This window comes from Oryzias latipes, chromosome 3, assembly GCF_053564925.1.
Source record: "Oryzias latipes strain Hd-rR chromosome 3, Olatipes_Hd-rR_3.1".
NCBI classification, from domain to species: Eukaryota; Metazoa; Chordata; class Actinopteri; order Beloniformes; family Adrianichthyidae; genus Oryzias; species Oryzias latipes.
In genome coordinates, this window is record NC_136239.1 from 21,443,703 (window position 1) to 21,721,515 (window position 277,813).

The following is a 277,813-nucleotide window of genomic DNA, read 5'->3' on the forward strand; positions in this document are numbered from 1 at the left end:
GCCAAAAACAGCATAATCATAATTAAAATAACTTAAAGGACGATCTGAGAGGGAAAGCGCAGATAAATCCAATCCAATATTATTATAAAATGAAAAACTGTGTTGTATTCGACGACACAGTTTCTGCAGATTAAAAGAAGTTCATTAGAAATTCACCTCTGAGTTGCAGACGGGGCTGTTGGCGCACAGCAACCCCACCCCCCCCTTCCCCTTTCTGTTGTATTCAAGGGTAGTTTAGGGGCTTTACTGTATTTGTCGTTCCCTTGATGTATGATAAAAGTTTATTTCTCTTTCCAGTACCGTGTTAATGAAAGTTTGCTCAGTCTCTTCCCTTTCTAGGTGGCGGGGTACTGTATCCAAAGCAGCTGCAATCAGATGAAAGGGAGAGGCATTTCTTTGACAAGACACCAACCACCACAGGGTTATGCAGATATGTGAAACAAATGAGATGCACCCTCACAAACATTTGTCGAGTTCCAAATCAGAGAAACGTGGATGTTTTTTTGATTGCAGGAGGAAGCTGAAATACAGACAAAAAACGAACAGAAGGATTAGGATGGACAAAGGTGATGTGAACGACCGCCACCATCACACAGAGAAAAGCTGCCTCTATAGCTCACACAAAATGATATGACAAACAAACCTGTGCATGAATCTGGACATATTCATATTTGCAGAATTGTGGGAAAATATTTCCAGCAAACCTTTTATTTATCTACCCAGCACTAAATGCCTGGAATTAAATGAGGTCTTTTAAACGGATGACGAATTTTGTATGAACTCATTTATAGACCACAGACGGTACAAGATGTTTTGGTCATAGAAGCACAATGAAAATAAGATGATTCTAACCTTGAAGAATTTAATTCAGAGTTCTGTGCACAAGTGTCACTGATGAATCTTTTGAAGAGAAAAAAAAGAGGAAAGAAAAGGCTGTTTCAAGGTTTGCTTTAAAGTGAGAACAATCAACTGGTCCTTTTGTTTAGTGTCGTACTTGAAGCAGCAGTTTGGGGGGGGGGGGGGGGGGGGGGGTATGGATTGAGCTGCTGTTGAAAGCTGAAAACATGCTGAACTTTTCAGTCTTTATATAGCAACATGGCAGCCCAGGAGAAGATCCAAAGTTCACTGTACATATTTTGACTGCAATCTTTCATGAGAGAACGATGTGAGAGTGTTGATGAGAGAAAGACTTTTTTTTTTCTTCTTTTGCATGCTCTCCTAGAATGAGTGTTGAGATGAGCAGGGAAAAACCACAAGTTCTGACTCCTACTGTTATGGAACTAATAATTCTGTAAATCACATAATGGTGCAGGTGGGGGTGATCGCCATGTGCTGTAATTTACAAAACTTCTAATCTCTGACAAACATCAGAGTAGCAGGTTTTTCTCAAGGCTGGTGAGAAAGGCCGGCGCTCTGTAGGGAGTCCTGGCGGGTGCCCTCACCCCTAGACAGAGGGTGGGACAGTCCGGGTGACACCAACGGCTACAGGAGATCATTCCTACCTCACGCCGTTGGACTCTATAACTCATCATCCATTTGCAAAAGATAAACTCTTTTGAGGTCTGTCTGTTTTTCTCCAGAGCTGTCATGCAAAACAATTGTTTTTCAAAGATGGTTCTTTTCTGATTGATTGTTCTGTTTTCTATTGTCACCCATCGTTTGTGTGCATGTGTCTTTGAGCCAAACGTGGAAGCTGCAACAACCCAATTTCACAAGCTGGGATCAATAGTATATCTTTATCTTATCTTATTTATCCTCCTTGTGTGGCTAAAATGCAGAGGATATATGAAGCTAAAACATAACTCTGTAAAACCACTATATCAAAGAATTGACAGAAAATTCAACTTTTTTGGAATTAAAATGTTTTTAGAGAGTTTGATGAAATACTGCAAAAAATATCATTTTTTAATGAGATATAGACAAACTTTTTACGTGCTCAGCTTCTTTCCCAAATATTTATCTCCATCATTTTAGGGGTTGGGGGGCGTGAATCAAATCAAATCAAATCAACCTTTATTTATATAGCACTTTTACAACAGCACATGTCACTCAAAGTGCTGTGCATAAAAACAATAAAATTTAAAAACAAGATGACAAGACAAACAGTGCCGACAACCCCCCCCCCCCCCCCCCCCAAAAAAAAAAAAAAAACAACAACACACACACACAGACACACACCATGATAAAAAAGTGATAAAATGATGGAATGTAGAGACCAGGCTTTCTCCTGTAGTGGGGAAACAATATTTTGGGGACATGTCCACATTAGCGACCCCCCCCACCCAGTTCACGGAGAACACTACCACAGGACCCCCCAGATCAAAATAGTCAGACCCGGGAGATCCCATTGCAGTGACCTCGTTCACTGAGAAGGTCAGTCACCGATGTGGAGGATCCCTCAGAGAAAAAGAGGAATGAAATTAGGGGTTCTGTGTGGGTCTTGAGTCTGGGGTGGGAATTGGGGCTTTATTTTTATTTAATATTGTTGTGCTTGTTTTATGTGTTTGTTCTGATGCTAAGCACTTTGTGTTATGTTCTATGTAAAAAGTGCTATTTAACTAAAGATTGATTTGATAAGATTTGATCTATATTGATGCATTGAGGGATTTGGTAAGTTTTTGTTCACAACAATGTTAGTTTAAGATGCAAAAATACTGACGTGTGTTCAGGAGAAAAATCACTTTATTTACCCACTGTCTCAAATTTGATCCACTCATTTTTAACATGGTGTGACTGTTTTACAAAGAATTAAACATAAACAAATTCCATTTTTTCAATACAGAAAATAGTCATTTAAAATAAGCAATAGATGGCTTATTCGCTCCATAAAGTTCTGAAAATGATCAAAAGTTTTCCCATCAAAACAGTTTTTGAGTTGGAAGCAGCCTTTTTTAGATGAGCAGTGAAAGTCATTTTACTGCCCCTAGTGGAATTACAATGAACTACAGGCTTTTTGTTTTTTTACCCTTGTGCTATCCTATGACCCCGCCCTTAAATTGACGTGTTCTCCCTACCATGACAAAGGTGGATAAAGGTGGGAAGATTTCATGTAAACCATGGACACCAGTGAGGTTCACAAATCATTGAAGAAAAAGGTTTTAACGCACTGTCTAGCCCTTGTGCTATCTTAGATGACCCCACCCTTACATTGACGTGTTCTCCCTACCATGACAAAGGTGGATAAAGGTGAAGAGGATTTCATGTAATCCATGGACACCAGTGAAGATCACAAATCATTGAAGAAAAAAGGTTCAGAGCACTGTCTAGTGGGTCTAGATGACCCAACTCCCAATGTTAAAGTGCCTAGGATAGCACAAGGGTTACGGAAAGTTTGGGTCATGCTAATGAGATGTGTCTAATGCCTGTTTCAAATATGGTACCAACATAGGATTAACGGAAGGAAAAAAACAAACTACTGCAATGAGGACTGAACCAAAAAGATCCAGACATGAGACCATTGTCTAAAAAGCTAAATCCTTTGCTGCTATTTCTGAGGTACACACATCTAAAATGTATTTTTTTTGTACATCATAATTTACTTTAAAGTGCTTGAAAAAGAATTATATAACCAGACTTTATAATTTAGGATGAACGGCAGACATATTCAGTTTACTCCAGTACCATTTTATGACATTTTCATATAGTATATATGACCTGCTTTAGTAAAACCATTTCTATCAGTTATGCAGTAAAAGTTTAAGCTGCCATCTTCCTATGTAGGTTAGTGGATTTTAGCATGAATCCAGTTGCAGGGGTCAGTAGAAAGGGCAAAATCAAAAATTTACTGGATGCAGAACCTCACCAGTATTTCGTCAGGTTAAGAGGGTTCTGGTTCTGGTTCATTGACCTTAAGGGTCTTCTGAAATGGGTGATTTGGAGGACAAAGTGAAGGCAGAGTTTTGTTCAATCCACCTTTGGTCCAGCCTCCATCACAGTTAAAAAAAAATAAAAACCACTGTATTAAACAACAGCTTTAACCCCCTCAAGTTGTCATAAACAGAAAATAAACCACCACACACTCATTTTGGGTGTAAAGAAGAAGTTTTTTTTCAACATTCTCTAAAAATCTCAGACGGATCAGACAAACTCAACCAAAACAAATTCTAGGATTATTTTATGCTCTTGAGAGTGCATGGGCCAAGAGGTTAATTTAAACTTCAGGTTGAGCGGTAAAAAAAACTGTCTCAACTCAAATGTTAACACAAGCGTTAGGAGCTGAAGACCTAGGAAGACGGTCAGTGATCGAAATATTTCTGCTCCAAAGATCTGCTGCCATGACTGATAACTGAAGGTGTCAAAAATGCTCACCCACAAGAAAAGCTTCTGGAAACATCTAAATTTGTAAGGATTTAAAGAACCTCAGGAGCAGTTTAATTGTGGAAGCTCAGATTATGTGAAGAATGATGCTTAGGAGGGATAGAGGAATCTTTTTTATTTAATATTTATTTGAACAGTGCACATTAATGAACATGTCTGTAAATGTGCCGGTGTAAGCTGCAAAGCTAATTTTCTATTGTAGCTGCATTTTTAACTGATCTTCTTAAGGAAATCTTTAGAAGATGGATGAGGAGCAACAAAGCAGGGTGGTGGAGAAAGGAAAGTCCAACAATCAATCTGAAGAGATAATCCAAAAATCCAGATTAACCCTTGTGCTATCCTAGGCACTTTAACATTGGGAGTCGGGTCATCTAGACCCACTAGACAGTGCTCTGAACCTTTTTTCTTCAATGATTTGTGATCTTCACTGGTGTCCATGGATTACAAGAAATCTTTCCACTTTTATCCACCTTTGTCATGGTAGGGAGAACATGTCAATGTAAGGGTGGGGTCATCTAAGAAAGCACAAGTGTTAAAAAACAAAGGTCAGCTCGTATAATCCACTTGTAAACTTTTATATGTCCAAAAAAGAAGAATGTAAAAAATACAGATAATATAAATTTGATCTAATACTGAGAGTAACACGAGTAAAATAACAGAAACGAACATTATGTTGAGAAAAAAGGTATGAAATCGATTGGTCAGTTTGTCTTCCTGTTATTCTCTCTACTGTACTTGATAGTGAACTACAGCATGGGATTGTGATTTGGGTGCATTTAACATATGATAACTCTTTTTCACAGCAATTCAAAGAGTACCTAGATACATGAAAAGGACACACTTTTATTTAACTATTAAGAAATAAACAGTCTGAAGTCAGGTTTTTATCTTTGAAACTGATATGTCCTTTAGACATTTTATTTCTGTTGCTTAAAACCAAAAGTACCAGTAAGGACAAAAAAAAAGTTTCCCCGTTAAAAGGCATTTTCATTTTTAAGCGAAATGCATTATTAATGTCCAGATTGTGTTCATTTAGGTAAAAGAATTGGACTGTGTCGTATCACCAATAAGTTAGTCGAATCTTTTATGTATTGCTTGTGGGCCACATATTTACAGTAGAAGATGTGAAATGGAAAGATACACAACCCTACCAAAAACAGGAAAAATGTTTGAACATTTTCAGAACATGAAAGAATCGCAGACTTGAACATGAACATAAAACTCCAACAAACAGGCAGAGAAGCAGAATGGAGCAGAGGAATACGAGCAGCTCTAAACAGGTGAAGGTAAAGAGGACATGACAAAATCCTCCTATGTGCTGAGATAATGCAAACGTGTCTTCAAAAATGTTTCAAATGATTGTTCTTTAAAGAACCAGGATTAAGTAATTTGATGCTTCGTTCATAACTCCGACTGCAGAGTCATCAGTGTGGTACTATGTTGCACTTTTCTGCCAACACTGATTTAATTTAGATATTTTTTTCCACTGTCAGCAATAAGAGGTTTATACAAAATAATCTGATGGTTACAGCCATCAGTGCAGATCCAGAAAGGATGTGAGTATATTTTAGATGTAGCCAGGCCATTCCATGTTGTACAGTTTTTCTAACTTAGTGACTAAAATAAACCCATCTGAGCTTTCTGAACAAGAACATACAGTTCTGCATTCTCACGTGTTGGAGTTCTAGTTCAAGCAGCAGAACCAGACTGCCAGTGTTGTGACCTCAGTAAGTGCTCCGAAGAGTGATGGAGCCACGGAGAGTTCTCTCTGAGGCTGGTACAGAGTAATGGTCTTTGACAGGGGTATGAATATTTAAGGAGCCACAGAAGAGAAGTTTCTGCATCGCGCTGAAGATCTGCTAAAAATGTACTTACTTTTTTTTTTCTCGGGCTGAAAAGGTCAATAATTGTGAACGCATTTTGGCCGACAACTGAATGAGTTTCTCAAGATAAAAGACCTTTTTATTTTTGTGTGAGAATGTCTTCATGTTTTCCACTTATCCTGTGTGAAAAAAAGGTTGTTTGTTACACCAAAACACATTAGGAAATTAGACAAAAGTACAAAACTATGAAAAAAAATTATATCAAAAGGAATATGATGTTGCTTCTTTTGGTCATATTACTCTGAAGTGATTGCCAGATATTTTGAGAACATTATTTGTTTCATTTTCGTTGAAGGACAGGGAACCTGTGTAGTTTATACTGAGGCTCCAGTTGTTGTGACCCTTGTGCTATCCTAGGCACTTTAACATTGGGAGTTGGGTCATCTAGACCCACTAGACAGTGCTCTGAACCTTTTTTCTTCAATGATTTGTGAACCTCACTGGTGTCCATGGATTACATGAAATCTTTCCACCTTTATCCACCTTTGTCATAGTAGGGAGAACACGTCAATGTGAGGGTGGGGTCATCTAAGATAGCACAAGGATTAAGGCAGTAATTTATGGCACATTGAACAAAATATGAAAAAATAAACAGGAGAAGATGTAAATATGTTATTCATTTATTCTTTCAACTAGAATCAATTAAAAGTTACATTCCCATTAGAGTTAAGGCTTTCAAAAACATTGTGCACGTTTCCCATGACAGACATATGAGATGTTATTGTGGTTAAAGAAATTGAGCCAAAGCACCTCTACCAGAGCACACAGAGAGGTGAAAGTGTGAAGGCAGGAGGAGTGTGAGGAGACTTATGTGTGTGTGTGTGTGTGTGTGTATGTGTGTGAATGTGTGTGAGTGAGTGCAATCAGAGCATGATGATCTGTCTTCGTGGAGATGATTGTACCCTGCAGGCTGTAAGCTAAGGAAACAAACTGCACAATGCAACCCCGGTTCATTTTCTGCTTCCCCCTGCTGTGGAAAATGAAGAAAGTTAGCATAAAGCTTGCTCTGGTGTTGGTGTATTTCTCTGATTGTCCAAAGGCTCAAGGATGGTCAGACTGATAACAAAGCAGCTTTTGTGCCCATACCCATAAATACAACTGCTTAATTCTTCCAAAGAGAACATGAAAAATTATCATGGAAACACATGATTGTCAGACTATAAACAGATAATTTGATGGCCAGAGTTGTCAGAAGTAGTCATGCAGCCAGAATAATTACCGAAACTTCACTCAGGATATATTCTTCCTTCTTTCTCTTGAAGGAAAGCCAGGAAAGCTGGAGGTTGAATGTAGTTAATGTCTGGGTTTATGAGTGCACCAGAGAAAGATTACATTGCAAGATTGCATGCTGGAACTTCACAGTAAGTAGGAAAAATTCTCCTTTTAAATTCAGTGCAGAGGAAATCAAGGACTGAGGCTGCAGAGTGTGTGCAGTTTACTGTCATCAGGAGAAAAGGAAATTCAGAGGTTATTCGGGATGAGAAGAGCCAGGTAAAATTCAGCATGACATTCCACTTTGAAGTTTAAATATTATAAAACGACTTCAAACAAACAAAATAGTTTTTTAAGACCAAAACTTTACCTAATTAATAAAATTGTGGAATAAAAAAAAAAGAACTTCGCAGATATTAATAGCAGTATAAGGAAAAAACAGAGCTGAAGAAGTTATTTGAGATAGTTAGATCTTAATTCCTGAATACTAAATGTTTTTTGAACTTCTCTTTGCTGACATCGATGTTAACAATTACAGTATCAGGACAAAAATGGTCAAAATCTTTGTTAAGTTGCATTTATTCCAATTACATGGCAGATCCTTTTATTAATCACATATACGCTAAGCTCTGACACACATTGCTGTATGACCAAGAAATTATAGCCTGAAGTGGGTCAGACATACTGACAAAACCTGCAATGGAGCAGTAAATGTTAAAGTAAAAAAAAATGTTTCCCTCCACCTACTTAACAAAAGAAAAGCCCTTAATTATGCAGGAATTTGAGCTTGGATGAAATCAAAACAGAAAATTAAAATAATGTTGCCAAACCCTCAGATTTCATGAAGAAAAAAAAGCCACAAACATAGCAAAAGTTTTTTCTGTATTCTCAATATTGATGTTGATATTGATATATCCGTTTTTTTAGGAGTTTTTTCTTACCACGAAAGGGGGTCTAAGGGCAGGGATGTCTAGTTTAGCTTAGTCAGTTTGTTAGTTCAATTTAGTATTTTCCTACTGAATTCTATGTATTTATGATCCTTTTGATTTTATGTTTACCTTTTTCAATTACCTATACGAAGTCCATCGAGACGACTGTTGTAGTGAATTTGGGCTATATAAATAACTTTTCAACATGTGAGTTAGTGTGAGTGTGCTTTCTCATGAGACCAGCCTCATTTAAGAAACAGCAGCTGTTGGCATTTCCCAGTTCAAGTTTGAGAACAACAGAGGTGAGCCTGGTATTGATGCTTAACCCCAAAGAGCATAATTTACAAACTCGCAGCGATGTAGATTGGTACATCAGCGAAAACTTTGATTATTAGGCAAGGTGAGTGAGGCTACATCGCTAAACAGTAAAGCCACACCTGCACATATATCATGATCATGACAACCATCACAGGACATGAAAGCCCTAAAACAAAAACAGATTTCTGTCAAGGATTTGAGTTTTAAAAGCCTCTGTGATCAAAATGGGTGAAACAATGAAATCTTGCATGAAACACTCTTCCAAAAATTTTGCAGCATAGAATAATTCAGCAGAGTGGTTTGACCTGAGTCACATGGGGCTCCTTTATCTCTCCTTGGGGCTTTGAAGAAAAATGTAAATAGTTTGAATAAATACTGAGTTATAGATTTTGGTTTTATGTTTTTTAGATAATCACTATTTTTGTTTAGATTCTTAACATGTCAGAAAACTGAGTGAAATGATAGTTACATGTTATAACATATTGACATAGTGATTCATTAGAATAAGCTGAAAGCACACATTCTTATCTTCCGCCGCACAACAGCGTCTAGTTGCTGTTCATAGACAAAGATCTTAAAGTGCTTAAATGCACTTACTTGCATATAGTAAAAAACAACACAGATTTTCCAACAGTGTTGTCGTGTTTCAGTTTATATAAGAGAAGAAAAAGGTTGAAGGTTCCCAAAAGTCAAAATGATAGAAAATGCCATGTTTGAGTTGACTTTCTTCCATTTTTAATTTAACTAAATCTGCTGCAGCAAAAGGCTCTTAATTGACACAAGGTGCATTTTATTTTGAAAGCAACTTGTATGTGCTGCTGCTGTTAAAAAACTAAAGGAAGTTGAACTTGGTATTCATAGGAACATATAGCACTCTTATAATTTGAGTATTATAAATATTTAAAAGCTACATTTTATAAACAAATGGCTTAATGACCACAAAAAGAAAGAGGATTTTTCTAAATGGTGAGTTGAAACTTTGCGGCTCTTGTTGGGTTTTTTCTCAGTAAGAAACTGGACAAATGTCCCCTGGATTAGATCAAGAAAGAAACATTTTTCAGAGACAGGAAGGGCTACCATGATTGGGATTCTTTCCTTCCACAGTACTCTATGAAATTAAATGAAAAAGACATTCCCATTTGGATTATATTATTGATGATTCATAATTTACCAATGTAACTTTTTCAAGCAACTAAAATCCATAGTTTTCCCCCTAAAAACCTTTGTTCCCGAGTTTTTCACAAACTATGGATTCTTCTTAACAATTGTGGCAAATCTTCCATACCTGAAAGGCAATTTGTGGATTAAAACTTTTTTTTTTAAAAACAGGCTACTTTAAACCTTACACTTGTTCCATCCTTCTTATTTTGCTCTAAAACGCCTCAAGGAAGAAAAGCAGACACTCCTGTCTTTGATTTTTCTTTCCCTCTTATCTGCTCCAATCATATCAGCGCACCACTTTTCTGGACATTTGTTGTTGAGACAGCTCATGATTTCCGGTAGAGTGGACACACCTGCCAGACAAAAAACAACTTTGAAGTTGTCTTCCTGCGGCTGAACCGGTTCAAACTCCAAACCCCACAGATTCTTCATTGTGTCATCCACATTTTACCTATTGTTAACTTTGCTATGACAGCACATGATGAAATGCTGTATCAACCTTTGAAGTGTCTAAACTCTGTTTTCAAAGATGTGTCACGTTGAGTGTACACAGATGCTGGGAAATTCAGTGATGCACTCTCACATTGAAATAAAGAGATAAAGTGTTGCCTTTTTATTTTAAAAACTTCTTTTAAAAGTAACTAAAGAAAAGCTTGAAATGTGAAACTGCTAGTTTCAAACACAAAATATTTAGTGTAGTCTAATCAAAGTTTTATCAGTGAAAAACACAAAAATGAAGATACATTTCCCACACAAAAAATTTTTATTTCCTCTGCAAAGTGCCACACATTTCACTGAAACATCTGCACAAAAACTGGCCCAAAATGATCATTTCTATCCGAGATCAAAAGAGTGCTGAACTCTATGGTTGCCATGAGTACATTGTTGATATTGTGTCATAGCGCAGAGCGTGCGATTTGCCCGTATCTCCCCTGATTACACTGTGAATCCAGGGTAAATACGAGGAAACCCTCATGTAGACTGCGTATTTGTGCCTGTTGCAGGGTTTGTCATACGACAGGATTCCAGCAGCATACACATCTCCAGTTTCAGAGTCCAGAACAGCCAGAGCACCTCCTGCGTCACCAAAACAAACATTTTCCTGAAACTGCGTGGCTCCAGTGCAGAACATGTTCTCATCCACTGCCGGCGTAAAAGGATCGTGCTCATATTCCGCCTTACAGTCTGAGTGATTAGCCAGAGGGAACACTAGGTGTTTAAGGGATGCTGCAGGGGTAAGGAGAATCCCCCAGCCCCAGCCTGCGATGACCCCTGACCCATGTGCAGCCCTGTCCACATCCTGACCCCTCTCTGGCAGAGGGATGGGGGTAACCCTGTTGCTCATGATCACAGGGTGTTTGAGTTTGATAAGAGCCAGGTCGTTGTCCCAGTCAGACAGATTCTGGAAGCTAGGATGGATGACCACCTGCAGGAGGAAAAATGCAAGTTTATACGCCTTTATCTTCATTTCTATTTCCGACAAAAAAGTCTGCTTTAGTTTAAGATTTAATGCTCTGAAAGGCAAAATCTTGACCTAAAGCGTTGTTTTCTTTCATCCAGTTACCACAGGAAGAAAGAAAGTCAGAGGAAGCGAATTTATATAATCCCAGCACTGCTCATTAAAACAAAGACCAACTTATTCTTTAATAATGGAAAGTCCTGAAGACAGTATGAGTTCTGTTAAAGCATTCATTCATTCATTCATCTTCTTCTGTTTATCCCTTTCGGGGTCACGGGGCTGCCGGATCCTATCCCGGCCACTTATGGGCGAAGACAATGTGTTAAAGCACATTAAGAAAATGAAAGAACAAGCGAAAAATGTAACATTTCCTTTTTAATTTACCCTCGCAATTTTTGGTATTAGTCATTATGCCCATTCATTTTACCCATCAGATTCACCTTCAAGGTTTAGATACTTTTTTCCAGTAAATCAAAATCAAATCATTGAGATTATTCAAATGTTTTAACATAACAATGTAATAATAAAAAATCTACCTCTGTCTGGATTTTATTATCACATACCAACTCCAGATTAATGTATATGATCATTAACTTTGCACATCTAGAAAATTAATTGAAGATGAAACATTATTTGCATGTATTTTTGTCTCCTGCAGCTACTGGACAGAGGTGACATGATTTTGCTGCCACATGTACCATCATGGGATTTAAGAACATTCCATGTCAAACATTTATTTGACACATCAATTATGCGATGAAAAGTTGGTAACCTGTTTACAGCGCCCTTATCACTGTATTTGGAGAAGAACGTAAGTAGAAAAGTGCTGTTGCAGATAACAAATTATAAAGAAAGGAGCAATGTAAAAGGGTTGGAAGTCAATTGTATATAAATGTACTAAATATTATTTTTACAGGGTAGTTCTGGAGCAAACCCGTGACTCCTCTTTTTTCATTGCATACCCCCATCCAGACAGTTTTTTTTGCATCTTAATTAAAAATAGCTTCTTCTGAAAGCAGTGTTTGCTTGGAAGCAGAGTGTAGTGCTGCTCCTAAGGCACAAAGCAGGTAGAGAGAAAAAAAAGGACACTGTCTGACTGTTTTCTCTTATGTATCCGTCAGTAAAATGCTGGGGGTTGTGTCAAAAACAAAGGCCAAATCAAACATCCCAAACATAACTTTACTAAAGTTCTCATGGACTTATTTAATAACAACCAACAAAAACTGAATTAAGATCTCTATTAGTGTGCTTGTCTGTAGTCTGCAGTGATAATATCCACTTTTGTTTACCTTCTCCACAGCAACATCTTTGGTGGTATCGAGTTCTGCTTTCTGGGAGATTCCCAGGTACACTTTGGGGATGAGGGGGGCCTTTCCTCCAATGTCCTTTCGACTTTTCCTTACAAAGAGGTTCCTGGCAGCCGTCAGCACCCAGCGGTCAGAGATCAGTGCACCACCTGCATAGCCTCCATCCACCACACTGTCAGAGAGATATACCATGGCCTGCCATGGTACATGAGGGGCCAGTGTTCCCCCAACCATTCGCCTGGAACGAACTGATGATAATCTGTTGGCTTGAAAATAAAATTTGTATAAATGTAATGGCAATTATAAACAATGTCTTCATACATAAATTGAAACATTTTGTTCTTACACAACACTTACAGTGTTTTAATTAGTTTTTTTTACACATATTCTATTTTTAGGGTATGTGTTTTGCTTTAAACTACCTAAACAACAACCTAAAGCCAAAAGGGCAGGTCCAATGGCCGTTTGAACTCTCCTCCATTTTCCATTTTTCAGCTCGGTAATGCTTGTTCTTCTTTTAAACTTGAGGACCACCTTAATGTGGGTTGGTTAAAATTAAGGTGAAAAGCAAACAAAACAAAAACTCCAGTCCCCGTATCCCACTGTTTCCAACAACATGACAGTCCAGGCCACCATTCTATCATTGGTGGTTGTAGTAATTACGTCCACCTTGAGTCAGCTCAGTCAAACTCACAGGTACTAAAAGTCCCAGTCTCTTTGGAAATGTCTTAAATTTGAGTCCAGTCAGATCAAGCTGTTCTAAATTGGTACTAAAGAAATGTAACTTAACCAGCACAGCTTGGTCTGGCTCTGGTCAAATTTAATATGTTTTCACAAAGTGACGTACCGTGGTGTAGCTTGGATTTTCTGGTGAGTGCAATTTACAGACACCAATGGGAGGAGCATTAACCTGGGGTTTGCTCAATTGTTGGAAACAATTGGAAGTGTTTGTGTTTTGCTAATGTTGCTTATACAGGACCATTCACATCTCCGTACAGGTTCTCAGCAGAGGGCAGCATGACATTCCCTGGAAGATGGTTGCACTGACTCCACTCCAATCCATTGAGTTACAGCTGCCTTCACATTGCTAATGATCTGCATTGGATGGTCTTGTGTTTTCCTCCTTGTGTCGAGGTCTCATCCGAGCAGTGCGGGATGTGGAGTTAATGTTAGCTTGAATTTGTTTGTTTTTCCACTGTGTTGTCACTTTTAGTGGGTCTTTCTTCAGAATCGTTGCTTGTAGTTTTCCCCCTCATCTGGGCTCTTGGCTGCTTGCCTGACAGTGACATGATATCGATACCAAATGAGGAAACATACCTCATTAAAATAGAGGACAAATGCCAATTGATCAACAATTCACTGTTCCGTTGCAGTGTTTCTTTAGGTAAACGCCTGGTGAGTGAGAAACAGCATTGATTTGATGATGGCAGAAACTGAACGGTACCCTGGAACATGAATACAAAAGAGAAAACATCTAACAAACATAGCAGGGAGTCAGACAATGTCTGCTTGGTTTCACCTGTATGGCTGAGCTTGAAAGAGCACCCAAGCTTCTTTGATCTTTCCAGCATGTGATATTATTATTTGAGAAAGAGAACGACAGGAGAGAAAACGCCAGTTCTTCAACAACCAGCTGTGAGACAATGGGTTGATTCAAAAGGGCTTTTTGTAGTTTGAACTTAAATTAAGATGAGATATTGTTTACCTGACAGCTGCATGGTAGAAAAAAATGGAGATTTATCAACTGATAAAGAGTCTCATGTGTGTGACACCCCGTCAGTGATGAGAAGAAACTCAAAATCACTGCAAAACCACTTAGTGAAGCTTTCACAGCTAATTAAAAACCTGTTTTTTTTTAATAGGATTGAGGACATTTTGTGGATTGCACTCATCAGTTCCCACCTTTATGCTGAAATAATCATTGGTTACATATTATTTTATTTTTTAAATCTTATTTCAAATCTAGACCAGGTTTATTTAGTCCAGTCTCTTGGTCAATAAAACAAATTGTTGCTTTAATGACTCATGAATCCAAAATAGATTTAGAATCTCTGCCTGTCTTTTAACACACACTGCTTCACTTTTACTTCATAAATTTGATAAAAACATTATTCGTTTTCACAAGAAAAGTAGCTGTATTTCCTACAGAAATAGTTAATATGGGCAGAAGCTTTTGAGGAGGTGTAGTGTGGGTATTTTAGGAGAAATCGAGCATGTGTGTGTGCTGGAAGTAGGTGTGAAGAAAAATGTTTTTTTTAATGTGTTCCCTACTTAATCTGTAAAACAGTACAGAGTGTCTCTTAACTGGTACAACAGTAATTGCTTTTGAAGAAACAGGCTATTTCCAGCTTGCTTTGGTTGTGTTAGCCGTCATTTTGGTCCAGATGTAGATAAGAGAACGGACCGTCATGACATGTGAGCCGAATTGTTATACAGGAATAGGAGGGCAGTTTGGGAACATTTTAGTTTAATCAGCATGATTTTCTAACAATTAATTTTACATGGTAGGCCGATTAAGAGTGGGCCCTGATTTTCAAGAACACTGTTCCCGTTCACACAGTTTCACATTCATACCCAAGAAGTGAACCACAGCAACTCCACCAAGACAATTCAAGTCATGGGCCTTTCTCATGTTGCACTCAGATTCAGTCCTGTTGGGATTTGAACCGGTCTCTGGCCATGTAAATAAATGCTAGACTACCACTGCCATTTAAAAAAATTTTTTTTATTTACCAACGAAGCTCTTGTCTGATAATCTGAAGCTTTTCTTTCGCATCTGACTCATTATTAGTTATATTAAAACTATATTTTGTTCAAAGATTGTTCTAATTGTATTTTCCCTCTAGCCACCCTCAGGCACTAAAGAAAAAAATTTAAAAAATGGCTCAAATGAAATTAAAATGTGGAAACTGAACTCCTCATTTTAATCCTCTACCCTTTCATGAAACATGTTGAAAAGAAAAGAAATCTACTGCATCCTTACATAGTTATTATTGTGAGTGAACACACAAATTGTGTTTGTGTTTAAACAAAAGTGGTAATTTTGGCAATTTGTGTTTAGTAATACCTGATAATGTTGTCCCCCCCTCGGCCACACAGACCCAGGCAGCCAGGAAGACTAATGCTGCACAAAATCTGCAAAACAACCATTAACACCTTTGAATAAATGTTTTAAATATAGCCTTTACAATGAAATCCATACCAGACACATCTGCTAAAACAGACTTACTCACATCTTTTATCATTGACTTAAACTTTGATGAAATCATCTTGATCTCCCTCATCATAAATCTGCAGAAGAAGAAAAAACACCATGTACTCACTTCTTATGCAAAGTTTCCATGTTCCACAGTGGTAATTAGTGCCTCAAGGAATGCTGTGATATTTTCCTGCGTGGAGTATTTATATGTGGGGAAAACAAGAACATCCGACCCACACCTGAAAAAAAAGGATATGCCCGGAAAGTGAAATGAAAGATTAAGCAATGATCTTCACAAAAATTCACAGAATTTCAACACATCAAAACATTTCAACATGTTTTGAACTCTTCTTGTCACACTGACACAGTCAGTCAAGAAAATGTTCCAACTGTTGCAAAATATGAAAGACACAGTGAGCCTCCTGTTAGATCAAACGTTCAAAGATCTCCCTTTTTTTCTAAGTTACTTGGCCAGGTTCTGTTGATTATCTGAGGATCAGAGCTTGTGCAAATACAAACAGTTTCACCGGTCTGATTTTGTAAGATTTTAATGAAACACAGTTTTCCATGGCAGATTAGCCAAAGTAAACATTGCTAATTTGTTCTAATAATGTTAGAGCAAACAAGTTGTAACTTAATGTGCTTTTTACTTTGTTGTTAGCGGGGAGATGCACATGTTGCCTCATGAAGTTTGCCTACAGGAATGATTAGTAGAAGGATTCCTGTTTTCTGGCAGTTAGATAAGGAAATGTGATGTCAGTTTGCCATAAGACCTATTTATTTATCAGAGGCCACAATGCTGTTGGAGAAATTCAAGAACATAGAATTCTAACCGTATTTGACTTTAAAGTAAACGTCAATTTTACAAAAACGTTGCTATTGGTTGTGAAAATTGAAAAAATCCTGTGTACTATCAATTTTAAACAAAAATGTAATAATAATCTCAAGGCCTTTTTTTAAAGGCATATAACCTGTTCAAAGTTTCAGTAATTCTGAAATTGAGTTGAGACTGGGTGACTCAGAAAATGCTGTAATACGACTAATCAACCAAACACAGCAAAGCATTACAACTTGCTTTTTGTTTTAAATACTGGTTAAAAAAACAATTGTTTATTTTTTTAAGTTGAACATCTGACACTTTAAAAAGCATTTTTATATTACCTTTTACAAATAAAAGACAACACTGTGTAACCCTTGTGCTATCCTAGGCACTTTAACGTTGGGAGTTGGGTCATCTAGACCCACTAGACAGTGCTCTGAACCTTTTTTCTTCAATGATTTGTGATCTTCACTGGTGTCCATGGATTACATGAAATCTTTCCACCTTTATCCACCTTTGTCATGGTAGGGAGAACACGTCAATGGAAGGGTGGGGTCATCTAAGATAGCACAAGGGTCAAAGTGAAAAAAAGATGGACATGCGTAAAAATCAGTAACAAAAACTAACAACAAATCAATTTGTTGTTCACTGTATCATCAGTCATTGGTTTGGATGCACAACAGTGGGGACGAGTACACTGCTGCTTTTCAGCCACTGCACTTGCTGGCTTTCTAAAGGTCAGTGACTTTTTACATGACCCAATTTCAGCCCAAATTTTATTTTTGGACATTTGTTCTCACATCGAACTGTACTGTATATTTCTCCAGGAAGGATGAGGTGAGAACAAACCACAAATCATGCCATGAAAGAGGTATGCACAAGGTTAAGATCCTTAGAAATTATAACCTTGCTGATATTTAGCTTTCCTTTCTAAACAGGTTAATTTCTTGCATTGTTTTAATGACTAAACAGACTAAGCATGAATGCCTAAAGTGTCACAGAGCCCAAGGCCACCAGGACATTAGGATTAATTTATTCAAATAAATGTTTCCTACTCTGCTTTGAATTATTCTTAGTTTGACTTTTAACATAGGCCTAATTGATGCAGTGGCCTTTAGCAAAAGGCTATAGATATGCATGTGTGGCCAACCATGTTGCACCATCACAGTTCATGCGGCCACTGGCCTCTCTACGTGTTTTTTTAACTGCAAGCCAGATCATATCTATTTAGAACACAGAACCAGACATCCTGTATGACCCCTCCTATACACACTGGACGCGTCTTATAGTTATTTATTTGGCAGATTTCCAAAAGGCCTGGAGGACTAAGTTACATAAGGTGGCTTAGCATGTGCATTCCTCTGCTCTGGCCATGTTATCGTTCGTTTTATATTCCCATTTCCATGTCGTTGCTGTTTGTACCAGTGATGTCAGGCAGAGGGCAAGTCAACAACATGTCCTTCAATGTGTTGTCCACTGTTTGCAATTATTTTCCAAGGGAGGGTCTGCTGTGATTGCTGTCATCTCTGCACCCCGGGGGCAGAAAAGACGGGTTTGACCATCCTCCCAGGTACAACACTGAGTTTCTGCTCACAGGCAAAGACCGCCAGAAAGAAAGAAAGCAAGGAAAAAAAGCAATAAAAAGAACATTTTTAACAGCTTTTGAGGCCAGCGAGGACTTAAATTATGCAAACAGTTAAAGTTGAACAGCGACTAAAGCTGTGTGGTACCAAGCACTGTGCAGACTGGTGATGGACAGAGAAGATGAAAGGGGAGGGACATGTCTGAAGAAGAACGTGGGAAGAAAGACTCAAACAGCAAAGAAAAATGTTGCTGAGGACTTTACCTTGAAGCTCTGGGGAAGAGGGTGTACATTTGGTGAGGAGGGCGAGGAGCAGGAGGAGGAGGAGGCAGGGGCTGGAATTTTTGCGCTCAGAAGCAAGACGGAAGAAGAGGAGAAGGAGGAGGAGGAGGGAGAGGCTGAATCACAGCGACAGCTGGAGTTTGTGAGAGGCAGTGGGCTTTTCCGGAGAATGAATGATGAGGGAGAACAGCTCCACTTTCTCGTGCACCGGAGGGTTTTTAACTGGATTTAAGTTCCACTAAGTCTGCATTTTCAAACTGGATTGTGTTTTTGTGTGTAAACTCCGGCTGACCAGTGGCTCTGTGGCCATGCAGGTATGGTTTGGTTTATGGTTATCTATGGTTTTGTGGCAAACAGCTTTCACATTCACACATTTTTTTTTAATTTAATTAAATTTTTAATGCGTGTGTGCATGATGACTATTTTGACATTGGAGCTTTTGAAATCTATTTCAAGTTTAAAACATGAACAAATAAGTTTGCAGGTTTAAATATTGCTGCAACACAGCAAACTGAGCATTTAAGGCTTTAAAAGGAGTATAATTGGAATTATAAAGCACACTTACTTCAAACGAATTGGTGTAACTGCTTCCTGCAGAAATACCTATTTGCACAGAATATCAATCCAATAACGTATACAGTGAGCATGTTATCTACATTTATATTTTCTCTTTTCACCTGAATCCGTCTGCATTCTTTTGAAGATCATTGAACATTTCTACCACAACCTAAACGTTTTTTATTTATTGTAATGGCTGTACTGCCCTAGCAAGTCTTTGACTCACACTGATCGTATTCTTTACAATTCAGTTTGTATTTAAAAAAAAAACAGAGTAGTGAAAGGTAAGCTGTCAGGTGAAGCCCTGTGGGTGTCAGATCATTCATGCTGCAGCCATCACAGAATGTTACCACAGGAGTAAAAGGAGAGCAAATACACTCATTAGTCACACAAAAATGCAGAATTTTGTTATATTTTTGTGATGTTTCAGAAACATGGGCAGAACTATTTATAGATTTTAATTTTCAAATTATAAATTAGGTAAAGTTATGGAAAACCTTCATTCCTTGATAATATAATATAATAATAATATATTATATATATATATATATATATATATATATATATATATATATATATATATATATATATATATATATATATATATATATATATATATATATATATATATATATATATATATACATATATTACATATTACATTTATTTTACATTATAAAAATAATTTATTTTTATATTATAAAAATAATATAGAGCCCCCTCCCCAGACCTACACACAACCCCCCTCACCCCTCAGCTGAGATATGCTTATAAACATGCTTAAACAGAACAACCTTTCCTATTAAACTGAGAATTCTCAAGAATATGATCCATTACAATATGTCAGAATAAATCATATAATGTCTTTTATTTGATGGTATTCATGTTTTAGCCTGTTGTTGTTGCTGCTGCTGCTGCTTGGTAACCAATTATTCAATTTTTACAGTGTTTTATTTTAACACTTTATACAACAAAACAAGCAATCTTTTTATTCTGATGCCACAATTTTAGGCTCTAATAAAGAGCACAAAGGATTTGAATCAGTTGGAATTCATAACTGGGAAGCATTGTTTGAACAGGAAGAAAATAAAACAATTTAGATATGTAAGCGATCATGTGCTGGCTGTGCACTTGTCTCAAACAAACATGAGGAAATCAGACAGCAACAGACTGATGAGCAAAGACGGGAAGAGAAAGTTGTGGTTCACTCTGTGTGTTTGGCTCAGAGGTACTGATGGCCCGAAGCTGGACTGTCCTGTGTAGTTATTACTGCACATGACCCCCCGCATGTGTGGAGCAACATGGCCTGAGACCCCCCCTGACAGGGCACCCACAGTCCTTATACATATGCCTGGATCTGTCAGTCAGAGACTCAAGCCTGCCAAGGGAAATTTGCTGCACAGATCAGCAGCAAGCATCCTGGCTTTCCAGCTCAGTGGATCCCCAGAACTACAAACTGTACATGTTTTCTAAAGAGCCAAGTTACATTTAGCTTATTCACATGTGAACAATTTAAAAATAATTAACTCTAGTTGAGATTATAATTAAAACAAAGACTTAGGTCACATGCATGGATTTTTGGCTCCCAGATGGTGCGTCGTCATGGCACAGCTGCAGGCTCTTTTTTATTTTCAAAATTGAGATAACTCCAGTCTTTCTAATTTAAAGTGCTTGCTTCCCTGATATTATGCAACCAATTACCTCATGTTCATCTCAGTCAACTGAAAACAATGAGTTCACCTTTGAATGATGCAGAGAAGTCATTCTAATGGATAAATACTAAAACGAGTTAAACAGAAACGAGTATAAAGCCAAACCAGGTATGTAAAACCTGATGATAATCAATGATCATGTGTCTTAGTGAGGTTTAGGTTATTAGGTGTTTGCTCATAAACACAAAATGATATATTTTTAGGATCTAACACTTAATGATAGTAAATAATGCTGCTCGTATTATAAATATGACTGTAAAGAGGCAGCACGGTGATCATTAGCTCTGCAACCAAAAAAGTCATTGATCTTCTCCCGGACCCTTGTGTCTTCTTCTGTATGTGTAGAGTTTCCTTTTTATATAATAAACAATAACTCTTTGGTTCATTGGTTATCCTAAGCTGGAGGAAAATAGAGTTTGGCAACCTTGAATAAACTGAATTGGATGCTGGCATTTTTTAAAGAATAATCTCTAAATCTGTCTTTTTTTTTATGTGGACACTTACCTGGTTTAACTTTACCCTCCCTAAAAAAAACTCACCTAACCTTCTGTCTGTGCCCACGATTAAGATGCTGAGATTGATTCTCTAACAGCTGGCTGTGTGTTTTGTGTGTGCTGCCTTTGCTGTTAGCTCCTAGAGGAACCACGCCTGAGGTCCAGCTGCAGGCAAGACGGCCGCCTGTCATCGTCTCTCAAGGTAACGAATGAAAGCCTGTATTGAGGCTTTCATTCAAATGATGATGCTTTTTGTTTGACCACTTTCTGCAGCTAGTTATTTGAAACCACTAACCTGGCAACTGTCACTCAAAAGCATGTTATTCGTACTGCATCTCAGGTTTTCCTGCCTTTTCGTTATCCATGCATCTCATTGATAATGCATTCACAGAGTTGAGTCCGTCCGTATCATGGGCCGAGCCACATTTGACGTCAAACTTCCTTGACTCCTCCTTCAGACTGCACCCACCCTCCCACCTCCAAGTATTCAGGAGCTTATTGCAGAATTTACCACTAAAATGGTTCTTTGTGAAGCTTGGCCTTGATCACTCTTTGTGATGCGATTCTCACGCTGCTGTGACTGACTGATGGACTAAAGACAGAGCTGTGAAACAAATGCAGCTTCGAACCCAACATTTGAGCCCCTTTCACACTTGATTTATTTTATTTATATTTCCAATAAATAAGTCATATTTTAGAGCCGTAGGCGTGATGCAGATGGATGAGAGACAGAAATGCTGGGTTAAAAACAAAAAATTCACAAAGTGAAAGTGCATCAGATGCAAAAGCAGTGAGCGGAAGAATGCACACATCACAAAAACAGCCAGTGGGGAAGCTTACCCACAACTTAACTAAACAAGGTAATTTAGTTTCAAAAGACGAGAGAAGTGACAGTCAAGTTGCAAAAGCAACTTCTGTTCCTCTCTCTACTTTAGTGCTGCATGTTTATGTTTAACCCTTGTGCTATCCTAGGCACTTTAACATTGGGAGTTGGGTCATCTAGACCCACTAGACAGTGCTCTGAACCTTTTTTCTTCAATGATTTGTGATCTTCACTGGTGTCCATGGATTACATGAAATCTTTCCACCTTTATCCACCTTTGTCATGGTAGGGAGAACACGTCAATGTGAGGGTGGGGTCATAGGTTGGCACAAGGGTTACTGCATTCCACTCCATCTAACTGTGAGAAATACTAAAATAAAGCACACAGAAAGCTGGACGTTACAAATAAAATCAGACAGGAAAAGTCAAACTGAGAGAGAAATCATGAAAAAGGGATGAACAAAACACAAAATGAAGCATACATCTGCCAAGGATGCACACAGACGTAAGGTCACAGTCATTTTTTTATCCATTGAATTATCTTTTGGGACAGACTTCACACCTTCATTCAAACTTTGGCCGTAAAACTAACTTGAAGCCTAAAAAATAATAATAATAATTTATTCCTCACAATGAGTTTGAGTTCAGGTTCAGCGAAAACAAATCTATAGAACAATGAATAACTGTGAACACTTGCATGTGTACAAACAATTCAGTGGACTAAGTGTGTTCAAATGAATGTGGTCCATCTGCTTGCAGCTAAACAGGAAGCTGTTTAGACATACTGGTTCTCCATCAGCTGACTTGCCTGCTCCACCTTTGGTTTGTGCCATCAACAGAAACCTGCAGCGTCCTCGGCATAAATTGGATGCAGCAATAACATCTAATACAATAACAGCAAAATAAATATCAGTTTTCACTGATGAGGTTTCTGTTACAGTTCTATAAAAAACAAAATATTTGCTCTAATTAAAAAAGTGGGAATTCGACTGCCCACATTCTTTGCAGTATTTTGCTGTTTTGTCTAAAACTATTAACCATCCCTTAGCTGTTTTATCTACAATACCCACTCTCTCTCCTGATTAGGAGATCTTATCTCTGGACTCTGGACAGGATACCAGTCTATCACAGGGCATCATCTCCACAAAGATCTAAACCCAACAACTAAGGGGCAATTTAGACACCAATTCATCATAAGTTTATGGTGTAGCTCTATGGTGGTGTATAGTGAAAAAGCTCTGGTTCAAATCCCAGCTGGGATCTTTCTGTGTGAAGTTTGCGTGTTCTTCTAAGTTATGTTCTCTTTAATGGCAGAGGGAGGCAGTATCATATTCACATAGCAACACTGGGAAGCCTAAGACTTTAATGTAGACATAAGTTCACTATTTGACACTGTGAGAAGCCTGCACTGACTTTGAGTTCCTAAAGTCCATCAAGTTTGCAGTATTTTTCTTTTCTTTAAGAATTCATTGAGTGCAATGACAATGAACGGTCTCAGGAGCCCCTCATAATACATTTTGATCAAGTTCAGTGAGGAAATGTTCATTTTCTCATAAAGTAATATGTAAAACTAACTCTTCTGCCAGCTCTATTGACAACAGGATAAAAGGAAGAGGATGGTAGCTCGCTGAGCTGAACTGTAACTACTGCTAGGGGGTTCAAATCTCAGGGCAGACACTCATTGTGTCTAAGAGCAAAGCTCTTAAATTTAAATGAAGAACTCCCATAACCACCCTGATCCTTCTAAATCTAATGTGACGTTGGAGTGTTGGTGCTCCCCAAAATTATAATGTCTGCAGCGCCCAGCACAACATATTAAAACAGACATAAGTCAAATATGAATTTAATTCTTATTTTAATATTCATGGATACTTAAAGCTTGAATAGTTATTAAGCTAATTTACCTTTTTGGTCTGGCATTGTTCAACTAGATTTCTGCAAATACACTAAATGGATGATTAATGAAGAAATTAAATACTTTTAAAATCTAATTTAAAGTTATGAAACCTCTACAATCATTCTTTGCAGATTAACATTTTGGTTAGTTTCTTTTCACCTGCATTAAGATTTTTTTTAACCTTCAAATACAAAACTATAGTTCAGTGATGAGAACAATGTTTCTTTCTTGAAAAATTGTTTGAGTTCATTTGCTTTGTGTAAAACTGCTTCTCATGGAGGGAGTGATTTAGCAACAGTTATGGTTAGTTTGACTGTTTTAAACGAATAACATTGCAAAAAAATATATACTGCAAAAACCTTACAAAAAGGTTGATGAAGTTAAGATAAATTTAATATGGGCTGTATATCAGTTGTTGCATTAAGCACTCATCAAGTAAGTGTTAAAATAAAACAAATCAATGATTTTATCCATTAAAACATCCACTGAAAAGCCAGGCCCAGGTTAGAATGAATAGAGAAGTGCACTGCAGACACCTGGCAAACAAAGCTAAAGGACATTTTTATTATTATTATTTTTTATTCTACCAAAGTCTGACATTGAAAAAGAATGCAGAATTTCTGATCAACTTTTAGAAGATTATTGAGGCAAATAGAGACACAAAGAAGACAGTACTTCAAGATTTCAAAAGCTGTTGTGTGTCTTTACTTCTATGCCCCCTTGTGGATAATTGATTTGTAAGAATCAGCCATGATGTTCCACAGCAATAGAGCATTTTACTGTTACATTTTTATTATCGCATAGCGTTTTAATACAATAAAATGAAACATTTAGCATGAGAGACTGTCAAGATAAATAAACAAAAAACCTAAAGCAACACATTGATGACAAAACGTAAATTCAGTTTTTAGCTTTTTAAAGTTAAATGTTGATCAATGTTTTTAGATGACATTATTTATATGGTTTGATTTTGTTGCAGTGAAAACACTTGATTTTTTTTATTCCATATTGTATTTCCGCTCTCTGCAGCTGAGTCTCACTGCTGTGATGTTTTTTTGTCGTGGTTTGTTGACTGTGGTCCTGCACCCAGAGCCTCTCCATGACATTGCTTTGCTTTTGCTCCGGTCTGAATATGTCCGTTCCTGTTACCCTTTGTTGTCCTGACTCTGCGTACCTTCCCTTCTCTCCAGTTCAGTGAACAGCATAAATGATTGAGGGAGTCGTGTCTTCGGTTGTCAGCTGAGAGACGTTTGGTACTGAACTCAGAGTTTTGGCGTGCGCCTCAACAGCATTGGGCTGCCTCACACCACATGAAAGGCAATGCAGGAATAAGACAACAAAAAAACTGCTGTGGAAAAAAAATAACAAATCTATCCATCTATCTGTCTATCTATCTGTCTATCTATCTATCTATCTATCTATCTATCTATCTATCTATCTATCTATCTATCTATCTATCTATCTATCTATCTATCTATCTATCTATCTATCTATCTATCTATCTATCTATCTATCTATCTATCTATCTATCTATCTATCTATCTATCTATCTATCTATCTATCTATCTATCTATCTATCTATCTATCTATCTATCTATCTATCTATCTATCTAAATGTATTATTTTCCTATTTATTCAATTTTATCAAATATTTTTATATCTGACTCAAAAAGTTCACAAAAACACACAGCATACTATCCAGATTAAACTCTTCCACTGTTTACATACAAAAATTGAAGATTGGTTCTATTCTATCATGTGTTTGCAGGTTTTCAAATTGTCAGTTTAAATTGTAAATGGAAATTAAAAAAAAATCAGGAAAAATTGTTATTATTTTCATGCAGTTGTGAAGGATAAAAAAAAAGCTTCACAGAAAAGGAGTTTTATTGGATCCTCTGTTCTATTAGCAAAGTAACAGCTGTTTCCCTTATTGGGACAAAAGTTGTCTTCATTGAAGTGCAGATTTGAAAGGCTTGTTACCAGAATTTTAAATCTAACACTGAACTCCAACATAAGGAACAAGACAGAGGACCTGACAATGTAATAAATAGATTTACCTGAACAGAAACAGCTGTTGGGGTGTGACTGACATGAAAGCAGCAAAACACGAACTAAGTAATCACAAACTAAGCCTTCACCTCCTTCCAGGAGACATGGTTTACCCAATTCAGCCCCCTCTGCATGTTTTTTTTTCTTCTAAAAGCTTTGGAATGTAATTTTTTGTTTGTGCATGAGTTTACTGTTATGAATAAATCATGGATGAAAATAGCAGGACTACGGTCGGAGGGAAGAATCTTTGACATTGTTGTTTTGTTCAAGGGTATTTTTTTAAACAGAAGTAGAGCATGTGGGGGAATTATGCGGACCCTGTTGTTCCCTCTGCATCTAATTTGTGAAAGTAAGAGACAAAACACGAAGAGGGGATTTCACAACACTTTCCTTCAATCTTTTGTTTTTACTTCTTCATCAGGTCCATTTCCCAGTCTGAACATGGTTTCCTGATAAGCAGAACCAACAAATCCTCATCATCGCAAGCAGACATTTATCTCCGACCATGGCTGCCCTGTGTCCCAATGTCAGCGTCTTCGGGAGCACCACAGGTCTGTTGATCACCACCGACCATCCCTTCAACCTGACCGCAGGTGTTGATGGGGAGGGGTGGTCGCTGCCCCCCCTCTGCACCCCCTGCTGCTGTGGCGTCCTCAACCGCACCCTGGCTGTGGCCTTCATGGTCCTCCTGGCGTTTGCCATCGTGGTTGGAAACGTGGTCACACTCACGGTCTTTGTGCAAACCAGGCAGTCGAGAACACCACAGGGATATTTGAAAGGTGAACCTTCTTGCTGAGCTTTTTGAGGAATTGTTTTTTTTGCACATGAATTTTAGAATTTTAGTTTAAAGTTTTTTCTTTAAAGTTTTATTCAACAGAAGCCCATGCTCCAACTGTTAACAGAACACACTGAGACGCAAACATACATTTTCCTTTCATTGACTATAAGAGTTCTTTAACATGCAGCCTTTGGCCTAAACTCCTTCATCTCCTCTGTGGCAGTTTCTCTGGCCATAGCCGACATGATGGTGGGTGTCCTCGTGGTTCCATTCTCTGTCTACACGGAGATCTCTCTGATGGTGACCAGCGCTCCTCCCCTCTGGTACCACGGCAATCCTACTTCTCCGGCTGCTCTCTCCTCGCTCGGTGGGCCGGTGGGCCCCTGGCAGCCCTGCATGCTGATTGGCCCCGTGTTTGCCGGCTGCACCTTTGTCTCCATCAGCACCATCTTCCTGATGACCCTGGAGCGCAGCGTGGCCATTCTGTGGCCGCTCCACAAGGACGCGTTGGTGACCCGCAGACGAACGCTGCTCCTCATCCTCCTCTCGTGGGCTGCCAGCTTCCTGTTGGCTCTTGCTCCTCTCATCTTCAGTGGAAACTTCACTCTGGAGTACAATGAATGCAGTCGTATGTGCAACTACAGCCCACTCCTGTTTGGGGGCCGCCTGCCCCCCGACGCCAACATCCTCCTCGTCTTCCCTGCGTTTGACTTCACCCTCCTGGGGGGCACGTTAGCAGTTAACATTGTGTCCTTCACCAGCATTCGGCTGTACACGAGAAAGCGCAAACTGCTCTCAGAAGGAAGTCTGAGTGACGCTGGGGGAGGAGGGGGCGGCTGCCTTCACAGGCCTTCCTTTTCGGACATCAAGGCTGCAAAGACAATCGGCATCTTGACATTCGCCTTCACGGCGTCCTTCTCTCCCATCGCGGTGTTCGTGCTGGGAAACGTGGTGGGAAACACCTGGTGTAACTTCTCCTTCTTTGCCTTCTGGATTCTGACGGGAAACAGTTGCTGTAATGTCATCATCTACAGTGTTCGAGATCACCGCTTCAGGAAAGGCGTGACCCTGCTCTTTCAAAGGGAACGCTCCCCTCCTCACGCTGAGAAGACCTGAGAGACACTTTTTTTCATTGTGATAAAAACATTTTATATAAATGTGGCCAAACGTTTTACCTGTTTAAGGTATTTTTGTCCACTTGAATCACTCCCCACCTATATTTTCTCACAAAGACCAGCCTAAAAGATAAGAGTAAAATGGAAATACAGCTCTAAATGCCATTATCATGACTTACATATGCCCCTTGAGGAACTGTGACGATGACAAAAGAAGATTAGATGTGGTAAAGATGAGATCAAAAATACAGAGATGAATGTCAAATTTACAGGACAGTAATTGCACAACATTCTCAAATATTTAAAAAATAAGTGAAAATATTTGATTCTATGGTAATTAATATATATATTTAGTTTTTTTGACTGACAGCATAAAAATATTCTGTTTTGACTCAACAGTGCAAAATTCTGACATTTGTATAATAGGCTCATATCCATCTGCTAAAAGCAGGATTTTATCACAATTTGTCTTGAAACTTATTCAAAGAAAAAAGTGGGAATTGCTGCACTTTAAGCTGTTCTAGGATTTACAAATAAATCAAAAATCCTGATCGCCCCGAATAACAGAAAAAAAACTGGTTCTGTGAATGCCAGCTTTAGATTGACAATAAAGTGAGTGTAAATTATTGTTAAAGAATTTGATTTTTGTTCAATAGTTTTAACCCTCTACATAACTCTCTTTTTGAAGACAACTGTTATCAAGGATCTAATTCTTTAAAAAACAAACAAGACCTACTTGAAATGAAATCTGTGATTTATGCATTAAATAAAAGGTGGGAAATGTGGTTCGTCTCCTGACAGTTTGTACAGCGTCAGGTTTTTCTTATACTACATCAAATCAGCCACAGAGCTGTTATGACAGTAGAAGAAAGACGTCAAACATACAGAATACAAACCGATTCACAGCATGTCTTCTATGATAAAAAGATGTCTTCTGCTATCAACACAAACCAAATTCCTCCTTGTGGACATGTCCAAAAATCGCCGAAAAAGTCTATAAGCAAGAAATGGCGTGCGGGTTACATGGTCAATGGCGTAAAGCCGGTTCCATGATGGGTTTTGTGTACGTGTCTTCTCAGGAGACTTCAGTGTTTAAAGACCTTCTTTGACAAGAAGTTATATTTTGACTCATTTACAGTTCATCTGTTCCTGTGTCAGGAAAATGATCGCTGTCATCACGTCTGCAACTGCATAACTATGTTGTTGTGTCAAGTGACAAAATTGATTCATTTAAACATACAAACTGAAATAAATCTGTTAAAAACAAGCAGAATACAAGTTTAAGGGCATTCACATTTATTTTTGCTTCCACCAACTACAATACAGGAACTGTTTGTCCTGGACCAAACATGGTGTCATAGGGTGTTAGGAAAAAGGGCTGTGATGTTAACAGACTACATGTCCTTGCAGCTGCTCTGCAGTCTCGATGCTTCCTCCTTTGACAGCCTTTTTTTTTGCAGCGGTGCAGCAGAAGGAGTTTCAGAAGCACCTCTCTATTTCCAGACGTCAGGTTTTTTTGTTTTCTTATCATCTCATGTCAACAGCTGAGACTTTAACTTTTTTTAACTCTCATAATAATCTGCCTCAAGAATCATAGATGCACTTTACTAGTTAGTATGTGTCAAACAGCTTTATGATTTTACACCAGATTTCATGCATTATTATTAAGTGAATGAACTGATGGAGCAAATCCTCAAAAAAACTCTGCATTTTATTTTACAGGATCATCTGCAACCTAGAAAGATCTTGTGTCAGCTTTAAATCTTTTTTTTTTCTTACAATTAAATTAACTGGCAATAGATTGAAACAAGCTTGAAACCTATTCAAAATACTAAACCCTTTTAAGTAATAAAAACTAGAAAAAAACAGAATTTCTAATTCATTTTCACAAGTAAAAGTAAATATGTTGGTTAATCATACATTTATTTTATTTTGAAATGACTTTCTGAGATGGATCACAAAGATAATGTTTTGAAGCTTGGGCAATATGCAGTTTGATTAACCTACAGGCATAGAATATTTAAATACACCTAAAGGTTTTTAGGCACTTTTTAAAGAATACGCTTGCAAAATAAATGTTAAAAAAATAACTTCACATTTTATTTAACGGATTTGCATGAACTGTTAGTTACATTTATTATCCATCATAGAACACAAAATAGCTACCAGCAGCTTTAAAGGTTTAATGTTCTTCTAAATGCAGTTTGTTTAATTTGTTCTTCACTTTTTTTTTAAATACCTTTTACAAATACCATTTGCTTATCCACCGACCTGCCAAACAACACTTTCAACCGGCTTTGCACGCTGATGGTAGGCATTCTTTCTTTTCTGTTTGATGCTGTGAAGAATTCTTTGACCTATAATGAACTTCAGGGACTTTATTGTAAAAAGGAAAAAACTCAAATCTTTCTGATGTAATTTGGTCATATTTACTAAATAAAGTATATGAGTTTGTTGTTTTTAATCTAATATACAATTTTTTAGCAAAAAATGTTCATAATTTTGTAGTCTAATGGCCTAAATTGCATCTTGTGTGTTTAAGATTTGCTTTGCTGGAGTGGAACCGCTGTATCAGTAGAGTATCATTTATTAATGGCGATTGCATCAAAGCTGGTAATAATAGTGAAAATAGAAAATGTGTTTGGGAACATTCCCTATGTGAATTTAATGAGGTTCAGCAAAGTACACTGCTGTCATAGCCTGAGGAAGAGTTTTTTGGGGGGGGGGGTTACGCTGGAGTATCGTTGATGCGTTCACTGTGGGATTAAATGAGTCAGATCAACTAAATATCTATCAGAGTGAGATACTCTGCCGCATCACGTCATAGTATCTTAACATAAAGAGGAAGAACTGAGAAAATAAAAGCTGGTGTTCTGAAATGGGAGGAGGCCATAACCCATAACCCATCCCACAGTTGGAATTTGTGACGGCGGATCACCAAATATGAAGATATTTCTCATTGTGAGGACATTTGATCTGTCTGAGTGACTTTGAAGTTCCATTTCAGAGTTCCCTTTGAAACTTAGTGTTAGAGTCATAATGCTATATTTAAGGGTGGTCATTAAAAAAAGCATTATGTATTCAGCACAGCCCTCATTTTACCTTGAAATAAATCATTTAAAAATGGAGCTGCTCGAGTGATGGAGGTCAAGAAAGAGCAAAGAGAAGAAGATTCTGACTGACAAAGGATAGAAGCTTTTCTACATAAAAATGATACAGTAAAATTAACTTTTGCAAAGTTTAATATGTATAATTATATGTATTTGAAGAACTTTCTCCATCAGTTACTTTTGTGGGGATAAAAACAAGGTATTAGAAATAAGAAAGCAAACAATAAATAAATATACTAACAGGACAAAAGTATTTTGAATATCAAGTTCAGCATTTAGGAATGACGTTTAATGATCAAGCACATGTTGGTAGTCAGCATGCAGTTGATGTACAACAGGGATCTTAGACTCTCAAGGCAGAAACTTCAAACTTTATTTGTATAGCGCTTTTCATTCAGGTTGAAAACGCAACGCGCTTCACATAAAAGCAAATAAAATGGTCAGAAAAAATGAAAATTATTTAAAATAAAAAAACACAGGACACAGAAAAGCCAGGCTGTTGATTACCTGGATCAGGTATGTTTAGCCAATAAAGAGCTCAAATGGCAGGTTAGTAAATATATGTAGGATACTGACCCTCGAAGCCCGGAGTTTAAGACCTTTAATGAAAAGAGACACATTGACTATAAGGTGAGGAAAGGACATTTTGTCAAGAACCTTAACGGACACTCTGGTAATAAAAGGCCAAAAGGTTGTGGCGGCAGAGTGACACTTTAGTTTTGACAGTATCTGTGAAAAAAAACACAATATCTGTTTATTCTATGAGAAGGAATCAGTAGTGCATTTTTTTCAGTTTATGTAATTATTTTTATTCTGTGTGACGTACTTAAAAAAACAGCAGGAATAACTTATTTGCAAGTAAACAAAAACAGCGCAGATGGTCATTTGTTAGTCAGAAAAATTTAAATGTTTGGGATTGGTGTGCCTGATGCTAATGCCTTCAACCATTACTGCTAGTAATCAGAAGAAATGACGAGTAAAAAGACTTAAGTGGCTTTGAGGGCTTACAACAAAACCCTTTAAAGGAAAATTTTAATTCAGTTTCAGTTGTTCTTTAATGTCCTTTGAGAACTAGAAGTAACTTGGCTTGATAAAGAGATTTCCTTCCACTGCATGCTTTCTAAGTCAAGCACACTTTGTGCTCCTGTTGTTACATCACAAAACAAGCGCACAAAGCATGCACAATGTTGCTGCTGGCAAGAGTCACTGCAGATGATAGGTCAGAGAAGTTTAGAGCTACAGCAAGGTTATGTATTGTTGTTTATAGTATTTATTTTTTATCCTCTCTCGTTTTTCCTCTCCTAATGAATTTTTAATTGTCTCTCGAAGCTCTTAGGGCAAAAGATATGTGTCAGAGATAATAAAGCACAGTGACCACCTGTGGCTGGTGTCTGTTTTTGGCTCAACCAGCAAAGGGCAAAGGCATGGATGGCTAAGAGGGGTGGCAGGAGGGGTTGCACTTAGGAACAAAAGCAACTTGGTACTTGCTATTAGCCAATTAGAATCACATAGTTTTTTTTTTTTTTACTGTTATGATAAATTAAACTATGTAATGTTATATGCAATGATAAATAACAGTACCTTGTGCAAAAAACGAATAAAAAAGTTGTATACAATGGTCCCTCGCTATATCATGGCTCACCCATTGACTGTATATGAGCACTGAACTTAGTGACTCCCTTCTCCCTCACATTCCAAACAGGAAGTACCCACTGGAAGCTAAAACCCTTTAGACTTCTATTGAGAAATAACCAGCTATTACTTATTCATTCTATTTGTTGGAATAACTGTTCTTGGGCTACCTTTTTTTTTTACATATTCTTGCTAATCATAATTTTTTATCATGAAAGTTTGTCTGTAGTGCAAGTTATTTAAGTTATAAACTGGACAACCAGATGCCTCAATAAAAGTATGTGGTCTCGGATTGAACATTTCAAACATCTGACAGATTTTGTGTGGCCCGCTTTCAAGTGGTAGGGGTGTGGCCTTCCGACAAGCTCAATCCTAGTTGATGAGAGTGGTTGCCATAGAAACGTTGGCTCAGACCAATCACTGCTACCAACATCATCTGGTTGCAACATGGTTGCGTCCCTATTGCAAAAATATGACGACTGACTTGACTTTTGTTCAATGGAGCTAGAAGTAAGCCGTTTTCTATGGATGATTTCATTCTCATTCCATCCAGTTCTCATATGCAGTCCATGGGTTCACCTTTCACTGTCTCGCTGTTACTCGCTTTTTTGACGTTTTGCATGCCGTTTATCTCGTTTTTTTAACAGCACATTGTGTTCTATGTCCTGATTGGCTGTTGACTTTATCAATTGTTTCTGCTGTGTCTCTTTTACAGAATGTGTCCAGTTTGACAAATCCACGTAAATTTTGAATCGTGATCCAACTCTATAATACTGGACTTGTTTTTCTTTCAAAGTTTGAATTTTAAGGGTTTAAACAAGAGAGAAAAGAAAAAAATAATTTTTTTAATAGATTTATGAATAAATATGTCACTTTGGCATCATCTTGTATGGCTGTTTTGTTTTTCATTAAAAAACCATTGCAATCTGTCAACTAGTTTTCCGCCTAATTAAAGTTTGATGACATAGTATATAAAACAATTTCCATTGAGAGTCTAAAGTAAATAATGACTTCATCTTCATCATAATCCATCCTCGTTTTCTAGTCCCTCACGTTGAAGATATGTCAGCTAAATTATTCACTCATAATCACAGAGCGGCCCCCATTATGCCACCTGCCCAGCAGACCGAGCCACAGTCGGGTAAACAGACTGCTGGCCACGTGTCAGGTCTACCTGGAGCCGGTGCTGACGTTGTTCCCTATAAATACACATATCCGCAAAGTTCATCTTAAGTTTCCACAATAAAGCCACTATTGCACTTAGCTTGAGTGTTTCTATCACCGGTCTGTCCTCGAGCTGAGAGGTTCCTGCTTTCATATTTATGGCAGGGGTTTCACTGCGTTTGAAGGTGATGTGATAGTAAAACATCTACATAATGTTCTGACACTAATGACTCTTTCAGCAAGGAGGCACCTATCTCCTTGGAATTTTTCTTTGTGCATGACAAAAACATGTTTGGCTTGGCTTTATTTTGAAAAAATATGTTGCAGTGTTAACCATAGTATCAAGGATGATTATTTAAATGCTTGTTTATTCCTCTCACCCTTTTTGTTTCATGCTGTGTCAGGCTGATGAGAGCTGAAGTCCCATATGGCTTTACTGCATGACCAAGACAGAGCTGCTCACTTTATTGCAAGTTATGTAAAGCCCTAAAACTAACTCTGGGACAATGATATAAATAGAAGCTGGAAAATTGCAATATTTAAGAGAGATCTCCACATTCTCCTGGGCTTCTTGTCTTCATAACAACCTCTATTATATTGAACAAAACAGGCGCCATGACTACAATTGTAATTGATGGAAAATATATTTCCTACTGAATATTCACTTTCGCTCAGCTTTAATTGGCACCACGGAAATTCTGAGCATGCAAAACCATAGTTTAATAAAGACATTGTGTTTCCATGCATTTAAAGACTCAAAATAAATACGATGGGAGATGGATTTTTGGAAATATATATATTTTTTCATAACTATTTTGTACATATTTAGATTAGATTTAACTTTATTGACACTGCACATGTGGGTAGAAGGCAGCAAAGTACAGTTAGGATCCAACCAGAAGTGTGCAGTTCAAGTCATATGTTCTGTTAAAAAAAAGAGGATTTTGGAAGTATAACAGTAAGCATAAATATGAGTATATGATAGTATACAGAAGAAGATAAATATGATTTGTGCAATTGAATATACTGGTGCAATAAAGAAAGTGTTGCGTACCATGAATTATTTAAAAATGCAAACAGTATAGACAGAGTGGTGCAAATAAGCACTAGAAGGAGGCTAAATACTGGAAATGTATTGTATACCATGAAAAGAATAAAATGTAACAATATACAGAGTGCAATGACCTAGAAATATACAATAAGATTAATCTATACCATAATACATAATTGGCAGTTGTACGGCTGAGTTTTAGGGCCACCAAAAAAAAAAGTTGTTTTACGAGATTTAAAGTCTGAATTTTAAGTCATAAAGTGGTAGTTTAACAGTTTGGACTTTTTTCTCGTAAATTTATAACTTTAAAGTCGTAATTAAAAAAATAATTTTGGTTTGTAAACTGGCGCTAAAACTCTCTTAAAATTGTAAGTTGTACTCAGAAAGGATTACTTACTGAAAAAGCTATTCACACCAATACTGTTAGGTAAGTGTTAAGTCAGTTTGTGTGTGTGAAAGTTTTCAGTCATCGTGTGTGGAGACAAAGTTCAGCAAAGAAGGATCTAAAGGATTTTTAGAAACTACATCTAAAACAGTGACCTTTTTTTTTTTCGGTCATTAGAAAATCCTAAACTAAATGACTGTTAATCATAATGGACAAGTCAACGCATGAAACGTTGTAATTGTTTATGTGGGATCAAACCCAAAAAAATAAAATAAAAAATCAATTTTTCTGCTCAGGTGACTTTTACGAGAAACTAATAAAAACAGGTGAACTTGTGGTTTTTTAAAAAGCACAGACAACTGAGTGAAAGCTTCCTCTTTCAGAATGTTGTTTTACATCAATTCAATCTCCATCACTTCTCTCTATAGACCAGAGAAGCTCTTAAACTAGGAGTTAAAAGATCAAGCTGTGTCTGTCTCTTTTTGTCTTCGCTTTGTGCACAACCATCCATCAGCAGTAATCAATCTGGGCATGGGGGTGTGTGGTTTGTGACCCCGCCTGCCACAGTCACACCTGTGACTTTGAGAAGCTCCAGGCATCGCACGCCTTCATAACAGCCATGTGCAGATGGACACCAGTCTGTACATGTCAGTCACGCGACGCTGCAGCTCTCGATCAGACACGATCAGATCAAGACACTCACAGGCCTGAAGGGGAGCTTTTTTGCTAAAACCCTAGTTGTTATTCTTGATTTAGGCAAAGGAACAACATTCCTGTTTTCTACAATGCCGATAAGCTTGGGAGTCGAGGGAACACTTCGCTCTCTTTTGCATGGCGTTCAGTCATGCATGAAAGATGAGGCTGTCGTGACGTCAGATTTGGATTTAGATTTCATCTTAAGCAGGCATCGCTCCAAACAGTCAGTCATTTCCAGAGATTCCTGCAGAATTCGGTTTAAATAAAGGAATCAATAAGTTAGCCATTTGATTTGACTTTTTCTCGAGTCGCACAGCCGCACTAAACAAACAAAAAATCTATAAAAAGTCCAAGAAGTTCCCAATTTTATTTCTTTTAAGGTTCAGGGCAGAAAAAATTTGCGAGGAAAAGTTGGATTTTTAAAAAAATGGAAATTGTTTTTGTCTTTTAAACCTGTGTGAAAATAATTTAATCTAAACTTAACCTACTTGATTCTTCAATTTAGTTTAAAATAGTAAGAATTTCAAAGTAAAGACAGATGAATTCATGCAAAGAGAACGTGTGATGGATTTAGAAAGTAGCAGCATCGTACAGACTTATCTAAGGCTGACCCTCCTCTCTGGTTACTCAGTGCATTTACTATATTTATTTGAAAGTATTCATTATTTATACTACATGGACTGACATACATGCAGAGGAACAGGAAGGTTTAGGGGGTTGATTTGTAAAAAAAATCTTTACCTGTGTAAATGTTACCTGTTTTTTCAAAAAAGAGCTTGATGTTGAGGTTCACCACCTGTGCTAACAACACAAAAAAAACTTTGTGGATTTGATGAATACTTGGCTGATTTGTTCCCTTTTCCTTCCAACTGTTTTTTTAAAGAGGACATTCGGTTCAGAAGTGATGTCTGTAAAATGAACCAAAGATTAAAACAAGGCTAATTTACATTCTCCCAGATGTGAGAATGTTAAATAATTCATAGGAGTAGACTTGTATCTGAGCCATTTTAAAACATTAAGGACTTTCTCAATAATTCATTTTGATGCAAAGGGATGAATTTAATAAATGTTTGGATTAAAGACACGACTCTTGGCTGGAGGTTTATGCCTTTCCTCTTTACTGACATACAATCAGTGAGTTTAAAGTTGTAAGAGTTTTTGTTTTCACAATATCTTTTTAAAGTTTAGAAAATTTGATAAAAGTACTGATAGGAAACTTGAAAAAAAAACAAAAAAAAACATCAACTTTGTTCAGCATTTATGATTTTTTTGTGCCATGTTTAGTCCCCAATCTCCATCTCAACATCAAAACTTTACATTAGGGTACTTTATATGCGACACAAACAACGCCAAACATCCGAATAACATTTAGGAAAGCTCCTCAGAGCCCCAAATTAAGCAAAGATTTTAGTAACATTATGCTATGCCTTTTCTCTGGCTCTGAGCTATTTCAGTCACCAAGAAGTTCAGAAAGTTTAGCTTGTCTGGAAGGCTTTGCTGTTGTGAAACCGCATATGGCGTTAAAGCCAGTCTGGACTTTGCCTCGGGAGCGGAACATGAAGGCGCCCTGCAGCTCACAGCTGATCCTCACAGAACCGCTGCCTTCACTGCACCAGCTAATAATCACTGCCTATGAGAAAACCTTCTTATGCCTCAATAAGAGATTAAAACCACCAAAGGAGGTGATTAAACTGGGGAGGGGGGGGGGTCATGAATAACAAATTCAAATTGGAAAAATCCCAAACGTCTCACAACACCTGCACAAGAAGAAAAAGACAAAACATTTACTGCTTTGGACATTTTTTTAATCTTTCAATGTTTAGTACATTTCCAAATGTGTGTACTTTAATAGAATAAAAGAAGAAGACAGTTGCACCTAAGTCCTCCCTGCATTTAAAGTACTTTGTCACTTTAAAAACATTAGAATGACAAATCTTTGTGAAACAACCTGAATTCAGAAAAGTTATGCTACCAGTAAGAAACAAACTGCTGTTACACTGTAACAAAACATTTTAAAAAACTGAAATCAAGCTGCCGATCTCAGCTCTTTAATAATACAGATGCATCTTCATTATTCATGAAGGACTTTATATGTAAAGGCAGGACTATATAGATCTTTTTTGTGAATAAAGGACGTCAGAATGGACAAATGGGCAATGACTTTACCCCAGGATCCATTAGGAGTCGACGATGGTCTTGATGCTGTTCTGCAGAAATGGCAGTGACAGGTGTTTCAGAGCCCTGGAGTGTCGGCGTTAGCGTCTCCCATCTGCGTCCCTGTTATCGGCACCGACCGCCTCGGCTACGCAGCTGAAGCCTTGATCTCTGCACAAACACATGAAGACATCACTTCATTCATGTCTCTGGAAGAGAACGTCTTTAATGAGCCTTCTGTTGTTATTAAAAAGGGATACCTGGTGTCATACTCACTTAAGAAGGTCCTCTAATTCTCTTTTGACCTTCGTCACTACAGGCGGCCCCTGATAGGTCAAACTAGTGTAGAGCTGAATCAGAGAAGCCCCCGCTCGAATTTTATCCATGGCGTCCTGCCCACTGGCAACCCCTCCAATTCCAATTATTGGCACTTTTCCTACCAAACAATATTCATAAAATGTATTTTATTTATAAGTAATCTTCTAAAAGATGTAAACCTCTGGAAAAAATACCTTTGGTGAGTTTGTACATTTCTCTCACAGTGTTGGTGGACATTTCTTTGAGAGGCTGCCCACTTAACCCCCCAGTCTCATACTTAAGTGGGTCTTGAAGCGTCTCTGGCCTGGACACAGTTGTATTAGTCACCATTAAACCATCCACTCCCAGCTGCAGACACAAAGGGAACAGGGAAGAAAAGGCGGGAAGATAGCGGCGTGTGCTCAGGACGGTGGAGAAGACGTACATAAATGCACGTACACTTATTTTGTATAAATCCTTTGATGAGAACACAGTGGAGTCTTCAAAAAATGTTATTTATTTGGTTTCTACTCCAGCTAATAGGTCAAGTTTACAGTTTGAAAAACAAAAGTGAGAATGAATAAAATCCGGGGCACTAGATAGTCCTGCTCTTTATAGTCTGGGGAGGGAATTTGGACACAGCCAAAGTTTCTGAGAGTTCTCCTCCAGTAGAGAAAAATGCACACAGTTCTTCATTCAGCATCAAATGAATTACCACATAAACCCAGCCTAGCTGCTGTAAAAACTGTTTATCTCCATCAAGGTGACTCTAGGAAAGCACCAACAGAATATAACAAGTTTGTTGGTTCTTTCACCAAATCAGCTTAATAATCTTTAAAAGCAGTGGAGACCTGGAGAGCTCCAATTCAAGGTGTCTTAAGGACAAACCCCAAACTGTGTCTGCACTTTCAGTTTCCCTGAAGTCAGTCGAGTGCTTTCTTTAGCCGATATTTGTTTAATCAAATCAGAGCATTTTCCTTCTTGTGATTTCAGAGGTTCGGTGCGCTGATATCTTCCATCGCCCAGGAGCCATGCAGCGACCACTGACCTGCTGCATACCTGTCTGACATAAACCCTTAGACTCATGGGAAAAACATCTCAGCATCATTGTGATGACAATCACTAAATAGTCTGGGATACTTTTAAAGCCCAGGTGAAACCTGAACAAATGAAAGATCCTAAAGTCAGCTGATACAAGAAATGGTCGATTGAGCTCAATGAAATGAAAGGCAAATGAAGGCGGACCCACACCTCAGCTACCACGTCAGCAATGTCTCGCTTGTCCTGGGCTGTGAGGTCAGGAGCGATCTTCAGCAGGACGGGGGGCCTGTGTGCGTCCGGCAGGGCGTCACGCTCCTTTAACACCTGAGAAGGAAAGATGGGAGAGAAAATTCTTTTAGAACTATAGAGGGACTGGAGTACGGTGGCCCTGAAGTGCAAATCACATCAACGCTGAAACATTTTAAGGATCACTATAACAATTAAAAAGCAAAAGAAATATTAAGAAAAGAACTTTACATTTTAGAAAACAAACTAAAGAAACACCCGAAACCAAAACACAAAAGACAAAAACAACAGCAAAAGTCATTTCCAGAAAATAAAATGACATGTTAGAAAAATGAAACATAATGAGAAACCGGAAAAAGCAGGAACATCACCAAAACAATGATGGCCCAAAGTATCTACCTTTTCTGGTTTTTCGTCGTTTCCTTTTGTTTTCTGAAATGTTTTTTCGTTTCATTTTTTTACGTTTTGGTTTCTGGAATTTTGTTTTGTTTTCTAAAATGTAAAGCAGTTTTTTATTTTAATTTGTTTTGCATTTTAAATTGCCGTTGTGATCTTTAAAACGTTTTTGCGTTGAATGATTATTTGACGTGATTTGCACTTCAGGGCCACCGTACCGGAGCCAAAAAGACTGAAGCAGCATCCACCTTATGATCCAAATGACATCTTGTTTAATCTGCAAACAGACATTAAATGGTAAAAACAAAACAAAGAGTTGACTAAAGTTTGTTTAGACAGATAGCCAACCATACAGATAATTCTTTATCCAACCCAATCAGGAAAAAAATTGGTAAATTCAGTTAATTCTGGTCAACAAGAAATGCAAAAAAAAAATCTTGTCAAGCTAATACTGCTCGACAAAATGCTTGTCGAGCAGTATTAGCTTGATAAGAAATGTTGTTTTTTTAAATTAAATCAGACATAATCAATCGTGCAAGTCAAAAAGTGTATTTTATTAATGGAGCCAGAGGGTTTTCATCACCATGCTGTCTGCCAGTGGCCGGTGACACTCATTAACCCTGCCCTTGACTTTCCTTTAGCCTAAAGGCTGGAAGGGGAAAAAAGACATTGCTCCCTAAAAAGGGTGTATGAGCTACAGCTGCACACGCTACAGATAGAACAGAACAGATTGAGTCATTTTAACGTTATCACTGAGTGTACAAACATATAAATGTAAACATTTATAACACAAAAATGGTGCTACTTGATTACAAGGAAGAAAATCTGCAGATAAATGCAGGAAGGCAGGATTGACTCTGCAAAGCTGTCCTCACATCATAAAGTTGTTTTAATTGTTGTTTATCTCAGGAACATGTCATTCCCTCCATCGCTGGTAAACAGACACCCTAGTTACCAATAAAGCTGCTTTTTCCTTTTAGTTTTTTAGCTTTTAAAGAGGGAGGGTCATAAACCCAACAGCCTCGCCTTCACATTTCTCATGCGCCCTGCTTTCTGTTTTTGTGGTGAGCAAATGCAATTTCTTGCAGCTCTAACCTTCAGAACTGAGCTTTTTTTTGTTCAAAATAAATACTATAAATGATTTAAGGCTCTGTGCATCTGAATGCTTTGAACCTTCAGGCTCAAACAACCCAAAACTTGCAGGTTTTCCCTTTTGTCTATAAGTTTCAAACTGATGAATCTGCGGTTTATTGTCAGGTTTTTCTTCAGTTTGGACAGCTGTGCTGAAATGCACACAGGAGTGCTGACATTACAGTTTAAATAGAAAAACCTGAGCTCTCACAGGCACCTCTGTGGTTTGGTGGCATTTTTGTTCAGGTGCTGTTGCAACTTTCTTCTGGTTATTAGGACGATGGGATAACCCTTAGCATTGATCAGCAAATTCTATTTGCCAAAACTCTGTTCCTTGCTTCCTAGAGACAACAGAAACAATAGAAAACTGTTTTTCAAACATAACTTTTCTGTTTAAATATTAAACACAGTTGGAAAGTTTCTATTAATCCATGACGAGAAGTTAAAAAGTAGGAGCTTAAGGCTAAAAACGACCAACTTCTCAGATGCAGACTTTTGAGGGAGATTTGTTTGCAGGCGTTGAATTAATCAATTAAAGAAAATAAGGATGTGGATTAATCTGACTTTTTCATCTTGATCTTAAGAAGAATTTGTGATGTTTTATATCAGCTTCAGAATTTGTGCCCACCTTTCATATTTTTAGGTTTACTATGGAACAATATAGAGCCACTTTTTACTTTGGAAGGTTCCAAACTCTTTGGAGGTATAGCTCCATCCCTTCACTGTCGCAGAGCTTTAGAGGGAAAGCAGCTGAGTAAAATAATGGGTTTATGGACAGCAGCATCCCTCCAAGGACATTAGGAAAGTCTTACTGTGCATAAGAGCTGCCGAAGCTCAGCCTTGCCCTGTAGATCTCGGAGACCTGGCGTGTTTGGACTGCTGACGTTGACCACAAGGTAATCAGCCAGCGGGCCCAGAGCTTTAACCCCCTCTTTGTAATCTGCCGCTGCATCCTGGGAAAGCTTGTTCTTTCCTAGGTTGATGCCGAGGGGAAGGCCAGCTATAAGCATACAGAAAAATGAAGGTCCAGGCAAACAGAAACAGAGGCCGCATCATCACATCCATGACTTAACTGGGGCGGAGGCTGCTGATGTGCTAAATGAGCTGTGAGCGTGAAAACGTGAGACAAGGACAGGTCAGGATCATTTCAAAGGCTAATTAGCAGAGGGTATTTTATCTGATAGTACACTAGTACTGGATGTTTAGAATAAAAAATTACATTTATTCATAACGACTTACAACAAGGCAACAGAATTAAAAACATTTTAACAACAGGAAACACTGCAAACCCACTAACTTTTAGTTAACTGCTGCTGTGTTTCTTCTCTGGCCTTCAGGCGGGTTTGAACCTCCGCCAAACCGCAGCTGTTGAATCCATACCTGGAAAACCATAAACATGACAATTCAACACCAATTAAATCCTCAAAAAGCTTCAAAAAGAAACAAAATTCCAGCAACCAAGATCATTGATATAAAAATATAAATGTTTTTAGAATTATCCCACATTACAACATCAGTAACAAACACAAATCATTTTTTTTACCAAAAATTATGTTCAAAAGAATGGCAAACTTTATTTATAAAGTCCATTTTTGCAGACTCTGGTACTGTCAACAAATAAAATTCCAAAGATAAAACAATTACTAATAGAATTAATTTAATTAATTTTTTTAACAACACAGTCCGAAGGCCGGTCGATTTGTGAAGCAGGTTTTAAACTAAGAAGCACGTTACACATTAAAATGGTTAAATTAAAAAGTTAAACAAATCAAAGTGAAAATTTCCCATAAAAGAATTAAATTAACATAAAACCCAGGGATGAGGCATTTATGTCTAATTCTCTTAATTTTCCTAAAATGTACAAAATCTAATTCATCTTAACTTTTCATTACAGGAAAAAATCTAGAAAAAGAAAAAATATGAATGAAGAAAGAATGAAGATTTGTTAGTGCTGTGCCTAACATGTTATGGCTTCTGAGGTTAAAATGTATTATAAAAAAGAAAAGAAAATATTAAATAAAGAAAGTAATTAACTCTTAAGGAACCTCATCCATTTTATTTTTTAATATTTTCAAAATAGTAAAACCAGAACCATCAAGTATTCAGATGTATTGAAGAACCCATGAAATAAGAATCAGTTAAAAGTAAATGTAATTAATTCAGATGCCATGTTCATGATTCTAGCTGTGGAAAATGTTCAGGTAAACCTCACATCAAATAATGGATTAAAACCAAAATTAGATTTAAAAACAACATACAAAAACAAATGAAATATACAATAAAAGGAAATCTACTATCTGCTAGTTGAATAAATAACCCATTATATTGAGTGGGCAGGTTATGAATTCTAAAAAGCTTAAGGGTTAACTTTGGTTAACTTTGTTAACTACCCTACCCTGACTTTGAAAAAAAATAAGTTATTCCTAGAACGGTCACAACTTCTCTTGAGGTGGTAGATGAGGCTTTAGGAAAGAAATAAGGGAAATCAGAGTCGATTAACAGACATACATTTGTGACAAACACAGTCACGGCATTTTCCTGGAAGGTATTTTCATAGATGAGGGGCTTTCATCCATCCTAGGACCAAGTCTACAGAATAAAAAGACAATCTGACTCAAGATTGCATCCGTCTGCAATCTTTTAATTCTTTAATTCTCAATTCTTTTAATAAATACAAATTCACAGTCTAGTTTGTCACAGAAGGGCAATCTGAAAAAGCGTGTTCATTGCTGAAGTAGGAATTGTTTACAGTGGCTGTACAGACCACAGCTATCAATTGTCAAGCAGCACAAAGTGCACATTTATCTGTAACTACTTCAGTTCTTAATCAAGATGAAATTGTTTCAGGAAGATGCACCAAATAAGGATTTTATTTCTGTCCCCAAAGTGCGCAGTCTTTTGAAAGGTACCTGTTTATTACTGCATTATCGGCAGGGAGCCGAAACACTCGTGGTTTCGGGTTCCCCTCCTGTGGCTTTGGAGTGACTGTCCCAACCTCAACAAAGCCGAACCCCAACTTGTAAAGAGCGTCCACAGCTTCCCCATGCTTGTCAAAGCCGGCTGCAATGCCAATAGGGTTTTTAAACTTCAGGCCAAGTGTGGTCACCTCCTATACGGGCAAATGGTCCAACTTTAACAAATAGAAATAAATATTTTTTCAATTTAACAGGAGGATAAAAAAATGTTCCAGGCTTACTAAAGCTGCAGGATCCTGGTAGCGGTTCAGAGGAACAAGGCCCATTCCCATTATCTTGACCGCAAACACGTGTGCCATTTCTGGCCCCACAATCCTCTGCAGCAGAGGCATCAGCTGGTTGGCATAGAAACGCTCATCTCCAACGGCAGTGAGGTAAGAGGCAAACAGGAGGCTTCCTGACCCGATGACCTTCACCGCATCTTTAAGGCGTCTCTGTTAATGAAGACATGACAGATGTTCGAGTGACAGAATCCACTGGAGATCTCAACAAGCGACTGTCACAGAAATGGCACTAAATGACATGTTTACCATCCAGTTGACACAAAAGGTTGTGTCGGCATTCAGTGCTTTGAGCCATGAATTGTCACTGTGTGAATGCTAGGTAGTTCTACCTGCAACACCAATGTGTTTCCTTAAAACGACACGACAGTGTAAATGAAGCAACAAAACTGACAATTAGTTATGATTGGCTTGAGCTTATCAGTTTAGTGAGAAATAATGTGTTCATCACATTATTTCATCACCACAAGAGTAACGTTTTCTTTATTTAAACATTCCAAATAGCATGTGCAGGCAAACAGCATTAAAGCGACGGGATGAGTTCAATTTAAATTAAATGTATACATAACTTTCAGGATTTTATTATGTAAAACTTACCGACCGACATTAGGTTAGCTTGGTTTGAGGCTACACTTTAGCACAGAAAACAAGAGTTATAATAACATGTATACCTCTGGAAAATCTGAAATCGTTTATTTAGTCCTGAGTTACCTTCAATTGTCCCGCCATTGACGCAGTTCTGTGTCTGGGGACATGAACGCCTCACCATGTTACTCAAAAGCAACTTCCCCATCATGTTCTCGCGATACCTCACCAACGACTCATGACCCGGAAGTGGATGCTACAAATGTGTGGTTTATTATTCTCAAATACAGTCAATGTTCATAGTGAAAACATTTTCGAAACACTATTTCACATCTTTAGCTAACATATTTCGTCTTTTTAAATTAATGTTTTCTTTTTATTTATTTTTACCAATATGCAAGACTCAGTGGTGCATTTAATGAGCACCTCAAGAAAGTTATGGATAAATGATCTGTGGGGCTTTTCTTTGTCTTATTTTTAATTTAAAATGCATCAGGATAGAAAAGAAAAATAAAAAACTTTTCAAAGGCATACCTTATCAGTTAAACTAAACAGTGAAGTGGGTGCAATATTCAAACTCTTTCCCATTTTAAATTTAGTGTGGACATAAGAAGTTAATAGCATTTGAAGAAGCTTTTTAAAAATATTAATGAAGTACATTTCTAAATATAGTTTTCCAAGTTTGCATATCTATGTATCTATCTGAGTCTTAGTTCAAATAATATTTAATTAAAAAAACATGCCTCATTTTAACTTGCAGTTTATTTTTATTCAAGACTAGTTCAAATGGGAAAAAAAAATACTAACACATGAGTGTGCTACAAAAATCTTTTTATTAAGCAAACATTTAATTCACAGTGGCTGTTGTTTAAAATTGAAATGCCATTTCAACAAGTGAAAAAAGCCCTTTAAGAAACCCCAAAGTTTTAACCACCTGAGAACCGAGGAAAAAAAGTGTCTCCCAATATTTGTTTTTGTGTGATTTCCTATCTATTCGGGCCTAAAAAAAACAACTTACAATTTTAATTTTTAAAAAAAAAATTTTTTTTAAAATTTCCCAACATGTCCACTGTAGGGGACAACAGGACGATATTTCTGTGAAAATAGAAGTCAATTAGGAAAATCAGAAAAAAGGAGCAGATTAAATCTTTAGAGTGATATTCACCCAAAAAACATTAAATTTTGTTCTAAAACAATAAAACTCTACATCACTGTATTGTCACTTGTTGGACCATCTGCCACAGAGGAAGATTGACCAGTAAATTGAGAGCTTTGCTTATTGGCTTAGCTCTCTCCTCACCACAACGGACCGAACAGCAACCACATAACTACGGACACTGCTCTTATCCCCCTGTCAATCTCACGCTCCAGTCTTCCCCCACTCATGGACAAGACCCCAATATATTTAAACTTCTCCACCTGGGGCAGGGACACTCTACCCACAGAGAGATGGCAAACTACCTTTCTTCAGTTAAGAACCATGGCCTCAGATTTAGCGGTGCTGACCCTCATCCCAGCCGCTTCACACTCTACCACAAACCACCCCAATGCACGCTGGAGGTCCCGGCTTAATGAAGCCAACAGGACAACATGATCTGCATAGAGCAGAGATGAAATCCTGTGGTCCCCAAACCAGACCCCCTACGGCACCTGCCTGTGCCCAAGAAATTCTGTCCATAAAAACTATGAACAGAACCGGTGATAAAGGGCATCCCTGCCAGAGTCCAACATGCACCGGGAACAGGTTTGACTTACTGCCGGCTATGCGAACCAAGCTCTTGCTCCGGTCATGCAGAGACCGGACAGCCCTCAGTAAGGCTCCCCGGACCCCATACTCCCACAGCATCCTCTACAGGATACGGGGGACGCGGTCGAACACCTTCTCCAAATCCACAAAACACATATGGACTGGATGAGAGAACTCCCGCAATCCCTCCAGCACCCTAGATAGGATATAGAGCTGCTCCACTGTTCTACAACCAGGACGGAAACCTAACTGTTGTTGCTGGATCTGAGGTTCGACTATAGGACGGACTCTCTTCTCCAGTACCCTGGCATAGACTTTCCCAGGGAGGCTGAGGAGTGTGATTCCACGGTAGTTGGAACACAACTAGATCAAAAACAGGTCCTCGAAAATGTTATGAATGTACTGTGAAAAGTACAGGATTGGACACCAGTATTCACAAACTTTTGGGTCATCTTGATAGGCAGGGCGCCCTGGTAGCACAGGTGTAAACGTGTTATGATGGTTGTTTAAAAAACACAAAAAAATCAAGTTAATTATAAAAACAAGTTATTTTTTCCTGAATCTCATCCTTCTCATCCTTTTCATCATCCGAAAGCTCCAAATCTGAATTTTCTCAGACTATCTGGCATTGAATCCTCTCTGCTTCACTGTTTTCTCCAAAAATCATGTGCAGCCATTAAATACATTAAAATGGTCCCGGTGTCCTCTACAGTGGACATTCATTAAATGCCTGCTGTTTTAAAACAGAAACCATGAAATTGTTTTCAGATCTAAAAATATTGTTCCTAACATGTTTATGACCAAGAATATATGTAATTATCATGGTAAAAAAAGGAATAGATACAGAATATTTGACTTGCCTTTCACCTTTCCATAAAAATTGGTAAATGGTATGGTAGCCATCTTGGTAGAGGTAAAACTTAAAGTTTCCAGCATGCAAACTCATCACATGACACATCACTGGAAAGACCAGGATGTCTTCTACAGAGTAGAGTAGGATTTTGAAAGGTATCTCTTAAAAATATAAAATATACAGGTAAACAAAATGTCCATTATAGAGGACATAAATGACTGGGCCGGGTCTCAGGAGGTTAAAACAGAATACAGTGCCAACCAAAACATGCCACAGTAGAGTATTTTTTAAAATGGTTTAATCTAATATAAACATTGACAATTTTTTAACTGTCATCACTTCATTAAACAGAAGTAGTTTATAATAGTTTAATTTTTGGTAATTGAAATCTCATGAAAAGACATTAATGACTTAATTTCATTTTCTTCTATTGTTTAAAGTAAAAAAAGGTTCCCCTTTTTATCAAGATTCAGAAATAATTTACTTTATAGTTAATTATGAAGCCTTTAATGTTCAAAACAATGAGTCAGTGTTTTGAAGGAAACTCCTGAATCATATTTTGGAGCCAGTAGTGATTCCTTCACTTTGCATCTTCTTTGATTGTCTGCAGTGATTTTCCTAAAGTATTTAGAACAGATGCAGAGGATTTTTTTTCTTCAAGGAAATTCTCTCATTTCCAGGGCACAGACTGAAGTGACTCGTTGCTTGTTCAGTTTCAGCACTAAGTGTGTTTGCCATGCACATTGCATCAACAATGGCTACGCTGTTCTGGACCTCCATCTTTTTGTGGATTTCTGTTGAAAGTCTGTCTTCAGGTGAAAGATCAGAGGCCTGTCCACACCAGAAGCAACCAGCACCATGTGAATTTATTTCAAGAAATCTCTGTTTGGAATTTGTTGTGGAACCAAAGACCTGGTTCCAGGCCATGAGCAGCTGTGAAGAGAGAGGAGGGGAGCTCCTACAGGAGTTGAACAGCCCAGCAAAGGTTTTCCTGACCAGCATTATCCAAGAACGAAGGTTCAGCAACATGACCTGGTGGATGGGAAAAAGAGTCCGAGTTGAGAGCACAAACCCCAATCTGAGTAAGATATCTTTTATTGTTGTAAAATGTTATTAAATGTGCTTGTTTTTTTATTGATTAGATTTAATATGTAAATTACTGAGGCATCAAATTGAAAATTATAACATATTTTAATGTAAGTTTCACATTTTAATTTAAAAACTTGTCCTTTTTTCTTGATGAAATTAAAGTCTGTGACTTGAGGCTAGACAAGAAAATGATTTTTATTAATTCAACACACAAAAATAATTGTGCCATTTAGTAAACAGAAAAAGAGGTTGTTTATTGTGCAAAATAGGCATAATTTCAGTTTGTTGGCGTATAAAACTGCATGGATTTTTTTCCTGGAAAAAAAACAGCAATTTAACCTGACTGCCATCTTTACAGCGAGGTCATGACATTTGTTTAGGACATTTTAAAGGGGCAAATTGTTTTACATATGCAAAAAAAATTCTAAGCATTTAAACACAGGAAGGGGAAAATCAGGTTTTAAAAAATATAACATACAGGAATAATATCTAAATATCAAAAGTGAAGGTCAGTAATTTTTTGGTAAATTAAACTACTGACCTGAAATGCAAGTCTAAAGCTCTTCTCTTTCATGCCAGATGATAGGGATTTTTCCATGGATTCCTGTGGATACATTAAGCTAAATCCTCTTAAGGTGCTGTCATCTGACTGCAGTAAGACGCGGGGCTTCCTCTGCACCCACCGTATGTAAAGCTGATGCTCTGATCCTTCACATTCTCACATTTCATCTTTGCAATGAGTTTAAAAGTGACTTTTTATCATTAAAAGGTGTAAGTTCCCCAACAAGCACAAAGGTAAAATGACAATTTTAATAAAAACACTTACCACATTTTGTCTTTAGGAAACAGCTTGTGGAAATTTTGGATTATCAATTTTTTTAATGTGTTCTCTTTTCAGAAAATGCTTTTATCCAATAATGCGGGCAAACCTCGTAAGTGAGATTCTGTGATCCTTACTGTAAACTGCTTCATCTCTTTTTTGTTCTTCTAAACACTCACATGCTTTGTTTCCAGGACTCAGAAGACGTTCTTTAAAGGACGTGGCCTCAAATATTGAAGACATCTCTGAACTAATAAGAGTAAGCAAATACTACAATTGATTATAAAAAGAATTTAAGAGTATGTAAAAGTGCATTTTGTAAGATCATCTACATCAACATAATTGCAGTTTTTCTTTGGTAGCTTGCAGGGCCAGAACTCCAACGAATGGAGACGACAGCCGGAGAGCCCACAAGAGATAAACAGGTTGGCACTCCTCCTTTTTCCTTCCACGAAAAAAAGCGCATGATTCCATTGCATTTTCTCCGTTAAGTTCTAAAAAACTTTCTGTATTTTGTTGCTTCACAGGATGAGTTTGTTAAGTATTTGTTGGCTGTTGTGAAAAAAGCACAAAAACTATCAATTTTACCAGATCCAGATGAAATAAGCGGCATCATTAACAGCAGCTTTGCCATCTTGAGTCTTTCACTAAAAAAATGTGACCTGGTCACTGAGCCAAACCCTCAAGTAAGTGGACAGAAATTAACTTTGACTTGCAAGGTCTTTGATGCTGGTTGGGTCTTCCTAGTCCAATGGTGTCACCTTTATTCTTGCTTTTCCAGTCTCTGTATGAGAAGGTCTTTGAGATTATTGAGCTAGCTTCTTTGCTGAGAGGTCAAGACAATCCAAACCTCAGTCAAACTGTCATCAAGCATCCAACAGGCACCATCTATCAGAAAGCGTATGTATTTCAGTTTATGTTAATTATAGATTTTTCTCCATACTCTTCTTTTCTTGCTGTTATGTAATGGTTTGGTTTCCAACGTCATCAGTTACAAAACCCAAGAGCTCAACAATGCAGTGCTGGGTTCAGAGGAGAATGGGGAGTACATTAAGCTCCCCCCATATTCGGCGCTGTCTTCGCAACTTGAGAACTACAGTGACGTCACCGCCCAGGTAGGTTTGGATTCCCAGGATGTGAACTCTCTGTTTTCTCTGCATCTGTATTTATTTTTTTTGTAACTCCGGTTTCTTCCTTCTTAGATGACCACTATGTCAGTTAGTCCTTATCCTTCTGCTGACAACATTTCAGGAACTGTTTGTAATTTGGTGCTCAGCAATAAAGGCTCAAACATTGAGCTGTCAAACCTTCCGGAGATGATTGAGGTAAATTCCCTGACAGAGTGCGGTTACAACTGTGCTTTTCCTACTGATAACTCAGAGAAATACATCCATAAAAGTCAAAACAATTGAGTGAATGGAAAAATTGTGTTGCATGAATACTTTCATTAAATGGTTTGCAACAAAATTGCTGATAAGGAATATCTCTTAAAGCATTAAGAGTTTTTGATAACACATAATATTATTGTTTCTTTATAGTTTCGACACATGTTAAAAAATACTTTAAGGATTTCTTGTAGGTACGTTCTCAAAACTTTATAATAACAAATATGTATAATGATTACAAGATTGACGTATTTTCCTGCACAGTAAAATGATTCGTAAAACACGACAATTTTTGGAGAAATAAGCTTTAATAAGAATCTTTTTTGGCAAAACAAACAACAAAACCTTTTCATGTTTTCATATTGTAATAAAACTGGTTTAAACCTTTCATTGAAATGATTCCAGCTCTATTGAAGCAGGAAAAGCAAAAACAAAAATGTACAAAATTAAAAACTTGGTTTTTAATAAAATTTTCAGTTTTACACCAAGAATGACAGCTGTGCCACTTTTACTTAACAATTCACTCTTTTGTTACAAGAGCAAATAAAAACTAAACTGAAAAATATTTATGCTGATGTTTGAATGGAAAAAAAGCAAAACAATGAGAGCCAGCCAAAGAAATGCCAACAAGCCTGAACGCCTGTTTTATGACCTATGGGATCATTTCAAAAAGTCAAACAAAAATGTTTAAAATAGACTTGTTGATGTTTCAGTCTTTTTATTTATCCAATCCATAAAGTCAGCCTGGAGAGCTCTCTGTGTTTCCTCAGATATTCCTGCGCCGCTCGGATAATTCGTCTGTGGCTAACAGCACGTTCGTGTTGGAAAAAGACACCAAATCGGTGACTTCATTCAACATCTCTGACCCAGAGGTGACCGTCATCTTCGATGTGGAGCCAAGCGTCAATGCCTCCTTTGTTGTGACTTTGTCCTACAACTCACCCCCTAACTCTACTTATTTCACTAACAAAACAGTTTTAAACCAAACAGGTAATTTCATCCTCAACACACTTGCCCTGTGAGCCTCAGCTGTCATTTCTGCAGGTCTATGCACTTGATGTCACATTAAAGGTTAATATATTTCTGCTGTAGGAGGATATCGCTGGATGATAACCCCAGAAATGTTCCAGCAGAATCTGGGGATCTGGTATGTTGACACAAGGCTTAATTCGACACAGGAACTGGGCGTGACAGTGACGGTGACGTCTCACATGAGCAAGTGTGTGTATTGGGACACGCACACGGGAAATTGGAGCACCGCCGGTTGCAGGGTTGGTGGACACAAATCCAAAATATGAGCTGCTTTAGCATCATGGTAGCAGTGGTTTGATGGCTCATCTGTGCTCATCTCAGGTGGGACACAAGACAAGCCCGGTGCTCACACACTGCATGTGCAACCACCTGACCCTCTTTGGGAGTTCCTTCTTTGTGATGCCAAACCAAGTGGACATTTCTCGCACGGCGGAGCTGTTTGCCACCGTGAATGAGAATTACGTGGTGCTTGCCCTGTTGTGCTCCTTCTTCACTCTCTACCTGATCACACTCCTGTGGGCCTGCTATGCTGACCGCAGGGCACGCTCTAAGGTCAGGGCTGTCTTCTTTTAACAAGCATTAGTTGATGTGTTTTACATGCTTAATGCTGTTTAGGGTATAAGGATTCAACACAGTTGAACAATACGAATTCAGGAGGCCACCTAAGAAGAGAGGGTGTATAATTGACCAGCATTCCAGGTTAATAATAAACCAAACCATATTGATTTTTAAAATGGTTTCATGTTTTATGTCACCCTATTAGAGGAAGATGACTCTGCTGGAGGACAGCCACCCAGGAGCTCAGTACAACTACCTGGTTTGTGTCCAAACAGGGCATCGCAAGAATGCAGGAACTTCTGCAAATGTAAGAGTTTATTTACTTTTTAACATCTTTATGACATTTTGACACTTTTTTTGGTACATGTTTTCAAATTATTTTTTTCGTTTAAACTGGGAGCAACTTAAATATGCAGCCATTTGAAATGGTGCTAAATCATGGCCGCCCTTTTGGTACACACGTTATACTAAGAAAGTAGTGAGATTACTCAGACTTTTTTTTTAATTTTGAAATTAAATGAATTTTTTAACTATTAACCAGCGTATTTTTGAATTTTCCTGTTGAATGTATTGGATTTTTTGACAGGATGGTCAAAGTCTTACAGTTTTGTCATTCTATGGAATATCTAAATTGCACTCCTATTGCAGTGTGTTGAATTCTGTATGAATTTTATTGTTTTCTTTAGTTTTTAAAATCAGTATATGTTTCTGTGCAAAGGTACCGATCAACTGTATATTCTGCATATGCAGAGCTATAAGCACTTTCTGCCTGCACACACCTTGATGGTTGCTGATGTTTGCCTTCAAAATCTTGTTTGTCTGCGCTGTCCTGCAGGTCACAGCGAAGCTGGTTGGCTCGGATGCAGAGAGCAGCATCCACCACCTGACTGATCCCGACAAGCCTGTCCTTGAGAGAGGATCCTGCGACATGTTTTTCTTGTCTACACCTTTCCCTCTGGGGGAAGTGCGACATCTGCGGCTGCAGCACGACAACTCCGGAGGCCACCCATCATGGTACTGAATGTTTTTAAACTCTAAAGGAAGCATGTGCTGTAGCTGTACCATCTTGCAGGAAAATTAATATATATACACACATGGAGAATATATAGGTACTGTACTGTGACACAAATAATCCACCTAGTAAAGAACTTTGATAAGTTAACATTCAAAACTGATGCAGTATTTTCAATGTATTGCACATTTATCATGGGTGGTTTCAGGGGAATTAATGCAGGTGCTCAAAAAAAAAATGGCATACATTAGTGTTTTTGTTTTTTTTCATTGTTGATCTGCAAATACTTTTAATGGTAAATGTTTATCTCTGTTCTGAATTCCCATAATCCCAAGGTATGTTAAGAAGGTGATCATACAGGACCTTCAAAACCATCAAGTGTTTCACTTCTTCTGCGACTGCTGGCTGAGTTCTGACCGAGCGGACGGCATGACCAAGAAAACCTTCAACGTTGCAAAGAACAACGAGATTGCCAGCTTCAGGTTAGAGTCTAGCATCTTAAATCTCATTATACAAACACTTTCAGCTCTTGCAAAAGCTAGTTGTTAAATGATCTGTCATTTTCAATGTTTCATATTTTTTAGAAACATCTTTCAGACCAGAACATTAACAGGTTTTAGGGACGAACACATCTGGGTGTCCATCTGGGATCCCCCCTCACGCAGCCCCTTCACGCGGGCACAGAGAGTGTCCTGCTGCATGTCCCTGCTCCTATGCACTATGGCCATCAACATCGCCTTCTGGAACATCCCTGAGGATCTCAATTCACCAGAACTCTTCTCATTAGGTGACTGCACAGTCTTCTCATTTGTTGAACAGCATCAGATAATTTTGGTTCAGGGAGGACATTGTGAAATACACACAAAAATGAACCTACAAAATATGAAAAATAGGTTAACAAAGGAGTACTGTTTAATTAGAAGCTTAGAAGACATGGGAAATGACATTCTGACCCATCAGTCAACCTCAAAGGACGACATCAGGCTGCACCATCATCCGTTTGGGGGGGGTCCTGCCTCATTATTTAGAATCATCATAAGCTGATTGAAACAGGCAAACACAAAACCAACAAATTATTAATCCTAATGATTATTATCATCTGGATAGAGATTAGAAAAAGTAAAGAACTAGAGATGGAGAAAAAAAAGTGAATGCTTAGAAAGACAAGTCAGGACAGCAATAAGCAAGAACCAACCTCTCTTAACACACAAGATACAACAACCAACCACTTTTCCCCCAAACCACAAAGCCTCACTGCTTATACATGAAGGGCTCTTTCTAAAGAAAGCACTGCTAGTTCTCTCCAACTTCAGGAAATAAAAAATACTTTTTGCATTTCCTTTAAAATGAACTATTTGTCATAAAATATTTTTCATGAAAAGAGTCCCTTAAAGAAAGATTAATAATAAGAATTTCATTGCAGTCGGAAGAAAGATTTAAGGCGTTACGTTTTCGGAAATCCTCGTAAACTTTCTAAATTTGGTTGTTTTTTGGATCTGGACCTGTTCTCATCTCTTTAATTCTCTCCCGTTTCCAGGATCTTTGCATATAACTCAGCAGGACTTCATGGTGGCGGTGGAAAGTGCTGCTCTAATGTTCCCAATCAACATTCTCATCATCACCATCTTCAGAAGCATCCGACCTCGGGTGGTTTCAACATCTAAAAAGGATGATGGCATTGAGAAAACAAGAGCCTCCGCAATCAGTGTACCAACAATCCTGAAGGTGCGCTCTGCTTCTCCATACTTCCATTTACTGTCGTGAACTGCTGTATTGACTGATTCATTTCTGCTTCCAGGAAATTGAGGAGCTCCTTTACTTGTTGAGCATGAGTCCGAGAAACAAAGTGTCAGGAATGGTCGGGCTGGAGTCTGCTGCTGACCTCGGTCCTGCCCTGCAGAGGGTGCATGACTTAATCCACTACATGCAAGGTAGCTCCGTTATTTGGTTTGACAAATAAATAAAATATTTATAAAAATACACACCCTTAATGTGGTTAAGAAAAAGGTTTAAAGGTTTGCTTTTGTAGTTCATGAATGATGCACACAAACATAAGGTAATGCATGTCTTGATCGACATGAAACTGACAAAATTTATGCTCAAAATTGATTCCAAGCACTTCAATGCTTCTTTTGGAGGCATCGACAACAACATGAGGCAAAACAACAAATTAATTTTGTAATTGTTTAGCAAATGTTTCCCAGGAAACAGAAATTATCTATAAAAATTTTCAATTAAGGTGGACAAATATGGGGAATTGATTAAATAAAATAAAAAACAACAATAATAATATAATAATGAAAGAAAAAGTAGAAAGTCTTCGGCGCACCACATTTTCACCCACAGCCTACATATATTTTAATGTTTTGCTAATTTGCTCAGGTGAGTTTCAAAGGGAAAATACAAACTTATCTCTGAATATCATCACCACAGGTGAGAGTTTGAGTGACAACCACTTGGTGTACTGCAGCAAGTTCCTCCTGGCTGCTCTCTGCCACCTTCTCATGTGTCTGGAGAAACTGGATGGAAAACACTTCCCAAGTTTGCAGGATTACCAGGACACCCTCAGCACTACCAACCTGCTCGTTCGCAAGGCTGAGATGGTCTTAAGCAGCCACCTGGCCAACTGGTAAGCCGTGACATGTACACAGATTCAACTCTGCTAGCCTTAAGTTTGGTGGAGGTTTGTTTTTTGTCCAGGCCTTTCCCCATTTTCATGTTCTCTCACATTTCTTCTGAAGCCCTCTACCAGTGAGGAGGAAGAAGAAGGAGTCTACAGGCTGCCGTCTGCCCTGGTGGTGTGTGTTCATAGGCTGGTTCCTGCTGCTGTCCATCAGTGCAATATCCACCTACTTCACCCTGCTGTACGGTTTTCAGTACGGCAAGGAGAAGTCCATCAAGTGGGTTATGACTTTGGGCCTGTCGTTGTTTCAGAGCATCTTCATTTTGCAGCCTCTGAAGGTGAGGTGGAGACAACAGAACGAGTCGTTTCCATTGCGTTCCCTAGCTGAGGCTTGTGTTTGTACACAGGTGATAGGCGTTGCTGTGTTTTTTGCCATGCTGCTAAAACCAGTGGCTGTGGAGGAGACTGAGGAAGCAGAGCAGGTGCTATCAGGTGACGAAAACATTGAGCTGCTTTCCTGTCATTCCTTTTGTTTTGCAGGTTTTTGTCCACAGATCACTGATGGACACTGTTCTTACAAATAATGCAAGAGAGATGAGGTTCTTGCATCCTCTTCTGCAATCTTTTTTATTGTGTCCAACCTCTTTTCTCACAAACGTCAACAGATTAACTTTTGTAGTTTTAAATCAGCTGTGGACTGCATCAAAGTTTTATTTAGCACACAAATGATTTATTGATGAACTCGACTGAAGTTACCATTCCAGTCCATTCTAGCCTTGTGTAATCAAGCTCATTACACAGCAAAAATGTTCCTCAGGGGGTCCCTTAAGCAACATCTCTCTTGCAAGTATAGTTGTGCACCTCTAGAACTGTTGTGCTAGCTTAGATGACCCATCATTGAACAAATTGAATCATTGAAGAAAAAAGAATCAAAAGAATCATTGAAGACTCATTGAAATCATTGAAAGAATCATTGAAAAAAAAAAGGTTCAGCACACTGTCTAGTGGGTCTAGATGACCCAACTCCCAACGTTAAAGTGCCTAGGATAGCACAAGGGTTAAGTCTAAATGGGGCGTAATACAGTATATGTCTAACTGCAGTGTCCTTCCTATCAAACAGCGCAACAAGAGCGGTGCAGAAAATACACCGGCAGGGAGTCACTGTGAAGACCAATCGTGGCGCCGGATCGACCTCCTTCCCCATGAAACCCACCACTGCATCCATCTTCTACTATATTTGCACTTTCTGAAGAATTTACTCAATATATAAAAGTTTGGTGTTTAGACATCTACAAAATTTCAAGTAACAGTTATCGTCTAATTTAAAGTAACAATGTTAAATGTCAGTAACTGTTGTGGATTCTCTGAAGCTTTTAGATGTTCAATTTCATTAAAAAATACTGCTGCGTTTTTTAGGAGCTAAAAACAAATTGCCAGTTCTCAGGAGATTGCAGGACATCTATGGTTGGTTGTAAGTGAAATAATAGTTTAGCAAAATAATATATATTTTTAATGTAAATCTTAATAGACGGCTTGAATTTAGGTCTATTTAGTTGTTTCATCTTGGAGATGAGAAAATAATTTCATATTTATCATCGATACACAAATTCCCCACTTTAACAGGTACACAATTGGCACTCGAGGTTCCCTACTGCATCACAGGGAGCAACAACCAACCACAGTCTGTGAATTAATGCAAACTATGAAATGTTGGCTAAAAAGGTGCACTTATGTAATTGAACATGTGAGAGCTAATGGTTAATTGATCACTTTATTTTTTCTTCACATTTTGCTTCAGTCACTGTGATACATGCTGAAAGTGCACACTAAACCTTTTCATCATTCATGGATGCTTCTTTAGGAGTCAGTCTGCCACCCTTTGAATCATTCATGACGAAGGCCAAACTACTTTCAAGTTTGTTTTTCTATTTTCAAACGCCTCATGTGTGTTCCTCTGTGCTCCTATTTTAATCATAAAGAATATTTTGGTTTTATTTCTTGATACTGTATCTATGGACTTTTAATAAAGGGACCTCTTAGCATTGTGATCTTTATTTGCTCTGTGACTTTTTATTGTAACTCAGTAAACAAAACAACCTCTTAATGATCAAAAAAATGTAAACATCCTATGACAGGTTGTTAAGATTAAATGTAGTAATTTTATTTTAAGTCGAACCTCAACCTGTACGACAGAATTATGTAACTTTAAAACAAAAGAGGAAAAAATCTATTCAAACCTCTTCAATCTTTAAGGAATTTTGCCTGAGGTTCCTTTTACCTGGCCAGCCTGGGTTCTGGTTATGGCAAACCTCCTGGATCTGATATGAGCCTGGATGACCAAGGTGTGCACCAAGGTCTGGTTGGTGTACCAGGACATGCTGCGATATTGATTGGGACACATGTGGGTCTGGAACAAGCTAAGAAACTGGAGAAATACAAAAGAAAGATAGAAGAGCACAGCAATGATCAGTGACAAATGAACTTCAGAGCACAACATTAGGACCTCCAGGAACAAGATCCAGAAACCATTAGCGGCAGACATCCAAGAATGGGTCTTGGGAATGAAGAACCGAACAGCACGGAGACCTGAAATTAACAAAGCTGGACTAAAAGACAGAACAGAGACACTAGCACAGGAGCAGGCTCAAAGTACAAGATCAATAAAGGCCAGGATCTCCAAACCAAGTAGGACTCCAGGAGCAGGCTGTGCAAAGACGTCCTTGACACACCTAGCACATAACAAATGGTCAATGGTAAGTGGCATATACTTGTATAGAGCTTTTCTACCTTCCTCGAAGGCCCAAAGCGCTTTACAGTCACAGTCCTATTCACCCATTCACACACTGATGGCGGCTCTACTGCCGAACACTGGCACCAACCCTCCATCAGAGACATTGTGGGGTTCAGCGTCTTGCCCAAGGACACTTCAACACATGGGCGGGCAAGGCGTAAATCGAACCTGCAATCTTTCGATCAGAGGTCAACTGCCCTACCACTGCACCACAGCCGCCACAGTTGTAAGTTACTAGTGGGCAGGACATATGAGGAACTCAATAACCAGTTTGTGATATTGTGTAAAGAAAAATCAGTGCTAAATATGGACTGGAAGTCCCATAAGACAGAAAACATTCCTGAAGGTACCTTTGAGAATGACAAAGGTATGATCCTGTGAGACTTTCAGATACAGACAAAAATGGTAAAAGCTAACAGACCAAACATACAGTAGTAGTCCTAGTTAAGAAGATGGAGAGATAAATGTGCGACTCCCAACTGATAGCAACATCAGGGAGAAGGAACATGAAAAGATCGAGAAACACCAAAGGCTGAGAAAAGAACTGGGAAAAATGTGGACGGTGAAGGCTGCAGTGGTCCTATTAGTGGTTGGAACACTTCTCAAGCATCTTTTTGTTCCTTTTCTGGTCAAAAGTCATTCAGCAAATTTTTTGAAATTAGCAAGAGTTTAGTCATTTGTATAATTGATCCACTTAGGATTTGGGTGGAACCTTCCAAACATTAATTGTGTGCATGTCTTATACAGTCAAACACATGAAAGGATGCTAAATCACTTGCTCAGACTTATATTACCAGTTTTTTTGGTTGTTAAAATAGGCCATTAAAAATGGAAATGGATATAGCTGACCATTATCCCCCAAACAGCAACCGACACAGACTAACCTCAATATTTCATAAATTCAGTCTCAATGTGAGAAGTTATTGGTGTGCCATAATCCTTCCTGATGATGCCTTGCTGAATCGTGAAGGACCCCTGCTGGCTGCTGCTGCATATTTCAACTCCTTAAACCATGGAAGGAAAAAGAAAAGCAGAGACCTGAAACTGTTCCAGTTCCAAACAGCCTTTTTATTAAATTGTTATCGCATACAGAGTAGAAAACATGTTTTCTTTTTAAAAGACACAGGTTTGTGTCTAAACATGAAGAATAACTAAACAGTTAAACTTAAAAACAAGAAAAAGAGCTAGTCAAAGCATTGCAGTGATAATATTCTCTTTTCATATTTCATGACACATCAAACCCAAAAGCAAACAGCGGAAAAAGTCTCAAGTTGCCTCCAGAAACTGCTGATTCATTCTGCTCGAGGATAGCTTCCGCTTGATTATTAGCCATGCAAAGGAGAGCTGGGTGTGGTCGGTCAGGCTACGGCAACTGACGTAAACAAAAACCCCTTCGCTCACTTTTTCCACTGGTAATAAACATGAACCTCGAGAGATGCAACAGACTCAGTCTTGATCAATGATAAACGTTTAAACCTATACAGAGTCCTCAACTGAGAGACGATCGCTAAGGCAAACGCAGTGATGCACCTACAGTATCAGACCCCGGCCGACCTAGAACCTTATGCGATCATTGAGAGGCTTAAACATGAACCGCTTCATTACAAAGTGCACCTTTTTGGTAGAATTAACATTCAAAGAGAAACAAAAAGAAATGTTTTTTTGGAGATGGGAGAGTATAAATCTGTTGGACAACTTCCTGCTGCACAGGTAAATAAATCTGTTATTATTACACTTTACTATACAGGTTGTTTACCAATTGTCAGTCTGACAACACAGGGCTTTTTTGGAGGAGTCGCATGTACAAGTTATACATTATAAGCACAGCCTTGATGGGTGAGACGGCCAGAGCAGAACGACTGGTTCCAAATATCTCTTCCACAGTGATGAACTGCCCGACCACCTGCTGATGCACTTCTGACTGAGGACAAGCAAAGACTCGACATTTCTTCTAATGACGCGGCAGCTCGTCTGGCTCGTCTGACGGGTTTGAGACAGAGCCGAGTGTCACAGTGGTGGAGATCACAGCGACATCAGCGTGTGCAAAGTAGAATCAAGGTGTGTCAAGTTCACCTCAACCCCCCTATCTGCCAGGAAAACAATGTTTTTGGATGTTAATGTGATTAAATGCCCTATGAAGCAATCAAACGGAAACATTTGAAAGAACCCATAGGAACAGGGATCAGAACCGATGTGATTGAATAAGAGATTTGACTAAATGTGCTATTTAGAAAAGTATATGACGGCACTGTGGAAGTATGTACATTTTCTCTAAGAGGTGGACAAGGTAAAGATTAGTCAGATAAATGAGGTAAGAACACATTTACATTTAAATATCAGTGTAAAATGACTTCACCATTAAGCGGTGTGAAGAACTACCCAAGTCTGATTTTAAGCCTTCAATATATAGTTTTTTTAATTTTAGTGTGATTGTGAGGAGACAAGTGTGCCTGTGTGTGTGTTTAGACCACAGCTGTATCACTTAGGTCTTCTTCTTCAGCTCCTCGAATCTCCGTGTCAAGTCGTCAAAGTCAATGTCGTCAGAGGCGGCGGTGTTCCCACCTAAGGAGGACGTGGGCAGAGTGTCGGGAACAGAGGGGAGTTCTGGTAAAGCGTTGCTGTCAAACTGGCGAGGTGCGGGGTGCGGGCCTGGAGAGGTGGAAGGATAGACTCAGAATCCAAAAGCGAGAGGAGCTTTCATTCATTGGTGTGATTTACTCAGTTTTAACATTTCAAGAACAAAGCCTGTTGCATCTTTAACTTTAGTCAACAATTTACTTGCTGCATAGCTAATAGTTTCCTATGACAATGGCAGGAGTCACTCACCTGTTGCCTGAGAAGGAACAAAGGGCTTTTCATTAAGATCATCAATCTGAAAATAACAATTTTATATTAAAAGGATGCATTCAAAAAAATCCCACAGATAAAAATATAAAGAAAAAAAAAAGGGGGGGGGGGGGGGGGGGTAATTAAGTTTCCAGCCAATAAAGAAGCTGCTCAGCACAGTAAGTGCCTCAGAAAAGATCAAGTAAATAATCTATATGTCATTTGAACTTTATCTGTATGTTGTATTTGTACCAATGTAAAAAGTATAAAATGTAATTACTTTGTTGTAAAAACATGAACTTCGATTTACATAAACGGCATAAAAATACCATGCAGCTTATACTTAAAAAATAAAAAAAGTCTTCCCCTAATTATTCTGACTCCATCTGCCCATCAATGGGGGAAAACGGCGGGCATAGACGTGTCAGGCTCTGGAACTTACAGACTCGTATGTGGGGGGAGAAGTGGGCAATTCGGGTGGTGGCCCTGCTCCCATGGGGGGCTGGAATCCACCGTAGGTTCCTACTGCAGGGTTAAAATGTTCCTGCAGCAGAAAACAAATGGAAAGCATGAGTACGAGGGAGAGAGGGGTCTGCCATTTTTGAATTTTGTATGTGTACTATGGTGCCTCTCCTTGTATCGAGGAATGATAGGATTGTTTTTAATGTGTCTGTGTGCTTTATTTTCTTTCACAAGCTACTGTCCGCACTTTGAAAAAAATGTCCCTCTGGGATAAATACAGTTGTTTGAATTGAATCATGTAAACCATCAAATACCTGTCTTATTTTTAAAAAGTTTTTTAGTCATATAATCATTTGTACTTCAGACACAAGACAAGAAAGAAAGGTATTGTTAAGAGTAGTTATAAAAACTTGCATAAGAAGCAAAATGTTGTACATTTAGATTTACAAATGCCAGAACAGATAAACTTTAGTTCCAGAGAAGATTTCAACAATGCTAATATTGTTCGAGTTTTAAAATCAGTTCATCCCTAGATAAATATTACCAATGACATTCTTTTTTTTATGTTAAAATGGATCCATGTTTCATGGATTGAATCTGGCCGTCCGTTAAAAGAGCAGAATTATACTAAACTACTAACTTTGTAAATCATTATTGATCCAGGTAGATTCCATTAAAGCTGCAGGTACTTCTTCTGCATTGAGAAAGCTTCTTGGGGAAGAGGAGAAATGTCGTCTTTCTTTTTACTACTTCTATGTAGTCGTTTCCCTTTCGTCATATCCCCTCAGGGGTCGCCAAAGCAAATCACCTATCACAGATCCGGATGCCCTTCCAGACACAACCCGGTACTTTATCTGGACTGGGAACTGGCACAGGGAGACCCAGACCAAGGCCCCCTTGTGGCTACATAGTTAGGCAGTAGCATGAAAGGTCTTGCCTAAGGACCCTCACTGGATGAAGCTCATCACACCCCCTTGGGAAAGAAATGTTACTATATAAAATTGAAAACTCCTTACTGGTCCTTTGGGAGGGGGATAGCTGAAAGGTGTTGGCATAGGCATAGGCATGGGCATGGGCATCTGCATGGGAACAGGAGGAGCAGAGAAACCCCCTCCTCCTCCACCTCCTCCAGACTTTCTGTCATTGTCCACGTTAATGAGGTCTGCCTCCTCTCCAACACACACCTCGGGCTGGACCATGACAAGACAATAACGAGTGAACAAACAGAATCTATTACTCAACATCTTAAACCAAGTGACAACTTGGTTTCAAACCTACCCGAACCATGGCATCAGGCTCATACGGCACATTGTAGTTCTTGGCGATCTCGATCAGATAGCGTTCCACTAAGATCTTGGGAGGAGCCTCCACACTCAGTTTGTGCATTAGCTACAAACATCAGTATTTGATTAGCGTGTATGAAAAGTCACTATCAAAGCTATGAATCGGTAGCAGGATCTGTGGACTGTCAGTCATTAACATTGCTTACTCTGTCGTTGACTGTGCCAATCTGGTTATTTCTGCATAGCTTGCCATACTCCTTGCTATATTTTGCGCAGAGCTGTTCAGAGACCTACAAGAAATATTAGAGATATTACTGTCAACATCAACACGACAATCATAAATTTGTCTGATATCGTTGAGAAAAATGTACGAAAGACATAAAAACCTACTATTTTTAGTTCAGAAACCTCTGACTGAAGTCGAGGAGCTGCCCAGATGAGGGTAGACACCGCCTCCTGCAAACCTGGATCTAGCTCCCTGGTGGTGAAAGTAAAGGATTAGAACTGTGACAGTTGCATAATGACTGAATGATGGGGTTTTTGAAGAGACAACTACTCACTTCATGGACTGAATGAGCCCAAAGCGAGTGATCAGGAGGTCGCAGTACAGCTCCAGGATCTCCATGGCTTCAACAAGATAGTCCTCTCTGATGATGTGTTCAACACGGATACGGGCTCGTTCATCCTTGCCTGATGACAAGTAATCAGCAATCTCCTTCCTTGCCTTTTGAGCAAGCTCAGCTTTGTGTGTCATTTGTAAATAGAGATAGAAAAAGAGTTAAAAGTAAAAAAAAAAAAAGGTAAAGAAATACAGAAAAACAAACACTACAACTGACAGAGTGGATGCAAGACTTACTTTTCTTTTTCTCAAGAAGTTTGAGACGATTAATGACCAGCCGAAGGTTGACTCTTAGTCTTTCTGCTTTAAACCCTCCACCCAACATGATGACAGAAGGTCTGTGTACAGAGAAGCATGGAAGCAACACGGATGAATCTGTGGAACTCAGGAACCCTTAAGTTAACCCACCTCTGCGCCAGTGACTCATCTCATCATCATGTGAGCTTCACAAAGTCACAGCAAAAACATGACTTCGCAAATCATGTATCCCCCAAAACACACACATGAACTCAGACTGTATTAAATCGTTTAAAAAGAAAAAAAGACGAGAGGAGGGGGAAAACAAACCATCTAATTTACCGATAAACGATGACAGATATATATAGCTTTAGCTCGACAACAGATGATGGGAGGGTATGAAGATACTAAATTATAAGTATACTCGGTTGGTTTGTTAATCATTTTTTTATTGAACCATACATTTGTTACGATTGAAGTTGGGAAGCTAACCCAGTCCGAATGGACCGATAAGAGTTTACTAGGTTTGCTTTGTTAGCAGTAGTCAGTAGCTAGCTTCCGAGCTCTCGTAACGGCAGCAAAACTGACAGAATACACTCTTTAAGACACATTTAATACGACAAATGTACATTCAAACTTAAAAAATAAATAAATAAAAGGAAAACTTTTACGAAACTCACCGAAAAATAGCACTAAACTGGAACTACTTGCTATAGATGTCACTCGGCGTTTTGTTGCCCAATTCACTTCCGTGTTAAAGTGACGTGACGTCATGGGACTTTTTTCGGAAGGGCGGAGTCTCACCTCAGATAAACATTACCTGTGAACATTACTCCAACGCAGGTGCGACAGAGTACAAAGAATAAAACACAAAGAATGTCAATCGTACAAAAAAAGGTGATTGTTATGTTACCGATGTTCAACCAATTGAAAAAAAGTTTGCTTTGTTGTTGTTTTTTATATATTTTGCCTCTTAATATACTCCCTAAATCTACCCTGGGTTCTTCATTAAAATGTTGATATTTTTTTGTTTCTTTGTTTTAATAATCTGTCTATTAATATTTTATGCAGCAGCCTTCAGTAGACTATGACAAGATTAATGTGGCAAAATGTACATAAAGGGAAAATCTTTAATGCACATAGTATTTCTTTCATATTTTCTATAATGCTGTTGCTGTTAAAATACTTTTTTGTTCTGTAGCTCAGAACAATTAGCTAATATATAGTTCCATCCAACACAAATAAACAGTACTTTTTAAATTAAATCCTGTTGGGTAATCTGACCTCTTGTTGGTTTTTACCTTTGATTTTCTTTCAAATTCATGAGCTAAAAAAACCCTGAGAAGCCCATTGAACAGAATTTTAACAGTAACTACTGTTTCAGTATCGCAAAATCAAACTTTAAGACATCATTTTTTAGAAAAAAGTTCCAATTATTAATATTTATAATAAGAAATAACAAGGGATCCATAGTTAAGTTAAAAAAAATACAAGTGAAAATTTTTTTTAGATCAAGTTTATTATACTGCAACTTTACAATAAAAAATATACGCATAAAGTCGATCATCAATACCAAAAACATTGACTACAGCTTGAGTTTGCTAACAGACACTTCTATGTGTTTCTTCTTCTTCTCTGAGCGCTCTTTTGTACTTTTGATCTGACTTTTGACTTGGTCTTGCAGCTGAGAGAAGAAGGCTTGAGATGATCGCAGAGCCTTGTCCTTCCCCTCATCCTGAAAGTACACAGAACCGTGTTAGATTAGAGGAATGTGTGCTGGTAAAGAGCGATGTCATGTTTATGGTGGCATTAAAGCTTGAGGCACATTTCACACAAAAGAAACGTCTAAAATAAGTCTACGTGGGGCGGCCGTGGTACAGCGGCAGGGCAGTCGACCCATGATCGTAATATTACAGGTTCGATTCCCGCCTTGCACGCCCATGAGTCGGTGTGTCCTTGGTCAAGACACTGAACCCCACCTTGCCTCTGGTGGTAGGTTGGCGCCAGTGTTCGGTAGCAGAGGCGCCACCAGTGTGTGAATGGGTCTGTGACTTTAAAGCGCTTTGGGCCTTGTAGGTAGAAAAGCGCTATACAAGTATACACCATTTACCATACGCCATTTGGGTCAGTCAGCTTCCTTACCTCCGTTTTCTTCTTCTTCTACTGAGAACTCAGGAAATGTCACACTGAACACTAGCAGACTGCTGTGAACAAAATGTCATGGGAGGAAAATACCCACCTTAAGTATGGTCGCCTTTCCTCCTTTTGTGACTTTTCTCAAGTTTTCAGCAACTTCAGTTTTAGAAATCTTCTTGCTTTCTCCAGTTTTGTTGGCTTCTTTGACTTTCTGCCTCTTTTCCTTTTCCTTAATCTTCAGTCGTTTCACCTTCTTTATATGCCGTCTCTCGCGCTTCTTGTCTGTTTTCGTCCTCTCAATATCACCAAGTATATCTCCTGCTTTGTTCTTATCCTTTAGAGAAGGAAAAAAAATCGTCATTAGACAAACTTTGCAAATAACTATTTCAAATCAAAACAAACAATCAAAACAATGGTAAACCTTGATCTCTTCTGGTGCGAGCAGTGTAGCATCGCTAGTGCTGACTGGAGCCACCTCCTCCATGGTAATGGATGGTAAGTTGGACACCACTTTAACCTCAGGAACGGGCTGCACACAAAAATAATTATTAGTTACAGCATTAGCTGCACTCCCTACACATTTACTAGTGTTAATTTGAAGCATTCCAAGATTTTATGAATTTCTGTGATTAAAAATGACTTCAATGTCAGATTTTTTCAGCACATTTGGTGGCAAAAGAACATAATCTTCAGAACATTTGAATAGTTTTAGTCTTCCTGCTTTTCCGTTGCTTTCTAACTAAAGTTAAACTTACAGGCTTGGGTGTGAAATGGAAGTTGGAGAGAGCATCTAACTTCAAGAATAGTGTGTCCATGAGCTTTTGAATTTCTACATGAGCTGGGTTCTCCTCCTTTTCAGTGTTTTTCTGGAAGACAGAAAGAAAGAAAAAAGAACGTTTTGAAAACCAAAGGGTGGCTGCAGGGTTGATTGCATTAAAGCAGCAACAAAACCAGAATCAAACTCAAACCTGAGTCTGTTTGATGTATTCCTGCTCGTAGATTTCTGCTAGACTCTGCTTGCTCTTCTCATGGTCCAAAGTTAACCTCTTCTTGTACTCAAACACCTCCTCTTTCGGTTTCTCTTTACGGACCACATCGTCAAACGCCTTAAAGAAACAAAACAAGCTGAATTAGGAATCATCTTCTGAACTATTGGAAAGCTCTGCCTATCGTGACAAACCTGATCTTTGATTCTCTGTTTAATGATGTCCTCCAGCTGCAGTGTGGTTTCTTCTGTAATGGCTGGTGCTGAAAAACACATGGTGTGGTTAGAAACAGCTATGAAAACACAAAAGCTACCAACAAATATTACAAACACACAGCACTAATCTGGATAGTGTTCAAGCACAGTAACTGAATGCTCATCTACCTGCCCTTGACGCCTGTTCAAACTCCACATCTTCCTCCAACATGCTGTTTTCGGGGCGGGTCTGTGCCGTCACCTCTCCCAGCAGCTGCCACGGCTTCTCTGCCAGAGCCGCGTTCTCCAGTTCTTCAATCTTCTGGGACATCTTTCAGGCAAAACGGAAAAACAAAGAACACATGCAACATTAAGGAACTGGAAGTGTGCAGCGGCAGACACAGAGCGTGAAACAAAGGAGATCTGCTGCAGTTGTGTAGTCTTTGCAGAGCAAGGCGCTAAGGACAAACAGGAGAAACAAACAATCGCAATCCCACAAATGATCTGTTAACTGCTGCTGAGCATTTCTGCTGCTTAGTTTGACTTTCAATTTAAAATGTTAAAGAAAATGTCCATGACAGTTCATCTTTATGTGCCATTGTTTCTCTATATAGTAATAGTAGCACATTTACGATAACTTCCAGATGTTGGGTGCAGAATCAGAAAATATCAATCTCAGTTTCTTTCCAGCAAAGGGACTTTTTTTAGCTCAGGATATTCAGAAATTCTATACAAGAGTTGATATAAAACCTGTGGCTTTAAATACGTAAACCCAATCTTTTAAGTCACAATACAATTAAAACAAAAAATGATACATCTTTGCTGAGCAACCCTAAAATAATATAAAGTATAAAACCTTTACTAAGGTAAATCCTGGTTACCTTTTCTTGTCGTTTCTCAAATGAAGACTTTAGTTCAGCCTTTTCAGGGCTTGGTGTTTTTAAAACCTCCTCTAAGTCCTCGCCTTCGCTGTCTTCATCTTCTGACAGATCAAAGGTCACTTTCTTTTTAGATGCTTCGGAGCGACTTTTCTGCTCATCCCTGGAAAAGGGCCGGGGGAAAAAATTCAAACTAAAAAAACAAAACAAAAACATTTCTCTCACGCATCTCTGCGTGTTATGCAACGTTGATCACGCTTACTCATCATCGCCCTCCTCTTCGGTGTCGTCTTCGCCATCAATTTCCTCACCATCTTCTTCCTGGCTGTCATCCATGTGGTCATCGTCTCCATCTGACTGCTGCTCATCTGGTTCATTGTCCACTGCATCAAAGAAGTCCTTGTACTTGAGATCTCTGGAACTCTTTCCCTGTTAGCAGAAACAGTTGGCATCAGTTGTTGTAGTGCTAGGACGAATGAGAATCTGCACAAACATCAGCCATGAGATTCATGGATTCCCCAGAGCGATGACTTAAAAACAAGCAAAAACACATACTGTCTTTTTCTTTTTGGAAGACATGACTTCATCCAAGTTGATTTCATCGTCTTCATCGGAAGGCAGGTCCCGAAAGTAGTCTAATTCATCTTCGTTGTCGTCTTCTTTGACCTCTCGCTTCTCTATATCATCAAGAAACGTCTCCATTTCTGACAGTTTGAAGAACTTGTCATCAACTTCAGAGGGAACCACTTTTTTCTTGGAGCCCGTCTTTCCTTTGTCCTTTCTCTGTTTCTCCAAAGCGTTCACGTCAAAGTCGATATCCGAGTCATCCTCCGAGTAATTGTCTGAGCCTTCTTCAGCTTCCACTGAGGATTTTTTAGACAGTCGAGGAAGCTGTTCGCTAACATTTTCATCATCTGTTGCTCCTTCTTCTTCTTCTTCTACTCCACTCTGGTCTTCCTTGTCTGCATCCATTTCTTCATCTGACAGTAACGTGAGGTTTCCATTTGACAAAGCCCCATCTATGGCATTCTTAAAGTGTGTCAGGACAGCATCGTTCTGCAGCTCCAACTCCTGCCAAATCTGCTCTTCATCAAAGTTTTCCACCACAAGCTGAGCCAGCGGGCTGCCTCCATAACCTGCAGGCTCCTGGGCTTTGCGGAGATCATACAAGGTTTTGGTGAGAGACGTGAACTCTGCTGCCACTTCGTCCTGCGGGCTGGAAAAGACAAAGACATTAAATTCAGTAAGGAGAGTTAATTTAGGAAAGAGTTTAAGACCAAACAATATCACTACAACTTAAATAAAAATGTCCCGTATCATTTGATACACTTCAGATAAATTTCCATCCATATTCAATATAGACTCCATGTAGTCAGTTATTTCCGCAATTCCTACAAAGACTATAATGAACCCCAGTGTTGTCTCAACACTGAACTAGATTGACATGGTATATTAACCCAAGTTTTTATTATTATTTACCAAGGCTGTGTCCCACCAAGGTGGGGTAGCCTAGACAAGGCACACAATTTTAGCTCCCTCTGTCTCTTCCCCAAACCCTCCTCCTTCAGTGCGTGAGTGCGTGTGTGCGTATGTGCGTGCGACTGGTCTGAGATCTGGTCTAAGCCACACCACACTGCACCAGGGTCAGCTGCACAGCCCAGTGTGGGCACCTCCACTGCAGGGCCTCAGCCAAGGCTGGTTTCCCCTTGCCGCTTCATCCCAAGACCAGACCTCTACCACACCCATCCATTCATTCATACACAAACTCTCTCCACCCATCCCTGTCCTGAGCAGCCTCTCTCCCCTGCACCACAGTCATCCCTCTTGCATTCAGCGCTCTTTTTACACCCTCTGTCCATCCCATTCGCGGTCTTCCTCTCATTCTCACTCCACTCACATCAGATTCATATACCTTTTTCACCAATCGCTCCCTTTCCATTCTTTCAACATGTCCAAACCATCCCAGTGCCTTTTGCTCTGCTCTTTCAGCCAACTCTCGCGTCACACCAGTTCTCTCTCGGATAACTTCATTTCTCATACGATCCATACGCGTCACACCACACATACTCCTCAAACATCTCATCTCAACTACATTCAGCTTCCTCTTTTCCGCCACTTTCAGACTCCATGTTTCAGCCCCATATAACGCTGCAGGCACCACCACACCCTCATACAATCTCCTTTTTGCATCCTTTCCCAGTGATCTACATTCAAACACTCTCTTCATTCCCCCCCATATCTTTCGTACTTCATTCATTCTAAACTCTACCTCTCCCCCCATTCCACCATCCACACAGACACACGACCCTAAATACTGAAAACACTCTACCTCTTCCAACAACTCCCCATTTAATGCCACATTCAATCTGCGTTCACCCTTTAACCTCGTACACCTCATCACCTTACTCTTTTCCACATTCACTCTCAACTTCCTTCTGTCGCACACCCTTCCAAACTCCTCAACCAGACGTCCCAAGTTCTCTTCTGAGTCAGCCACTAGTGCAGTATCATCTGCAAACAGCAGCTGATTCACACTCCATTCGCTGCCGTCAGTATTTATCATGCTCACACCCGTACCCGACACCCTTTCATTCACCTCTTTTACCACACCATCCATATACACGTTAAACAACCACGGAGACATCACGCATCCCTGACGCAGACCAACCCTCACAGGAAACCACTCACTCATGCTATTTCCCACTCTCACACACGCTCTACTGTGTCTATAGAAACTCTTCACACCTTCCAACAATCTACCATCAATACCATACATACTCAACACCACCCACAACGCCTCTCTATCAATCCTATCATACGCCTTCTCTAAATCCATGAATGCCCAAAACACCTCCCTCCCCTTAGCCAAAAACTTTTCACACACCTGTCTCACAACAAACACCTGATCCACACACCCTCTACCTCTCCTGAAACCACACTGCTCTTCACCAATCATACACTCAGTTCCCTCCACTACCCTATTAATCAGCACTCTCCCATATACTTTGCCTACAACACTCAACAGACTAATACCCCTAAAACTACCACATTCATACTTATCACCCTTACCCTTGTACAGGGGAACCACACACGCACTCATCCAATCAAGCGGCACCTGCCCATTTGCAAAACACACATTCAACAATCTCACTAACCACTCAATCACGATCGCTCCACCACACTTCAGGCATTCCCCAGCACACCCATCCACACCTGCAGCCTTTCCTACTTTCAACTTTCCCACAGCTTGCTCAACTTCCTCTCCTGTAATCAACGTTTCATTCAACTCTCCCAATACATTCAGTCTACTTTCCCTTCCATCCATCCCAATCACAGCATCCCGATCTTCCTCCACATTCAGCAGCCTCTCGACATACTCTGCCCATCTTTTCCTTACTGCATTCCCCTCATTCAACATCCTTCCATCCTCTGTTTTCACTTTCTCCTCCCTCCCCGACGCTCCCTTTCGCACCCTCTTTACCTCCTTCCAAAACATTTTCTTGTTCTCTCGAAAATTATCAGTCAACTGTCTGCCCCACCTTTCGTCCGCAGCCGCTCTTGCCTCACGCACAGCTCTCTTAGCATCCCTTTTCTTCTCCTTATAACACTCATATGACTCCCTGTCCTTTCTCTGCAGCCATACTTCGTACGCACATCTCTTCTCAGCTACAGCCAACCTTACATCCTCGCACCACCATTCACTTCCCTTTCTTAGACCACCCCCAACACGTCTCACACCACACACTTCCTCTGCACTTCCAACCACTGCACTTTTGAACTGTTGCCATTCTTCCTCCACTCCAACAACCATTTGCTCCTTCACCATATTCCACTTGCCACCTAATTCCTTCTGATACTCACACATTTTCTCTCTGTTCTTCAAAACACTCACTCTCAGAACTTTTCTTGCCTCCCCACTCTTTCTCGATCTCACCCATGGCATACCCACACGCAACCTTCCTTCCACCAAATAGTGATCAGACATACCTCCACACTCTCCCCTCCTCACATTTACATCTAGCAATCTACTACATGCAACCTTTGAAACCACCACATAATCCATCAGTGCTTTGTCAATCACTCTTCCACCACTCTGCCTCACCCACGTATACTTATGGATCTCTTTCTTTCTGAACCATGTATTCCCAATCACCATCTCTCTTTCAGTGCACATTCCTATCAGTCTCTCACCATTATCATTCTTTCCAGGAACACCATGCCCGCCAACAACACCCTCAATTTTCTCATCACCCACTCTAGCATTCAGATCTCCCATCAGCACTACATTCACATTTGCTCCAAATCCTTGCAAGCACTCATCCAAGTCGTTCCAGAAGGTCACTCTCTCCTCTTCATTCCTCTCACTGCCAGGACCATATGCACTCACGAACACCCACAGCTCCTTCCGAAATTTCGCTTTCACCCATATCAGTCTTGGTGAAACCTCCTTCCATTCAACCACACATCGTCTCACCTCACAGCTCACCAGCAAAGCCACACCTTCTCTTGCTCTCCCGCTCTCTACACCAGACATTCTCCCACTCACACTTCCAAACACACACTCACCCTTCCCTTTCATCTTTGTCTCACTCAGTGCTAACACGCTCATTCCCCTCCTTTCAAACATCCTTCCAATCAGATCTCTTTTGCTTCCGTCTGTACTACACCCCCGCACATTCAACGACCCAATCTTAAGGGTTTGGGGAGGTAATCTCCCCTTCCCAACTCTACCCTGTCCGTAATTAGGAATGTAGTTACAGGGGAGAGGATTCCCAGTCCTCTCGCTCCGTCCCTTTTAGTCGCCTTTTACGACACGCAGGGAATACGTTGGTAGTATTCTTTACGACCCCCCCTAACCACAGGGATTTAACCCAAGTACTGCTAAGTTTCTCAATGCTGCTATTTGTGTTATTTGGATCCCTGTCTTTTTCACTCATTTTATTTAAGAAATGTGTGAAATAAATAGTCTGTGTAACTTTAATGTGGAGCTAAACATTTATGTCTGTTTTTATTTGACATCATGATATAAGATGATAATATCACCTATTTCCTCAGGCAGGCACACATTCATTCAGTAATGTTTAGTTTTAATAAATAGATACTAAGTTCTGGAATCTGCATTTTTATACAATCCATTCTAGTGACTTGACAATATCAATCTGTTTCTTTTGTATGTATAGTATAGGTTTGTAAAAGCTGGTTACAATAATCTAGATAAATCTGATCATTTTATTGAACAAAACTGATTTACAACAGAATCCTGTGTCTGTGTTGTTCACCACACTAATGCTAAACTGTTGTCTGATACACCGCCTGCAGATGCACATCCCAGGCTAAATCTGTGTTTTTACATAAATGCCAAGTCTTAAATTCAGCCCTCTATTATTACTGACTATAACAAAATGTTAGAGATGAAAAATCCAAGCTGTAGGTTATTTAATGAAGTAACATTAGCATTGATTGCGCCACACTGTCTCCTCTCTCTGCAAAGATAAAAACTAACTTTTTTTTTATTCAATAGATGAAGCATAAACCAACACTTGCCTTAGAAAAATGTCTGGTTGTGCCGTATTCTCCTGTACTTTTTGGACACAATCTTCCAACAATCTAAACACATCTTCACTCGCCATTTTCCCGTCACATGTGTGACCCTCCCGTGTGCCGCACGTAAACACGTTCCAGGAGAAACCTGTGCTCCGCTGAAACTTGGTTCCGACCTCTTAACATGGCGTCAGCAATGCTCAAGGTTGCAGGTTTGTTGTTGTCGATTGTTTTCTAACAAACAGCTTTCCCCAACGTCTTCTGTTCTTATAGGATGACAATTATGATGTATTGTTCCCGATCCAGTCGTTAAAAAAGACTATGCTCAAGTTAAAACCGAGTTTGTAAGCTTGAGTTTCATCAAAATATCATGTCACACGACACGAGGGGGAAAAAAAATCAGTAAATGATGTAATGATTTTTAAATTTTGTTACAGTTGTAAAAATGAGCTAAACTTTAAAACGTGTCAACACGTTTTACACCTAATTTTTGTTTTTGACCGGTTTGGTTGTTGGAATGGAGGACTGACAAGTCTAAAGAAACACTTTTTTCTTCTTCAAAATAACAAATTATTCTAATAAACATAATTCTGTACATTATTTGCCAACAGCCGATCTAACTGCTGTCGTTAAAATTAGGTCTGATGATCAAAATCTCCTTATAACATTATTTAAATCCATAAAGAAGATGCAACCCAAATGCTGGTTATTCCTAACAAATATTTCTGTTTCAAACTGTATTAATGACATTTTTAGATGAAAGAATAATAGATTAGACTTTGCATTTTCAAAATTAGTGAATTTAAATCAGAATACAGTGTTTACTGCTATGAAAAGGCAAACCACACATCCAGCTACAGTTGTCCTGATTCATGTTTTTTGTATTGTTTATCCAGCAGCAGGCGTTTCCAGGTGTTTCACTCTCCTGAGGGGTGTCTCCACGACAACGCCGCTCTGCCAGGGCGTCCCCGGGGCCGTTTGGAAGCTGGGGAAGCTGAACCATATTGCCATCGCTGTGCCCGACATGGAGAGGGCCACAGCTCTTTACCGTGACGTGCTCGGGGCAACAGTAAGCGACAAGGTGCCCCTTCCTGAGCACGGGGTGTACACTGTGTTTGTGGAGCTTGGCAACACAAAGCTGGAACTGCTCCATCCTTTGGGGGACAAGAGCCCCATCTCTGGTTTCCTGCAGAAGAACAAGTCTGGAGGGATGCATCACATTTGCATCGAGGTGAGAGGTATTAGACAATAGGTCATTCAGGTGGCACCCATAGCTATACAACCATGATGATGACAAATTGCTTTGGTAGGAGGTATGTTTGCGTGTCAGTAGCAGAAAGAATAGGCGTGACCTGATGAAAATGACACACCTGAATGGAATTTTCTGTTACAGCATCGAAAAAGGATTTTCCTTCCTGACTGATAATCGTAGAATTACACACACAAGTCCTTTAATGGTTTTTCAAATGAGCCTTTCTCGAACATCAACATATTTTACCTAATCTCCCAGCGTTGGGTGAATAGAAAGAAAACCCCAAATGTTCCAAAGTTTTATGTGAAAAGTCTGGATCAAAATATTTCTTAAAAATCGATGTAACAGAAAGAATAATTACTAAAAATATAGATCTCTTACATTAGAGTCGGTAGACTTATAGAAAAACAAACCTCAAATTGTTCCTATCTTCGTTTAAATGTTTGTCCTCCTCTTGTGTTATCTACATGCATTATTTCTCACTTCAACTAAATAAAAAATATTTGAATAAATGTTTCATCTAAATTATACATCAGTTTAAGATGAAGCAATAAGTTTTCTTCACCCCAAACACACCTGCCTCAATCAAAACCACATCTTAGGTAGTGACTTCTGTTTTGGTCACGTTGATTTTTAAGGGCTTGTCAAGCAGGATAATGTTGTGGTTTTGTTTTGCAGCGGTAGGACTGGATGACGTGGGAGTCCTAAAATCTACCATAAGCATTTCCGTGTAGCAAAGACGTGTGAAAGCATGAGAGGGCAAAAAGTTTGACTAAAACTGAGTCACTTTACGGGACCGGAACACTAAACAAAAAAGTAAATAAACACACAGCACCAACTCTGTTTCTTAAAAAAGAAAAGAAACTAATCGAGAGTTTTGAGTCTAAACTCAAAGGAAATTCACTTGCAGAACCTTTGGAGAGTTGTGGACATAAATAACAAGAGTTACTTAGGTCTGCTGTATTTTTCCCACTTTAATTCGGTATTTTATTTGAGCTTCCATCCATCCACCCTTCCATCCATCCATCCACCCACCCGTACATCCAACCATCCATCCACCCATACATCCACCCACCCATACATCCATCCATCCATCCACCCATACATCCATCCATCCACCCACCCATCCAACCATCCATCCATCCACCCATCCATCCACCCACCCACCCATCCACCCACCCATACATCCACCCACCCATACATCCAACCATCCATCCATCCATCCATCCATCCACCCACCCACCCATCCACCCACCCATCCATCCATCCATCCACCCATCCATCCACCCACCCACCCATCCAACCATCCATCCATCCATCCATCCACCCATCCATCCACCCATCCATCCACCCACCCACCCATCCAACCATCCATCCATCCATCCATCCATCCACCCACCCACCCACCCATCCATCCATCCATCCACCCATCCATCCACCCACCCACCCATCCAACCATCCATCCATCCATCCATCCATCCACCCATCCATCCACCCATCCATCCACCCACCCACCCATCCACCCATCCATCCATCCATCCATCCACCCATCCAACCATCCATCCATCCATCCATCCACCCATCCATCCACCCACCCACCCATCCACCCACCCATACATCCACCCACCCACCCATCCACCCATCCATCCACCTACCCACCCATCCACCCACCCATCCATCCACCCACCCACCCATCCATCCATCCATTCAGAATGAGCTAATTCAAGCTTCCATAATTGTTTCTGATGCTTATCTTGACACGCGCCGCTGTTACACTGACACGTGTTTTCTTCCTTTTTTATATTCACAGGTTGATGACATTAAAGCTGCTGTGGCGGACATGAAAGCTAAGAACATCAGGACTCTGTCAGCAGAGCCTCGTATCGGCGCTCACGGGAAGCCTGTCATGTTTCTTCATCCTAAAGACTGTGATGGTGTGCTGGTTGAGCTCGAAGAAGCATAAGCATCTGTGCCTGGAACCAGGAGAAAACCTCCATTTACATGTATATATTCCACTAATGTGCATTGTTCCTTCTAACACTTCTCATTTCACTTCCTTTTTTTTTTCTTCTTCTCATATTCTCATTCATATTTTCATTTTGTATTTAAAAAAAATCGACACTCAAAGCCCACATGGACGTACAAAAACACAAACAGTAGGCAGACAGGTTTTCCATCATTTTAAACTAAATGTCTTATGATGTTCCCAAGCTTCCAACAAAAAATTTGCCCTTCTAAATTGTTGGAAAAATAAACACATACATAAACACATTAAACTTCAAAAAAAATGTTTCAATCTGTCTTCATCTGACATATCAAACAAGAATAAACAAAAATGAACCAGAAAACAGTTCACTTCTCAGATCGTGATGGTGGAACAATAAAACAAAAAAATATTTTTTTTGCATTTTTGTGTTTGCAAAGGGAGCATCTGTTTAAATTTTAAAATGTTGTCTCAAGATAATGTTTGATTTTTGTGTAAATAGCAGTAAAGATTCTATTTTGAGCATCAACTTGTGAGGATTCTTTTATCTCTAGTTTTAGCTGTTCCAGTCTTCAGAAAAGTTTAAAAAGGGTTACTTTGTGTCTAATTCATAAAAAAATAACTCATTGAAATTTCCCTCTCTAAAATGTGTGTGTGGGGGGGTGAATGATAAGACCATCTCAAGATATCAGTGCAAAACATACTTACTTAAAGATCGCAGTGTTTCTAGTGAATGTGTATTCATTTTAGCAAAGTAACTTTCTGCAGACTCTACTGAAGAGGAAGGACCGGCAGTCGACAGGCCTGCAGAGGATGTGGAGCCTCCCTCCAAAAACAAAAGAAGTGTAATCGCGCTCTGGAAACGCAATTCTGTAAAGAGGGAAACCGTCACAAAATGTTTTGTTACTCTGTGTCCTCCATGCTGGAAACTTTTAGGCATTCTGAGAATGGCCACATAACACAACTGTTAAAAAACGTATGAGTCACAACATTTCTGGAATGTTTCACTCGACTGGAAAACAAAAGGAAGAGCTTTCTAAATCATCCAAACTTTTCCGATACAAGCTTGTTACTGTGCTTTGATGTAGCATTGGAAATATATTTGAAACAAACATCAGGTGACACACTTTTATGAAATAAAATGATTGTAAATGACACTAAATTAAACCAGTTATTTAAGGTAGACATAAAGCTGATTATCCTATTTCAAGGTCACCATTAGGGGAGAGTTGGGGGGAGCCTTGACATTTAGGGAAGCCTTTACAGCTTTCTGTTTGTTAGAATAAAGGGCAAAATAAAATGCCCCAAAACATCTGTTTGACACACTGGGGAATTGAATTGACAGGTGGGTGTTATGTAATAATTTCACTTCCCTTCAAACATTTGTCTCTTTTGGAAAAACCCAAATTATTTTGTTTTTTGTCTTAAACCTGTGTTTGGTTGTGGTGTTGTGCTTTAAGTTGAAGTGCCTTTTAGGTTAAAAAACTTTAGTCGGATTAGATAAAAAATTATTTTTGACATTTGGCCACTAGGAAAACCTCTCATTACAAATATTTTTAGCAGCATTAAAAACTTTAACGCTTTAAAAACCCTCATCTTGTGCTTCTTTATAGCTTTATTCAGATCCATTTTCTAGTTCAGCAAAGGCTTCAAATATGAGTCACTGCAAAACTTTGAACCATTTTGTTGTAGATTTACAGATGTTTGCCATTGGTGGTTACTGCATGATGGCATGAAGGGCAGCTTTCAGGTGTTTAGTCATCTAAATGACAATGAAGCAGCTTCTGTTGCGTTGAAACAATGGCAGACGTGAACCCTGACAGAATTACATTTTCTGAGGCCTGAGGAGCTTCTTTGATAGAGAACGTATTTGCTGTTTTCATGGAACAGTGTTAACACACTGAATGTTCCAGCAATCCATCCATCTTCTGAACCTCCTACATCATTTTCAGGGAGGTGAGGTGGGAGTCTATCCCAGGTCCAGTGTGAACCCGGCTTTTGGCCCAAACAGCTGGGATAAGCTCTGATCTATGTCCTTCTGAACAATATTGAATTTAAAGTTCATGCCACTAAAACTTCCACTGCAGCAAAAGTCCTTTTAGCTTGTTTAACTGACTTTCATGCAGATACTCTCAAGCTACATTTGAAAATGGGAAGAAAAGGTTCAGAACTTCTGCTTTTCTGTGAGGAACATCAGCTAATCACGTCACCTGTCCTTTGAGCAAACACACTGAAACCCGTTTCGACTAGTCATTTGGAGAACAGGTGATGTTTAAGCTCTACCACAGCCTTGCTGGGAACCATATTTTCAATCTGCGCACATTTGCACACTAATTGCAGGTTGACTATAGCAATTACACTGCTCTGCAAGTTTTGTGTAGAGAAACAAAACCACACAGGATACTGAGAATCTTCTCATGCATTAGTCTACAACTAAAGATAAGCTTTAACATTTGACTGCATTGACTGGAAATTAGGTTTGAGAAATCGAAATCAAACTGAGTTTATTCCAGCACCTGAACCCGAGTTGAAATGCTCCATTTGAAAATAAAATGAAACACAATTCAGAGGGGTTGGATTTATTGAGATTAAGAAACAACTCTCGGCACAATACAGCAAATATGCAGCAATGACAAGGTGATGACAAACAAGATCTTCAATGCTACTACTCCATTAGTGTGGCAACGTGGATGGAACACAAATACCATTTAGAAAAGGTCAAACTACCCATCATGCAGATAACAGATCTTTTTTTAATAGTATGGAAGCAAGATATAAAAATACATTTGCAGAAGCAGGTGTGCAAGTCATCTGGACAGATTTAGCTGCATTCTTCACCAAGAGTATGTTTGTCAAACAGGTACTCTGCCATGCCGTTCTGGGGAGCACCCATACGGCGCAGGTTGGTCACCCAGTCTCCCAGCTCCTTTATGGACTTCACCTGCTCGTCAAGGTAGTGCGTCTCGATGAAGTCACACAGCTGAAAGGAGAAAAGGAAATTTAGCAATACACACAGACAAGAACGTTTTTACAAAGACTAAAGCCCACCAAGACTGCCTGATAAACTTTTATGTAGTAAACCATGCACCTCAGAAGGTCCAAAGTACCATCTACTAGAGGTGCAATCAGATAAGAGGGTTTTTATTCTCTTCCTGTGATGATCAAGCTGCTGTGTACTCACATGTGGGTCATTGCGTTCAGAGCAGAGTTTGTGCATGTCCAGCAGTGACTGGTTCACGTTCTTCTCAAGCTGCAGGGCACATTCAAGAGCCTCCAAGCCATTGCCCCACTCATCTCTGTCTGGCTTCTGTAGACAAAAAGACAAGTCCGGGTTTAAAACAAAATTAAGACCTTAAAATCTTTGAAATTTACCGTTTAACGTTTTACTGAACCGCAGCGGGTGGTGCTTGCATGTTTAGACAAGATAAGCTGTGCATCCCCACAGACGCCCACAGCATGGTTTGACCCTCCCAATACAATCTCAACCAAATATCTGTAGCGCATCACCAGAAGCCCTACCTTGATGTCCTGAAGAAAGATCCTTCCCCCTCTCTGGTTCTGTAGTTTCATCAACTTCTCAGCGTGCTCATGCTCCTCGTGAGACTGCTTGCGGAAGAACTTGGCAAAATTATGCAACGCCTGGTCATCACGGTCAAAGTAGTACCCCTTAATGAGAAACAAAAGAACAGCGTCAAAAATACCGGAAGCCAGGTGTGTTAGAAAACCACCACTAGTTTAAGGGGGGGGGGACTTGGGTTGTTCCTCTTTTAGCTACCACCTGGATTTTATCAAACAGTTGGCCGTTTCGGTCATTTCCCCCTCTAGGTTCTTACCATGGACAGGTAGACATAGGAGGCATACAGCTCCAGATTGATCTGCCTGTTGATTGCAGCCTCGCAGTCCTGGTGGAAGTTGTGTCTGACCTGGGAACTCATGTTTCTGCAAGATTCAACAACATCTATTAGACCTGGACCAACATGAGCAGCAAAAAATAACGAGTACAGACGCACGCTGGAGTCTTAAGCGAGGTCCAAAAAACATGACTAAAGGTGGGGCAATTAGATACATTTCAAACTTATCAAACCACCACAATTTAATTAAGTCAGCAATCCTGATGAGAAAATTTACTTTAAAACGTGGAGTTTAAACAGGTGTATTTCGGGGCGTTTTCAAAGTAAATTGGGATTCTGAAAAACACGATGCCAGGTTGCGCCATATTTATTAGCAGCGACGTGGGTCATAAAAAATACGAGGGCACACATTAAAAAAAAAATGTTTTGTCGCCTCAGTCTAGTTAAACAAAACACAAAGAGAAATCATGCTAGGCTAAAGAACAAAGGGTTCGTACCTGAGTTTGGGCGGGTTGTCTTCGTAGGAGGTCAAAGCTGGTGTGTGTGTCGTTAGCAAAACAAACGGCTAGCCTCCAAGCTAAGCGCGCTGAAAGATGATTTAGCTAGCTGCTGTCTGGATGTTCTTCAAACGAAAATGGCAGCGATGGTTGTTCCCGACCTGCGATGTTCAAAGACAGTTAAAAGGTTGCCGTTCAAGCACTGTTGAAGCAGGTAACCTTCACCGTCCGACAAGATGATCGACTGAATGTCCTCGCCCGAGCTGCGACTGATAAGGGCTCATGCAGAGTAGGCACGTCACAAACGGAGTGGGCGGGGCTTTGCACTAATTATCACGCACTTCAAAATGTTTGTTCCCCGGTTACGTGTTCACAGCATTAAAACAAAAAGCTGCTAACACAAGTTTTGAATTTATTGTGATCCATTTTCTTTATTCATGTACCACCCTGCATTCTCCTTGACAATGTTCTTAGTGTTCTGTTCTGTTTACATGCTGCACAATAATTTAAAGAAAAAGATGAATACATGTGTTTATAGCGTTTTTTAAATATCAATTTAGGAACTGTTTGCAACTTCTGCAAGTATTAAAAAAACGTGTTTTCTTTACGCTAGTGACAATTTACAGAACAAATTTGCACTGTTTTTCCATCATAGCCACATGGCATGCCTGTGTGATGTCTAAACAATGTTGCACTAAACTTACATCTTTATAATAAGTTCATCTTTATGATAAAACAAACAAACAAAAAAAAAATCCAAAGCAAAAGTATCGTTTCAGGGCAAAGGAGAAGTGAGTAACTGTCCATCCTTCATGTCTGCTGACTTGGCTCACAGCAGCTGAGGTGACTCACGTCTGTTAGGGTTTTTTAACAATGACAGTGCACATTTTAAAGTTGACGATTAAGCAACAGAACTGACGTCAAACACAAGGTGACAAACTGTCTTAAGACACTTTGGGATTTCTGTGGGTTTAATATTAGTTTGGGATGATTTTGAAATCAGATTATAATTTCAGGGCATTGGTCCGCCACACAACACAGATTTTGGGGTGAAAATGAATAGCAGCTGGTGTGTTTTTCTCAGTTATCATCCAGAAGACTTGGTCAGCCCTTGTGTGTCGGGAGGAGAGTGGTGTGGAGTTTGAGCTGACATAAGACCTTGAGAGTCATCATTGCTGTGATCCAGCTGACGGTCCTGTGGGTATTCTGGACATGAACTCACCTTTGAGTTGTTTACCTACCAAGGCAACATGTGACACGTTCAGTCACATGCCAACTGCCCCAGAGGAGGGCAAGGGAGGGAAAACCTGTCAATCTAGAAAAAAAAAAAAACTTGAGGGGGAAGCAGTTCAAGTAATTGATGTATTGTGTTGCTGTTGCATCCATTTTCTTGTTGGGTAAAACTGTCGGCTGAAACACCACGGCCTTGCAAGTAATCCTTCCTCTGGTTAGTCATGCACTGTACGTGACCGGAAGGAGAAAACACTACGACTCAACAGTTGAGGTCTGGATTAAGGAAACTGGGGAAAACACGCAGAAAAAGAAAGTTAAAACGACACGGAAAAAAAAAATCTGGATTCAAATCAGCCCAACCCCGTCCTGTTACAAGGATCTAAATTATCCTCTTTTTATTTTTACACTGTTTTCACAGCATACAAGCTTTTCATTTTTACCAAAAAAAAAAAAAAATTCTAAGATAATCACACATGTATCTTCAAAACAGCTATTACAAACACAAACCCATGGTTACCACTCTTTTAAAGTACCATATTCAGTACACCTATTGTGTTTCATTAGCATTGGGGTAAAGACTGAGTGGGGTTTGTGATGAAAGACAATAAACTAAGATATTACATAAAAGGTTCATCTTCTGTATTCTTGTCTTTTACAAATCGTTTGACCTTTTGTTTCTGTCATTGCTGCCGTATTGATGCTTTTATTTTAGTATTTGAAAGCACTTGTGATTGTGGCGCACACTGACGTTGTCGTAGGCCTATTAGCTGGATCCAGCTAATGATGTTTCCTGCAGGTCAGTGGCTTCAAATCAATCCAAATTGTACTCCTACTAAAAGCTACGTTGTTTTCAGAATGTCAAGTGTTTCTACACAAACTAATTCAGCAGCTCGTGGCTGACAGTGCTTGGTCACAGTGGAGACGTAGTTAACTAAAAGCCCAAGGGTTGGTGTTGCCATGGCAAAATCAGCAGGTGTGCAGGGAGGACTTATCAAAGGGTTAGGTTAATAACTGTTGTCAGAAAGGCTTGGAATCGCAGTTCATTATTATGCTGCAGTGAATAACTAATAGTCAGGTTACTGGGCTTTAAAGCCCATGAAATGAAGTGATGAGTTCAAACTCTGTCATTTTGCTTTTTTATCATTTTGACGTTTCAAGTTTTCATAAAAAGATCTTTTTAAATATAAACTTTTACAAACACTCATGGACTAATACACATATATGCAGAAATAGTTTTTTCAGTAAGCAGTAATTTTCAAACTATAGTCAATTGGTGCCTTTTAGAACAAAACACCACATTACTAGCAAGATAAAAAAATATAAGACTTTTGACTCTAACAGTAGCACGCAGAAAAGTTTAAGCACTCTTAATTTTACTCCTTAATGTTTCTATTTATACAATTTCCATGTTCTCTTAAGGAATTAATCATTCTTAATTTAGTTTTTAGATATCCCACCATTAATGACCTACCCAAACAATTTTATTTTCGTTTCTTTTAAAGCTAAAAACCATTGCACAAAAACTTCCTGTTCTAGATTTCCAGAAAACTTACTGGAAATGCAGTCAGGCCACCTGACCTGACCACATGGCTTTTAAATAAATGCAGACGGTGTCGGGTTCAGAGTTCTGCTGATCATTCATTATTCAAAGTACAGATTACAAAACGATCTTAAATTTACCATTGTTTTATAACAGAATTCCTGTCCATACTGCCCTCTAATAAGTTTTGTTCACTTGTCAACCTGTTTGACTTGATTTTACCGTTTACTTTTGACAGGTTACAATGTCTGTATTGTCGTCACTTGGGTTTTATTTAGTCCCTACAAAAAAAAAAATGCAACAAGACAAACTTTTTGAAGTTTTATAAACTTTATTGTTTGCAAAAGTTTAGTCAAACAGGCCAAAGCCCATGTCGTCATCCGACTCTTCAGATTCCTCTTTCTTCTCTTCCTTCTTCTCCTCGACAGCTGCAGAACAAACGTCGTGTTATACAAAGATATTCACTGTTTGAATCAAACTGGTCATTTCAACATGATTTTAATGACAACTGAGCACATTTACCCACATGACTAACAACTATCAGGTACCAACGGTGGGCAACTTTAAATCAAACTATCCATCATGTGAGTAACATTAAATGGAAAAAGAACACCGTGTGCCAACAGTCACTGTTGTCACAAACAAGGTGCTAAGTTGAAACGCCCACCTGCAGCAGGAGCTGCGGCTCCACCTGCACCACCAGCTGCAGAGCTGGCAACAGCAACAGCACCACCTGCTGGCATGCTGGCCAGCTTGCTGTAACCTGAAGAAAACAGATGGAGGGTCAAAGCATTAGTGATGGAGCAGCAAACGCACAACTTTATGATGAACCACAAATTAACAATCAAGAACTTAAAGTAGGAGCACAATTCAGACTGAAACAGATGGGGAAGCATTTGTGTTCATTCACATTTTCTAATGATAATGGGAACTTGAACTGATTAGGTTCTAATCAAATGTTCCCTCTAATTTGTTCTATTCTAGTAAGCTAGGTCACATTTTTAATGCAGAATCAAGCATTGTGAAATACATTTGCAATCATGCAAAGGTTCATGATCAACATGAATTCTATTAATCCTTTTCAGTTGTCTCAGTAATTAGCCTAGAAGACATTTTTCCAATTTAGTTAAACTTACCAGCAGCAATCACCTCCTCGACATTCTTGCCTTTGAGCTCAGAGAGGACCTGCAAAACATTAAACATCTTAGAAACCGTGGCCAGATAATAGTTTAACTGCAGATAGTTTCAGAGGCGTACCTTCCCCAGGCGTTCACTATCAGCTTCAATGCCAACACTGTCCAGGATCTTCTTGATGTCACCAGCTTCAGGGTTGCCATTGCCACCCAGGGCAGCGAGCAGATAAGCAGCAACGTAACGCATCCTGCAACACAAATTTACATAAATGGAATAAAAGTGATATCCATTAGTGATTTTTAATAACTACATGAAAAAAGTTGTAAGGATATCAATGCGAATTTGCGAAAAATATTTAGGCCCATCTTTTGACCAACATTTTTATGATAGTCTGAGCTGGGCAATACGCCCATAAATATAAATACAATATAACAATTCTGTTTGAAAATTCAATTACGTAAATAGTTTATAAAAAACTAGAATGAGGAAATGGGGTGGACTATACTTGGCACTGGTAGTAGCAATTAAATATTTTTTTATGTAGAACTTTTTCAAATATGTGTTTGTCATGTTAACATCTGTCATCAAAAACATTTGGTGTTCGCTGACCTTGGTTTCATCATAAACAGCATTAGTGCAAAACACTATCATATGAAGCAAGTGTTTATAGAACTGCTACGATAAAAATGGGTGTTCTTAACATGTTCTTGTAGCATTTTTTGGGATGGGAGGACATATGAAAAATAAGACGAGAACTTAGTTTGAGTATTTCTGAATTCAAATTGTGGAGAATCAGACAAAACAGGTCAGATCACAAATACCACACAAGCTCTCTGCCCGATCCAAACTGTTGAATCCACTCTTGGACAACTAGATCCGTGTACATCTTTGTTTTCCTCGTCCGAGCTGGCATCTGACTCTAAATTATATGGCTGATAGCTCCAATATTTCGACATTTATCGCAATGTTAGGATGGGGGTTTGAGGGGCTGTAAGCTAGCGGCAGAGAGTGTAAAGAAAGGGTTGATGGGGACATCAGCACAGGCTTTTTCCACACCAACATTCCCACCCAGAACTCAAGGTTGAATTTCTGATGAACTACTGCTGCTCTGCAGGAACAAGTTTATTTCCCTGGATAAAAACAGCATAATCATAATGAAAAAACAGCTAATGCATTAACAATAGATCAAAAGATGATTGAGCGGGACTTTATGGCTATTCCTTTGGAATAGAAAACCACTAACAGGGGCCTCAAAAAGTAGAAAATTCCTGTGAGTGGCTACTTTTTTGACAATTTTTATTTAGCACCCCACAGCAAATACATGGTGTATGATGTAAAAATAAATTCATGTTCACTTATATTTTGTTCTAGTTTACTTCAGCCATTTTGGTTTCAGTGTACAGCAAAGCCCACCAGTGATTGGTTGATTTGCAAGTGAGGCTGCAAACATCCTGACATAACCCATTAGCCTCACAGAAAGATCGTCATGGCAAAACAGGCTTGAATAGCTGCCTCGGCTGGGAGGTTCTGGCGGTAAGGTGAATTTTAAGCATCTACAGTCGCTTTCTTCTTTTTAGTTACTATTGATGTGATGACTATAAAAATCCTGTTAAGGTTCTCTGCAACTTCTGGTTAAATTTCTGCATACATTACAATATGTCATTAGACCACAGGGAACTGGAAGAAGATCACCCGAATGAAGCTGGGTCTGTACATCTTTGCACTGCCTTTTTGACAATCGTGTCAGTTTTTGGGAGAAAGATTAATTGAATGTAATCCAAATTGTTTTGTTGAATAAACCAGACTTGTTTGCAAAGAACTTGAATGTTTCAAGTCAGTTTTCTTAAACAATGGTCTTTCAGGGCTCCTCAAAAGTTTTGTAGCAGATAAGCAGTAACAGAAAATCATAATTTGTGATAAAGTAGTTCTCATAGTACTGCTTTTAATCAGCTGAAACAATGCCGTACCTGGAAAATGAATAAATGAATTCAGGTTTGGGTTTTAGACTGTCAATTCTAAACAACAACGTTGATTACTTACGGGGTTAAGCCAGTCACGTTAAGAAAGCAAGATAACTTAAGTATGAAATTCATGTAATAAACAAAAACAAAACTACGACTGTTAAGACAGTACTACTTCATTTTTCAAAATTCTAAATGTAAATATTTTTGCAAGAAAAGGTTAACGTCAAAGTTTAAAACGTAAATATCGTGTGTATTGTATTACGTACGTAATTTTAATTTTAGGACAAAGCCTGAGTTTTGGTCCATTAGGCATCATGTTCTTTTCTCCCGCTGCCGTGGCGTTAGCTAGCCAGCTAAGCCAGCGATAAACTGCGTTTATTTTGACAAGTGAATAATTTTTAACGTTGGAAACAACTGTAATGTATAGTTTACTTGTATCTTTACACTGTAGGGCCATTATCCTCGTGTTTGTGTCTTTTTTAGGCTATTAAAAAAGCACTTACTTGAGCTAGGCTGGCGAACGCGTGTTTCCTACAGGGCTGGCACGGACAGAAAGGAAGTTACGTCACAGATGGAAACCGGAAGCCCCCTCCCCCTGTCCTTTTGTGCTCTAAAATTTATTTATTTTAAACACCTGCGAGGAACGCATAGAAGCATTTTGCTGCATATGCAATCCTTAAGTATTAAGATAACGTAATATTGGGAAAAACAAAGGGAGGCTATTTAAAATAGGCTTAAGGTTTTATTGTAAACTGCAATTGAGGTCGCTTGGTCGCCTGTGTTACTTCCTCTCTGCAAAACGTTGTGTTATTATCAATAATTTAATTATCGGGCCCATTGATCAACTAAACAAATCCAGAAAAGACCCACATCCAAAATAAAAAAAGCACACAAAAAAATTAGGCTACTTTAAGTGCTTACAAAGCCAACAGTTAATAGTGTCAAAGTAAAATGAGTTGTAGTAGTGAAATTTGATTTGTTAATGCCTCGTGCCATGGTCTAAATTCTTTATAAAATTTAAGCTTTTCTTTTTAAATATGAAACAAACTTCTAGCTCCATAAAAAAGATATATGGATATGATTGGAGAAAGTCTCAACATGTAGGGAAGTGTAAAACAAACAGTTCAAAGCCTTTCAATGTCTGAGGCCTGCATTAGAAAACACATTCTCATCCCCTATTGTTGTAAACATTTTTAATATCCAGAAAACTACTCAACTTGCTTCCCCTTAAACAAGCATTCTTTAGCTTATTCTTACCACGACTTTTGTATCTAAGAATTACTGAAAATTTGAACTTTATACTGGGAGAGAAAAAAAAAAAAAAAAAAGCACACCGGTAAGCCTTTCATTAAAATGTGGCTGAACGTACCTTTAGTTCCATCATTTCATCCTCTTGTCAGGCAAATCTTTTTCGACCTTCATGCATTTCTACATTGTATATAAACCTTTATTTTTCCACTACATTTAATGTCAGCCTCACCCCCAGCTTTGCCATCGATAGTTTTCTGAGGGTTACGGATTTAAAAATACTACAAAATGAAAGCTCAAATTAATTAGCTTTTGTTGGTATTTTAAAGCAAGCAGCTTTGGATTTGTGTTCTTATCACTTCTTAAAGAAAGATGCCACTAGCCAAGCTCTATTTGTAACTGGAAACACTTAAAGAAAACAAAATGGGGAGAGAAAAAACATCTTACAAATTCCTCTTTTAATAGTTTCTTGCAGACTGTACACTAGTTCTTACACAGATGCTCGTCATGTTCATTTTAAACTGAGCGCTCATTAGTGTGATTGGCAACACCTGCTGTCCAGGTCAGAACTGCAGGTTTGGGGGGAAAAAAACTGTTTACAGTTGGTTGTTTAAAAAAAGTCACTAAATACGCCCACCTTTTTTTAATGCATGTGATTACAATGTAATGTGCACTCCCAAAAATCTTGGACTCTGGGGAAAAAAAAGGATACAAAAAGGGATGAAAATTTTTAAGTTTTCTTTTTTTTTAACAAAAGAAAAAGTGTTTATATTAGCTTTGAATTCTGTTTATATTAGGTTGAATTCTAAACTGTGTATTTGCCTCACACTTAAAATTGTTGTGGTGTGCAAAATAAAATGCACCAAAATCTGGATTAAATAATAATAAAATGCTTTCCTGATAAGGCTGCTTCTCTGACATCAACAGTTTAAAGCAACTGTTAATTTCTGTTTCTGTTAATAAAACATATACATATATATGTCAACACATTTTCCAAATTCACATCTATAAGCAAGATTTATTAAGCCTCTATTCAATTATTAGGATCTAGGTTACAATATTTTACATTCCATATCAATGTAACACAGTCAATTAAGACAATAAAGAACAAAACATATCACAATCTACAGGCAACATTTCAAACAAGCAATGACTATAACATCTTGAAACACATATATAAAAAAATTGGACAAATTGTTCTTGGTCCAGTAAAGAAGTGGTTGTTTAGTCCATAGCTCAGCTCAGAAAAGTGATGGTACACAGTCATTCAGGCCGCTTTAAAGCCAGGATGAACCAACATGGACCTGGTATTTACTCTACGTGGAACAATCTGGTATCAGGTTTTAAGAAGGAAAGATACACTTAGAAAAGTTGCAGAAAATATCAAAAGAAAACCATTATAAAAAATATTCTATTGGCCATTTTGACATATAGACAAAGATCCAGGTAAAAAGCTGGAGTGCTTTCCAAATCGGACAAGTGACATTCAGTGGAAACTAACTTCATTATAAGTCTGGTAACATGTTTGAGTGAATTACTATACATATATGCACGCCAGGACTGGAAGAGTAGTGTATTTTTGAATTAAAGACAATAAAAAGGGTCATACTATACATTCAGACTCTTATGTGGAGCGGATTCCCACTGCATTCAATGTAAACTCAGCCGGTAGACTGAGCAATCTACTGCTGCCTGTGATTCTAAAAGCCTTCAGACAATAACTACATTACAAGAGCGCTATTATGAGAATGTTATTTATACAAAAATGTTTAGATCAGCTGTTCTCACAAATCTGAACACGGTGGCCACAAAATGCTCTTTAACATGTCATTTAAAGAGGTTTTAGCTGTGTTAAAACCATCCATTTTTGTAGACAAAATTCAGAAGTTTAGCACAAATGCAGATTACATTTTGAATGACTTTGCATAGATCATCAGTTTACATATTTGTTGTGCATTTTGCTTTAGAATTTGTCACATAATGCCTTAGTTTTTGTTTTTCACAAGGAGAATTGCAAGAGCGAGAAGTGGACAATGTACTCCAGGTCGCATTGGGATTCTCTCCTAACTGAAGTTCTACACAATTCCACTTAAATGAACACAATCCACATTTGAAAAAATAAATTCTGCTGATGCATCTGACATTCAAGGTATCAGCAGACCCTGACGTGTTCTTACATGACGACTAATTAACAGATGTAAACATACAAATACACACAAAAATTCTTTTTAACCAACTTTCTGCTGATAAAAATGTTGGTACCTGGTGATGTCCCTTTGAGATCATTTATTAAATGAAGTGACTGACTAAACTAATTACAGTACCTTCAAATTTAAGACATCACTTTAAGTCTGGCAACTTATGCCACACATAAATAAAACACCTACACAATTTATCGTTCAGCACAAACTTAATTTGACTAAACGGTAAATCCCCCTTTACTGAAAAAAGAAGTTGCAAAATAGAAAGCAGAAATAAAAGTTGCTCCACCCTTCCTTTCCTAAGGGAGTTTGTTCGACAAATACATAGCTAACACATCTTTCAAGACTTATTTCAAATAAAAGTAAAATTGGGGTGAAAAAAAAAATCACATACAAACACTAAATACGACAAGAACTTTGTTTCCACCTCTATTCAACTGACAGTCAAGAAAAGAAAAACCTTTACTTATCTTTGTAAATTTGTATGTCTTGTTACTACAGTATCTCAAAGTAAACCACGACTTAAAGACTTGCTTGATGAGAAAAGAAGTGTTTATCACATTTGATAATTCACTCCGTTGTGACAGGATGCAGAAACCTGCAAACACTATCAGAGTGCAGTGATGGATCTACAGAAGCTTGGAAGTTGGGACATAGCAAATCTGATTCAAGAAGGAAACTGTAATTATGTTTTTAATAAAATTCATAGTGTCAGGAAGGACAAAAATAAAATATCAGGTTAAAACTTTGATCAGGAAATGTAAGATTATTGCCTTAAATTTAGGGATATGTGTAGCTTTGAGCACAACATCAGAAAAGCAATTGTTTATTTAAATACATGTATTGACATCTTGTGTTAGCACCCATGTTGTCTTTTATTTACTCAAATAATTTATTGATCGAGAGTTACAAGAAAGAAAAATTCAAGACACACTGCTGTTCTGAAAACACACAAATGAGATACCAGGGTGAAAAAATAACAGCAAAATTTGTCGCATTACTAAATGTAGAAGCAATAAAAAAAAGTGTCACTTTATTCATCAGACAAAGAGGTGAGGATTAACATTACGCACGACTGTGGCCTACTTTTGCATGAAAACAAAATGTGAGGAATTATCAAAGTGAGATTTCATACAGTTTTCCTTAAGAACTAAACCCCCCCAAAATGTAGCACAAAGTAAGAAGTACATTTCAGATTTACAGTCCTTCAAAAGTTTACATACAGTCATCACTGTCCAGGATGAGTGGCTTCATCCTCTGTGGGTTCCCTAAATCCAATTGGTCCTTGCAATGTTGTTTTAGTCTCAATTACCACAAAATGTCTTCAGCTAATGGTGACATTAACCTGTGCAGACTGAAAAATGCAGCAAGGAGAGTCGGAAAGGTAAAAGAAAAAAGGATTACAAATTAAGAGCATCTCCCACCACCATGATAAACACATGTACAGGTTTGGAACAAACTGGAAGCTGCTGGACTGTAATTACTATTATGACATTAAAGTACCACCACTCCCTCAATGAGTGTATGTAAACTTCTTCATGCAAATGTATGTCATGACAAGGAAACCAGTGTACCCTCGTTGAACGTCGACTCCATCATGGCGTTCTCTCTCTGCTAAAATCCCAGTAGCAAATCTCTGTGGAGCTACCGGTTTAAATTTACGAGCTGCTATGACCCTATTAGATCACTTACAGTCACTGCCAAGCTTTTCACTGCAAAGCGAGATCCTAAAAAACGAGTTAAGCCCAGAGAGAGGAAGAAAACCTCAAACCCTCATTTCTTTTGTGTTGAAATGACTGCACTCTAATTTACTGAGAATCTGATCTATTTAATTAGCCTATTAAACCTTTTGCCTGCTCCTCCAAAGCCTCTTTTCTGGGCATCCCTCCGAAGTGACAATTAAAAAAACTTGCTCTTTCTGAAGCTGGTATATTAAATGGGTTTTACAAACCGTCAAGACATATTCATTTCAAATAAAAAGGATTTTTGAGATTTATAGATGTTAAGCACGCAGTAATTAATCACTCTGAGGATTTAGTCACCACTGCTTCACCTTAAACCATTAAAAGCAAACAAGATTAGCTGACACAGTACATAGGATGAATGTGTTTGCCCTGAGGCACTTGGTAGTGGCTGTGAAGGAACAAATTACCAACCTTAGCTGTGAAACGAGTCACATCAGACATTTAGTTTTCCTCAAAAGTAATTAAGTTGCATTCAAATGTTTTAGATTAAAAAATAATGCACATGTTGTGACTCAAACGGACAATCATTTTTGTGTTTATCTAGAGTTTTAGTGTCTGGTACAGTAATGGTGGCAAAAATATATATATATATATATATATATATATATATATATATATATATATATATATATATATATATATATATATATATATATATATATATATATATATATATATATATATATATATATATATATACACACACACACTAAAAAAATGCTACAAAGGAGGTTAGAATCCAAATCTGTGATGCATATGCAAGTGGGAACTACAGCTGGGATCGTCTTTTTTGTGGGTTCCAACAAGGGCAGAGATATATGGAAAAGACCAGAACAGATGTGAAGGCTTGAGGAGCAGAGACCCAGGAGGTGGGCATCACTATGATGAGAAGAAAATTCTACTGGGGATAGTTGTTCTGTTGTCGGCGCCTGGCTGACCTCATTTTCTCAAAGCGTGACTCCATTTCCTCTAGGACTTTGGGGGTGTACCTTACTACCAGCTTCACTGTGCCCTGAGCTGCTTTGAGGAGTTCCACTGCTTTCTCATGATGTTCACCTTCCACACTCTAGAGAAAGAAAATACAGCATTCAATTAATTCAGGAAATAAAAATAAAGGTGCATTTGCCGTATTAACATTGAGACTGTTGTTGCCATTGCAGTTACATTCGGATATCTTGGGGAGCTGGAACTGTCTTAATGCGTGCTTCATAAAAAAAAGTTGTTCTTCCTTTTATGTAATTTATTTTCTTGCACCTTACTGAACAATAAAAATATAAAGTACAAACCACAAAAAATACTTTTCAAGCGCATGAACACGTCTTAACTATGACAATAACATGTTCTAAACACGGTCTAAGATTAATGTGCTGCCGTGCTTCCCAAGTTCAAAATCCAAAAAGCAAATGCCAATAAAAGACACGGCAGCTCCCAAAATGCACCTAACCAATAGGAAGCCAGATCAGCTGCATGGCCAAGGAATGACAGGCGCATGCATGCACGAAATCTAGTAAATAACCTAAACTCAGACAAATGGCTCCAACAGAGACTTTAAAAGCTAATAGGCACAAAAAAGGTTCATGATTTTTAGATAATTACTGTCATAGAAATGTAGAGAAAAGATAAAGCAACACTAGGTCAGTACTTTCAGAGGTGAAAAACACAACTGCAGATTCACAAAGCTATTTATTCAAAATGGTCTACTTTGATGTGTAAAAAGATTATCATGGCTTGGTTGTTAATATTTGCTTTAAATATAAACTGTGTCTAATTTGTTATGCTAGTTTATGTTTCTAATGTTTCCAATTTGTCACTGTTCTGATTTGTATCAATTTTACCCTTAACACCTGTTTTATGAACACACTTTTTTACATTTTATTTGAAAACTGGACTTTTATTGTCCTTTTTCTCTGTTTTAACTACTTTTAATGTTTGCTGCTGGTCAGCTGTGAAAAAGATATATTGTTCTCAATGGATTTTAATTCGGTTAAATAAAGTAATGATCCACTAGATTATATTATAAATACCTAAACCTGTGCATAGGCCACTAAATTAAGGTTTTTGATAGTTTTAGATTGTTCTCTAAGTTGCTGCACAGAATAATACAAACAAACCTTTTTAGTGTTATTCTAGAACCACAGTTGGACTTCTTTAATATGAACCTACCACGCCATTGACAGAGAGCAGCTGGTCGCCTCTTTTGAGACCTCCATGTCGATCAGCAATGCCTCCTGGGATAATCCGGGAAATGTAAATTGGAGAATTTTGCTCCTTGCCACCCATTATGTTAAAGCCCAGACCCTCTTCTGTTTTGGGCAGCTCCACCACGCGCGGATGCGAGTGTCCCTCACTTGCTGCAAAAGCTGCCACTGTAGCCTGCAAATAGGAAAGTGTTATTTAGTCCTCAAGACACAATACCAACCGTTCAAACACATCTTCTTTAAGGAAACATAGTGAACCTAAATAAAAGAAAGAGAGATTAAACCTTAGCTGTGGCGTTGGCTCTGACCTCAGGACTGCTGTTGATGTCCACAGTTTCGTACACATGCTCATATACCTAAGCATACATGAAATACATAAAATGAACAAAAAAATCTTGATAATAGGGGAGAAAAAAAGACAAGTGATGGCAATGTCTCACTTCTCTGACAGCATTGCAGAATTCACTTTGCAAGACCCTTTGCAGAGCCTGCAGCTTCTGAGGAGGAACCTCCCCTGTCCTTTGAAGCTTATCCAGAAGTTCAATGGCTCGGTTGATATCTACAAGGAACAACATGTACAGCACGTTCACAGATTTCAAGTCTCAACAACAATAGTTTTTATTTCTCCTATTACTGTCCAAATCAGGAACTCCACTTTAATCAGCTACGATCTATCACACAAGATACCCACACAGTGGTTTCCATTTTTACAAAAGCCACTCCTTAACAGCCACAAAGACTGATGGTAAAAAATATATAAAAAATATTGATAATAAATAAATAAATAAAAGGAGGGAAAAAAAAGAAACCAACCTCTAATTTATAAAAATTAAATATGGTCCCTCAATCAAAACAGAACTGCAAATACCTGTACCTGTAACTCGGTTACCGTACTTTTTTATGCTGATATCTGTCAAAGTTAGCAATTAAAAATAAAATTATGCATAAAGACTAGTAAATAATATAGAACTGATAACTGGTTAAAAACGTATCAGTTTAACTCTGTCCTTATGTTCTTGAAACAATTTAAAGCTAGTATTTATTATTAAGGCAAAAGTAGAGTTGCAACAAAATATAAACGTTTGCCTAAGTTTACTTAAAGCCAACTAGATAAGTCATTCTTACTTGCTAACCATTTTTATTTAAAACTATATTTTTCATTTAACGACGTTAATAACGAGGTGATTTCAGGACGACATTAGTAGTACTTATGGGCACGTTCAAACCCAATTTTAAAATGTTTTAGATTTGATCACAATGAAAACTAAAATATCGACAGTTTTTACTTAATTTTATCTTTATTTTCTAAAAACGAACAAAAAGTCAGAGAAATGAAATACAACATTAGGACGCCGAAGTCAAATGAGAGCGCTGGCCAATCTCTGTTGTTAGCTAAAAAGAGCAAACCAAATACAACGCTTAAGCAATAGTTAATGTAACTCGACGACATAAAAACACTTGTGGTCCAAAGCATACTTTAAACGAGACGTTATCCAAATAAAACATGAAAAACACCATTTGTTTTAACCAAGCAATGCTATGTATGTAAGCTAGGTGTGTCCATCTCGTTTCACAATAAAGCCAGTTAGCCAATTAACGTTACCCCTTTCCAGTCGCACAGGCTCCCCCAGTGATGCCATTCTCGATGTAATAAATAAATTGCACCTTTAATCTACACAGCAACAAAAAGCGAGTTAGGATAACTAAAACTGGTAATCCTGACCCACGTTTCCTGCGCTTAACTGAGACGATAAATCAGATTAGCCAGGTTAGCTAGGCTAGGCTAGATGCCAGTGCCATGATGCGTTAAAGGAACCTCGTAAAACAGATTGACCACACTCGATATCAGACATAAATCAATTTCTTTTAATCGATTAAAATAAAATGATATGTAGATTAATTATTTTGTTTTAAATATCATAATTTGTTCAATTGACCACTTAAAATCCACATAACATTTAATATACAGACAGACGTACCGGATTACCCATGGCTGAGAGCTATTTGCTTTACTTTCTTGGTGAGAGCTATTTGTTTACTTTCTTCTTGTTTTAAAGTCACTCCCTTCTTATCAGTACAATCAATTGCTGCAAATCTAAATGTATTTCTTATAATAAAATATGTGCAGAATAAACTGTGAATCTGACTGAAACGTTTATTTAAAGAGTTAGGTCCATCTGCACAGCAAAGCTTGGTGGGTAAATGGCAGAGCAGGAAGACCGGCCAGTGAAATTCTGAGACCTGATGTCCCTCTACTGCCCCCCAGTGGTAACCTCCAGCACTGCTTCCATTCTTGACATTAATCAGCTGTGAGGTACTGCTTTACAGGCCTTTATGGGCTGAAATCGTTCACTTTTCACCTAACTTTAGCTGGTGTAGTAGCAGTAATGATTTATTCTTTTTATTTCCATTACTATCTTAGCTGTATTTAATCTATACAATCTTACAATAGAGTTATTTATGATGCATGATGCTAGAAAACTGATTTTTTTTTTACTGTTTTGTGCAAACCTGAGCTTGAACCTGGCTTGATAAAGCACGATTTCCTTCCTGTCTTTATGGGGTGTAATTAATACATGTCAGTTTCCGCTTGCTGGTACATTGTTAAACAAAAATGCCCAAGGCATCTACTGAGCACAAATGAAGAACTCCGTCTACCTTACCAACAAAGAATCCAAAAACTGTTGCTTCTTGTCCTTGAGGATGTGTTTCTGCACGAACATGACAAATGTTGTGGAATTCCTTCATGAGCACGCCGACTTCTTTTCTTCAGAATTATCACTTAAATTGATTGGTTTTCTTTGGACTCGACCAAAAATCTTCAGTTCTGCTCTTCTCTATTGGATAGCCTTCTCTCCAAGGTCCATGTTGTAACAGTGTGCCCTTGATCCATCAAATGCCTGACTTACCTCCATGTGTTTGAGGAAGAAGTAAAATCAAATACTTCAGGATAATTTCTGATTTCTATTCATTTTTAAAACTGCATTTTAAAGTTTTTTTTAAATTGGTCATACAGAGATCAACGTGATTTAGTTTATCCCACTGTGGCTTTAAACTAAGGTGCTGATACTTGGTAAACGGGGATTTCTCGTCTGCCAGAGGAAAAAAACTGACAGAGCGGCTGCTCTCTTTTAATCAAGATGCCAAGAATCGCTTTTGTGCTGGATCACAGTGAGTGTTTTGTCAAAGGAAAAGGAAAGTTTAAAAATGGGATTAGCTTGTAGTCATCCTGAAATACCAGCTGTATATCTTTATTGTACACAAAAATATGGGTGGCAGAATCCATCACTGTCAATCTGAGTCATGCCTTTTGTGTATTCAAGCCTACTGGAACTTGTCTACACTTGAATATGTAGGTACATGTGTTGTGATCTTAAGTTCATGCAATTGTAAAATATCTCATGCGCAGCTGAAGGGCAAATTAAGTAAATCGCTGAGCACCTGAGTCAAGATAATAAAAAAGAGGAGATCAAAGCACTGATGCTGTGTTCTACTTGTGTGCTAATGGGAAACTTTTTTTTATGAGAACCACCAACCACATGTTTTCTTATTGCACATTCCTGCTTAAAGCCAACAGCCAAATCCCACTTACCCGCAATTGTGTTCACTTTCTTCATGTGTTTGCTCGCAGACTAAAAAAAACGACAACAAAAAAGAGCTAAGCGCTAACAGAGCTGGATTTTTTTCAAACGTATGCATCAAAAATGGCAGCTTGTGGGCATGCATGTGTGCAATGAGTGCTTGCTCTGCTTTTCAATTGGTAAGTTAGTCTATGCGGAAATCCTGGAAATGTACTGTTAAAACTTTAGCGACATTGGTTTTGGTTTTCAGTTGCCTATAGTCATTTTTATTTCTTGAAATATTTCAGTTTAATATTGCAAACAACTTCACAACATACAAAATGAATAATATTAACCCAGAAACATGTCTCATATATATATATATATATATATATATATACTTTTTTTAAATATATATTTTCCTCTTGTGGGGATAAAAAAATAAACAGCAAAGCTTTGACAACAGCACCTTGACATAGTAAGTAATTCCAACATTACCTTGAGAAGTTTAGAACAGTAAACAGATAAATTACTCGAGAGGAAACTGTTTTCTGCTGAATATGTAAACTGAATTCTTCTTTTTTTATTCTTTTTCTGGTCAGCATCATATCCTTTTTTTTAAGTGGATATTTCTCAATTCACAATTGAAGCAGCATGCAAGCTTTTGAAGATGGAACCGTCCTCTCTCATTCCTTCATTCTTTGCCTTTGTTTTTTTTTTTTAATCTTCTCCCTTCATTTTCTAATTCTTGGCAATGTAAACAAATCACAATGTCTTGAGTCAAGTGATATAGTAATTTAAACTGGGCGCAAAAAGACTCATCAGATTTTTTTTAATTGTTTACAAGGTCATGAATATGTTCAATAAATAGACTGTAGTATCACTTTTACTGTATAAACCATCTTTTTTACATGCAGTTCATAAAATTTTTCACGGAATAATTTACCCTGTTAAGTATATATACAAATAGATATTTTCTCTTTATTCTTTTTTAAACTCTGCAATAAAATCTATACATTTTATACACTATCTCCCTCTTTTAATGGTCAATGTGCATACACAGGAAGTGTCTATCCTTATAAACCGCCAACCAATCTTCCGTTTGCTATCCATGGTGAGTGCTCGCACGTAGGACTGGGTTGTCCTGCATTGGGAGTTATAATGCCGCTTGTCTATTCCTCTGCAGCCCTCCTTTGTGTACCCCATGGGGTTGCATTTGGTCTCATAAAAGTATTGCTTCAGTTGGCCATTGGGGACAGGGACCTTTTCCATGACGGTAACCGTCTGCCCAGACATGTCTATTGCCGTCTTTTTATCCACAGCCGTCACCCACTGGCTAATACTGTCACACACACTGAGCTCTCCCCGCCTCGATGGATCAGAGTGCCGCCGCACCCTCATGGACATGTTAGCGGCATCCAGATAGTTTTTGTATTCCTCCAGGAGAAAGAGCAACGGCGGCTCCAAAGGCACTTGGTTGCTGATCATCACCCGCGAATTGTACAGGTCGACATCCTTGGTCTCTGCGGCGACCACAGGCGATGGGCCCCCACCTGCCTGGCTCTTATCCGCCCCCTGTCCCAGCTGCGCCGCCTCTCCCTCCACCTCCAGCAGCTCTTCTATCACTTGCTCAAATGTGTCTGTGAGTGAGGGGAGTTCCCCGTGCTGGCCCGGCCCGCCGCCGCTCTGCAGAGTCCCGTGGCCTCGAACGGCCGTCGCAGCGGCGCCCAGGTAGCCTTCCGTCCGATGGCCCCGCATGCCCGGGGCATCTCTCAGGGGCGCAGCTCTCATGCAACTGAAGTATGAAATAACCATAGTAAGGAACAGGATGGTCATCACTCTTCTAACCTGGTGGAACTGGAAGGGGAAGAGAAAAACAGACAAAGTGGGGAGAGTCGGTCAGTTAAAGAGCATTTTCAACAAAGCCAGCTCCTCTCCTCTTCTTCACACCCACAGATCCTACTTTCTTCTTCACTCTTTGAGTGCATGCCAAAAAGAAAGCCTGAAGCTTTGCAGTAATCAAAACAAGCTTCTATTGAAATCATACTGGCACTGTGTCGTCAGTGTTTTCAGCTTGTTTGCAAACTGGACTCTGTGCGAGGTCTGGCTTTGATTTCTATTTGTTGGCAGCAACTGAGAGCTGAGCATTAGAGAGGCTGCTTTTACCAAAGATAATATTACACAAATTGATGCTGAAAGCGCCGTACACTTATATTATTCATGAACTGCTGAGTAAACTCCAGTGTGTGCAGGTATGTGCTGCTATGAAGCTGCTAACCAGCTTTGAAAAAGGCTTTAAAATTCGGCACATAAGTAGTGGTTTCCGGTTATTAGACGTCATCTGGTTGATACATTAATTGTTTTTACACCCGATTAAAACCACAACTGACAGATGGATGTATTTAGAGCGCTCACCACGTCAGGGTCAACTGTGAAACGACAAAACAGATGGGCTCGTAATCGTTTGAAAGCCCCGCAAGCAAAATCCCCACCATCAACAGCTCAGGAACCTCCACCCGTGTGCAGCACCTCCACAGCCTGGCTGATGTGTTCGTGTCAGCTCTGGCAAACACTGGAGCTGTGGTTTTTATTTATTTAAACGGTAAACTGGTCGGTGTTGCAAGACAGGTATGACACCAAAACCCCATGTTTGTGAATGGGTTTGTTTTATGAGGGACTCTGTTTGGTTTTTGGCAGGTGGACGCTGAAAGCACTGCAGGATGAATGAGCAGGATGTCATGAGGAACCAGAGATGTGTCATCTTCCCGGCAGCTTACAAGATAAGCAAAAGAAAAAAAAGAAGGGAAAAAAAAATCCACAAGGGAGCCATATGTTGCAGAAATGCTGAACATTTATCCTAAATCAATGAATTGACTGAGCACATGCTCATCCCTTACCTCTTAGTTGCTCTAAGATTCACAGCAAATCAATGAATTGGTGAACATCCAACAGCTAAAGGCTTCATAGCGGCAAACACACACATACACACTCAGAAAACAAAAACAAAAATCTAGATCTTGCTCATTTAAAAATAGCCTGGCCGTGGCTTTGACTGCACTCCGCATGTCCCAAGCTGACGCAGGAAAAGGAAGCGAGCAAACATACTCCTGCCTTCGCTCAGGATGGACACGAAAAACCTTTACAACAGGGAGGAGCAAAACCCCACCTTAAAAGCATTTGTTTCATTCTTAATTGGTATCTGGGGCTGTGGCTGCAATTAACCGACACCACGGTGAGTGCCATAGAGATATCTCGTCTATAAATAGACGTGCTAGGAGTCTCACAGTCTCTATTCAGAATATCACATCCTTCTTCTTAATGAGGCACTCATCCCCCGAGCTCTGTGACGTGCTCCTCCGGAGTGTGTGCTGGATGGGGAGGGGCTGGCTTATATGTGTGTTAACTTTGGGGGGGGGGGGGGGGGGGTATTTTCTTTTTCTCCTTTCATCCAACAAATATACCGATTCAGGAAAAATCCAAGAATGAAGACCTCATATTGGAAGTTGTTCCAAATCCAGTTTATGAATTAACATTATTCTGTCTCCAATAACAAGAAGGTTTCTGTAGAGCTTCCCAGCATGGAAAAGCATGTCGGTTTACGGGATTGAGGCCAGTCGTGAGCTTTATGTGTAGGAAGCATTTAGGCTGATATAATTATTATCAGCATCGAGCTCAAATGGTTCCACTTCCACGAGAGGGAAATGACGGCAGAGGCCTGATTACTGTTAGGCGTCAAACTTCATGCTGGAAATGGTGCAGACGAAGAGTGCTGCATCTTCTGTAACAGACCACAGGGGTAATATTGCAGTAGCAGGGGGTGGGGAGAGTGCCAGCGTCATTTCACAGCATAACAACCTCCGATGACGTCTCTTCCAGGTCTCCATAGGGGAGAGGATGGAGAAGGCGAGGGAGGGGAGGTTGCTGAGGGGGGGTAATGCCACTCAACAGTGCGCAATTGCATGCCATTCCCCTGGGTATCCTCACACCGGGAACAACAGATGATTTTATTTCTATCTCTGTGATTTCCTGTTTCCATCAGGACAATCAATATGGCTTATGCTCTCAATCAACATCCTGTTAAAATGCGATAAAGCCAATGAATCATTTAATTGCTGTGGGACCGGCAGAGAATCTCTGGCTTATATCTGCACCCAGGCTAAATGTGACAAATGTTTGGTTTGCTCCTGTTTCATCCATCCAGTGCAGGAACGTTTTCACGGGAGTCCGCAGCCAATAAAGAGATGGGTTTGTCTGTTTACATAATGAGCATGAATATTTCATCAGGAAAGAAGAGTCAAATCTGCTTGCTGATGCTTCTAGATGAGTAATGTGAGAAGTTGGTGAGTTAAAAAAAACGGATCCCCCTCACTTCAAACAGAGACCTCAGGGTACTGTACTGAGACACTTTGAGTTTTGATCTGATAACATAACGGTGTGGAGGAATGAAAGATCCAACAAAAGAAATCCTTCCTAAAAATACAATCTGAACATGAAAACCCTAATGTTTGACCACTTTGCCGTCTATAGACAACCACCTGTTTCATCGCTGAGAGAACACAGATGTGTGACAAGGTAAAGTAACTCCCTCTCACATTTATTCTTTTGTGCCGCATGGGGATTAAAGTGATAAATGCCTCCTCTGACAGTTACTGAAAAGTTTCTCTAAAGCATGAATGAACTAGCAAGGCCAGTGTTCATACACAATGTGTAGAGTTCCTCTGCGTGTCTCGACACTTTTTGACTTTAGTGTGAGTGAGATTATCTTCCCACAAAGGAATATGAACACAATTCTATCAGCAGAGATGAAAGAACGAAATGTCCCCCTATGTATTTGAATAGAAGCACACGTGCAGCATGGACTCTTTTCCACAGCAGCTTCTCCATTATGGGTATCTTTCTTTGATTCTTCTAAAAGTGTGGAGGTCAGAGCTATTTACCCAGCAGCAAGTTTTGTCATGCTCAACACGACAAGCCCCACAGCCTAAACGCTCGCTTTTGCTGGGAAAATAGAAGAAAATGTTCTTAAAAACAAAACTCTACCTTGGCATCACATTGTTGTGCCACAATGCAATACATGAAAGGCAATTTAGACTCAATTGAGCTGTCTGCAGTAATGGCTGACACATGTGGAAGTTTGCTTCCTCCTGGTCTGTTTTCAATTTTCCGAGCACGTTTAGTAATAGATGAGCATCTCTATAGATTATACCTTGGCCTCCAGGCCAACCCCTGGTTCCTGCCATAGAGAACCCAGCATTCAAATACCTGCTGAGTGATTTATGCTACCCAAATGAGCGGCTCGCCTCCTGCCTTGTCCTGTGTGCGGCAGTGTGCGATCACAGTGGAAGTACACGATCAGTCCAGTTTGGGTTGAGGTGCAACCAAGTGCCTGGGTGGGAGCTTTAGGAAGTCATCTAAAAGTGGTTTCTAACCTTAAAAATGAAGATAAGAGAAGCAGGCCTGCAGTTCTGAACTGGCAATTCCCTAAATTGAACACTAGGTGGTGTCTGAGACCGTGAAATAATAAGTGTTTTCCTTTACCTCCCTGTGCAAAAGCAGATAGATAGATAGATAGATAGATAGATAGATAGATAGATAGATAGATAGATAGATAGATAGATAGATAGATAGATAGATAGATAGATAGATAGATAGATAGATAGATAGATAGATAGATAGATAGATAGATAGATAGATAGATAGTTTTGTTGTGCGTAAAATTGTGTGCGTAAAGGGAAGATAGTGCGTAAGGATAGATGGAACTTGGTACAATTACGTTCAAAGTGTAAAACTCCTTTTCTGCTGCAACTTTGAGACTGTTTCGCCACTTTCTTTCCTCTGCTGATTTGCTGTACAGTCATTCAACACGAATGTACTGTAGGTCACAGCGTTGACAGCGTTGTCTCTAGCGTCCAATAAAGTTCCAATATATGTCCATCAAAGTGTTTGTCATTGCTTCTCAAACAATAATGTAGAACTTTCGAAGACTATGATGTACGTGAGTGCGCTAAAATCCCAAAGGATGTCCTTTCCATCAGCCAATTTCTAAGAAATTAAGTTAAAACTTGACTATATTGACCCAAAACACCGCTTTATAACAGTTTGCTTTTTTTTCCGTTCTATCCCTTCATGAGATTATATCTCCGGAGCTTGTGCTCCCCACTGGAAACCCAATCAACATAATAACAGCGTTTTTTATTAATGAACGGGGGGATAAAGTTACACAGATCCCCTGTCGGGCTGCGGCGCTGTAGGTGCGCAGGAGACCTGGACTTGATCGAGCCACTTTTAGACCCACCACACACACACACAAACGCAAACACACACGCACACATCATCTGTTTCCCCCTCAAAAAAGCCTCAAACAATAGCAAAGTTACCGAAAACGAGCACACACGTACCTTTTACTGCCCAGTCGGTAAAACAGACCATTCAAGAGGATAGTGTAGTCATCTGGGATGTTTTGGACAACTCCCTGAGTAAAATTTGACTTTAGCGGTATTTCTCCTCTCCCTGCAACTCTCTCGGTAAAAAGCTTCGGGATATCTCTTCAGCTTTGGAGCAAATAAATTAAATTATTGATGGTGGAAATTGCATAGCTGAGGTAATGCATTCCCATGGCTGCGCGTTCCCTTTGAAAATCGTCTCAAACTGAAGTTGTCGCACGTAAAAACGCAGCAGCAGCACCGCGGGATGGGAGACCTCTGGAGTCGAAATGAGGATCCTCTTTGCAACTACAGTAACTTTACTACACAATGACGCGGCAACATGTGACCTGCCGCCGGCTGACTGGTCGTAACCGAACTAACAGCCCAGAGGCGAAACTATTAGTGCGATTTTAAGGTGCATTACTCCCCCTTTGTTTGTCCGCATCTACAAAACAGAACAAACGATTGAAGCCTCTCCTCTTCCGTATTTTCTGCTCAGCCTCCTCCAGAGTAGGCTTTTCCACCCCTCTCTTTTTTTTCTTTTTTGAGGTTTTGCGTAACAAGCGCGTCTCCACCAAAGTCGTGATAACACTGCGTGCCATTTAAAAATGTCCTGTTTATGTAAAATTGGATGTTCGGGGTGTTTCAAAAATAAACATTTCTCTTAGATGACTATATGAGGAGATTAGATATGAGCAACATGGATTCCATCTTACTAATGAAAGCCCAATCTTGAGCTGCCCGATGCGTCATTTTTTCTCAATTCTGGTGCAATTTTTGCTTCCCCCCCTGCAAATTGTTCCTCACGTTGCAGGTGCATGACTTCTTTGCAAATGCTTCTGCAGTGCAGTGATGGTGCTATCACCAAGTGACAGCTGATCTGGGTAACTTCTGAAGCTGCAGATCATGACTGTCCTCTTTGGTCCACCCTCACACATAATCGAGAACAAACTGGGATTAATTCACCTCTTTTATGAATCTGGATTCAAATAAAGAGCTCTCAATCGTTCTATTGGTAATGGATGTTGGGAAAGTCTACCTCTGATGAATACGAGAGCGAGCATAATGGAGGAACAGCAGCTCATTATCCTTGCGTCTTGGCAAGGATCCAGTGCAAAGATTTATTGTGATGCGTTAGTAATATTGCCATCATGGCTCTTCCCTGTGTGCTTGTTTGGCGTGCAGCAGTATAGAAGTGGATGCTCACACCTGCTTAATGAGTCACTCCCACCTCCAACACACCCGGGGATGTGCCAAGATAGATATAGCCCTCCCTGAAGGCTCACAGGAGGCGAGGGCAAACTCTGGATGACAAAAAGTTGCATCAGCAATCACTGAGCGACATGACTCCAAAGAGAATAAGAAGGAAAAATGGGCTCTGCTCAGGAGGGGCTGTACCGAACAACTAATTCATAAATAAATCTCATTAGGAGAGCCAAAAAACCAACATCACGGCCCCACTCCTTTCTACAAATGCAGCTCAATTAAAAGCAGATGCGTCAAGACAAGTGATCCAGCATGATTGGAACTGACATTGTCAAATGGGTTAAATGTATCGAGAGGGGCCCCTCTTTGCTGGACCAAACCCTTCTGAAGTGACTTTTTTCGGCAGTTCATGACAAACATCCCGTTTCATCCGGACACATTCCTTGTTTCCCGAGCTTGTTTGTGCCGCAACCGGTGCTGGAGACCAGTGAGAACCTTCAGCACCAAACCCCTCCACCTGGCGCGCCAAAGTGCGCCTCGTCGTGCGCGCGAGAGGAGAAGAAGCGTAACACGGCCGAAATGACATTTTGTGAAATGTCATTTTGACTTGCGGATAAAAAGAGAAGAGGATGGGTATTTTTTGATCAAAGTGGAATTGCATTCCTGCTCAAGGAGCAAACAGCCAAGGAAACGCGTTGTTTGAGGCTGGGATGACGTCAAAGAAGTGGAGAGGAGAGTGGAGACAAGTCTGGGAGCGCAGGACTTAATGCCATCCCTCCTGTGATGACAATAACCTTTAATGTAATCATGAGAGAGCCACGGCACACTGGTCTGACAAGTCTGGTTTATACAGGCCTCCATCCACACCCCTATGTAGCTGATACATCACTTCTGTGGTGGTGAGGACTGCAAATCACTCCAGCGAGACGCATGGTCTCTGTCTGTCTGTCTGTCTGTCTGTCTGTCTGTCTGTCTGTCTGTCTGTCTGTCTGTCTGTCTGTCTGTCTGTCTGTCTGTCTGTCCTCTTTCCTCCGCATCAATTTGCTGAATGAACACACACCAAGATTTGCCTGGAAACAGTCAATGCTGCAACGTGCTGTTGTTCAAGAGGTTCAAACTGCATTAAATGAGCTTGAAGAGAACCAAATGTTACGTCCCCCCCTCCCCTTTTCGTCAGTTTTAAGTTAGAAACAGATGCCATTCACTTTTTTTTCTGTGCGTTCAAGACTCGGGAGGTAAACAACCGCGCGTTATTGTTTCCAGAAGTTGCTGCTTTGCGCACGGATTATACCACACACTCCGTCGTCCCGCAGTGGACGCGCCTTAACTCCATCTACCGTGTATGTTAATAACTCATAGTGGGCTTCCTTGATGCAAAAGCACAATCACGCCACGGAGTGACGAAGAGCTGATAATTAAAGGCTCGGAATGAGCTTGACAGCGTCGCATCCTGCCAGAACTTGCTGAAACAAGCTTGTTAATTGGATGAAGGGTGTCGGTGATGAAGATGATGGCGTGGTGACTAAAGCAGTGGCAGCAGCGACCGCGGCGGAGGGCGAGGTAGCCTTCCAAACTGGTGAAGATGATTAACTTCCCTTTTATTCTCCCCTTCCTTCCTTCATTCCTTCCCTCCTTCCCCAGCATCACCACCCCACCAAACACGTCGTGATGTTCGCTTTGTTGCGCGCAGAGATTTCCACCAAAAACAACCAATAGTTCTTTTACACGTATGAGAATAAATTTTCGCCTTAAAGAAAACGGCAGCATTTATGAATGAAAAGGTTCTGGATGAGCGCGTTACGACTTTTCTAAGAACGGAAAAAGCACACACACACCCCTCAAAAATAATAACCATCGGAGTTCAATGATGTCAAACGGAATAAAAACGACGCAAAAAAGGCAATTATTGTGGGAATTTAAACAAATGTAAGAAAAATATAAATGACATAATAAACAGTTTAATCCCGGAATATCATCGTTTTATTTCTGCGCCCTACCCCTTTATTTTCCGTGTAATTAAAAGGCCTACCGACAAAAGATTGTTTTATTGTGCAGTGAAACCTACCATCAGGTTTGTTATTGACGCCCACCTCAACTCTGCAGAGCTGGGAGAGGGAGGCAGAAAGAGACAGGCACAGAGAGAGAGAGGGGAGATTCTCGGTAAAGATAACACACGCGGAGACGCACGCACCCAGGGGCGCGCGCACCGGAGCGCACGCCCGCACACAAGCGCACACAGCCCCATTTATGGACTGATCCGCTGACGTACATTGCAGAAAAGTGCTATAAAAAAACCTTCATACATACAAAGTGTGTCGTGCCACCCCACAGACCCCTCCTAACCCGCCTCCGCTCATCCCTCCTCCTCCACCCAACACGCCCACGCCCACACCATAATCCCATGTCTCAGTAGGAGAAAAAAAATATTAAAAATACTGCTACATGGCCAGAAAATAGCTATTCTGCTGATAAAAAAATGTTTGATTTACCATCACGAAAAAAATCCGACACAGACTATGTAATAAAAATATCTTAGTGAATGAAAGGCCAAGAATTGATTTTACATTTCTATTTGTACTTTTTTTCAGATGAAACCGTTTTCGTTTCGTTTGATTAATGATGTTTTAATTCATAAATAAAGAAGAATTTCATTAAAATGCCGCAAACATGTAGGCATTCTGCGGGCGACGCAGCCTTCATTAATTGAGCATTTTATGAATGTCGGGCAGCCTCATCAGCTGCGGATCTATGGGGGGTGGGGGGGTGGGGGGGGGTTGCGTCTCATCACAGAGGAGTAATAGGCTGAACTGTAATATGCAGAAAGCGATCCGCGCGCGCGGTAAAAAGTGAGCGAAAACGCCGGCGGAAAAGTCCCATAATCCTAATGCAATTAGGAATTTACTGGACGCGCTGTGTTGATTTGGAGCGCGCAGCCTGCATGAGGTGCCTTGATTAAAAACGGGACTGTGAGTGGGCGGTGGGTTCGGTGGGGGTGGGGGGTTCTCTGGCCGTTACTTTGCCTGGCATCTTGGATCAGAAATCTTAAATCTTTGACCGCAGGGTTGGGGGATTGGGGTGGAGCTGAGGATGGAGAAGCGATTTAAAGACTATTTCTTTGGCTGTGTTTTTATGCATTTGTTTGTTTATTTTTTTTAAGCTCTGCTACAATCCTAAAACGCCAAAAAAATTGTCTTTTTTATTTAGAGGAAGAGGGGAGCGATGAGGAGAAATGAGTGCGATCACTTTAAAGAGAAGAAAAAACAGAAGAGGAGGAGGAAAAAAAAGCCCTTGGTTCCTGAACAGTTGCATATCAAGCCGTCTTATCTCTCCCCATTCAGCCATAACATCTGTCAGTGGATGCGTTTGACCACGCCCATCTTTATTGTAATTTCCCCCACTGGAATAATGTAGAGAAATGTGTGAACTATCAAAGAAGCTCGCATCGCAAACGAAACAAACAAAAAAAATAATAATAAAAAAACATCTATTCTAATAAGGAATGTAAAAGAAAATATCATTAGTGCTCACTATAGGCGGTTCCGATCAGGCAGGTCGGCTGTGTACGGACACACACACAGACACACACAGTAAAAAAAAAAAAAAAAAAAAAAAGAGGGGGGCAGGGTAGCAGGTGAAGTGAATAGCACCTTATGAATGAAACCGTAGAGCGGTCGTAGTAAAAACACAAGTGATTTGATGGCGATGACGGGAGGGGGGTGGGGGGTAGCGGAGGCGCGCGGGGCGGGGTGGGGGTAAAAAGAGTAGGGTTATTTTTGGTCGATAACAAAATCCGGAGGGTTAGACATCAAAACAAAATAAAACAAGAGAAATAAAAACGATAGATAGATAGATAGATAGATAGATAGATAGATAGATAGATAGATAGATAGATAGATAGATAGATAGATAGATAGATAGATAGATAGATAGATAGATAGATAGATAGATAGATAGATAGATAGATAGATGGTGGATGGATAAATGGATGGATGGATGGATGGATGGATGGATGGATGAATGGATGGAAATTTGCATGCATCTGCATCCCTCTCAATCCATTTGGTGCTGGAATCATTACTGCAGCGTCCTGAAGTCCCATATTGGTGGCATGATTAGGCGCAACGCAACGATTACGCAAATTATAATGCAGCAGGCGGTGTTCGGAAACTCTACAAACGCGTCCGAAAGCTCTCCTTTTCTCCCCGAGAAAACGCATCCACGTTCCAAACGAGCGACACAAACGCATGTGGGCTTTTTCTCCCCCTTCTTCTTCTTCGTTTTCTTCTTCTTCTCCCCTGCTTCTCTTTTCCGTTAAATGTCCAGGCACCACACTTCATTTACATGAAAAATAAGTATTTGAAAGGCTTATCTGTCACCTGGATCGGGTCTAATTTTGGAGCAATTTCGGGTCCCAATTACAACGCAGTGCTTGTAGTTCAGAAGCGGGTAAAGACGAAAGAATGACAGAAATGACAGGAAAACAATGAATTGTTTTCTTACCTTTATAAGGGGGCTGACAACCACTATGTGCGTGGTTAGATCTCCGCGACCAAGACTTGCATGTCCCAAAGTTTAACGCAGTGTGGGGGGGCTTATAGGTACTGAGAATGTGGTGTGCAAAAGACCAGACGCCCTAACATTTCAACTTTCTCTGTGCTTTTTAGAACAAAAAAAGGGATTTCAGAAAAAAATGCTTTGGAGAACGAGTTATTTTTAAGCGCCTTTTCCTTTTCTCCCCTCCTCTCTTTTTTTGCGCCTTTTCTTTCACCTCTCTAAAATCCCGTTTGATTTCCCGTTGAAAGACCAAGGCTCTGTCACAATAAGCTTACCAAAAGTTGGAAAAACAATCCCAGGTTTTGGCAAAAAAAGGGGGGGGGGGCTGGGAAAAGAGAGAGAGTTGGCGTCCACGCGGCGTTTTAGTCCATGCACGACTCCTGTGCCTCTGTCCAACGTGCTGAAAGCATAACACAGCCAGGGTGAACTATGAGGGGCCAAGACACTGTCTCTACTTTTGTTTGAGTCTTACCCCCCCCCCCCCCCCCCCTCGAATTACTGCTTCCCATTGTCACGTGTGTTTTCCACCCCGTGCCAAAGCTGTCCTGTTAATATTTGATCAAATATTGGTCGGATATTTCCTTCCAGATAAAACGACAAACGCCGGTTCAGCAGTGCACGCTCGCTTGAAAGCCTGGAGATTCAAACTGCTGCTACTCCGCACCGTTCTTCCTCCGAGCTGTCATGCTTTTGACAAGTGTCACGGGTAATTGGCTTATATTCTAAAATGTGACCAACGCGCTTAAGCAAAAAAATAAAAATAAAAATAATAATAATAAAACAGAAATCATCATAACATACATGCATAAAACATGCGAGCACGCAGCCCTCCAATACAGCCACACATTGCGCGCAGACACAGTGTAATATGTCCTTACCCCTCTCAATGAAACGACATATCCTGAGCAGAGAAATGCCACACAATCTGTTGTTTAATTATTTTTTTCCCCTCTCACACAAGCTTTGTCAACACCAGCCTCAGCAGACGCGGCTCTCGAGTTTGTCAAGTAGGAGTCCAACCCTTCCAGCGATGCGTTGCCAGACTAAACAGCGAGCACGACTCTTTTACTTGTAATCATTGCTGATCTGCTGCGAGTTTTCATCGCTACTTACCATTTTCCCCCCCATATGCTGTCCTGGAGACAGAAGTGTCTTAATATCCACTCACTCCAACAGATGCTGGTAGGTAATGTGTCTTGTTTGAAGTCATCATATGAGAACTTCTGCTGTGCACAGTAGATCGCCCACCACTTCGCTGACTTATGAATCTAATAACCCTTTGCAATATCGGCGTGCTTAAACTCTCTTAGGCAACACCTTGGTGGCTCTTCAGTTGAGACAAACAACAACAAGCTGTGGATGTCAGAAAAGCTCGTGCAGATATACGTAACACCCTCGCCGGGACAACGCCATTAGGGGTCTTACGTGATTCAAAGGACTGCTGCACAAGTTTATGGAGGGGTTGAAGCTTCTGACTGTTCCCCCGTTGCTGCTTCAAATCTTTTAAATCCACAGTGACGGACATAAAACTTCTGACACGTTCGGGCGTTTGCGTTATAGACCGTAAACTCCCTACTTGGCGCGGGGGCCACAGGCCGATTACGCACACACTAACTTGTCATGAAGGTGGCTCTCGAACGCGGACAGTGCGGCACAGGGAAAAAAAAAACATCCATGGCTACCATGCGTGTGCATGTCAACTTCCAGAGGAACTTGTTGCTGCGCAAAAGAAAGAAAAAAAAAAAAAAAAAAAAAACAACTCCCCCACCCCTTTCTCTAATGTTGAGTTGTTTGCCTCTCATACATACTTACATTGACAAATCTGCAGGGAGTGCTGCGTAATACTTTTGTTTGACCCCTCCGGCACAGAATTTCCCTCCCAAAAAAAAATGTAAATGAAAAATTGGTAAATTTAATCCCCGTCCTCAAGAGGCGTACTTACACCGACAGCTGCGTGGAAAGGCAGGTGTGACACTCTCTGGATCAGGAATATCTTGAAGTTCAAAGGCGAAATCTGTTTTCAGTAAAATTCCATCACTTGCACTGCCAACACTCAGCCATCTGATTGTTATGCAGTGACGAAGCGCTGTGCTGTCAAGTGAAGCCCCAAATGTACTAAGTAACATGAGTAATATGTGATATTTGACGGACTCTTTTCCAACATCCCAAACTTTCTACAGAGAAACGTCTCATTTTGGTGGACCCCCCCCCCCCGCTCCTTTTTTGGTCATATTTTATAGAAATCACGCAGAGCAGGTGGTGCGTTTTTTCTTCTTTTTTGCTGTAACTTGTAGGTGAGGATGTCTTCAATCAGGACTTCTCTCAACTCCCTAAAAGTTTCTGGGGGCACCAAGTGGAGGTCCCCTTGGCTGTGGTGCATCATGCATTGATTCAATCAACTGATACAAATATGACACATTACTAATTTGTCAGACTGGATTAGAACAAAGCAGAAACTTGTAAAAAGTTTAACATTTCTGTCAAAAAGACACAAGATGGCATTATCTGATAAAATTAGTAGAAATCTAGTTTTTTTTAAATGGTAATCCTAAGTTTTTCTTGGTGTTGAGTGAGAGTTAAAGGCAACAAGTGTTGGACAGAGTCACACATGCTGTAGCTTATCATCCTTGAACTCCCTACTTGTTGACTTTTCACACAGGGGGGCTACTCATTACAGGCTGGTAATAAAAGGCAGCCACGCAAAGAGGAGAGGTAACACATTCCAGCTCAGCGTGGACAGCATTAAGAGGATGAACAAGTCCCTTCACTCGCTTCACATGATTAAATGATCAAGATGTATGTGTCCCATCACGTCTCGGGCTCCTACCATCATCCTACTCTCAGGCCCTTTCTTGCTTCCTGACGTGGTAACTTGACTTGCTCCTACTTGTGATGTTGTTAACACTTCCTCTGCTCCCACACCTTTTGCAGACTCGGTTACTGACTCATGCTCGTCTCTTTTCCACTATCCATGCCCTCCCCCGCATTCTTCACCATCACATCTTATACCGAGCTGGAGGTCACAGATCAATCCCTTCATCCCCTGAGTGGCGTGTGACTGCGTGGCATTTAGCTCCACGATCTGCCAAGGTGCTTCACCTCTTTTAAACCCACCTGGGGAACTTTTAGGCGTTCGTGTGGGTTGGGCAAAAATGTGTTGCTAACTTGTTGAACCTTGCGGACAAATGTGGGCTGGAGCATGAAGAAGACTAATCTGGAGGGGGGAAAGAAGAGCTATAGAGACAAAGCAGCTCTTCTCCTTGGTGTCTGTTTCAGTGCCACTTGTTGTGATACACAATCTGCCTTTAAGATGTGCCAACAATCTGCCAAGGAAAAGCTTGAAAATGAACTCGGTGTCCGCCTGTGACAACTGAACAAAATGAATCAGTAAAAAGATAGTATTGTTGAGGCCGTTTTGACACTGCACTCGTCATTCTTCCCTGTTTCCATCTGCTAATCGCATTTGGGCCCCGTCTGGTCTCCGAAATCATTACTAAAACGCAGAGTGGCGACCTCAAACTTTGAGTCTATGAGAGCTTTTTTCCCCGTGTGACGTAATGACGACTATTAAGTCAGGATGGATCCAGTCAGGACTGTGTACCATTACTCTGTCTTAATCTTTGTTCCATGAATATTGATAACAGGAGCTCTACGTCATGAGTTACTAGTACCTGCTGTTATAAATAGAAGCAGGTTATCTCTTGCTCTCAGATGTAGCCAATGTATCTCCCCCCTCTACCTCTTGTATCTACAGGAAGTTGAGCTCTGAAACAAACAAAGAGCAGAAGAGAAAACAACAAATAGTCTGATTACACACAAGTACATCAAACTTCTGCCCCGCTTGTCTCAACAGCTTTATCTGTGATGGTCAAACCGATTTGAGTTTATGAAAAATAACAAAATATTTACATCAAAATGTGATCTAAAAATGCACCAGTTTGTGAATGAGCCAGTTTGCTTCTCTGTTGACAAAGTCGGGTCGTTCTGCGGTGCAGCTTCAAAATATGAAGTGAAGTGAAGTGTGGAATTTATTATCGGGCCGGGCCGGTGACTCAGAGTTCAGATCTTCCCAAAGTAATGCAGCCTGTAAATAATCTGTGCTGCGCCGCCATACTTCACGCTGATAGCAAAAGCTGCATTTGTGCTAATTCTGGTGTTCTATGTTTAGTGTCACGGACAGAGCCAGGAAGAATGGTATCTGGGTTGCCCCAGTGGGTCAGCAGCGTGAGGCGAAGCCGAGGGTGCCGGTGTGACGCTGAGGGTTTCTTTCTGGTTCTGCACCTGTTTCATCTGTTCTCTTCTGACCATCACTCACCAGTTAAAGACACAGGTGACTGCATAAACTTTGTCTTTGGAGCCTGGGAGCAGAAATCTGGAGCTCAGGGTGTGATATATATGTGCATTGATCTCCTAACTCTGACTAACCTCTGTCTGGATATGAGTCTGGAGTGGAGGATGCTGCCTGTCTGCCATTATCTTTATGGCCGCCTGGGCGAGACGGGTAATCTCGGGCCTGCCACCAGACTGAGGGACGGCCAAGCTGCAGCAGGCAGCAAGGAGGGTAAGCACTTTAGTTTGTATTTAACAACTCAGGATATGCCAGATGAGGGTCGGAAATATGAATCCCAGCTTGTTTCAGATTAAATTCTGCCCCAGGAGTGAGGCTTATTCATGACTGAAATGAATGCAATTGTATTTCAAATCTGCAGCTTAGGGCCCTGAGATGAAAATGTGCATGAGTGTTTGTGTAAGGAGTCCTGTGAATTTGAATAGTTTTTATTTGCATATTGTTGCTTAGCTAAAGGCATTATTGGTTCCCAGTGGTAGTGACCTGAAATTTTGCATGCATGGCAACCCCTGTGAAGGATAGCTCCTTTATGCTCAGCCATATATTGCACAGAAGTAGCATGAAGACACTGACCTTCAACGCAGCACATGAATGCAACATAAGTCGAAGCAGATGTGCACATTTCATTGCTGTCCCTCCCTCTGCTTTTCCTCTGATTTCTACAAGAAAAAGAAACAAAACAATGAGTTTGTCTGTTTTCAGAGTGAAGTTTTAGACATCTTTGTTGGCTTGGCTTTCCATATTTGTGACATCTAGATGCCAGACTTACACAGAATGCATCGCTTTTGAACTTATTAATAAGGATTTGGATAAAAAGGTGGACAGCGACACTGTCAGTCAGTTATTCTTTTATTGTTTACACGGCAGTAGAAGTAATTCCTCAGTTACGTAGGTGAACACACAGGAGGTAGGTGGCAGATTGTGAGTTCAAATATTTAACTTTGTGTGATTCACTTCGTATAACAGCGAGGTGGATTGACACAGCGCTGGACACCCAGGCTGCAACCATCCACTTTTACCTAAAAGAAAAAATGGACAACTCCTTCTTAAAAAGAAAAGAAGTGTTTGGATTTTCATAAAGGATGTAAAAAAAAAAGCCTAGCATATAAACCAACTTAAAATGCAAAGTAAGTCAAGGTCAGCATCACTGTAAAAAAAAATCAGCAGACTTTAAAAAACAGGCATTTTTGTGTGTTTTTATATAAAAGCCCTTTTTCTGACCCCATATTAAAATGCCTACGTGATGAATATATTCTTTATCTGCTTAAGAACTGGTGGGCGCCCAAGAGCAGAGGGGTCGGGGTGTTTATTTATTTATTTATTTATCTTGCTTTATTACTGGTCATCTCCCATCAAAAATAAAAGCTGCTGCCCGCGCAGGAGGTGGAGACTCATGACTTGAAGGCAGGGAGTTTACCTCCCTGAATGCTGCCTCCACAGCAGCTGCCAAAGGGCTGCGGCTCCAACGTCCAGACTGGTCTGCGCATACAGTGGGAGGCGGTTGTGGAGAAGCTCAAATTGCCCAGACAAAAAGGTTTACAAAATTAGGCAGAGATTTAATTTTACATCAGAAAACAGAAAAGATCAAATGTAACAGAACGTCTAGCAACTTAAATCAAGCGTCAAAGCACAGAATAGTGCATTTATACTTTGGCGTCACAACCTTGAGGCCATTGTATGGTGTAGCCTGAAAGATTTCAGCGAAGGTAGAAGAAAAGGAAGACCTATTGTGGATTTAGTAACCTTGATCAAAAAGCCACCTGCTGACGAAGATCATGAAAGAACCAAAAAGTATCTTTGTTTGCGAGATTTTCTCAGGTTTTATGAGGGTCGCATGATGCACATGTAGCAGACAGTTTCTGATTAGATGTAAATCCATTTGAAGAGGTGTAAAATTTGTCATCTGCAAAAGTAAACAACGAACACGATAGCCTGGAATACTGTTTGACTGTTAAATTGATCTAGTTGACAAAATGATTGATATGAGCCCCACAAGGTTATATTGGATTTAGGTTACAAATGTGAGCAGATTGCTGGAAAAAGCTGCAGGAAAGCTCAATCTGAAATGTGTTGGAGTTCATTTACAATAGTGCCAACATTGCATTGCTGACAGAAAATTCATTTTCAGCTGGAAAATGTAATGATTGGCCTATATTTAATCAGATATGTTGTTACTTGTCCTGTTTTTTAAGGGGTTTGATGCTGGTCTTTAGAATTCATCGTGTGTGCTTATAAAAAATACACATTTGCAGAAAAAAAAAGAAAAATAATTAAAGCGTGTTACTTACTATAGAAATAAAAACAAAATAAAACATTTTATGGACCAATAACTTTGTCAACTTGTGAAGGAGGTTTGGATCTTTTCGTTGTGTTTTTGGTTTTCACAAACCAATAAATACATTCCATAAAAAACACACAGAAATGCAGAATATATGTTATTACTTGTTTTAAAATAATAAAAACATATTTCAGATTTTCAGGGGTTTAAATTACATTAAATCATTTACTTTATTTTAACCAGAATCCTCACTTTTCGGGGAGGTGGGTTAACCCTTTGACGGTTACTAATGCAGCTATGATTCAAATCCCTTTGGCTCCAAAATTACCTTATTTAGCATCTACCTGAAAGCATAATCAGAAGTGACATTTTACTTTTTCATATATTGTCATAGCACGTCAAGGGGTTGAGTTCAGAAAACTGAAGTAGTTCTGGCTGGTCAAGAGTACAAATAAGCGTCGGCCCTCCAAAAAAATAAATAAAAAAAGACAGACAAGATACCCCATTACAGGTGACAGACAGACAATAAGCAGAAAGTTAAAAACGGCGGTCTTAAAGGGAATAAAAGCTTTGCCGTGAATAGTGAGGGGATTGTTAAGGAGAGCACAAAGAACTGGGATTTCTTGTGTGTTTGTCTGTGAGGGATATCCCAGCCAAAGTTTCTCAAGACATCAAAGGCCTGCTGCAAATAAAAGCACACTTGTCAGGGGTGAACAAACTGCCTCCTTTATGGCTTCTAACCAACCAAATTCACGCGCACAAAGCCTTTGGATGTACAACACTGCAAAGAAGACATACTATTCAGATGACATGCTTTGTTCTCTGGTGGTTTGCCGTTTGCTTTTGTCTGTCCTGACCAGGACAGATACATAATATCACTGGATCAAAATCCTTTCAGGTCTTTTTAGTCCCTGTTAAAGAATCCCGTTACACTCCCTCCCCCATGCACTCCGCTATTCTTTCTTTTCTTAAACAAAGTAAACTTGATGCAGGCAGATAACACTTGCAGCCCTCAGGCCTCATGCCCAAAGATGAGTCTCAGGTTCAACCCCCCCCCCCATTTGCCAGCAACCTTGTACAGATTGTGGTCAGACAGACTGGACATGTTTTGCCGTTGATGGGAGATCTTTGTCCCGTGTGGTTTGCTGTTTCTTCAAACATCTGCTACCTGCACTTGTCTCAAAAAAACAAAACAAAAAAACCTTGTCAGTTGGAAAGTTTTTCCATGCATGCACTGCCTTTAAAGGGAGAGAGTCTATTCCACCTGCACACGCTGTGACACAACTCACAATTTCAGTGCAATATGTCACCTCTTTTCTCATGTTATTACAGGTATCCAAAATGTTTCTCGTGAAATAATCGCTTTTGCAAAATTGAAATGGAATATTTTATTTTCTGAAAGGTATCTGTGGTTGTTGTTCCAAAGATAGTGAGTATGGGGGCACAAAACAGACCAAACACATTTTCATAAGTGATTAAAGGGTTTCGTTATAATTCCAAAACTGTGCTCCTAAATGGTTTACAAGGGTTTTTTTTTTTAATATACGCAATAGATGTATTTTATTCCTGTCTGTCATTTGCTGTAAAATGCAAACATATCTCCACTGCAGAAAAAAATCCTTGTCAAATTTTAGACACATGCATGGAGCTTGAAAATAAAAATCTAATTTTACTGCCTTAACAGATTTCAGGGTACTGAATAAAAAAAAAAGAAGTCTCTGAGTAAATACAATGACTCATCACCAGGGTCATTTGCCTTTCTCTGCAAATGAGTGTGGGTGTGTGCCTAACTTGCAGTTATCGGCTGCTTATTGTTTTTTAATCATGGAAAAGAAAAAGAAGTAGTGAAAACGAGAATCCCAGGGTTTTGCGGCCACTCTGCATGAAAGGCTGGAGAGGCGCAACCATGTGTGCATCTGCACTGAAAGTGTGCTAGGGAGACAAAGATCGAAGGTCGCGTTTTGTGCCTGAAGACGCGTGTTATTTATGATAAATACAGTGTATAGCACACCTCACTTTGGCGTGCTTCTGAGGGGTAAAAGGTGCAAAAAGTAAGGAAGGGATAAAACAATGATATCTGTACGAGTTCAAAACATAAATGGTGTCATTTTTTGACATCCTATAAAAAAGGGCATCTTTTTCTTTCTTCCAACTTTTTAAAACTCAAAACTAAAGGTAGGCAAGACTAAATTTAATTAACTTCTTTCTGCAGAAATCCTGCCCACATACAGTTAAAGTTATATCCATGGTAACACTTCATTTAAAAAGGTGTGCATGAGACCAGTGTAGCACTTTGATGAATAATCTGTACCTGATCAGGAATATAACTGTAAAAAAAATGAAACCAACCTTTCAAACACCTATCCAATCTTAAAGTAATCTTTTTATACATTTAAATGAAAGAAGGATCCAAAGCTTAGAAGAAGCATCATCTCCAAAACCTTAAACTAGATGAACCTGCTTGGATTGACGATGTTCAGTCACACAAAGGAAAACCTCACTAGAAACAACAAAAACTACTTTACAAAAAAGTTATTACTAGGAAAATACAAAAGAGATGCTCCATTCTCCTTAACCCCCCTTATCCACTTTACGTTAGAAAACCAATTCAGATTCATAAGTGTGGTGACCATGAATAACATCAAGCTGCAAAAGAATGAGCAAGACTTACTTCTTCAAAAGTACAGTCACAGAGAAATGCCTCAAGAAGGTGAGATAAACAGAGAAGACAGCTCAGCTGTAGGAAGAAGATACAAGTCATCAGCATGTACGGCCCACCTGTCTTCAGACCCAGTCAGGGGGATGAGGGGTGGGGGGTAAGCTGGCGACAGAAAGAGAAAGATACCACTGACGTCAAGACATGTAAACTCCTACAGACGAATCCTGCAAATCCAGCACCTGAGGCTCTACAAACAACGCAGAGATTATTGGATTAGTGAATGCCATTATCCATAATGAAACAACGAGACACAGGGAAGATTGCCCCCAAAGATGGACTGATGGGAATTCTCGTCAGGCAGAGGAAAAGCAGGAAGCAGGATGGAAGAACCTTCCCCTCCATGAGATGAATCACAAGGCTGCCACGAATGAATCACACGAGAAGCTGGAAATGAGTCAACGCAGAGTGCGGGACTCGGATCGCAGCAGCACATCTGCAGACCCCAAACACCAAGATGTGGGCTGAGAAGAAACAGCAACGGACAGAAACGTTGTCAGTTCAGACGTCTCCACGATCAACACAGTGAACAGCTCAAACTCCTGTAAACCACCCTCTACTCTCTGAATCTCACACTACAGCATGATGGAAAGAACTGACTTTGACTTACTGACTTATGTAAAGTGTGTAAAAAAAGATGTTTATAAATCTGAAACAAACTTCTTGATCTAACGGAGTCTACTGTGATGGAAAAACAGTGTCTGGATCTGAGAAGCATTATCCCTCCACTGCTACCGTACTATCTGTCATCATAATTACATTTTAATTAAAGGGCAAAATCTGAACCAAAAGTGCTGTTAGACGTTTCAAAATGCTCTTTATGCAACTGTCATCTAATGCAAGCAGATGCAGCTCTCCTCATAAACTCAAAAAAAAGAAATAAGAAAAATCACACCAACCTAAATTCAAAGCCTTCTGCCGATTTTAGAATCACACATGTATATGTATAAAATGTAGATCAAGTTGGAAAACTGTTGCTCTGAAAATAGAAAAATAATTTGTCTGCAGCCCTCACAATGACAGCTGTGACTCCTCATCTTTGGAGGAAAGTTGCAGTTTGATGATGAAGTTCTTACAGCTTTCTTTATTTCAATAAAACAGCAAAGATAAAAATTCAGATTGCATCTGTTTTTTGTTTTTTTTTAACTTATTGTGTGTATGGAAAGTAAAAGTCTTTCTTAATTTAAGTCAAACAGCCTGTTCAATGCAAAGACAAAGCTTTTGCTTTTGGTATTTGGATTTTTACATTTTTATTTAGCACCTTACAGTACATGCATTCCGGAATATAAGACAAAAAAAAGCCTGTCTTTAATCAGGAGAAAAAAATTCTGATATAAAATCTCAATAGACTAAAGTTTGATATTTCCTTCTCAGATGACTTTTATATTGCAATGAGCACTTCAGGCAAAAGGTTCAATGCTAAGAACAACACAGTCAGAGCGGCTCTGAAAACCGCCTGGATTTTCCACGTTTTACATAAAATCTATCCCAGCAATATGTAGATTTGCAAAATGATATCCATCTGCAATAGCTCAACAGTTGAATTTTAGTGTTTTTTTTTTTTAATTTGCTAATATTTTTAGGGAACATCCATGGAGTTCCCCAAGCTAGAAAACATGAGAGAAACATGGCTGAAGGAATACATCTAAAAAAATTAAATTCTCTGTAAAGATTTAGGACAATAAAGGAGAACGGAGCTGTATAAACAAAAGATGCATGATTGTGTTTGAGAATGGGTGAGGGTACTTTGAAATTGCATTTTAATAACCCGAATTTTGTAGCACAGAACTTGAGAATTCAGAACCAAAAAAGGATGTCATGTTAGTCGGAACCCAGCCTTCTCCTTTCTGAACTCAAATCTGATCCAAACCCCAAAGGATAAAGTGTTGCAGTTCATCAAAGGGCCACTGGAGGCAGGTTGCAAAAAGAAGCAATTATCGCTTGAAGGCCACGTTAAAAAGTCTGATTTTACACAAAAAGAAACTTTTCTAACCAAAAATAATCTGTTTAATACTCATTGCTTTGATGTCTATTCATGATAACTATGTTTTCATATGTATGTATATGTGTAACTGTGTGGGATGGATAAAAAAACTGTTTTCAAAATTATTTTAGAGCTTTCATGCACATGCAATTGGGCAAAGTTTATTTCCAATTTTTGATTCTACAAGTTGTCCCAATTAAAAATATGAGAGAGGGGTACACCTCAACTGTAAGAGACAGAATCACGCTGTAAGATTATAAAAGAATTCATTTGAATAATAGTCAGAGACTAAATATTCATCATCTACAAACAAGTAATAATTTTGTCCATCACAGACCTGTTGCATCTTCTTTAAGAAGCTCTTCACTCCTCCCATCATTAACCATTTTGAACTGGTTATCTGCATTTAAGATACACAGCCTTAAACAGTCAGGCAGCAACCTCACCACAACAACCAGTACCAAAGAGCTGTCAAAGAACACCAGGGACAAGATTGTACACTTAAAGAAGACTGGGATGATCTGCACGGAAGAATAGACAAACATAGCAGCCACAGTGTGTAAAAATCTGTTAAAGACCTACAGAAAATGTTTGACCTCTGTCATTATCAACCAGGGTACTTAACAACATCTTGAGGTAAACAGTTGTTGTTGACCGAATATTTTTTTGGTAGGATTATATAAAGTTATTCTTTAAAAATCAGAGTCTCACAGTTGAAACATACCCACGATAAAGTTACAAACGTTTCATCTTTTTAAGTGGGACAAATTGCAGAATAATAACTGACAAATACTTTTCTGCTCCACTGATTTGAGGCCTTGTTTCTTTAAGTGGTGGGTGAGTCCAGCCAACAGAACGTTCACCATGTTCCACCTAAATGCCTGTTTTTTTTAAATATTGTTAGTTGGATGTAGCAAACTTTGATAAATGTCGCACTTCAAGCTACATTTCGGAACTGGTCTAAGACAATGTGCAGGGATCTCACTGAAGGGTTCAACCACAAATTTCCTCTCTAATCAGAAATAGGTGCTGTTTAATTTAGGGTTTTACAAGGTACAGCTTGAGTTCTGTTCTTGGAGAAACCATACATCAAATTCAAAACTTTTCAACTGTTTACATTGTTTTATTGAACGTATTATCTCAAACACACTTCTAAACCGTATTAGGCCTCAGAATATCCCTGAAACAATGTCAATAAAGGTCCTGTAGTACCAAAACCATCAATGATCATCATTACAATAGACATGCGTTGCAAAATTTCTGTGCAAAACATTATGAAACTCAAGTTGTTGATCACTGTAAAAATATAATCCTTATTCTGAGCCATGAAACATTTTTCTGTTTCCCCTAATATATTAGAAATTTGAGAAATGTGAGCCTTGGTCAAGAACACAGAAAACAGGCCACGTAATTAGGAAGGGTAAAATAACATGAATAGATGAAATAGTTTGGTTTGGAGGACTATCATGGATGGCAACTGAACAAAAGCTGGGGTTATTTCAAAAACCGTACATAGACTTTTAGTAATTTCAGGGTCTTCTCAAAATTCTAACCTGAGTCATCCTGTTGAAATTATGGCAGGTTTACAGGAAGGGGGTCAAGGAGGGTCAAGAAGTCAAGGCCAAAGCATTTGTAAATTAAACGCTTGGAAATAAGCATCTCACTAAGAAAGATTGTACATTTCTAGCTTTAATAATTAAAAACAGAAGTTACAATAGAAAAATTACAAATTGAATATCAAAAAACACATTTCAAAATTCCTAGTCTTTACAGGCCAGGAAAGAATATCAAAAAAACACAAGAGATGGTTAAAAATATAATCAAAATTGATCATAATTATGGAGGAGTTATGCCAAATCTGGCAGAAATGGAGGCTTTAAGTGTAGATCCACTCCATAGGGTCAAATGTTCTGGTTGTAGTTGGAGAAGTGGAGCAGAAAACCAAAGCAGGAGCGAAGCAGCAGTGAATTAAGCAGAGTCGGTGGACGCCCACAAGGTCCTGAGAGGACGTCTAATCAAGTGCAGCAAGTGAAACACCTGTGTAGGTGTAACATGTATGTGGCTGTAACTTTATTTGAAACAAATCCAATTAGGCTGGAATAAAAAGTTCAGTAATAGAATAAAAAAAAACCTGTTGCCTGCGTAGATGGGTGGTCTGTGGTGGTGTGCTTCTCCCCTGCAGGAAGGTTACCTTGCTGTGCAGCACGGTAGCTTTGTGCTGAGGGTTCTTTAGGCCCCCAGACACCACAGAGAATAAAAAAAGAGGAGGGAAAAAAAGAATCTAGCATAAGGCTGAATAACAGTTTTTCTCTGCTTCAGGCTTTTTAAAATATATTCTAAGGATGATATAAATATTTGCTTCAAACGGCAAATTTTGTTGTAATTTCCCCTTTTTAGATTCTCTAAGAGAATTGGTGCGCTCTCCGTTTTCCACCAGGAAGGATCTGTGAGTGTAAATGTCAGTGAGGCTGTCACTTCAAAAATACTAATGTTGTGAAAAGCTGATTTGTTTTAAAGCGAACTTTTTATATAAAAACATTATACTGAAAATAAAATATTTAAAGCTTTTTCTGTAATGTTGATGAATATAGTTTATAGATAGTAAAAACCTAAAATTGAGTGTATTAGAGTACAACATCAGACCAATCAAAAGGGATGTTTTCAGTCCAACTGTCAGGCTTTTGAATACTATGGTCATTTCAATCCATGTAGTATTTGTTTAGGGCTTCGTTTGCATACATTCCTGCCTCATTGTGACATGTATCAGTCTGAGGCACTGTGGAGGTGTAATGGAAGGCCAGCTTGCTTTGATAGCTGCCTACAGGTCATCTGTATTGTTGGCTGTGGTGTCTGTCATCTTTCTTCTGACAACAGCCCATAGATTTTCTGTTGGGTTCGGGTCAGTGGAATTTGATTGCCAATTAAGCACAGTGGCAGCATGGCCATACAAGCAGCTTTTGAAGTCATTGACAGTGTGGGCAGGTGCCAAGCACTGCTTGAAAAGGAAAACAGCATCTACATAAAGTGTGTTAGGAAAAGTTAGCATGAAATGCTCTGAAATTATCTGGAAGATGGCGACATTGACTGTGGACTTCAGAAAACACAGTGGACCAAACATGGCTCCCTAAATCCCTACTGAGTACAAAGTTCTCATTGGACTGTAAGCTTTGTGGATTTGTGCCTCTCCACTCTTCCTCCAGACTCTGGGACCTTGATGTTTCATTTAAAATAAGGACTGTGGACCATTTAGCAAAAATCCAGCACTTTTTCTCTTTAGCACAGGTTGTATCATTGTCTCTGGTTAAGGACAGGCTTGACATGAGGAACGCAACATTTGTAGCTCATGTCTGGTATTTGTCTGTTTGGCTCTTGATGACTTCAGCCTCAGCCTACTCTTTGTGATGCTCCACCAAGTTCTTGAATAGTTTTTGCTTTCCATACCTCTCAAAGGTGCAGTCCTCTGTTGCTGGTGAACTTTTTCCTTCAACACTTTCCCCTTCAACTCCACGTCTGCTAATATTTTCAGATACAGAACTCTGTGAACAACCATCTGGTTCAGCAAAGACCTTCCTGGATTGCCCTCCTTGTGAAGGGTGTGGATGACTGCCTAAAGTCTTCCCCATGATTGTGTAGCTCACTGATTCACACCGAGGGACCATTTTAGTCTGAGTCTCAGAAAAACCTATATCTGTGTTTTGATGTAATTAGCTGAAAAGGGTGTGACATCATAGGTTTTCAGCATTTATTTTTCAATGTAGCTGTTTGCTTTGTCGAATTCTAAGACAAATTTGCTTGGAGGAAAACATCTAGTGCCTCTTAACGCTAAATATTCTCAGGATTAGACAATTAGTTTTCTTGTGTCTCATGATTAATCGTGTCAGAAAGCTGCACTAAAAGCATAAGTACTCTCTGTACTCGGAGTGAAATGAAACAAATGCAAAGGGGAAAACATTTTTTCTGCTACACCTGCAGCTGTTACCTGAACCAGGTGTCTTGCACCAATGAAAAGAAGCAGATTGAGGTGGACAGGAAAAAAGCTGGATCAGACTCCACCTGACAGGAAACCAATAATCAAAGTAGAGTTTCAGCACGGATAATTTTCCTCCTTTCAGCACTTTAGGAGCCAGTTGTAGATGCAGTGGAGCTCCTAATTTTTTTCTCCTGTTGTGGACCTGCAGTATGAGTCGGTTCATTTTGAGACAAGCTTCCATATTTTGGCTCTAAGTAAACTAGACAAGCCTCTGACTGTTTATGAGAACTGGACAGAGTGACCCCTCCCTCCTCGTGTTCCAAACAGGAAGTACCTGCTGGCTCCAAGAAGCCAAAATCCTTCAACTGAGAAATAAACAGCAATTACTCAGTCATTATATTTGTCAGAATAACCATTTTTGCTCTGATGCTTTTTTAACGTGTTCCTGCTCATCCTGTTTTGTTTTCTTCTTGATAGTTTTTCTGCACAAGTTCTTAAAGTTATAAACTGACCAATAAGATGCATCAATAAATGTAGGCGGGTTCACATCAATTGTTCAAAATGTTTGACAGATTTCGTGTAGTCTGCTCTCAAGTGGAATGGGTAGGGGTGGAGGTGTGGGGGGCAAGGGGGGCAACTGCCCCCCCCAGGGCTAAAAGCTTTGCTCCCCCAGTATTAGAGTCAAAATTAGTAAAAATATTGACAAATATTTAGAACTAATCAATACGAGTGTCTTTATGCATTACATAAATAACAAACTCAAGACTTTCCAACGAAATCTAAAACCCCTTAAATTGGTTGTTTTGCCCCCGTACTTTGTATGTGGACCCATTTGGGCTTTCAAGAATTTCTAAATATTTTTTTTTTTTAGCTACTGCTTCACATTAATAATAGCATCTCTGCTAAAATTACTTCTGTTTTAATATCAATACAAATAAAAAAAACTGTTTGAAAGAGGTATTTTTGATCCTTTCTCTTGTAATGGCTTTCCACTCAGCTGTTCTCATTTGCCACCCTTATGAAGTCTTTCGCCCCCCCTCCTGCCCCCCCCCCCCCCATATAAAATGTTCGAGCTTGTCCACTGGGTAGAGGTGTAGACTTCCAACAAGCTTACTCCTGATTGGTGAGAGTGGTTGCAAAACAAATGATGACTCAAACAAATTCAAAACAATCACTACTTCCTGATGTCATCTGGCTCCAACATGACGTCCGTATAGCAAAAGAATAAAAATAAAAAGGCGACTGAATTGACTTTATTTCATTGGAGCCAGGTAGAAGCCATTTTCATAGGGTGGCGCCTCACTTGCTCCAGTTCTCAAATACTCATATACTCTTGGGGTTTCCAAAGATGTGTATGTTTAAAAGGCTCATGGAAATCTCTTGTAACTGTTAGCAACTGACCAAACATCTGTCTTCATAATTTTTCTTTTAAAATTTGCTTCACGTAAAAAACAAGCAAACTAAAGTTGCGCAAATACGATTGTAGAGTGACAGTACTCAAAGAAAGTTGGAAAAGGGGTTGCATTGACTGCCTTGAAAACAGTGGCTAACAAAGTGTGCAGCCCAATCAATGAAAAAAAAAATCACAGATGACATATTGCCAAATTGCAAAATCACTCCTAACTATTTTTTTAAGCCACACGCACAATTGTTTCTATTTGTAGATTTTATTTTTTTGCCACATCAATGCTCCATGTGCAGGAGATGTAAATACTGGTAATGCTAGTTTCTTTAATATAGCATAATAATGAGTTTTTTCTTATGAGAAATACTTAATGGTTGATCTGTTTATACACTGCAATCAAGGATGGAAAACATGTGGAAACTCGGTGTAAGGACGCTTGTTGCACATTGCCTGTTCGGAGAATCAGGGAGGAATTAAGACAGCAGAGTCTGGCAAAGCGCTACTCAGAACCAGAAGAGGAAAAAAAAAGCCTTCTTAAGCAACTGAAACCTCTAGCTGTCTGATTAAATGCTACTTGGAAGCTGCACAGACTGGGTCTGTGTAACACAATCTTTTGACACGGTGCTGCAACAGGGACTCTGCAACTTGGAAAACATTGTGACAAAGCAAGTGGCTGTCTCAATCTGGTGTAAAAATACTGTTGGGTTTGGTCATATCATGCATGCAGGTGGGATAAAAAAATCAAAAGTTGTATGAATCTGTGGATGCCTTGTTAAAACAAGTGAGGTCAAAGGGCTAAAGTGGGCGTGGCTATGTTTTGGCAGTTGCCTCGTGGAGTAGGAAATTCTAATTTTGGTTCAAATTGAAAGAAAAATAGTTTTTTCCTCGCCTCACAACTTCATAACTTAATAAAAAAAAAGTAACTTGGTGAAAAATAAGAGAGAAATGAAGCATTGGATGATTTAATGAAAACCTGCCACTAACTGGAAGCGGTTTTAATGAGCATGTACTGTAAGGCAACAGCAGGATTTAACCTGTTCCTGACAAATGCTGCAATGAGGAGATATTTGCCATTTTAATAAACAAAAGTGTGATAAATCTGGAGCTTTAATTTGATGTGAATGGATGAGTTTTAGAGGCGCTGCCATCACATACCAAGCACACAGCAAACACATGCCCACAGAGGGATTAATCCACATTGTGTGCACCATACAATCAAATAAAACTGACCGGGTTCTTAGTTTCCCTCTGCAGTCAGGGGGATGAGACTTTAAGTCAGCAAAATACTTCAGTAGACTCTGCAGATTGTGAAATGTTTATTTGCAAGGGTACCTGCACCATACAGCTCTTTCTCCAGAGGATGAGTCATCAGCAGACTACATGCGCTACATTTAAGGTGGACTTTGGATAAGCTCCTGAAGGAAAATGTAGAGGGGTAGAGAACACTGCTGAGCCATCACAGATGTACTGATTTTCTGTCACATTGTTTCACAACAGGAGACCCTACCTGGTAAAGGAAACTGTAAATCTCTCCCATCCCTCTATGATTAGGGCTGCACAAGGTCCTGTCAACAGTCAGCTGCGTGTTGATAAAGCGAGCCAGGTATTTGCTGCCACATCTGTTTCCACAGCATTTGCTTGCCCAGTATAAAATGTTAACATAAAATATTTTTCAAATACTGAAAACTGAGACATATAGCTACTTTTGACATTAAAAGCAGCCATTTTTCCTGCAGAAACAAACAACTTTTTGTCACATTTAACTAGTAACATATGGAAAAAAAAACAGGTTTGTTGTTATTTTAGACAGTAAATGTGGTAAACTCCAGCAAGTCTAAATGCTGATTAAAACATGGTTAAGAAAACCTTTGAAATAAAGATATATTAGCTAGTCCTTTACAGATTTAATCCCATATTTTTTTTTTTACAAATAATCAGATTATTATTTTGTACTGTTAAAAAAAGTGTAAAAACAAAAGATCAGTAATCCAAAAGATCTAAAAAAAATACCTTTTTGCACAAATTGAACCAAATAATGATTTTGCTTACTATTTGAATTCAAAAGTGTGAGCTTCAAAAGGCTTACCTTCTCCAGAATCACTGCTTTCTCTGGTGAGCTTTCTCGATTACAGTGAAAAATGCAGCTAATCTTCCTGTTTTTATAGTTATTGGATCTATTCTTTTACTCTCAGCAGTGGGATTTACTTGACTCAAATGTCTGGGGCGTAAACAAAAACCCTCATGGCCCTGTTTTACATGCCAAACCAGGGTGGATCCCTTCTATTTCCATAAACCTCTTTAATATTTGCATTGAGCACCATGGGACAGGATGAACACCAGAAGCAACTCAAAAAGTCTGCTTTTTTCTTGTTATGCTCTCCTTTTTTTCCCTTTGGTGTCTGAGCAGAACTTATTGTCTTGTTCTGCATGCATGTTCACCGCAGCGTGAGACATGGAAACCTGTGAGCTCACCTCAAACATTATCTTGTGTCATACACATATTGCAGGCTAATAGAGCTCAACGAGAAGCCAGAAAAGGACATTAGTAGTAAAAGGACATGGAGTGCTGGAGGTGAGCTCCCCACAAGTTGCTCCACTCTGACATACTGCTTTAAGATATCGGTTCATCTAATTAGACAGGGGGATGAAAAGTTCACAGCGGTGACGTGTGACATTGTGAGAGTCAGGAACATTGTAGGAGAGATCATACGGTGAGCTTCTGCGTGTATTCAGTTTTGTTCAGTGGAAATCTACAGACAAAAATAGTGTATTTAATTTTTTTTAAACAATCAGTTTCCATTTGGTTTGTCAGTTAGAATATAAAATTTTGATGTAGTGCACCAAAGTTTGGTGTGTGATGACATGTAAGAATACAAATATGGTTGCTAAGTCTTTCTTTTGAGAAGCCTCGCCTGCTGTCTGTGCATAGAGGTTCAGAGGTTAGGAAACAGGAGCAAACAGTAAGATAATAATAATTTAATTCTCTAACACATGCACCTGTCACACAGGACAGAAATAAGACAGATGCATGGAGTTAACATCATGGCAATCAATCAGAAACCAATTCTTCTGACTTGGGGGGGTGAAGTGCTGTTGGAGTCTTCGTGATCTTTGCTTAACAATACAAAAATAGAGTAAACAACTTTGTGACGCATTTGCACAGGGGTGTGTATTTTTTTTTTAAACTAACAAATGACAACGCATGGAATGAACTGTCTCTCAGAGAAGCAAGATAAAACAATGGGTCCAACATGATCTTAGATTCTACCTGCAGTTGCTAGGCAACACCCACCTCCAACTTCTCAATCTGTCCCATTGGTCAGCAGGAAAAACGCACAACGCGCCCCATTGGATGAGAGAAAGTTAATAAACTTTAGCCAAGGCCTGCCTCCCCGTGTGCGCACACACTCCCTCCCTCTCTCTCTCACACACACACACACAATGAAGAGATTCTTGTGAATGAGAGCATGAGAGGGTGTCAGTGCTTGCGCAGTACAGTGCTGATATATGCATTGAGCTCCTGAGCTAAAAATAAAGATCACACTGAACGCTGTGCCACTGAAAGTTGCAAGACAGAATTCAAAGTGACAAGTCGAGTTCTCTTCAGACAGAGCAATGAGGTCCCACCCTCATAAAAGATCCAGGAGGTATTTTTGACTGTTTTTTTTTTTTTTTTTGCATGCGTCTAGAACTCTAATGACAACTTGTTCCCAGCGACTCTCTCTACCTTTGAGGTATTTCGGGCCTAAAGTGCAGCCCAGAATGATGGGCCCAAAAATATTTCTTGAAAAAGCTGTTTAGGAGAGGCATTCAGCAGCAGCTCGGTCCTAATTATTTGAGGAACCAACACAGCATCTTTAGTGACCTCAAGTAACTCTGTGCTGTAATCCTTTTGTGAATGGAAGATATATTTTATTACATTATTATTGTTTTTTGTTTTATTTTCTGTTTTCTTTAATCTATGCATTTCATCATTTCTGTAATGAGTTTGATAAATCTGTATAAATTATTTATTGCTTTGACTACAATGCTTGAAATAAATCCATTTTTCTTTTAAGCATTTCATCTTACCATTTCACCTTCTGAGCTGTACACTATTTCTCCTTCATTGTCATTTAATATACTAATAGAAGTTGGAAAATATGGTATAGTTTAGGAGATGATAATGCATTATTTGGATTTTTCACACAAACTTCCAACATTAATATAAAAGTATAAAGGACAGGAATAACTATCAATGTGCTACCTTGGTTCAAGTTATGTTTTCTCAGAAAATGGTCAATAATTGAAGGGTGCTCCAAATGTTAGGCAAAAAATTATTGATCATTTTGGGTACGTAGTTGTCAGTACATACTTCAAAACCATGTATTAGCCAATAACATTTGATGTCACCCAGATGATTTTGAGTGGCAAACATGTAACCTAAATTTGGTCGGCCATATTGAAAATGTACTCTGCCCAGTGCAACAGTGTTGTGGAAGTGGGACAAAGTAAAATGAGGGTTTTGCCAGGTCCAGACACCTGCTAACAAGAAAATAACATCCCGATTGTGCACTAATGAAAGCTCTGATAAAACAGGACAGCTTTTTAAATTTAGAAAATAAAAAAAATAAAAAATCACCTTTATCATTGTCTAAAGTTGTTTTATTTCCGTTTCGGGTCAGTGGAATGCTAAAATTGACAGAGTTTTGCTATTTTAACAATTTTACAGTTTAAGATGTTGGACTTTAGAGGTTTGATCACAGAAAAAAAAAAAATCAAAAATATCTGAAATTGCTAAAGAAATTTCATTTTTGCACATTGTTGTATTTCTTAAACACTTCTTTATCATTGTTAAAGAAGGGTTTAGGAAATACAACAATGTGCAAAAATGAAAGTAAATGCTAAACATGAATAGATCTAAGATTTTTAATGTGCAAACTTTCACAAGATTTTCAATTTGTATTTACCAATCATCAGATCCAGTAGATCATCAATATAATAACAAATGCACAAATCTGAGCGATTGAAAAGTACATTTACAATTACTCAGCAGACGTGACGATTAGTAATATCTCACTTCAGTGTTCTTTGGCTTTTATATTTACCACCTCCCCTGAACCTATCGGACGACACTTATTAGATGATGGAACACAGTGTAACTCGCACTAAATGGTGAAAAAAAGCCCCCATGCACAAAGAATTCAAAGGGGCACAAAAGCAGACTGAACATATTTAAAAAGGCATTGGTTTATGTGGAAAAAAACAAACAAAAAAACACAGACTTACTTGGCTAGAAGCAGTTTATTATGTAGGATCTATATCTCCATGTTAATAACTGTACAGGGTATAAAAAGAAGAAACGAGCAGATGGACCAGCTCAGAGCACAGCAGTGTGTTAGCTGCCTGTAGAAACATGGTCGACTAAAATACAACATATATAACACAGACCATTCTTAGGACATTTACTGCTTTATTATGAGGTTGTATGTACAGGGGTGTTATAAAATCAAGTAAAATTTCAGTGCAGAAACATTAAAATAACAACGTAAAGCCAAATGTCATCTTTATTCCATTTGCAGTGAACGACTGCTTTCTAGGTTTCTACTTTGAAAAGATGAACGTGACGATGAAAGGAGAAAAAAAAACGAGTGCTGCTTCACATCCGCTTGGTCAGCCTTTTAAGCTGCTGGGAGGTTTTATAGAAGAGGGGTCTAGACTTTGGAGGTTCCAGAAGGTTGAGGTTTCCTTCAGAAATGCTCCTCACCACTCTGCGAGATCTGTTCTCTGAACCTGGAGGATGGACATTGTACACGATACACGTTAAAAAACGCCTCACTTGTCAATGTGCGACTTTGTTTTTTGCTGCTTACCTGCACAACGGCTCACTCTGAGAGGCCTCTGGGTGGCACAGGGGTCTTTTTTTATCCGCTTCGGAGCGGAAAGACCCTGAGCTAACTCTTCTCCGAGACTGTAGGAGTAAGAAAACTAAGTTTCTCATCTTCTATCAAGAATACTCATTAAAATAACTATTACTGTTACAATTATCACAAGAGGTTTATTACCGGTTAAATTTCCGTTTTCCTTGTGCTGCAGATGTCATGGTCATGTAGGTGGGTTTGGCTCGTCTCACATCTTGCAAAGGTGGGATTTGCTGCAGACTGAGCAAAAGTTTGTGTTATTGTGACATATTTGGACAGCCTTACCAGAGAGAAAATAAATACTTTTTTTTCCCCAAAAGACTTTATAAAAAAAAAAAAGATCTGCTAAAGCTTTCTCTGAAAATGGATGCATCCTATTACATATATACTGATGTTTGAACTTGGCTGTGAAACTTTTGGTGCACTGACTTAAGAAAATTAAGAACTATAAAAACAGAAATATTTCACTTAAGAGTTTAAAGACCCACTCCAAGGAAATTTTTGTATGTTCTTGTTGCATTTCTATGATGATGGAGGACAAATATTAAGAAAATTAAGATCAAATTGCATTTCTGTCTTTATTAGAAAATACGATAGGCGGGCCACAAGCTTCCTAATCCGCTCTGCAACGGGGGGTTGCTCCACACCAACAGTCCTGCCCACAATTCAGATGTGAATTTCTAATGAACAACTGGCGTTCTTCAGAAACTATGTCATAGAAAACCACTGTTTTTTTAAACATTTTGGCTAAAAACAGCATCTTCATAATTAAGGAGACCACTGGGAAGGATTTTAAAATAGATCAAAACATGGTTGAAGTGGGTTTTTAAACTCTTGCTTCCTTTATCTCCCCACAACAATACATAAGAGGAGCCGCAATTACTGTCAACTAAGCAGTTTTAATGGTTAAGGTTAAAGTCAAAAACATAAAACAGCAACAACAACATCAAAAAAAAACCTTAATCCTGAAATTTCTGACAGAAAGAGTGCTAGGAAAAGACATCCCTCCTCACTGGTTTCAACCAAGTAGACAAGAACTTTTTCCCAACTAGGCCACTTTAAATTTGCACTTTCCAATGCTGCTAGAACGCCGGCGGTCAATGTTAGCAAACCAATTAGTGTTCTGTGATCATATCCCACAGAGAGCTGCAAAATTTGCAGTAATTGGTTCATTCTTTCAATACAAATTGTGGGGGGAACTGGCAGAACTGAAAAGACTGAGACAGTCAAGCACAACACACAAAGCAAGTTATTGCATCAGATGTAAAACTTTTTCACGTTAACAGCCATGGAAATTCAAGACTTTTCAAGACCGTGCAGAAACCCTATGTTTGGAAAAAGTTGATCTGATATTAACTTTAAAGGTAAAAATAGAAAGAGATTTACTGTCTCACCTTTTAGAAGTCACCGGATTCCCTTCAGCGGCTCTTGGAAGGTCCCATGTTTGTCCACAGATTGTGGACTTGGGTGCTTGAAGTGGACTACTGCAGTTTATTGTAATGGTTACATTGCTTGCAGCTTCATCGTGCTCTGGAATTTCGAAGGTTTTATTTGGGTCCATGTAGCTGTGGGAGCTCGAGGGCTGGGCGGGAACTGTTTTTGGAACGGGCTCTGGAGTGCACTGAAGAGGGAACATGTCGTCCTCTAACGACTGGGACTCGGCGGCGCTCCGCGGGCTCTGTGGAGGGAGCAGTGCAGACAGATTCCTCCTGATGGGCATTCGGGGAGGTCGGTCCTGAGTCGGATCTGGGACTTTTCCCATCTCTAGAAAAATTAAGAAAAAAAGTAGCAGAGTTGAACCTCAATAGAAATTTACATAAAAAGTTAATAAACCCATTTTTAATGATTTCATTTGATTTTTATGCTGGTTGTGAGGTTGTGTCAGCCATACTAAATCATCATCTTTATTCAAAACAATATAAAAGCTTAATTTGAAAGGATGCCAGCCATATTTCATGTTAGAGGACCATTGAGGCTTTGAAAGTTTTCAACAGCCTTCATTGGAGACAGTTGAATGGTTAATTATTTAATTAAAAAATAATTTATAAGCTTCTTATCAAAAACTAAATATTAGGACAGTGCAGATGAGACTGAAATTGGACAGCAAACAGAAAGCAAATTTCCCCGTGCGCCCACTTCCTGAGCTCTGCATTTACTTTCTGTCACAATGTGTATATAGTGTTTGTTGCTATAGCTATCAGGTGTTAAGGACTTTCCGTTCCAAATGTCATGGGATGTGTTACCATGGTGTTTGTTAACAGGATGAGCATTGAGTCTGTAACTAAAAAAATAAAGATAAAAACATGTTTACAATAAGCAGTAAAGTCTAAGCCAGTACAGTAAAAACTGACAAAGGACACAGCTCTACTCATAAGTTTGTTGGCCCGATCCTAATTGTTGCGTCAACTACATAACACAACGTGGGAGTAATGGAGCAACACAGTACATCGACAAATATACTGAAAAACATCCAGAACAAATCAAAACCTGCTGTGGAACTAATCTAAAATTTGGGGGTATTTCTTCTTTTTGTTTCGTAATGAAGCAAAGAACTGTTATTTAAGTCCAAGCAATAAGAAATTTAAACATGGCATGAGGCAGCATCATGCTTGATAGTCATGGCACTTGCCCAAAAAAAGTGAAAGTCATAGGTGGATTTAAGAAAAATCCTTTTCAAAAACTTTCTTTATATTTCTGGGATGTATAAAAGGAGTTTTTGATTGGGAAGCACATTCAACTATTTATAGAAAAAGCAGCAGTGGATGCAGTTTATTTTTTCTAGACAGAAACAAATGAGGTTTTATTTGCTGGACAGCTCTGTAAACAAAAATCTCTGAACAAAATGTTTGACATGTTGGAAACTGCATTTTAATTTAGGAAGGGCTTCAACTGGCCAGACGTTTGTTGAAAGGAATCAGAGTGTTGAGTCTGAGTTTGGAATAAAGAACAAAAGCAAAGCTCCACAATGAATGAAAAGTTGTGGGAAATTTTACATTGTTTAAATACCAAAGATTTGTACCAAAGTTAAATGGTTCTTATTACTCAAACTGCCCTAAAATACAACAAAAGCCCTGTTTTGATGACAGTGTACAGGTGTAACTTAAATGCTAGTGGTCATCAAGACTGTGAAAATGTGTAATGATATGTAAATGAAAATTCGTTATGACACTGTTGCGTCTCACCACTACATCGACGCTAACCGTTGTGTGTTGTATAACTTTTCACTATAACCTGTTGCCCACAACATGCTTGTAGAAAAAAAATTGCATGAACATTTTTGCTCTAGAAAATTCGCCAGGCAGTGTACGACTTGGCTATCTGATGCTAGCCACCTGTGTACCTCGTACGAGTTTGCCAACTTTTTCCCGCAGACAGCCCATATCTAGCTGTAATGGGAGTTCTGATGCACTCTGATGCTAAACAGTTGAGACTAGCATGATGTAGGCTCTGGAAACTCAATCCTTCTAGGCAATAAGAAGCTTTTACAGCAGTCAAAGGTCTGGCCAGACCACAAAATACATAAGTAAGAGCATTTAAATGTACAAAACATGATATTAAAGAGAAGGGACACAATTATTTTACTGTTAGACAAATCCAAAGGACCATGTTCCATCCTAACATCAAGAAAAGGTTTGACACCCCCACTAAGTGTTGGTAATATTCCTAAATCTTAAAAGGCAAACCAAATGAAATCATTTATGTTATGCACACTCACACTAATTCCAAGAAACAATTCAGTCACCATTTCACACACTGCATGTTGTTAGGCGGTAAGAGGAAGCCGGGGTATCAAGAGAATGCTACACATGCCAGGAGAGAGCATTGGGAGAGGGCCCTGGTGGGCCCTTGTTGCCATTACTCAACAGTGCTAACCACAACACACAAATGAAATAAGAAAAAAGGGCAAAAAATTAGAGGGAGTGGATGGACTGATCCCCAGTGCAATGAAAAAAATAAAGGATTAGTAACATCAGAGAAGCAAAAGGCTTTCAGATATTACCACTTTCTATTTAGATGTTGAACATTCTTAGGGAACATGCAACCATTTTATGTAATTATTTTAATTACATAAATTAAAAAACAGTTCTGGATGGATTCAATGAAATTAGATTTTCCATTTTAACCGAGATTTGAAAAGAATGAATGGTTGTATTTGGTGTTTTAATCTAAAACGAGCATAAAATGTTTACAGGATGATTCCCGGGGTCTATAAAAAAAGTTAAAGTGCTGCTGAACTTGTAGATCTGGCGTTGGAGAGAAAGATTAAATCATAGTTTCTGCATCACATTAGGAGCATCGTACTCATGGCATTTCCTGCAGAGGTGTGGTGTGTGTGTGTGTGTGTGTGTGGGGGGGGGGGGTAGAGAGAATGCTAAAAGAAGAAAAATGCCAGCACATAAAGGAAGTGAGAACATAAAACGCAAAGGTGAATGACTGATTTATACATTTCCCTAAATATCAAATGCAATATTTAGCAAATATGAGTCAGAGCTCAGACACGGCCTTATGTGAGGAAACCGTGATAAATAGCTCTTTCCTGCAGTTGTCCCCAGCAATAGTTCCTTCAATCACATATTTTTGGCTAGTGGGGGATTAATACATGCATGAGTTGCTATTTCTGGGGGAAGCTGCACTGAATTAGGGTCGCCTGGTTGCTGCTGCCGGTTTTTTATAGTACGCCTTTTCTGGTTGGTGGAGCAAAGGAGTTTACGTCTGTTGACGTTGTTCCCCTGCCCTGCTGTGGAGCTGCATTTTCATGAATGAAGCTCAGGAGGGATTGGGAAGGATATGGGCGAGACAGACAGAGGCAAACATCTGAGGGTAGGAGGGGAGGACGGTGGGTGGAATGGAGGAAAAGACAAACTAACGTGTCTAAAGCAAAAGAGACAAATAAAATCTAGGGAGGAGAGGCAGATGGGCTTTATATAAACTGAATAGCTACCATTCCTTATCTCTCTGGTAGATGGAGGGGAATACTTTAAAATTTCAACCTATTAATAGAAGTCTGAGGATTTGACATGATACATAAAATTTTAATCAGGGAATTTTCTGTTTTGCATATTTTATGTTTTTTTGTTTTGTTTTAATATTCAATCCACAAAGTGTTCTTTTAAAACCCACAAATATGACTAAAATGGTTGAAACTTGATTGGTTTTGCAGGCTGCAGGGTGGAGCCATTTCTCTGCATGCTGCAGTCAGTGCCACAAAGAGCCGAGGAAGTACAGAGGCTCTGACAAACAACATCAGAGGAGTTAGTAAGTGATTAATACAGATGCTTTTCAGAAAGGCTATTTTTAGTGCGATATTTTCTGAAAACTGGCTTTGGATGAACGATACCAGACACGTCAGACTAGCTGCTCTGTACTCAAATCAGGATGAACATACTGCAAGTTTTAAACACATCTGTTACTATAAATAGCAATCTAAAAGGGTAGAGAGAGCAAAAATGTGGCAGATAAGATAAGGGTAACTGAATGACAAGTCAATCCATCTATCATATTTACCAGAGTATACTTCGTGTTTTGTTTTATTTCATAGTTTGGCCAGGGCTTCGACTTATACTCAGGTGCAACATATTTATTATTTTTTTTTCAAACAGAAATAGGCTCATATAGGCTATTCATTATTTTCCCACTAACAACTGCTTAACCGTTAGCGTTTTTTCCTCGCTAACATCGTAGATGTCTATAATCAGCATTTGCTACTGACGGCAACGCAAAAGAAGAAGCGCCACCCAACACAAAATCTGATTGTTCTCCTCCTAAACTTTATATTTTCTTATTTGTAATGACTCAATATAATGGTGGTTTTTATTTTTTCCTTCCTCGGACTAAAGCAGGACAGCAAGTCATCGACCTTGGTTATAGAGACGGAAATCATCATGAACCCAGACGTGCTTGCTGATGCTTTTGTAGAGCTCTTCGAAATAAATAAACCTGATCTCTCAACATCATCTGTGTCTTCTGTGCATTGTCAAGGACATATACTACAGTCAAAGCTTCCATGAAGCGATGAGGCTAAAAACTTTATGGTAGCTCCTCCCACACACAACGGAACGTCTTGTTTATGAACACATTTCTGGACAAGCATTAAATTTAATGGGCGTCAACAGAGGCAGCAGACACAAATTTGATGCAGAAATTGTGTTTGATGTGAACACAGCATTAAACCAGGTTCGATGGATTTGTTCAGAAGCATTGCACTTTTCTCCCAAAAGTGAAACTTATTATCCATCCAAAGTGACTAATATACACTTTTATCTTCTTTATTATGCATTTTTTTGGCTCCTGCAACTTGTACTCCGGAGCGACTTATATTCCAGTAAACGCAGTAGCTTCATTCATTCATCCTCTGCAGGCTCATGTGGTTGCTGGACTCTACCCAGCTACTGTCATGTAAAGGCAGGGGAAAAATCCAGACAGTTTGGCAGTCTATTAAAGGCAGACACAAAGACAGACAACCTCACACACACACACCTACAATTTAGAGCCATCGATTAACCTATGAAACATGTTTTTGGACTGTGGGAGGAAAAAGACTGACACCACTCTGGAGAAGCATGTTTATTCATACAAGCCAGAGTGGAGGCTTTTGTTGGTTTGTTTGGACTCTGGTCTTTCAGAAAGACTTGACGCTGCTTGCACAAAAGCCTAAACAGCCCTGCTGGTCACGCCAGTGGCTTCATCCCAACAGCACAAGGGATTGGACAGTAAAGCCCATCCACTCTATGAGCTGTTCTTTCAGTCTAAAGATATCTTAAAAGGGCGAATTTCAACCAGTAACCCCCTTTTCAAGAGATAAAAATAAATAAATAAACAAAAAATTTCAGCACCAAGCTATTTGCCCTTTTTACACGTTCAAGGTAAAGAGCAGATGAGGAAATTTTGTTTCATTTTTTGAAGTGATAAACATATTTTTGCTGGAGTGCAGAAGTATGCGAGTGAGTTATGAAGGAATCTACAGAACAATACAAGCGAAAAGTAAACTTCAATCGCTTTAACTCTAAAAGTCTTTTGCAGCAGATTTTTGTGTGGTTTTGGAGGCTGCTCTTATTTAACTTAATAAACCATTTCATATTAATCCTGGAATATTCTTGTACAATACATTTTTTGTTTATGGAAAAACTAAAATAAACAAGAATTCAGAGGCAAAATTTGATTGACTTTTTGGGGGGAAGAAAAGACCCCCAGACACCCCCGCCATTCAGTCAACACCTCGCACCTTCAGGGTTTTGTGGTACCATCAGTACCCTCCTACTCTAAAAAACCTTTGAGGCCCGTGGTTGGCACTTCAATGAATCACAAAGGATGCCATCCAAACGGCACTACCAAATCGGAATCCCTGATTGGTCAGAGTTCAACTGGTTTAACTTTCAATGTGGGTCCAGTGGCCGTGTGTTTTGTACATAGATTCTGAAAACAGTCATAGAAAGTTGCATAGTGATGCGTAAACTCAAGAGTTTTGAACACGGAAGCCTGAAATGCCAATTTTCCTTTTCATTTTTTTCGTTTTCATTTCATTGTCTATGAAATGCGTTTTCATAGACTTTTCGTTGAAAGTGGTGGCTTCAACGCATGTTACCTAAACCAGTGGGAACGTAGCTTCAAACCTGCTGTGTATTATCACCTGCTTCACCTTATGTTAAAACTAGTTGAGCCAACTATATTGTTCATCTATTTGATGATCTATTTAAAACAAATAAAGTCCAGGATTAAAGGCACAAAATCTTGTTTTTCTAAACATTATTGGAACCTTAAAAGACTGAAGATTTAGTTCTAGATCATGAGTGGTTCGTTTTTCAATCAAACAAAAATATTCTCGACTTTTTAAGGGCATGGAAATGATGTTAAACCTCTACATTTCCCCCTTTTTTAAACTTTGAACTGACTTAATTTACAAAACGAAACAATTTAAGGATACCGTTTTTTCCCTTGAGACAACCTTTTTCTTTAAAGCAATGTGGATATTTTATGTTATAATTGGCTGTCAAAAGTTTGAAATAAATCTCAGTGTTCCAATTATTAATTCATTAGTGACTTTGAAAGATAACTTCTATTCTGAACTTACTGTGTACGTTGAATTAATGCGCTGTTTAGTTTGTAGTAAAACTCACTAAAACAACAAAAATTTGTACAACAATGCATGATTATACACTCCAACCACACCATTGGATTGTATAGTCATGCATGACCATGTGGAAGTGAGCAAAGCATAAAAATGCTGAATTGTAGAGGATTGTGCCTGATAGGATGGACAGAGAATGGAACTTTTTAAATCATTAAAAACGCTGAAAACTTGACACTCCAGCAGTGTTGGGTTACTACAGTAAGTTGAGGGAAAAGCGCTACAGCAGTGGTGACCGACTCCCTCCTGTTTCATTTTTTCATTTCCATTCAAAAACCTTGGTCATCTGGTGGAAGCATTTGCTCTTTTGAGACAGATTTCCCACAATCCATTTCAATGAAATGTAGACCACATGTATTAAATATTATTATTGCCTATTTGAATGGCTATATTTCACGTGGATTTCTTTTTTGGTAAAACATTTTCCCATAGGTTCCCCATATACATACATATATATATATTTATATATACAGTTCTCTCTGTAAAACTGCTTGGGGGGGGGGGGGGGTGGGGGGGGATTCAGATTCTTTCATTATTCAAGTTTTGGCCACAATAGAATCTCTGCTGCGCGACTATAAATCACATTATATTACATGCCGTATTTTTATGATGGTTTTTACTGCTTTGGGCATTTTTTTTTTACAGCTAAATGAAAAGCAACAAGGCGACAGAAAACTGTAGGCTTGACACAACCATTTCACATCAATTAAAAAAAAAAAGAATGAGTAAAATGCTCTTTATCCGGGAGTGAACTCAATCTTTTAAGTGGAAATTACAAGTATAAAGCATAATAAGTGAGGGGAAAATTGGATTAATTAGTAAACGGAAGTTTTTGGATTAATGGCGATAATTATGTATGCAAGCTGAAAATGTAAGAGGAGAGTCCTTTTACCTGTGGGTGACAGGGCACTGTTGCACACCGAGCTTCTTTTGGAGCGTCTCTCTGCACCTGAGGATTACAGAATAAAACAACACTAACACATTATCATAACTGCAGCAAACACAGTTTAGAAAAAGGTGTGTTGACTTTTCATGGTTCAAGTACAATGAAATCTGACACTTCTACAACTGCCATGTCAAGATAACTTAAACACCTTGAACTGTGCAGGCTGCAGCTGTTTAATCAACAAAAACACTTTTCTCCAATAGTTCTGAAGAATATACATCTGAATCTTTTGAAATGGCTTTAATTTGCCATGCATTGGCCTTATCAGCCCTTTTCTGAAATATGACGCACGCCAGGATGACATTAATATCCGCACTCACATGTGAGAGTCTTTGTCTTTCAGACAATAAAGTTGACAAAAAGTAAACAAAAAAAATCAATTTCAAATGAAATAAGCAAACAGTCGAGGAGCAGGTGCAGATTTTATGCCCTAACAAACATGCGACAGAATAATAGTTGCTGGAAAACGCCGCTCACTTCTTTTATTCAGACCGCGCTCCTTTGCTTGTCTTTGTGAGGCGCGATGTATGTATATGTCAACAGGGGCTGTATCTACTATGTCAATCAGAGAAAGTCGTTGAAAATGAAACCCGGAGCCTCAACAAAGAAACTAGAACTGGACTAAAGCCAATCTGGACACTGACCCCTGCTGAACCACTGTATCAGCTGGAATTTAAAATGTGTTTTTAAAAAAAAACTGTTAATAACGAAAGGATTTCAAATCAGATGAAGTTGTGACTTTAACACTTTGGACTTTTTTTTTTTAAACTGTAGAATTACTAACATAAAAGCAACATTTTTGCTTTTAAGTTACGATGAGGGAAATTTCACATATAATTTACTTTGAACTTAAAGAAAAGGTTGAATACCGACTGGATATGAGGAAAAGGTCAAAACTCCCTCAGGCTGAACAGATGATGTGATCACAAAGATCAACAACATAGTTGATCAGCAACATATTTGAATTGAAATCTCAATGAATAAAGCTTTTTTTTGTGCTGCTCAAAGACGTATGCTAATGTAAGCATTAATATCCGCAAATTCTCACTTTCTAATTTCACTTTATTGCAAAAACATCATGATGTTTGCATAAAAAGACTCAGCCTTTTTACTTTGTATGACTTAATTTGTCCCAGTGTGCTAAGTGATCTCAAAGGATCATCCCATTATTTTTTGTTTTGGTAAAAGTCCTGCTACTCTTATGCCTTAATATCATGCACCCGTACTGAGGTTGACCCGCACGGGTCCTGCAGGTTTTTAGATTGTCTGGGCTCATGTGGTGTCGTAGACAGCAGCGGCTGAATCTTTAAGGGTGCACACGTGCGTCTTGTAGTTCCTTGAAGCTTCTGCTGTCACCTTAAGGGACGTCGTGAAAAAAAAGAGTGTGCCATTGCTGTGTTTGTGATAAATGTACGGATAATGTAAGTTACACTCACTTATGATGCTGTCATAAGGTGCCCCTAACGCCGAACTCTAGTCGTTAGTAAGCTGTGCGTTCCGACTCCTTACTGGACGCGTGCAGATGCTGCATGCACGAGGTGTGAGGGTGATACATGAGTGTTTGTTGTGTGGCCACACTAACTACACTCTAATTTCCTCATTTCTAACAATCAGGCTACATGCAATAGACTTGCATGGGGTGCACAAGAAGTGCACACTTATCACATGAACGGCACTAACAGGCCCCTTGCACAGTGCACAATTTGGTGAGTTGAAGAAAAGAAAAATCTGTATGGTGCGCCTGCGTCTAACCAACTTCACCCTTAATTACCCTAAGTACAACCTGATGTCCGCAGCCTTCCTGTTGAAAAAATGTTCTGAAACATTTTTGTTCTACAGGCTCACCGACTGGTCTGCAATCTTGACATTTTGTGTGCGTCACGTGTGTGTCCCGTACAGATTTGCACATTTGTTTGCCGGTATCCACGTATAAGGGTTGTTGTGACAAACAAAGACATTAGAAGAATGAACCAACAGAGACCAGACACCTTTAAGAAGCAGTGAATTATGCTTCTTCAGAGGAGTAATAATCAGATAACATTGATCATTTGTGCCCCAAGGAATTATATAGTAATTTGCTATAAATGTCGTGTTCAGATGTCACTGTGCAAGTTAATATCACAAAGTTTAAAATAAAAACTACATAACGCCCTCTTTTTGGTCGCATGATCATAAAATGCTAAAGCTGTGAGTTATCTGTGAGGTGAAAATGAGGGAACTGCTATCCTAAAAACCCAATTTCCCATCAGCCTCTCTTCATCACTCCATATTCGCATATAAGCTGAATATGAGCTGTGGTGTAATACATATTTTTATTAAGGTGCAAGTTTATGATATCAAACATGTAGTAGTTTTGAAAAAAATTGGTTTAAACAGAATAATAAAAAGGAGCGGACCAATTATTCAAGTAGATTTTACTAATCTATTCCTCCATGTTGAACAAGCAGGAGGATAAATCAAATGATGATGAGCATGACCTACTGCAGGGGCTACTCTGGTGGTATTGCAGATGGGAGAAAGTCAGGATAGGTGCCAGCTCGCTGCGGAGCTCGGTGCGTCCTTCCTCATTCGTCTCCTGCGACTCCAGATTCCTTTCACCTTTCCGCTGCTGGAGGGACTGGTCAGCCCAGACCACACCCCTCTCCCTCAACACAAGGTGCTCCAATTCCTGGTTTTCCCTCTCATCTTTTTCCGTGGCCAGCCCATTCCTATGCAATATGGCATAATGCCGACTGAAAGCTGGCAGTAAGATGTTCACCATTCTGAAATGCAACAGACAAGGAGGTCAGCTTCACTTCTTCAAAATAAAGTGTAATATGCTGGGAAAGTTTCGTGGAGCTCATAATCAACGCACTTGTGCACTCTCTTGTTCTCCTGATCCTGTAGCAAAGTGAGCTGGACCATTTGCTTGACGTGTTGTTGGAGATCATTTACCTGCAGCTCCAGTCTGTGGCAATGCAAGTCCTTTTCTAACACCTAGCAGGGAGAGTGGAAAGACTTGAGAGAGCAGAAAATAGGAGGCAAAAACATCCTGACCCTGACAGGCAGATGTGAGAACAAAAAGTTGGTTAGCTGTTACGAGTTTACTAACAAGAAGTTGCAATGTTCAGTGTTCATCCATGTTTTATCAAAAAGTAGGCAATTCTGAGGGGGAAAGGAGGGGGAGAGCAAACTCTGACGTAAAGAAACTACGAAACAACAGCAGAGAGAACATTTGACCGCTTGGTGCGTCATAGTTCTGGGTCGGTTCCTGGAAAAAGAACGAAGAAAAAAAAAAACATGGACACGGTTTAAGGTACTGGCTGCTGTGTGAGGGATGAGTAAAGGGTATTGATTAATTCTCGTCAGTGATCCACGAGTGGGCTAGACAAATAAAATGAGCACGGCTCTAATTACTGAGAAAACAGATGTGAAGAAAACAAAGGCAGTCACGACAGCAGAAGAGACGACACTTGTGTTGCTAATTGAACAAAACAAATCCTGCAATATTTGAATCATATAGGTACACTTGTCTTGGTATGTGGGGATGACAGTTTTATCCATCTTATTTGATATCTCCATTGATATGAACTAATCCAACTTAAACAAAAAAAATCTATATTGCTGTCAGTGGGGAATCTAAGGAAGGCTACAACTTCAACTTAGGCAGGTTCAATGTCAGAAATCCAGAACTTACCATTTGATTTGGCACCATTTAAATAAAGGATTTAATAAAAAAGAATCCTAGTGATACAGTTTTACAAGAGACCATACGAGTGTGAAAAAGTCAACAACAGAGTTGATCAGTCAAATGAAAGGAGCACGAATGCCGTTTCTAAATGAGTTCTGCTTACCTCTGAAGTCTGATCATTTGTCTTCAGCAGCTTCATCTCGTTCTCAACTCGATGGAGCAAGCCATCGTTTTCCAGGAAGCGCGCCTCTGCCTCCTTCAGACGTTGGCAGGTGTGTTTCTGCTGAGTGCGTAAGCTGGCAATCTTCCGCTCATGCTTGCAGGTGGCCTATTAAGAAGAAAGAGAGCGACCTGTAATTAAAAACATCGTGGATGGTGCACTTGTACTAGTATTAGAGAGCATTGTGGTGTAAAAATTTAAGACGAAACAACACTATTTCCCAGTTACCGGGTATATCCAAATACAATAATGTAGATCTGTGAACTGGTTAACTGTTATTAATGTACCAAAACTTTAAAAAAAAAAAAAAAAATTAGTTTACAACTAGGAATACTTTCCTGCATTAGAGTAGAAACTAAACTAGAGACAACTCCAGAGAAGCTGCGTGTAAATTGATGAGTTTGCAGGTATTCACCAGCATGAATGATTGTGCCTGAAAAGACCATGCGGCGTGAACATCAGCTACCTTCTCTGTCTTCTCTTTGGCACAGAAATATTGGACCTGCAGGTTGTCCTCCTCGCTGTACCGCTGGCGCAGCTCATTCTCCTTCAGTTGTCTCTCCAGATCCAGCTGTTCTCGCCTGATTTGGCCCCGGCTAGAGAAGATCTGCTGCAGAGCTTCTGACACCCTGGGAGAAGAGATTCATGTCTTGTGCTTTCAGGTCCAACTTTCCGAGGCCGTACACAGCGGAAAAAAAAAAAGGTGCTTTTTTTGCATTTCTCCCAGGAGTTTATCATAAATTAGTCATTCTATACAATACTTGATTCAGCAGAACTCATCTTTGTGAACTTTTGGATCATCAGTATTTTTATGGTATCATCATGAAGGTGTTTAGTCAGCTCTGCACACCTCCATGAACACAAGAGCGGTCTGAGTCTGCATTGCACTAAAAGTGGTTCAGTGTCATTCACACTATATGAATAGAGGGAGGATCATAGAAACACCTATTAGCAAGGGTGCCCAAAGTAGGGCCCGCGGGCCAAATTTGGCCGACCAAAGGTTGTCTTTTGGCCCACCAAGTCATGCCTGTAGAGGCCACGGAGTGTTTAGTTAAAAGCCCTTAACTTTTCCCATTCATTCATGGAGCGACAACAGCAGAAGCAAACGGATAAGAGGCATTTTAAACAAATATAGAAGGAGGATTATTTTTCTCCAGAAATCTCTTCTTAGGCCGTTTAGTCTTTTTTGTCAGCAGTCCGTGGCTGTACTTAAAGAGTACAATATACGGCGGCCCTACGAGACTAAACACGCAGTTTTATCCAAAAACAAAGGTGAGGCGCAAAAGACAAATTCTAGAGAATTCCAATCTAAACTTCTGTCACAGCAAGCCAGCCTCCTGATGCCCTCGGCAGCACAGGACAGCGCCACATTGGCTAGCTACCAAAGTTCGGCGTTAATTGCCGAGAGTGGGAGATCGAGAGAGATTCAAAGAAAAATGTTACTAACCTTTTAGTATAACTATCGTGTGCTACCTTGAAAAGTACCAAATACAAATAAATAACCTAAACTATATTCATTATTCTCTGCCTTTATTTCATGACATGCAAAAAAGTATTGTATTTGGCCCACAGACCGGGATCACATTTAGATTTTGGCCCTTTGAGCGAAAAAGTTTGGTCACCCCTGGGAGCTTTATTATGAAACAGCGTCATCACAGCGATTCAAGCCAAATGTAAAGAGCAATATTGAGCAAGATGTAAATGCTAATACTTATACTGCTGTTCAAAAAGCTCTTAGAGAGTCACTTAACATGTCCAAAAAGTCACACAAGACGTTTTGTTCTCTAAAGTATACAATAAGATGTTGAAATACTTGACAAAGAAAAAAAAAATACATTTAAAATTAGAAAACTATAACAATTTTATAGTTATAGTTTAATCTTAAAATTTTTCTTATTTTAATGAGCAAAAACAGTGTCTTCCCACACACACGCAGGGTTAGGACAGCGGTGCGGTGATGCCGTGATTGGATGCAAGGGGCTGTCTAGTTGAGTTAAAGCGGCATGAGAGCGAGGAAAGGCATGCAGGTAAATAAGGCTGGAGAGCTGTCGCTGAAATGTGACTGCACTCTTCAATGCAATTCTAGTGACGTAGGAGACGCCGTGGCCTTGGTAGACTGTTGAATTTTTAATAGCGGCAGAAGTGTATTCAGAGCCCGTCTCCGTGCGAGTTGTGAATTCTGATGCCAGTGAATGAAGTGTGTGTGAGAGTGAGACTCATTCAGCTTTTTTTCTTCTCGCCCCCTTCCTAACCCCCAACCTAAATTCTCACATAGATGCCACTGTTTATGTTGAAGACAACAATATAAAATACACAACAATGTAAATAAACTGTTTGAAAAAAAAAAAGGTCTACCCATAATCAAAACTGAATGTACAAAAAAGAAAAATAACACAAGCAGATCTGTACTGATAGAAATGGTACTAAATATTAGTTTCAGATACAAAAATGAAAGTAATTCACATTTTACTGTCAAATCTGGTCCATAAAGCAGCAATATTTCTATTTAAAGGGACTTTTTATTTCACACTACCACAATATACGTATACTCAGTAGCTGCAACACAGATTTATGAAAAAAAATACAATGAAATAAATGAATTTAAACATTTATTGGTATTTATTTATTGGTAAATATGTTCAAAGTTAGGTCAAGGTAAGAACATAGTGATGACTTGTGGAGCACAAAACATCAATGTTCTAGTAGTAATTTACATATATTGAACTCAAAGCTGACAAAGAATAAATATCTCTGACAAATGTGTGACAAATGTATCACACATTTTAATAAGTGTGGATTTGTCAATATACATCAGTTATAAGCTTTATCTGGTTTGCAGAATAAGGATCCAACAAACTGTTTGTGTGTTCCTTCCTAGCATCAAATCAGCCCGTGTGTCGTAGCCGCTAATGCAACATGAAGTCATCCCAGAAGATGGACCATATTCCAAGAAACAGACGTTTTCCAGGAGCTCTGACGGTCAATTTCATAGCCTTGCATAATAGTTGCACAAACAAGGTTCTTAAAAATCAAAACAAATCAGGGAAATTAGAGGAGGTGTTGGCTCATACAAGCTACGGGAATTGGCCTGGGCCGTCATAAGCAATTCAGCACCACTGGTCTTGAAAAATCAATGCAGAAACCGTCTTCAGTACATCCTGGGCAGAAGCGCCACTAATGCATTGTGTTATGACGGTTTCCAAACAGTGGTATAAGCAAATAAATGTATAGTGGCTGGGTTGTTTCCCCCAACTAATGACATCCATACTGATGTGTCATTATTTCAACAAGGAGAGTGAATTCTTTCATGTGGAAGACTTCCGGACGGCTGCTGTTGGATTTAAACTACAGACAGTGTTGTATGTTTACTCAGATAATGGAGAGAAAAAAAGAGAAAAAAATGAGCAAAACAATGTAATTTGTCATGATTTATTCCCACTTTTTAAGTTAGTAAATTTATTGATATTTTGTAAATATACTGTAGTTTGTCTGAATTTTTCTTTTAATCTAGATTACAGAGATTAATCATTATAAATACAAATTAATTCAAATTATACAGCTTTGTGAAGAGTGGAATAAGATGGAATAAAGGAAACGGGGAAATATTTACTTCTCCAGCCTCAAAGATCTTTTAAGACACTGTTAAAACTGGCATTAGCAGGTTATTCTACCAAAATTAAAGCTGAACTACTGTTATGGAAACTTTCAAATGACTCCTTATACACTATATCGAATGAATTTAAATAAATATATGTATATATTTTTCAGCTTGGTTGTGAACCGTGTCAAACACAGGCACATCCTAAGGTTAGGAAGACAATATTTAGGAGCTACTGACAGTTTCTAATGGTCACAGAAAAGCAGCTTTTATAAAAAAAAATGTTTTTGCATAATCATTTCCCATAGCAACACACTGCAGTGACTGTGCAGTGGAGGTTGATTGGTTACAATTAGCAATAATTATTAAAGAATGAAAGCCAACATAGATCAAGCTTACATTTAAAGTTAAATTACTGTTTTCATTTTTGCTTTAGAAATGTTTTTGAATCCAAACACTATATATTCATGGGTTTAAAAAAAACTGAAGCGTACTGCTAGTATACTCATCCCTCTAATTCAGTAATGTGGTTTACAGTGAGGGGTTTATGACATATATAAAATAAAAAAACAACAACAACAACTGCTGTTTCAATTTACAATGTAAATCACAGCACAGGCTTACCTTTTAAACTCTGCCAGTTTCTGAGAAGAGATCAAACTGAGGGACCCAGGCTCTTCTCTTTTTGCCTCGTATTCTTTTAATTTTTGTTTTAACTGTAAAATCTTTCAAATTAAAACAGGAAAAAACAAACATTAATCCAGTAGGAGAAAGGAAATCTGCTTAAAGTCTGTGCAAAGTTGGGATGGTTTTTGTACATTACCTCTTTCCGTTGCTTCTCACATATCACAGCATACTGACCAATGTGGCTATCCAGGCTTACGACGTTGCTCTTGAGCTAAGGAGTGAGGGTACAAAAAAAGTGTCACTGTTAATGAGTACCTTGTGAGTTTATTTACAAGATAATTGCACTTAAATAATATATGTATAACAGTTTACAGCTATTAAAACAACATGAAAGCTTTGGCACTGACCGAAGTCTTAATCTCCTTGGCCCTGTTGGCATATTTAAGAGTGTTGTGGGTATCATCATATGATTTAGATGAGGGGCTGACATTGGCGATCATAACCGTCCTGCAGTTGCCTCCTAACGAGTCTTTTAGGATCCTCGTCAGCTTGCTGTCTCTGTATGGTATGTGAGCCTTTTTACTCTGAAACAAACAAAAAAACTTGAATTATTTCTCAACATTTGTGAACAATAAAACAAAACAAAACAAAAAAAAAAGTTTATTATAAAATATAGAAATCCCCTTGGTAAACTATAAATGCTTTGCCTTGCAGGATATATTTGGGAACACAGTAAAGTGAGTCAGACAACATTTGAGGAGCTTAATTCTGCCCACTTTGAAAATATATCAAATAAACGTTTGAAAGGAGCAAATACAGATTCCAGGAATCCACCCCTTCTGTCAAACAAGACATAAATCAAGATATAAAAAAAGGAGAGCATATGTTACTGCTTTGGTATGCAGAAGAGTAATCACAAAAGTGAGGTGTGCCCTAACATGCATTCTCCATCTGGACCACAAGAGAAGCCTCCTCAGGTTACACTGTTTGGTGGAGACCAATAAACCTAACAGGGAATACATTTTTGGAATGGAATTTACATTTTGGAACTTAAGTCTTTGTGCAGCTGGTCTATAAATATATCCAGGCCACTCATAACTGTTGTAAATATAGTCTAGCTGCTTAGCGGAATTATAATTTTATGGATAAGATGATCGGAGAAATTCCCAAAAAGGAAGAGAGTGTAAAATGAACTGAGGATATAACGATGAAACTTCAGCTAAACTATCTAAACAAATAAATAAATTAAAAAAAAGCTCAAATTAAGTCTTTGGAAATATTATACGACAGTAAAATGTGTGAAAATCAAACTAAAACAAGCTTTTCATTGTCTCTATACTAGGTTAACAAAAATTAAGACTAGTATTTCTAAAGAAATACATATTAAAAATGAAACTACACTTTCAAAACAAAGATTCTATAGGTCCTGCATTGTAAATATTTAACGATGGTCTTGGAAAGACCCCATCAGCTCATGGATTCATAGGAAACACTTATATTTTGTTTTTTTCTTGTCATATACTAGATGGTTTGAGTAAGCATGAGTATGCAGAATGCATCTTTTTCTCCTTGGTAGGATGATCGCTGCTCCCAAGCTCAACAGCCCCCCCCCCCTTCCATCCAAACTACTCAACAAGTTGGCACTACTTACTCCATCTCGACTTTATGAGATTTATAAACCTTGCTTCTCTGAATAGGTTTGCAGAGATAAAAGGTCAAGCTGGAGAAAAGTTGCTTCATCAAATAAATCTGCATAAGTTTGGCCATTGCCTGAGGCAAGAGAGGCACAACAGAAACCTCTGTGCAGCCTTAACTGTGTGCAAGTGAGGATGACACAGCCGAGCAGAGGCAGCAGTCTTCTTACTCAAGTGACTGCTGACCTGACACAAGCGGGGACATTCTTTCCTGTAAACAATGACGCAAATTCCTTTATCCACTATCAGTAAACACTTGTACACTATAGAGCGCGGAGATACGATGGGGAACTTTGTGGTGGGTGGTGGACAATGAGAGGGGTTATGAGTCGATGACTGCAATACATGAAATGAGCAGGGAGAGTAAATGCCAACCAAACCATGGCGATGAAAGAAGACAGTTTCATTCCGAAGTATGAAGTAACCCAGTGAAGACGGATTGCATTTCAACATGGCTGTGGTAGGTTTTCACAGCACTTCCTAAATGCGCGCAGCCTGCATGCGCCTCATCCCTTGAGACTGGTGTGTAAAATGAGATGACTGCTTGACAGGTTAATGTATGCAACTGGAATGAAATAATACCCAAATACTCAGTTGACTCAGCCCTTCCCATGTTCCATGTTTAATACTGAAGCAGGAGTAGTTACCTTGTTTACCTCAAACCCAACCAATCGAGTCATCACAATATTTCTTTCGGACAGAAGTTAAAGATGTGGAAATTCAAGGTTTAAACTTTTCATTAGTTCAAATAATCAAACGCTATTGTTATTTACTACATTTTAGGTTATTGAAAAACAGATGCGTACAAATCGAGCACCTTTATATTCAAGTCTGGTTACAGTTCAAGTTTTCAACGAAAAGTAACAATTATATCAGGTTTTATGCACTAGGATCATGGCATAAAGGTGAACTGAGGATCATCTCTATTCACTCGTTAGCGTTGAACTTAGGAAGGTGAGGTACAGCCTAAAAACGTCACTTTACATTAGAACAAGACACGACAGGGTTCTGTTGCTGTCATTTCCCATGTCAATGTAATTGGCTATAAAGATTTAACAAACACTTCTTAGCATTAATGGCTTGACCTAGCTGAAGCACTGTTCTTGTGGGTTGCCCGGGTCTTTGGAGGGGCATAGAGAGGAGCGGCCACATCTTACGGGGAGCGGAGGTGTACCGGTATCATGCAGTTCCCTTGAGGGTTTTTGAAAATGGAACATTCGACTGTTGCGCGTGTGGCAAGTGTATCGAGAATTATTTGTGAAGCTAATATAAGATCGATACGAGTGATACCGTTTTATGGTAAATGGCGTGTACTTGTATAGCGCTTTACTTTACAGTCACAGTCCCATTGCCACGATGTGGGGTTCAGTCTCCAAACCTGCAATCTTCCAACCAGAGGTCGCCCGGTCTACCTCTGCATCACAGCTGCATCTGGTGTCCTTACGCCACTCTAGTCCTTAGGAAAGCCTGTCACAACTGACTTTATGGCTAGATACGGACTAAGTATGAATAATGGGGCAAGCAGTATGGGGCCAAAAACGACAAATCTGTATGACCCGTTTACGCCCCACCTACACCCTTACTTACCTTTTGAACCCATTCGCTAGACTTTCTGATAGGGGACAATGAGTCCTGTAACACGACTGTTTAAAAAGCTGAAACCAGGGGTCCCCCCATCACCCAAGTAAAGCGCCACTTCACTTGATCGAGGGATTTGGAAAGAAAAAAAAAATCAAAATAAAAATAATTTTAGAAAATGTACTTTTTATAACAAATTCTGTAAAGTGCCAGGCTGCAAATCCTTTGCTTTCTTCAAAGCCTTTTTATGAAAGAGGTACAACTGTTTACTTCCCATGAGACACATGGCAACTCTTCTGATCAAACTAATATTTTAACTCATTTAAAATAAAAATATGGGTATTCATGTTAGCTTTGAGCTTTAAGTGCAAATGAATTGGACAGAATTGGCAGGCAATCTTTCAAAGTATTTTCTTTCACTTTTTTAACACTACAAAGAAAATAAACAAAAAGCTGTATTTACTAGCTAATTTTCATTCCAAATTACACATTTACTGTAGGAGCTTCTTTCCACTTCTCTTTCTGATTCTTTGTCACTTGTTCTGTTTTTTATTGAAATATTAATAGGAAAAAATGAGATTGTTCACAATTAGTGGCAATTGCAATTGTTTTAGTGATTTAAAAGATCCGTATGGATCACGGATCATCTGAGCACCCCTAGTAGCTTCCCGTGGGATCCGGTGTCAGACCGTGCAAAAAGTGAATAAAATCAAGAAGCTCAGAGACTTGAGTCTGTCCAGCATCAGCACCTCTGCATTTCACTACCACTCCCATGATGCATTGGGTTAATGTGACAGCGTCTCTTACTGCGCTGCTGTTAATTGTCATGAAGCACAACAAACGCAAGCATCTGTTTTAACAGTCTGCAAAGCTTCTTGATGAAATCAGGAAAACAGTTTAGTTCTCCTTTGAGGTTTGTGTTGGTCCAAATCATTTTTATAAAAGAAAAAGCTGCTTTCTAATTTCTGGATTAAAAGACAAATTATATTTCCGACTGTATTCACTTAAAAAAAAAATGTTAAGTTTAAATATAAGTTATAACAAAATAAAAGAACCAGCAATAAGGTGAAGTGGCCAACAGACAGATTTAAACAAGAATGAAACAATGAAATCATCCAAAAAAGAAATAAAACATTTTTTTTGAAGTTACATTTTTGATTTAAATGAAAGAAAAACTAATAAAACATCAGCATGTTCACATTTTTGTGTGGTTAGAGTACCTTGCAGAAGTATTTGGCCCCCTTGAACTTTTAGACCTTTTGCCACATTTTAGATTCTAAACAAAGATATAAAACTATAACTTTTGTGAAGAATAGAAAAGTGGGACAAAATCATTAAGTGGAACGAAATTTATTGGATATTTCGCACTTTTTTAACAAATAAAAAACTGATAAATTGGGCGTGCAAAATTATTCACCTTTTGCTTGGGGTATGTCTATCAGTTTTGCACATCGAGAGACGGACCTTTTTGCCCATTCCTTCTTGCAAAAACAGCTGGAGCTCAGTGAGGTTGGATGGAGAGCGTTTGTGAACAGCAGACTTCAGTTTTTTTCCACAGATTCTCGATTGGATTCAGGTCTGGACTTTGACTTGGCCATTCTAACACCTGGATAAGTTTGTAAACCATTCCATTGTAGATGTTGCTTTATGTTTTGGATCATTGTCTTGTTGGAAGACAAATGACTGTCCCAGTCTCAGGTCTTTTGCAGACTCCATCAGGTTTTCGTCCAGAATGCTCCTATAGTTGGCTCCATCCATCTTTGCATCAATTCCAACCATCCTCCATATCCCTGCTGAAGAAAAGCAGACCCAAACCATGATGGTGCCACCTCCATGTTTGACAGTGGGGATGGTGTGTTCAGGGTGATGAGCTGTTTCTTTTACGCCAAACATAACGTTTTGCAGTGTTGCCAAAAAGTTCCATTTTGGTTTCATCTGACCAAAGCGCCTTCTTCCCCTTGTTTGGTGTGGCTCCCAGGTGGCTTGTGGCAAACTTTAAATGACACTTTTTATGGATTTCTTTAAGAAATTGCATTCTTCTTGCAACACTTTCATAAAAGTCAGATTTGTGCAGTACGCCATTGATTGTTGTCCAATGGACAGACTCTCCCACCTCAGCTGTAGATCTCATTCATTCACAGTGATCATGGGCCTCTTGGCTGCATCTCTGATCAGTCTTCTACTTGTTTGAGATGAAGGTTTAGACATATGGCCGGGTATTTGTAAATTTTGCAGTAGTCTGATCCTCCTTCCATTTCAATATTAGCACTTGCACAGTGCTCCTCCTTGGGATGATTAAAGCTTGGGGAATCTTTTTGTATCCAAATCCAGCTTTAAACTTCTCCACAACAGTATCTGCCTGGTGTGTTCCTTGTTCTTCATGATGCTCTCTGCGCTTTAAACAGACCTCTGAGACCATCACAGAGCAGGCGCATTTATACGGAGACTTGATTACATACAGGTGGATTCAATTTATCCTCATTAGTCATTTAGGTTAACATTGGATCATTCAGATCCTCACTGAACATCTGGAGAGAGTTTGCTGCACTAAAAGTAAAGGGGCTGAATAATTTTGCAAACCCAATATTTCAGGTTTTTATTTGTTAAACAAGTTTCAAATATCCAATTAATTCATGATTGTGATGTGATGTCATGATGTTGTTGATTCTTCACAAAAGAAAAAAAATCAGTTTTATATCTTTATGTTTGAAGTCTAAAATGTGGCAAAAGGTTGAAAAGTTCAAGGGGGGGCCGAATACTTTCACAAGGCACTGTACAATTAAACTTATGAACATGAATATAATGTTGGTCTTTTTGGCTAAAATTGATCAAGTATGCTGTGATTTTATATTTGTTCAAAAATTGCTCTTGCACAAACACAAGTAAAATATTTAAAAATAAATTACCGCTTAGAAAGAAGGTCATTTTATTTGCTTTTTGTGAAATTTACATGAAATTTAATAAACTGGAGAGAAAAACTACTACCTGGGGAAATTATTATTATTAATGAAAACCATGTGTGCCGCAGGTATTTTGTCAAGGAAAAAGCGTACCTTGGCTCAAAAAAGGTAGAAAACACTGGACTAAAGGCCCAACTTACACAGCAGAGTGAAGCTAAAGAATAAAGTTAATACTACCAGCCATTAAAGAAACAATTTACTGATCGGTATTGGGAAGGTCCCGATCCGATGTGATTGGAAATCAGGCCGAATCACGTCTTTTCAGACTCGATCGCTATCTGTGTCCCAATTTATTTTTTTAATTATTTCGATCAATGCTGTATATGTCTAACTAGTTATTTCCAAAAAAACGCCCTAGTAGAAGTTTGCATATCATGAACGGATTATGATTGCGGAATACAGCACTAGTTTAAGTAGGAAGCATACAAAAACAGTTTGGTAAAGTTAGCAAGTTATTTACAGATTCTGACTTCCGGGCTCAATAACTTTTTTATTAAATGTTTTAAACTGACAGCAAGTGTCTCTATTGGTTTGTCTTAACACAAACAACAACCTACAAAGACATTTCAACAGAAAAAAGATCAGATTTTCTTTTTTTATGAGACTGAATGTGCTGCTGATAGAGAGACGGCTGCATAGTGCAAACTCCGGGAAAAGGTGATTAAAAATTATAATAACTAAATAAATCCATAATCTCTCAAAAACAACCAAAACTAATAAACCGTTACATTGATATGTGCTTTTCATGAAAACTCATCATCATATTCATGCTAAAACAACGGTTTGTTTATGGTTTGGAAGGAATTGAATCTGATCAAAACTGTTCAACAGTTCTGGAGGTCCTAAAGATTGTCACGGAAGTTTCTCATATGACTTAGTATCACCTTACTGTCCTGCGGCAACTGAAGTTTTGGGAGAAAATCACTTCTACTTTTTAATTTCTTTTAATATAAACATGGATCATAAATAATCAAAAAAGACCAATAGTTCTGAAGATAATAATGCTAAAGTCACCAGACTTTCTGACACTATAAATTTTTACCTATATTTTGCTAGTAAAAAGTTACCTAGTTTTTCTATTTTTACTTGATTGTTCAAGCTCCTTCACACAAGTGCTCTGTTTAATTGTTAAATTATAAATGAAAGTGAAGAAAATAAAAACAGGGAGCAACCTGGATCCATTTATTTCTTTTTTTCCAAATGTTTTACAAAATTCTCGGCTCAGGACTCGTTTTCGGCTAATACTCAAAATCAAATGACTTGGAATCAGATGAGGAAGACATTTTTATTGGGAAATCCTTAAATTGGTATTATCTATAGAAATAAGTCTTTTTAGGTCTTCATTATGGACAGTATTTTACTAAAAATTTCATTTCCGTAAAGAAATTCAATCTCACCTTTGGGTCAGCGAGAGCATTGATAACATTTCCAAGAGCCAGGAGGGAGCGGTTTATGTTTGCACCCTCTCGTAGACGAGCCCCTTTGGCGTTAGTGGCACTTGCTCTTTCAGAGCCAGCAAGATCAATCAGGCTCATTTTAGCCATGCAGACGTTTTGATTGAGACTTGCAGTTTTGTCCTGCTGTCTCAAATATATCTGAGGGACAGAAAAGAAAAAAGAAAATATATATTTTGAATCAAACTGGGTATCAGAAATTGTTGTCTGTATACTTCAAATATTTACAGCCTTTTTGGAGCTGGTACGAAACACCCACACACTGGGTTTTTAGAAAAACTTCAATGAACAACCTGAAAAACAGCATGGGACCGTGAAGAGGTGGCGTTCATATCGGTGGGATGCTGCGTCCTGTTTCGATTACCAGAATCCAAAGCTTCAAGAAGGTGCTCTGCTGATTTGGGCTGAAAAGAAAACACAACACACAGTCAGATTCAGTGAAAGGATTCTGCTGCAGAGCACTTAAAAGCCCCAGCTACCAAACAATTCCACCACTTAGAATACAGGCTTGAGATTTTCTTAGTTCAGCCAAAGTATTTCATATTTTTCCAAGTTATTTATAAAACATGTTCTAAAAGTGAAACTATTTTTTAAAATAAACTAACCAGGGTGTGTTCAAGTAAAGTAAACTTATCTTTCCTCATTTTAATAGTATTTATAAGCGAAAATTCCAGGACTGTGATGTCTTATATTCAGAGGAAAATATGAATTGCTTCATCTTTTTTTTTTTAGCCCACAAGATTGGCAATAACCTTTCCTCCATTCCATTCTCTAATGACGCCTAAATAGAGGAAATGTACCTCTAAATAAGGAGCCTATATGAAAGCTGTTTACTTTTTCATCTATTCTCCAGTTTCTAAACTGATCAATCACACAATGTGTTGTTAAATTTAATTTGTAACAAATTACCTGCAATAGTAAAGTCTTGATTTACCTTTAATATGTTCTTGGGTGCATTGTTACAAACCTGATGCAGTGTGAGGCCTTGAACGACGACTCCTTTGGAGCTGTCCTCTCTGACATTAAGAGGCCCAGCATTAGCCAACAGGTCTCTGATCTGTTCATTGTAAACCTGGGAACAATTGAGATCAACTGTTGTAAAGACAAAACAAACAAAAAAAACTGCAAATCTGGAAAATAGTGCACGTCACATTAAATGAATGAATGTATAGAGTGCAAATCAAATTGAAACTGGTACTGTCAGAAAAACAGACTTTTGGATCAAATACAAACAGGGCAAAGGGAGTTTCATCAAGATACATTTGTTTTTCCACACTTTTGACTGTTTTCTAGAATTTTACAGCAACTCGTTCCAAACCCTAAATCCGAAATGTTTGACTCCTGGTCTCGAGGGCTGGCATCCTGCTGTTTTTTTTGTTTTTTTTTATGTTTTAGGTGCTATCTTGTGGGGTCCAGATGACCCCACCCTTACATTGACGTGTTCTCCCTACCATAACAAAAGTAGATAAAGGTGAAGAGGATTTCATGTAATCCATGGACACCAGTGAAGATCACAAATCATTGAAGAAAAAAGGTTCAGCGCACTGTCTAGTGGGTCTAGATGACCCAACTCTCAATGTTAAAGTGCCTAAGATAGCACAAGGGTTACAAAATCCTGCTGTATCTGCTGCTGATTACCTAAATCAGTTGTGTTTTGGGAATAAGACGCTATATAACTATATAGTGGCAGCTGGGTAGCTCAGTTGGTAAGGTAAAGGGAGTCCAGGGTTCGATTCCCGGAGGGGAATAAATAATGGTACTGGGGGCAATTACCATATCACTGCTGCCTTAACGCTACTGCAGCTCACCGCTCCCTCCGGGGATCGGTCAAATGCGGAGAAGAATTTTCCATTGTGGGATAAATAAATTATCAATTATTTTTATTTATTTATTTATTTTTTGAATATTAGATGGAAAACAAAAAAATGATCCTAAACTAATCAGAAAATCCAGCCTTCAATTTATCAGTGACCAAAGATTTGTGAAGAATATAATTTGTACCCTCAAAACTATTAACATATTCCTATAGATCATTTATAAAAAAACTATACAAGGACATATAAAAACGGAACAACAAAAATAAAACAGACAAAAAGTTGTACCAACTAGTACACCAAGTAGTCAAGCGTTTTACCTCAAGGTATGAGAAAGTAACAGCAAACTCTTTTTCCTCCTTGACATCCTCCATGCGTTTGAACAGCTCCTTCATGGTCCGATAAATGACCCCCGGATCATCTGGTGACCCTATCATGGTGTGTGTTTTGCCTGCTCCAGTTGCGCCATAAGCAAACACTGCAATTGAAAAAACAACTTACAAAGAGTGATAAAGAGCAAGTCTGCTGTCACAAGTCTAAATAAATTGCCAGTTCCACCCAGTTTTCTACTGTCACAAAATGCTACTGTTGTAATTTATCTGTTCTGTGTCAGCAACTTAAAAAATGTAACAAGTCAGTAAAAAAATATACTCAACAGTGATACACTGAATAAAAAACAGTGGAAAAACTAAATAAAATTGACTGTGAGACATAAATTCAGGATTTAAGTTCTCATGTCTGCAGCCTTTGAGGTAGTAAAGCCAAGTAAACAGACAAACTTCAGACCTTTTGAAATCCTGGCATTCAGGTTTGAGGACGTGGATTTTATAACACTGGGTCTTAGTTAAACTCCCCTATTATATTAACAGGTTTAAGTTAAAAAAGTGAATTTAAGATGGGTAATTTTTTCATTGGAAAACTTGACTAAAATTTGCTTTAATGATTGTCCTGTCTGCAAACCAGAGCAACAAAAAGTATATAAACTCTAGAGATTGAGAAAAAGAATTTGGCTCTTTTGCACCAAAGGACATTTTTCCTCAACTCATATTAATGCTGAAAAGTTTGGATGTAGTTAATTCTGCACTACCAGTACTCTGTCTATTTTCATTTCATATTACTACTTGAATGCGGGTTTTCTCTCATTCAAAGTTCACAGAGGAGGTTTGTTGGACTTATATGAACCAAAATAATGTAGTGGCAGCGTTGCAATATCAGAAGGTTTAAATACATGACCACAATACCAGAACCTGGAAAAAAATACAAAAAAGCCAATGGTTTTCATACTCATTTCTGTGTGACCAAGCTCAAAAACTGAGGGAAATTTATGTCGGCCACACATATTCTTGCAGCCAAAATGCACATTGCTGCATTGGCCGTACATAATTTAATGCTAACCCTAACTGTAACCCTAACCATTACCCTGCTATAATTGCATGCAAACAGTGACTTCCAAAAAATATTAACAGCTTTTGGAAAAATGTTAAATTCAGAATAAGGTGTTTTGACTGTACAAGCCACTTTCACCGGGTATTTTGTAAGTGCTGCTTTGCTGTACTCATGAACACAATGTTTGCTTTGGTCAAAAAGACTACAACCTATAGACTTACAAAAAGCAGGAATTGAACCACCAAATTTTTTTTTTTTTTTACCTAAAAGCAGCTAAATTCAAAATCAAAAATTCTATCATTAGCATGATAAAAACAAAATAAGCAAAAAGAGCACAATCAATGCCAGTGACGATATTTTTCCAAGAGTTAGCTCAGAGTTCTGGTAATTGAGCTTTTCTATATGAAGTGTAAATGTAACTTGACAAAAAGCTTTTCCTGAGCATCCCAGTCCCCCGAACCCTTAGATACATGTTGGGTCTACATGTAGTTGTTAAAATAATCCAAGAATTACAAGAGGTTTCTCATAGTTTTAATAATAACGAGAATAAAAATATTCTCCTTTGTTAGATCCTAAAGCTGTGCAAAGTTACACCTTGACAGAGACCAAAGTTGCTAGAACATTCATGACAAAGTAAAACCTGTCAAGTATAATCAGTAACTTAAACTTGCTGTGAATCATTTCCAAAGCCACAAGGAGGAAAATTTGAATATCTTTTTTGTAAGGTATGTTTGATTTCAAATAACTCGTTACATGGAGGATTATCAACAGTTTTTTGTCAGCATGTCACTAGAGAATTTGCCTGGTTTTACAAGACATTCTGACGTGTGGCTGATTCAGATAGTTTTTACTCAAGAAACAAAGTACTTGTAAAGCAGTGTTCTGTTATTGGTTCCTCCTCAAGTGGCAACAGGTAATTCTGTTTACAAGACAAGAGGGAGATGATTATTATGGGGCTCTGCACTTAAGACAGAAACTGAGGCTGGAAATCCTTCTTTCCTGTAATCCTTCTCCACAATTTCGTGACATGCTTCCCCCTCCACATAAACAATAAGAATTATGCAGTTGTCTAAATAAAACAAAACCTCTTCCGCCTCGATTTTTGATTTTTATGGAAAGCATTCTAAGGTGATTGATGACAGAATCAGTAAGGATCTATAAAATTTGTATGCACTACTTAAAGGACTGTTGTTGTTAGATGAGGGGGTTTGCTTCTTGACTTGCTTCTTGGTTCAGGAGCTAGATTTAATAAATTACCTTAGCTGCAGACCACAGAAATTAAGCTTTTTTTTTTTTTTTTTTTTTTACAATATTTAGCTCAAAAAGATTTGTTTGTTTAAGCCCCAGTGATCCCTGTGACTCTGGTGTTTTGGATTTATGTTGCAAAAACCACCAACCTTTCAGAGGAAAAAAGAAAGAAAAAAAAGACTGACAACTAAGAGCAGCAGGTGTGGAAATAGAAATTGGTCCCTGAGTTGCTACTGGATTGTCTTGCATGGGTTTTGGGGAGATGTTGTATTTGATGGAACTGCAACTGCAGTTTACTCCTGGCCAATATAACTAAAAAAATAAAAAAGATGTGAGGGTTCATCAGCCACTGCGCTACCCTGATATTCTAGTGCAATTTTGCAAGCTTTCTTTTATCTTATTTACAGAACATTGTGTTCTGTGTCCTGATTGGCAGATTTTCCCTGAGCTGTGTCTCCTAAAACCAGAGCAAAAAGTGTGAAAATGCTCATCTCTAAGAAAATGTAGAACGTGTGTACTGAGAGGTATAATAATAATAATAACAGTGGATTAGATTTATCTGCGTTTTTCCAGACGCTCAAAGCGCTTACAATGTGTCCATTGGTGATGGTAAGCTACTCATGTAGCCACAGCTGCCCTGGAGCAGACTGACAGAGGCGTGGCTGCCAGTGTGCGCCTCTGACCATCACCTGGACATTCATATTCATGTGCATTCACGTACCAGTGGAGCCGCAGTGGTGGCAAGGAGGGTGAGGTGCCTTGCCCAAGGACACGACGATGGTTGGCAGGGGTGGGGGGAGAGGGAATCGAGCCGCCGACCCTTTGATCATTGGCTGACCTGCTCAACCCCCTGAGCCACTGCCCCCCCCGGCAAATGTTTTATAGCCTTAAAAAATAAATCTGATTACTTCACGGTAGGGCTGCACGATATGAGGAAAACTTGCGATATGCGATATTAGTGATCAATATTGCGATAACGATAAATTTGCGGTAAATAAACAAATAGAAAAATAAACTAAAACATCATTCCAATTTTTTTGCAAAAGTTTAAAAATTATACTCCAAATGACCCTCATCGACATGGGGGACAAACGTCAGGGTGGCTAACCCTGGTCCTCAAGAGCCTCAACCCTGTCTGTTTTCTAATTCTCCCTAGACTGCTCGATAATGATAACCAAAATCAGGTGTGTTCAGTCAATCAGGATGTGAAATCACTTGAGTCGGCCAATCAACAGCAAGCTGGTTAAGGAGAGCTGGAAAACAGGCAGGGTTGAGGCTCTTCAGGACCAGGGTTAACATAATAGGCCTCCATCTGATTGGTCAACAATGGGAAGGCGTCCATCTGATTGGTCAAAGCATAAAGGGATTTATTTGATTCGTTAAATGCTTCAAGCTGCTAGAAGATTGTTTTAACACATTTTGGGTTTGCGATTTATTGCGATATTCGCCGTCTTTTGCGATATGTATATTGCAGAGCTGGATATTGCGATAACAATAAATTTGCGGTATATTGTGCAGGCCTACTTCACGGATTTCACGTGACTTTATGTAGGACTCGTGCGTGGGAAACCCATGTTAATTTTCCACAAGGCACGATGATTTATCCAGTGTGGGTTCTTGGGCAAGACCTTTTAGGTACTGTCTAACCATGTAGCCACAAAGGGGCCCAAGTCCGGGTCCCCCTGTGCCGGTCCCCGGCCTGGATAAAATACCGGGTTGTGTCAGGAAGGGCATCCGGTGTAAAAATCTCTGTGAAACTACCTGTGCGAATCAGTGAAAGCCGATTTGCTGTGACGACCCCTGACAGGACACGCCCAAAGGTGAACAAAATAAACTTCACGGATTTTACCTACTGCAGATTATTTTTAGAACATAACTCCCATAATAAACGAGGGACCACTGGACTGACAAAGAATCCAGATAGCCACCTCATGATGCCACTTTACAGATTGTTAATGCAGTAAAAACAATAGGATGAGCATTTTACACATCAGTGTTATAACAACATAGTTTTTACTTACAAAGCTGCTATTTACAGTAAGTGTGTGCATATATCTGTGTTGAAGGCCTAAATTAATGTTACCTGTGCAGTTGAAGCCATTCATTACTCCATCCAAAACTCCTTTAGTGGTATTCTCAAAAACTTCGACTTGCGTAGAGTTCTCATCAAAGACACGGTCAAAAACAAACTTTAGGTCTTTGTTTGCTCTTTTGTTGATATTTCTGTTCCGAACTCTTTGTGGTCCAAAACACGACAGGTTCTCTTCTTTAGGGTCAAAAATCAGCATATGGTTGTCCACAACCTGGACCACATTCCGGAAGTTCTCCCGCTTCTCACTGTCGTTGGTTGGCCTCACCCTAACAACCACCTTAACGTGGCTACATACATCATTTGCCATTGTGGATCCTGAAGTTGCTGGAGAGTATCTGCAAACCAAATAGTGAAATGTATAGATATTAATGGACAACATATTTTACAACTCCCTGACAAACAAAGCTTCACTGAAGACACATTTTAGCACGTTGCAGAAACAGGAGAACATTTTGTTGACGTTCTTTTCAGTTTACTAAAACACTTTTACATGTTACTATGGGCCATCATCTGAGCACTAAAAAACGCGCAGTACATTCACACTGTTCTGCTGCTTTTGTCTGGAACACGATATGACTCATTGACTCATCAAATGTTGCTTGACTGTAATTACACTGTCTGTCGACAGTTTAAAAAGCTATAACTTAAGAGTCACACATTTTTACGTTTTTTGTTTGTATGTGAATGCTGCTCAACATAAAAAAGTAAACATTACCGCTAAAAGCACTTCATACTTAGATGACCATCATATATTTAAAGTTCAGTCTTTATGCTAATCTTGTAGCATTTTCCAACGGTAACAACTAGCTTCTCTGTCTTTTTTTCCACGCGCTGCGTCAACTATAATGGTGTCTCACCTTCTTTTCCACTAGTGGTTGTTTTTCATTTCACGCCGGTGTCCGTTTACTTTTATTTACATCAGACATGGGTATAGCAATGAAGCCAATAATGTCCGAGAGATGGACAGCAAGCAGTCGTTAGCACAACAAACAGCAGCGCCAATATTTTCAAAAAACAAGCTCTCTTCCTGAGTGAAAGCTGATTGGATGAGGCTCGACTGACGCAGAGGCAGACCTTAGTAACGTACAGTCAACGTCACGCGATACTTGGATGAATAGTGGAGCTACATTGAGGTTCACTACGGTAAGGTCCAAGACAGTTTTCGAAGCAGTTGGGGCGCATTTGGACACAATCCTGAGCTAATGTTGAGCTGGCCTGTGTGAATGCGTGCAGTAAATCGTTTTTAGGTGTTTGCTAAATTATATGTATTGCTAATATCACCCAAAGTTGAAGCTTAGCAGCAACATGTGTCGCACCCCTCAGCTTTCCAATTGAGCCCAACCAATGTTGCTGCGAAAATGTTGTTAAGGCAAACGTTGAACACGTGACAACGACTTCTGCAGATGTGGATCAATGCTACTGACAAACGCATTTCTGTACAAATCCAAGAAACGCTTGAAAGTGATTGCACTGACTAGCGCACTGTCAGTGCTTCTTGCAGGGAGACACTTGCTGTACACAGTCATCCTTTGAAGCAGTATCACACCAAAATATCAATCATGACAGACACATGTTCGTCAGCTGTAATGCTGTTTAAGGCTGGCTTTTTGACGTGCCGACATGAAGATGACCTTTGTATAACACCTAGCTTAAAATGTAGCATTAAATACATGGTCAAAAAGACAATTTGTTCCAAAAACAAAGCAGTTTTCCCCCAAAGGCCAGATTTAGTTTTATTGCTCTGGGAGTGAAAATTGTCAGTTTTTCCAGGAATTTGCAGTTAAAACTTTCAACCACAACAAATATAGAAGCTATTCAAACCAGGACTGGATGTACAAATATGCAGAAACTAATAACAAGTATGAGATGTTCATTTTTGTGCAAAAAGTGGCTGTTGCAAGTATGGATGAAAGGAGGTGAACTTCATACCAAGTGATAGCATCAGCCTGCTGTTTGAGTCCAACAGCTGAGGGAAGAAACATGTTCTCCAAATTGGAGGTCCTAATCTAGAGGTCATTCCTGAGGAGAGGGTTCAAACAGACTGTGTCCAGACAGAGTTAGGACGGGTCTGCTGTGATTTGTCCTGCATTATGAAATTTCCCCATTGTGGAATTAATAAAGTCATCTATCTATGTCTCGGAGTCCCAGAGCTATGGGGGTCCTGAAGGGAAAGAAAGAAATACAAAATACTCTTCTATTTGCAGTTTCTTTGTAACAATCTTTTTTAGACTAAACTAAACGAGAAACCATGTTAGCTGATGTACATTATTAGCACAGATGCATTTGTTGCCTAAAATTTCCATCACAGGTAAGGCTTAAAAATGATGTGTTCTGGAAACTTTGGGGATACTTGGCTGTCAGAATTGTGTCTATTGTGTCTGGTAATTTTATTAAGTAATATAGTTGTGCCACTAAAATTGGAAAATGGCGCAGTTTTGAAATAAATAAATAAAAAAAAAAAAAACATACAGTTTTAAAAAGTGAAATGAAAAAAAAAATGTTTGCTTGCAAAATCCCACCAGTGCCTTTAAAATGTCTTTCTTTGGTTCCATTTTTTGCATTTGTGAGCTAATTTAACATGGTTGAAATTGAGCTATTTTGCACAACTGTTTTCTGGGGTGTAAACAAGTGGGTTAATAGTGATTGGTCTAGATTCCATCTAATCCCGTTGCCTTATTAATCTGACTCAGGGTTTTGCAGCCTCAGGAGCCAAACACTGCTCTTGTCCGCCTCTTTTGTGGCTTTCTGGCTGAAGAAAAACAAATTTATTAAGTAAGAATAAGAAAATAAGTTGCTTAGAGTATTTTTTTATTTTAGTCAGATTTGTGAGTTTATGGCTGAAGGGCTCCTATAACAGTAAGATACACTCGAAGTGTATCTGTGACATTACACAAATTTAAGAGGCCTTGTGTTCTCAAATTTCAAAAACAGAGCAGAATATGGTTAAAAAGTTTGATCCTCTGTAAGCTCTGTTTTTTCAGAATAAGTCTGAAGCACATCTTGTTTTACGTTGCACAACAATGTTTAGTTGCCATCCAAAGGGGAAATGCTAAAAATATATATTTGTACATAATTTATACACCTTTTCCTGTTCTATCTTAGAGAAGTCTTATTTGTTTTCAGGTTCGTTGCAGAAGTATGTAGAGAAAAAAAGAATGACCAACCAAACTATACTTGTTAAAAACTTTTCATTGGAGCTATTATGCTACAGGGGTATGATCCCATGTGGACCACTGTTTTTCCCCCCAAAAGGAGGTATTATTCTATTTTATTCTATTCTATTTGTTTATTTTGTTCTATTCTATTTAATTCTATTCGATTATGTTATGTTTAATTTAATTTAATTGTATTCAACTGAATTTAATTATTCTATTTGATTTCATTTGTTTATTTTGTTCTTTTTCTATTTTATTTTATCCTGTACAGTTCTATTTAATTTAATTTTAAGATAAGATTAGATAAATCTTTATTGTCACTGCACAGTGATACTCCATACAAAGTACAATAAAATTGGAATACTGTTCCATATCAGTGCAAGTAGAGATAAAAAACAAACAAATAAATGAATAAAAAAAAGGGGGGGGTGATAAATAATTCAATTGGTTACAAATGACATGTTGTTAATGTTTTGCATTAATTAATGTTATTGCCTCATCCCTAAGTCTATTTGTTTGTGCTCTCAGCACTCTGTACTCCTGCCAGAGGGCAGTCGCTCAAACACTCGGTGTCCTGGGTGTGTGCAGTCCCTCAAGATGCTGCATGCCCTCTTTAGACAGCGGGTGTTGTAGAGGTCCTTCAGGGAGGGACGGGGATGGCCTGGCCAATGATTTTTTGGGCGGGGTTAATGACCAATTCAATTCAATTCATTTAAATTCCATCTCAATCTATTCTATTCTACCAACATTACACTGCTCTTCTAAAAAAGCGTGCTTAAAATATTGAATATTGAAATATTTACCACATTTTTCAAACTTTAATATTGTTTTTTCTATCGTTTAATACTTTAAAGCACACGGTTACCTTATTATTTATCACAAAAATTAGTTTTTGGGAGAATTTTACTGTTAAACATTTCAACCTATTTCAAAATCTAAATATTCAAATTCCTAATTTTCAATTGTCTATTTTGTACTGGCACTAATATCCTCCTGTCTGTCTGCATTTTTCATGTTGACCCAAAAATGTTTTAAGTTTTCAATGATTTATTTAAAACTTACATAGTTGACGATCTCATTAATACTGTAAAACGCTACATATGCATGTATAAACTGTGTGTTTTGTAAGTGTCTACAGTAGCACAAGCTGTGTGTTTTTTCTCTCTTTATAGATCACTTTAAGAGTACCATTTTTCACGATAGCCCGATGATTCTAAAAACAAAGGTGGCTGTGTGGAGAGCATGGAGGACATTTACAGTGAGCCTGCAGAGTTCTGCTGTTAGTTCATCAGCTGGACCTGGTTCTCCAACAGGATCCAGCAACGCGTCCTCTGTTTTTGCTGAAAAACCCCTTCATACTCCTGTCATGGTTAAAGAGGTGCTTCACTACTTGGACATTCAACCAGCACAGGTAATGTTTTCTATTTTTTCAGTTTGTGTGGTACTATTTTTGTGTCTTTTGTTAAACCAAGCAGTCACAGTTGGACAGTTAAGTATTCTAAGGCCTCCAACGGACTTGTTTAATGTTGAACTAAGTTTTCAAAGAGCGGTCTGTTTTACACCAAAGGTTGTGTTTTTTTAAGGTTGCTTCTTTTTTTCTTTATTTACTACCTTTGCTAGTTCAGGACATTCACTTTAGCAGTTTCTGTCACAGCGTTAAGAAGGAAGCAAGTCTATTTAAGATGTGTGACTGAAGAGAATGACTTGAGATAAGTTAAAAGGTAGTCATGCATGTGCTGGACATACAGAATCTGGTTACTTCCTTTAGACTCAGAAAATAAACAAAATGGAAACAATGCAAGATGCTGTATATATATATTTTTTTCTGTGGATTGGTACCAAGTGACCCATGGACTGGCACTGCCAGTGGGTTGGGACCACTTTTCGGATTTGGATTTGGAAGTGCTTTTCTTAAAGCAATTATAGCAAAAATAAAACTAGAGAAGAAAAACAACAGAAACAAATCTAAAAGCAGATAAATCAAACTCAAGATAAGTATTAAGTATTTATTAGAGCTGGTACGGTGTGGGATTTTTGATGACCGCACGGCCACGTCGCAAATGAATACAATTACACGCAGTATTCTTTATTAACAAATAACAGTAACAACTTCAATTGGTACTTTTAATCATAAATAGACACACGATCACTTATGTATACAGAACCTAAGACTATTAAATATTACGTTTGTCAAAATGAGTTTGATTAATTGCTTGAAAGAGAGCAGGAGAAGGCGGACCTGTATAATCCCACCCCTGTTTTTCTTTACTAATTTAACAGGATTCCTGATGAAAAAACGCTGCATAGCATTCACTAATGAACAGATTTCATATTCAATTTGTTTAGGAGTTGCGGGAGATAACTTTCGAGTTGAATATGCAACTGAAAACAGGCCCACACTGCAGTATTTACATGAGGAGTCAATGTGCGCTGTGGAAACGCCAGAGATGGTTTGGAAAAACAACAGGGAAGGTTGGACAATAACATTCCAGCTCAGGAAAACAGGTGTCAGTGAACAAAGGAAATAAAAATGTCGCCGTATTTGTGAAATGGAAATGCAGTTGGAAAAACTAGAAGAAGACCAGACAAAGTTAAGAGAGTGTGGCAAGAAGAAGAATCCGAGATGAATAGATAAATGTAACACGTTTGTGTGGATGCTGTCAAATTTGCACATCTTTTTCGCGCACACAAACCTTTACTTAATCAAGCCTTAGGTGCACTGTTTGAGGACAACATTAAATTGTATTTTCACAACCTGTTATATTTTTTCTAGGTTTACTGAGCCTCATCCAGAAACAATCAGTCAGTGACGTGCACTAAAACCTTCCATCACAGATGGCACACATTTCTATCCTGGAAAGCAATACTTTGTACTTTCCCAAAAAAGTCACTCCACCCTAAAGGTAATGCCTGTATTTTATCAGTAAGAACACAAGGTCATTGGAACTGCACAAGCATTAACTTCAGTCTACAGCTACACAAATCTGTGCACGTTTGTTGTTTCACATCTGCTGGAAAACATGATGTTTGACCTACATGGAGATTGACGTCTTAATTCAAAGTGTGGCGTCATGGTGAATTCACTGCCTTTGAACTTTTGACTCCCAATGAATTACACTAGCTCAACATTATAAGCGAGACTTAAAATTTCAAATACTGTGATATTTTGCTACATTTGTTGTCTAGTTCTAAAGAAACCACTCATGATTGAAGTTTGTACTTGTTTGTTTGCTAGTTGTACTTACCAGAATGTATCCATCTTTAATGATGGAAAAAGACGCGTGGCAAATAAAACAAGACCAAACCATTTGTGGGGGAAACAAGTAATATTTGGGTGTACAAACAAGAAAACTGATGCATGATTTTTAGTCCCAGGCATGAAATGAATCCTTCCGATGCTGTGAACCTACAGTCTTCACAGAGGCTGTCATTATCAATCAGAACAAAATCCCTATTCACTGCTCAACAACGTTTGCCTCCTCAGTCAGAAGTACATTGGCAGACTATGTAATTCCTCTGGTAAATTGCATTTGTGACATCAATGGTGATCAGAATGAAGATAATTGGATGTTCTCACTCGTCTACGTCACAATGTGAGGAACAACTCATTTTCGTGGGTTGGGAGGGGCTGCTGCTCAGAAAAGTGTGAATGGATCAAAATACCACTTTGGGGTTGTATTGGTTAGGAATTAACATTACAATACACTTAAAAGCTCAAAAAAATTGAATTAGCAGGATATAGGCGCATTAAAAAAGATCAGACATGACTGGGTTATTTGTGTCCAAATAGTTTTTTATCGTGGTGTCTGAATATCACATATGATCAAATCTCTATTGTTTCTCTTTCAAAATGAGTACAGTGTTGTTCTTTGGATGGAACTGGCCTCTGAAAGAATGTCCATGCATCATATAACGATGTGCTCGTGAACTGAACAGGTTGCCAGTTTCTTGGCTTTCATTAAAAGTATGCACTACCGGGCAGATGGACATGAGTCAAAAAGCCTTCTGGTGTGGCAGGCAGCTTCGGAAGGAAAGTAATATCCTCTTTATATAATGCATGGTCAAGGCAGGTGGGGGCCACGGGTCAACAACTTAGTCAGGAGTTGTGCCACTGTAAGACTGTTGGCAGGAGACAGGGTGCTGCATCGCTCCTGTCTGAACTTTAGCACTTCTTAACTCCTCCGCTGTCCGCCCATTTGCCAACTGTCCCAAGATAGCTTGCCAATCAGATGCAATTAAAAACGATTTAAACGATTTAAATTTATTCCTTAGGTTTTGCATGCTGCAGACTGCGAGTATAGCGTTATAAATAGCATTCCGTGAAGGGGGTTTGTGTCAGCAATGTTACGTCCTGACTGTTGTTTGTTTTGCATTTATTTCATAGAAAACATATGCCTCCCTGAATACATGACAACGGTTGGAGGGCAGTTCGTTTTAGTACTAGGGAAATGTGGCAATTTTTGTAGTTCCTATTCTATCGCAACATACACACACTTTGTTCCTCCAAGTTCAGCAATTAAAAATCACATTTCTGTCACGACTCCAACTGAGCTGTCATTTAAGCACTCACATTTGTGGCAGTTGAGTGATGGTGTCAGTAGCAGATCAGCTGCAGCGAGGAGGAAAACCTGCACCGACACAAATATTTCCACACGATTACTGCTGAGAAAAAAATGTAATAAAATAAGAGATTTGTTAATATGCAGTTGCTCATCAGCTAAAGAAGCATATGCATGAATGGAGTGGTTAGGGAAGTGGGTGTCAGCTGTTTAATGTTATTAAATGGAGCCTCTTAATGCACTGCGTGCTCCAGCATTTAATGTCAGTCTGAGTTTTTCAGTGCAAATAACCAAACTGATATAACTGATCAGATTTTTTCCAGCTTTCCCGGAGATCACCATGTCTGTTGATTTGCAAGTTTGTGGAATGTCTTGGAATATATTGTAATACAAAATACAATTAGTTTTAAAAGAAGAAAACAATATTTGGAGCTGCTTTTTAGGTTGAGACTTTAAAAGGCATTCTGAACAGTGACATGCAGACAATTTCCATGTTATTTTTTTGTGCAAACCTTTTGTGGGGTGCTGTGGTGCAAAGGTAGAGCAGTCAACCTCTGATTGGGATGTCGCAGGTTTGGCTTTCCCGTTCCATGCGTTGAAGAGTCCTTGGGCAAGATATTGAACCCCCCATTGCTCCTGGCGATGAATGATGTCTGAATGTTTGTGCGATTGGGACTTGTGGTTTTAAAGCCCTTAAAGGCCAAAATAATTTTAATTTCTTTAGCAAATTTATCAAACATAATAGACTTTGTCTCAGAAAGTATTCTTTCATCAAACATATTTCTGCTTTTAAATTCTTGTGTAAACCCTTGTGCTATCCTAGGCATTTTAACGTTGGGAGTTGGGTCATCTAGACCAGTGTTTTTCAACCAGTGTGCCGCGGCACACTAGTGTGCCGTGGGAAATTGTCCTCATTAACTGATCTAAAAACATTTCCCATCTCCAGGATTTCAGCTCTCTGTTCATCCAAACAGGCCCTGATAAAACACTGAGGAGTTAGGAATATAAAAGATGTAAAATACATTTTCTTTACGTTTATTTTATTTTATTAAAGACATTTTGATAAGAATGACTGTACAGTACCGCGATTCAGCTGCACTTTCGGCTGTATTTTGGAAAAGTCCCGTCCCTTTAACTGTCTCCACCAATCATTCTTGGGGAGCTTAATCACATGTCATCAGTCTGACCAATCAGACGTGGTTAAAGTCTTCACTTCCTTGTCCCGATTTAGCTCGTAAAGTCGCTCAGTTCTAACAAAAATGGCAGCTAAAGCTCGTCTTTAGCGGTGTAGCTTTGCACAGAATCCGGTATCAGACCGTGGAACAAGTGAACAAAACACTGAAGCTCCGAAAACCGATCTCCAGCCGTTTTATGCACTACATCTCCCATGATGCATTGGGTCATGAGATTGACAGCGCACAAGGAGATCTGTTGTTAAACGTCTTGAAACAACGAACACACATCAATCTGTTTTTAAATCTTCTAACTTAACTTTTATTGCATTTTTTAGAAAAAAAAAACAGCTGCAGTTTCCAGCTATTTCTGTAACAATTATCTCAAAAATGCATGTGAGATTGCGGAGGGACTGTAGATCAATACAGACTATGAGTTTCTCCTTTTTTTTTTTTTTTTTGGATGCTGGTGTGCCGCGGGATTTTTTTTAAGGTTAAAGTGTGCCGTGGCTCAGAAAAGGTTGAAAACACTGATCTAGACCCACTAGAAAGTGCGCTGAACCTTTTTTCTTCAATGATTTGTGATCTTCACTGGTGTCCATGGATTACATAAAATCTTTCCACCTTTATCCACCTTTGTCATGGTGGGGAGAACATGTCAATGTGAGGGTGGGGTCATCTAAGATCGCCCAAGGGTTACAAACGCTTTCAGCTTTTATAGGATTTTTACTCAATTGTTTTCGTTACAGAAGAAAGGAGTTCACCATAACTTTAACACAACTATACAGCAATTTCACTGCTGGCACAATGCAATTAAACGGTTGAAAAAAATCTGTGATTGGTTAGACTTGGACTTGGCTAAGGCCTATGCGAATTTCACCCCTACCCCACCAGCTTCTCCCTACACCTCCCATTGTAGGAGCATTTGGAGCTGTTGTGGTGCCCGAAATTTTTTTTAAGGGGGAGCCGTAGTGACTTACAGTAGAACTGGATATCCCTCCACCGGGAGGGTGATCCGAATAGAAACACATATGGGTGTGGTTTGAAGTACAGAAGTTTAGACTTTGTTGTGATGTGACCGCTGCCTCCATGAGTGTTTATGCAACATTATTTGCATTATTGCAGGAGTTTGCAGAATTTGTCACAGTTCAACCCCGTCACATGTAACAGAGGTCATGTCGTAGCAGATTTTAAAATTTTTCTTTCTGCTTAAGACACACTCCAATGAAAATCATATTTTTTGTTTTTTTAACATGTTCAAGTGGCATTTTTCTGATGATGGAGGACATTTATAAAGAAAATGTAGCTTAATTTAGCTCAATATAACTTTATCTTTGTATTTCTAAATTTACATTATTATGAATCAGGAGTAGATGAAAAAATGGCATTTGAAAATTGTGCTTTTTATGCTGGGCAGGCCACAGCTCCCTGCTCTGCTCCATTCTGATGTGTCAACTAATAGATCCATGTACGTCTTTGTTTTCCTCGTCCGAGCTGTTATCTGGGTCAAAACCTTACAGCTGGATAGCTCCAATATTGCTTGCTATTTTTGTTGAACCGGTCATTTCAGGCTGGGGTTGTGAGAGGCTGTAAGCTAGCGGGGGATCGTGTAAACAGAGAGCTCTCAGGAGGGTGGGGAGCAGGGTTTCTCTGCCAATATTCCTACCCAATTTTCAAATGAAGTACTGCCACTTTTACAGATACTATGTCCTAGAAAACGACACAGGTTTTTAAGATTTTGGCAAAAAAATTCATAATCATAATTAAGATGATTGGGGTGGGTCTTTAAAGCACTAAAGTGTCTCCAAAAAGCAAAGTGTAGAACAAAAAAGGTTGAGCAAATACAATTGCACCAATGACTTGAAAGTTTAGCTAAGATAAATAAATAAATACAGAAAATCTATTCATTTTTTATGAATCTGTGAATTAAAATGGTTTTTCTAACCAAATTTAGGAATTATGTGATTTAAATGTCCTTTTTAAATATCTTTTTTTTTAATTAAAGATATATGTTTATCAGTTAACAATGAGACATGCATAATGAATAAACATATTACAAAAAGCTTTGCAACATTATTTAGTTCATTTCAAATTAATTGCTGAAATAAAATCTTTATTTTTATGTCACCATTATTTACCAAACTTTGAAATGATGTCATTTAAAGACACCCCTGATACTCCATACATCAGAGCACTAAGATGTGTTTTAAAGGCTTTGTTCCTATTAATCTGGTAACAGGGGACCACTGATTGCAGCTCTGTTTATCTTATACCCCGTCACAGAGCCACAAAACCGCTACTTCCATTTAAATATGGCAACATTTTTTTAGCGCGTCTCTAAATGATTAGAGTTTAAATGCAGTAAAACGCCTTGTATGTACAGGTTGGTTTGTGCTTTTCTCACCTTTTGTCTGTCTTAGCAAGACTAAGGTCTTGAACAGGGTATCTCCAACACCCCAGGCCAGACATCCGTGACATTAAATATTTATTTCCTTTGTCCCTGAGGGATTTATTTATATATACTACAGATCAATTAAATATTGAACAATGACGCTCATTCTGCCTTAGTTCTTTTTTGAGACCTCTTGTAGAACCTCAAGGACCTATTATTAGCAGCGTTGGCTAGTCCAGAAAATCCTATCAGCTACTTTGTTGAGGTGTCAGGCAATGCTGACCTTTTACTAACAGCAATTATTATAGAATTGGGGCAATTCAACTGCCAAAAAATCCTCAAATTTATGAAGTGAGGCTAGTGAGATCTAGCAGAACTGACCTTGACTGTGCCAACACAGGGACATACAGGTAAGAGGTGAGGTGCTGTGGAGCTGACAAATCCTGCAAGCTTTAAGCTTGAGGAAGTTGAGGAAAAATCAACATCCATTCAAAATCAGAATTCACTTTAAACCTGTAAAAGCCTAAAAGTTTAAAGACAAAACATTCATACTTATTTTTACATTGATTATATAGCTTCACGACTTAAGTATTAAATTTAATATGTGGATAAAACGGCCTGAGTAGTTTTTCACTGATGCAAGCCACTTGTGTTAGGGGCCTCCTCCAGAGTAGATTAATGAGCCATCAGTTGTGAGTCCAAAGGAGGAACAATGTGTAGAAGTGAGCCGGCTACGCTTACATTTCAACACACTCCCCCTTGTGGAATTAACGAGCCCATAAGTCTTAAAAGCACCATTTTATATTAATATCGGTGCCTTTTTACAGTTTAACATTTTTTATGCACATCCATCTGCCTTTCAGATCACATTGGGGTAAAAAATGACTGCAATCTGGGGAGTTAAACGGATGATGAAGTGCGAGTAGTTGCAATTATAAATTGTGAAAATATAAAAGCTTTTGGAATACAGGTTGAATTTCTAAACACACAGAAATGATTTTTAGTTAGGGGCAAAAGCATGACCGGGATTTGGCACCCGCCCTTGACCGCCACCCAAACCACATTGCACCAGCCCCTTTTGAGGTCTTCTACGGGTGGTGGGCCCATGGGAGAGTGTTTCCATGTCGCTCCTTCGGGCTGAGCACGACCGGGGCCCGTGGGAAAAACCCCGGTCACCAGGTGCTCGCCCCAACCCCGGGCCTGGCTCCAGAGTGGGGCCCCGGTGACGCCAATTCGGGCGATGTAATCGGGTCCTTGATCTTTCCTTTCATCAGGGGGTTCTGAACCTCTCTTTGTCTGGCTCGTCACCCAGGACCTGTCTGACATGGGAGACCCTACCAGGGGCTTAAGCCCCAGAAAGCTGGTGGACACCGGAAGTAAGGGAAGCCGTCAAGCTGAAGAAAGAGTCCTACCAGGCCTGGCTGGCTTGTGGGACTCCAGAGGCAGCTGACAGGTATCGGCAGTCTAAGCGAGCTTCGGCCTGGACTGTTGCAGAGGCAAAAACTCGGTCCTGAGAGGGTTTCGGTGAGGCCATGGAGAAGGACTATCGGTTGGCCGCAAAGAAATTCTGGCAAACCATCCGGCGCCTCAGAAGGGGAAAGCAGTTCTTTACAGGCACCGTTTTCATCCAGTCCATATGTGTTTTGTGGATTTGGAAAAGGCATTCGACCGCGTCCCCCTTGGTATCCTGTGGAGGGTGCTCTGGGAGTATGGGGTCCGGGGAGCCTTACTGAGGGCTGTCCGGTCTCTGTATGACCGGAGTAAGAGTTTGGTTCGCATAGCCGGCAGTAAGTCAGACCTGTTCCCGGTGCGCGTTGGACTCCGGCAGGGCTGCCCTTTATCACCGGTTCTGTTCATAGTTTTTATGGACAGAATTTCTAGGCGCAGCCAGGGGCCGGAGGGGGTCTGGTTTGGAGGCCACAGGATTTCACCTCTGCTCTTTGCAGATGATGTTGTCCTGTTGGCTTCATGGGGCCAGGACATCCAGCATGCATTGGGGCGGTTTGCGGCCGAGTGTGAAGCGGCTGGGAGGAGGGTCAGCACTGCTAAATCTGAGGGCATGGTTCTCGACCGGAGAAAGATAGTTTGTCATCTCTCGGTGGGTGGAGTGTCCCTACCCCAGATGGAGGACTTTAAATATCTGGGGGTGTTGTTCACGAGTGAGGGAAGACCGGAGCGTGAGATTGACAGGCAGATCGCAGCGGTCACCCGCGGAGAGCTCGGAGTAGAACCGCTTCTCCTCCACATCGAAAGGAGCCAGTTGAGGTGACTCGGGCATCTAGTCCGGATACCCCTTGGACCTCCCTGGAGAGGTGTTCTGGGCATGTCCCACCGGGCGGAGGCCCCAGGGAAGACCCAGGACACGTTGGAGAGACTATGTCTGTCGGCTGGCCTGGGAACGCCTTGGGGTCCCCCCAGAGGAGCTGGAGGAAATGGCTGGGGCGAGGGAAGTCTGGGCATCTCTGCTTAGACTGCTGCCCCTGCGACCCGGTCCCAGATAGGCGGAGGAAGATGGATGGATGGATGCAAAAGCATGGCAGGCTATTTTAAATTATAGAAAAACTTTTGGTAGAATGGGACGGAATCAATATTTGTTAGTTTTTTCTAGCTTTTAACAGCGTGTGTTTATTAAAAAAGCTCATGAAATTTGGGGAATATTTCAGGTAAAAGTGAATTAGATTGCTCATTCTGTGCGAGTGTAATTATTTTAATTGAATAAATGTGATAAAATTTCAAATATTTTTGTTGAAATTTAGACTAAAACGTTCTTTAAATAAATAAAGTAGTTTTTGTGTTGCCAAAAAAAGCTTTTTGTTAAAAACAATGCAGACGACATGCTAATAATATTTAATATTTAATATGCCACTGTGTACACGGTTAATTTCAAAAGTTTCTTTATGTGGTCACAAGCTTACCGAATTAGTTTCATACCCTGGTGCATAAGGTCAGAGATAACTTGTTTTCTTCATTTCCTCAGTGATGGCATATAGTAACAACAAATCTTCCTCCTCCGCTTTAAACACATGGTTCCTCCGCCTCCACCATCACCTCAAAGCTGCCATCTTTGACGCGGCGACGTGCCGTGGCTGTATTGTTGTGTTTTCGCTCGCTTTCTTCAATGCTTTAGGGCCCGTATTCTGTGCTGCAGTAGTACGGCGCTTTGAGGTCTTCCCAGAAATTCTGGGCTTGAGTTTCCTTAGAAGGATGAAATGTTCTGGGCAGAACAAACGTTGTCCTCGCTCCTGCCACCCAGAAGGGAAGACAAACATATGTTTTTCTCTTTTTTGTATTTAGAGGGTGGGTTATAAGGCCTCAAGAAAAACTATTTTACATTCGGGGAAAAATTAGGTTCCCAAAAGTTTTCTTCGCAATGTGAGATAAAAAGAACTAATTTGCTGGGGAATCTGATCTAAAGCACAAAAAAATGAAGTTTGAGCCTATATAAAATAAGATGTATGTCAGGTTTGACTGTTTTTCATCCCAACACTTGGAGCCTGTTCCACCTAGTTTGAACAAACACGTAAATTCAAAATATTAAGTGCAATATTAGGGGGTTTCTAAATTTGGATTTGAATTTTCTTTCTATAGTAGGGCAGAGACCACATACTTTTGTGAAAATGCATATTTCAATTAATGTATTTATTTTCTGCATCAGAAAGTGACCTTGTTTTGAGTTAAAAAGGCTCCATCCAAATGACTTTATACTTGCTACCTAACTTCTGTTCACCTGCAGCCGCAAGGGGGAAGTGCTTTTGTGAATACAAGATGATGTGTAATACAATCTTGTCTCTTCAAATTAGTTAAACGCCTCATTGCTGAAACAGCCCTGCAGTAATGAGTTAACAGTAAGTATGTAAGGCAGAAAGGGTAACCTAACCCGAAAGATGCAACTTTAGGTTGGTGGTATTTTTTCTGTAGTGAAAAACTTCTCACTGACTTGTCACTTAAAGAAATTAAAAGTTTTAGCTTTAAGTTTAGTTTTAACTCTTACTCTGACTCATGACCATTATTTGTGCCAGCAGCAGTAGAAGAACTATAGTTTTTGAAAAATCACAATATTTTCTTTTACTCTTATCAAACATAATAGAGAAGTTGTCTTAGAATTTTTGTGTTTGTGTGCATTTAGTTTGTTATTACTAGTATTTCTGTACAGTGAGTCCTGGGAAAAGGTATTCATTATAGACAGAACATAGACTAGATATTATTAATATAACAAAAAATAATAATTTTGAACTTTTTGTAGAAAAAGAATAAAAATATTCAAAAATATTCACTATTCAAAAAACAAAAATTTACAAAATCTTCTTGATCCTGGTATTGTGCTTTTTTTTAAACCGTTTTTTCTTTACACCCCCTTTTTTTTAGGAGCCCTGAGTACTGAAAAGGGAGGCTAGTAAATAATTGATCCTTGTAATTAAACACTCCAGCCAGGGATGCTGGGGCTGATTGACGGCCAGATATTAGACCCTTGTCTCGTAAGGTTGCGAGTTTAGTCTGAGGTTATCAGTGGCCAGAAGAGTCTTTCTCCCTCCCTGCCTCATTACTTTCATGAGTAGAACATTTCATAGTGAAGCAGTGGGAGGGGGTGTGGTGTGAAGACAGTCTGGGACTTCATTAGCCAAATGGGTTGCCTTGGTCTACAGAACGCCAAATCGTTCAGCCTTGCTGAGCAGTTGGTGCATTTGTGGACACTTTACCACGCTGTCCCAGAGAGTTTTTTTCCTCCTTTTTGCTCCCTTTGGTCATCACTTTTCAGTTTTCTTTGAAAGCCAACTTGAATGACAAATGGTTTTCTATTTAAGCACAAGTTATGTGACATAGCTCAGCGCATTCCAAAAACACTTAAAAAATAAATAATATTTGCTGCAGGCACACAACTTAAATATGAAAGTTTTATAAAAAATATCCTTAGAATGTTTCTTACTATATTAAATGTTTGGGTGGTTTTTTTTTTTTTTTGAAGAAGAACTGCAGAGAGCTACTAAGCATGGGACATACATCGCTCCTGTTGGCACACAAAACCCAGAGAAGCAGTGAAAGACCAATGTTTGCATGAAGCTGTGATCCTTCTTGCAGATGTGTAACTGCATTCACATGCATTCAGCAGTGCTAAGTAAAAATATACACTGGGAAACGTACTGAATTGATACTATCATGGCTGTTTTTATTGCCATATTTACATTTTTCCCTGCTGCATGTGTGTGGGTATGCTAATCACATAGATGCCCTGTGGACAGCTGGATTGAGATGACTCATTCTTAGCAACGCATCTTCATTCTCCTCGTGTGTGTGAGGGTTTAGTAAGTGAGGTCCAGCAACATTATCGGCCATCTTTCGTCGAGTACATTCACAAAACCATAGAAAGGCAGGATACGTACGGATTCATTCATTTATTTTATTTCACAAATATACTGAGCAGGTCAAAATCTACACTCTTATTGTTTAGGGATACTAGTTTTTGGAAACATTTGATTATTTATTGGGAGAAGGATTCTTTCTCTGTAATATTTAAATCAAGCCTGAACACACAAACCATTCAATTAGATGTATACACTGATCATTGAGAGAAAATAAAGTAATTTATAAAAAGTGACTGTAATTTTTTGAAAGTATATTCAACCACAGTCCTCTGGCAGAATCATTTCATGACAGTTTTAACGTAGACTTTAGTTCATACTGTAATTTAAGGTCGCCAGCATTGCTCTAAAGCTATGGACGCCGGGCGTGTGATGCACGTTCAAGAATGCACTAAATGCGGGTTCTTGTACAAGCATTAAGCCCATGGACTTCACACTGGACAAGCAGAGAGGGTCTTCTTTTTATTTTTCTACTTTTTACTAGCTCATATTTACTAGCTCATTAACCAAAAAGGGACATCAGCCATTAGTCCATATCCCTGATTGGTCAAAGTTGATCTAATTGAACTTTTAGCGCATGTTTATTGGCTGAGCGTTTTGTACAAAGAGCCTGAAACCGGCTGTAGAAAATTGTGTACCAACGTATGAAAGCGAGAGTTTTGAACACAGAATCGTGCATTTACATAGTATTTACAAGTGCGTCTTAAAAAATGGTGACATTTGAATCATTTTTGGTTTGCTGTGATTTTGCACTTTTGAGATGGGAAAATGGGAAAAATCACATAGTTATGACTGTTTGGAGGTTGAGTTAGTAAAAAAGTCCACAAAGAAAAAAAATATATATGAAGAAAGTAATAAATAAATATAAAACAAAAGAAAAAATACAAAGAACTAACAGCTAGTCTTGCTAGTTTTCTTAATATTAGCCTTATTTAGCACGTTTTTAAGTTATAAATCCACTGTTGCAATGTCAATGTAAATGACTAATTTGCTCACTAAAACTTGTGTTTTTTTTACTATTTTCTGTAAGCAATCAATTATGCTCTCAGACCGTGTTAAGAAATGATGAAAAGCACTTCACTACACATTGTTGATGCCAATTACGCCCTTTGATTTACTTCTGGATTGTAAATCTTCTAGCTCATCTGTCCTCCTACTGATGCATCAGAGGCCTGTTGCTTTTATGGTCAAGACATCCACTTGTCTTTGCTCCAAAATAAATGGCTGTAAATGCATTTGTTTTGGGTTGGAGAAATATTTATTCAGAATTTCAGTGTTACTCTGTAGTATTATATTCTGCAGAACAAGCCCTCACCAATAATTCTACATCTCCTGCAGGCATCCAAGGTCTGTGCAGACGGACCATTGCTCTCGACAGTAAATTTTTTTTCTCATTTTAATTGTTTAACGTTTTTTTTTAAAAGTTAAAATTTAAACATCAACCTTTTGATAGTAGAGCTGCACCAGTCTATGTCATCCTCTTGCACCCCAATCTGTCACCAAATTAGTTAAAAACAAGAACATTTTTAGCCTGCATTTCACTTTACGTATCAAGCTTGGATTTATCACCTACTTTTTTCAGTTTAGACGTCATGAATCCTCCTTTGCAAACACAGAAATGCTGACATTGCTGTCAGAATGGATACTGAGGCAACACCTTGCAGCAATTCTCCCTGATTAATGGGCCAATGCAATCTGGATTGCTCCCATTTACCCTGAAGTAATCAATGTGGGAGATACAATAGAAATGTATGTGGGTTGGGTGGGGGGCAAGTACAGGTGTGCCAGTACTTGACAGTATGTCCAGCAACTTTTCAGTTCAAGCTGCTCTGGAAATAATAAAAATAAAAAAGATTCTTTGTGATTTCATGTAATTTTCAGAACTTGTGTGTGGAGCACTTAATTTACAGATGATAGCTAATGAAAGGATTTATGATAAGTTTGTCTAGAGATGCAGAATTAATCATCCCTGCAAAGCCCCCCCCTCAAGCCACCTCCACAGCCCCCACCCTCATCGCCTAGTTTCTTTCATTCCATATAATGTGAACCTGGTTTTCAAACTACTGGAAGCATCATTTGAAATGCCTCTAGATGCCCTTTCTCCCTATTACTTAGCCTTCTACAATGTAGCCTTCATTTGGCTTGATTCTTCTTTGCACTCCCTAATGGACGTGGCCCTATTTTTCTTTTGTCTTCTTTTAGTGACACGACATTCACCTTCAGGAGGGAGAAGCCATCTTTCCTGATGCTTCTTTACGTTTTGTGAATATAGTTTGAGGATTCCAACCCTCCTTTTGTATCTTGCCTGTGTTTTTTCTTTGGCTTTATGTGCGTTGTATTGTTTCCTTGGCACACTATAGTGACAGCACTGTCACACTTTCAGTGCATGCACCAATGAAGCATGTGGCGATGTCAAAGGAATGCAGGGCATCATTTTGACCTTATTTCATCTGTCTAGTTAAAACAAAGAAGTAGCTGTAATCAGAGTTTGTAATATTTAGCAACTGATAACTGTCCTACATTTGAATACAATTGTATTAAAACTAGCTTTGTTGTTATATGTTTGAAATGAACATTTATGCCAAATGGATTGTTTTGGTGAGAGGAAGGCAAGTGTGTGAACTGCTGGAGAAACATGAGAGATTAGGGTAAGAAATGAAAGGTGACGTGCAGGATTAAATGGATGAATGTAGAAGTTTAATTTAAGAAAATCCTTCTAAAATATTGGGACTGAGACAAAGGAGACAAAGGAGACTTAACTGCCCTTTATTGAAAAAAGTAAAATCATATTACAATATCATGCAGCAACTACCACCTAACTAATGTACAAAGGGTTGAACATGAACTTTGAAAGATTCTCAAGACAGAAAACAAAAAATCTTAAACCTAAATTTACAGTGTTGCTGCTTTAATTGAAGGGATTAAACTATTGAATATTTGTGAAGGTTTCCTGTTCAACATACATGGCTCTTTCCATAACCCGTCTTCACAGTCAACAGACAACATTTTTCAAAAAGTGTGTGCTTTATTACTAAATTGATTATAAAAATATTAATTGGCTCTCATCTTCAGACGGAGAAGCATCTTCTGTGCTCCTAGGAATGTTAAAAATTCAGTTTTGTGCAAAAAAAAAAAAGGTATTTCCTCATCAGTTAAAATGTAGTCAAGTAAATGCTCGAAGAGAAAGGAAGCTGGAGAGCCTAAACAAAACAAAATAGGCATTAATGCAGACAGTTTGACTCGGGGTGGGTGTGGAGAGGGATGACTCATACAGCAGGAGAGAGCCCTCCCTTTGCCAAAGCATTCCTTGTCCAGTCAGTTTTCTTCACAGCTGTCAGTCACTGCCTCCACGTTCAATCTGAAACTTCATTTGAAAAGGTTTACGATATATAAGGTACATTTTTTCTCCTTTTTTGTTTATTTTTTGCTAATGACAGCAAAAATAAACAGAAAGGTTCTGGTTTTGCTTTAAAGCCTGGAATGCAATTTTTGAAAAAGACAAAAATAAAAGCAGTCTGATACCAGTCAAGTTATTCAAAAGTAAGCACAAACTGCATCACAAACACACAAAATATCAAGTCATAGTCTTAAAAGTTTCTACTCTGCTACAAGTGTTTGCCATTCTTGTCTCTCCAGAGACCCCCGCAGCACCAGCTTGCTGTAAGACCCGTCTTAGGACTTTTTAAAGTGGGGGGATACTTGACATGGGTTTTATGAACCTTTTCCATGAAGAGGAGTTCAGGGACCGGGGTTCTCCTCTTTACAACCAGATTTTATTGAAAACCATAACAAATGTATCCACAGAACAGAGGCCATACTATTATAATTTATCTAAAGGTTCTAGTGCGAGAATAAAAGACTGTTTTAAAAAAGAAGCAGGAGGGGAAAGGAGAATGGAAAAAAATGTAATGCTAGAGGATAACTTGCTGTTTGAATTGGAAACATTTATACACATTACATTACTTTACATGACTGTTTCAAATTGTTCTCCTCAAACCAATAAAAATACTGTTTGGAAGTTTGACATACCTATAATTAGCAACGACACAAAACACAATAGAATCATTACTGTGGCTGTTTTACTGAGATACCAGAATGTGCATTTTTTGATGTGTCCAAATCATTTATGAATTAATGTTTGCTCTTTTTTTATACCTTTTGATTTATAAAGTTTTGGAAACCCAAACTATGTGACAGTGTTGAGTATTACCTTAGATCCATATGACCTGCGCTCCAGAAATCAGCACCTTGGACAGCGGCCATTGCATACTTTTGCACAAATTCATTCACCTGAGCTCAAGCAGCAACTGTTACACTAAAATGTTTTTTATACAGAATAACAATATGTTCATCATTAAAAGTAACACATTAATCAAAGCTCCTGCTTAGGTCCTAACTAAAAGAACTGAAACAGACCAGATTAAAAGAAAAGAATCATACAACTGAAATATTCTACCACTATTGTTCAAAAATAAAGCTTTTTAATGTGTAGTTGTGTAAATAAGTGTGTACATAAGTTTAACCGAGGCTAATATTAAAAACTATATTCTACCTTTGTTTAAACTGCCTTTTTATGCCAGCCTGTTCTTTTATTTTATGTATTAGTTTTATCTACAATCTAAAGACAATCATTAATCATGCATGTCTGTATTATTTTTATTAATGTAAAGGTTTGGGGGGTGTACTGGTTTACAGACCTGGTAGGACGTTGATGCACTGCTCCGATTTGCTTTAGATGCACTTTTTTTTCTTCCCCGATGTACTAAACTATATACTTTCATTTGCTTTAGCTTGTCGAAACACTTGCTGTTTGGGCTATTTTGAAGCGCTACAATTAAAAGGTCTTGTTAAGCTAGAGGCTCCCACAGGCCTGGCTGGTGATTTTTCTTCTAGATTTGCTGCTTCGTGCTGCTCTTTCCCATCAGGCCTCAGGTTCACTATTGCTTTCATTTCTTAATACATGGTGTTTCCTCTAGAGAGGCTTTAAGATTAAATGGGGAGGAGGGCATGATTTTGCATCTTTATCTTTGTGTCAAATAAAAGCACCTGTGAATAGTTGTACCTTAGAATATATAGATTCACTTAAAATCTACTCTTATTAAGTGTTTCTTGTTAACTGCTAAACATTTGAAATGGTTGAAAATGTTGCTGCTTCATTTGATCAGACAGTATTTCTTAGCATCTGAAGCTAGTAAACTTTTTAAATAGATATTTACTATAGGCAACATACGCCTGGAGTTTTGTAAACTGTGATGTCTCTGTCAGTGACCAAAGGGAAAACACAGATCTACATAACCTGCTGTTTGTTTCATAATGACCCACATTGTGCCTGAAATCTGCTATATAAGGTATGGGAGACACCACAGGACAGACCAGCCAGCTTCCTGAGATTGTTGAGATAGTTTAGCACTATGTCCTCACTGGTGAGATGTATACAAATCCGTAGACCGTTAAATTATTCCATGTCACACCAAATGCTAAAAATGAACCTTTGGAAAAACGCTTTCCTTTAAGGAAATGTTACAACATAAAAGTAAATTTAGAATATGCTGTAAATTGATTTATTACGATGAATTTAAAACATTTGATTTCTCTGCACTTTAATTTTAGTGATTGTGCACTTGTCTGGTTGGTTGAAATACAGCGTTTCAAAACAGCCTATATTGTGTTTATGTGGGTTTGTCCAGTTTATGTTGTCAGTCATAGAATATTGTCTAATGCTTACTCATCTTGTCTGTTTTCCAGTCCCACTTTTTTCAGGGGAAATTTCTTTTTCTATCTTGAACCTAATGATTCCTCCGTAAAGGTTCTTGGCTATTATAGGATGGTTAAGTCCAAATATGTGATGCATCAATGATGCCAAATTAAAACATGAACTTTGGAGGCTATGATTTTTTAATATTGGTTCTCAGTTTAATAGTAGTAGTTAACAAATATTTTTACATTTTATGTATTTTAAACATGTTTCAGTCTTCTCTTATTCTTTCAGAGCCATTATTAGTATGAATACATGTTATTTACTGTTTCTGTATATCTAGCTACCCTTTACCATCATTTTAAGTCTATTTAAATTGGCTCTAAATGTCATAGTTTTTAGTGACAATTCTACATAATGGGGTTCCTTTCATTCTTGTACATAAAACAAACCCTGGCCTCCATGCTTTTTTCCCCCTTGACAGGTAATTAAAATGTGTTTCTTGAATTTTTTCTTAGTATTACAAAACCTGTTGGGATATTCCTGTAATACCTTCTAAACATTTGTTTTCTCCTTTGCCACTACACCCCCACAGAACAGAAACAAGAAGTGTGCTCCCAGTAAATAGTCATACTGGTTCTCAGGTTGTTTGAATCAAGGACATAGATTTTTGACCTTTTTGGAAGAACAAAGTACTGGACAAAACACAATTCCATTGGATCACACTTGTATAAATAGGAAACTTTCGCTCATGCAGCAGCAATAACATTACGTCCTAATATCTTGGTGTGTGCTGCAGCATAGTTCTGTAACAGTGGAGTCAGTTTTTCCTTTACAAAATTTACATCAGCTGCCCCCCCCCCCCCCCCCCCCCCCCCCCCCCCCCAAAAAAAAAGACTTTTGTGGCTCTCCAAACGCCATGAGACACCTAAAAAGGTCATTTTGGAGTACTTTCTATTTTCATACATTACTTGATGAAAGTTTTTATTTATTTATTGCTGTTTTAAAAGAATGACCCACAAACTCTAGAGACAGTTCACTAATGCTGTTCTTACAGAAGGACGTGCCTCGTCATGACCAGCTAAAATACTTCTTCAAACCCACTCATTCAGACCTCCCTTAAAAGAGTGCAAACACAGCTGAATAGACATGGAAAGTAAGTATTTGTTGTAATTCTACAACATTCCTTTGACAAAAGACCGATTAGTTCAACAGACAGAGCGGCATTTAGAAGAGGCCTTGTGGCGAAAAGTTTCTTTTATTTATTTTTTTTCTCTTACATTTTTGCGCTACTGTAAACTTATTCAGCCGCTCTTGCCGACATACTCAAATGTGTAGCGCTGCCTCATTTAAGGGGATGAGACAGTTGTCCACATGCATCTGAGACATGACTGATCACCGTCAACATAATCTCTTGAAAGGATAATTGTGGGAAGCTTTCATGCCTTTCGAGTTTGTCTCCTCTCACTAGCCATCTGTTTTGCAAATGTCCTTGTCCCACCTCATATGGCAGCATACAAAGCTTTAACATTCATTGAAATAAAGCAGGGAGAGCAGATGTTTTATTTCACCAACCTCAAGTTACATGTGAAATATAAAATAGCTGCAATGAAACTTTTGAGGCATTCATTGGTAACTTTATTGTAAGGTAATGTGAACATTGTCGTAGCTTTAAGAGTAAAATATATATGCATGATCCAGAAAATGCTCCTGCAGCTGCTATAGCCAATGTTACTCTTAAAAACTCAACTTGCACCTGTGTCATAATATGTATTCATTGCTCAAACCCAAATGTTTTACACTCATATCTTGTCTTGAACTTTGTGTGGCAGAGAAAGAAATGCAAACCTGTTACCTCCACTTTTGCCATGGCAACGGACGCAAAAAGAAAAGCGATCCTGTACCTGTGTATCTGTCTCCCTAATGGTCTGTGTGTTAGTGTAACAAGATCTGTAAAAACTCCCCTCAGTGATATTTTAGATCTACCACTGTAACTGACCTGGGCTGACGGAGTCACAAGTAGGATTTAGGTGAGTACTCAGGCTTCTCTCAGGTTGCCTTTTCTTAATGAATTCAATGGCAAAAACAGTTTTACTGGAGGCCCTTATTTTTCCACACTTTGCCAGGAGCGTTATTAAACATGCAAAGTCTTGTTAATGTAGAAGTTGTTTTTTTTTTGTATCCACCTCACATTGGTTTGTAAAATCTTAACATGTGCTTTTTGATTTACCAGACGAAATGAGTCTGAAATGTGTTTACCTTTTTCCTTTTTGGTAAGGAGTGTGTGTGATGACAGTTGAAGTGTCCTGCATGAAAGCACCTTGTGGGCTTCATTGTTGGACTGCACCACTTAAACCTCTCTTAACTCTCCTGTTCCCTCTGCTGGGAAAGGCAGATATTACACACCATAACACAAAATAAACCAAAATAAACCATGATAATAACATTAAAAAATCTTTATGTAAGCTTTCAGCCTAGACTGAGACATGGTTTAGTATGATGTGAAACAAATTTCTCATTTTTTCTATTTGCTTGTTTGTCAGCAGTCATTTAAAATATAATTCTTTTTGAAAGTTTTTTCCTCCTGGTTGGAGATACTGCAGGAGAACTCTTGCATCTTTTTAAGAATCTTCTCTAAGCCTAAGGAAGAGGCCTAATTCTCTTTTAAAAATAACCATTTGCAATTTTTGTGGCATGCCCTCAGTTTTTGGATTATTTTATTAAAGAAATTATGAGCAAGGGGGGGTAGAACTGGGGTTATAAAGATAGATGGTGTTTGTCCTTGATGCAGCAAGGATCCAAACCAGGATAAATGGTATTCACATTTCCACCCGACTTCTGCTTAAAAATATTAAGCGTTTGCTGTCATTTAAACCAGTAAAAAAAAAGAAAAGAAAAGAAAAAGGACAAGCTTTACCTTTGTTCTTTAGGCTACCTCTTCATCAAAATGTGAAGAATGATTGTTGTGACAAGTGCCAAACGCATCAGGTATGAAACCAATTTGTCTCCCGGTTGCTTGTGTTGGCTGTTCTAATAAAAAAAAACATCCCACTTTGCTTTTTGTTGTTTGTGTTTTCGTTTTCCGTTTTCGTATTGAATAGCACAACAGGCAAGTTCATTATGCGTGTGACTCATCCCACTAGCCCACACCCCCTCCCCATCTGCTGCTGTGCGCTGGAAAGGGGAGAGGGAACCGCCATTGATCACTTCTTCTCTCAGACATGCACACACACACCCTACCTTCAACGTCACTATCGATTGACATGTTTCATGTTTTTGTAGGAAAAAAAGCTGCCGTTTCCCTCTGCGTCATTGCACATCTGCTCCCTATCATTTGCTGACATTGAAATAAATCTCAGGGGAGGCATGTAATGAAACAAGGAAAGATAATTATTATAACTTAGAAAATCCCAGGATGAGGTCGTGATCTACCTGGATAAGACTCTTTTCACTTAACAGTTGTATCTGTTGACTTAAAGAGAGTCACAATCTGAGTAAACGATGTCTTGTGTGAGCAGTCGAGATAACAGTACAGTTGGATGCTTTTTTTTCTGGTCCAATACCAATTATTAGTGGTCAATAGGATCAAAAGTTGATATTTGTGGCTGATATTCATTTGCATTTAAAGTAATTCAATGTCACTTATATGGTTGTGGGAAAGAAGTTTTGTTGTTAAAATTTTTGATGACACAATTCAAACGCTTCACTTTCTTTAAACGCAATGAAATTATTTCTTTCAAGAGAAAAAAATTTGCAAATGATGAAAAGCTGTTGTAAAGTAATGTTGGAACAAAAATCGTAGTTTGCTGCAAGTTTTCTTTTTTTAAAAAAAAGAAAAAGTTTAAACGTCAAACACAAAATGACTGATCTTTGTTTTAACCCTTTAACATTGGAGATGTCGCAAGCAACATCTAAATAACACACACTCTTTGACATACTGTAACTCTGACTGTTTACGCGATCAGAGAAAAGCAGCTTTTCATATCAGGTCAAAACATTACTAACGTAAAGTTTTACAAAGCCACTTTTCTCCACGACAGAACTGATTTACACTGATTGTGAAAACACTTCAATTACTGCAAAGTGTTGCATATCATATCAAAGTTCCTTTTTCCACTCCGCTGTAATTAGGTTAATTTCCGACAAAGTTTTATGGGTTGCGATAAGAATGTAAAGCTCCTGTGTCAAAGGGTTAAGTTGAAGCAGAAACAAAGTGCAGAGTTTTTAAACTCTGTTTAGATCATGGACTGTATAAGAGAACTGGACCAAGCGAGTGTGACGTCACTCATAGAAAACAGCTTACATCCTGCTCCAATGAAATCAGGTCAATTTAGTCACCATTTTTCAACACCACATTGAAATCAGAAATCATTAGTAAGCAGGGATTTGTCGGAATCAGTCGGAGTCGTCGTTTCCATCGCAAGAACTCTCCCCAAACACGATTGAGGTTGTTGGACACACCCCTAACACTGGCAGGCAAGCAGGCTTCAGAGAATCTGTCAATCAAAGGCTATGGTGGAGATTTTAAAGTGACCTCATGTAGACACAAAATTAATAATAATAATAATTTAAAAAGTGGCTGATATAGATAAAAAAGGCCAAATATTTGCTTATTCACATGCCTGGCTGATATATCGTTGGTACCTAATGTTCAGAGAACAGGAAGTGTGCGACAGAATGGCCTCTCTGTGAAGTATAACAGGTGGGGGGTAAATGTTAAATGGTGTATACTTTTATATCGCTTTTCTACCTTTCTCGAAGGTCCAAAGCCCTTTACAGTCACAGTCCCATTCACACACATATTCACCCACTGATGGCAGGTCTGCTGCCAAACACTGGCACCAACCCCATAACCACCAGGAGCAATATCTTTCCCCAGAACCCTTGGGTGGGCAACCACGGCTACCCAGTGGTAAAGTCCCACTCCAATCATCTTAAACTTTATCAGTGGTCTTTTAATTATGGTTATGCCATTTTAAACCTTAATAAAAAAAAACCTGTGTGGTTTTCTATGACATAGTTTCTGCAGAGCAGCAGTAATTTGCCTCCGAGTTGTAGGCAGGACCGTTGGCACAGAACAGCCCTCCCCCATTTCCCCTCCCTGTTACTGAGGGCTTTTTGTTTACGTTGTCTCCCACTATCTTACAGCCCACTACAATCCCAAGCTAATAATAGCAGTGCAACAAAAACTGCGAACAATTTTAGAGCTATCCAGCCGTACTCTTTTTACCAGACGCCAGCTCAGACAAGGAAAACAAATAACTACATGGATCTTGTCGTCCGTAAGCGGATGCATTTAGAATGGTGCAGGGTTTTTGTGGCCAGCCGATTGTACTTTTTACATAACAAATACAATCTTTTTCAAAAAGCATTTTTTTGTCAGCTCCTGATTCACAACAGTTTGAAGAGAGAATTACACAGAAATGTACAGTTGGGCAAAAAGGTCTTTAGTCACCACGAATTGTGCACCTATACTCGCTTAATATTATGAGAGAAGCCTGTAATTTCCATCATAGATATACCTCAACTATGAGAAAGAAAATGACAAAAAATCCAGAAAATCCCACTGTCTGATTTTTAAAGAATTTATGCATGAATTATGGTGGAAAATACGCATTCACATAAATGGAAAGGTGTGTCAAAACTTTTGGTCTGTACTGTAAGTATTTGGTCAATACAAAAGTTAAACTCAATTCGTTGTTATATAACCTATTTTGGCAATGACAACTGGCAAATATTTTCAGTTAGTCTTCACATGGTTTTCACAAACTGATAAGATAAGATAAAATAAGATATTCCTTTATTAGTCCCACGATGGGGAAATTTCCTTATTGCGGCAGCAGTACAGTAACAGAGAGCAGTATATAAAAGAAAAAGACTATGGAGTAAGTATAAACACCTATATATACAATATACACACATACATTCCAAAATATTGCACAGGATGATCATATGATCGGTTATTGCACAAGGTAAGATAAGACAGAGTCGATGATGTTGTTTGACGTGGTTCACTGGGAGCAGCTAAAGTTGTAAAGTCTGATGGCAGAAGGTAGAAACGAAGCCTGTAATTTCCATCATAGATATACCTCAACGACATTGCTGGTATTTTGGCCCATTCCTCCATGCATATCTTCTCTAGAGCAGTGATGATTTGGGGCTGTCGCTGGGTAACACAGACTTTCAACTCCCTCCAAAGATTTTCTATAAGGTTGAGATCTGGAGACTGGTGAGGCCACTCCAGGATCTTGAAATGCTTCTTAGGAAGCCACTCCTTCGTTACCCATGCAGTGTGTTTAGGATTGTTGTCATGCTGAAAGACCCAGGCACATTTAATCTTTAATGCCCTTGCTGAGGTTTTCTCTCAGAATTAGAGAATACACGGCCCCATTCATTCTTTCCTTTAAACGGATCAGTCGTACTGGTCCCTTTGCTGAAAAACAGCCCAAAGCATCATGCTTCCACCCCATGCTTTACAGTAGGCATGGTGTTGATTCAATGCAACTCAGCATTCTTTCTCCCCCAAACATGACAAGAGTTATTACAAAAAAGTTCTATTTTAGTTTCATCAGATCAAAGGACATTCTCTCAATCCTCTTCTGGATCATCCAAATGCTCTCTAGCAAACTTTAGACGGGGCTGCACATGTGCTGGTGTTAGCAGGGGGACACGTCTGGCACTGCAGGATTTGAGTCCATTTCTTCCATCTCCTAATAATTGCTCCCACAGTTGATTTCTTCACACCAAGCTGCTTACTTACTGCAGATTCAGTTTTCCGAGCCTGGTGCAGGTCTACAATTTGGTTTGTGGTGTCATTAGACTGCTCTTTAGTCTTCGTCATAGTGGATTTTGGAAGGGACTGTTTGAGGTTGTGGACAGGTGTCTTTTATAAGATACCGAGTTCAAACAGGTTCCATCAACCCTTGTGCTATCCTGTGGCCCCACCCTTACATTGACGTGTTCTCCCTACCATGACAAAGGTGGATAAAGGTGAATAGGATTTCATATAATACATGGACACCAGTGAAAATCACAAATCATTGAAGAAAAAAGGTTCAGCACACTGTCTAGTGGGGTCTAGATGACCCAACTCCCAATGTTAAAGTGCCTAGGATAGCTTAATATAGGCAACGAGTGGAGGACAGGAAAGTTTCTGGTCTGTGGGAGCCAGAAATGTTGCTTGTTTGTAGGTGACCCAATACTTATTTTCCACCATAATTTGCAAATAAGTTTCTTAAAATGAGACAATGTGATTTTCTGGAATTTTCTCATATTGTCTTTCAATAGTTGATGTTTTCCTATGATGAAAATTACAGACCTCTCTCATCTTTTTAAGTGGGGAAACCTGCACAATTGGTAGCTGACTACATTTTTTTCTGCCCCACTGCATATGTCCTCCATCACCAGAAAATGCCACAAGAACATAATAAAAACACAGAAACCAAATTCTTCCTCAGAGTGGTCTTTAACCTCCTAAGACCCAAGCTCTTATCTGATATGCATTTTTTATTTCATAGTCATAGGGCCCCAGTTGAGCATCTAACTACTGTTTAATTAAAATTAAAAATGGGATGTCCAGGCTTGTTGACAAAAACCTAGTTATATAAAACTCACCCTCTACATATACTCACAGTTTTCTGTCATTGTTTTTATTAAAACATATCCAATATAAGACTTACCTTTTTTTGTATTTTTTATTACCTTTGATAGTTTCATCATACACAAAGCAAGTAATAAATCACTACATATTTAATTCATTTTATTTAAGAAGCCTTTTCACAGTAAGGTTGTCATAAGATACTGCACAAAGACAGTAAGGATATGTTTTTTTGTATGTAAATTACACAATAACCTCTAATATGTCTGTAGAAATGTGTCTGTGGTTTATATATAACATTTATTTCATAAGTAAGAGTGTGTGCACCAATTGGAAAGATTTCCATGGAAACAACATGCAGTAACCTTTTCATTTAGGTAGTTCTATGATCAAATGCTAGGTTTGTGTGGTCTGGATTAATGTCATTTTCCAAATTGGCACAGTTGAATGAAGTTATGTTTTATCCTTCTGTGATTTGTTTATTTTTTTGATGCATGCAATGAGTCACACTCATGTGCACTGGAGCTTTCAAAACAGGCTACTGACTCTCTAGCTTGTAAGTAATCACAAGAGCATAAGTTAATTACAGATTTATTTTATTTTATTTCTTGACCAAACTAAAGCCTAAAAGTCACCAGGGGATAATGTTAATGTCACACCCTTGAAATGTTAGATTCTCATTTTGTTTCATATGTTTCATTTGGTTTCACAAAAACATCAACCCATGTCAAAGCTTTCTGACTTTCTGACTAATGAATTTAAATTGAAAACTGTTTGAGACAAACTCAAGACCTTCAAGAGAACAACCCCACCTCAGGGAGAAAGTGTTCTTTTGTTTTGTTACTCAAGACTACAGCTTTTTGGAACAAATTACAAACCTCCTTTGCAAAAAATGCAGAAAAAAGCTTGTAATTTTTGCAGATGTTTTTTTTTTGTTTTTGTTGTTGCATAAAATACACTTTTTTTTCTTGCTTCTGTAATCCAAAAACAAAAAAAATGAAATGGTCACAGACTTGCAGCAAGTGTTTCAAACCAACTAAATGCAATTGTATAAGAGAATTTTGTTAAGGGGGAGGTGACCAAAGAAATTCCCTACAAATACCCTCATTTAGGGCTTTTTTGGGGGTGAAGCATTTATTTTAGTGGCTGAATGTAAGAAAACGTTATCTGCCAAAAGAATAGATTAGCTAGGTTAAACTAATAAGTCAAATTTATAAACATATTTCAAAGATTCAGTGTGTTTAATATTTTCTCATTCTTTTGTAAGATCTTATTGATTACACTTAAAATTCAGTTAAATCAAGTTCAGAGATTACACATCCAGAATTGGTATGATGTAAATATGGACTTAATATTTGCTTGATTCAGTTATTAGACATTCATTGAAAATAAAAAAAGGCATCTATGCACACATTTGTTGGTCTGCCCCTGGTGTTTTCTAGCTAAACCATTTTTCTTGTCAGTTTTTACCTAAATTTTTTTCATAATATACAAAAAAATCCCAAGTTGATTGATTTTTATTTTATTAATTATTTTTAGCCACTTACTAATACAGTAATATTCACTGTAACTGTGCTCAGGCTTTCTTTATTGGAAGCTTTCTGACCAGTTTTGGTTGCATTCCTTTTTTAAGGTTTTATTCTACTGCAGCCCCTAAGATATATTTGCTGCATTTTGCGTTGAAAAGTTTGGTATTACAAAGATTTAAGAATTGTTATGTTGTTCTGCAGAGATATTGTAGTAATTCTTTCATAGTTGAGACTTGTTGAATATGTGCAATATATTTTGTCCGGCTTATGGAATAATTAAACAAAGTTTTCTTTGTCACATTTTTTTCAGTATGTTATCTTATTAATAATTTCTACACGCAGAAATAAAAAAAGTATACAAATAATTAGCATTTTGCATTGTTTTATCTCAGGGAGTTGCATTTTAAAGCTTTAGGCTTTTTAAAATGTATTTATTGAGGTTTTCTGCTTCAAGATCACCTGAATTTCGATCTTTCTGTATTGAGATCATGATGCCTGAGATCCTGCAAAATCAGTTTTAAAATGAAGTCGTGATCACTTAGAAAGAAACACTTAAATGATGAATTAGCATTGTGATGATGATAATGATGATGAATCATGTTTATGGTGTCCTGGAGCCCTGTTGTGAGATGAATGTGTTGTTGTCTTTCTTTCTCATACGTAGGTGGTCCTGGACATGACATTTGGTGGTGGTGGTCATACCAAAGAAATTCTAAACACGGTTCCCGAAGTCACAGTTCTGGCTCTGGACCGAGATCCTTCAGCTATTTCTCTGGCCCAACAGCTTGCCAAACAACACCCGTAAGTGATTTATTAAAAGATGATCGACTAGGCGAGAACACGAGTTAGATTTTAGAGCTGCAGCGTGCAAAAAACAAGACCACAACTTTCTATTGTCACAGCTGACGACGTGGCAGTTTGAAAAACAGTTTGGTTTGTGGTCATTATTTTTCAAACATACTGTAGTTTAGACACAAAGCAGTATTGCAGAACTCCCATGTTTCTCACGTCTTCCCAGAGTCCGATCTAATACTGCTGCCAAGAAAAAGCCCCTGAGTTTCACCGCCCAATCAAATCCATTCTTCCTCCTTAACTTAAAGCTTTTTTTTTTCCCCCCACGCAATGCTGGTGGGCCCAGCATGTCATTTGTCAAAGTAAGGGCCCACGCCTGCTGTGTGAGGGAGATGCTGTCTCCCACGGAGGATCCATAAGTTACGGGGAGGGGAGGGGTGGGTGTTAGAAAGTGAAGAGAGACAAAAAAGAAACTAAAAACATAAGAGTGAGAGAACAGGGAGACACGAGGACACAGCGCCAGGGTGAGAGGGAGGATGTGTGTGCGTGCATGAGCAAGGCGCGGGTGGATGAAAATGAGTTCTTCCTAAGACCATGGCGTGGGAAGGAATCCTTTTACGTAGATTCTGGGGAAACCTCTCTCAAGGGAATCTGCCAGAGAAATGTGCCTGTGAGCAGGGAATGACAATTAAGAGAGGGAGAGAATGAAAACACTGTATTCTGTCAGCGGCAATATAACCCCACTGTAAGCTCTGCCATGCCTACTCATGATGCAAGTTGCACAAGGCTGAGGAAATCTAGCAATTATCCAAAATTATTAGGAGCCTGAGTAAAAGGCCCCGCCCGCCTACGCTGTGCATCCCCTCCACACATCTGGGTTCAGGGGATTCTCTCTGTCCGCGTACACATTAAAGATGGTACATCCTCATAGCAAACTGCTGAGTGTTTTTTGTAGGAACTGAACCACAAAAAGGATTAATTTCATGTTAAAAAAAAGCCCAATCTTACAAAGAGTTTTAGATCCAAGCATGCCCTTAATGAGATTTTTTTTGTGTCCTGTCTGTCGAGCCTTGCTGTTCTCTGCACCTTTTTTCTTGTTGCTATGACTTCCCTGCACTTGAAGCACTGCAGATGTTGTTCCTACAATGAATGCTGTAAATCTTAAAGGCACTGATCGCGATGAATAAACATGAGAGGCACATTTATACTTGAGGTCAGGTAGATTATTATGGCTGTAGCATTATCATTTCATCTGAGGCAGGTTAGATACTCCACTATGGAAATGTTCTACTCATTTGCCAGCTGTGTTCAGAAGAACTTGGTTTACCACAATGTTTTGTCAAAGAGTAAAGGATTGCAGCGTCAATGGTTACCTGAACTGGAAAAATAATCAGTTTTGTTCAGGGACAATTGAGCGAACTGTTCCAAGGCCGACTTGCAGAGGTGGATCAGTGCACGGTTCAATGAACTCTGGCACTGCACAGGTCAGACGGCATTGTGTTCTCATATAAACACTGGAATGCACCAATTACAAAAAGAGTCGCTAAAACCTGCTACTAAAAGGCTAAAACCTTTATGAACGCTCTATGATCTATTTTCTTCTGTCTGAAGCAGAACAGCATTAAATTCTAAGTAATTCTTTAGTGTGACAGTGATTTATTTTATGATATTTTATGATTTTTAAGGAATTTATTTGTTAATAATGGTGGAAAATAAGTATTTGGCCACCTACAAACAAGCAACATTTCTGGCTCTCATAGACCTGTAACTTCTTCTGTCCTCCACTTGTTACCTGTATTAAAGGCACCTGTTTGAACTTGTTATCTTTATAAAAGACACCTGTCCACAACCTCACACAGTCACACTCCAAAATCAACGATGGCCAAGACCAAAGAGCTGTCTAAGGCTAAACTTTTTAAAGTCTTGTGACAGTGGGAAAATGATACTTCTGATACTTTTATAATGATTAATTTCTTTAGATAACTATTTATTAAAAAAGCAGGCAGGAAAAAAAGGCTGTTAGAAAGTGCAACAGTGAATAGTTTTTCCACCTGCTCTAGTTTCTTACAATTTTCTTTTTTTTCCTCATTTAACCCAGCAGGTCATGAAAAGGTCTTTCTGTTTCCTCAATAGGTCAGGAAAGTTGACCCATGCAAAATGTATTTTGAAAGACCTACCCTGTGTTTGTTTGAATCCTCCTCTTTTTTTTCCACACCAGGAGTAGATATTTCCATCACTGCTTCCCTGCTGAAAGCAATCAATTGGCATCTTGTCTTAGGCTTTAGTGACGCAGATAAAGGAAGTGAGCAGGTCAACACAAGGGAATATTTTAGGCTTCATTTGTGAAGAAGCTGCATCATGTAGAATGAGCATGCACTCAAACTGAGGTCGCTGTTTTGAACGTCCTTCATGGGTGGAATCTTGGTTATAAGAACTAAAAACAAATCTTGTAAAAGAAAGTATTTTTATAAAGGTGGCGATATATATATACATATGCCTTTCCTAGTATTTACATGATCGGGGTGCAAAATGTCAAAGTGCAGCTGATGTTTTAGAAATTAAACTATTATCAATGTAGCCACATTAGTATTCAGAAATGTACATATTTGTTGCATATTAATTTATGAATGCAGAAATGCCGTTTTACATAAACTCAACTGAGCGTTGGTGCTTGGAGACTGAGATCTGAAAAGAATCGTACTCAGTCATGGTTCATACGATGGGTGTGGCAACATTAATAACAAAACCATTGCTTTGATTTTAATGCTGCCAGTGCTACAACTAAAAATAACTCGCATCTCTTAAGCAATTATAAGCCTACACTTGAACCTCAGCAAATACACCACTGAAACTTGTCCTGCTTAATAATATAAGACCTTACATAAGGCATCCAACTCTGTACCTAGGCCACATAAAGAAGTTAATAATTTAAAGTAGTTGCATAACTGCTTTGCATATTTTTAATCATTTCCTAGCTTACACGTACATGTTTTGTAATAAATTTTGTCAGACTTCAACTTCTCCACCAGGGGAAGTGACTCCTTTTTAAACCAGATAGAGTATTAGGCAAGGCAAGGCAAGTTTATTTGTATAGCACAATTCGTACACAAAGTAATTCAAGGTGCTTCACAAAACAGAAAAATGCATTAAAATCACAATACATCATAGAAGTAATCAATGTAAAATTTACTTTAAAAGAAAAGAAAAAAATTGAAAATTCATTTAAAAAATAAAGGAAGGAAAGGAAAGAAAAGTGCAGATAGGACCTTTCAGTCATATACACGGCTAAACAGAAATGTTTTAAGTCTAGATTTGAACATTAACACAGAAGAGGCCTGTCTTACGACTTCAGGGAGGCTGTTCCAGATTTTAGCTGCAGAATATTGAAACGCTGATTCCCCTTGTTTAGTTCTGACTCTGGGAATCAACAGGAGGCCGGCCCCTGAAGTCCTCAGAGTATGAGATGGTTCATATGGCACTAACATGTCAGAGATGTACTTTGGTGCTCGGCAATGGAGAGACTTGTACACAAGCAGAGCTGCTTTGAAGTCTATTCTTTCAGGTACAGGGAGCCAGTGCAGAGACCCGAGCACAGGACTATTATTACACTGGAGTATTACACTTGTCTTCTGGGTTAAAATCATGGCCTTGTACTTTGAGGTGATTCTTAGACTAGCAGGTGCTGATTCTCCAACTTTTTTGCATGCTGCAAAACACAAGCAAGAGCTGGAGGCCGTGGCTTCTTAAGGCCAACGACCACATCAACTGTAACAGCAGAGATAGAATTCTACGTCTCCCAAAGTCAAAGCCTAATGCCATTACCAGTCCATAAAGAAATAAACAGAATCTATGATGATGACTGTTGGGATCGAACTTTCACCAGACCCCCAGTTTCCACCAGCCAGTCATGCATCTCTTATTCCCAGAGTACAACCCATAAAAGTTTCTTTAGGACATAGTAAAATGCCTTCCCCAAGTCACTAAAACACAAGTGGACTGGAGATGCAAGCTACCAACATTCCTTAGGAATTCTAGAAAGGGTAGAAAGCTGTTCCAATGCTCTGAGGACATGATGCTGTTTCATTGATCAGACTCTCTTCTCTAGGACCTCTCTAGAGTTCTGTAGGAGAACCAAGCCGTCCCTCTTTGGTTTGATTCCCTTTTTCACCCTTTATGTCCACCTTTGAGTTTGACTATAGGGACCAAAAAAAGTTGAGACCACAAATCTTCCTTAACTATATGTCCCCCTGTCTACCTCAGAATATCGATGATGCTTCTTTTTTGGGTGACAGTCAAAGATCTGCCTCACATACACTTCTGTCAGACATTCTCATCAGATCTTCACTCAACATTGGGACTCACCTTCTCTTGACTTGAGTAAACCCCATTGAGTAGATTTATTCCAGTCGAAGTTGTGCGAGTCAAAGTGAGCCTAAATGTAGAAAGTCAACAACTTTCACATACCCACGAGTGAAGACTGATGGGATGTTAAGATGATCATGCTGTTCACTTTGCAAAAATCAATTCCCTGTTTCTCTAATGCAATGGTTGTACAATTCCAGGCCTCAAGAACCAGTGTGTCTGCTTGATTTCCAGATATTCTTGCCTTACATATGGCAGATCACCTGGCTCAGGCGTGTCAAGCCAATCAGAACCTGCCAGAGCAGTGGAGTCCGACCCTCATTGTCCACCTCTGACCTAACTCTAAATGGAAGTTCTTTCACTGTTCCAGTTTTAATTGTATCTCTCAGAATGGACATTGTTTCATTTCATTTTTTGTTGGCCAGTTGATTTTACAGGGGGTTAAGTAAGATTTGCAACTGTTTTTTAATGTTTTCCATTTCTGAATAAATAAATAACCAACAATTAGTTGGTAAATGTGATTGTTTAACATGAATACCCTTTCCAGGTTAGTTTGCAGATACTGTGCCTTGTCTAAAGCTTCATCAGCAAAATCAGATTTTTTTGTGTGTGTCACCCTGCAGTGCTGTGTGAACTGCACCATTTTAGAACATTTCTATCCATATCTTATAAAATGGACTGCATTTGTGTTTTAATTCTTCTCTTGCATGCCTTTGAGCCTGCCAGAGAAGTAGTCCCATTAGAACCCCTTTTTGTTTCTTGATTTGAGTAGCGTTCAGACTCTCACAATTAGGGGTGTGGTTAGTGGGTTGATTGATGGGTTCAAACTTAATTATTTTACGCTTATAATTGCAGATTTGGGAACGTTGTCAAGGTGGGCGGAGTAAACCCTGATCAAAATGCCATCACAGTTTAAATTTCATTTCACTTGAGTTTAATGGCTTAAGTCAAACGTGTGTGTATGTTTGTGTGTGTCTACGGGTAAATCAAAGTGACACAGTAATAAAGTGATTATTTGAAGTATTTTCCTGCTAATTTCCTGTTTGCTTTATTTGAAGACATTGTATTCTCATTTTTCTTGGTCCTCTATTTTTGTTGATGAAATATAAAATAATTTTTATTAATTGACAATATTACACATAACTTTTTGTAATTGTTATTGTTTTTGAATAGGACGCATATTAAAATTACAGATAATTGGGTTCAGCTTAAACAGACTTCTGTTTAAGTTGATCTTGAATATCATAATTTTTTTTCTCTTTTAGATTTATTTTGTCTTTTGGTTGAAAAAAAACACAGTGATGCATTCTGCTCTTGCTCTGAGAATAGTCTGTTTAAGGTGGTCTTTAAATAGATTTTTCTTTTAACTGATCAGATAAAAAAACTGGAGATGGAGTGCTGTGCTTAGAACCTTGTTTGTGCATTTTTCTTGTGAAGTTCACATCTTCCAAGTGACGATGTCTGAGGAGAAGATGAATCAAAGACCACAAGCCTTTATCATTACTGTTGAAAGGATAGCAGTATCTTTTTTCACTTCACTTTAATTTTAGCATTGATTTTCTTTTTGTAGAAGAGAAATTTTGTACCATTATTATTTCATGCTCTATCAAGACACATTTTCCTCTTAGACAACAGAATGTACATTTATTTTAATTTAATTTAAAGTTGTAATTGTATAAAATTTGAGCACAACAAAGCATAAAGTCGATCCCAAAGTTTTTCTCAGGAGTTTCAGAGAGAATGTTATGTTTGATTTATTACTATACAAATTCACCTTAGTTACATTCTATAATTTATAAATATAGAAAGTCACTTAATTAATTTCAATCAGATTTATTCTTTTTTTTGTATCACTGTACATAAAACTGGCACATTTCGTTTAGAAATTAACTTATTTTTCTCTTCGGATGTGTTTTAGCGACATAAAAACTTTCAGCCTGTGACAGAGTGAAGACAGTCACTGCTGGTTAAAAGGTTTTAATGCAGTAAATGCCGTAAATACATCTAATGATAGTGTTAAAAAAAAATTTCTTTTAGAAAATACGTTTTATTTCCTGCCCAAAAGGAAACTAGAGCCCTAATCCTAACCAAAAGACTAAGCAAAAAAGTTTAAGTTAAAAAATAGATGTCTTGATAAAATTTTAGTAATCATTCCTTTTTGTTTTACAAGCAATTAAAACTACAATTTTTCAAATGTCTTTTTTTTTTTTACCATGAACCCACTTGATCTGATGTTTGCATGAGGAAAACTGAAACTGTGTACAAGTTCTCAAATAAAGCAAAACTTGCTGTTTTTTGGACTTTTGTCTCATTTTGAGATGCAAAATGGTCACAATAGTTTTTTAACACACAATTTAGGGATTTTTTTTTTCCTCAATTGGGAGACCCAGTCAATGTGGTCAACGAAAAAACAGTTTTTTCTATTTAATAATGTTTTTTTATTTTTTTAAACGCACCTTATTTTTTACTCTTAAGCTTTTTACCATTAGACTGGGCTTTTGTTAACATCTGCTGTATTCTACAATATCTTTTCACTGTGACAAATAAAAAGATATTCACTCTTGATGTCGACTGATTACAAATACAGAGTTTAGGAAAAGAAACATAAAATATGATTGGCTTTCCAGTTATTTAAACACTTACATAAATGCATATTTTGACAAATGGCCTCTGCATCCATTTATATAATAAAGTTCACATCGAGGAGCCTCTGAGGGCCAGTAAGGAGAGGCATGTGTTGTTTTTTTTGCTGGGAGTTGTGCATGCTTTTTGTGGTCTCACTTCTTCATGGTAGGAAAACACTAAAATTAACAAGTCTTTTTGTCCAGATGGATGATCGTGTGTTGAAAGGAGTGACTCACTCAGTGTGCACAGAGTTGCTCGCATAGATGGGTGAGACATCAGATTCATCAAGCTATTTGAAACACATTTAAAGAAAAAGTTAAATCCCAACTGTTAAAGTGTCTCACAGATAAAGTGTATAATTTAAAGTATGCCTATGTCTTGGTGCAGCTATAGAAAAAGCTTGCTGCTCTGAACTTCTTAGCTGAAGTTTTGTTTAATAAGTTGATTTAACTTGAAACTCTCCAAATGATGAAGTTTTAGTTTTATTTGCATGGCGGAGGGGGCTACTTCTTTTAAAAAGTTTGGGAGTCAGGCAGTCATCCTCCACACTTGTTTGCAGTGCTCTAGGGCACCTTGGAAGAGTACTCCCTTGGGCTCTACCTTTGTTATTTTTGGCCTGCCAGGTGAGCACAACACAAGAGTTGACTCTCTGAACTGGGTATGCGTCCCCAGCTGGCCGGGGAGCAGCTTGGGATATCCCTGCTGGAGTTGGAGACAGGAAAACCTGTCTGGGCTTCTCTGGTCCTTCTGTTTCTGCTGTGAGCTGGTTCTCTTTTTTAGCCGATGAGCTTGACATTTACATAAAAATGAAAAAATGCTGCAATGAATTAAATCACAACAAAGCTCTCATTTCTTGGAGTCAACTTCAGTGAGTTGTTAAACAAAATAAAATTCTTAATCTTTTCTCCAGAGGCCGTGTGAAACCATTGCTCTGCCGATTCAGCGAGCTTGAAGCTTTGTTGAATCGCTTGAATGTGAAGCCAGGGAGCATTGATGCCGTCTTGTTGGATGCTGGCTGTTCTTCCATGCAGATGGATCAGGCAGAGAGAGGTTTCTCCCTCAGCAAAGATGGGCCCTTGGACATGAGAATGGATGCAGAGAGGTAAGACATTTGCCACATGGAGCAGCTGGTCGGGGCGAGAGCTGCAGGATTATGGGAGCCAGTAGCTTCAATGCTCACTGGAGAGCAATGAGAGGATCACAAGACTTAAAAAGGCCCCCAGAAACAAGTAAAAAAACAAAGTGAAACATTTTCTTTAAATAAGCAAAAAAATCTACCAATGGTGGAAAAATGATCTCACTGAGAATTCTTATTTTAAGAAAAAACTTATAGTAACAAAGACATGTTCCTTTTTGGCTGGTTTAACCCCCCAAGTCAAGCAGGAGGAGATGGTTCCCATTTTTAAAGTCTTTGGTATGATTGGACTGCGGATTTGAGTTCACGGCCTTCCCCTCAGGGTGGACACTCTACCATAAGACCACTTGTGGTAGATTCAGGTTTTGTAGTGCCCCCAGAAATTTGTGTACACAAAAAGACCCCAAACAAAAATGAGGCACGGTCCCATTTGTTCCAGTTTTCACTTTCTTTTCAAAATAAAACAGATTTTTACTTTTAGTTCTCTAAAAAACAACTCGTTTTTTGAAATTTTCTTTTTCTTTTTAATTCTATTGATTGAAAAAAAGATCATTTTCCAAAGGTTGATGTGTAAAATTATTGGAACATAATTGTATAAAAGTTCAAGGCAAATGTAATAAGTTTTTCAAAGCAACTGACTCTAGATTTTGCAAATATTAATGTGTATGCATTCGCAACTAAATCGAGGCGACACCCCAGTGTCAGCATAATCTGCAAAACATCCACATAACCTCATTATTAGCAAACTGCATCGCTCCTCTCCCGGCTTCACAATCTTTCTTTTCAGAACTGCCAGCTAAAAAGGTTTTCAGATGTGTCTGTCAGGATTTTCCTCTGTCAGCAAAGACATGACGTCAAGCAGCTTAATTGGGCTTCTCTTTGTGCGTAGGTACCCTGACATGCCCTGTGCTGCTGACGTGGTGAATACCTTAGATCAACAGGCTCTTGCATCCATCCTCATGGCCTATGGAGAAGAAAGACACGCCAGGAAAATAGCCTCAGCCATCGTAGAGGCACGCCGGGTCAGCCCCATCACTCGGACGCAGCAGCTGGCCAGTGTTGTTGCAGGTACCACGCCACCCTCCTGATTAATTCCCTGCCGCACCCTGGGGGCTGCAGGGGGAAAAAAAAAACAACTTAAGTGGACTTATCAGGACTGTTTACCGGTGGCATGTGTGCTTCTGAAAAATGTGCCGACATGCGGTGTCAGTCGTGGTTGTACTTCAGTTTAAGGAGGTTTCATTCTAAATCTCTCCATGAGAGAAAAAATTGACAGGCAGACAGAGATGAATGTGGCTGGAATAGAAAAAGCCCAGAGCCTTGAAAACAGTCTCACTAAAGTAGCCCGCTATCCGCCGCTCCCTTGTAATGCTCCTCCTTTTCCTTCATGTGGATATAAAGCACACCTGACATAAACGCAGGCACCCACACAAGCTGACACAAATGACGCACTATTACATGCAGCAGGGCTTGGTTGTTTTATATTTTTTTTGTCTTCCCTGATTGTTGTTAGTTTTTTTTCTTTTCCAGTTTTTGACTCCAAATCTGAGATGCAAGATGTCGTTGCCACAGTTATTGAGCAGAGCAGTGCGTGCGTCAGTGTCACCCTGGGAGAACAGGTGTGAGTAAGAGCAGCTGTTTGATTTCTTTTGAAGAGCAAGCTGACTTAACACCAGTGTTCTTTCGCAACTGTTCAACTATTCAAGATGTCTCGTTTTGAGGAAGTTTTGTGTGGGGGACGGTGGCTCTATCATCAGTCGTGACAGTGATGCCTACAAAAAAACGTTTTAGTGGGAGTACTGACGAGGGTATGTGACCGTAGCCATTAAGGGTAAAAAAGAAAGGGCATTAAAAGTCTTGTTTCTGAAAAATATTTTGACAAATTTTGCTACATTGAAAAAATAAATTACTTTAACCTGAGGGAAATTCTAGAGAATGACCAAAATAAGAAAGAATTATAAGGTAATAAATTTGTAAATGCTTCGCTAAAAATAGATTTAGTAAAAAAAAAAAAACACTTGCTGCATGAGTTTTTAGCATAATTTAAAAATGTTCTGCTTTTAGATAATTTTCAGGTGAATTAGATGTGATATGATAGAAGTTGAAATATAGGCAGTTTTCTTGTTAGACAAGTGTCTCCTAACATGTTCTCTAACAAGAACATGTTAGGAGACACTTAGCCATTTATAAGTAATTGCTGTAAATGTGATTCAAATTGGGGGGAAATTACAAACTTCTTTCAGATGTTATAGCTCGCTGTAAAGTTAGATTGTAAAATATCATAGAAAAAAAGCCACGGTAGAAAAACTTGTTCAAAACCTCCTTTATTGATGTGATCCTCATTCAGGCTCATCAAAGTTTATATTTTAGATGTAGAACAGCGATTATATCAACATTCATGGTGAAATTCATATTTGTTGAGGGACAACTGCACTATTGGAGGAATATGGGGGCAAAAATTGGACTAACTTGTATGGAGGACCCAGGTGGCCTGTACGAAATGTCAGGGTCGTAGACTGCTCAATGGTCCTATAGAGCTAAAAATTTTCATGCACATTTTTTTCAATGCAGTTGCTGCAGGCAACAGGTCCTAACAAACATTAAAGTGTAGTAATTAAGGAGCCAATACACACGCATCACTAACGACTAGAGTGGGACAATAGGACACATACGACAGCATCACCCAAACGTCCCTAGTATCCTTGAGATGGCTGCACAAGCCTTAAGAAAACTGCAAGACACACCTGCGCTCCCCTCAAGATGTGGCCACTCCTGTCTACAATTCTCTATGGGCCTGCACAACTAAAAAACACACCACAGTAAGGGTCAACTCAAAGTATGGATGCATTTGACTAAGGCTTAAGGCAACAACAATCTATAAAGAGGCCTGGATGGTATAGGATTATTCCTCCCAGAGTTATTGGGGAGACGTATTAAGCTAAAAGACAGACAACTCAATATCTACAATATATTTATTTTTAATATGAGCTTACATTTGTTTGTCTTCAAATTTTTACTCTTTCCTCTTTTGTACACACCTACAGGTTAATGTCCTTGTTCTGCCAGAGTCCTCAGACAATGAACTCAACTTGACATCTGGAGCTATTTGTCATATTTTAGGACAGTAAAACAAGCAACATGACCAGTTGAGAGAACATGAATGAAGAGTTCCATTGTTTAAATAAATAATGTTCACAGTTGCTGTACTCAAGCATGTTCACATCCTGGTCATAATTCCTGCTGGTTTACACACAGTCAGTTCTTTCAAAGACTTTAAGACACTTTCTGATGAGGTGCAACCATAGACATGTACAGATTAGTTATGATCCCACTTCATTTGAAAGGTTCCAAATGTTTTTTACCTCTGTATTTTTTTTTTGGTTCTGACCTTTGAGAACAACATATCTACATCTGTTGTGCAACTGCTCTCATATGCACTTTGTACATGTGGCAGTTGAAGATGAGACGTACCACCAGGCAGAGTATGACACAGAGACGTGCAACATAATACTGTAATTTCTGGATAATAAGCCACTACTTTTGTCGCACGCTTTCAACCCTGCGGCTTATTCAATGATGCGGCTATTTAATGCATTTTTTTCTAACGGCCGCTAGGGGCGCTCGAGCAGAAACGGTTGGCGTGAGGGGGAATTCTGTATATGTGATGAGGAAGACACAAGTTAATTTTTTCTTAGACACGCGTGCGGTTTCAGCACATCCACATCTACAATCTACAACAAAGTGTGGGGACCTGGGGTTAGCCCCGCCTTCAGCCCCTAAGACTCATGGGAAGTGGGGAATCGTGGGTGTAAAGTTCCTCACCATGAGCGAGGGGACTGTGAGCAGAAGTTAAGTCCATGCTTTTTGGCTGTTTGTGGGTGTGTTCAGAAAAGTAGGCTTTAATGCTGGAAAGAACTTAATGCAATATGCATCTGTGTTTGTTTCTTCCTCTCTGACTCAGTTCAAGTTTGTGCACTGTATGGAAGATGGACAGCTCTCCAACGTTGACAGTTAATTAGCAGTTAGGCCCTTGTGTCCCCGCTACAGTTACTATGCGGCTTATGTATGTACAAAATATTTTATTCTTTAAAAATGTAATGGGTGTGTAAAAGTGTAATCAGGTGCGCTCTATAGCCTGGAAATTACGGTAAGTCTGGTGCTGTGAGTTGAGCACTCTTAGCATTGTAGTTTAGTCTGAACCACATGACTGCCCTGTTTAATACATGTGCAGATTTCGCCGTTTTTCCACACAAATTTCTACAGAATGTTTAAAGGATAAATTAAAGAGAGCGTGTGGCTTGTTGAGGCCAGAGCGGGGCTGGTTCTTTGTTGTGCTGGCATTAAATTGATTGCAGTGAGTCACACCCTTCACTGCTTTATGCAGGAGGAGAGAAATGCAGCATGGCTAACTTTACATTTTATAGTAGTTTTCTTCTAAACTTTAATGTTTATTTTAGTTGTTGGTGTGTGCTGCTGTATTTTGATTGTTTTGGACTTTATTTTCTGCATTTTAAACCTGCCAACTTTAGCTTTGCCCTTCTTCACTTAAATGCAGCGTCCTTTGTTTTGCTAATTTTGAACTTTTTGACTCTTAAAGTTGATCCGCAGACCTTTGAATGTCTGTCATCCGAAAGGTTAGCTGGAGGCCTGGAGTGAGTTATTTCTAAACCTCATACAAGACAATTTAGACAACAGAAAAAGTCTGCCCAATACTTTTTTTCTTTTAAATCCAAATATGGGACTGTGATTTCATCTTTTTTTTTATTTGAACTTGACAGTGACTCATCACCAGTGACAAATAAGCAGTAGCGGCGCCATCGCCGCCTTCCATCTGTTTCACACTTAGTTTGAAGGACCTGCAGCTAAGTCCAACTGCAGTGCTCCCACTTTTCAAAACAATGGCCTGTGTGTTTTTTTAAATAGCCAGTGGGTTTCTTGTGCGTGCTCTGACGTGTTTTGTCTCAACTTTCTTCCATGCTTTTGTGTTGGAAAAAGACGTTGGAATATTTTGTGACATCTGTCCGTCAAAGAAATGTTGCATTGACATCTTGAATTGAATAACTGTAACCTAATATACATCATGACTCGAAACATTTGTGGTATTTTAGTACACAAGTAGATTTTTCTAAAATAAGTCCTTGTTGGTAAAAGTTTGGAAAATATTCTAAAGTTCTTTGGATGATGAGTTAAAAATGAATCTTTTTTTTTGTTGGTTTCTGAAGAGGCATACTTTTTTTCAGAGTGGGGGTTGTAAAAGTGAATTCTCTATATAAGTCTTTATTTCTGTTATAAAAATCAAAATGTCATTGATATTACTTTAAAGAAACATTTTGGAGTAAAAGATGGAATTTCCTAAAATACGTTGGTTTATCCCATTGACTGTATAGTAGAACTGGACTAACTAGTGTGACGTTTCTCATAGAAAATACCTACAGTGAAATAAAGCCAATTCAGCCGTCGTTTTTCTGCCATAAGGAAGTCGCCATGCTTCTATGGCAACTACTGTTGCCAATCAGGAGTGAGATTGTTGAAAGTCCACACACCTTCCACTGACAGTGGCTCTGGAGAATCTGTCAATCAAACATTGAGGTGGGGCATCTGATTTGCCAATTTATTACCTGAATACTTGCGATAAAGAAAAAATATCATCAACAAAAAAGGTTTCAGAGCAAGAATGCCTATTCTGACAAATAGAACGACTGTGTAATAGCTTTTATTTCTCTAAAAAGTCTATGGGATTGAGTAGTTCCCATTTGGAACTCAAGGGAGGAGGGGTCACTCAGTCCAGATCTCTTACACACTCAATGGTCTAGCCTCCAGATGTTTCAAAGCATTTGTCTATCACCTCACTTATGTAGAAAAAAAAACGCTGTCCCATCTTTTTGTTACATTAGGTGCCATAAAGACAAACCAACTTAAATGAAATATATTTATATACAATATTAATTAATGTGGCATACTTTTGGTTGTCTGATTTCTCATTTGTATATTCAAATGTTTCAAATTATCAAAAAGATACATAAAATTCACACAAACAAAAATATATTATGTTTTTATTTATTACATATAATTTATTATGAAAAATGAAATCGGAACCTACATGCAATGTGATCCAGGGAGGGACCATGTCAGCACCTCAATTTGCTTGACAATTTCACTCCTTTAAAACCAGACAAAGTGGATTGCTTGTTGCATTTAGAAAAAACACACAGGTCTAAGAACTTTTCAAACATTATTTTAAAAATGTGCTCAGTAGATGAAGCTGCTACAGATGCAGAGGATGGAAGAAGAAAGTAAAGATGTTTAAAAGAAAAAAATAAAAGAAAACCGGTGTTTGAAATGTGTGAAGATCCATTTAGTGGATATTATTCCACGAGGATTTACTTAAGTGTTTTATTGGGCTGACAGTGGGTCCATTAGATGTACTTTTATGATTTTTTATTCTTTTTTTGTATGTTTCTAGGAGCATTTCCTGCTGCAGTCATCTATGCGCGCAAAGACAGACTTCAGCGACCTGCTCATGTAGCCACTAAAACCTTTCAGGCTCTGCGCATCTTTGTAAACGATGAGTTGAATGAACTGCTTGCAGGCCTGCGTGCTGCCCAGGCAATGCTGAAACCTGGAGGACGCCTCTGCGTGATCACGTTTCATTCACTGGAGGACAGACTGGTCAAACGTTTTCTGCAGGGGGAGGACTTGTCAAATCTGGATCACTTTAGCCAACGGAAGCACAGCAGGAGTAAAGAAAAGCTGGAGAGCAGGAACTCAGAAGGCGGCAGCAGTGTCTGCTGGATTCCTCTGCGGAAAAAAGTGATCGTCCCAGAAAAGGACGACATTAGAGACAATCCTCGCGGTCGCTCTGCCAAACTCAGGGCAGCACTGCGAAATTAACTTTGCAGTGTTGACTGTGACAGATTAATAATTTTGTTTTTTATGGTACTTTTTTCACCCTAGCTGCACAACTACAATTTCACAGAAATCCACTTCTGCAGAGACAGAATTTGTCAATTCTAAGAAACCAGTTTTGATGGTAAGTACAGATGTTATTGATTCCTGCTGCGTCGTTGCAGAGCTTCACAATGATGCTGAGTATCAAGCAAATGATGTTGCCATGCAACATCTAGTAAAACAAATGTATCAGAATCCACAATGTGCAAGGAGTTCAAATGAAGTGTCACGAATAAACTAATAAAAGCTATGTGTGTCCTATGAAAATCTGACTTTTTTTCACTTACATAAAAAAAATAAAACCTGAATAATTTTAATTCTGAGAAGTCAAGCACAGACTTTTTTCAGTTGAAATTTAAAATCAATGAGTAGCTGAAGCTCTTTATAAAGTCCAAACATCATTTTAATGAGAGATCTTGAAAGTATGATTGAAAGATTTGATAGTTAAGCATGAATAGTCATTAGTCTTTGGCAGTTGGGCTCATATTTGGGATGACCTCAGACTAAGTAAAGAATCCAGACACTCATGATGGTTAAGTCTAGACCACATCGAATCAAATAGCCCAGAGGAGGGTGGAGGTGGGCCAGCGAAATGTCCGGAATGCGGAAAACACACTTTAACAAATTTAAAGACAGGAATTTGATTGTGATTAGTTGTGAAGAAGTGGGCACTTTAGCTGTTGGCTCAAAGTGAAGACCAATAATAATCGATTAGATTTATCTGCGCTTTTTCTTGGCGCTCAAAGCATTTACAATATGTTCATTATTCATTCACTCCTCATTCATACTTGGTGATGGTAACTACAAATGTAGCCTCAGCTGTCCTGGGGCAGGTTGACAGGGGCGTGGCTGCCTTACGTTCTTTCTGACCATCACCTGGACATTCATACATATTCACACAGTGGAGCCGCGCTGGAGGCAGGGAAGGTGAAGTGTCTTGCCCTAGGACACATTGACAGCTGGCTGGGGGGAGTGGGGATAGAACCGCCAACCCTTCGATCATTGGACGACCCGCTCTACCGCCTGTGCCACTGCCGCCAATTGATGAGTGACGTGTGGAGTGAAGAATCCACTCAGTCCCTACTCAGCGTACCTGGTGATTAGGCAGATCTTCCTTATTGAAATTGCACCAAAGCTTCTCTTCATCCTGGTCTAAGTAGACATGCCAACTTTGTTACCTATAACCATTTTGTTGATTTTCCATACTTTTTTTGACCATCAGTCCACATTGTGTGACCCCCTTTCTTTTTACATTTACTATTTTGATAATCTATCATGTAGCATTCACCAGTAGTTAGAAACAGGACAGGTTTTTCACATGTTTGTATGCCAATGGTCTACCATTGTCAGTCTTGGAGGAAATCCTTTGAATTCCTTTGAATTAGTGAGCAATGTAGTTTGACAAATTTGCACAATTTGGAATGTTTTTCCAAAAAAAAGAAAAAGGGAAAAAAAAAACTGTGTAATAAACACATTTTCAATTAAGTTCTCGATTAATGTCCCTCTCCAGTCACCTTTTGATATATTGTAAAATCGTTTCCAGTGGTCATTTTATTATGACTGCTATTTTTAGCCCCAAAAAAAAAATTGTGATATTATTCCTGTAGTTCATTAGAAATTTCCCTCTATATTGTGAGCGGGAATGTTGTAACCCCGTCCACTTCCCATTCGCCATCTGTTTACGTGCTCTCCCACTAGCTTACAGCTTATGGCTTGGCTTGCCGTTGTAACTTGTACGTCATACTCAAAAGCTTTTTTCAATGGCATTTTTTCGTCTTCTCCTGATTCACAACATTTTGAATTAAGAAATACTCACAGATGACATTTTAAGATGAATAATCTTTATATTTGTCCTGCATCATGAGAAAAATTGCACAAAAACACTTGGTGGTTATCAGTTTTTTCTTTCTTTTTTTTAAAAGACTAAATTCTGAAATTTAAGTTTTTTTGTGAGATGAGAAATCAATAGTATTGGCTTATGATATGTTCAAGAATTAATTTCCATCCACACACAAAAAAAAGCTTTGTGTAGTGGTTTTTATGCCCTCAAATTGGAGAAAATGACCTTTTTTTCTTTTCTTTTAGGGCATACAAATATATTTGTGTTCTTCTCCTTTTTCCTTTTTGAGGTGCTCGTCTAAAGTCCATGAGAAATCATAATAAAAGAACTTTTCTTCATTGACGGTTATATTTTCCTTGAACCTCCATTGATGAACAGCTCAAATGCAACCTCCACTGCACCATATGAATCAGTAATGCCACTAAATACTGAATGACGCAAGTGTCAGAAGTGGTGCTGAATGAGCTGGGTGGTTGTTCTTGAACATTCTCTCACCCACCAATTGTAAGCAAATGAGGTGTTTTGATCTTTACTATCTGACTCTTCCTAATTGTAATTGCTCCTTCAATATTATTAACACTTTTTTCCTTCTTTCACAGCTTAGTTCGCTCTAAATATACCCTACTCGTTACCTTGGAAACTAAGTGGCTCAAGTAACACTCAAGTGTGTCTAAAATTACGTTCTGTTTTAATCTGTTTTGAAATGATGCAATGTTATGGGTTTGTATGTGCCTTCTTTTTGACATCACAGACAAACATTCGTCATTGTTGACAGAATATGTCAGGAAATTCAGCCTCTGCTTCTTTTAATTTGCAAGAAACTTTCCCGTGAACTGTGTTTGATGTGCGTCAGGAGGGGAACTTGCGCAGGCACGATTTCTACTGACATTAATGCCCGATATTGTCCACATGAATCTAAAAAAATCGAATCTTTTAATACAGGTTATTCCCTTTTTTTAATGAAGTCATGTCAGTATGTGTGCTCGCCTGTAGCAAAAGAGGGCCAGATGGAAATGTATTTTAGACAAATGTCACCATAGGAGGGCATGGATAAAGCACATTTGCTCATGTTTTGATGTTTCTTTCGGCATTATAAAATGAATTCAAGCGCAACACTACGCCATAATGAAAGAAACAGCGACGTTACGCTTCAAGAAGTACACACCTGGACAAAAATGATGGCTCTTCTGGAAAAGATTTTTTTTTTAAAAAGTGAACATAGCAACATGTTAAGCTAAAGTGTGTCTTCTGGAGGGAGATGAAAAGAATAAGATTTTTCTTTGTAGATTCCAAAGAAAATTATTAGCAAGCATTCTGAAGAGGAAACCATCACCAAGCAGTTAAATGTTGTTCAGAAGTTGTTGCAATGTAAACTGATGACAGATTGAAGAGACCGATAAAGTAAAAGTAAACCTATAATAACCACCAAAGGCATTGAAGGGGAACTCTATGTGACGGTGCATGTGTCCAGTCACATCATCTGTCACTGTTTGAGTTAAGGTGAGCCTCACAGGAGACTACAGAAGACTGTAAATAGGGACTGGAATATGCAGCACACCCCAACACCATTGACAAATGGGACAAAAGTGGAGCTTTTCAATGACTTAGCCACAACTGCCCTTATCGGGCTGTCTTTGGGTGAAAAACCTGTACGAGGCACGCAGAGCACCTTTATAAAATAGTGAGGTTGTAGACCACTCGGTTGGTCCTTAGATGGGTATCGGTAAACCCCCGCACAGATGCATGTGACAACACCTCAACAAGCCATATCTGCTCTATAGTCACAAATGCAAAAATGTTGAATACCAAGAAAAGAACACTTGGTTTTGTTCTGGAGCTGCTCAGCAGCATCTGCCAAAGGGTATGTTGAGCGTGTGCAGCGTGTGCAGGGTGCAACACTAAGTTAAGACTTCAGCAGTTGTAGTGCAGAGGTGGGGTGGTCAACCTCTGATTGGAAGATTGCAGTTTCGGTCCCTACCCTGCCCATCCGTGTGTCAAAGTGTCCTCGGGCAGGGCGCTGAACCCCACATTGCTCATGGTGGTTATAGGTTGGTGCCACTGTTCGGCAGTGGAGGCGTCATTAGTGTGTAAATGTTTTTGTGGATGGCTGACTGACTGTAAAGCGTTTTGGGCCTTCCAAAAAGGTAGTAAAACAGTATGTAAGTATTTACCATTTTCCTAAAGTATTCTGGAGCGAAATGTGCTGCCAAGTGTTAGAAAGCTTGGTCTTGGTGGCAGGTCATGGAAATTCTATTGCAGAAAATTGACCCAAAACAAAGAGCTAACATACCGAAAAATGTCTGAGAGCAACACATCTGACATTTGTGAAGAAGCCTTCAGAGCCCTGATCTCAACCCTTTTGAACATCTGTGGAAGGAGACAAAACCTGGAGAAGCTATCCTTCAACCAGACACATCTGGAGCAGTTGGCTCACGAGTAATGGACAAACTGCCAGCCAGTTTTCCGTCAACAGAGGAGTACCAGCAATTTAGCCCACATGTGTAATTGTTGCTAGTCTGCCAAGAATTAATAATAAAATAAAGAGTTCCAACCAATGACAAGCAGACAATTTGGTGTCATGATACTTTACAATCCTCAACCAAATTACTGAAACCCTGAAGCTACTTCATAACTCAAGTCCTGGAAGGTTTTATTGGGGGAATTTTTAAGTCAATACATTTAGAAGAATCATGAGCAATGATGGTTTATTTGACTAAAGATTGATGACTGACTCTAGAATGCTTGTTCTGAGATGATTTTCAGATAATCAAAAAGGAAGACTTCTAAAAGGAAAATCATAGGATGTATCTACCGGCTTCATTGAAAACCAGTCAGCCTTTGGTCGGATTGACAAACATGGGAAAATGTGTCCTGGTGTCTGGTGACAGATGCACACTAACCAAACTGATGCAAACATATGTGCATGTGGCCGTTATGACCTTTTACTATCTTCAAACTTTTAAGCCAAATGCCCCACAAAAATGAAAAGTTTGTCATAAACTTTTCATTCCAAACTACTTAACTTCATGCCAGCCAGAAATTATTTCCATCTCAGCTACGAAACAAGCGTTCATGCGAGGTAAGAAAAAGAAAAAACGGTAATCCATTCACGCTGGAAGATATCAGTCGAAGGTTATATCCCAGCTTTTGTGAGATCTGAAAAGAAAAAGACACAAATATGGCATATCGGGACACAGCTCCCTTTGGATTTGACCAGCAAAAACACTGATTTACACATACAGCAAAGCATGTGGGCAGATTTCTTGCACAGCTGTTGGAAGCCTGCTCAAACCAATAATTTATGTCACCCACTGCTTCAAAAATAATTTATAGAAAGCAATAATAAGGAAATTGCCTGTTACCTTTTCTCTCCGGTACCTTCTCATCCCCCAAGCCGTGTGTTCATCTGGAAGAATTAAAGAGAAATGTGTTTTAATCATTTGATTTGTGTGGAAGAAAACACGATCTATGAAGAGTTATGTGTGAAGAAATGTATTTGTGTTGTTCAGTGTAAAAGAGTTCAACTTACTACTGATATAAAGGTAATACAAGCTGTTGTCTGACAGTGAAAAGCAAATATTGTACATCTGCCGTTACTGGCACCCATAAAAAAGAAAAGAAAATACCAGAAGATGCTAACACTTTCAGAATTCTGTTTGCGAAAAGCCAGGCGGACACATTTGTTTAGAAACCTAAGGGCGCAGGATGCATATTACAAACACAACTCATCCTTTGTAATACTGTTGTCTCATTGAACAAACACACTCCTATGGTGCTGTGCAGAACTTATCAGTTTATATTTGAACAATTTTAATTTAATTACCCAAACTTTAAGAACAAGTTCAGCATTCCATCGATTTGGATTTTTTGTGACCACTTTAACAGTATGACATATTTATGACAGCTGTTTTTTAGTTTTAACTATTTCACTTGACCACAGTAATTGCCCTGTAAGTTGCCATATTCTGTCAAAAGAAGATTTCTTTTAATTGTGACAAATGAAAAACATATTTGCAGAAGATTTGTGTTTTCTGTTTGTGTGTAAGTGTGTGTGTGTGTATCTGTGCTTGACCAAAGGGCCTGTGGTCCATTTCAGTTCAGAGTCAAGTGATGAGTAAAGCCACAAACTGCAACCTGAACTTTTTTTTTTGTTTTTTTAAGTAATTGCTTCAACTTTCTCACTGACCTTTTTTAAGAGCACTTTCCTCCCCTCAGTTATTGTAGAGAGCTCTGGCATTAAAAGAGAATATTTCAACGTTTACATGGTGATCTCTGCAGATTTCAAACATAACTCTGCTTCTGCTGAGCATTTGTCCTTCCAACTGTGTTTAACTGATGATTAATTTCAGCCCACCTCTAATTCTCTGAAGTTATAAAGCATAAAGTCATATTTTGCAAAAGGGTTAATTTACCAGAAAGGTTCCAAAGCTTTTTTTTGGTCAAAATTGTCTCTAAATGTTTATGAGGTTTCACCCACTTTGTTGCAGTATTTTTTTATTGTCACCTTAGAATAAAATCAAAAACAAAAAAATATTTTCAGTTCAATTTTGTGTGCAAAGTGGGAGAAATGCAACTTGTGTTGCCACTCCGGCTGATTCTATTTGAAAGTAATCGCTAATTTGTATGTTTTTAGCAAATCAGTGTTTCCATATGGGCATTATTTCCCTTTGTGTGTGGGTTAGATCAATGGTCCCCAACCCCCGGGCCGCGGACCGGTACTGGTCCGTGGGTCATTTGGTACCGGGCCGCTCAGAAAAAATAAAATAACTTACATGAAAGATGTTTTATTTTGAAAAATTGCCCGATTCTCTGTTACATCCGTCTATGTTACTCTTGACGCAGGCCAATTCGCTCGTATCGGTCACGTGATAGGATAACGCTAAATAAAACCCAGGAACAAAAAAAATTAATAAAAAACAAAAATCTTTGGAAAGTTTGTTTGCCAAGTGGAAAAGGCCCAGCCAGGAGACAGAAGAGGAGCCTTGGACGTCCAAAAACAGAAAGCTACATTTATAGACAGTATCAGGAGTCCTACTTAAAATACGGATTTATCCCAACGGGAGATCCCACGCACCATTCAGAATTGTGGTGAGTCGGATTTCCATGCACTTATTTTAAAGGCATGTTTAAATGTTATAATAATAGTGTCCAGGGAGTGATGCGGGCAGAGAGGATGTTGCTCATGTCATAGTTCGTGTTTATTGTTAGAAAATACCAGTTTTCATGCAAGTCATGTTATCTTGTTGTACTGTAGTGTTGGTCACGTGCACGTTTGGTCTGCTGTCGGAGTTCCGGAGGCTGCAGGGGTTTCTGTTGGAGCTGGCAGCACAGGGAATTAAATCAATCCCCTTTGCCTGCTTTGGTCAAAATAGGGTTGAGCACGGGTGTTTCTTTTTGCCTACGGGTCCTTTCATCTGGCAGTTATGTTGTTTCACCCTTAGTTCTTTCTTCCTGTTGTGTTTACTTCTTTTTAGCACCATGAGTGTGGGAAGGGGAGAGGCTGATGACACCTGTGCGATGTACAATGTTTAGCGTGTCAAAATAAAAGTGCAGAGTACGTCTCATCACGTGTCTCTGCCTTTATTGGAGCATTGCTGCAGCGTGTGTCCGCCACATATAACATACCGGTCCGTGAGAATTTTGCCAGACATCAAACCGGTCCGTGGCGCAATTAAGGTTGGGGACCGCTGGGTTAGATGATGGGATAGATAGATAGGAGAAGGTTCAAAGAAATATTGTTTTAAGTTTTTACATTTTCATCCATTCATCCGTTACTCCGGCTTTGTCTTGTGCAGTGTCCCAGGTTGCTGGACCCTATATCTCATCTATTTAAGGACAAAAGCCTTAAAACAAACAGAATATATTGTGAATCTGTTGCAGGGCCTCACACTCACAACAAATGGACCATTTTTTTTTCATACACATTCACACAGTGGAGTTTTCAATTTAAAACATGAATGTTTAAAGCACAAACTAACATAAGAAGCAGTGTTTTATGAATGCGATTTCAGATCTATCCAAGGTTTCTCTTTCCTAGAGGAGGACGTTTGTATTTGGGAAATCATACAAGTTAGTCTCACACACATTTATTAATTTTTTTCTCAAAATTAGAAGGTAGTGGACACAGCATGGGAAAAGTAAAAATGAATAAAAACGCTAAAAAACAAAGTTACTATAATATTAAAAAGCCAATAATCCAAAAAAGAAATGCTGATTGCTTCTCTCTGACTAGTAGTACTGATTTCTCCTTTAATACAGTCCATGGGGCTGCTGGAGCACATCACTGCTGTTTTGGGGAAAGCACGTAATGTAATATTTACAGAGGAACCTCAATAGAAATCTTGAAAGTGTTATTGAAGATTTAATAGTGAAACAGGACTTGAGCATGAATAGTCTGTAGTCTTTGGCAGTTGGGCTATGGGCTGAAGACATCTAACATGCTTGGGATGATCACAGACAAAGTGAAGAGACCCCTTGGCTCTGACGCTGATGGTGGTTAAGGCCAGACTGCACCGGAACAAAGTGCCAGGAGGAGAATGGGGGGAAGTGGACCGGCAAAATGTCTGGAATGCGGACTAACTTCTATGAATTTGGAGGGAGGAATTCCATTGTGATTGGCTGAGAAGAAAATTAGCACTTTAGCTATTGGTTCAGAGGGAACACCAATTGATGAGTGACGTAAAGAATCAGCAACCTAGCAGCCCAACTTTTATGAAAAAAGCCCCCCCCCCCCCCCCCCCACTTCACTGAGAGTATTTCACATCAACGTATGCAGAGGTTGTCTTCTTTATATTAAAACAAAGACTAAACCTCAATCCAAAGAAAAAGTCCAAGTGGTACATTTACTTTAGTTGGTTGGGTGTAAGGCTGGCGCACAGGAAACCTGGATTTAATTCCCAGGGAGCGCATTGAGTTTCATCCAGTGTGGGCCCTTAGGCCCTTATGTAGCCATAAGGAGACTTAAATCTGGGTCTCCCTATGCTGGTCGCCAGCCTGGATAAAATACAGGGCTGTTTCAGGAAAAGCATCCTGCATAAAAATCTCTGCCAAACCACCTGTGTGAATCAGTGAAAGCTGATTTGCTGTGGCGACCCTTGAAGGGATATACCGAAAGGTGAACAGCAGGATTTATTTATTAAAAAACCTTTTTTAACCTTTTTTTTTAAACCTTTTTTAAACAACATTTTTGTGTCTGCCCCTGATTAACAACAATTTGACTAAAAAATTACTCAAAAATGCTATTTAAGCTTAATTTTCTTTATTATCCTCCATTATCAGAAAAATGCCACACGAACAAAAAACGTAATTTTCTTTTTTTTTACAGTGTAGTAATGAGTAAAAATGGATAAACAAGCAAATCCTCTAGATATTTCTCCTACCTGACTAGCTTTTTGCTCTTTCTCTTTTTCATCAGAGAGGAGTAAGCCAGGTGCTGTGGCCATTAACTCTCTGTATGATCAGAGCCAGCTCAACCCCCCCGACACACTGAAGAATGTCGGAGAGCATTACAGAACAGAAAGCTCATTCTGTTTACATCTTCATTTTTATCTCCTTCACTCTGGCTACCTCCCCATCTGAAAAAAAGATGATTCACTGCACAACCTAGAGGCTGAAACTATTTGAATGATTTCTATGAATTGTATGGAGGGAAAGTAGATTCCACTGTGGAAAAAAAAAGTCATGTTTAGTGGGGGCTCCTGCTGTGTTTTACTGAATTTCAGACAAAAACCTAGGCCAATGGGTGAATGTACGCTATCTATGAACATTGCACTTTTTTTTTTAATAGAAATAAACCCGTAGCATTCAGTACACCCAGAAGCTAAACACAGTCAGTTATGTTTCAGTCATCAGCACTTGTACCACCCGCCGTTACAGGCGGTGCGCATGGTGACCTGATGTCAGCTCACTTACTAAAGAGTAAGTGTCTCAAGAGGAGACAAAACCAGTTTCCTTGTGCTCTCAGACCTGCTCACCAGAGAACATTGGCCTTATGTGATGCCTGCTGCATTTGAGAGCATACTTTGGATGGTTCACTGGAGAACATTATGTTTATTTTCAGGCCTTCTGCTTGTTTGATGAGTCTTCTCAGGCAGGTAGCCAGGCCTGTGAGGCTTTGTTTGGCACTCCTAAGTGCCTTAAGCACGGACAGGGTGTTACTGTTATTTGGACAATGGAATATAATACACATTTCTATAGCTCATAAAGCTGGCTAACAGAATTATCAAAAGCTGTTCTATGTCCTCTAACTTATCGATACCTGCCAGGTTTCTAATAGAAAAGCTATCCAGGCTCCTTCTTTTCATGTGAGTTGTTATTATGTTAAGGTTAGAATTGCGCATTAAAGAAGCTTAGTACAGATTCTCAGATGGTGAAGATGATAATGCGTCCTACTTATCTGTCAGGCTGACTCACACTTGCCAGAGCATCCTTAATTACTTCATTGATCTCTATTCAGGCAAAGATTTTATTTTCAAACATCACAATAATTTGCCAGTAATTAGCCTGTTTGTACTTGTTGTTGGTTTCATATAATGATGCTATGCAGCTACTGTTGAGGAAACCAACATGTATCTTGTCTGCTGTATCACAAACGCTTCTGTAGGATTTTGTCAGTAGGTTGAATAACTTAAAAAAATGATTTTTTTTCAGCTATTATGGGAAAATTGGAAAATGTCTAATCACCAAACATGGTGTAGGGTCGTGTATATCAATGGTTCACATGACAAATTGAAAGTGGCACTCAAAACAAGGATTAATAGCCCCAGCCGCATCCCCAGTACCAACTATAGCCTTTAACAATGACGGACCTGTTTGATTTTAGTGTGTAGAACAGGGGTGTCCATTTCCGGCCTGGAGGGCCAGTGTCCTACAAGTTTTCCAACCAATCCAACCAATATGCCATTGAAGCCCCTCATTGACTAAACACAATCCAGGTAATTAACAGCAGATAAGGCAGGGTTTCTGGAAAACTAGCAAGAGGGCGGACCTCTAGGCCTAGAGTTGGACAGAGTTGGACACCCCTGGTGTAGACCAAACCCTTCAGTTTTTGTAGTATATATTATTTAGATACTTTATATAGTTTTCTTTGTGTGCTTTTATTAACACAGATTTTCCCTCTTTGAAGTGCTGAGAGTCTTTAGTGATGGCTGGATGGGTCAAAGTTTATATACTTTATAGGCCTCAGGTCACATAGGCCTTTTCCAGAACAAGTTAACTACCAAAACAATAACCATAAATTCCGGGTTATAAAGCGCACCCGATTACAAGCCGCACCCACCTATTTTAACGTGCTTAAATATTTTTGTACATACACAAGCCGCATCAGTATACAAGCCGCTGCCTCGACAAAGCGCATCCTGACTACCAGAGTGTGCATGGCTCATTACCACACTGTGGGCAGGTACTGGCCTTGTCTCAAGCTCATGTATCTAATTACACCCACATCTGAAACAGCATGGACCTCTATTCTGTTCACAAGTTCCTCAGTTATGGGTTTTTTTATTTGATTTTTTTTAAATTTTTTTTAACTTATTGACAAACTAGGTATCATACATAAAATTACTAACAGTAACCATATAATCAACATTACATCCCTCAGTTATGATGAGGAAATTTACATCCGCGATCCCCCATTTCCCATGAGTCTTAGGGGCTAAAGGCGGGGCCAACGCCCGGCTCGCCACACTGTTGTTCGTGTTTAAGAATGAGCAAGGAGCAGCAGTGCATGGAGGGGTGAAAAGGAACAGCTCTCCTTCCACTTGTGTCGCGGCAGCATTATGGTACTAACGGGGCTGGTTAAAAAACATCAGTAAAATACCGCGCGCCTCAGCGCGATACGCGCGCCTCAGCGCAGCGCGTTCGTCAGAAGCTTCCTTTCACAACAAACACTTGTTGCTCCCCGGACGCCTCTGCGCTCTGCGCTCGCCAAGCGGGCTCCTTGTCTCCCCTTCCTATCCGAAAAGCTCACACGGCGGCTGTGAGCTTTTCAATGCAAAATTCCGCTCAGTCAGAAACGGTAAAAACGACCAAATGGATTTGTGTTTCCAGTCGTGTCCCGACAAAATAAAGGCTGATGTTATTCACACATATTTACGTGCAGCCAGCCGAGTTACTATGACTCAGAGGTAAATACACTTCTGAGCATGCGCTGTTCTCTCCGTCACGCAGCTGACCGGCATTTCCATTTACTGATGGGGGATTTTTTCACGCTGCTTTTAACGATTGCTTTTAACTTGAAAGCTTTATCATATTGTAGCGGCGATCAAGTGCACGTTGGGTCTAATGGCACCAAAGGATTCTGGGATGCGGCCGGGCATGCGTGTTTCTTTTTGTTGAACCATGACTGAAGTGTCTAAGACCTGAAGTGACCTCCATGCTGTTTGGCTGCTCAGAGGTGTGTTAAAAAAATGACTTGTGCTTGGTGGTGGATGGCGCATACAAAACCATTCACCGTGCCCGAAAGTACGTACATGGCGGCCGCCAATCAAATCCATAAATTAGCCGCGTCACAGAATAAGCCGCAGGGCTGTGAGCGCATGAAAAAAGTAGCGGCTTGTAGTCCGGAAATTACGGTATATTCCGTCTCTGTTTTTAACTGGGTTTCTCGCAGTTGGACGAATCTGTCAGTAAAATATTAACAATGAAGCCGTAAAAACCATCAAAAAATTGGTTGGTTGATAACAGAAGCCATGGATGACACAAGTTCATCCCTAAGGGATCCACCAATCACTGCAGTGAAAGCAGATTCAAGATTCAATCATCACATAGACACACCCCCACACATAGCTTTGGAAACCTTTTAAATGGGAATCTGGATTTTTATTTGCACGCCAGTTTTCTAATTTTACCTGAGATTATCCTGGATCCTTGCAAGTGAAGTCTGAATGTGTAAATAAACACCCTTGAACTGGATTATAGAACAATTCTTTGACTTCCAGGTTAAAGAAACGAGTTAGTGGTTTTATTTTATATTTGAGACATAAAAATTAAAAGGTGCAATGAAAAAGCCCACTGTGGTCATGGCAGAGGTTCTCTCTTCCTTTTGTACTGTGTTTCTCCTGGAGTTGGCTTTCCTATCCTTCACAAGCGAAGGTGGGATTATCTTTTGTAGCGTTTTGGTTTGTTTTGATGGCTTCCAGGAACCCTGCCTTACCAGCCCCCTTCAGAGAGCCTTGGCCTGATTAGGTCTTCATTTTCAATCCCTGTGGGTGTCTCTGTTTTAATGCCTTTAATCAGCATTTTTTCAAGTATACTTTGTAATAAAAATTATTTTTATATGCTGGAACCATATCTCTTGAATCTCATAAACTTAAGTTCCCTCTGGTGGTGCAAAATACACCCATTTCTTGTTCATACCATATTGGGCATTGATGGCAGAATAAGAGGAATCAGGAATGTTGCTGTTCAACGTTGCTGTGCAACGTTGCTGTGCAATGTTGTTGTGCGTAGAAGTGTGCCAGGCAAGTATAATTTTCGAAATTTTGTAGGCTGTAACACATAGGACTAAAAATTGGAATACATTGACATAAAAGCTTAACTTTCTGCTTTATGCAAGGTAGCCAACATGACAACAAAACACGCATCAATTGAATGCGTTGAAAGTTAGAACCAAGTTGAAGTTTGAACTTTAGTAATGACATATGGATGTCGTCCCAATTAATTTATGAAAGTGCCAACCATTTGAAAATCATGGAGCCCGTGACCTGACATGGGTAAAATAATAAACATCTTGTTCCCACAAATTAATATCTAGTTCCTACGTAATAATTAAGTTGTGTGAACGAAATACTATTCCGTTCCCACGCATTAAATAATTTGTGTGAACAAAATAATTATTCAAGTCATAAGTCATTCATAAACACTGATGTGAGCAATATTTGGATTTATAGCAGATACCTTCACATTTCTGTCTGTGTGTCTAATTTCATCCCAATACATCTCGACCAATCACCGTGTCCCTGTAACTGTGGTGCATTCAAATACAACAGGATAAATAATAGGCTACGTAGCATGTAGCCCACCAGCCTTCGGATGTAAAGTGACTGCTAACGAGTATGTTCATAAAGTCCTGAATATTATTATTCCTATCCTACCCTAAACTACAATATCAGCTGGCTGTCTGTCTACCGGCCAGCCAGCTGCCTAAATGCCGGCATGACAAGCAAAAGAGCTCCGCGGCGGGCCGGAGCTCGTAGTAGCTATGTCCGGTAGGCGAAGCAGCAAGCTTGGGCATCCTATATCTTATGATATTTTTCTTATTTTAATTGAGACAATAAGAAATCGATCATTCTTGTTTTTATTTTTCCCCTCTTGAACGAATGTGGGTCACAGAGACATGGAGGTAGCGACAGAAAGCGGCTTCTGCAGTAGGATGGAGTGCGTATGAGAATGAATGCAGACATGGGGACCTGATTACCGATGCTTTTGTGCTTTTTAAAATAAATAAATTGGATCTCTAAATATCTTCCGTGTCTTCCATGCAGTGTAATGAGACACACACAGACAGAAATCTGAAGGTATCGGTTTTAAATCCAAATATTGCTCACATTCGTGTTTATGAATGACTTATAACATGAATAATCATTTTGTTCGCACAAATTAATTAATGCGTGGGAACAAGATATTATTTTGCAGGAACGACATATTAATTTGTGGCAACAAGATATTAATTTGTGGGAACGAGATATTTATTATTTTACCCATGTCAGGTGCAGCTAGGACTTTATTCATCTTGCTACATTCTGTTAACCAAGACTAAAACAAACATGAAGCTCTTAGTTGGGTATATGTCTGGCACCTAATCAAAGGTGGATTATTGAGAATGAACCAATGAAATGCACCAATCAGTAATTTGAAAGCATTTTGAGCAACATCAGTTAACCAAAACAGTTTTTTTCTCTCACTAGTTAAAAATTAAGATTGACAGACATCTCAATGACCAATCATTGGACATTTTGTGTATCACTGATTTGCTAGGAAAGGTTTAATTGCACTAAATAACCAGTAAGGTACATAAAACAGTGCTGACTACCTAACTGGTAAAATTGTTGCCTTTTAATAGTTCAGCAGTGACCTTTTTTTGTGTAATTGGAAAACATCTGGCCATAAGAATCTGCCAGAGGGGTAAAAGGCCTGGGCAGTTTCATGCTAGGATCAGGTTGCAGGCCTCAGCGTAAAAAATTCAGGATCTGTCTGCGTTCAACTTTAATAAGGCTGCACATTGGCTGGTGGCTACAGAATAAAAATCACCAACCTCCGAGTGCAAGGCTAAATCTTTGCAACCCCCCACTTGCTGCCATTATCCCACAGTGGGTAAAATTGCTTGTCTGAGTACAAGCCAGCAATATTCCCAGCAGTCATCCATTTGACTCTTAGAGAGGCTCTATTCTCCACGACAACAGTGAAACAGAAGTTGCATTCTGAAAAGTCGCCGTGGGGTTGAAATGATGGTTTGTTCAAGTGTAAATTACTCAATAACACCGGACTCCCTTGCTCACGCCTTCAATGGATAACTTCTTCTTTTGTGGTTGCCAGTGCAAGCTGCGTTAGCTAAAGGAAACTGTTAAAACACAAGCTTTTCATTGTCACTCATACAAATTTTAATCCAAACAGCAATGGAACCAACCAAAATTCTGTTTTCCTTGGTTGATGCTTAGCCTGTTGATGAAACAATTTAAACCACTTTTTATTTCATAAAATGCATGCAGTCCTTAACCTTTATACCTCAGAGGAATCTATTGCATCGACTGCTTCTTTGCCCTTCTTTGCTAGGATAGCACAAGGGTTACAGGAGCTCAATTCTCTCATAAGTACAAAACTGGCTCTGTTCGTCAGTTTGTCCAGTCTGTTCCAGCCGTTCTCCTTTAGGGTGCTGTCCCAGCAGACTGCAGGAAACATAATGTGCTCACCAGGATAGTCTAGAAAGCTTTACCGAGGAGTCTGGTAAAACATGTGGAACACGTTGCTGCTGACATCAAAGATACCAGTCTCCTCGGGGAGAAAAGACGGTTCCGCCCTTTCCTTTGGAGCATCTCTGTGTTGAGGGACTATTCCAGCTTCTCGTTCAAAGTACACTGACCAAAAATATAAACGCAACACTTTTGTTATTGCTCCCATTTTTTATGGTATGAACTCAAAGATGTGAAACATTTTCCACATACACAAATAACCAGTTCTCTGAAATATTGTTCACAAATCTGTCTAAATCTGTGATAGTGAGCACTTCTCCTTTGCCAAGACAATCCATCCCACCTCACAGATGTGCCATATCAAGATGCTGATAGCATGATTATTGCACAGGTGTGCCTTATACTGACCACAAGAAAAGGCCACTCTGTAATCTTCAGTTGTATCACACACCACAATGCCACAGATGACGCAAGTTTTGAGGAAGCGTGCAATTGGCATGCTGATATTGAATTGAATGTCCATTTCTCCACCATAAGCCGTCTCCAAAGGCGTTTCCGAGAATTTGGCAGCACATCCAACCGGCTTCACAACCGCAGACCACGTGTAACCACACCAGCCCAAGACCTCCACATCCAGCATGTCCACCTCCAAGATTGTCTGAGACCAGCCACTCGGACAGCTGCTGAAACGATCGGTTTGCATAACCACAGAATTTCTGCACAAACTGTCAGAAACCGTCTCAGGGAAGCTCATCTGCATGCTCGTCGTCCTCATCGAGGACTCGACCTCACTCCAGTTCGTCGTCGTAACCGACTTGAGTGGGCAAATGCTCACATGCAATGGCGTCTGGCACGTTGGAGAGGTGTTCTCTTCACGTTTACACTGTTCAGGGCAGATGGCAGACAGCGTGTGTGGCGTCGTGTGGGTGAGCGGTTTTCTGATGTCAATGTTGTGGATCGAGTAGCCCATGGTGGTGGTGGGGTTATGGTATGGGCAGGCATATGTTATGGGCGACAAACACAGGTGCATTTCATTGATGGCATTTTGAATGCACAGAGATACCGTGACGAGATCCTGGGGCCCATTGTTGCGCCGTACATCCAACAACATCACCTCATGTTGCAGCATGATAATGCACGGCCCCATGTTGCAAGGATCTGTACATAATTCTTGGAAGCTGAAAACATCTCAGTTCTTGCATGGCCAGCATACTCACCGGACATGTCACCCATTGAGGATGTTTGGGATACTCTGGATCGGCGTATCCGACAGCGTGTTCCAGTTCCTGCCAATATCCAGCAACTTCGCACAGCCATTGAAGAAGAGTGGACCAACATTCCACAGGCCACAATAGACAACCTGATCAACTCTATGCGAAGGAGATGTGTCGCACTTCATGAGGCAAATGGTGGTCACACCAGATACTGACTGGTTGTCTGAGTCCCCTGACCCCCTCAATAAAACAAAACTGAAGATTTCAGAGTGGCCTTTTCTTGTGGCCAGTCTAAGGCACATATGGCACACCTGTGAGGTGGGATGGATTGTCTTGGAAAAGGAGGAGTGCTCACTATCACAGATTTAGACAGATTTGTGAACAATATTTCAGAGAACTGGTTATTTTGTGTTTGTGGAAAATGTTTCACATCCTTGAGTTCATACCATAAAAAATGGGAGCAATAACAAAAGTGTTGCATTTATATTTTTGGTCAGTGTACTTGTAGAAGTGCACCAGTAAAATGTCTTTATGTCTTTTCCTTTTTTCAGACTGGAGACATTCTGACAAAATGGCCCCTTGCTAAAACACCATCCCTAATTCTGGTGGCCTGTGTTCTTGATGTTATGTAGTCCCAATCCAGTGGGTTAAAGAGGGGCCACTACCGTCCTGAATAGTTTATCTTTAGAATGGAGGGACTCATTTTGTCAAATATCCTTGAAAAATCATCAAAAATGTACCACCCAGATAGCAGTACACAATCCTAAATTCTCCCAGTGCTCGAACTGAAAAAGGCCCTGGTCTTTGATGACCTGAAGCTTTAGATGTTGGAGAGTCATCTGTTCCAGAGTTTCATGATGTGAGATGAAAGCTGCAGTGTTTATGCCCCCTGTCTGCTGTGCAAGTTTTGCTGCCTTGGGCACTGGAACAAGATAGGATGTCTTCCACGACACAAGGATCCTATCAGAACAGCATCTAGAGGGGCTTTGACAGGTGGGCTGCACATTCCTTCAGTAAGTGTAGGAGACACCATTAGAACCTTCTGCTTCAGTTGGATGAGATCTCCCAATTCCTGTCCAGATTTTCTCTCATGTGAAAGACAGTGGAGACACATTCATCATGAAGTCCTCAGCAGCAGCTGATGACAACCACTGCTGCATGGAGGAGGCCAACAAGATGACCAGGTGTAGTATGCATTGTGGGTTTGAAGGTTTTAGACAGACCTGAAAGAGTATTCACCATGGATCAATGCTACAGTCCCGAATGAGGTGGGAATGCAGTTGATGAGATGTGCTAGTGGACAGCAGATGACACGGACTGGACCGCAATATTAGACATGTGGAAAACTTGGTCAACGGCTTCATCCTGATACATCTCCAAAGCATGGTGATTCTTGTAGTTGTAGCCAGAGACGGATCTAATCCCGTTTCACACTTCCCTTAAAGTATTGTGTTAATAATCACCCCTGTATTTCATTTGTGCCTTTCTCAGCTCTTCACAAAAACAGAACCTCTTTATCTCCATTGCTGAATGGCTGTTTCTGTTTAGGAGGACCTTGATGTCAGCAGTCAACAGAGTCATCTGTGTCACCTGGGGTTTGTAATTGGTAAAGGAAATATAGCACTGTGTGTGTTCTTTGAAATTTTTGCTGTTTTAAAAATTGTAGATTTTTTTTAGAGTTACCATTCACAAGTAATTATCTAAATCCGCGTGGCCAGTTCTGAATTTTTTTTTGGCCACACATACAGGAAGGGTTAGGGTTACAGTTAGGAGTTAGGTTAATATGCGGAACCAACAACAACATTTAGCCACGTAAATATGTGCAAATGACAGCCTTTTCTTAAGCAGGAAAAATTATAGAGATACTAGAAAATATGAGATGAATTTTTCAAGAATGTCAAATTCTTTAAAATAAAAAGCAAGATGTGTCATGACTAGCAGAACTAAATAGACCCAGACGCTGGAACCCGGAAGGAGACGCAGGTGAGTTCTGAAGTGGTTTAAAAGGGTTTAATATTCAGATCTTGGTTCAGAGGCGAGTTAGTTAGCAGAATCCAAGGAGGACCCACGACGAAGATTGAGGATTTTCGTCGGCTCGTGACGGCTCGTGACGTCACTGGTGGCTTCGTCCGTGGCTCGTGGTGAACTGCAGGCTCGGCAGAGGCTCGTGGCTTGACTGGAGGTAATGAGTAGGCTGTGTTCCGAAAAAACAACAGACTCAGGCAACCATTCGTGGCAATGGATTCCTGGAGACAGGTAAGAGCAAGATTTTAGGTACAGGCTTGAAACAAGGGCAAAGACCGTGACGACCATGCTAGTGGATTTCCATACATATATGTGTATATACTGTATATATATATGTGTGTGTGTGTGTGTGTGTATGTATATATAAATATAGATTTTTTTTAAGGCAAGCTAAAGTTTTAGGTTTAGTCAAACTGGGGTTTATGGTAAATTTGTGTTTTTTTTCTTAGAAACAAGAAATTTAAGAATTGAAGATTTGCTTTGTTTTTATTTTTTTCTTGTTTTACTTACTGGTTAGTGTTTTGTTTTTCTTTCAAATACTGTTGTATTTTTATTTAGTTTCAAGGTTTGTTTATGGCAAACCAATTAAAAGTGAAACAAAATGCCATTTATATCACCAATAAACAAAGGTGCTCCAATTTATTAAAATGTTAAGAAGTGGGTACTTTTGTGCTTCATGTTTTCTCCAAAGCAGCACTAAAATCATCTTTGATAAAAACATAAAATATTACCCGAGAATTAATATCCTATTTGACTGTTTACTAATTTTAGCCAGGCACGCAGATGCAGGGGTGTGGTCCTGTTTTAAATATAAGATCATGTCCCTCACCCCCATTTCTACTCGCACACATCAAGTCCCGCCCCTTCCCCACAAGAGAGATTAACCCAAAGTGGCACAAAGTAGTTCGGGCAAATCATGCATGACACGTTTTCCTGTCTTGCTTTATGTTGCCGGGTGAATCTATCATCTACTGGCTGCAAAATACTGCAGAACATTTTATGACAGAGATTTGTAATCACAAACCTCAAATATAAATATCTGTGAGGACAGGAAAATGAGCTGGAAGTGATTTATCTCTTTTGTGTTTTATTCAAATCCTTAATACAGTTATTTTAAAACATCATGTTAAAAAACCTAAATTTTATGAATGGATCCTACACAACTTGCTGCTAAGTGGTCATGAAAGTGTCTAACTCAGTATCGTTGCACATGAAGATTCGATAAAGATTATATACCTTATATTCTGGTTTTTGTGCAGCTGCTCACTGTTGTTTCACTTCAGAGGATTTCAATGTGAAGTTCTAAGCAGGTGAGATAGAGGGCAAGGACAGGTCACCATATTATAAATAACAAACTTCATCCATCATCTCTCAGTGAACAAGCCCCTCCCTTGAGTCTGGAGGTGGGCTAATAAGGGATTTAACCCACAACGGGTCATTTTCCGCACAGCTGCAAGGACGTCTCCCATTTGTGTTTTTTGTTGTTCATGTCTTTATTTTTCTTCCTCTGCATTCACTATTCAATAGCATTGATAGGGCACATAGTGTTCCTTTTCTTGACACAGCTAGATAACAGACAAACCTCTGCCGGAGGGGGATAAATAGATAGATAGATAGATGTACACAGTGTACACATCGATAAATTTGTCTTTTCACAGTCTCTCAGATGTGAAAAAAAAAGCTCAAGTGTGGCTGCTGCACACAAAGAAGTTGAAGCAGAGAAATGCCACAGCGCACACCGAGTGACGTCAACCAGGAGGCCCCGTGGGGATGAGGTGAGTCAGAGCCAGGGCCGCGGCCTCGCCAGCTCTCCGCAGCCATAAGCGCGTCATCACCCGTCTCACTGACACCCTCTCACATTTCTCTGCATCTGCTTCAATGTGCCTCTGCCTCCCTCCATCCCTCCGCCTCCTCAAGAGGATCTCTTCACATCCATGGCATACGCCAGTCCCAGCTATGCCTGCCTGTTTTGTCTCTCTCCACACTTTGTCGTGGGTGCTTACCAAGCATGAGATGTTTTATTTCTAATAAAGGCAAAAGCTTGCTTTCCAATTATAAATAGTCAAAGAAAGAGGAGGATACTAAAAAAAAACACACAAAAATAAACAAGATGAGATACAAGACAGTACCCAGAAGATGATTTATTATCAAGTGATGGATGCAGTGTTTTTTTTAGTATTTTGACAATGTATGGAGATGATAGCTTTGACTGACTGTTCCTTCAGCAGCACAGCTTAGTGGAGGAAGCACAGTGAGTCACACCTTTGCTCTGCGCCGCTTGTTAGACCGAAAGCACGGAACGACATCCTGTAACTTCTTAAAAACCTTAACCTTGTTCAGTTTAAGAAAGCTGATGCATCATCACCTAGGATTTATCCTAACAAGGGCTCATGAATGCAAAAGCACTGTGCAGCATTACTCTAGAACATTGACTGACACTGAGAAGCAGCATTAAAATCTTTGTTGTTTCCAAAAAAAATGTTTAAAACCACAACTTTTTTCCAGCTTTCAATGAATTAATGTTTTTGACAATAAAGTTAAAACAGTTCTGTAATTAATCATGGCCCTTTACACTGAATGGAATACTCCAGAAAGAAATATGTTTTGTGTACAAACATTGATTTATTTTTGCCAAAAAAAAATAAAAATGTGAGCTAAATTGTTAGAGAAATCTTGAGTTTTCTTAGTTAGACAAATGTTTTTAGTCCAATTTTCTGTATTCACAATATTTCCTTTTCATTGACCAGCTGGTTGTCAATCATCAGTGGAATACTGATCTCTGTTCAGGAAGAAACCCACCCAGAGACAAGTTAGACACAGAAAAGGCAGGAACTGAGGAGAAGCCGTCTAAACTTTGCCTTAATGTGACATTAGTTTAAAAAGGCGTAAGAAAAAAACCCTGCATGGATGTTTTTTGCTCTTTGTCTTTTTGTTTTCAAAAGTAAAAAGACAACAAGAAAAAAGAAGTGACGCTTTTTTAAATGTATTCTTAGGCAGAAAAGTTGTTTTTCTGCGCTTCAATGCACGGATCAAAGTGTCAAAGATAACTAGCAAGTGACAAAACTCTATTATATCCCGTGTTCACACATCTTTACCGTCCTTATTTTCCCTCAATTTTACATCGTGAAGCATTTTCTGTTGTTCAGACATGTTTGAGCAAAGCTTGCACTCTGGTTTCAAAGAAGAGTCAGACCACTCAGGAAAAAAGCTGAAGTGGATTCGAGAGGCTCACACCACTCAAAATGCTATTAACAGTACTGTATAGACATGCCACAAAAAGGTGTTTTTGTGTTTCATCCAAGAGTTTTTATTTGTTTACTTTTGCAAAAAGTCTTTGAAAAAATGTTGAGGAGTATCTTAGAAAATTTGGTCAAATTTGGCAAACTTAAAAAGGGATATTCTTCAATCTTACAAAAAAGAGAGGGAAAAACATCAGGAAATAAATAAGAATCTGGATCCTCTCACAGCTTCAACAAAAAACAAACGCTAAATAACAAGTATTCTACACTTATACAAAATGTTCATCCACTTTCCCTGCAGAACCAGTTGCTCTGCAGCAGCTGCTGCTGCTCTGAGTTGCAGATTACTAGCAAGACGACACGCCAGCATCTGGTGCACACGGAGCGCAAACGTTCCAAGAAAGGGGCGGCAAATACCGAGATGCAACCTCAATTTTTGTTTCGCTTGGCGCCTGTCTGCAAAGTGCCAATAATGTGTCTGGAGGCTCATTCATGCCAGGCAGACACATGAGCTGGGGGGTGGGAGGGGGGCAGGCATGGTGGCAGAGGTGGAGGAGGGGCTGTTGGTTTGAGAGCTGGGTTGGTTGGGGTGGGGGGGGGGTGTAGCTTTGCCCGGAGAAAGAGGTCTGCACCACATACAACATTCAAGCGAACAACTGACGTCAGAACATGAATAATTAAAGCATTTTATTCATAGCCTGGGAGAGTAAGAATCAATTGACAAATCACATATTCACTTTGAGTTACTTCAGACACTGGGACAATTAAAATGCGCAACATGTCTACGTGTGATGCCATTTACACATTTCTATATTTATCTTCATGAAATTGAGGATGCATTTCCAAATATATTGCTAGGCAGTCATCAAAATTGCGTCTCACTTTTTTTCCCCCATCTCGTCTGCCCTTGCTGTCTGCTTAGTTATGAGCTGCACTCAGCCTCAGTATTTATGCCATTTATCATTCTTGAGCACGGTAACCTCCTCATTTGTTTTTATTTATTGCCGTTCCTTCCCTCTAATACCATTCACATTTTTATTGTGCCTTGGATGGTATGTAGCTCACAGACAAATGTTCAGCCCAAAAAAAATGGGTAGGTGATCATTTACTACATGAACAGAATTGTGCCAATTGTGAACAAAAAAGTTATTTCCCGCACAAAATTTGTGTTTGTTTGTTTAGTGTCACAGCCATTTTGATGGTCTATGTCCCTGATTAGTTTGGTAATATGACACCACAATCATTTAAAATTTACAGCTACATTATGAGGAAAAAAGCCTGCTTAAGAGGTCTCTGGTGTCAGACACCCTTTATTACAAATTTACAGGCACGTCTGTTAAAGCAGCATCATGGAACATTTGTAGTCTTCATCAGTCCCTGCAGTTTTGGAGCTCCGGTGTGTTGCAGCTGAATATAAAGCAATCAAATTACCATGAATTTGAACAAAGAAGACAACTGTGGATGTAGACGGACAAGAATCTTTATGTTTGCTGCTACTGCAGATATACAAGCATATTGTTTGATAAGCAGTTTTGTGAGTAATAAAATGTTGGCAGTATAATGTGGGCTGCTTTGCTCAGGGCTCAGTATTTCCATACATCAGCTGAACACTGAGTGTAACTTAACTGCAACAGCTAGATTTAAAGAAGCTTTAAAATGTTTGTTTGACTTCAGAGATTCCATCATTATGTCGCTTTTCTAATAACCCTGCATTTAAACTATCTTTACATATTGAAATAAATCCAACTAAAAAGTCAAATAGTGTATGGCAAATGGTGTATACTTATATGGCGCTTTGTACCTTTGTTAAAGGCCCAAAGCGCTTTACAGTCACAGTTCCACCCACCCATGCACTCACACATTCACGCACTGATGCCAAACACCGATGCCAACCTACAACCATCAGAAGTAATGTGGGGTACAGTGTCTCACCCATGGACACTTCAACAGATGGGTCGAGAGAGCAGTAGCCACACCTACAATCTTCCAATCAGAGGTTGACCGCCTTACCTCTGCATCTCAGCCGCCGACACACTGGTGAACACCTAAGCTGTAACCTGGAACTTGGATATTCAGTGCTGTGTGGATGTCCAAGAACATTCCACTGACCCACAGGCTCTTTTATCAATACTTGCCTGGTAATTAATAAATATTGCATAAATAGTGCATGTTTTTTCAGGGGAAGAATCTTGTCAATGTCTATATTTTATTATCATTCGGTCTTTCTAACTGGTGCCCTCCTCTGAGACACTAACTAATGCCTGTTAGCAAGTGTTTGGTGGCTAACTTTCATATGTACAAACAGATACCCTCCACACTCCTGTGTTTGGTTGTGAAATGACACTTTGATACTGGGTTCACACCGAACACCATTTGCACAGTGAATTCTTGTCGTCTGGCTCTGTCCTGCTGTCCAAGGTTTTAAGTCCTATTGCTACATTGAAGTATTACTTGTATATCATGGAAGACACAATTGATGTGCAAAGATCAGCATTATTTCTTTTGAAGAGGTCTGCAAAAGTATCAGTTATCCCCTCTCTATGTCTGGGTTCATAAGATCATTCAGAGATTCTTCCAGCAAGGCGAGGTTCACCTCTCCCATCTACTGCAGGACCTAGGTCAGAATGACGGCCATTTTCAGAGGTACTTCCATCTCTCTGTGGTGCAGTTTGACAACTTGCTGTCCTGAGGAAGAAAAAACAAAAAGAAAAAGAAAATTATAGAACGTAAATGTTATTGTCACTGAACAAATGAGGAAAAAATCTTAAAGATCAGGAGGAGGTCTAAAAGCAGAATGGTCTAAAAGCAGATATAGCTCTACTGCAGGAGACCCATTTATCGAATTCTTTGAATCACCTTATGTGCTGCTTACAATTTCCAGTTATATACTCTGCCAGTTACAACTCCAAACAACGAGGAGTTGCTGTTTTAATTAACAAAAATCTTAATTTTACTCATAAGGATACAGTTACTGACCCAGAAGGCAGATTTGTAATCATTAATATATCCATTCAGAATAAGGACTTTTGTATAGTGAGTATTTATGGTCCTAATCTTGACGACTCTTCCTTCTTTCACAGATTCTTCACCTCACTCTCAGTTCACTCTGACTCCACAATCATTATAGGAGGAGACTTCAACCTTGTTTTGGACCCTGAACTTGACAGACTCAGCACAGCAGCAAACCAGCGTACATGGCGATCTGCAAGTATTCTAAAGCAGTACATGAATGATCTGGGTCTCTGCGACGCGTGGCGCTCATGTCACCCAAGCACTAAAGGGTTCACCTTTTTTTCTCCAGTTCACCATTCACACTCCCGTTTAGACTATTTATTAATCAGTAACTCTCTTTTAAAAAATATTCAAAGCTCCAATATCCATCCAATTATTATCAGTGATCATGCACCAGTCTCTGTAAACATTTCTAGGGAAAAATCCACACCCTCTGGTACAACCTGGAGGTTTAATACGTCTCTGTTAAAGGACCAGGAATTTCTTGAATTCTTTAAAAAAGAGTGGGCAACCTTCTTAGACTTCAACAATACTCCAGACATCCCACCGTGCGTTCTGTGGGAAGCAGCAAAGGCAGTCATGAGAGGGAAAATCATTTCTTATTCAACGCACAAAAAACGCAAAGAGAAAGCAGATTTATTAGAATTAGAAAATAAAATCAAAACCCTGGAGACTGCTTATGCTGCTTCTGCACAGGAACACATTCTGGGAGATCTGAAAAATTTAAAGCTGCAGTTAAATGACATCATTAATAAACAAACACAATTTCAAATACAAAGGCTACGACTTGAAAGATTTGAAAACTCTAATAAATCTGGCAAATTTCTGGCTAATCAGCTTAAAATTAACAGAGAAAAATCATCAATCACCTCTATTATGGACCAAACAGGAAATGTCACCCATGACCCGGTCAAAATTAATAACGCATTTGAAAACTTTTATAAAAACCTGTACACACCGCAGATCAATCCGTCAGAGCAAAGTATTGACTCATTTCTTAATAATGTAAACCTACCCAGGCTAAATGAGGATCAAATCACAAACTTAGATTCTCCGCTCTCGCCGTCTGAACTTCATGAAGCTCTGTTACTTATGCCCAATGGTAAAGCACCAGGGCCTGACGGCTTTCCTGCTGAGTTTTATAAAGAATTCTGGGAACAACTGGCACCAACATTTTATAAAACTGTCACATCTATTAATGAGAGCCAATCAATGCCACCTAACATGAACTCAGCCAACATAATTCTTCTTCTAAAACCAGACAAAGATCCCACTAGTCCTTCAAGCTATTGCCTTATTTCTCTAATCAATGCAGATGTAAAAATTATCTGCAAAGCACTAGCACAGAGAATAGAAAAAATCACTCCTCACATAATTCACTTCGACCAGACTGGATTCATCAAAGGCAGACACTCGGATGATAATGTCCGTAGACTAGTTAATATAATAGACTTTGCCACCATTAAAAACCAGGAAATGACGGTACTATCGCTGGATGCTGAAAAAGCCTTTGACAGAGTTAATTGGAAGTTCCTTATTGCTGCCCTCCATAAGTTTGGTTTTGGAGAAGCATTCATCAATTGGATCAAAATATTATATCACAACCCCAATGCATCAGTTAGAACTAATAAACAGACTTCAAACAGGTTTTTTCTTGGAAGAGGAACCAGACAGGGCTGCCCACTCTCTCCTTCTCTTTTTGCTATATTCATTGAGCCTTTAGCTGCAGCAATAAGACAGAATGAGAGCATTATAGGAATAAAAACCAAACACAGCCATCATAAAATTAGTCTTTATGCGGATGACATATTACTGTTTTTAAGGAATTTACATTCTGTAAATGAAACAGCAATGATCATAAATGAATTCTCCTCCATATCAGACTATTCCATTAATTGGAATAAGTCTGTTTTATTACCACTCAACAGGAATATGGAACAAAGACTCACAATTCCAGTTAAAACAGGAAATATCAAATATCTGGGTATCTACTTTTCCCCCAAACTATCAGAACTGGTGCAGCTAAACCACACCCCATTACTGAAAAGCATACAGGACGATCTAACACGCTGGACCAACCTGCCTCTGTCCCTTATGGGTAAGGTAGCCACGGTTAAAATGAAAATCTTACCCAAAGTTAATTATCTCTTCTCAATGATTCCCACACAACCGCCATTAAAATGGTTCAAAACATTAGACTCATCCATATCAAGCTTTCTATGGAACAACAAACCTGCAAGAATTAGTCTAAAAACTTTAAAATCTGCAAAAAGCTGTGGAGGATTAGAACTACCTAATTTCCACAAATACTTTCTTGCAAATAGATTACAATATATCTTAAAATGGTTAAAAAATAATCCAGAAACCAACTCATGGTTAGACTTGGAACAGGTGTTATGTGGAAAGATCAACCTGTCACAGCTACCATTTATTAGCCAAACAGTTAAAAAACAGGATTGTTTCAAAAGCATTAATATAAATGCCACCTTAACAGCCTGGTGGGAATTTCTCAAAATATCAAAATCATCAATTCAACCGTGCAAAATGACACCCATCTGGAACAACCCGGACATCCTTATTAACAAAAAAATGATTCACTTCCCAGCTTGGCAAGCAGGGGGCATAAAACAACTAGAGCACGTAATTATTGATAGAAGATTCATAACCCCCCAGGAACTTCAAGACAAACATGGAATAAATAACTTCTTGGAATATCAGCAACTTAAATCAAGTATTACTAAAAAGTATAAAATTAAAGACGACGATTTAAAGCTACCAGATGTAGTTACCACTCTGATTAATTTTTCAATGAATAGAACTCTCTCCAAAATATACAAACTTTTATGTAATTTAGATAACAATATTGCCCTTCCAACAAAAAAATGGGATGCAGATTTGAGCATCAGCACAGATGAAAGCTTCTGGTCAGAACTTTGTCTAAACACCTTTAAACTGACAAAAAGTCCAAATCTGCAGCTAATCCATCTCAAAACTCTTCACAGAATTTACTACACTGGACAGAGGATGTTCAAGATGGGTCTCAGTAACTCAGACATTTGCGAGCACTGTGATAATAATCTACCCGACAGCTACATGCACGCACTGTGGTTCTGCACTCCTGTCCAGGCTCTCTGGTAGCAGGTATGTGCCGATTTATCAGTCTGGCTTAAGGTCTCAATCACTGCCTCACCGTCACTTTGTGTGCTTGGTGACATGAGTGCCATCGATATAGAAGAAGGATTAGCATCTATCATTTTCATAACTCTTTGTATTGCCAAAAAAACTATTTTAATAAATTGGAAAAACAAGAAAAATATAAACATAAGTCAACACAGAAATCTGCTGTTTGATCATATCAGCTTGGAAAAAATGTCAGCCCAAAGCTCAAGTAACTTTGAAAGAATTCAGTCTCTCTGGTCTCCTGTGGTTGACTCCATGACTTAGGGGGTGGAGGGCTTGGTCGTCGCTGCTCCTTGCCCTTCTGCCGTGGTTTGGGGTGGGGGTCGGGGCTTCCGGTGCCTGGCGGGGGCGGTGGGGGGCTCCGTTGGTCGGGGGGTCGGGTCCGGTGCCTGGGTGGGGCGGGCTGGGGCGCTGCGTGGTCCTCTGGGCTTGGGTGTGGGGGTGCGTGGTGGGGGGGTGGGGTGGTGGTCTGGCTTGGCTTGGAGGGGTGGTCCCTTTGCCTGTGCTGGGGGGGGTTGGCGGGGGGCCCTGCTCGGGTGGGGGGGGCCCAGCGGCACCGGATGGGCTGCCCATCTGCACCTGGGGCTGGGATCGGCCCTTCCCTGGCTCTGGGACGGGACGGGACAACCCTCTCGGGGCCCCCGGTCGCTCTGGGTGTCACCCGCTTCGGCTGCGGGGTCTGGGGTGGGGTGGGGTGGGGGGCTTGTCGGCCCTGTCCTGTGGGGGGGCGTTCTGGGGGGGAGGGGGGGCCCATTATTAGTACGGGTCGGGGGGGCTAGCGGGTCGGGGTCTCCGCTGAGGCAATCAGTGGTTGCCTCGGCCGGTTGGCCTCCTCGGTCCCGTCGAGGCCTGACCAGAGCTCTTCTAGGGCCGGCGTCTGGGGGTGGGGGCCTGGGCTTGCTCCGGGGGGGGGCGACGCTTTCTGGCTCCTTTCTCTCTGTGTGGGGTGGGTGGTGCCGGGCCTGGGGTGTCGGCGCCTCCGGGGGTGGGCTCCTGGGCTGGGTGGCCCTGGCCCCTTTGCTGGGGGTGGGCTGGGGGACGGCTGTTTGACCACCAGGGGACAGTCTACCAGCTGTCCCCAACTTACCCCCTTCCTTATATAACCTCATATTAGGGTGAGGGGGTGGGGGGTCTAGCCTGCGATGCGCCTTGGGGGGGGGCTACTTGGGAGTGGCCCCCCTCCTATGGTTGCAGTATGGAGTGGGCCCCCCCTCTTTCGGTTTTATTTGCACCTTAGACATGTAGGGTCCTTGGTAGGGGGGGTGCTTGGACATCACTGCAAGCAAGCAGCAGATGTCCTCCTGGCACCCTACCCGCCAATTTTAACCGCACCTTAGACATTTAGGGCCCCTTGGTGTGGAGGGTGAGGGGACATCACTGTGAGTAATCAGGAGATGTCCCCTTAGTGCCTTACTCGCCAATTTTAACTGCACCCCCCTTAGTACACACACCCCTCCCCCTTCAATATATACATTCAAACATAAACACACACACATGCACACAAACACCCTCTCAAACACCCATACACGCACACACATTTTACAAGGAAGGTGGGACCTGGGTCCATCTGTCCCCTACCCCTTCCCTGGTGGGGGATGCGGGCCCCTTGGCGATGGCGGCCGTGTCCCTTGGGTGCCGGCTCCCTGGGCCCGGCGGTGCTCTCTCCGGACGGTGGGGGGGTTCATATTACACCTGAGCCGGGGGTGTTCGTGTCCCTGGGGGGTGGGTCCTGGTCCTTGCCCCTGGGCGCTGGGCCCCGCCAAACTTCCAACATGGCCGAGCCTGGTCGGGCCATATTTATAACATCCCTTGTGGGCCGCCCTTTTTTCCCCGGGGTTCCCCCCTCCTGGGCGGGGGCGGCGGGCCCCTGCCTTGCTCCTACCTGGACCAACCGTGGGCCGGGTGGGTGGCTGCCTGGAGTGCGGAGCGGGTCTCCCTTGGGGGGTCCTGGCTCGTACCTGGGGTCGGGGCGGGGGGATGCCCGGAACTCCTGGGTGGTGGTGGGGTGCTCGTCTGGGGCTGTGGGCGTCCCTCTCCGGTGGGGCCCTGCGTTGGGCTCTTCCGGCGCGGCGGGGGGCTGCTTTCCTGGCTGGGCTGGGGCGGCGCTCTCTTTCCCTCTGCGCCTCCCTGCTCTCTGGCTCTGGGGGCCTCGCGGCGGTCCTGCTGGCCCTGGCCTGGGTGGCGGTCTTGGTCGCCCGGGGGGCGGTTGTTCCCTACCTGTTCCCGTGTGGCGTTGGGGGAATTCCGGCTGCCGCTACTGCTGCGGCGGGGGTATGGGTGTGGGGGTGGCTGGGCGCTCCTCCTCCTTCTTTTCACATTCCACCATCCATTTTAGAAGAACATAAACACTCACCTGAGCACAGGTGTTAGCTCACCTTTGCACTAATAGTTTGCATGATTGAATGAATGAAAGATTTCACACTAGTTGGTTTAAAGGCATAGGTATGCGTTCGTGAACACTATCTGTTTTGTGTGCATGTTGACATGTGGACATTTTTGCGGCTAGCAGGTGTGTTGATAATATTTGAGTGTGTGTGAACAGGCCCCGCCCTTTTTGTACTACATTTGAACCGTACCGTAACGATAAACAACCAGTAAACCTGTCTGCTCTATGCTGCTTCATGGTCTTACCCCCCTTCCCCTCCTATTATCACCCTCCTACCCCCCCCTCTCTCTAACGTCCCTCTCTTCTTCCCCTCTTTCCTTTTCCGTCCGGTCCAACACCAAAGATTTTCAAACATGATTGAAATTAATAAAGTTTGGCCTCAATTACAAAAGGGGTTTATTCAGACATACCTTTGGTTTGTCTGAAGATGAATAACCCCTCTTGTTAAAATAAAATATGTCCAACACAAGAGGCCCTCAGCTCTCATCTGTTTGCCTAGCTGTTGGACAGGACAAGTTAAAAAAAAAAAAAAAAAAAAAAAAAAAAAAAAGATCAGGAGGAGGACGATCAAATTCTCTTTCATGTTGGTTTTGGACTCATCTGCTGATCATGTCATCACCACGTTACGGGCCAAAGCTACATTTCTGATTGCTTGATGCAACATAAAGTTTTCACCAAAGTTAGGATATTTAAATTAGTGCATCCAAATATTTACCACAGGTCAGAATTTTCACCACGACAAGTTGTCACACCACCCAAAACGCGCTGCTACCATACCACTGCACCTGACGCTCATTTAGAGTTTGCATTCAATTTTTTTAAAATCTTATTTAGATTTCTGTACTGAGCATTCATGAGGTAACAGTGGAGTGGAATGACTCATTTTCTACTGAAAAAAAACCCTCAGAGGCAGATTCAGACATGGCTGAAGTCAAAACCTGACTTCTGCTTGCAGGTGCTGCAGTGTATGTGTTTGGGATCAGTGGGAACAGCTTATAAAGTATCGTTCTTTCTTTAGTCTTTTGACCTAAACTTTGACAACGCAAATAGCAATTACTCCCTTATGATATTCATATCAATCATTCAGCGTGAGATCTTGCAGCACACCCTGTCTCCATGGTATTGCAATTTACATGGACCTGCTCTTCTTAAAACAATGCTAGTGTGTCTGACTCCCTAAAAAGAGATCTGTTTTTGGAACACAGACCTAATCTGGGACATTTGGTGTCACACTAGTTTTTTAGCTTTATAGTAGTAATTATGAGCTAAATAGACACTTTAGGGATTTTATCATGATATTTAGCAAATGCAAAGCTTGGACGAACCTTCAAAAAACCGACTTCATTAACTTTCCGATCATGTCCAGGGTTTTCCCTATCTGCCCTTCTTTGCTCTGCATGCTGACCCGCCACTGACCTAGCCTGACCTCATCTCTGTCTTTGCCAGTTGCTGCATCATGCCCTTTTACCTTTAATTCTCCCAAGACATCCCTGGAAGCCCTTTCTCAGGGTTAAGAGCGTGTTGTGGGAAGATATAGAAATAGATTAGACAGGACTATTGTTTTCTCCAAACTAAATGAAGATAGGATTCAAACAGATGGCTTTGAGGGTCTGAGCACACAGAAGGAAATCAGCCATTAAACGGGAAAGATGTTTAAAGGAGAATGCTGATGTGGGAAGAACCTGATTACCGTTTTTCTCTATGGTGCAATTAGCAACACTCTTCTCTATTTGGAAAAAAAAAGTAACTGGCAGTTGATTTATACTGACATAAATACTGTATAACAGCTTTGTAGGTTTATTTTATCTCATTCAACTTCAAAAATATTTGAGTTCAAATGAGTGTTACCATCATACAGCTATGTATTAGACTGGAGGTATTGGTTGTAAAATGGAAATTATTAATTTCAAAAAAGGAAATTTTATTTTATTTTTTTCTAATTTGCCAATAACAAAGCAGTGGTGAAGCTGAGCAGGGCAGTAGATTCAAACATGCATTGCAGACCTAAGAAGACTTCAGTTTTATAAAGAAAGACAAGATGGACGTAGATCTAGTCACCTGCAAGTGGCCCATCCAGCGTATTTCCTACGTAACAAATAAGCTCTTTGTCAAACAACAATTTTTTTTCTGTTTGCTGCTGATCAATCAATCAATTGCCTCTATATCTTTCGCGGATAAAAAGGCTTTTTTTGGCATTTGTTACTTTCTCTCGCACAATTTTGAAAGGCAGTTTTAGACATATACCATAGTTAAACTCTGACATCCCATTATCAATACGAAGAACTACATTTCTATCAAATAAAATGGCAAAAAAATCCTATTACCCCAACTGCGTCCAAAAAAAATTTTTTTTAAAAATCACAGTTGAATTATGCTGGACTTTAAGTTTTTTCACTTTCTGACTGAAGGACTTAAAAAAAGTGTTCATCAGCTATATCTAAGTAGTACTCTGAGGTCCAGGCTGTTTCTTTGAAAGCGTTGGCCATGTCACCTGTATCAATTTGCCATTCTCTGACTTATGATGTTGCCTACACCAGGACAGGGAAACTTAGGAGGCACAAAGACAACCCAGACCTCAAATGCTGAGTGGGATGACGTTTTTTTTTTCTCTGCCCACATGAGGCCTCTCATGATTTTAACATTTTATTTACTTTTAATAATGTTACAACATGGTGTCCAGGTAGACGACGTTATTGCTCTCACTACACACCTGTGCATCACTCGTTGAGTTGTGTTTGTGCCATCCAACATTGCTTTCTTCGTGTTTGTCAGTGCTGCACAAGCCATCAATACAAAGGAATTACGGGCACTATAATACCAGACAGCATTTTAGCTTTTAAGTTCAGCCTGACAAAGTAAGTGGGTACTATGAGCCAGTTTCTCAACGATATGCAATAAAGAATATGTGTGAACATTATTTTAACTGTTCAACAACACACTTCAAAAGCATCAAATCAAAGAGGATCATCCCCAAATCACACATTTTGAACTTGATTTTAGTTTCATCCAAAGTCGCCGGCTGAAGCAGCTAAGTGAGATACTATCCTCACTCTCTGCAGGTGAACAGGGAGTCGTGAGCTGCAAGGCTCCAGCAGAGGGTGAGTGTTGAGGGGCAGAAGATAACTGAGACTTGACTGCAGAAGATGAGTTTTTCGTTCAGCTGATCCAGATCCAGATGAAGGGTTCCCAGCAGGCGGTCTGGAAACACGGAAGAGACTTGGGAGTGATCGTTAGCTGTACCAAACATGAAAGGCTGGAACATCACTGTGGGGCACAAGAGATGATCTGGCAAGGCAAGTGAGTCAGAAGTCCACTTATGAAAATAATTCAGTTACGTGAAATCAAAAGGCAATTATTCAGAACCACATCTGTCTTTGGTGGGAAACTATTGTTATTGTTACTTTTGTTGTTCCAATTGGATTTAACTATTACAAATGGAAAATAAATTGATTGATTTAATCTATTGATGGATTTCTTCTTCAGTATTACATAAAAATTTAAAGATATGGTCTCGTTATGGTCACATACATGCTATTTTTGTCCATAAGGCACAACAAAAAAATAAAAGCAAAAAAATATTGTAGCAGCATGGGAAAAAGCCAAAGATGGCCAAAATATTAGGACTAGCACAGGTTGAACGCAGAGCATAGTGCTGATTTGTCGTTACCAAGATGAAAAAAACAAGAAAAATGAATTCTTGGTTCATCAGGCTTAGAACATGTCCTTCAGTTAGCATTAGCCACACACAATCCTATGCTGTCCACATTAACCACGGCCACTTCAAATGTCTGACTGATCATCGTACAATTGTTCCCAGACAAGCTATGTATAAAGGATCTCTACAGGTGATGTGCAGGAAAACAATCTGACTCCACGGATGGAGCCATGAGAAATATATTCTATCACTTTTCAGCTAAAGAGCAGACGGCCATCAAAAAGCTCACCAAGCCGATGGTTTTTATTAGACATGCACCCGTACAGAGCATCTTGTATATCCGCTCTCCCTTTTTTTCAATAGCTCTTCCTCTGCACATTCAGTCTCACACAGTCCCAAACTTATATTTTTTTATACATGTCCTCCATCATGAGAAAAATACCACAAAAGTAAATCTTTAAGTAAAAATATCCTGGCTGAGTCATGATATGTTTCTCATCACATATATTTCTTTAAGTCTGCATTAATGTACTAGTTTGACCTGTTTTTACTGTGTTTTGTTGCTGCCTCCAATGCAGCTTTTCTCCAACCACGCCTTCCCCCACATCCATTTCTTAGTCTGTCTTCTACAGCCCCCACGTTTGCTACATGAACGGCTTCACCTTTTCAGTCGTGTTGATCATAATCCCAGCTAATGCTTTTAGTCACTGTGATGATATTACTGGGGAGAGCCTAAAACAAAACCAAAAAGCATCCATGTGGGATGCAGGTGGAGTTTCTCAAATTGTCTCGGTGCAGCACACACACACACAGACACTGCACTCCCTTTGAGCCCGTGCAGACAGGAGACCTGCACATGCTCATCAGCGGGTGTGAATATACATTTCTCAGGAATTTGAGGAAAAAACTCATCCAGACACACAATTGTCTGCCCGTGTGCAGATGGGTGCATCAGTGTGGGTATGTTATGTGTTTGTATTTTGATTCTAACATGAAAAGGCACTTCCACACCCATATATTACATTCTAAAAATAAAGTCATGACGTCAAAGAACAGTTATTTCAGTTGGTCAGCTAACATTTTCCCTCCCCTCTCAAAACACACTCAATATCTGAACAACTTTCAGACCTGGAACACAAAAAAAGTACACACTGTTCTTTTTAGTAAGCTTGCATCACTTGATATAAATATTTAGCACCTTTTTTGCCTCAATAATCCTTCAAAGCATTGAGACAATACGGTTTTTAAATATTTTGCCTCCACAAATTTATCATTCAAGACAAAACCCATAAAAGCAGATTCATGTTTGTTTTTTTAACAGTTAGTTCATCTTCATGTTTTCTGACATATTGAAAAATGTACACTTGTGCCTCTTTTGGTTTACAAGAAGGCTGAAGTGTGGAAACAAGTTTAGGATTGTTGCCTTGATAAGTATTCACATCACATATAACTCTCTGCAGTGAAGCTTAGATATGAGTCATAGTCTAGAATGGTAGGAGGGCACATTAACAGGCTGACTTTTTATCCGCTTGAAAACAAATGTCTTCCATGACAAGAAGAACAGCATAGCACTGATGGCTCCAAAATATTTTTTTTTAAAGAAAATTACAAATAAAGCAAAACTGACTTTATCAGTGAAAAATTCTGATTTTTAAGGAATTTAGGATTTTTTTCTTCCCCAGTAGCTGCAGAGGGATATAGGAGTGTGACTTTGTCATGTTAAGTGTGTAAGATAAATGACTTCTTACTTCATCTGCACATTTTGGTTATTTTATTTGCAAGCTGTGGTGACTTCATTTTGACGTGTTAGCCAGCAAAGCAGCCGTTACCCCCAGACACTCCAGGAATATTTGCCCCAGCTAATGAAAACACAACTCTGCCTGCAAAAGTTGACTTGCTGATTTTCGAGTCAAAAATGGGCTGCATGCCGTCGTATGGCCCCTTCATATCTGTGACAGGGGTTAAGAATTAAGTTAACAATTAAGTGAAGACCGTCAGCCTTTCTGTGTGCACCGCTCTCGTTCTTTCCATGAACAAAAGCCAGGAACTCCTTGAGTTCAGACAAAAGCACTTGGTGCCCTTTGGATGGAAGGATTAGGTGAACTGGCATGTCATGGTAGGAATAACACGTCAATGTAAGGGTGGGGTCATAGGATAGCACAAGGGTTAAGACAAGCTGGTCAACGTTCACACCTGCTGCCTGCTTCAAGAAATGAGATTTTTCTGCCACCAAGAAAAAAAGGGATCATATTGTTCAGGATGGAAAACAAAAATGAAAACAAATACTTCTGGGTTCACATTTTACCCAAAACAACAATATGTCTTGACTAAAAAAAATAAAATAAAATAAAATAAAACACTTTTTTTTGTTTTATTTGCTTGTAAAATAAAACTAGATGGAGAAAGGTCTGCCAGTCAGCTACAGAGGTTGAGGAATATTGATAAAATGTATTTGTTCCAGGGAGCTAATAGCTCATAAATCCACCTTGAGATGGGATAACTTAAAGTAAGTGGTTTCCCTTTAAGATTGAAAGTTGACACGTCAAAATTGGAGATTATTTTGCATTTTATTCAGCACTATTTTGGCAGTTTATTCTTATTTGATTCCTATACATGCTACCTCCAGACCACCTGCTAGGCTGAGCCTCTAGCATGAAGCTTGATGCAAAATTTGCATAAATCTATGCTTTTAGAAATGCCTGTGTGACTCATTATTGTTTTCATTTTGGAGACGGCGCAGCATCAAACTCCAACTAGAACTCATTTACCCTTTAAAAGCCATAGGGTGGCTCTCATCATTACCCACATATTTTATTTTGTGGGCAACAAAACTACTTGGTGTCTCGGGTTGAGAGAGGTGTTTTCTCTCCCCCTCTTTGTGTATGGGCCTGTGTTTTCAAATGCAAAAAACCCCACAAAAATCAACTACTAAACCTCCTATTTGCTTAAGCTAAAGTTCCGATCTGGCTCACTATGCAGTCATGCAATTTCTGTGGAGAGTGTTGATGTTCAACAGATGGGTTTTACAACAGATGGGTTTTACACTTTTAGGATTTCGGTTACGCGTGGAGTTTGCTTATTTTAAATTAACCAACAAGCAGGGGAGTTTGCACAAACGTGGGCTGTAGATAAAGTCCTGTGCCATGTCAATGCTGAAGGGGAAGTCATTTTTTCTTTGACCCTCCGTGCTCACACTGTATTTATTTGATTACTGTCTTGTCCTTTTTCCACCACTCCAGTATTTTTGTACCTAAGGTCATTTATGTGGATAGTCCAATGAAGGGCATTTTAAAAACAATCAAATCATATTTTATCTTATTTTAACATTATTTTTGAGCCTATTTTTATACGTGCAAACGTTTTTTGGATTGCATTGTTTGTAATCAGTGTTGTTGCCATTTTTTTAAATACATTTTTAAATATCCATGTCAAACTTTGGTTAAACATTTGCCACAAAAGGAGTATTATATTTTAAATATTTTCACAAATGCTGTTTACATTTTTCATAATAACATTTTAAAACCTTTTTTGAAGGAAATTGCATCTGAAAACATACAAAACGTATATGTCTGTGCAGGTCTGTTTTCTTCCCAGTGGTTCATGTCTGTCATCATTCGTATTTCAACAGATCTTTTGTCATGTTTAACAAGCTAGCTCCTTCCATCTCCCTCAACAGTCACAACTTTGGGACTTGAAAACTCAAGCTTTGCAAACCTCTGTGTTAGTTGCATTATAAAAACACTTGGACGTGATGGAAAAGTTATGACATGTTCTGATGTAAATATATAACTCAATGGCAATAAATAGAAAGATCAGAAATAAATACCATACAAAAACAAAAATGAAATAGTACTGTAAAGCAAGTGACCAAACTGCACAGGTCCAAAATGAGTAGAGCAAAAAAGACAATGGAAATCAGAGAGAAGAAAGAAACAAAAACAAATGAAAACAGAACTAAAGATCACACTTCTCTGATTACAAAAGAACTCATGAATAAATATGAAAAAAATTTGGGGGTCAAATTTTGCCTGGTGTTATTATGTGCAAATGTTGCCCAACTGGAATGTCATTTAGTTGTTACCAAAATTGTAAATTTTTGGTCTCAGCTTTGAGGAGCCGTTCTGGTTTCTTCTGTCAGTGTTGATCTGCCCTGTTTTGGAGAAGGTTCTCTCAGGTTCCTGTGCAGGTTGGCTGTGGAGCCGGAACTATTTTCCTGCAGACTCTACACTCTTCCTTTGTCTCTCTCTCTATCTCCCTCATACACGGTTCATGTGTGTAACGCCCCCCCCCCCCCCCCCCCCCCGCCGCCAGCACGAGCGCACTCAGCGCAACCACGCATCCCCACCATACGAAATATATGTATTTCTATGGTGCAAACTAATGTACTTGAAGAGAAAAAAAGTTAGGTTGAAAGAAAGGTTTTTAAAAAACACGCTCCCAGAAACGAGCCGGCTCTGAGAGTCGTTTCATTTGCAACCAACCAAATACTGCTTCACAATGGCTGGGATAGGCTCCAGGAACCCCGCGACATTGAAAAGGAGGGTTCAGAACCTGATGAATTTATGCAAATATTATATATTATAATTAATTATATTATTTTGAACACCATTATTGCTTGTCTATCAACACTCTGACCTGTCACAACTCTGTGGTTTGTGATGTTTGCTTAACACTAATCAACAATCAGGCAGCAATCTTACACAGATGACTCTAGAACACAATTTCAGCTTTCATTTCAGTTAACTCAAGAAAAAAGAAGGTAAGGTTTTGTCTGCCAGAATGATGTAAATAAACATATTGACATCTTAAAGTATTAAAGTTAAGATCAAGTTGAATATAAATTTATTTTCCATATTTTGCTGGAATCTCTTAACTTTTTTCTCATTTAAGTTAAGAGATTATTTAGAGCAGGGGAGTAATTCTTAGACTGTCAAAACACAGAATTTTTGTGACACACTTTCTATTGTAAATACTACTTTGTTCTCATGAGGAAAATCCCTGTGGGGAAGATCCGAGATTCAAATACAGAGTAAGAATTTGAGTTTCATTCCTTCACTGTTTTTTAAGTGGGGTGCTTTTATAAATGGATGATTAACAGTAACACTTATTAGTTGGCATACTCAGGACAAATGCTGGGATTGGTTTTCCAAAACAGTAACAACAGCATCCCTTTGGACAGTAACAAGCCCAACCCTGAAAATGCTTCAGATTCCAGAGTGTCCATGTGCAAGAACTTCAGGTGCTTTGATGAAGAGGAACTGTTTCCTTTTGGAGAACAAAGAAGGAGCTCTGCTGTGTACTTATCCTGCCTTTGTTGAGTCTGCCACATTTTGGTGACACAGAAAAATGTAAATATTGAAACTGGTCCTGAAATGCCGTGGTCGTAGGAGTCAATGAATCAAACACGACTCGCCAAGTCTGGCGGCTTCAAGGCTCAACCTTAGTCATTTGTCTTTGATATTAATTATATTTATCATCTGATAAAGATGCTTTTCTGTGAATGTAAATGTTTTAACTAAAGAAACCATACTTAAGTGGTGACACACAAGTCAGTGAGGCCTCTCAGAGCGGATACCTCATGTCAGGTCAGGTGGGTCAGAACATCATAGAACATCAACATGTGTTTCAGTGACTTTAGTTAAACCGTGTGTCAGACTGACTTCATAAACCTCGTGACTTTTCCTGTAATGTAAACAGATTCCTGGCACATCCAAGATGTGTCCTCAACATACAGATACTGCTGTTTTCTTCATTTCCCCCTTTTTTGGATAAGTGACCCGCAAGTTGCCTCATTTACAGAACCTGATCTCTCTACAACGACAAATCAGGCAGACAGCTTGTGAACGTGACTGGAGTAGATATTCCCAGACTGTGAATGACACAAGGTGCTTGTAGCTACAGCAGGAGAGGAAGTAATAACTCCTAATGTTGGGGCACTTGGGAGATGCACGAGGTCTCATTATCTCCCTAAACGCTTGAGGCTTTCCGTTGTCCTCACCTTACACCCACCACTGACCTATGACTCACAAACCCCTTACATCCTCATAGTAAACCATTATTACATTACCTTAATCGCAAAGTGCCATGTTGAAAGGTTGGAGGGTGAACCCTTGGCTCCTCGTCATTTATCATCTCCCCCTCTTCTTATGACACATACACAAATTGCATCCTCTCTCTTAGGGAGAATACCGCACATGCTGTGCATTCCTGCCGGGTGATAAATGAAAAGAACCAGGTCACTTTTGTTTGGATTTACCGGATGGGGGTGTTTATCTACAAGAATACATGACTAAATGCCGGCATGTTCAGACACTGATGTAACCTCATTCGCAGCGTCAACAGAGGGATTTCTGAAGAACGGTATGTTTCTGCACATTAAAGTGTTATTAATACATGTCTTTAGACTTAAATGTGAAGCTTTTGACCTTTCATAAAAGTCAAATCCACGACAAAGCCAAAGAGAACTCACAAAAACCTCTTTTTACTGTAAAAAGAAATTGCACATTACATAAAGCACCTTGGATCAAATAATTATGGTCTTGTCCTTGGAATTTAATATTATTTATTTTTTTATTTTTTTAAAGAAGCCATTTCCCTTAACACAGTTTTGTTGTTTTTAAAACAAGAAGTGTCTCTGTTGAAGCTGCCAGATTAAGTGCAAATGCCAGCCAGATTTAAATACAACCAAAGAGCAAGTTTAATTTAGCTTTAATTCAAATCTATCTTTATCTATAAACAACTTTTCCTGCAACACCTGAAAGTGCTTTAGAATTTAAATAAATAAAAAAATTAAGAAATAAAGAAATAAATACAAATAGTGATCTTAATAAAAGACCCCAACATAAATTCACGTTGTAAAAAACTAACAAAGATTCAGATTTAAACATTGATTAAAAAAGCATTTATAGATACACTTACATTGAAATTGTAAAGGATTGTAATAAAAAAAGAAAGGATTACCGGTATATAATAAATTCTGTTACATGCACATTTTAAAAAGATAAAAATGAGTTTGACAGACTCAGTTTCTAACTTTCTTTGTGTCTTTGTATAAAGTTTTAGTCAATTATATGTTTTTTAAGTTTAAGAGTCAAGTTTATGTGTATATAAAATATATCATATATAAAAATAGGCACTATAGCTAATGGAAACTGAGCTCACCTCTATTAATTATACTTGATTAAAAAAGACCTGTGAGTCACTACATTCTGCTCACTTATTAATATTGATGTGATGAAGGAGGAACTAAAAAAGATTGAATTATTGCGTGGGAAGCTGGTGTTTTCACGTTGCCTCTGTAACCCAATCAAAATCTTGGTAGAAATAGTATGAAAACTGCTTTTTTGTCATTAAAATGAGTGCCTAGTATGTTTTCTTTTAGCATAAATACATTGGGGGAAAAATTCTAGAATAGATGTATTTTCTTTATTACGCAAGACTTATTATTATTACGCAAAAATATGTGAGGACTATTTGTGCATCCATATATCCTTTCAAAATGCTGATCCTTCTTTTGACAGATAGATTCTTATCCAAATTATGTGCTAACATTGTAACCTTTAAAACTGTTTCAAAAATGTTTCCAAATCCATAAATAAATTAGAAAAATACAACTAATCTGTAATTTGACATAATTTAACATGCTCATCTCTGTGGTTTAAAACTAATATTTTAAGTCTTTTGTTTTAAGTTAATACATTTAAAAAAAAATCTGACAGGATAATTGCAGATCTGCCAGACTATTGCAAGAATTTATCATTTTTAAGGGACAAACTCGCTCTCCCAGAGGTTAACACAACTGTGTAGAAATCCGTGTTCAGACCGTCATGTAGAGGAACTCTGGGAGTCGAAGCAGTAAATAATAAATAAATGTAAATGTTGCAATAAAATAAACAACAGTTTAATGAATTAAACATGAAACATAATCAGGTTAATCAGATAGTCAACAGGATCTTTTGCTGTGTGTTTAACATCATCTGGGGATGGACGAGCCGTGGAGAGTTATCATGAGTTTAAAGGCTTGTTTATTTTTCTTTGCCTGTGTGCTGCGTGTAAGTGCCCAACATCAGCACCTGAACGGATGCTGCTGGAGGTGATAGCCCATTTGGGAAGATTTTTTTAGCAAACGCTACGATCCTGATGGTGGCAATGTAGAAATCTTTGAGAATTTTGATTAACAGAAACACAATTACTTCAGTGGTTGTAATTATTTGAATTAGTGAGAAAAAAGTGTTGTTTTATGAAAAAATCAGCAGAACAAAACAACCAACAATCTCAGGGCCGACTGAGTGGCACGACATTGTGTGTGTTCCCTTGAACCATAGGTTTTTCTCAGCCAGAGGCCACAGACTCCACATTTCTTATTTCTGATTCACACTTCAGCTGATGACTCATCCCCTCTGCCTTATTACAGGGAGAAGCACTCACTCTCTGTCGAACTTCAATGCGCACACCTTACAACAAAATGGAGATGCAGATCCAGAAGGTAAAAGCCTGCGAGAAGCTAATTGCATGCTGCTGACATCACAGAGGGATGCCACTGATTGGGTAAATGCTAACAGACGTTTTTAGTGAAAGCAGGGAGAGCATACGGCTGACAGAAGAAATTAGGCTTTAGAACCGCCGGATGAGTGAACAAAGAGCTGGAAAAAATATAGGGGTGGTTATTTTTGGCCTGTTGATTATCCTGTTCGGATCAAAACTGAGAGGGAATGTTGTGGAAAGCCAGAGGTGTTCCCAGAATCAAAGCTGTGCTGTTGTCTTTGCCAAACGCTGGAGGTGAGACACACCCTCTGTTTATGTCGCGCTGCTGTCACATCTCTCATCAGATCGAAACTAAAAATACTTTCAAAATTGAAATTTTCATATTTGGAAGCATTAATAAACAGTAATAAAACTTTATTTTTGATATAGCTGGTGGGTGTCCCATGACCAATACTTATTACATAATATGTTCCTTTTTTTAAAACATAGAAGCAGTTAAAAAATTAATTAAAATTAAGACAAATCTTAAAATGCAGAAATTTCCACATTAAAGTCCCACTTTGATCGTCTTTGATCTATTTTAAAAGTGTTCTCAGTGGTTTTAATTAGAATTATGCTGTTTTTAGCCTAAATAAAAAAAAAAACTGCATAATTTTCTAGGACATAGCTTCTCTGGAGCAGCAGTAGTTCATTAGAAATGTACTTCTAAATTTTAGGTGGGACTGTTGATGCAGAGTAAGCCTGCCCCTGCTTCCTGACATCCATCTGTTTAATTTCTCTCTCCCCAGCTTACAGCTTCTCACACCCAGAACCTAACATTAGCCGTGCAACAAAAATGGCGATCAATATTGGAGCTATCCAGCCGTATAGTTTGGAGTCAGATACCATCTCAGAAGAAGGCCCACCGATTGTAGCCCTTACGTCACAGCATTTTTTTGTCTGCTCCTGATTCTCAATAAATAAATACTTAGAAAAACAATTTAAAACTATTTTTTTCATATATGTCCTCTGTCATGCCAAAAATGCCACAAGAGCAAGTTAAAAACACCAAAAACATGATTTTCATTGGAGTAGAATGACAACTTTTCACTATATGTATATTTTTTTCCCTGTGTGGTGGGATTAGCAGAAAAGAAGACACGCTCTTCATGTCTCATTATCTGATTTTCTCTGTTCTGCGTGTGTAATAGCCGGTTCGGCCACGTGTTGCCTCACATCAGTCCCTGTCTCTCCGCACTTTAGCATCGTAAAAGTGAGAGACTCTGACAGAAGTCCAAGGTGTTGCTTGAGGCAACCGAGAATTATCTCAAACCAAAGAAAACAACAATCTCTAGATAAAAAGAATACAGTCGTGTTTTCATCTGGCCTCCCCTGTGAGTGCAGTGGGTTGACTCTGCCTTTCAGTTCTAAATGTTTTGCCTGTGATGCTGGTGTTCTGCTGCAGAATCAAACAAGACGAGTGCAGGCTGAAGGCAGAGTCCTATAGCAAAAAAGTACACCAGTATGTACGCATACTCTCAAACGGGATTACAAGGTAATACTTCACATTTGATTATCTTTGTCCTGCATGCACTGGTGAATAGTCCATCAGTTGGATTGGCCCCAGCAACCCCATGACCCCCAAAGTAGAAAATAGATGATGGTTATTGTTTTTAACCAGGATCCATGTTTAAACTTTGTAAAGGCAGTTGAACGCTTCACTCTTCTCTGAAATGGGTTTCTGAATGAATTTGTCTTCCAAAAAAACAACATAAAGTAAAAATAAATTCAAAAAAATCAAAAATAAAAGGTTTAAGTAAAGCCATCGATTCTTATGTTAACAAATAAAAAGTTTGTTTAGCAAATAGTTGCACCTTTAAAATCTAAATAGAATTTTTTGTTCGTACTTTTAATAGCAACTTTGTTTAGTAACAGATGCCTGCTAATGATGTTGTCTTGGCAACAAGGGCACAGCATCTTTTTTTCCCTCTTAAATCCTAGAGGGCGTGAAGTTAAATACACAACTCTCAAGGAATAAAACTGTTGTTTGATGTGTCTCTCAATGTTTATTGCCTATTTTTGTCCCTCAACACAAATAATCATTTTTTTAAATGAAATGTTAAGATTGGCTGTCTGTATAGTGGTAAGTTTGTCAACTTGTTTTGAAGTTCTTGTTCCCTCTAGTGGCCGTAAATCAATAACTGCATCTTTGAGGAAAAATTAAAATCTCTGTGGTCACTGTAAAATTCCTGAAATTCCTGTCAAAACCTGCTTACTTCTCTGCATGCATGACTTACTGATGTTATAACTGGTCTGACACGACTTTTCAAATATACACATAACATACTGCAAACAGCCGCTTGCACAGACTGCATCTCCTCCATTACTGCATTCCCTTTATTTATCACCAGCACATGCATAGGAGCCATTATGTTTAATAATGCTCATTTTTCTCATCCTTTATGGTTTAATCAGTGTGTGTTGGCAGAAACCTAATAGCAAGGCCAGTGATGAGTCAGCCAGGCTGCAGATTTGGGAGCTGGAGGTGAGAATAACACTGAAGGGAGGAGGAAAGCAGGAACAGAAAAAAAACACAAGCAGAAAGGAAGGCAAGCAGAGTGAAATCAAATTTGATCTTACATTAAATTTAAAGACAGACTGTTACCTTAAATGGGACTTTGCAGCTCTCTGGAAAAAGAAAGGTTGTCATGTATATGAATGAGTTTTCAGCTCTTAGCTAGAATGAATTGAGCTTGATGAAAGGCACTTATATAGCATTTATATATACACATATAGATATATACATCTTTATAGTAAAGTAATCTGAGAATTCTTAAATGACATCATCCTTTAATTTAGAATCTCATCAAACGTTATTTTTTACATATTATTCAATGATTTGTCAAGTAAAATAAATTACTTTTTCTCTTTATTAGCTAGATGGGCAAACATTCCTTAAATGTGCTACTAAATGTGATTTTTTCTTAAATGCTAGTCCATGTCACACGGCCATGGGTACAATTTTCACAGGTTCATCACGAGTGACCCATGTTAAAATCACGGAAAAAGTAAAAATAAACCACCTAAAGAACACATAAATCAATGTAGAACATGGTCCGTGCGTGATTATCACGCTGTTTATATGCAATACATTATGAATTCATGCGTCAAATATATAATTTTAATGTGACGTGTGCGCCTCATACACAATTTAAAAGTTATACATAGTCGGTACATGCGTGAAAAGTCTGTTAGACATACGTGGAACGATTGTGGAAAGCCACAAATTTGCATGTGCATCTTGCAAAAATCACCAAGATATGCATAAAATTTTTGTAATAATTCCATGTGAACTACGTGAAATATGCGTAAACTGAGTTATTTTCAACCGAAAAAACATTTTGAACAGCTCAAAACTAGATTCACGTAAAGACCCGTTAGCCTCTCCATTTTAATTGCACCTTAGACACATAGGATCCTTGGTAGGGGGGGTGCTTGGGCATCACGGCCAGGAAGCAGGAAATGTCCTCTCAGTGTCATGGTTTGAGTTTGTTTTGTCTTGGTTTTTGTTTTAGTTCTTGTGCTGTCTTGTTTGGTTCTGTTTCCTGTTTTATTTTGAAAGGGTTCCTGTCTTGTCATGTCTTGAGTTGTACTTCCTTTGGTCCCCATCTGCCCTGATCGTGTTCACCTGTGTCTTATCTGCCCTGTCTGTATATAAGTCTTGTCTCTGCCTTCCTCTTGGGCTGGTCCATTAGCTTTTGTCATGGTGTTTTCGTCATCCTGTCTTAGCATCCTCGTTCCATGTCCCTCGCCACGCCACAGCCTCCCGTCTCTGCGTCTGGGTCCTACCGGCTCTCGAGCCTCCCCGCACATGACACTCAGTGCCCTAATCTCAAATAATGAGACTACTTCGAAGCACAGAAGCTGAGTAAAAGTATTTGTGTATCATATCAATATAATTATTATTTCAGTCAGACAATTCATGCAGTAAAGAAGATTTTTTTCATATTTCTTTTAGTTTGGCATAAGGCTCCGTTCAGATACATAAAACAAAGATCTCCATAAAAAACTTTGGGTATTAAACCACCCCCAAAACCAAAAAGGAGATCAACAAGAGTTTGAAGAGAAAGTGAATGTTAAGATCAGTATTATGTGTGTTTAAGTCAGATGCAGTGTGTTGCGGAGGCATTCCATGTTGAAACTTACAAGTATTACTGCTATGTGACCCAGCACCATTGACTGTAGGGCAGCTCCCATTCGAGTACAGCGCCACGAAGGGAAAACACTATCTAGTGGAACTGCTATGTGTTACCCGGCACCATTGACCGTAGGGCCGCTCCCATTCGAGTACAGCGCCACGAAGGGAACACACTATCTAGGCAAGGCAAGGCAAGGAAAGTTTATTTGTATAGCACAATTCGTACACAAAGTAATTCAAGGTGCTTCACAAAACAGAAAAATGCATTAAAGTCACAATACATCATAGAAATGATCAACGTAAAATGTACTTTAAAAGAAAAGAAAAAATTTGAAAATTGATTTAAAAAAGAAAGGAACGAAAGGGAAGAAAAGGGCAGATAGGACCTTTCAGTCATATACACGGTTAAACAGAAATGTTTTAAGTCTAGATTTGAACATGAACACAGAAGAGACCTGTCTTACAACTTCAGGGAAACTGTTCCAGATTTTAGCTGCAGAATATTGAAACGCTGATTCCCCTTGTTTAGTTCTGACTCTGGGAATCAACAGGAGGCCGCTCCCTGAGGTCCTCAGAGTACGAGGTGGTTCATATGGCACTAACATGTCATCACATGTGGAGATGTGGAACTGCTATGTGTGACCCGGCACCATTGACCGTAGGGCCGCTCCAGTTCGAGTACAGCGCCACGAAGGGAACATACTATCTAGACAGCAGAGAAAAAGAGCCAGGCAAATTGAATGTCCGCAAAGACCCTGTAGGGAACTATAAATTGAAACCGCCATGAACCAAACCTGTAAGACGATCAGAAGCTTAACATCCAAAAATCCGCAATTCCACTGGCATAGTATGATACAAGCTTAAGTAACATCCACAAATTCAACGCTTTCATCTGAAGTACTAAGATACGAGCTGAATGGCCATCCGGCGTACTAATAATATAAGCTTAAGTAACATCCAAATTCGAGCTCCATTGGCATAATATAATACAAGCTTCAGAACATCCTAAATTTGAGGCTGCTACCTGGCAAAATATAGTATTTAAAAATCCATAATCCAAGAAATTATTTTCCTTTCTGCTGCTAACAAATTGGTTGATTTAAGTCTGAATTCTCTTTGGAATGCTGAGGAGGTACACCGCCCCATCACTTTCAGTGCAGAAATAGGTATGTGGAGTGCAGTCGTAGTTGAGGCACCAATTCAAGGAGTGCAGGGGCGGAATCTGCAGGGAAGTTGCAGGACGAGCAGAGACTGTGGAACTTGGAAGCCAGCAAACTTTGTCAACGGTTTTACGTTATCCACCGGAAACTGAGTGCTGACCGGGGAGTAGGGGTCGCAGGCTAAGGAAGCAATGCATAGGTAAAGACAAAAGCAGTATTAGTCTTGGCAATAAATATATAAATAACTTAGAACTGATCAGTTTTAGAATACTTGAGATAAAGGGAATAAAGGTGCTTTTAAAGAACAAATCTGAGAAAGTGAAATCAAGTAGTGAGTTTAAAGAGAAGGTTCTATTTGTGTATTCACCGCACCATAGAAAGCCATCAGAAGCACAGATTCCAACAGAGAATCAAAAGTGAAATATGGAACCTTTACGTAATCTTACCACCAAAATTTCATATGCACCAATGGTAAGAGAGAAGTAACCTTTTGACATTTGCGGAGGGACGCACCTTCAGAAGGCCATCAAGGAGCAGGCGAATGGAAGGGTATCCAAGAACCAAGGATATTCATAGATGAGGAAGTTTGACATCTCACGTAGCAATGGACGGCAGCTCGGCTGGATTTAATGCTTTGTACTTCAAATCAGCGGTTCTCAAATAGGTGGACAACAAAGCATAGACCACTGAAATATCAATTGGCAAAGGGGTGTCTGGATACTGGCAAAGGAAGAACAATTTGAGATCCATGGGGGATCGTAGCTTTTGATAGTATTTTAGCTCGGCTGGACCTCATGCAATTAAAGGCGGATGACAACAAGTCTTTAAATGAAGATGCTCTTAGTTGAGTATCATCTGCTTAAAAGCAGGGCAGACTAAGGATTGGCTTGTGGACACAAAATTTAACTCTTGGAACTGAAGCTAGAGGGCCTCAGTGATATTGTTTCTACGGCCAGGGATAAAATTTGCTCGTAGTGTAAACTTATTTAAACATTAAACCATGTCAACCAATGACGCATTCAATTATTTACCATCGCACTTCTTGAAACAACCTTTGTAATAATCTCTACGGCTGAATTCTCTCAGAACACCATGATCCGTTAATGGACCATTAGAGCTGTGGATTTGGGTTCAGCATCCAAAATTTCTGGCGGCTGGACATTCATATGCCAGTCCTCATAAAATTCCCCCCTAAACCAACAGAAAACAAATGGAGGGAGACAGAAGACCCGAATCAGTCATCGCCATAACAAAACACCACTCCAAGCATCGAGAAGGAGAGACCAGAAATGCATGACAGAGATACATCCAGAAAAAGGAACACGGAGGTCCAGGACTGAACTACCTAGAACAAGAAAACAGGATGAACGGATGACTGTGGGGAACAATGCAATGTGGCCCAACAGCAACAAAATCCCCTTTTTATACATCCAAAGATTGAAAAAACGATGCGCGGCACGAATGCGAGGGATTTCATTGTGGACAGAGAGGCTTGCATCAATGAACCAGAGATCCATGTCAGAAAATAATTCCAGACAGGCGGAGGACCATACGTCTTACTTTGATAAAGCGGAAACCCAGATTCAAAAACGAGTCGCGACCACAGTGATGCAAAGACCGGGGATAAAGGAGGAAAGCGACCACTGAGCAATCATGAAGAAGATGCAAAATGAAGGGGAGCCTGTAGGATCACACATAGTCCAGCACAGGGCTTCTGACAAATGTAGTCGAAAACATGAGGACTGTTACGACAGCCGAAAGATAAACTGATAAATAACAGTTTGAGCACCACCTAACGCCAAGAAGACGCAACTGGGAGGGGTGGAGAGGCAGAACGATAAGAAAATCTGCGATTTCCTTCCCTAGCCATGCACTTTGCCCAGAGGAATTAATCATGGAGATGGCATTGCCAGCCGAAGTGCAAAAAACAAACAAAACCAGAAGAATCACAAGGAATTAGGCAGCTGATGCCCAGAATGGATGAACTACGAGGCGCCGATAGGTCTAATATAAATCGGGAAAATGGGGCCCTGGAAAGAGCCCATCACATAGCCGCCACAAACCAGCCAGAAAGGTTGAGAAGGTTGAGAAGACGGGGCCGCGTACAAAGCTGACACATTCACAAGGTGGCTGATGTTAGTTCCCCGAAGGCTAGGGCTGGACTAACTGGGGAACACAGAGCACAGTGGCTGTCCACACACCAGCTGGCCCCAAGGGAGGAAGGGTGGTGCAGAACCAGACGCTGAGCCTGTGGTTGTGACGACACGGGGATCGCCGTTTCCGGACCAAGGGAATTAAAAATGAGAAAAGGAGCCACAGATGCTGCATAAAAGAGACCAATGACAAGAAAAATGTCCACAGATGAGACAGGTCCAACGACGGATCAATCCAAACGCTGGTTAAACTATCGAATGTACACAGCAGCTTTAACAGGAAAGAAACAAAACAGGGAGCCACCATAACAGAACCAGCATCGAATGATGGCCAAGATTCACATCCGGCTCCTACATAACACAGCAACAGAGAAATACGCCAAAAGCCACAACAAATTCAGCCAGCATGAGAAACCCGTCCAAACGAGGACTCCCAGCCTTCATAACCACGGAAAACCCCACAATCCCCAAAACGATAACCGGACGACGCAGAGCCACACAGCAGAAACCGAACTAGGTGCACATCATTGCTTTTAAGAAAAAGAACTGCAATTCCCAGGGTCCTTAAGGACGTGACATCACCGATGGTCAGGTTGAGCAGAGAACCAGGAAGAGCCACTAGCTCGGAAAAGCCTCAACACAGAAAAACACAGGTAAAGGACAGCATGGCACGCTCACCATAGGGATTCCGGTGATCACGGCATTCAAGAAGGCCCATACATCTCCCGATCGATCACCACTGACAACCCAAATACTGCAGGACGCTCACCCTGCAGATGCACGTCGGAGACGCGAGTGCTGCGGCGCCGAAAGACGCCCGGAAATGGAAGAAGAGGAATGGACCGCACCTGGAACCTAAGTAGAAAGCTGAACAGGTGAGTTGATTAGACTGAACCGCCCGCTGGGAGGAGTAACCGAAGTAAACGCATTGCTCGAGTTGCCTGCCTAAAATAGTTCCAGGGTCGTTCACATTATACAAGAGGCTTGTGCAGCTAATTAAATGTACTTGATTAAACAAACAAGGTTAATCAGCACTTTAAAAATAGAGATTTGGTTAGCTTGCTGGATCAAAGTGGTGTCAGCGCAAATTCTACATAGAGAAGTCATTGGAGACACCAGTTTTCTCCAAATTCAACATGACACTATAACTATATAAAATCTGAATTTGAATTAGCCAGAACGTTTCTGGAACAATCTTGTTGTGTTTCTATTTTACATTTTGAAACAGACTGCCTTTTCTTCTCAAAGACACTAATTTAGAACTTTTTATCCTCACAACGGCAAATCCCTGACTTTTCTTTGGTAACAGTTCTATGAAATCACTTCCTATTTTAGTGGATGCTATCCCAATCACTAACATCAATTTACATTGTATACGCTGACTTTGAAAACTATTTTTTTCCATCTGAAGCAACAGCTTATTTCCTGCCTGAACACAGCAATCCACTTTTTTACAACAAAGGGCCCAGGACTTTACATTTCTCCAGTGCTTAATGTAGGCATGAAGAAACAACCAGGACCGAACTGAATATATCTGCTGAGATACGTGGCAAAGGGAAGCTCTGACTGAGGCAGATAAACCTCTTTGAGCTTCCAAAAGTTTGCAAACCCCATCTTTCAAATTGAAATCAACTGGTCTCTGGAGACTGGAAAACTTCAATGCATCCTCTAGAATTTCTGCAAGACAAAGGTTTGTGTGTTGTCACTAAATCAGAGGTTCAGAGTTGAGTCGTTTACCCTCAGTAACATTATTCTTTTTTGGATGTGATCCACTGCACTCTGTGGTCACGGTGTCCCAGTGTAAAGGTAAGATCGGGCCTAAAAAATCCAGCCCGACCCGATCCAGGCCCGCGGGCATTAAAGCCGAACCCAGCCCGAGCCCGACCAATTAACTTTATTTGCAGGCCCGAGCTCGAAGCAAACCTGAAATTTCAATTTATGCCATAGTATTTTTGGAAGAAGAAAACGCAAGATTTCTCGAGGTTAAAATAATCTACATATTTTTATGATCATGATAAATGCATTTGCACAACGAAATAACGCTGGAACACAGAATAAGAGGCCAGACAAAGAGAGTGAAAGAGAGATCTTGATGCGCACTCGCTTAATTACGCTGAGAAATACTACAGCTGCGCTTCCTGTTTAGTAGTAGTTATATAGCAATTACCTTACAGCGCCTTCTCTGTTTTAACCAAATTATTTATTTATAAGAAGTATTCCTTAGTTTAGTATCCACACATCATCTACATTTTTATAAATTGTTTCCTTCAGCGTCAGGCTTCGAACCCTAGTCGGAAACCGCTGTTATGATCTCCAGTCCGGTCGGGACTTAAACGGTAAAAAATTCAGCGGGACACCGTTGCTTCGGAACAGGCCTGTAGCCATTTTTTTTCTTTGGTCGGATCAACTGTTACAGCACGACATCTCCAAACACCTCCTGATTCAAACTGACACATGCAGAAGAACAGCCTCTCCTTTTTCCATATCCCGCGCATTTCTCCTCTCTTGCGCCTGTGTCATCCCTGAGCGCCCCAAGGCAACGCCTCCTTCCGTCGCTGCGTCACCTCCCTGACGACTGCAGTCACACCAAAGAAACACAGCAACAAGGGGGGGACAAGCTAAGTTGCTAACAAAACGTATATTTATTAAAACAGTCAGCGAGCGAGAAGCCCGGCCCGACCCGACCCGAACGTAATGATTACCATTTTAGTCCCCGACCCGAATTTCGGGCCGGGTCGGGTTCTGACTCGGGCTTAAGATCTTACCTCTATCCCAGTGGGCTTGACTGGTTGCGCAAATCTATGCCTAAAACTGACCAACATGATTCTGGTCTTGACCCCACAATTTGATGTAAGTGGAACTTATTCAAAGCAGGCAGAGTTATTATGATGGCGAAAACTATTTTCCATTTACATGTTTCAAGCGGAAAAAACAAAAACACAGACGTTTAGTTTTGTTTCATTTTGATTCTCTGTGTAAAACTTAAAACAACCAATCTCCACAGGCTGGGTCCTTGGAGATATTATGATCTGGGAATGAATACCCCTGTTAATGAATTCTATATTTCTATGCAGTAACTGCTTCCTTGCAGCTGCAAAGCATGTTATGTATATGGATATCAAGAAAATGAAATCCGGATGGTATAAGTCACAGTCTTTCTTTTGATATTCAGACAAAGGAAAATTCTCCAATGATAAAATGTCACAATAAGAGCACTTTAACACCACATGTATTCAAATTAATATGTATCCAAGACATACATGAAATGTCAAAACAAAATTGACTGGCGGTTTCAAGGAAAAAGAGGATGCAAGTATCTAAGTATTGAACGACGGGCAGAAGTTCCAAGAATTGAGAGCGAGTGAAAAGTTCATTGTGTGCGAGAGCCGAAGATTGCTTTATCTGACTTGGGTCTTATCCATACAGTAAATGATTAAGAGAGAAAAAAGTCACATATTTCCGGGGGTTTTAAGGATTAATGTTTAATAATTAAAAATTCTTTCCAAAAACAGAAAACAGGCCAACTTGATTCCTCAAGTGCTCCCAAATGTAGCAGATATGAATGTCAATAAAACAAACTAGAAAAAAAAATGATGCAAAAGTAAAAATCCACCCATCATTTACCTACTCCGCTATAGCTCTTTTGGGGTTGCGGGGCCGCCAGAGCCCGTCCCAGCAACTGGTGAAGAAGTTAAAATAAGATTCCAAAAAATCTTAATTGATTAATAGAAAACTATCAAAGGTTAGATAAACTGTTACAAAGTGAGTCACTGAGGTAACATGAATTGATTTCATTGCAGGAAAGCTGTAGAGGCATCAAAGTGGCATTGCTAAATGTTTTGGGTGGTGTGTCCATAAACACCTCTTACCGTATCTTTTCAGGGGTCGCCACAGCAAATCAGCTTTCACTTAGTCGCACAGGTGGTTTGGCAGAGTTTTTTATGCTGGATGCCCTTCCTTACACAACCTTGTATTTTATCTGGATTGGGGGCCTGTAAACTGCCTGTAACCCGCCAAAACGTTAATGCATTACTGATGATAATACAGCTGAACTTCACAATTAAACGACACAATGGACCAACTCTGATCCAACCATTCGTCATATCTTGCTACTGCAAGTGGATGTTTGCTCTGAAGGCCATCATGTGAGTCTGTAACATCAACCTCCCAAATTACCTTGTTTTGATTTGGGACATTTCTTGTAGGAGGAGGTTTTGCACCTCCAACGTCAAAGACTTTTGGTTGGTAAGGTTGAAAAACTAGTTTATTTAAAGAAAATGACATTGGATCCAGTTTATTTATCCCCAACAGAAGCAGAACTGTAATACACACAAAAACTGAATCAGGAATTGATGTGGTTTGATTGAGCAGAAGTCTGTAAATTAATTAAACTGGATGTGTCTTCTACATTTACCTCAAGTCTTAGTCACATGCAACTGTTTGGAGGTCGACCCGTATGGGTGCTGCATGTATAAAGATAAAAAATCTATACAACATGCCTGATTATCACCTACTTCACCCCTACTTACCCTTTAAGTTGTAAAATGGGAATGAAACCGAATAGAACTGAATATTCAATTCAGTTCAATTCAATTCCTTTTAATTCAACTCAATTCAATTTAATTTCTTAGATCTTTATTTGTCATTGTCACATGTACACTGAAATGAAGTGCTTCCTGATCTGAGCAACACTTATACCGTAAACACAAAAATCTATTACTAGAAAAAATCAATAATACATAAAAATACATAAAAAGTACATTTATTGCTTAAAAGAACAGGATACCCAATTAATATGTGTTAAAATTGTTAAAACCAGAAAATGTACATTTCACACACACACACACACACACACACACACATATATATATATATATATATATATATATATATATATATATATATATATATATATATATATATATATATAGCTGCTAAGAGATGGGACTCACCCCGAATGGATGGAAGGGCGAACGATCCTGATCCAGAAGGATCTACTGATATAGGTGAGAGGCAAAGGGCATTGGGGCCAAAAAGAAGACAACTGACGATAAACATTAGCTTTTTGAATCAGCTCTGAAATGGCAAAAAAAGCATAAAAGTATAAAGTATTGACAATGTAAGGCCCAGCAAAAATTTGAAACTGTCTCTTCAATAGGCACTGTTGTCCTTCTTCATTTATTTCTGTTTTTCAGTCTCTTCTTAACCATGAATTAATAATCCATACAAAGAGCTGCTGGAGTCTGGAACACGTGTTCCCTCTGCTATGTCTCAGTGTGTCTTCGTCAGATTTCCAGGCTCATCTGTTTTATTTGCTAGTAATCTCACATTCTTTATGATGATCGAGGGAAAAAATTGTTTAATCTTCCTCTCCGACTTCTACTTACCTCTTGCTCTAAATCCTCAGTATCTCCTTTGGGTTATCGTGATTTAAAGCTCTGTTCCACGTGAAAATGCAGGTTTGGAAAGCTCAGCTCACTGCTTTGACATAAAAACACCTTTACAGTTGTCATGGTTATGCAGCAGAGTTTTTAAAAAAGAACCAGAATTACCAGCAGAGATCTTTCAAGCAGCACAGCATGCAAACCAGCACAGAAGAATGTTTACACATGAAAGAAGTCAAAAATCTCAAGCAGATAAAAAATAAACACAAGCAGAGCTCCTGAAACAGACTCACAACAGTGTTGCACTATTCTAGAACATTATTCTGATGTAGCGCATTGAGTTAAGAGCAGAAGTAACATTTAAACCTGAAAATATTCAGCTTAACTCACAAAACACAGCTTAACTATTGTCACTTTGTCACAAGAGTAAATAGTGCAGCAACAGGTCACTCACACTGTAGAGAACGAAAAGGTAAAAGTACTTGGAGCAGAAAAACCTTCAAAAGCACGAGATGAAAACTGTGATAAATGTGATGTGACAAAGAATTTTCCCTAATTTTCAAATAGTTTATATACTATATATATATACTATATTCTATATAATAAATGTGAAAATTCAGAACACAGTTCACCACTGGAACAAAAACACAGAGAAAATTTACTATTCATCAACATAATTCACCTAAATAACTCTGAACAATATAAACAGGTCTACTGGGTTAAAATCAAAAAGTATTTTATACAAAAGTTTCTTTGTAACAAAAGTAACTGCCTTTGCAATGGTGGAATAAGTCAAGTTTTGAAAGAAAATGGATTTTCTAAGTAAACTTTAGATGGTGGGGCCGTGTATGGCAGCAGAGCTGCCATCAATGCCTGACTGTGTGTGTTCGTAGGTGTCAAAAGTCAGAACTCTGTCTCCCCCTCTGGTCACCAGCAGGAACCAGGATCTTCTGTATTTTGACTACCCTGTCTCTCCTATGATGAACTTATGCCCGTTATCTACCCCTGCCCGCCTGACCCTGATTTCGCTTTGTGGACTTTTAGCTGGCTATGCGAACCAAACTCTTGCCAGCTTAATTGGTCCTGTTGGCTTCATCAAGCCGGGGCCTCCAGCGTGCATTGGGGTGGTTTACGGTGAGTGTGAAGCGGCTGGGATGAGGGTAGCACCTTTAAATCTGAGGCCATGGTTCTCAACCGGAGAACGGTAGTTTGCCATCTCTCTGTGGGTGGAGTGTCCCTGCCCCAGGTGGAGGAGTTTAAATATCTTGGGGTCTTGTTCACGAGTGAGGCAAGACCGGAGCGTGAGATTGACGGGTGGATCGGAGCAGCGTCCGTAGTTATGCGGTTCCTGTAACGGTCTGTTGTGGTGAAGGTAAGGCTGAGCCAAAAAGCAAAGCTCTCAATTTACCGGTCGATCTTTGTTCCATTACTCACCTATGGTCACGAGCTCTGGGTCATGACCGAAAGAACAAGGTCCCGAATACAAGCGGCTCACTACCGTTAAAGAGTTAAGGTATTCGAAAGAATTTAAATGCTGGATTTCAAGCTCTGGCGTAAAAGAGTTAAGTGTATGCCATAGTAATGTCATTACATTTGCTGTGACAGATGCATAAACCTGACAATCTCAGACCTTTTTTCCCAAAGTGAATAGTTTTAAGAAAATTTGAGTAACTGTAAAGCAAGGTCACGAGGTCGAAACCAATGGAAGCAGAGAGTTTAGAGGAGTATGAAGGTTTGTGTTGTATAAGCCAGTGGTGAGTCAGTCCCTGTTTGGATCCTGAGAACTGATAGAAAATAAATTTTTGTTTTCTTTGACTGAAGAGTGGGTTAACTCTGAACAAAACAGGGACGTTTGATCATTTTGAAACAAGGTGGATTGGTCTTGTGCAATGTATCAGGGTTGTTGCACAGAAATGCCACAGAATTTGATAACATTAACCTAGACAGAGGGTTTTAAAGCAATATTGTAATCAATTATGCTTCTAAAACTGACAACTTTTATAATTTATAAATTTGTATATTACATAGTTGTCTTCAGTTGCAGGGCAGCAGCAAGGTTTTCCCTCTGTATCTGTATGGATGTTGATGTTTCCTTGTGCAGTACACATTTAGTGTCATGGCAAGCTAGGCGAGGCAGACCCAGAGGCTGGAACTTGGAAGGAAAACACAGGTGAGTTATGAGGTGAGTAATAAAGTTTATTATTATCCGACTTGGCTTGTAGTTGTGGCGGGGCAGGAAGCTGGATGATGGCTCGTGGTGTGACTGGAGGTTCAGCAATGGCGCGTGGTGAGACTGGAGGTCTGGCAATGACTCGTGGACAGGATGAAGCTGTAAGGTCCTTATGCTCAGGAAGCCGGGAAACTCAAGTGACCACTTGTGGGTAGTAAGTCCTGATGACAAGGCACAAAACTAAGTTAGGCGATAGCAAAAACACATGGACAAAATTAACTTGGTGACCAGGCTAAGCACCATCAGGGGCAACGAACTGGCGATGAATACTGGTTCTGGATCTCCTTTTGAAGGCTGGCAGGTGATGAGGTGAATGGTCACAGCTGAGTCGAATCAGGAACCAAGCAGAGAGGGGAGGGGGAAGGAGAGCTGACAAAGGCACAATGACATTTAGTGTGCATAGTGTGGGTACATTCAGTATGACATAATATAATTTGAAAGTATGTGACAGGGCGCTGCAAAGGTCAAATGTTACTGTGGTTGGATAGTTAGTAAAGTCAGGTTGGTATACACACACATCTGTTAATTGTTTAGTATTGCCCATATATGTTGAGATTAACTCCCGTCTATTAACTCCAAATAAATGAACAAAGTAAATTATTACTTGAGATATTATTTGAGGTGTACTAACATAATTATTGCACTGGTAATTGATGCGCAGTAATGCTTACATAAAGCTAAATACAGTATTTTAAAAGTACAACTTTTGCAATGTGTTTCAATGTAATATGTAAATTGTAAATAGAGTAAATACGTTGTTAATACTTTATTAAATATTTAATTAATGCTTAATAATGTACTAACTAGGAATAATAATGGGACTCCTCCTATTCTGTGCTGAGGTTGTGTCCAGCGGGTTGTACGATGCTGGCTGCCATCCAGGGCCTCCAGGAAGTAATCAGAACCAAGATGTTGGTGTTGTCTTTAAAATACTTAGTTGATGACAGTTTGGACGTCCCCATGTAAAGGTGAAAAGTTGCCCCAAAGCTGGAGAAAAAGAGTCATACCCCAATTCTGTGGAACTTTACAATACATGCCATCAAGATGGTCATGGCAAATGGCAATTACAGAAACTAAAATTCTGAAAAGAAGCTTTGGTTGAAGAACTGAACATGTTGGAGAAATATGCCCAATTGCAGTGGAGAAAAGAAGGATTTTTTATTTAGATAAATTACTTTGTCATTGCTTAAGGGACATGGCTAAGTCTTTTTAGTTTTATTCTGAGCTTCAATAGTCACAGTAAAAAGGAAAACCCCTTCAGAAATATAACCAAAGAGCTTGAGCAACTACAGCAAAATCTTTTTGCAAATGTTCAACCATTTCTTTCACAATTTTAGGCAAACTGCCTTAGCAATCTTTCTATCACAGTACACTTCTAGTCATTTATCTACTTTTGCATTGTACAAATAGCTTAAGCATTTTCAGCAATTAAAATAGATTGCTACAGTATCTTCAGCCAAAAACATTCACACTAGCAGTATTGCAGGTGATGCAACCTTTCTACTTATCATTGTTTCTTTCTTCTTGTTAGATTTTGCTTCCGTTAATTCCTTGAATATCCACAACTTTGACTCCAGAAGGTGCAATATTTACCTGTTTCACCCTGTTTTCAACTGTATCAAACAACAAAGACAGAATATGTTTTGGTTAATAATGTTTCTCCTCAAACAGGTAGGAGCTTTTTATCTAATTTTTAGTATTGGCCACCTGTGTGCTACTGTGATCAGATTATTACAGTTTCCTTTCATTGTCTGCATCCAGCAGACTCAGTTGCAGTAAAAGAAAGAAAGAATATAAGAAAAAACAGCATGGTTTTCTGATGTAACGTCTGTTGTAAATGAAAGTTCACAATAAGAAGGCAGCACAAGCCAAACTCTGCCATCAGCGGGACGTGCAGTGCAGTGAAAGGTTGAAAATTAATCTGACAGCATGCTTTTTACAAGATGACCTGCAGCTACAGGACACACATACTGCAGGACAAATGCGTGTTTCTGGATGTTTTACTTGTCTTGTGATTTTCTGCTTTGATGCTTTGGGACTGGTTGAGTTGAGTTTCACACTGAGTTGGTCTTTTTGTCTCCAAGAGTTGTGGTTTATTTTATCATCTATTAGATGTCTTTTTTTCTCCAATTAAAGTGCTTTTTTGTGTTTTATTTCTGTGAAATTAAGGACAAACTAAAAGTTCAATGTACAAATTACACCCACAATTTTATTATTTTGAATGCAGTTGTTAGTATTTTACATTTTTTTCCTACCACAATACATTCTATCTTAAAATGGTTTTATCCATCAGCCTTTGATGTCGTGAATCAAATTCTGTGAATTGATCCACACATTCCTTTGACATGAGAAATGCTGGTCTATGGCTGGTAAACCCCATCATGAATTTCCCTGTCACATTTGATCATCGACAAAACAGTCCATGTGATGAAGGCCTATCTTGTTCATTTGGGAGGAGACTTTATATCTGACGTGTCCCCGATGTTGGGAAAACAACAGCGAGCACTGTACTGATGCTTTCTCTCTCAAACACTAGATTAGCTTGAGGGGACAGTATGACAAGGAGCGTTCATCCAGATAAAACGGGTGAGTGACAAGACCACAGAGGCTGATCATGCAAGAATGCTACAGATGAGCATGCGTTGAGAAACATTTTAGAAGGGAACCTACAGAAGATATTTCATCTCATTCTTTCACTGAGAGCCTTTCAATAAATCGCCAAGTGGAAAATGCTAGAAAACAGAGAAAGAATGTCCTCGTGAACTTTAACCACTCTTATTACCAATCTGAAAAAATGTGCCCTTCCTGCACGATCATCACGCTTCTAGTAATTTTTAAGTGTTGGAGGTTTTAGTCTTCTAAAGCTGTTTGAAAATTATATTCACAAGTAACCTTAAACATACGATTCTTAGATGCTGGCCTTACTAGTTATCATCTTTAGGTCACTATTTCTGCACGCTCCTCACTTAGATGGTGTATATAAATTGAATGAATGCCATGGCAACCATTTTATTCCTCCTCTTGGATGTTAGTTACTCTGTAGAAGATAATTAAAATAAATACCTTCATATAAACAAAACTACACAAATGAATTGTATAAATGAAACCGACACTGTGTAAAGCTGTACCCAAGGACTAGTTTCGTGGGTTTGGTCAAACACATGGAAATGTTGCAAGGTTATTTATATAAGATTCTCTGAAAAAGTAAGACTTTTTTTTTTTACCTCACTCATATTTTCTCTGCATATGTGATCTTCTTTGCTAGAGAGCATCTGTGTTTGTCATCACCAAAAGATGCTCTATTGTCTGGGAATGAGAAATAATGGTTGCCCAAGGCCAATACAGATGACAAGTATCATTCTGACTGTTAGTTAAACGAGGACAGACAGTGTCATCTGCTGTTGTGGTCGCAATATCACGTGCGTGTTCATAAGTTTTTAAAACTAATTGAAAAATTTATTTTTATATTTAGATATTAATCATTATTACCAAGAGGAAGAAGACCGAAGAGCAAAGCAAAAAGTAATTCTCAATAGGTTGTATTTCTCATAATGACTGGGCAAATAATGTGGTAGCAGAGGACACAGTTCATGTTAGAATTAAGGGTGTGTTAAGTATTGTTTTGCAATTAGAATCGTGTGAAAAAAGGCCTGCTTGGTGCTGAATTGATTAGCAACAAGGTCATCATTTGAAATTTTTTGGGGGATCTTTACATGGTTTGTTCAGTTGCTCCCTGTGCCTAGAAAGGGTTTCTCTGTCAACAACTGCTCCCAAAAAATTTGCATAGATGTGTAACTACGGGTTGTCCATGGGTGTTGGTTTGAAAAATGGTTTCTCAGCTGAGTTTCTGAGATTAAGTACCTTGCTTAAAAGATACCCCTAGAGGATGTGCAAAACAGAAATTTGTCTGATCAGATTTATTGAGCTGTGAGCATATGGGGATCTTTTTAAACAAAATTTGAAGGTGCACCAAAGGATTCCGTAATTAAATCCTTGCAAAGCTGCTCCTGAGAAAACACCTCTATTTTTTTCTTCATAAGGAGATGTGGACAGTCTCATTTGCAGTAATCCGGATAAAAAAAAAAAGATGGATAAAAGCAACAGCAAAAGTGAAACCAAATTAAACATGTTGTGACCAAAGGCATACAGTGCATTGAAAAAGTATTTGTCAGTAATCAATCAAAGATGCACCACTTCAAGAGGCGAAAGAGAGCTGTAATGCTAATCATGGAAACACTTTAACTTTAGAAGACAGAATGTAAAAAATAATCCAGCAAATCACATTGTATTATTTTTAGAAAACGTACGTTTATGATGGTGCAGAAAATAAGGATTTGGTCATTAACAAGAGTTCACCTCAATACTTTGTAATGTAACCTTGGTTGTCAATGCATGACCAAATGCATGATGTTTCCATCCCCATGCCTCACAAGAGGTATGATATTTTTGGGATGTAACTCAGCATTCTTTCCCCTCCAAAAACGACGAGTGGTTTTTAAACCTAAGAATTAAATTTTTGTCTCATTTGACCGCATGCTTTTGTCCCAGTCCTATTCTGGATCATCCAGATGGTTTCTGGAATACTCTAGATGGGCCTGGAGATACCTTGGTTTAAGCAGGGGAACCTTTGGAATTCTGCAGGATTTGAATCCATGATGACATTGTGTGTTACTGATAGTGACCTTTGTCACTGTTGTCCCAGGTCTGTTCAGCTCATTGACCAGTTTCCATGTGTGGTTCTGGGCCGTTTCCTCAAGAATATTTGTTCCACTGGTGGGATCTTACATGGAGCTCTATGTCCATCACTGACCCATATTCATCAAAAACACTTCTGAAAATGCTTGGTAAAACATTATTTAAAGAAAATTGAAGAATTCCTCAATATAAAGAGTTTTTTACAATAAAGAACAAAAGAAAAAAAAAGAGTATAGCTGCGTACTTTATGACGCATAGTGTCACTCTGTGCCTGTGAATGGCATGCTGTACCACAATGCAAGTAATGCAACAATATATATCACAATGCAAGGCATTTGGTTTTTTGCAGAATAGATTCGAACAGCTCTACAAAATGGCAAATGCACTAAACAGTGCACTAGGTAGTGAGTGGTAAAGGAATTCGGACAGAACTTTAGAATATTGTTTTAATTTTATTTTGATTGGCCATTGAAAGTGTATTTTTTTGTTACTTTTGCATTGCTTAGAAAAAGAGAGAAGAAACCTTTGTTTCGCTTCCTTTGGCTTTTTTCCTAATAAGCTTTTAAAGGTAAATATGAATCCTTGTACTTATAGAAGAAACATCTTTGTAACATGATTTAATATAAAAACTTACTGCACCACAATCTGGTTTTTTGTCACTCAGTCACTGAGAAAAGGTTTAGGGATGATTCACAACTGAGTGTGAAAGTAAAATAGATTCAAGTTTGGAGCACCGTGAAAATCTAACCACTGTGGGGTACTGTTTCCCTACAGTAGAACTTGGCCATAATATGAACCATGTTGACGAATAAATGCTTGAAAAAAAGTTATGTGTACTTAGATTTAGATCTTTCAATCAAAGATCTTAGTAATTTTTTATTATTTTTAAAATCTCTCTTAACTCAGTTCTATATCTCCTTGTAAAAAGAAAAAGTCAAGATGTTCTATTCCCGCCTGCTCTTACTCATGGAGACTGAATCTAAAAGTCCTTCAAAAGTCACTTAACCCTTTTTTTGTAAATTAAGATTCAGGTAACAAAGGGCATGAACATTTTCACTATATATAAGGTGACTATATATATTTCCCTATATATATATATGTATAAAAAGAAAACGCCCCTCTCACCCTCCGCGGGTGGTTTCTCCTCCAAGCTCGGGTCCTCTACCAGAGGCCTGGGAGCTTGAGGGTCCTGCACAGTATCTCAGCTGTTCCTAGCACTGCGCTTTTCTGGACTGAGAGGTCTGAAGTCTTTCCAGGTATCTGTTGTAGCCACTCCTCCAGCTTGGGGGTTACTGCCCCAAGTGCTCCAATTACCACAGGCATCACTGTCACCTTCACTTTCCATGCTTTCTCCAGTTCTTCTCTGAGTCCCTGGTATTTCTCCAGTTTCTCATTTTCCTTCTTCCTGATGTTCCCATCGCTTGGCACTGCCACATCCACCACAACGGCTTTCCTCTGTTCTTTATCCACCACTACAATGTCTGGTTGGTTCGCCATTACCATCCTATTAGTCTGGATCTGGAAGTCCCACAGGATCTTTGCCCTCTCATTTTCTACTACCTTCGGAGGTGTTTCCCATTTTGACCTTGGGGTTTCCAGTTCATATTCTGCACACATGTTCCTGTATATAATTCCGATCACTTGATTCTGGCGCTCAATGTATGCTTTCCCTGCCAGCATCTTACACCCTGCAGTTATGTGCTGGATTGTTTCAGGCGCCTCTTTGCACAGCCTACTGCTTTGTCCGCTTTCCTTGTTACCTGCTCCAGGTTGCCATTTGCCTGTGGAATTCCAAGCTACTTTTAACCGTCCTCAATGTCTTTTTTTTTTTTTTGTTTTTTTTTTTTTCCTTTTTCTAACTTGTCCTGTCCAACAGCTGGGCAGTCAGATGAGAGCTGAGGGCCTCTTGGGTTGGACATATTTTACTTTAACAAGAGGGGTTATTAATCTTCAGACAAACCAAAGGTATGTCTGAATAAACCCCTTTTGTAATTGAGGCCAAACTTTATTAATTTCAAACATGTCTGAAAATCTTTGGTGTTGGACCGGACGGAAAAGGAAAGAGGGGAAGAAGAGAGAGGGACGTTAGAGAGAGGGGGGGTAGGGGGTGATAATAGGAGGGGAAGGGGGATAAGACCATGAAGCAGCATAAAGCAACAAGTTTACTGGTTGTTAATCATTATGGTAAGGTTTAAATGTAAAAAAACAAACAAAAAAAGGGCGGAGCCTGTCCACACACACACTCAAATGTTATAAACACACCTGTTAGTTGCAAAGATGTCCACCTGTCGACATGTACACAAAACAGATAGTGTTCACACGCATACTTATGCTTTAAAACCAAATAGTGTGAAATATTTCAGTCATTCAGTCTGTTGAGCTAACACCTGTGCTCAGGTGAGTGTTTATGTTCTTCTAAAATGGATGGTGGAACGTGAAAAGAAGGAGGGAGAGTGCCCGGCCATCCCCACCCCAAGACCCCCACCGCACCAGCAGCGGCAGCCGGAATCCCCCCAACGCCACACGGGAACCGTCAGGGAACAACCGCCGCCCGGGCGACCAAGCCCGCCACCCAGGCCAGGGCCAGCAGGGCCGCCGCAAGGCCCCCAGAGCCAGAGAGCAGGGAGGCACGGAGGGAAAGAGGGCGCCGCCCCAGCCCAACCAGGAGAGCAGCCCCCCCGCCGCGCCGGGAGAACCCAACGCAGGGCCCCACCGGAGAAGGACGCCCACAGCCCCAGACGAGCACCCCACCACCACCCAGGAGTTCCGGGCATCCCCCCGCCCCAACCCCAGGTACGAGCCAGGACCCCCCAAGGGAGACCCACTCCGCACTCCAGGCAGCCACCCCAGCCCACGGTTGGTCCAGGGAGGAGCGAGGCAGGGGCCCGCCGCCCCCGCCCAGGAGGGGGGAACCCCGGGGAAAAAAGAGGGCCCACAAGGGGTGTTGTAAATATGGCCCGACCAGGCTCGGCCACAGTTGGAAATTTGGCGGGGCCCAGCACTCAGGAGCAAGGACCAGAACCGTCCTCAATGTCTGC

At 39.3% G+C, this 277,813-nt stretch overlaps 13 protein-coding genes and 2 long non-coding RNA genes across 32 annotated transcripts; 6 read left to right on the plus strand and 9 right to left on the minus strand.

Moving 5' to 3' along the window:
- Positions 1-10,564: 10,564 nt before the first annotated feature.
- On the minus strand, positions 10,565-16,042 carry hp (haptoglobin). Its single transcript, XM_004067049.5, has 4 exons — positions 15,910-16,042; positions 15,654-15,721; positions 12,569-12,852; positions 10,565-11,246 (listed from the first exon to the last, which is right to left on the minus strand). Exons 1-4 carry the CDS (start codon positions 15,927-15,929, stop codon positions 10,683-10,685), a joined length of 936 nt encoding a protein of 311 aa, XP_004067097.1. The 5' UTR covers positions 15,930-16,042; the 3' UTR covers positions 10,565-10,682.
- A 2,525-nt stretch (positions 16,043-18,567) lies between these two features.
- Positions 18,568-30,361, plus strand: LOC101168355 (trace amine-associated receptor 13c). Its single transcript, XM_023953420.2, has 4 exons — positions 18,568-18,783; positions 21,370-21,435; positions 26,424-26,781; positions 27,004-30,361. Exons 3-4 carry the CDS (start codon positions 26,508-26,510, stop codon positions 27,894-27,896), a joined length of 1,167 nt encoding a protein of 388 aa, XP_023809188.1. The 5' UTR covers positions 18,568-18,783; positions 21,370-21,435; positions 26,424-26,507; the 3' UTR covers positions 27,897-30,361.
- A 7,355-nt stretch (positions 30,362-37,716) lies between these two features.
- dhodh (dihydroorotate dehydrogenase) lies at positions 37,717-45,294 on the minus strand. 2 transcript variants are annotated; one of them, XM_023953422.2, is made up of 10 exons: positions 45,166-45,260; positions 45,052-45,086; positions 44,395-44,607; positions 44,108-44,307; positions 42,496-42,578; positions 42,011-42,198; positions 39,636-39,749; positions 38,600-38,753; positions 38,364-38,523; positions 37,717-38,258 (listed from the first exon to the last, which is right to left on the minus strand). In XM_023953422.2, the coding sequence occupies exons 3-10, from the start codon at positions 44,503-44,505 to the stop codon at positions 38,189-38,191; spliced, it is 1,080 nt and encodes a 359-aa protein (XP_023809190.1). In that variant the 5' UTR covers positions 44,506-44,607; positions 45,052-45,086; positions 45,166-45,260; the 3' UTR covers positions 37,717-38,188. The 2 variants fall into 2 exon arrangements, with proteins under 2 accessions (XP_023809190.1, XP_004067096.1); XM_004067048.5 differs by lacking the exon at positions 45,052-45,086 and having other exon boundaries at positions 45,166-45,294.
- Positions 45,295-48,313: 3,019 nt separating this feature from the next.
- On the plus strand, positions 48,314-58,206 carry pkd1l3 (polycystic kidney disease 1-like 3). 2 transcript variants are annotated; one of them, XM_011489943.3, is made up of 23 exons: positions 48,315-48,721; positions 49,308-49,412; positions 49,498-49,523; positions 49,627-49,660; positions 49,743-49,807; positions 49,911-49,973; positions 50,076-50,234; positions 50,330-50,448; positions 50,540-50,663; positions 50,751-50,873; positions 51,704-51,923; positions 52,026-52,204; positions 52,287-52,517; positions 52,729-52,830; positions 53,359-53,537; positions 53,871-54,017; positions 54,120-54,322; positions 55,073-55,260; positions 55,334-55,466; positions 55,969-56,164; positions 56,277-56,496; positions 56,566-56,650; positions 57,279-58,206. In XM_011489943.3, the coding sequence occupies exons 1-23, from the start codon at positions 48,376-48,378 to the stop codon at positions 57,323-57,325; spliced, it is 3,294 nt and encodes a 1,097-aa protein (XP_011488245.1). In that variant the 5' UTR covers positions 48,315-48,375; the 3' UTR covers positions 57,326-58,206. The 2 variants fall into 2 exon arrangements, with proteins under 2 accessions (XP_078800525.1, XP_011488245.1); XM_078944399.1 differs by lacking the exon at positions 50,751-50,873 and having other exon boundaries at positions 48,314-48,721.
- Positions 58,207-59,996: 1,790 nt separating this feature from the next.
- Positions 59,997-65,191, minus strand: ist1 (IST1 factor associated with ESCRT-III). 2 transcript variants are annotated; one of them, XM_004067047.5, is made up of 10 exons: positions 65,057-65,191; positions 64,377-64,477; positions 64,081-64,261; positions 63,911-63,998; positions 63,727-63,810; positions 63,516-63,626; positions 63,254-63,427; positions 62,218-62,319; positions 61,776-61,821; positions 59,997-61,598 (listed from the first exon to the last, which is right to left on the minus strand). In XM_004067047.5, exons 2-10 carry the CDS (start codon positions 64,462-64,464, stop codon positions 61,432-61,434), a joined length of 1,041 nt encoding a protein of 346 aa, XP_004067095.1. In that variant the 5' UTR covers positions 64,465-64,477; positions 65,057-65,191; the 3' UTR covers positions 59,997-61,431. The 2 variants fall into 2 exon arrangements, with proteins under 2 accessions (XP_004067095.1, XP_011488236.1); XM_011489934.4 differs by lacking the exon at positions 62,218-62,319.
- mphosph10 (M-phase phosphoprotein 10 (U3 small nucleolar ribonucleoprotein)) lies at positions 65,107-74,328 on the minus strand. The gene is made up of 11 exons (XM_011489916.4): positions 74,115-74,328; positions 69,126-69,786; positions 68,833-68,999; positions 68,574-68,733; positions 67,882-68,023; positions 67,693-67,760; positions 67,481-67,618; positions 67,268-67,378; positions 66,934-67,041; positions 66,616-66,846; positions 65,107-66,111 (listed from the first exon to the last, which is right to left on the minus strand). The coding sequence occupies exons 1-11, from the start codon at positions 74,198-74,200 to the stop codon at positions 65,962-65,964; spliced, it is 2,022 nt and encodes a 673-aa protein (XP_011488218.1). The 5' UTR covers positions 74,201-74,328; the 3' UTR covers positions 65,107-65,961.
- On the plus strand, positions 74,183-77,876 carry mcee (methylmalonyl CoA epimerase). 2 transcript variants are annotated; one of them, XM_011489907.4, is made up of 3 exons: positions 74,183-74,323; positions 75,011-75,342; positions 77,174-77,876. In XM_011489907.4, the coding sequence occupies exons 1-3, from the start codon at positions 74,296-74,298 to the stop codon at positions 77,324-77,326; spliced, it is 513 nt and encodes a 170-aa protein (XP_011488209.1). In that variant the 5' UTR covers positions 74,183-74,295; the 3' UTR covers positions 77,327-77,876. The 2 variants fall into 2 exon arrangements, with proteins under 2 accessions (XP_011488209.1, XP_004067093.1); XM_004067045.4 differs by having other exon boundaries at positions 74,195-74,323; positions 75,008-75,342.
- A 2,034-nt stretch (positions 77,877-79,910) lies between these two features.
- On the minus strand, positions 79,911-82,010 carry LOC101169025 (ferritin, heavy subunit). The gene is made up of 5 exons (XM_020713389.3): positions 81,696-82,010; positions 81,181-81,286; positions 80,867-81,013; positions 80,529-80,654; positions 79,911-80,327 (listed from the first exon to the last, which is right to left on the minus strand). The coding sequence occupies exons 2-5, from the start codon at positions 81,280-81,282 to the stop codon at positions 80,169-80,171; spliced, it is 534 nt and encodes a 177-aa protein (XP_020569048.2). The 5' UTR covers positions 81,283-81,286; positions 81,696-82,010; the 3' UTR covers positions 79,911-80,168.
- A 2,769-nt stretch (positions 82,011-84,779) lies between these two features.
- Positions 84,780-89,305, minus strand: LOC101168608 (large ribosomal subunit protein P2). Of its 2 annotated transcripts, none has more exons than XM_078944405.1 (5): positions 88,936-89,305; positions 85,726-85,849; positions 85,605-85,653; positions 85,136-85,231; positions 84,780-84,896 (listed from the first exon to the last, which is right to left on the minus strand). In XM_078944405.1, the coding sequence occupies exons 2-5, from the start codon at positions 85,846-85,848 to the stop codon at positions 84,817-84,819; spliced, it is 348 nt and encodes a 115-aa protein (XP_078800531.1). In that variant the 5' UTR covers position 85,849; positions 88,936-89,305; the 3' UTR covers positions 84,780-84,816. The 2 variants fall into 2 exon arrangements, with proteins under 2 accessions (XP_078800531.1, XP_004067090.1); XM_004067042.5 differs by lacking the exon at positions 88,936-89,305 and adding an exon at positions 88,070-88,206.
- A 507-nt stretch (positions 89,306-89,812) lies between these two features.
- lin7c (lin-7 homolog C (C. elegans)) lies at positions 89,813-96,935 on the minus strand. 2 transcript variants are annotated; one of them, XM_004067041.5, is made up of 5 exons: positions 96,562-96,935; positions 95,399-95,517; positions 95,243-95,314; positions 94,924-95,133; positions 89,813-93,826 (listed from the first exon to the last, which is right to left on the minus strand). In XM_004067041.5, the coding sequence occupies exons 1-5, from the start codon at positions 96,596-96,598 to the stop codon at positions 93,659-93,661; spliced, it is 606 nt and encodes a 201-aa protein (XP_004067089.1). In that variant the 5' UTR covers positions 96,599-96,935; the 3' UTR covers positions 89,813-93,658. The 2 variants fall into 2 exon arrangements, with proteins under 2 accessions (XP_004067089.1, XP_020569055.1); XM_020713396.3 differs by having other exon boundaries at positions 95,267-95,314; positions 96,562-96,766.
- A 2,289-nt stretch (positions 96,936-99,224) lies between these two features.
- On the minus strand, positions 99,225-112,762 carry bdnf (brain-derived neurotrophic factor). Of its 9 annotated transcripts, none has more exons than XM_078944403.1 (2): positions 112,646-112,762; positions 99,225-100,375 (listed from the first exon to the last, which is right to left on the minus strand). In XM_078944403.1, exon 2 carries the CDS (start codon positions 100,352-100,354, stop codon positions 99,545-99,547), a length of 810 nt encoding a protein of 269 aa, XP_078800529.1. In that variant the 5' UTR covers positions 100,355-100,375; positions 112,646-112,762; the 3' UTR covers positions 99,225-99,544. The 9 variants fall into 9 exon arrangements, with proteins under 9 accessions (XP_078800529.1, XP_078800530.1, XP_020569060.1 ...); XM_078944404.1 differs by lacking the exon at positions 112,646-112,762 and adding an exon at positions 112,516-112,534; XM_020713401.3 differs by lacking the exon at positions 112,646-112,762 and adding an exon at positions 111,817-111,970.
- Positions 112,763-132,668: 19,906 nt separating this feature from the next.
- On the minus strand, positions 132,669-165,772 carry kif18a (kinesin family member 18A). Its single transcript, XM_004067126.4, has 18 exons — positions 165,574-165,772; positions 164,708-165,051; positions 160,311-160,468; positions 159,144-159,248; positions 158,470-158,580; positions 158,120-158,317; positions 150,898-151,074; positions 150,687-150,761; positions 150,488-150,588; positions 146,732-146,894; positions 146,209-146,373; positions 145,230-145,351; positions 144,857-145,137; positions 142,322-142,378; positions 134,699-135,068; positions 133,449-133,544; positions 133,257-133,354; positions 132,669-133,176 (listed from the first exon to the last, which is right to left on the minus strand). Exons 2-18 carry the CDS (start codon positions 165,021-165,023, stop codon positions 133,043-133,045), a joined length of 2,727 nt encoding a protein of 908 aa, XP_004067174.1. The 5' UTR covers positions 165,024-165,051; positions 165,574-165,772; the 3' UTR covers positions 132,669-133,042.
- On the plus strand, positions 165,721-212,301 carry mettl15 (methyltransferase 15, mitochondrial 12S rRNA N4-cytidine). 4 transcript variants are annotated; one of them, XM_020713442.3, is made up of 8 exons: positions 165,807-165,859; positions 167,840-167,971; positions 169,044-169,282; positions 196,837-196,973; positions 204,862-205,053; positions 205,976-206,154; positions 206,617-206,705; positions 211,550-211,789. In XM_020713442.3, exons 2-8 carry the CDS (start codon positions 167,872-167,874, stop codon positions 211,610-211,612), a joined length of 999 nt encoding a protein of 332 aa, XP_020569101.1. In that variant the 5' UTR covers positions 165,807-165,859; positions 167,840-167,871; the 3' UTR covers positions 211,613-211,789. The 4 variants fall into 4 exon arrangements, with proteins under 4 accessions (XP_004067086.1, XP_020569101.1, XP_078800526.1 ...); XM_078944400.1 differs by lacking the exon at positions 206,617-206,705 and having other exon boundaries at positions 211,550-212,301; XM_004067038.5 differs by lacking the exons at positions 167,840-167,971; positions 206,617-206,705 and having other exon boundaries at positions 165,721-165,859; positions 211,550-212,301.
- Positions 212,302-229,887: 17,586 nt separating this feature from the next.
- On the plus strand, positions 229,888-230,675 carry LOC110017486 (uncharacterized). The gene is made up of 3 exons (XR_002292901.3): positions 229,888-229,988; positions 230,076-230,179; positions 230,544-230,675. It is a non-coding gene; the product is annotated as an uncharacterized LOC110017486 (long non-coding RNA).
- A 15,321-nt stretch (positions 230,676-245,996) lies between these two features.
- Positions 245,997-255,901, plus strand: LOC144990963 (uncharacterized). Its single transcript, XR_013654850.1, has 3 exons — positions 245,997-246,134; positions 254,906-254,977; positions 255,765-255,901. It is a non-coding gene; the product is annotated as an uncharacterized LOC144990963 (long non-coding RNA).
- The last annotated feature ends 21,912 nt before the right edge of the window (positions 255,902-277,813 follow it).

Coding starts and splice junctions, on each gene's coding strand:
- hp (XM_004067049.5), bottom strand. CDS start 15,929: ATGGAAACTTTGCATAAGAA. Junction 15,722..15,909: donor ATGGAAACTTTGCATAAGAA/GTGAGTACATGG, acceptor GTTGTTTTGCAG/ATTTTGTGCAGCATTAGTCT. Junction 11,247..12,568: donor AAGATGTTGCTGTGGAGAAG/GTAAACAAAAGT, acceptor TTCCTCCTGCAG/GTGGTCATCCATCCTAGCTT.
- LOC101168355 (XM_023953420.2), top strand. CDS start 26,508: ATGGCTGCCCTGTGTCCCAATGTCAGCGTCTTCGGGAGCACCACAGGT. Junction 26,782..27,003: donor ACCACAGGGATATTTGAAAG/GTGAACCTTCTT, acceptor CCTCTGTGGCAG/TTTCTCTGGCCATAGCCGAC.
- dhodh (XM_004067048.5), bottom strand. Junction 39,750..42,010: donor TTCGGCAGCTCTTATGCACA/GTAAGACTTTCC, acceptor TTTCCTTCTCAG/GTGTTAAAGGAGCGTGACGC. Junction 38,259..38,363: donor GAATTAGAGGACCTTCTTAA/GTGAGTATGACA, acceptor GTGTTTGTGCAG/AGATCAAGGCTTCAGCTGCG.
- pkd1l3 (XM_011489943.3), top strand. CDS start 48,376: ATGCACATTGCATCAACAATGGCTACGCTGTTCTGGACCTCCATCTTT. Junction 52,831..53,358: donor ATGCAGGAACTTCTGCAAAT/GTAAGAGTTTAT, acceptor GCTGTCCTGCAG/GTCACAGCGAAGCTGGTTGG. Junction 55,467..55,968: donor CTTAATCCACTACATGCAAG/GTAGCTCCGTTA, acceptor TCATCACCACAG/GTGAGAGTTTGAGTGACAAC.
- ist1 (XM_004067047.5), bottom strand. CDS start 64,464: ATGTTGGGTGGAGGGTTTAAAGCAGAAAGACTAAGAGTCAACCTTCGG. Junction 62,320..63,253: donor ATCCCCCTCCCAAAGGACCA/GTAAGGAGTTTT, acceptor TTTCTGCTGCAG/GAACATTTTAACCCTGCAGT. Junction 61,822..62,217: donor CTCCCCCCACATACGAGTCT/GTAAGTTCCAGA, acceptor TGTTATTTTCAG/ATTGATGATCTTAATGAAAA.
- mphosph10 (XM_011489916.4), bottom strand. CDS start 74,200: ATGGCGAGTGAAGATGTGTTTAGATTGTTGGAAGATTGTGTCCAAAAA. Junction 68,024..68,573: donor TTGAGAAACGACAAGAAAAG/GTAACCAGGATT, acceptor TTTGCCTGAAAG/ATGTCCCAGAAGATTGAAGA. Junction 67,619..67,692: donor AACAGAGAATCAAAGATCAG/GTTTGTCACGAT, acceptor TGTTTCTTTAAG/GCGTTTGACGATGTGGTCCG.
- mcee (XM_004067045.4), top strand. CDS start 74,296: ATGGCGTCAGCAATGCTCAAGGTTGCAG. Junction 74,324..75,007: donor AGCAATGCTCAAGGTTGCAG/GTTTGTTGTTGT, acceptor TTGTTTATCCAG/CAGCAGGCGTTTCCAGGTGT. Junction 75,343..77,173: donor TGCATCACATTTGCATCGAG/GTGAGAGGTATT, acceptor TTATATTCACAG/GTTGATGACATTAAAGCTGC.
- LOC101169025 (XM_020713389.3), bottom strand. CDS start 81,282: ATGAGTTCCCAGGTCAGACACAACTTCCACCAGGACTGCGAGGCTGCA. Junction 81,014..81,180: donor CCTATGTCTACCTGTCCATG/GTAAGAACCTAG, acceptor TTTCTCATTAAG/GGGTACTACTTTGACCGTGA. Junction 80,328..80,528: donor CTGAACGCAATGACCCACAT/GTGAGTACACAG, acceptor TTCTCCTTTCAG/CTGTGTGACTTCATCGAGAC.
- LOC101168608 (XM_078944405.1), bottom strand. CDS start 85,848: ATGCGTTACGTTGCTGCTTATCTGCTCGCTGCCCTGGGTGGCAATGGC. Junction 85,654..85,725: donor ATAGTGAACGCCTGGGGAAG/GTACGCCTCTGA, acceptor AATGTTTTGCAG/GTCCTCTCTGAGCTCAAAGG. Junction 84,897..85,135: donor AGCCGCAGCTCCTGCTGCAG/GTGGGCGTTTCA, acceptor TTTGTTCTGCAG/CTGTCGAGGAGAAGAAGGAA.
- lin7c (XM_004067041.5), bottom strand. CDS start 96,598: ATGGCATCACTGGGGGAGCCTGTGCGACTGGAAAGGG. Junction 95,518..96,561: donor GCCTGTGCGACTGGAAAGGG/GTAACGTTAATT, acceptor TGTTCCTTGTAG/ATATCAACCGAGCCATTGAA. Junction 93,827..94,923: donor TGCTCTCTGTCAATGGCGTG/GTAGGTTCATAT, acceptor TTCTTTCTCTAG/AGTGTGGAAGGTGAACATCA.
- bdnf (XM_078944402.1), bottom strand. CDS start 108,394: ATGGGGCTGTGTGCGCTTGTGTGCGGGCGTGCGCTCCGGTGCGCGCGC. Junction 100,376..108,214: donor CGTCAATAACAAACCTGATG/GTAGGTTTCACT, acceptor TTCCCCTTCCAG/TTCCACCAGGTTAGAAGAGT.
- kif18a (XM_004067126.4), bottom strand. CDS start 165,023: ATGGCAAATGATGTATGTAGCCACGTTAAGGTGGTTGTTAGGGTGAGG. Junction 159,249..160,310: donor TTACTTTCTCATACCTTGAG/GTAAAACGCTTG, acceptor AATTGTTCCCAG/GTTTACAATGAACAGATCAG. Junction 145,352..146,208: donor CAAATGATCAGACTTCAGAG/GTAAGCAGAACT, acceptor TCTCCCTGCTAG/GTGTTAGAAAAGGACTTGCA.
- mettl15 (XM_078944400.1), top strand. CDS start 167,872: ATGACCAACCAAACTATACTTGTTAAAAACTTTTCATTGGAGCTATTA. Junction 196,974..204,861: donor CAGCTTGCCAAACAACACCC/GTAAGTGATTTA, acceptor TCTTTTCTCCAG/AGGCCGTGTGAAACCATTGC. Junction 205,054..205,975: donor ATGAGAATGGATGCAGAGAG/GTAAGACATTTG, acceptor CTTTGTGCGTAG/GTACCCTGACATGCCCTGTG.